Source organism: Corythoichthys intestinalis, chromosome 5 (assembly GCF_030265065.1).
Source record: "Corythoichthys intestinalis isolate RoL2023-P3 chromosome 5, ASM3026506v1, whole genome shotgun sequence".
NCBI classification, from domain to species: Eukaryota; Metazoa; Chordata; class Actinopteri; order Syngnathiformes; family Syngnathidae; genus Corythoichthys; species Corythoichthys intestinalis.
Genome location: NC_080399.1, coordinates 44,689,423 through 44,977,780, shown reverse-complemented (window position 1 = coordinate 44,977,780; position 288,358 = coordinate 44,689,423). Strand labels below are relative to the sequence as shown.

General features: G+C 39.3%; 7 protein-coding genes across 18 annotated transcripts in view; 1 reads left to right on the top strand and 6 right to left on the bottom strand.

The window, feature by feature from the left end:
* tnni2a.2 (troponin I type 2a (skeletal, fast), tandem duplicate 2) overlaps positions 1-6,393 on the bottom strand; it is a 10,756-nt gene extending 4,363 nt beyond the window's left edge. The window contains exons 1-2 of the mRNA XM_057837278.1: positions 6,303-6,393; positions 84-119 (exon numbers count right to left, since the gene is read on the bottom strand). Of these exons, the coding sequence (XP_057693261.1) occupies positions 84-94 (11 nt within the window). The 5' untranslated portion in view covers positions 95-119; positions 6,303-6,393. The remainder of the gene's footprint in view (positions 1-83; positions 120-6,302) is intronic.
* A 1,275-nt stretch (positions 6,394-7,668) lies between these two features.
* LOC130916502 (troponin I, fast skeletal muscle-like) lies at positions 7,669-16,044 on the bottom strand. 4 transcript variants are annotated; one of them, XM_057837273.1, is made up of 7 exons: positions 15,682-16,044; positions 14,556-14,599; positions 14,351-14,387; positions 11,399-11,527; positions 10,998-11,087; positions 8,858-9,034; positions 7,669-8,700 (listed from the first exon to the last, which is right to left on the bottom strand). In XM_057837273.1, the coding sequence occupies exons 2-7, from the start codon at positions 14,561-14,563 to the stop codon at positions 8,605-8,607; spliced, it is 537 nt and encodes a 178-aa protein (XP_057693256.1). In that variant the 5' UTR covers positions 14,564-14,599; positions 15,682-16,044; the 3' UTR covers positions 7,669-8,604. The 4 variants fall into 4 exon arrangements, with proteins under 4 accessions (XP_057693256.1, XP_057693257.1, XP_057693259.1 ...); XM_057837274.1 differs by having other exon boundaries at positions 7,669-8,694; XM_057837276.1 differs by having other exon boundaries at positions 8,858-9,036; positions 11,009-11,087.
* A 3,217-nt stretch (positions 16,045-19,261) lies between these two features.
* LOC130915639 (uncharacterized) lies at positions 19,262-32,124 on the bottom strand. Of its 2 annotated transcripts, none has more exons than XM_057835571.1 (4): positions 31,590-32,124; positions 31,429-31,509; positions 31,018-31,214; positions 19,262-24,025 (listed from the first exon to the last, which is right to left on the bottom strand). In XM_057835571.1, the coding sequence occupies exons 1-4, from the start codon at positions 31,663-31,665 to the stop codon at positions 23,228-23,230; spliced, it is 1,152 nt and encodes a 383-aa protein (XP_057691554.1). In that variant the 5' UTR covers positions 31,666-32,124; the 3' UTR covers positions 19,262-23,227. The 2 variants fall into 2 exon arrangements, with proteins under 2 accessions (XP_057691554.1, XP_057691553.1); XM_057835570.1 differs by having other exon boundaries at positions 19,264-24,025; positions 31,429-31,512.
* An 11,389-nt stretch (positions 32,125-43,513) lies between these two features.
* LOC130916848 (synaptotagmin-1-like) lies at positions 43,514-62,090 on the bottom strand. Of its 6 annotated transcripts, none has more exons than XM_057837893.1 (9): positions 60,473-61,910; positions 58,694-58,816; positions 58,357-58,529; positions 56,966-57,052; positions 55,421-55,588; positions 52,711-52,878; positions 51,460-51,577; positions 46,247-46,380; positions 43,514-44,187 (listed from the first exon to the last, which is right to left on the bottom strand). In XM_057837893.1, the coding sequence occupies exons 1-9, from the start codon at positions 60,492-60,494 to the stop codon at positions 43,906-43,908; spliced, it is 1,275 nt and encodes a 424-aa protein (XP_057693876.1). In that variant the 5' UTR covers positions 60,495-61,910; the 3' UTR covers positions 43,514-43,905. The 6 variants fall into 6 exon arrangements, with proteins under 6 accessions (XP_057693876.1, XP_057693875.1, XP_057693880.1 ...); XM_057837892.1 differs by lacking the exon at positions 60,473-61,910 and adding an exon at positions 59,678-59,788; XM_057837897.1 differs by lacking the exon at positions 58,694-58,816 and having other exon boundaries at positions 58,357-58,441; positions 60,473-60,657.
* A 4,217-nt stretch (positions 62,091-66,307) lies between these two features.
* Positions 66,308-79,246, bottom strand: dldh (dihydrolipoamide dehydrogenase). Its single transcript, XM_057837933.1, has 14 exons — positions 79,114-79,246; positions 78,188-78,263; positions 77,987-78,066; positions 77,777-77,845; positions 77,594-77,663; positions 77,412-77,512; positions 77,197-77,340; positions 76,995-77,096; positions 76,721-76,911; positions 76,219-76,389; positions 75,895-76,084; positions 71,253-71,390; positions 71,080-71,169; positions 66,308-66,795 (listed from the first exon to the last, which is right to left on the bottom strand). Exons 1-14 carry the CDS (start codon positions 79,150-79,152, stop codon positions 66,730-66,732), a joined length of 1,527 nt encoding a protein of 508 aa, XP_057693916.1. The 5' UTR covers positions 79,153-79,246; the 3' UTR covers positions 66,308-66,729.
* A 16,379-nt stretch (positions 79,247-95,625) lies between these two features.
* On the top strand, positions 95,626-225,410 carry LOC130916123 (receptor-type tyrosine-protein phosphatase zeta-like). Of its 3 annotated transcripts, XM_057836578.1 has the most exons (31): positions 95,626-95,908; positions 136,939-137,001; positions 142,579-142,758; positions 153,292-153,443; positions 153,526-153,621; positions 168,204-168,273; positions 168,348-168,505; positions 172,923-173,073; positions 175,480-175,664; positions 175,824-175,950; positions 178,514-178,554; positions 178,700-180,101; positions 180,942-181,379; positions 184,512-184,650; positions 192,873-192,952; positions 193,024-193,109; positions 197,710-197,730; positions 199,739-199,835; positions 206,650-206,732; positions 209,879-210,013; positions 210,311-210,445; positions 210,535-210,698; positions 212,485-212,620; positions 213,196-213,342; positions 217,840-217,933; positions 218,021-218,094; positions 219,988-220,119; positions 220,401-220,571; positions 222,579-222,721; positions 222,787-222,922; positions 223,204-225,409. In XM_057836578.1, exons 1-31 carry the CDS (start codon positions 95,848-95,850, stop codon positions 223,366-223,368), a joined length of 5,262 nt encoding a protein of 1,753 aa, XP_057692561.1. In that variant the 5' UTR covers positions 95,626-95,847; the 3' UTR covers positions 223,369-225,409. The 3 variants fall into 3 exon arrangements, with proteins under 3 accessions (XP_057692561.1, XP_057692563.1, XP_057692564.1); XM_057836580.1 differs by lacking the exon at positions 197,710-197,730 and having other exon boundaries at positions 223,204-225,410; XM_057836581.1 differs by lacking the exon at positions 180,942-181,379 and having other exon boundaries at positions 223,204-225,404.
* A 15,164-nt stretch (positions 225,411-240,574) lies between these two features.
* On the bottom strand, positions 240,575-287,948 carry LOC130916131 (alpha-aminoadipic semialdehyde synthase, mitochondrial-like). Its single transcript, XM_057836599.1, has 24 exons — positions 287,699-287,948; positions 285,196-285,416; positions 282,582-282,758; positions 278,756-278,840; positions 278,494-278,561; positions 278,136-278,282; positions 277,991-278,069; positions 275,431-275,558; positions 274,918-275,066; positions 273,108-273,230; positions 272,913-273,024; positions 267,318-267,377; positions 263,876-263,943; positions 261,900-262,021; positions 260,447-260,576; positions 256,707-256,817; positions 253,765-253,873; positions 253,553-253,693; positions 251,613-251,780; positions 250,536-250,631; positions 250,350-250,465; positions 249,467-249,555; positions 244,972-245,148; positions 240,575-242,001 (listed from the first exon to the last, which is right to left on the bottom strand). The coding sequence occupies exons 2-24, from the start codon at positions 285,412-285,414 to the stop codon at positions 241,877-241,879; spliced, it is 2,799 nt and encodes a 932-aa protein (XP_057692582.1). The 5' UTR covers positions 285,415-285,416; positions 287,699-287,948; the 3' UTR covers positions 240,575-241,876.
* Between the last annotated feature and the right edge of the window lie 410 nt (positions 287,949-288,358).

Genomic DNA, 288,358 nt, shown 5'->3' with positions numbered 1-288,358 from the left:
GCCTCCAAATTATAATTCAGGGGAACACAAAAGTTGTCGACATTCTAGCTGTAAACATGTTTGATTACAGTGACATTACTCACTCGGTGGCCATGATGGCTTCTCGATATTGACCTTATCTGCAAAACAAAAAAACAACAATAATTCAGTGTCACATTTGTCCAAAATTATATACAGTGATCCCTCATTTTTCGCCCACATGCACCAATCGTTTTAAATAAAACAAGAAATGGAATCATGTTGTCCAATTTTTTTATTGCGATCAGAAAAAATGACATACAATTTTTGTTTATATGTACACACCTTGTAGTATTTCCTTGTAACAACAAATTCCGTGTCAGCCCTTCTGCATTCGGCAAATGTAATAAAATGTGCAATTTCAACTCATTTTGTTAACTCAAGTGGCCGGAATATCAATCTACACCTCACGTCAACACAGGCTGTCAGGTTGTTATAATTTTGGCCACAAATGATCAACAAAGTGATAAGAACAATCATACAATTTCATCTACGTCTCATCTACGTTGAGCTGAATCCATTTTTGGAGATTCAGTGGGTTCCTGTGGTTTGATTAGGAAGTTTTAGCTTTGTCAACACTCTGGTTACTTCAACTGCAACTAATGATGTTTTTTTCTAAACCGGAAGTTCGGACATTTTCAGGAAACATTTGAAAACCAATATCTTGTACATGTATACCTGCATATATCCTAACATTTTTAAATAAAATACTGTATTTGCTTATTTTTTTAACTGAAAAAATCTGCAAGGGAGTAGCAAGGGATAACTGTATTTACTGTATATTTTTAATTATCATCTTTGTCCAAAATCATTCACTGTTATTTATTTGTTTGTACTTTGTAGAAGAGTAATCACATAGAGCATTAAATGTGTGTTGTCTTCTAGAACTTTATTTTTGGACTTGAAGATGTCTCAAGTAATCCACATGGATTCAATGTCAACATTTTAATTTTAAAAATATCATCCTGTTGAAAAGTGTCCAGACAATCTTGGTTATCGCTCAAAGGTTTGTTAGTTAGAGTGCTAATGTTAACACGTATCCCTGCGACATGTGCTGCCAGTAGCAGTAGGTCTCACAAGCTGGCTATATAGTGACTCACTACTTGTTGGGTAACTAATAATTGGACTAAATGAATTATTGTTCAAATAGATGTAGATGGAACAATGATAAGTTGACGTAAAATTATGTCTTTTTTGGAAGGAATAATTACCCAGCCAGACAAGGATTTTTAATGGGCTGTGATATGAAACCGATGGTACTAGTCTTTAGAGCCAAAATAACCAATTAAATGAATCGACTATTTGAGCATGGCACTAGGAATTCAAGGCGGTTTCTCCTTTGTCGAATTAGTCTAATCAATGCTCTGTAGTGTCCTGGTGGAGCTTGGAGAATTGTTTGGCTCTGTCAGCTCCGTAGGTCCTTCTTTAGGAGCTTCTTAGTTGCTCCTCGTACTCAGCGCCTGGTGCGCTTGCCTTCTGATAGAGGGCACGACCCCGAATGGACCAACAACCTTTCGTACCCCCAAAGTTACAAAACATTTCTAAATGCCTTAATAATTGTTGTAATACTCCCTAATTAAACCATTATTTGTTGCGCCTTAAATTAATTGTGTCGCAATCTCTACCAGTACGACTGCATCATTGCTTGAAGACTTTGTATAACAAATGTGGGAAAAAAACACTCCCGTTTTTTGTGTTATTTCAATAAAATTTAATATTAGCTAAGTACACTAAAAGTGATAGCTCTCAGTGTTGCCTCATTCAATAAAGGTATTTATCATAAAAAGTAAGAAAGCTTAGCAGTTATTTTAAACGATATGTTGATATGAACATGTATCTACTTAGAGTATTGTAAATGACAAAAGAAAATATTGATAGCTTTTTTTCCATGTTTTCGTCTTCTACGCCTTCTGCTGCCATTTATTTGTTCTTGCAATTGGACACCTTGGCTCAACACAATTGTTGAAGTTGCGACAGGGCACCAGTAGAAAAAACAAAAGTCCAGTGGGCCCGAATTGTGGGGATTATATTCCAGACCATCCCTGCAATAAGTGAAATCTATGATATATACTGTAAATACCCTTAAATCCATATTCCCCTCAAAATGAACAAACGTATGTAACAGTGGGTGTAATTTAACTGTCAACCCTTAGATAGTAGCGAACTATTATGTTTTACACTGTGTATTTGTCTTAAGAATTAGAATGAAAACGGATAGTATGTCAGCTATGCCAGAGCCACACTAGCAAGACTTGACTGAGACCAGAACTCACAAGACAAGACAAGCCAAAACCAATCAATTATAAAAAACATGAAATATTTAAGACAATTCTCTAAAGAAAAGAGAAATGTATTTGTGTACTGAACTTCCTCCATCTGAAAAATACAGTAATTTGCTTATAGAGAGAGATCAAGACAGAGAACGAGGAAGCACGAATGAATGCTGAAAACATGCAATTTGTCATGCCCTGAAAAACAAATAAATCAACTAATTGTATGATTGTTTTCACTTTATCACATGAAATTTGGTAGGTATATACACTGTGCTCATGATGTCTACGACACATTGATCCTCTGAGTCTGATTTTTTATTTTTTTGTCTTAGGGCTGATCAGTTAACTGTGTACTTGTTAGGTATAACATTCCACACGAATCATGAAATGTTTGCTTAGATGTGTTCCATCTGATCTTTTAGTTCGTTTGTTTGTTTATTGAATGTCTCACTTATGCACTTGATCAATATTTTTTATTTCTATTTATTTATTTATTTATTATTTATTTATTTATTCATTGAAGTAAGTTTGTACTGTTGGTCAGCAGTAACAGATCGATATACAGCTAGCAACTGCTCCTGAAGAAGCTAACATTACTATGGTTTGCATCGATTTTACTGTCATTATGTGCCAAATATTGTAAAGATCAATTGAATTGTGAAATACATTTTTTACCATTGACTTGTAAATTGAGCTAATCAAGGTTTTGGTAGTTTATTATCTATTATTGATAAATGAATGTAGCAGCAAATAATTAAAGGTTTATTTTTCATGGATATTGAAGGCAAAATGTCCTCCAATTCTGTAATAACCCATTCCAAACCAAAGCGCTCGGTATCAGACAGCGGGTCTTTGGAGGGCAAGTATCTATTTATGTCTACTCAGCTGTCGCTGAGAAGGAAAAACTGATGGCAGGCTTGTCTTAAAAGAAAAAGACGTCTGAGTGACGAGCGCATCCTTGCTGTTGGCACACAAACAAATGGCTGTCATTACTAGGGTGGAGGAGCAGATTGGTGTGTATGATGGGGTTGGGTTTGTGAAGTATTTTGGGAGGCGTGGGGACATGATGCTGAGGGACATCTGCGGATGGGATTGTCTGTTCGGGTGCGTAACCCAACACGCAGCCGCAAGAATCATTTACATGAGCGAAGAGAAATAAATAGAACTCAGCTGCTCCCAGCTTGCCAGCTTCACACACACACCATTTTGTTGCTTACTTTTTAACAGTTCGTTCAGTTAAAAAGTCTTCTCACATTCTACAAGCATCCTTTTTCATGTACTGAATGAATCAACATATTTATTGTTTGTAGTGTATGTGCATCATTAGGAACAGGGGTCAGTTTCATGGTACCGTGTCGTCCTTGTTGCCATGACAACCAAGACAACGAAAAACAAGTTATTGGTATTTGGAATGATCGTGATTTTCAGGAGACATTTCACATTTATTTGAAAATTATTTAAAATGTTTATTTGGTATGTATAGTTGGTATGTGTTCATTTGCAAAAACTGATAAACGCCATTAAAAAAAAAAAAAAAAAGAAATAACCTGATTGTTGCAATTTACTCTTTTGTATGACGCTGTATTAAGCGCCAAAATCTGTTTTAATGGTATTCTCTGTATATCCTGTTTAAATCAAACACGATATATAGCATACAGATTTTGGCAAAAGCCGCCAACTCCTCTGAGCCAATCAGACTATCATCCTATTCAAACACACAAGCATCACGCTGCGGGCTCACGCAGCAGAGAAGCCAACCACCCTTAGAAACTTTGCATAAACTACAGACTTATTCAACAAATGCAGAACATTGATGAGGAAGTTGACGTTCTTCTTTGAAGAGAACTGTTACGAACTTGTTCCGTTCCTACGCTGGCGACGTAACCCGAATTTCCACATAAGTGGAGTTAACCCTTTAAGTACCCCTGAATACCTTCTAAATCTCAAAATAACTATTCAAAAACTGAAAAATATATTATATGTCAATATACTGTCCTCGCCAAGACGGTGGAGGTTAAGTCCTAGAAAGACAGAGAGCAAAACTGTTATCGTTTCCTCTCTCTCTCTCACTGGGCTGCCAGACTTCTTCGTGGGAGCAAATGATCTCTACCTTGTGTGTGTGCGCGTACTCTCCTTCGTGTGCGCAGATACGTTCTTCGTGTGTACATGCGCTCTTACTCGCGTGCGTACTACCTGCTCTATGCTTCCTGCACCAAAATAAAAGCATGCGTCACAAAACATAAGCCAACATTATAATCAAATACGTGTTTCGCAAAGGGGCAGAACGGCCGTATCAATAAAATTAAGTAAAAAATAAATACTGTGAGGTAAAATAAGGTACTGTTTACGCGACCCCCCCCCAAAAAAAACAACAACAAAAAAACACAAAAACTACTGGACACAAAATAGCGGACGATACTCTAGCCTTGTGCTGTCGAAATCACTTAAGTCGGGTATGTCGTAACCCAGGGACTACTTATACAGTAAATAAATTAGTACTGCACTATAGACAAGGTAAAACAAGATACAACTCTTGTCGTACATGGATGTCAAGACAATCAAGCGTAGAAGATCCAAATTGAACAATCCTGCACAACAGTAGAAAAGAGACAGGTCTTCGAAGTACTCGGTCCTGAGCAGTGAACAAAAGAGAATCTCTGTCTGCAAATCCTCATTTAAGAGTCTTTTGTGAGTATTTTAATAACTCCTTTATGCATGTCTATTCTAGCACATAACAAAAGACAAAATAGTTTTGGTAAACCCACAGTAACCGCCAGCTAAATTGAAGCTATGTGGCGAGACAAACTACAATAAAAAAATCTAGCTTCTTTAAATTCCTAAAGGACCTTTACCTAATCTTTTAATTTCTAGCAGTTTCTTTTATTTACAAGTTCTAAATGATGATGATGAATGATTTGTTTTTTTAAATTAGTTATCGCCTTTTGACAAAAAAATAAATAAATGTAAACAGGAAAATAATTTATTTCATTATGCTGCTAAATTGTTAAGATGTTTTTTTTTTTTTTTTGTTAATAACTTATTAATAATATACTTTTTATAATTTTATCATAAATTATATTTTAAATGTTATATCAAATGTACTTGAGTTATTGTATTACTTATATTTGTACTGGATTAAAAGTATTAATATAAAGCACAGTGCAACTTGAATTTTCTCTGCCGAGTAAATCAAATCAAATATGTTTTTTTCAAAAGAATTCATTACAACATTCATGACTGCTACACCAGTCTTCATGATAAAGACATACAGATCCCAAATTTTTAAAAATATTATTCCCTGCAATGGAACTTTAGAAAACTGAATTTGCGTTTTAATGAAACTTGACCCCACAATTGACTTCTAATGAATGTCCACTATAAGCAGACTTGTATCAAATGACATTTGCAAGTATTTAAAAAATGTCAAATACATTTGTTTGAAATGCTTTATTTCCTTTGCTGTATTTCCTTTATCTTTATTTGAGTTTTATCAAAATGTGACACTTCCAAAATATATACAGTTAAACACGTACCATCCTTTTAAAATATGCATAATATACAGTATAATGTGTTTTTCAAATATGTTTTTGTTATATTTATTTCTGGTTTTATTTTACTTCATTTATTTTTATCTTTATTGGAATAGGACATTACCAATTAGATGAGTCCTAAAGAATAAGCATTCTAAGTACAAAAGTATCAACTTTCTCAATCATTAGTAAACATATGTTCAAGCATTAAGTATGTTTTTATTATTATTATTTAGCTAAAATTGCGTTTTTGTGCTGAAATTTGACACCGTCGATGACAGCTATAGAATGTATGTTAAGTCGGCATTAAGTGACCGCTGTCACGGAAACAAACATGAAAATTATTCAATTTTGCAGTCAAACAAGTGCAATACCACTCTTACTCAGAGTGCAATTATTACAAAACGCATCAAAAGTTAATTATAATACAAAACAAGATGTCAAAGGATGCTTGCATGGAGTAGAGTCACATGTCACTGACCTGCTGTGGTGGTGCCGGCGGTCTTGGTCGGTGTCGGGGGGTCGCTGTCCTGGTCGGGCAGAGATGAGCTTTAAATGCCAAGCTGGCGGGAATGCAGTGTCTCCTCTTTAGGGAAGCGGATTAGTAGACAGGCCAATGGCCACGCAAGGTCATGTAATACAACGCATGCACACACAGTCAGACCCTCCTTCAAAAGGACCCCTTCACATTACCCGAACCCCCCTTGTATAAATAACTAGGTGACCTTTAAGATTGTTTTCTTCCTCTCAGGATAGTGATGGATGGAGGGCCACCATGGAGAGGAGGAAGAAGATGAGGGGAAAATGAAAAAATTAAGGATGGAGATGAGAATATAGATGGACAATGTGAAGATAGGATAAGAAGTACATGAGGCTGACGAAGAAGCGGAACATGATAAAGAGGATGAGACTAGGGAAAATCTAAATGAGGACAAAGATTAGGACGAGGAACACGAGGAGGACAAACAATATGAGTACATCAGGATAAATATTGGGGCACGGAAATTAAAAATGATGATGAAGATAGGGGCAGGAGGATGAAGATGACGGTGAGGAAGAGAATGAGAACATGAGTGTGAAAATGCAGACAAAAATAAAGAGAGGGGAACATAAGGATTATGGAGACCAAAGGTCATACAAATAAAGGAGAGGAGGATAAAAGTGAAGAAACTGAGAGTGAAGATTAGGACAAATGTAAGAAGGGTAAAAAACATAAGAATGAAGATGAGGATGAGAACCTAAATTAAAGATGAGGAAATTCAGAATGACAATGAAAACGAGGAATAGAAAAATGTGAATGAAATGAGGAAAGACGTTATCAAGATGGGAACGTGAAGAGGACGATAAAGAAAACAAGAAATAAAGGCATGAGCGTAAAAAAACAAAAATTAGATAATAAGAGGCAATACAATGAAGAAGTTAGAATAAAGTGTGAATGAAGATGTAGCAAAAATTGTGATTGGCCATGAAATGACAATTTCTGAAATCGCCATCCAATCAACAGTGTTGTTGCTGGCATTGTCATCTCTAAGCTGCGCACGTGCGCACAAACTCGGTGCACAAGAAAATCGATGCAGCGCACAAAATAAAATGAAAAAGAAACATATTGTAGTGTCACGAGGACTACTTTGGCACCGCAGCACGACACTCCTATGCGTTCAATACAGCAACGCGACACTCTTATTGGTGCGTGGTGGAGTGAAAAGTGAGCTAGACTCCTGTGCTGATTTACGGAAGCAACATTCCGCTGCCAATTTTTGCAAGCGCTACAGTATTAATTAATATCTGATTTTAGAACTGATATAATCTAGTTAATTAGACCAACAAAATTGTTTTTTGTACCATTTTGCAACGTAACTCAAAGAGCAACAGGTGTCTAGCCAATAATGGAATACAGTTCACTTCACTTACACTATGCAGCCCTTATGTCCCTTGCAGGTTAGCTAGCCAACAACAGTGCAGCGGAGTTGAGACGCAAATGCTAACCCCTTATCATGGCGAAAGGAACTGGCAGCGATATTATACTCATCAAGCCAAAGTAAAAAGAAATTAGGTTCTTTTAAGGTAGAATGGCTCTCAGAGTACATTATGTGCAAATTGAAGAACAAGCGGTGAAACTGAGTGAGATGTTTTCTGTTTTTTGTTGTTGTTATTTTTAACCTGTTCTGTATAGCTGCTTAAATGAGGAGGATCGGAATCTTGAGTGTCCTTATTGTCTGAACAGGTTTAATGGGGGAGTTTGATCCCATTGTGGTTGTTCATTATGTTTCTTTTTTTTTTTTAACTCACCTATGCCACAATTGGACGTTTTCCAGGCCAAAGCAGGACTCTTCCCATGGTTATAGCAGGACTCTAACATATAACATAGTACACATCTCATGAACAATGAGACTTTTGTCTTTTTTATTTTAAGTGGGCCAAATTAATTATATTAAAAGTAAACTAATACAATTGCTGCTGTATTTTCATTCTTTTAATAAACCATGTAACATGCTATGATCCAAGGTTTTGAACAGGCGTGATACTGGTGTGTGGCCACAGCGTACACATCTGATGTTGCTCACAGTGGTCCTCAGTTTGCTCAGGGAGCTTGTGTGTCTGCTCAGACACATGAAAAATTAGAGGGGAACATTGTTGCTGGAACGATGACATTTAAAATTATGAGAACTCAAATTACTGATGAGATGTTTTTATCATGTACTATTTGGTGCTGTTCAATAAACTAGCTGAAATTATTTTTGATGAAGGCCCAAGTTGAGCAAGCCGTCCAATCGTGTGTGTTGTTAGGCGTCGCCCTCAAACATTTTCTTCCTGCCATCCATGCCCGACTTGTCCTCAATGTTCTTGCGCCAGTCGACGACATCGCGCAACTCCTTGTCCTCGACAAAAACAAACACGTACATTAACCCAATGGCTGTGAATGGCAGCAATAGACAGTCTGAACGGTTCTGAATAGTTCTGAACATAACATTTTACATCTTAAAATTTTGCACGAATAAGGTTGTGTTTCTTTCCTAAAATGTGTGTTGTGCTGACCTCGTCCTTGACCTCCTTCTTGACCTGCTTGAGGTTGGCTCTGAGCTCCATATTGACGGTGTGCTTGGAGCCCAACAGCGCCTTCAACATAGCGTCGGCTGACATGCGCACCTTTTTCAGCGTCGGCTTTTTAAACTTGCCTGTCACATCCTGGACTTTGATCTTGAGGTCTTCAATCTGCCATCATAGCAGACGTGCCAGTCATGTCTCACCTAAACCATTTGCTATCTCACAGCCAAAAACAGTAAACTCTCATTTGCTAGCACCAATCAATCACTAGGCCAGGCATCGCTTTTAAAGCCACACTCATTCATAATCACAATACTGTTCAGTGTAGAACTGGGGTCGGGAACGTTTTGATTAAGAACGCCTAAAAGCCCATAAATTTTAAAATGTAATTTCGTGACAGCCATACGCTGTATATGTATATTGCGTACTGTACATACTTTCTGGCACACACACACACACACACACACACGCACACACACACACACACACACACACACACACACACACACACACAGCGAGCTTGTAAGAATCTGTTCTGTGAGTCCTGATGTATTTGTTGCGTTTTTTTAACACTTCATTTGCAAGACAGGCACGAGCGCGGTGTTGCCAGATTGGGCGACGGTTCCCCTCCAAATTTTCAAAAACTCGGGAGGGAAAGGCAGTGATGAATTGATACATGTGGGCTACTTTTGACAGAATTTGGCATTTTCGGAGGGAACCATTCTTATTAGACTTAATAGTTAAATTTGACACCAATCTCAATAGAAAACAGTTTCCCAGAATTCTTCGGAATCGGTGCTATACAATATTGTTAAAGTTTTATTTTGACAATATGTTCTATTAACAAAAATGTATTTTTGACATTTAATAATTAATACATATATGGTAAATTATTAATATTGTATTTATTAAATAAAAAATAATACAATGGTTTTAAATCTAGAGATGCGCTGAATATTGGGTGCCAAAAACTTTAGGTTGAATTGTGATTAAAATGTGGTTTTTCACCGTTATTGTAGTACACAACCCAAAAGTTGCTTTGGAGTAAGCAAAAAGCTTGATAGGGTGCGCTTCTCTGGATCTACAGTAGCCTATAATTAGTTTGTCAATAAACGAACAACTTGTCACAGCTCGTTTATGTTATTCTGTCTCCATTCGAATGATGTCCGCATGAAAGCGATGGCGAATTCATTACAGGCCCTAGGGATCAGTGCTGTTTTACAAGACGAAAGCAAATGATGCACTTCCTTGACAACAACCTCCTCAGCCCGGAAGATAACAAACCCGCACACTTCAAGCAATGGCGTCCACACGTTTTTTTCTTGTGCTTAAAAAAAAGCACAAAAACGCGAACAAAAAATATGTTTAAATTAAAAACATTATAAAAACAGTAAATTAAAGCTGACCTTCCCCCATGTTTGCTGTTTTGAATGTTTAGTAGCATTGACTGCACTTGCCCAAATCACACATCATCGGAGCGAGAGCGTTTCATTCATATGGTTGCGGCGCAATCCTTGCAATCGAGTCATTCCGCTTTGGAGGCAGGAATCAAAAGTTTGTGTCTTCGCCTTCCGTTTTCGCCATCACCGTGTAACCTAAAGGAAAGGCCAGTGTGTCGCAGCATCACCATGTAAACGGCCCCTAAGATTAGTGTGTCAATAAACGAGCAGCTCGTCACAGTTCATTTCTGTAAAGCGAGCCAGCCTATGCCACAATCTAAATGTCGAATGCAGTCAGCAGGGAGCCAGACATGCTCATCAAAATACTTTCATCAAAATAGCCATATAAGGCTCGCAAGCTATACGTTCCAGATCCCTGGTGTAGAACATAAGGGTTGCAAAACAAAGTGGACAAAAGCAATACATGCACCTCACATGCATATTTTTTAATTAATAAGCATTGTTAATCCTAGTTGTATTGAGTTCATTTTGTCTACACTTATAAATTAGTCGAATTTTTCCTTTATCCCAGACAGTAGTTACAGGCTCTCTGATGAAGGTCATGTCATGTATTTAAAGCACCTAATAACTATTGTCTACCTATAACTATTGTCTGGGATAAAAGGAAAATTATTTTTTTTTAAAAACAAAGAAAGTGTGTAGGGTGTATTTTCAAAGAGGGTGCATCCTACCTCCTTGTTGGCCTTGTTGACCTTTACCTCAAGGTCATAGCGTTCCTCATCCACTGCGTCGATCTTTTGGTGAATCTCCCTGCACAACTCCTGTTCATCCATGCACACACAAAGACATGCCTATTTTTCTCCCTTCAAACACATCCCTGTACTAAAACAACACAAAGTTGTATACAAACGCACACATATCGATATACTACATGCATAAATGGCAAACAAACACACATCAGTGTTGAATTTACTGGACACACATACACACACCTATACTACATATACACACCATTGTATTGCAAACACACACGTAGTACAGCATGCACTAATTTTGAATATATGCAGTCAATCAGTGTACTCACTCACACACGTCAAGTACATATGTGCACACACACCCATGCTCACCCTACCTGTAGGGCTTGCATGGTGTTAGGCAGCACCAGCGGAGGGCAGCACTGAGCCATGTAGCCTACCCGCTCCTCCTCACGCTGACGGGCCTCCTGCTCAAGGTAACCTTTAGCGATGGCCAGCATCACACCCTAAAGACAAACACACGCAACAAAAATACATAAAATACTAAGTTAATAGTCAACATCAGACACAAGTTGTCAATACGACCACAATGTTTACAGTCGTATAATAATCATGCAATACATTTTCTAGTGTAATATACCATGTACTGTTTGTTGTGTAAGTTTTGAGTATTGAACTTTATATAGCACAGTGAGCAATTCTTGTTTCTACAGGAGTGCATCTATAGTGTAATGTTCATAAAATCACAAATTGTAGTATACTGTCTATGTCTTTAGTGAAATGCTTATTTGTAGTCATTCCACATAACTTTTGTTTCTTGTAATTTGGATTGTTTCGGTCTCTCCAAAAATTTGAATAATATGGAAAAGTTCAGTATGTATCGAAAACATAATGCCACACCCTTATTAGCTAAATAAATCCAAATGCCTGCAAAGAATGCATAAGCCATTAAAGGCTCTGACAGATGTCCAGAAGACAGTCATCAACACATTTCAAAACAAAAGAGGTAAAGAAACATAAAGGGACAGACAGACAGACAGACAGTGGGCTATAAAAATATATGTGACTTGATTTGACCACAGCCCCAACAACGTAGATGACCTAAAGGCAGATAGTACCTACATGCTACAGGGCATTGATGCATGTAACCTAATTTTCAAGAGACTGTATTTCAGGCGTTCATTATCTGTACGGAAATCGTAAGAATTAGCAGAAATAAAAGCTGTAAGTACTGTATCTCACTTTATATGTCAAAATCTGGGTTTTGTTCAGTACAATTATGGTTTATTTCCTTGATGTGACTTGTTTATGATTCCTTCATGTATCTTGTCCTTGTTATTGCCCCTTTGTGCCACCTGTTGTATGCCTACTTTTACCCCTCAACCTTTTGTGCTAATAGGTGAGCCTCCTCTCGTTACTCGTTGTCTTTGTTTCCAAGTTTTCTGTGTGGGTGTCAGTTCTTATGAGGGTGATATCAGGTGCCTACGTGGTCCCTTACAGTAAGTTCACTTGCCTCCCCACATTTAGGTTCACGTTCATCGCCCGCTTGCCCTCCATTGTGACACTATGTGTATGAATTTAAAATAAAATGTGAACTTTGTACATTTAATATATATATATATTTTTTTAAAAACACAAACTGTATTTTACCTCTTCCACAATGTTATTGATGTGTCACAAAGATGTGACGGCCCCTGGCCGTTTAATAGTTAATTTTCTGAGGTTCTTCCAGTCAGCTGATCGTCGCCTCCACCAGCTGGCTGCTTCCCCTCCCACTGTGACGACAGCTGATCGACGCAGGGCGGACCGACGACGTCACCGCCGCTGATTGGCCACGGAAAAAGACGCCAAGCTTCTTAAACCTGCCGCTGTCAACGTTCTATGAGGTCGCATTTGACAGTATTCTGCCACGGTCCTCCTCGCCAGCTCTTTGCTCGCCATTCACGCTCATTTGCATTTAATCGTTAGTCTGATACACTCCCGCTTTTTCGGTGAGGTCTTTTGTGTTTATTCGTTATTGGATCGTTTTTGTTCACCACTGTAAATAAGAGCACTGAAGCTAGTAAGGGTAAGTCGCCATTTCTGTTCAACCCGTTTTCTCCTGTTTTGTAAAGAGTAGGAAGTTAGGTTAGAAGCTGTCTTTTCTTTGTTCCTTTTACATGATCAGGATTTAGTTAGCGAGTGGGGTTTAAGTGTAGTTCCTTTTGTTTGTTGTTTTGGCCTGGGCTTCCCCTGAAGTCACGCTTCGTCGGCATTCTGTATATATTCATTGCGAGTTTGATTGTTGTGTAAATACATTTGTGTCCACTCGTACATTTGTGTGGCTTATTTTATGTTACGCCCTTCGCGAGCCGTCTTTGGCACGTAACAGTTATATTTATTTTTTAGGTGTATCTACAGTCATGGACGAAATTATTGGCACCCCTGGAATTTTTCCAGAAAATACAGCATTTCTCACACAGATTAATCCAGTTATAAATGTTTTCAGGATGAATGTGTTTATTTCTTGAATGTACATTGGAAAAACACAAAAAAAGCTGAAGAGAGAAGCCAAAATGTTCAAAAATTTACACAGAATGCAAAAAAAATGGGCTGGACAAAATTGTTGGCACCTTCAACTCAATATTTGGTTGCGCATCCTTTATAAGAAATAACAGAAAGCAATCACTTCCTATAACCATCAACAAGTTTCGTGCACCTCTCAGATGGAATTTTGGACCACTCTTCTGTTCCATGTCTCTCAGATTTGAAGGGTGCCTTCTCGCAACAGCAGTTTTGAGATCTCTCCATAGTGTTCTATATGATTTAGATCCAGACTCATCGATGTCCACCTCAGAATTCTCCAGTGCTTTGTCTCCAACCATTTCTTGGTGCTATTTGAGGCACTGAATGTTTTGGGTCATTGTCCTGTTGGAACACCCATGACCTCTGAAGCAGACCCAGTTTTCTGACACTACACCCTACATTCCGGCCCATAACATTTTGATAGTCTCCATATTTCATGACTCCTTGCACACCGTCAAGGCACCCAGTGCCAGAGGGAGCAAAACAACCCCAAAACATCATTGGACTTCCACCATGTTTGACTATAGGCACTGTGTTCTTTTCTTTGTAGGCCTCATTATTTTTTCTGGCACTGGACACTGGTCCCCAACCATTTCTTGGTGCTATTTGAGGCATGTTTTGGGTCAATGTCTTTTTGGAACACCCACGACCGGCCCTAAACATTTTGATAGTCTCCATATTTCATGACTACTTGCACACTGTCAGGGCCCCCTCTGACTATACATCATTTTTATACTAATTTGTACTGTAATGTATATTTGTACCTTGAGGTGATGTTTACGACTTGATGACATTTTCTTCCTGAAAAAATGAAACCCAAATGAGTGCATGTACGTAGGTACAAACGTATAAACAAACGTACAAACGTATGAACGTATAAACAAACGCACATGCATTTATTATTTGTGTGCGTGTACGCACGTGACACGCACACAAATACCATTTTACAAAGAAAAATTTGTGACTTACGCTGACATTTTGAATGAAGTGATTTTGTCAAGCTGTGATAAAGACTAACAAAACAGGGAGAAAAAAGATTTTTGTAACAAACACACAACTCAAAATTTCAACTAATGATAATTATTACACCATTTGAAATAAAACATTTTCCTTCAACAGCAAATACTTAAATTTAATGAAATATTGCATAAGTTATGTAAATGCAGGGCTTACACAAAATAACCTAAATAATCTTAAATCTACTGAAGTACCCAATAAATTATTTCATGCTAGATACTCTCTAACACCCTTTACAAGATTTAAATGATAAATCAATACCTAAATACTGAAATACTCAGTAAAGGTTATTTTAAAATTGTGTGAAAATATTTCTTAAATGTGACCAACATATTACAACAAAATACATGGTTTGTACCTTTTAAAAAGTAATTTATTTGCCTTCTACAGGCTGACAATTACTTGTATAGAATATTGCCTTTGAGCAGATTGTTTGCGGGAAAAAAATGCTTTCACACTATGAAGGATAGTTGACAACCTTAACCATCCTGAGAAGCCCAAGCTTCACCCCTTTTTGTTATAATTGTATTTTATTGGCTTATTTATTTTTGTATTTGACTTTATTAGTAATATTTCTTATTGTATGATTGTAATTTCATGTTTTTTAATGGACAGTTTTGAGGCTTGTCTGTTCGATTTTCTGTAAAACAATGTACCATGCCACTGATGTGTTAGTTCATAATTTTATTTATTTATTTTTTTTTTAAAAAAGACTCTGCTCTGATGTCACAAGAAGACATTGTGGCGGGTAGATTTTTAGGAATTGAAATGGGCGTTCCAGGGGCTATTTGCTTTTAACAGATTGCTCCATAACGGATTGCGTTATTATTATTGAAAATAACTTAATGAAACTAACATTGAGTGTAAGCAGTTTTTAGGTATTGACATAAAAGATATTCTAAGCTAAACAAACAGACACAAATGTAGCCAGGTTTATACGGTACAAATCAGACTGAACTGTTATGAAGTCTAAAAAAAACAAAGATATTAGCAACGATAAAGAGATGACAGGAAATGTATGATAACACATGCATTAAGTCAGGTATAATTTAAAACTATAGAAATATTTTGGTCCTACCTCTAAAGGAACGAAAAGGAGCGACGGTAAGAAAATAAACCTTTGCTCTTCATTCCGCGTCTTTCTCTTTATGGACGTACAGTATATTTTTCTGCACCACCCAATCAGCTAGTAGCCTCTGTGAGACTACATATTAATCTCTCCCCCCAAAATAACTTTCTCTTGTGGTTCTATTCCCAAAGTCCCACTCAAGCAGGAAGTGGAAAACCAAGAAGATTCAGAAAAAGACAGCTGGAGACTCTTAAGAAGTTTCCACAGAACGTTCAGAGTTAGGTGGACAAATATAACCAAATGGGAAAGCATATAACCATTACATTTAAACATCGCCTTGGGAACACCATCCATTAGTAATCAAGCGCAAGTTTGTTTATTGCTAAGGGAAATGGGGGCTAGTGAAAGACATAATGTAACATGTGGGGGAAAAAAAGTACACCACCACCAGCTGACAACTTTAAAAATGATTACCGGTCAAGATTCCGAAGTCATTTTCACTACATTTTTGGACAGGGTTAAAACAGGTGCTTGATGACGTAAGGAGAACTGGCATGAGATGGCCCTACTACTCTACACTACTGGCCAAAAGTATTGGCACACAGTGTTTTCAGTAACGAGTAATGCGTAACTGTAATCTGATTACTTTAAGTCATGAGCAATCTAACACATTCATTTTTCCAAGCCAGTAATCTGATTAAAGTTAGTTTCCAAAAGTTTGGACACACTTTATCATTTTTGTGTTTTATATATTTTTACTACTACCGGTTTTCTAAATTCTCACTGAAGACATCAAAACTATGAACGAACATGTGGAATGGCAAAAAAAAAAAAAAAAAAAAAAGTGAAATAACTGAAAACATGTTTTGTATTCTACATTCTTCAAAGTATCCGCCTTCGAGGTGTCTCCAATCTTTTGGACAATACTGTATATATATACACATATATATATATATATATATATACATATATATATTATATATACACATCTTGACACTGTTCGTGTTCGTTGCCTCCTCTGGTGTAGTTTTGGCTAAGCAAAGCAAAGGATAGTCTCTAAGGTGCTAGTCACATGATCTGTTCGAAAAAATTATTTTGATCCATTATGAAAACTGTACGTTGTAGGATTTTTGTTCATTTCATTAATTTTTGTTGTTTTATTGCTTTACATCTTTTATAGAGAACATTTTAACAGCTAGGTATTTATTTCAAAGGGGAAGTTCAGAATTTTTTACATTAGGCCTAATTTAGGTTTAATTAGTCGTTGGAGTTGATTTGAACAAATTTCGTGCAGTTTGTCAGTTATTTGTTGATTTTAAGGCTCCGGAATGGGTAAGCTAGGGCAAGTCAATGGTGGTTGAAATCAACTCCATCGACTAATTAAACCCCCGCTAACTCAAAGATTAAGCGTTATGTGAAAAATTCAATTACACACGATGACATTTTTCTGTTACATTTATGTTGAGGCAGTAAAAGGAGAAAAATTGGTAAAAAATAACTGATAAGTTACTTTTAAAGTAACTTACGGTAATTACTTTGATAATAAAGATATCAGTAAAGTAACTAGATTACTTTTTGAGGTGTAATCAGTAATTACTTTTTTAAGTAATCCGTGACAACACTGTTCGTACCCCTGCAATTCTGTCAGATAATGCTCAATTTCTCCCAGAAAATGATTGCAATTACAAATGCTTTGGTAACAATATCTTCGTGTATTTTGCTTGCAATGTAAAAAAAAAAAAATCATTATCATTTTACACAAAACTGGGCTGGAAAAAAGTATTGGCATCCTAAGCCTAATACTTGGTAGCACAACCTTTAGAGAAAATAACTGCGGCCAACCGCTTACGGTATCCATCAATGAGTTTCTTACAATGCTCTGCTGGAATTTTAGACCAATCTTCTTTGGCCAACTGGTCCAGGTCTCTGAGATTTGAAAGGTGCCTTCTCCAAACTGCTATTTTCAGATCTCTCCACAGGTGTTCTATGGGATTCAGGTCTGGACTCATTGCTGGCCACTTTAGAAGTCTCCAGTGCTTTCTCTTCCTGCTGGAAGACCCATGACCTCTGAGGAAGACCCAGCTTTCTCACACTGGGCCCTACATTATGCTGCAAAATTTGTTGGTAATCTTCAAACATAATGCCATGCACAAGGTCAAGCGAGGAGCAGCGAGGCAACCTCAAAACATCTGGGAACCTCCACCATGTTTGACCTTGGGGACCGTGTTCGTTTCTTTGAAAGCCTCGGTTTTTTTCCCCCCTGTAAACTACACTGATGCCTTTTCCCAAAAAGTTCTACTTTTGTCTCATCTGACCAGAGAACATTCTTCCAAAACGTTTTTGGCTTTCTCAGGTAAGTTTTGGCAAACTCCAGCCTGGCTTTTTTATGTCTCTGGGTCAGAAGTGGGCTCTTCCAGGGTATCCTACCATAGAGTCCCTTTTCATTCAGATGCCGACGGATAGTACTGGTTGACACTAGCCACGTTTACATGCTGACTTTTATTCATACCGATTCAAATCATTCCGAATGGAAATTTCAGATCAGCTGTTTACATGTCACTTCATCTATTCCGATACAGCGTTTACATGTGACTGCCTTTATTCCGAAAGGACGTTTGACAACTGCCGTCTGACATGCGCAGATTAATCAAAACAAAGCGTCACGTTGCAAAACATGGAGATCGATCGTCGGAGTGCTGCTGTTTTAACTTAAACCCACTTGTTGTGTTTGTGGGGTCGTATCCGCTTCTGCTGTTTTGCTATTTTGCCTTGTAGTAGCCGGTTTTCCACCGGTTTCTAATCTGGTCAACGTTCCGGTCTATTCCGGCTTCGTGTAACCTCTCGTGAACATTTTTAAATAGTAATTATATTCAATTCTTTTAAAGTTTGAATTAAATACAATCTTTCCGCCGGACTCCAATTAGGTGCGCTGTGCTTGGAAGCCATGTTGCAAGTGACGTTAATTACGTCACCAAGTGACGTCACCACGTCAGTACAGAGCATGTGCAGAAAGAACGCAACCAGACACCATTCCGCTTCCCTGTTTATATGATATAATTTTACTTGTAATCGGTTTGGGAAAAGGAATATTCCACCTCTGTGAATCGGAATGAAATTCCATCCGGTTTGGCCCTGTTCATTCCGAATGAGGTGTTTATATGGAACACATTTATTCGGTTTGAACAAATATTCCGATTGTAATTGGAATATTTGGCTCCATGTAAACGTGGCAACTGTTGTACCCTTGGACTGCAGGACAGCTTGAACTTGTTTGGATGTTAGTCGAGGTTGTTTATCCACCATCCGCACAACCTTTAGTTGAAGTCTCTCGTCAGTTTTCTTTTCCGTCCACATCTAGGCGCACGGTAGACACAGGAACATTTAGGTCTTTGGAGCTGGACTTGTAGCCTTGAGGTTGCCCATGCTTCCTCACAATTTTAATTCTCAAGTCCTCAGACAGTTATGTGGTCTTCTTTCATTTCTCTGTGCGCAATGTGGTACACACAAGGACACAAGACAGAGGTTGAGTCAACTTTAATCCATTTTAACTAGCTGCAAGTGTGATTTAATTATTGCCACCACCTGTTATGTGCCACAGGTAAATAGCAAGTGCTGTTAAGTACACAAATTAGAGAAGCGTCACATGATTTTTCAAAGGGTTTGAATACTTTTGTCCAGCCCATTTTTAGAGTTTTGTGTAAAATGATAATGATTTAATTTCCCCCCTTTCTTTTGTGGTTTTTTCATTGCAGCAAAATAAATGAAGATATTACTGTCAAAGCATTTGTTGTAATTGCAATCATTTTGGGGGGGAGAAATTAAGCATTATTTGACAGAATTGCAGGGGTGCCAACACCTTTGGCCAGCAGTGTATATAAGGACTGAGCAATGTCATCGCTACAGTGGTTATTCAGCACAACTGCAACTTACTCTTTCATCAAAACCTGACCCAGTTTTTACCACTACAGCTTAGTTAGCCAACAAGCTATGCCTACCAGTCACAAAAATAATGTCTTTAAAGCATTTGCGCACAAGCACACACACAAAACAGTTAAAGTATTTTCGCGTTAGCTTTTAATGATCAAACAGTACAAACGTGGTAAGACCACTGAGGAATCACCTGAGAACATCAAAAAGAATCACCTTTACTTTCACCTTCACTACAGACATTAATGTGCACACAGAAAAGGACAAAGAAAGCATTAATATAATACAGCCACCATTCACAAAAGCTCACGTTTGCGCGCTCAAAAATGTAAGACGTTAACTTTGACAGCATATAGCAAGGTGCAAATGTTACATCACAAATCGAACCAAAACGGCATACTGTTACACTGTTAGCATATCCACATCTTGCCGTTTCAACCGTTAACATCCTTTCGTTGCTATTTAACTTGTAAAATATTTGCATATATCGTAAAAAGGTTTGTCATAAGGTGGTAGAAAGTGGACTCTTGACAACATAAAACTTCACCATTTTTATCATAAAAGTACTGCATGTGACTTTGATTGGAAAAACCTTTTGGTTGCTAAAATTATGGTTGTTTTATTGTCTGAAATAGTTGACCCTTACCATGACTTGAAATGATTGAACCTTAATTAGTTTGCGTGGAGACACACACACACAAAAAAAAAAAAAAAAAAAAAAAAAACATGATTGTAGTAATAACCAACCTCTGGCTCAATTTGGTTAAATTCTTTTGTTTGCTAGCATTTTTATTAAAATTAAGTATTAAAGTGATTCCTTAAAAAAACAAAAAAATCACAATCATGATTTTTCCCCCCCAGTGTTTCATAGGTAAAATGTCAAATATCATCGTAGGCAGATATCACATTGAGGAAAAAAACGGTCAGGTTAGAAAAATTAAATTTTTCTACAGAATTAAATTGGAATATCACTGGATTTTTCTGAATATTAAACAAATAGAATAATCACCAGAACATGATTGTACAGTACTTTAAAAGGTAGTAAATTTTGGAATACAAATGGCAAATTTGACATTAAAGACAATGAAAAAAGTTGTTGAAAATTTTATATTTCTAGACAATAAGCGACAATAATAAAGAACAGGCTTAAATGGAACTGCAATTTATAATATATGGAATTAATTTTCTTAAATTAAAAGAAAAAAATTCAAAATGTCTGTACAAATACAAGCAAAACTAAGAAAACCCTATCTTATAGACCTTGCGTTTGTGATGTAATGTCTATAGTGTTTTATATAATTTCATTTTCACTTCTCAACAAGACTCACGACAGCCTTGCAAGACGTTGGAGGAGGCAAACGCAAATGTGTCCTACTTGATGTAATGTTTTGTATAAAACTGTTCCCGGATGGCGATATGTAGTTCCCAAATCAAGTAATTGGGACTTGACACACACTATATTTTGGAGGTCATGGAGGATTTATCAACCGGTTATATTATATTGCTGTTACCAGGAGAATTCTGCAATTATGAGTGCCTGGTTGTGTACAATTACATGAGAAATCAAAGTTGTAACAATACCAGAAGAAAATGCTAGTTAAAGAGGAAACGTTCAGATCATGGAAGCTGTAAAAACTTTTGAGAACAGAGTCAGAGCCAAAAGTCAAAATATTATGAAAAGAAATTAGGTTTTAAGATTAAATAGATGTTAAACTGAGGACTGGTGTCATTATTAAAATTATTTGTTTGTACTACTAACGTGTTTTTCCATATTAATTGTCCCTTTTGTTGAGTTTGCATGGTGTCAACGTAAAATTATTGTTGTCGTGAAGAACAATCATTATATCATGAATCGTCCTCAAGAACTTCCTTCAAATGATCACAAAACATCCAGAAAATTCACAGTGAACACAGATCAGATCAAAAATCATCAAATAGTCCAGCAATACAAATGGAGAACAGGATCAAGTTCTTCCTCACAGAGGAGAACTCTGTGTGTGCATGTTCACATTGTTGTTCCAGCAGCAGACAGGACATTTATGCACTCATCTCATTGATAACAAGGGAGTTAAAACCAATAGGGTTTGGGAGAGGATGAACTGGGGTTGCATCCAAAAGACCTGAAATGGACTGCTTGTTGCCAGAATAATGACACACACAAATTGAGAAGTTGTGGTGGAGGTGGTAGGGCAGGGTTAAGAGTTCTTGGAGAGAAAATGCTCATTAACAACTACAAGAGTGACACCACCTATCTGGAATCAGAAGCGGGTGTCAAATATCCTGAGATGTCACAAAGATAAAAACTGATAGTTATTTACATGATAACTAGACGTCCACCAGAAACCAGCTGAACATCAAAAAGGATTTCTAATAAATCTTGTGGTGTGAAGGGAAAAAAATTGTAGGGAGGGAACACTCATAAAAGATCAATTACAGTTCCACAAGAAACAACCTGATATCAGAAATGCATCATGAAATGTTGAGATGGAACTAAGACAATTATTGGATGGTATATTCAAAAAGGATCTACTGGAGGTCTGTCCATGCGTTACGACATATATGGAACCAAAACTAGGATTCACACATGCACTAAGATAGTTAAGATAGCTTAAATGCAAGAGGAAAAAAACAATCTACTTGATGTCCATGATCCTTTTGTGATACTAAAACAATGTTCGTTAGAGTCAACAATTTAGTTTCTAACAAGTTTTAAATGACAGCTGAAATGTCATCTGGAACTATAAGCAGCTCCCTGAAACAATTTCTAGGTTTTACTCATCTCTTGATGTTGTGACCAAATCTAAGGCAGAGAACACTTACTGTATAAAGAATGAAGGGCCATCCATGTAATGCTACATTTCTGGAACCATGATCATGTTTCACACATCTCCGATGCAGTCTTGAAGTGTAATCTATTAGTAGGGAAGTAAATCTCACAGAAATAAAACTAGAGCCCAAGAAGACATCTGCTGGTTCCAAAAACTAGTTACACTCATCTCTTCAATTGAGCTTTAAAAACAAACAAACAGACAAAAAAACTCATTCACCAAAGATAAACTGAATTTCCTTCCACAAGGCATTACCAGAACACCAGGTACTAAAAGCACATTCAACATAACCATTGAATGGTTGCTTACAAATATCAACTGGAGGTATAGGCAACACCCAGTACCAAAAACAGACCTGCAATCAGAAACAGGCCTCATCCATCCCTTTATGTTGGGATGGAGCTTAAACCAAATCATCAGAAGTGAAAACACCAAAAGTTCAATGTGAGATCCACACGGCACAATCGGGTAACATATCTCATCTGAGATATAGTCATGGAACTACCATATAAGGAATGAGCATCTTTATTGACTTAAAATCAATTTTTGAGCAGGGAGCACTCACAAAAAAAAAAATCTACTGAAGGTCCTTCAAGGAATCCTTGCTGGACCGTGTGGTAACAAAACCACATTCAATCGAGTCAATCATTCTTGACTAATATGACCTGGTGGTTGAGACACAACATGGCACAAATTGCAAATCTCTGAAACCAGAACCAGGCCAAACATCTCCGACTTTAGGTAACGTTAGTGCAAGCTGACTGAGTAACATTTGCCATAGAACGTCCCAGGTGTTTGAGTCAGGTCCAGGCTACCTTCCTGGAAATGGCCTGCTTGAAACTTTCTGGGTCGACATCCCCAGGCCTGAGCGTCCTCTCTAGGCTGACCAGCAGGTTGCGGTGACACTCGCGGATGTTAACGGGATATTTTGCTCTTAGGAGCTCGTACGCAGCCATTAGTCTCATGTTGCGTTTGAGCATTAGGTACTGGATGACACAGGTGGGTGCCAGGGAGAAGCCGTCCCTACAGTGGACCAGAACCCGCTTGCGTTTGCCGGCCGAGGCGTGGATGCACTCGTTGATGTCCTCAAAGCAACGCTGCTTGACATCGCCAATGTCAACCTTGAGGCGGGACCAGCTGTGCCTCGCACCACGCGAGCAAGTGCATGGGATGAGGCTGAGGGTGGGAGCAGCCTGGCCCGGGGCACCACTCATATCAATAATGCTGTCGATGTTGTTGCGGCAAAGCGCCCGTCCATTGTATGCTGCATTTAGGTTGCCCACATAAATGTAGTCTGTCACCTTTGAGATGACTGGCTCGAAATGCTGTGGGGCAACCCCGCCGCCCTCAACCTCACCTTGGTGCTGATCGCTGTCACAAGCCGGGCTCGTGGCTGCCCGCCGGCTGTAATTACGCAACTTCTTGGAGCCAGATCGAGATGGTGGGTTGGAGTCTGATTCAGAACTGATGTTCCATGGCGGAGAGAATAGTGAGAAGCGACCGGTCGTCTTTGCAGGACCGCCTGAGGCGCAGAAGAGGGATGCCCGCTCCAGAGAGCCCGTGCTGCTGGCGGCGCCTGCGCTGTGGGCCTGATCCATCTAATGACAACATCCCAAAACATCAAAGACTCATTTTTCAGTTCGTTAAACCACCGCATACAGCCATACAACATTTTGCCTATTATCAGTAACAGTTAAACTTAAATTGAAATATATATTTAATATATATTATTATAATATATTTAAGATGGCGCCAACAAACAATCCTGTTATTCTTGAGGAACACGTATTTTACAGTAGGGTCCCTTACTTTAGCACAGATATGTTTTGCTGCCAGATTATCAAAATATAAATAAGTAAATAAAATAAATATACATTATAACGTTATAGTTTTCAAGCAGTAATTTCTTATTTTAAGTAGTAATGTAGAGTCAATGTACTGTTTATCACATCGTTATGTAACTTTATCAATCGTGTTAAAATGTAATTGTCAAAAGAAAAGAAAAATGAAGATATTCCTCCAGGTTCATGTCATTGGTGGACAGTGTTGTTAATCTTACTTTAAAAACGTAATTAATTACAGTTACAAATTACTTCTCCCAAAAAGTAATTTGCGTTAGTGACTCAGTTACCTGAATGTAAGAGTAATTAGTTACTTGGCAAAGTAACTGGTGATAATTTGCATGTTTTGTTTAGTTTTCAAAAAAAAAAAAAAAAAAAAAAAAAAAAAAAAAAAAAAAACATAGGTCACACTACGTGAAACTTAAAAGGTTTTTGGGACAATTGGCCCTAGCCCAATTCTTTACCCTAATTTACCCTTTACCCTGAATCAACCGTTAAAAAGTTGTTAAAATTGCTCCCATTATTGCATTAGTTCCCTTCTGTCTACTTTTGACATGTGGAGGTTTTAAAACTGTTTCATCATTTAAAGATTGATTCAAGTCAAGATTTTGCCGATTTAGGAGTATTTTAGATAAAAAGTTACTTAGGTTCGCTAGGAAGGTTACTGCTTTAAGATGGCGGCTGTTTACTAACGCATCTAGTTCCTATACTGTACACGTTGTTAATGCCGCCGTGTCTGTCATTTCGCATCTAGTTCTATATCTATGTGACGTCTACCATATCTACCATATCATGTGGGTGTAGTTTGTAGGCTATCGGCTACAGTCAGGTATTATTGGAGGCACCTCGCATCGCGTTTGCTCGGCGTCACAACTTTTTTGCCTCCTCCCCACTCCTGCTCTGCATGTCGTCTCGGTGAGTCCGTCTCCCTTAGACCTTTCTTGCGTCATTCACCCAATATAGTAACGCACGCCTATCCATTCTCAGTAACGGTAAGAGCGTTGCCAAGATGAGAAAAGTAATTAATTAGATTACTCACTACTGAAAAAAATTACGCCGTTAGTAACGCCGTTGTATTGTAACGCCGTTATTAACAACACTGTTGGTGGAGTCCTTATGTTTTGAAAAACAAAGTTAATGGCTATGTAAATTACCAATTAATTGTGGGATTTTTTTTTATTGTGGTCCTATATGAGGCGCGCAAATTATGATGAAGTCCTGAAAAGACACCAAATAATACTAACAATTTCTGAATTATTTTAAAATGCATCTTCACAGTAGGGCTGCAACCAATGCTCACGTTTAATGAATGAATGAATGAATGAATACCCCTTTAAAAGGGGCCGGGAAAATGTTGTAAAAAATTTCCATTTTCAAATTAATTTGAGACTGCACAGAGAATCCCTTTGATTTGATCCAGTTACTAGTTTGGACCGTATTATCAGAAAATAAGCAATTTTTTTATTTTAATTTTTTAAATTTTCCAATGCAAAAGCTGATGTTTGCAAATGTCTTGTTTTTATTCAACATAAAAACAATTCGTCATCTTTTATGGTGAACATACAAATCCATTGTTTTTAATCAATTTATTGATTACTTAATTGTTGCACCTTTATTTTACAGATAAATTAAATGTGTGACCTATACACTTTTGTTACACATGCTTTACTAGTCAATTGATTCAGCACTTTTTTCTCAAGGTTTTTTTTTTTTTTTTAAACTACAGTTGTACATCAACATTACGACTGCATCGACATACGATCCTTTTGACATCCCACTTAAAGAATTTGACTCGTCATTTGTCTCGACATATGACAAACTCGAAATACGACGATTTATGACAGCGTCGCAATTTCACTGTTTTCCCGCAAGACGGACGCACAGCCGATTTTCTTGTGAGAGAAATCACCAGGGGCTCCAAGAAGATTACCGCAGGTCGTGAAAAACGGACGCTTAGCATTGAAGTTAAGATGGAAATGAGAAAAATATGAGTGTGGTGTGCGCGTCAGTGAACTGGCTCGATAATATGGCCAGAATAGGTCTATGATCTCGACGGTCCTCCTCTGCCTGTCTTTATAAAGTGACAATTATTCTTAATGTAACATCGGCAAGGAAGTCGCCGGCTTCGTCGGGTTTTAAGCATTTTTTCAGAACTTAGGCAATACAACACGGCTACTGTCCGCTGTAGCCGCCGCCAACAACATGAAAGAAGTAAAAAGCCTTTCGCACCTCTCTCACTGTGTCGTCAGTCATACGGCATGAAACAGCATGCAAAGCACAACAGCCACGTTAAAACCCAATTCGTTACATCATTATAATAATATTTTTTATATTATTAATATTCCAATTTGTATTTATAGTTTATTTGTTTTGCTATGTTTAATTGCTATTTGTAATTGTAAAGCAGTAGTTATTAAGGATTTAGCTTAGGTTTTTAGGCTGTGGAACGAATTATAATGTATTTTTATGGGAAAATCCCACTCGACATGCAACCATTTGGACTTACAAACCAGGTCCTGGAACTAATTAAATTTGTATATAGAGGTAACACTGTATTCTGGTTCCTCGACATAAAGGAATATTGTTACTAGTGCAGCAACGATTAATCGATCAACTAGAGTAATTTGATTAGAAAAAAAGCTTTGAATCAAAATTCTCTGCGTCAAGGATTCGTTTAATGAGAGTGACGTTTTAATGGTTTGTTTTGAAAGTGTTGCATTTAGTTTAATTTATTTGGGTGGATACACTGCCCTCTAGTGCATATGCCATAACTCTTTTAACATGGCTGAATCCAGCTGCTCCCTGTTAAGACCAACATAATGTGTTATTGTTTGAGCTACTGTTTGTTTATGTATTCGTTATTTAGTTTAGAAGTATGTTTAGCAGTTTTTTTTTTATGGGAATATGTGTTTGAACGATTTGTTAAGAGCATTGCTTGTTAGCATTTTACAGCATTTAAGCTAGTGGACTTTTACTATGCAAGTTAGCCAATTGTTCTTTTGTTGTACTTAGATCCTAATTTATTTATTTCGTTTTTTTCGTTTGAGGCCAAGCCTGAGTTTACTGCTCTTGCGAAATGAAAGCACAATTCTGCATAGTTTGAAGAAACACTCAGCAATTTTATTTTGTATTCACATTTAATGCACCTTAGAAAGTGTAATCTTAGCAAGCCAAAATAAATATTATTTCAAGCATAAACACTTGTTTGTTTTACATATCTCAAAATTTATTCAGCAACACATTAAATGTTCGTAGTCCAATTACTTGATTTTTCGAACTAACTAATTGATAGTTTAATCCAGGGGTGTCAAACCGGTTTACAAAAGGCAGCAGTGGATCCTGGTCTTTGTTCCAACAGATCCAGCACAGACAGTTCAAACAATGAGGTTTCTGCTAAAACAAGCAGCAACCGACTGCAATCAATTATAAGACACCAGATGAAAAGGCTTTCCTCCTGATGGGTTTGAACAAAAACCCGCACACACTGCGGCCCATTGAGGACCGGTTTGACTCATGTGGTTTAATCGATTACGTAAAAAATCGATAGCTGCAACTAGGCCTGTTGCGATAACAAATTTTAGTGTGCGATAATTTATCTCATGAATTATTGCGATATGCGATATTATTGCGCCCCCCCAATTTTTTTTTAAAACCAATTTACAATAACACAGTAAGAATACAGTATATATTAACAGATCAAGTACACCCATTTAAACGCGATAAGAAATCACAACTAAAAACAATAGACCATGCCTCTTAAGTAAAAGACAATATTAATACCGCATAGAAACACAGAATAAATAAAATGTGTTTTTCAAGAAAAAAAATATACAATTGCAGTTAATAACTTAAGCATTTAGGCAAATGAAAACTTTTCCCCTCATGGCTTCTGCAATGGTGTTCCATAGGGATGCATCGATACAGTTAAGTCACGGTTCGGTATGATTTTCGATGCGGGGGACTAGAGCAGGGCGGTAAACCGAAAATTTACCGGTACCGAAATTCTTTACAATGACCGACGTCATTTTGACCAAGACGGTAAATTCGGTAATTTAATAAAACAAGAAAATATAGTCTTTTCATCCCGCTTTGACTCAGTGTTGTTCAGCTATGTTCATTCCCCTTCATGAAAGCAGAGTGTGTGCTTACTTATGAAGTCACGTGGTTATCAGGAAGCCAAACAAACGAGCCCGGTAGGCTAACGCTACCGGCTAACGCAACAAGCAAACGTGATGGAGTGTTGCTTAAGGGAGGTTCGCCAAACTTTCACCCGACATTAAATAGACTCTTGGCGGCACCCAGACGGGCTTTCACCCGCTGTCCTCCCTTGTTCCCACGATTTCCAAAGAGGATGCTTTCAATGCTTTCTACTGGTAGCCAAGCCACAGGCTAACGCTAGTGGCTAACGCTAGCGGTACAAATGAACGTGATGGAGTGGGATAGCGGCTCTAAACTTGTCGAAACAGCTGAACTTAATGAGTGGATTGGTCTCGGACTGCATCTAGCAATTATGCTGCGTTCCAGAAAAGTGGGACGTCGGACTTTTCCGACCTTCAAGTAGGAAAATATCATTGGAACGCCACTCGAACTGGGAGGTCCAAGTCGCGAAGTCGGAGAAAAAATAACTACCCCGACTTCCAAGTTGTTTCAATCTGACGTCACTGGACAAAATGGCGCTCATGAAAACGTATTGAATGATAACACAATAATGAAGTAAATCAAGTTTATTTGAGACGCCATGTATTTTTTTCTCATACAGTGAATTATCTTTGTTGTGCTATGTTTTTATAGTGACGATCAGCAAAGGATGTAACTTAAAAAAGGCAGTTTACAGTGTGGGCTGTAACGCAGCCGTCGTTTTTCCCTCTACTATTTGATCGCTTATAGGAAGGCAGGTTCGCTGGAGGTCAAAATGTCTTTGGATGGCCAAAATAAAAAACACCTCGTCGTGATCAGCCATCTTTGTTGTTTACATTTGCTTGGAACACTTTGAGGTCGGAACTGGTACCATCCGAGTGCGATAAATCAGACTTCCCACTTCTCTGGAATGCAGCATTAGTTTATCACGTTATTGTGTATCTCTTGTCTGTGTGTGATTTCTCTGATAGCTTTTGTGATGGTAAAGCATTCAGCATAAAGTACAATCTAACAGTGAAAATTATAACTGTTTAATGGCCCCAGCTATTTTTCTGTATGTGCTTAATTCTGTGTCATTAGATCAATGCAGCTTTAATGTGTGTGTGTATGTATTAAAAAATGCACTGGGGAAAAAAACCCTGAAACCTTGCAGTAAACACTTGTGTTGAGTAATTATGTCACAGCAGCCATTAACAATAAGTTGTCTTTTTGATGTGTACTGTTCAAGCTGTAAGTAATTTGTGTTACAATGACATGTTTGCACAGGCATATTGATTTTGACAATGTACATTGTTCAAGCCATACAAGCTTTTTTAAATGTTCATACTTGAATTCTTATTGTTCCCAATAAATTTTTGTATACTTAATGTTTAGACTGCATGTACAATTGTTAAATATATTAAATTGAAAGCTGGTAAATAAATCAACAAGAAACTGTTAATCTGTATTTCATGCATTGATTCAGATTTTCAAATTATATAACAGTCTGCTTGGGTGAATTCATCGTCATTTATCGTTATCGAGGTAAATCTGCTCAATTTATTGTGATACGTGCTTAAGGCCATATCGCCCAGCCCTACGGGGGTCACGATTTTCGATTTGATTTTATGCTCTGAAAAAAAAAAAAAAAAAGTTGTTTTTTTTTTCCCAAACGAGCAAAAATTAAATTGCCATCATATAAAAATGCATTTTAGTGCATAATATCTATGTGCTTACTTCTTACCGATCTGAAGAAATTTAGTATAAAAGTGCTGAGAACAATCTTTACCGTTTGTAAAGTGAGGCGGGCACACTGTTGATTGCTACAGCTCTCTTAGCAGCTAGGTTTACTACATGAGCAAAACATCCTATTTGTGATCCAAATCCATCTGTATCCCGTACTGAATTAACAATATTTGCAGCATTATCTATAGTCACTGGTATGGATTGATTTGGCCTGCTTAACTCCCATTCAGTCATGGAGGTTTATAATTCATCGATGTAGTATATGGACTACGTGTCCCATAATCACTCTGGGCTCACGTAGCCAATGGCATGGGACAGAGCACATCTAGTTTGTTATTTCATGATATCTAGTGTGTGCGCGCATATAAAAAGTTAGCAAACGACACAGAAGTCACATCTGCTCATTACTGCACAACGCCAGCATATGACAATCGACTTTCATAAACAGGACGACTGACGAGTTTGAAGCACAGCGCTCTTAATTTGCCACTCAAATATCCAGTGTTGTGCCGAAAAATAGCCGCCCCGCATAATATGTCACCCCTGACGGGAGCGCCCACACGTCAACAACAACGGCACGGCGGAGGTGGTCCGCAGTCAATCGGGAGCACTGATGCGGCCGGTAACTGTTGAACAATAGGATATAATGGGAACAATTGGCTCCGGCGCTATTTTTTGCAGGACCTGGAACGAAGATGCACTTTGCGCAGTTGGTAACAAGGAATCCGAACTTTTAACAGCATGTCTGCCGCACGCGAGGCACGCACGTGCACGCGAGGCGATAAATTGCAGCGGAAAAATTACCGCCTTCATTTTGATTTATCGTGCGATAAATGGAATTATTGCATATTGCGACAGGCTTAGCTGCAACCCTAATTGGTACACACCTGGGCTTTGAGGTTGTTCTTCCATTCCTGCGTTTCAAGAGCCCTAAAACGTCCACTGCTGTCTGATGACACCGACATACAGAGAGGTCGATGGTGGTGGTGTGCCCGGGGAGGCAGCTGAGGGGTTAGAGCCGCTGCAGGGGCGGGCGGCATGTCGGCCACGTCTCTTCTACTCATCATCAAATTCGGACAGGAACCTGAAACAACAAAAAAATCCTTGGTTGTGTTCCATGTGAAAGTCTCATCAATGCTGCTTTGTTCAAATATAAAATGTGATTCTGAACTTTCTTTCAGGTGTGGCAGCAATTTACCCACGCTTCCTGAAAAACGTGCAGTTTCTAAGTATGCTAGTATGTAAGCAATATTTGTTAACTGACTAAAAATATAAACATTTAAATGAAAAATACGTACCAGCACATTCCAGACGGCTGATTGATTGAATGTTGGGACGGTTTTGGTTGGTGAAGATCTTGTGTAGAGTGTTCACTAGTCCTGCTGGAGAAAAGGAAGCCACAAGAATGAGAACTGACTGAATGACGGGAGCAGCAACTGAGAAAAAAGACGATTGTTACCACATCGGCGTCCGTCGTGCTTAATACTCGGCAGCTTTTCGACAGCCAGGATGTTGCGCTCAGAGCAGGCGTCCATGTCGGGCCTCCTGCACACAAGGGCACAAGCATCCGGCTCAGGCGGCGCGTCATCTTGGCGGCTGACCCTGATCAGCGCAACACCGCCATCAAAATGAGTCGGGCGCCTCAGCCGCCAAAGCCTGAAGTGGCAAACTCAGCATGTGGATGTCATGCCATGGCCTTAAAGTGCAAACTACGAGGTATTCAACAGGATCTTTCGCCAAGCAAACTTGTGAGTGAACGGCAGTAGTTGGAGCTAATCATTCATACACCGCTACGTCGCATTGCGAATCCGTGATACGTCACTCCTCAGAGATCTTCGGAGCATATTCCGCATCTGGTTCAAAACAAGTAAAAAAAAAGATTTAACTTGGTAAAGCCCCTGATAAATTGGTTATTTGAATAAGTAGCTGGAACGAGCGCTAGCCGGCTAGCTAGCCAGCCGAGGAGCGCGAGCCACCCCGGAAGCGCGTCTGTTTTCCCTTCCGCGTCGTCTTTCTTCTTCTTCGTTTTCATTGGAGGATGGCATCACTCATTCAGGCGTTTTACTGCCATCTAGAGTTACAATGTCGGAAAGACAGCCTCTCCAGCCTTTGCAAAACGAACCCCTTGCTTCCCCAAATTCAGTAAAACCAGCGCAAATCAGTGGCGGACTTGGCAATTTTGGGGCCTAAGGCGAACATATCCAGGGGCCTTCTTCATGGGTCAGGGGTTAAAAAGGTGAGAAGGGTGTGGAGGAAATATGTTCCGGTACAGTACACTAGGGCTGTCCGAAACGACAAATTTTCTCCTGATTAGTCAGCCGACTAGTTTTACGATTAGTCGACTAATCTAATATTTTTTTTTATTTTATTTTTTTTTACTAATTTAGAAATGAAACTTTTGTTGACGCTTATGAATTCACAAAACTATTTTGGAACACTTAAATTTTTTATTAAAGTCAAATAATCATGTAAATAACAATAATTAATCACAAATAAACAATTAGGTTAATGTTGATAGCCTTTTCTAGTGCAAAAGAATGGAAAGTAAACTGATTCAGACCAATGACTTTGCCTTTCCAACATTATTCAAAACAATTCTTTAAAAAAAAATTCTAGCATTATCATTATTGTATACTACTATATCTATAATAGTAGTATAATAATTATAATAATTATTCATTGCCAATCATATTTGTCATAGAGTGTAATTTGAAAGCTATTCATAGTAGAATCTGTATTCTGTAGTATTTACTCTACATATTATAATATTAATTCTGAAGTATGTGGGATTAACTCCAGAAATCGTTATTTATATGATGAACATGATGTGCTTTTATTTTGAAATGTTCACCGGAGGTACGTTCCCTAAACTGCTAACCGAAAGCTTTCCACTCCGTAAAACAAACATTCTTCGTCATTGCTTGTGGTGTCACTAATAGATTTTTTTTTTTTCGCCAGCAATTGAGACGCACTTGCCGCGAGTACATCACCAGTTTTTCCCAACTCTTGTCTTATCAGGTACTGTCTTTCCTGCTCTCATTTTTTCATTGCTGCTCGTCTTGTGAACGACCGACAGTGATGTCCTGCGCTTCACTTTTCCGATCTGGTTCAAATTGGAAGGGCAGCACCCACGACATGTTGGGGTCGCTAAGGGTGACACGCTTAAATTTCGGCAACGGGCCCGGTGACGTCACGCACTGCAACGTAACAAGAATGGCGACCTATCACTTAAAATAATTTTACAAACTTTATTAAAACAAAAACATTAAGAGGGGTTTTAATATCAAATTAATATAACTGATACTAACATTTATCTTTTAAGAATTACTTGTCTTGAAGATCGAGGATCACTTTAACCAGCTGTTGAGTATTATTGTATGACTGATTGGAACTGTACTGCATTGTTTCGCCACAGGGTGTACTGTCGTGTATTTTATGTTCGGTGTGAAGAAGAAGAAAGTTAAGCGAGGCATTAGCGGCCTGTTCTCATCGTCTACCTCACGGCACTTTGGCTGTCATGGAGAGCATGTTCGCTCATGTGTTCGAAATAAACGATAGCAGACGTGCAAAGTAGCAAGTGATCTGTAAAAATAGCGAGCTTAGTGGCGTGAAGAACACGGGAGAGCTAAGCGAAGCTAGCGAACAGCTAAGCGGAGCTAAATGAAGCTAAGCGACTGATACTCAGTTCCTCGTCGTGGAACAGTCCATTGTAGTGCGTGTGTGTGGGGGATAGATGATATAAATGCAGCATTCAAATGGCTTTTTTTTTGTTTTGTTATTAGTTTGTTTGGTATGCTGACATAATTATACATGATGAATAGTTGGGGGTGCTGCTGGCCACGGTTGCCCAAGCCCTTGCTCATTGGGGCAAGGGCAGCTGGTTGTGGGCCCCTCACTGGTTGAGGGCCTAAGGCGATCGCCTACTTCGCCTGAATAGTAGGTCCGCCTATGGCCCAAATTAACACTTTCCGTTGAAAATGACACGTTTCCTTCATACATTTTAATATTATAACCAGAAAAAAGATAAGCCTGCAGACGGGGATGTCAGTATGATATATAGATATGCACATGATTAAATTTACTCAAGTGTCATTTACGTGACTAAAAATGGAAGGGGGAGTATGAAAGATATAACAGAGGTAAATGACTATGAAATTTGGCTAGTGAATAGCTAGACAGTCCAGCATGTTGTTTTTCCTTCTCTTTGTTGACTAAATTCAGTAATAATTAGCTGTCAGGTAGTGCTGCCTCCAACATGCTGGAGTAAGACGGCAGTTTTTTCATTTTTGCCATTAATGTGAACGAGAGAAAAAATTTTTTTTTTTAAATTCTCAAATGTGCGAGACCAGGAGTTGATCAACAAGAAATGTGAAATATATACCTAAGGTTAAGGTAAGAAGATGCAAACTCACTGTGTTTTTGCAGCAGCTTGTCAAGCGCATTCACAGATTTACTAAAGCATCCCTTGCTTTCATTAAGTGTTTTCGTCCTCCTGTGTTGTGTGTCATTGGATGACTGGTAACCTGGTAACCTGATGTCACAGCAATTCTTCCTCTTTATCATCATCATCATCATCATCAAGTGCCTTTGTCAAGTAGCGAGATATAACAATAAGCAGAAATACTTTTTGCCCTTTCTATAAACACAAGCAGAAATATAATGATTGATTGCTGCAAAATGTCAAATTGACTGAAACAACAACAAAATGGCAAGTAACAACAGAAAAGAAAAGAAAAAAAACACTTTAAATTGTATTTGTCATAGTTTTAATGAACAGGAGCGTATTGATGCCACACCAGGGGAGGGGGAGTTAAATATATATTAAATATAGTATCAATAACACTGTCACACATTCAGCAAAACAAAATGACTTTCACTTCAGATCATTAATGGAGCCCTGCGTAAGTATGTCTGCCTCCTATATCTTGAATCTTTTTAAACACTTGGTCTATAAAAAATTTAATAAAGTTCAACAGCCTAACTCATTCACTATCAAACTATCAAACATCATGTCACAAGACATCCCCCTCTTTTGAACCACAGAATATTGTGTTCTGTGGCTACATGAACACAGAGCATACAAAAAGAAAGATTCCCAATCTTTCATTAAAATTTAATCATTTCATCCTTTCATCATTCTTTAGTTATGAGCATTTTGGTAGTGAATGCAGTGCATTAATAGCACAGCTATGTAGATAGGGACTGATTTGTATTTTACAAAAGGTTGAAATAAGAAAACCAAAATTGTAAAAATGTTATCCTAATAATTTTCTCATTTTAACAATATATCTTGCATCGACATCAGAACCACTAAAGGAAAAGTAACGCTTTTGCCCAGGGCACCCATGGCGCAGTGAGTAGTAGTTCTAAATGTCCTAGGACTGAAAAGTCAGCGGCTCAATCCCTGGCAATGACTTCCCACTGTCAAAGTGCCCTCGGGCAAGGCATTAGACCCTTATTTGCCCCCAATAGGTTGGCAGCGCCTTGAATGGCAGCAGCATTATTGGTGTGTTAATACAGTATGTGCGTGAAAGAATAAATGTGTGCTAATGTAAAGCGCTTTGGGCATGGAAAACATGTAGATAAAATTCGCTAAATAGACAAGTTTCCGTGGTACTTCCGCTTTACTTCCTTATGTCTGCAAGCAACTTCCGTTTTAGAATTTCTCCATCCAAAACAACATTGGAGCTGGAGTAACATTACTTATCAAAATCCCTTAAAAAAGACAATTTGGAAATACCGCATCCATCTGCCATCATCACGACAGGGGAGGACAACATGTTCATGAATGCGGATGTGGAACCAAGCTCGTGCCACCACAAAGACCGGGTGTCTCTGTAGCCATGTTGCCGCTGTGTTGTGGAAGGTATGTTCTTCCTAACCATGCATTTTCATGCGTCCGGTGCTCAAAAAAATACTAAAGCTAAAATCTTGCGCATGAAACAACTTGTTGAATTTGATATTGTTATTACGATGATTGTAATTATGATGATGTTTAATATTATTTACTACAACTACTGTACTGTACTAATTAGCACGCGTAGATGGCACAATTATGTCTACGCAAAATGCAAGTGTTACAAGTTTTTTGTTCGTTTACAGGTGGAAAACGCTGTTTGGCAAGGAAAGATAAGTTGATGTGCCTCACATCAAGACTTGCTGTACGTTGATGGACATATATCGATTGAGACTACGTGTGTCCTACCCGGGGGTGGCCGAGAGGCTGGGGCTGGAGACGGTGGCTCGCCTCGAGGCGGACCTTCAGCTCAATCCCGAGATCCAGCTACGAGCTTTTTTAATGCAGCAACTTTAAGATTGGCTAACGGAGCTGGAATTACCAAAGATAGCGGGAGAAAGCCCGTCTGGATCCCGTCGACGATCTGCGTAATGTCGGGTGAAAGTTCGGCGAGGCTCTCAAGCCGCTCCGGAGCGCTGCTGCCTGATATCACATTCTTGTATGCTGTTTTTCTAATAATTTTATAAATTGTGATTTATTGACCTGTTTTGCACATGCACCAATCGTTTTAAATAAAACAAGAAATGGAATCATGTTGTTCAAATGTTTTATTGCGATCAATATCAGCAATAAAAGCGAATGACATATGATTTTTGTTTACATGTGCATACCTTGTAGTATTTCCTTGTAACAACAAAATCCGTGTCAGCCCTTCTGCATTCAGCAAATGTAATATAATTTGTAATTTCACCTCATTTTGGTCACTCAAGTGGCCGGCATATAAATCTATACCTCACATCAACAGAGGCTGACAGGTTGTTATGAATTTGTCCACGAATGACCAACGAAGTGATAAGAACAATCATACAATCTCATCTACGTCTTATCTACGTCGTGCTGTGCTGAATCCATTTTTGGAGATTCTTTGGGTTCATCTGGCTTGATTTAGCAGTTTTTACTTTGTCAACACAATGCTTACTTCAACCACAATTCATGATGTTCTTTCTAAACCGGAAGTTGGGAGCAGACATTTTCCAAGATGACGTCGCCCATATTTTGCTCAGGAATCTTGTCTATAAGTACTCTCAATTTACCATTTTGTCTGTCTTATTTAAGTCTGTCTTGACAGATTCAATTGAGACGGGCATGCCACAATAAGAAGCAGAAACCAGCTTCAGTTCAGAGTCCTGTCAATAAGAGTGGTGGACTAAACAGGCAGGCTCATTCAGAGTGTGCTACTGGTTTATGCGTGTGACATTGCCCTTTATCGCAAGAATCTCATGCTAATTATCACGATAAAAAAAATCCAATCGTTGCCCAGCCCCTATACACACAACTCTCAAAAAATGTTAACACTCTTTCAAAACTGATAACTAAATTGTCTATTCATTATTATTTTTGAAGATGAATCCCATTGAATTAATGATGGCAGCTAGACTACACTTTGAAAAAATGCTCCCGGAGGTATGAAAATGCTGTTCAAGTCTGAGCATGTCTGTATGTCATGCTATCAACTGCAAAAGGGTATGTATACAGTTTTAGGAGACAACCATATACTTGTTTAAATAGTTTGACTACTTACTGTAACAGCATGGAGTTGTAAGATTGATCCGGTTGTAGTTATTAGGTTGTTGGCACGGGGATCACATTGCGTCAAGTGTTAATTTTAATTTTCATATTAAATAATTTTTAATAGTTTCTGTAATTTGATGAATTTTATTTGCTTCATTCTGTTATGTTGGAGATTTTGTCTATAAGGTTGTCCTTTGCGCTGCCCCTGGACCATCGGCATTACTGCAAGCAGATGATTAGTCGTGTCAGGTCCTCTCAGGAGGCTTGAAGCAGCACCAAAAGAAAAAAAAAAAAGACGACGATTCAGCCACTCTGCTTGATTACTTCTCAGGCTCACTGGGGACGCAACAACAACAACAACAACAAAAAGTGCAGATGTAAATATACGGTACATTATACTGTACATATACAGTAAATATTACCTAGATTACATTACCATATTACATATAATCTTTATTTAAGGAAGAGAAATCATCCGAGGTACAAATTTTAATGTATTTACAGCAATGTTAAGACAAGAATGCAGTAAAAAATGAAAAGATATAAAATATATCAGACAGAAAACAAGTTTCACATAAAACATTCAGACAGAGCTAAAAGGACCGTCCAATAGATCAAACAATATAGAGAACAAGATTTTACATAAAACCAGTAAAACAGGGTTTCAATGAAAATACATCCCAGATTCAGATTCAGAGTTTATTTGTCATTGTCAGGATAATAACGAAATTCTGATTGGAGTTCCGACAACACTACGAGTCAGTACCCATTAAAAAGTGCCTGGTGCAGAGCTGGATAAAGGTAAAGTGTCCCGAGCACCCCCCACAAACCCCACTATAAATAAATATTAATAAATTTACATAGCCATTCATGCCCCCGCCCCTTGCTCCCCACAGTGGCAAGTGCAAAACTAATAATGATAATCATTATTAACTGCAACAACAACAGCAGTTTCAGTGTACTTGTGTGTTCAGCAGTCTATTGGCCTGAGGGTACAAACTGTTTGCAAGTCTTATAGTACGGCTGTTCATGGATCAGTACCTTCTACCCGAGGGTAGAAGGTGGAACAGGTGATAGGCAGGGTGGTATTGGTCCCGCAGGATGTTCTGCACTCTGTTAAGACAGCGTGTGTTGTAGATGGTGCTTATCTCTGTGAGGGGGGTACCAGTGATTTTCCCTGCTGTTTTTACCACACGCTGGAGTGCCTGCTGGTCTGCTTTGGTGGAGCCCGAGTACCAAGCCAGAAATGCATGCGTCAAAGCGCTGCTGATGGCACAGCTGTAAAAGTTCACCAGCAGCGGTCTGGGGATGTTGTGGCTCCTCAGCTTCTTCAGGTAGAAGAGGCGCTGTTCAGCCTTACCAACAGCTGAGGCAATGTGATTGTTCCAGGATAGGTCCTCTGCCATGGTCAACCCCAGTAACTTACAACTGCTGACCCTCTCCACCACCTCAGAGACAATGGTGAGATGATTTAAATGACAGGCAGACTTTATTCATAACTTTAAAGAGTTCTGTTTGGAAATGGCGTAAAAGACAGAGATGGAAAGATATAGATTTAGCATGAATTGCTACTCCTCTACCTCTTCATCCAGATATATTCTCAAAACATTTGGATAATTTAATTTACAGGGTGTTACAATTAGTGTTGTCTGATGTTATCGGATAAAAGCATTTATAATAAGAAAATATTGACATTAGTTTTGTGCCATAATACTTGTTGACTTAGAAATAATTGTACAAGCATTCAGGTTTAATACAAGGGCTGATCACTGTTTAGTGCTGTTGCTATGCTTTGACAGACCCCTAGATATCTCTAAGCTTAATGCTTGGGATTTGTTACGTGAACAAAGACTATATGCATAATTGCATTCATGGTGCACAAATAAAATGAACAATAAAAAACAAATTAATTATAAACCCATCACATATAAATACTGCGTTACCAGAAAGAAATAGTCACTAAAAAAGTAATAAAACACCTGATTTATGAATAAAGATTTGTGCAAAAGCCCAGCAAAATGCATTTTGGTAATTGTCACTCATTAGTATTGTCTGGAGACTCTGAACTCTGGTGCCATGATTGCCTGCCTGTATTTGTAATACTTTATCGCACATTGGGGTAACTAGTGTAAACGTGATTATATTTGTGTATTATTATTTTTATTTATTAAAGACATTTTTGCTCATTTCAATTTTTTATTTTTATGTGACATTATTTATTTTATTATGCATTTATTCGCAAATGTGATGCAGACAAATGTAACATTTAAATAATTTCATTAAGCACTGTGTGAGCCATATTTAGTATGGCAGAGCCTTATTGACACCTTGCACTTGCCAGGATTATCTCAGAGAGAACAATAAAAAAAACTATTATTTGCACTATTCTGATTTCAATAATAAATATTCAATGGTATGAAAAAGTACTCTATCTGAACCTTTTCAAATTTCTGCATAAAATCACCATCAAATGTGATCTGGTCTTTGTCAAAATCCAACAGTTGAAAATACAGTGTCTGCTTTAACTAAAACCACCCAAATATTTCATATGTTTTGGTTATGTCCAAACTTAGAAATATTTTGGAAGGGTATTTCTGAAGCTCTCTCCCTAGTGTTAGGGGTCGGAATCACTCCTGATCCTTTAATATCAATATCTGGAGTTTTACCGGAGGGACTGTGGCTGCCTACTTGGGGGTGTAGGGTTATTGCGTTTACCACCCTTTTGGCGCGACATTTGGTTCTTTTGAGGTGGAAGGAGGCTGCCCCACCCACGTCGCATTGGATAAGGGATGTGCTGATGAACCTTAGGCTCGAGTAAATCAGATATATTCTTCGTGGTTCTGAAAAGAAATTTTACAGTACAGGGGGACCTTTTCTTTCATTCTTTGACAACACCGCTACACAAGTGCAGGAATGACATATACACTGTTATATTGCTAATATAGCCATGGGGGATGGGCAACGGTACGGTCGCTTTCCATGCTGCTCCTATTTGGTGGGACATTTGAATGTATTGCACTGTATTTTTATTCTGTAACCATTATGTATTGGAAGTGATAGCACAGAAGAACTTTCTATGACTGTCTGGACATTTACGATTAGACTTAGACTTCATGGTTGTTTGTGTTGGATAACTTAGAGTGAAACATTTTTTTTTTTTTTTTTAGTTGGGGCGGGGTGTTCTGTATTTTTGTAAAACCAATAAAAAGACATTTGAAAAAAAAAACACCCAAATATTTATAGGTTTTCATATTTTACCCCTTCTGGCAGCAATAACTTCACCCGGACATTTCCTGTAGCTGCAGATCAATCTGGCACATCGATCAGGACTCTTCTCTATAAACATGCTGTAGTTCAGTCAGATTCCTGGGCTGTCTGGCATGAATCGCTGTCTTTAGGTCATGCTAGACTATCTCAATGAGGTTCAAGTCTGGAATGTGACTTGGGCACTCCAGAACGTATGTTTTGTTCTTCTAAAACCATTCTGAAGTTGTTTTACTTGTGTGTTTCGGATCATTGTCTTGTTGCAGCACCCATTCTCTTTTTAGCTTCAACTGTCTGACATAAGGCCTCAGGTTTTTCTGAAAAACATCCTGATAAACTTTTGAATTCATTCTTCCATTAATGATTACAAGTTGTCCAGGCCCCGAGGTAGCAAAACAGCCACAAATCATGATGCTCCCTCCACCATGCTTCACAGTGGGGATGAGGTGTTGATGTTGGTTAGCTGATCCATTTTTCCTCCACACATGACGTCATGTGTTACTCTCAAACAATTCAACTTTGGTATCATCAGTCCACAAAATATTTTGCCAAAACTTCTGTAAAGTGTCCAAATGTTTTTTTCGAACATTAAACGAGCAACAAGGTTTTTTTTAGACAGCAGTGGCTTTCTCCACGGAGTCCTCCCATGAACACCATACCTGTTAAGTTGTAGAAATTGCAAATAGGGAGATTTCTGTTTGCCAACCCCGATGACGCGCGCTCGCGCGACAATCGCTAAGACAAAATGCAACCATTTTTTTTCAAGTTCATTTTGGTCACAACACTTGTGTAAAAATTAACTACACTGTCAAAGAACCTCTTTTTGGTGGCATCAGAGATAGTCTTCAACTTGCTCCATGTATTGTCTGGCATCATGTGATACCGCTATGTTGCCTGTGTCATGCCAGTTCTCCTTGTTCCTGTAATCAACATCTAGGATATCCTCAGCTTTCCTGATCACATCCATTTGCACAAATTTGGACATCAGCTTCCTCAGCAGCCTCTTCATCTCATCAACCATCACTCCAATTAGGGTTTCGTCAGACTAAATCAGCAAGATTAAAAACATTAATTACATCATTTAGAAAATTAATCATATTTGTTTTTGTCATGGCAGTTTTTTTATTGAATTGTAACCTTGAATTGAAACTTTATATTTTTTGTTTCACCACAGTAATAATGATATAATGTAATGTGTATAGCATACACTTTAGCTTTAGCATAATAGCGAATCTAAATGATTAAACTTCAAGTAAGTAACGATACGCTTTCTCACTTAAATTCATATATTGTGGGGGTAGGACCGCAGTGGTTTAATATTCCATGATGTTTGATCCACGAAAACACAGAGTAAAGCAGCGACTTCTTCCTCGTCATCATTCTCCCATCATTAGCTCTAATGCTATTAGCATTAGGCTAGTTAGCTATCGCTGGCAGGTAAGACTTACGGCAATTACGTTGACGAACGTCGTTTTTCCCGAATCAGCTCCATCTCTTCCTTCCAAAATAAAGACTTGAACCAGTCTAAAAGCCGGTTTATTAGTGCCAGCATCTTGGGAAGTCGGTGGTGCTTCGCCTCTTCCCTCCCTGTCAGATGTTTGGGCTTTTCCAGCTCTGAAGGGGAGGGAGGGCAGGGAAGTCGGAGACGGCCAGGCTATTCGTTGTTGGTCACTTTCCGAATCGGGCTGAATGGTATCTTTACAAAACGGTGACCATCAAAAACGTAAAAAAATAAAATAAAATTGACATTTTTGGAAAATCGGGAGATTTAGCTTTCTAATCGTGAGGCGTGAGCATTGGGGTCAAAATCGGGAGTCTCCCGACCAAATCGTGAAACTTAACAGGTCTGGCACTCTTGGCCATAGTTTTACATACAGTTGATGTGTGCAGAGAGATATTGGACGGTGCCAGTGATTTCTGTAAGTCTTTAGCAGGGTTCTTTTTTTACCTCTCTGAGTATTTTGCCCTGAATTCTTGGCATTGTCTTTGGTGGACAGCCACTCCTTGGGAGCGAAGCAATAGTGCCAAACTCTTTCCATTTGTAGACAACTTCTTTGACTGTCAATCCAGACTTTTAGAGATGGTTTTGTATCCTTTCCCAGCTTTATACAAATAAACAATCCTTGATCGCAGGTCTTCAGACAGCTCTTTTGACCAAGCCATGATGCACATCAGACAATGCTTCTCATCGACATTTATTATGAGGTGTATGTTTTATAGTGGGCAGGGCAGCTTTAAACCACTCATCAGTGATTGGGCACACACCTGACTTAAATTGTTTGGTAAAAATTTGTTTCAATTGCTCTTTAAGTCTCCTTAGGCAGAGGGTTCACTTACTTTCTGTCATTGTTTGCATGCTATCCTCTTTAAAATAAGAAAACCTAAAACCTAAAAATAAGGCAAAGCAGACACTGTATTTTCATCTGTGTGACCAGATCACATTTGATGGTGATTTTATGCAGAAATATGAGAAATTCCAAAAGGTTCAGATAGCTTTAATTTTGTGTGAGCAACTGGTACTGAAATTGCAAAAAATATGACGAATCAACTGAATAATAGTATTAATTTATTGACAAATAAGTTTTGTTCTTTACAACATATACAGTATGTACAGGTATACCTTCTCACTCCAGTCAATTTGATTCATGTGCTATTTAAACAAAAAAATTCTTAACAGCCCTACTCTACTTGCCTGATTAAATGATAACTGCCTCCTGATCTACAGTACCATAATTGTCACTGGCTTTGGACAAGCATACTTTCCGACTTTTTACTCACTGGACAAATAGGAGCATTGTCATGGCTTTGGATTCAGACGGGCTATTATAGGACTTTTAACAATAACTCTTAAGTGAATGTTGTTCTCTTACTTACATTAGTCAATAATGTTTCACCTTTATGACACAAGTTCTAAAAGTTTTGTGTTCAATGAACAGTTAAGAAATTTCAATTATTAAATCACTGAACTACTTTGCAGTTCATATTAAAATTTCTTAGCTGAACTTTGAACTAATATTTCACGTAGAAGGTTAACTTTCTCAACACTTGCAAGTGGTATTTTTCTCTTGAGGGGAAGGGCGGCATTGACTTGCTCTGACGACAGCAGCGTGTGCCACTGTGCCACAGGCCGCCGCGGGTTGGCGAGCATGTCAGCCCAGTGCCTCAGCTGGTTGCCCTGTGCATCGCAGCCCAGAAAGATCTTGCCCGTTGGGTCGTTGGGCGTCATTGGGTCATGGTCCCACACTGAGATCACCAAGTTGACACGCTAGGGGGAGCACAAACGCATTCCTTAGTGGGGACACCTGGCAGTACGGAGACCATACATGGGTGCACACTATTACCCATAGGCGGAGTTTGACTTTTGTGGCAGAGAGGGCAAAACAGATTGATGACCCCGAAATGCAGTGTCAGCAATAAAATTACCTTACATGATATATGCTCGGATAGTAGCTTAGCCCATGCTTGTATATACTGGCAACCCAGCTGTGTGTGTGTGTGCGTGCGTGCATGCATGTGTGAGCGCGCGCGTTTTTCTGTCTTACCTAATGGATGCCACATCCTTTTTAACTGAATATTCCAGCCAGAATCTGTCCTCAGGTGGTTTTGGCAAAGCAAACCAAATGGCAGGCTCTAAGGTGCTAGTCACATGATGTGTTCGAAAAATAATTCATCAAATTCATCCATTATAATTTTTTTTTGTTCATTTCATTCATTTTTCTTGTTTTATTGCTTTACAACTTTTATAGACAACATTTTAACGGCAAAGTCTTAATTTTAAATTCATATATGGGAAAGTCAATTACATGCAATAGCGTACAGCACGAATGCTGTTTTTAGACCGTGACGTCGCATCGTAAAGCGGAAGTAGGACATTACAGACACGCCCTCGCATACAAACCATTATATTTCTGCTATTTTTCTCCGGTAATCTTTCAAAAACGTACATGCCAATCAAGCACTGCTGATATGGAGGTTGTAGAAATAACTCTAGACATAACGACACATGAAGGATGTTTTCTTCATACGTTTCCCGAAACCAAAAAATGTGAAGAATGGATCAACTTATGCTGACGTTTAACGCCAGCAAGGTGAAGCCATTCACATTTCATATGCAGTAAACATTTTGTTGGGTTGGCATGGTCCTTCAGAGGACAAAGAGTTAAGCCATTTTAATATTTTTTTACTTATTTTTTAGCGTGGCGTTTTGCCATGCTGCATATCTGACTGCCACTGTTACCTTTTCTGTTGTTATAAAAAAAATAATAAAAAAAAAAACTTTAGTAAGGGGGAAGTGTAAATAAACAATTGAATTAAGATTTGTTTTAATGAAAAAATTAAAAATGTTCCTTGGCTGTCAACGAGTAGCATTTGCGATCGCTACACAAAAATAGCAACGTAAATTGCCCAAAAGAACGATCAGAGACGTAAGACAACCAGAGGATATAATATATAAGATAGGGCATTTGGTGGTAAAGGATAGATTGTTGAAACAGGAGAATGTCATTGTCAGTGGCGTAAGGAAAAGGTTTCGATAAAGCTAAGGCTAAGCTTAGGTCGGCTTGTTTCTTTTTTCCGTCTTTTTCAGCCCTCGACACTCAAGCCATCTCTTTAACTGAACATTTGTATGCTCTTCCACCTCTTTACAAGTGAATTTGACACCAGGGACATCATTTTCGGACAGAATTGATAGGTTTACAGTAGCTCTGTAAACGTCTCTTTCGTACGCTATTTCCATTCATTTACTATTGGAGACAAACGGGAGCTTGTCCCCCCTTAGCAAAAGTTGCTAACATTATTAATATTAATGAGCAGAAGTGACGTGTAGCGTGCGGTACGCCATTACATGCCCCTCCGACCCTTCATTAATCTCCATGTATGTATTTACCTTTAAATTACTATCTGTTCAAAAAAGCTGAATAACAAAAGGTGACAGCAAAAACAGATGGTTAGATAAATAAAACGGTTTAAGAATGAGGATACTTAATTTATTTTAACATTATGACAATGGTGACGTCATATACAGTTCATATAATAGTACTGTCCGTTAATGCGTTAATAACGGCGTTAATGCAAACCCCCTTTGACTTTGATGCCGTCAATTTTTTTTAACACGCGATTATTTATTGCATTTACGTCAGGTGCAACATAACGTAAATAATTGTGCTTAATTTTTAGAGCATAGACAGCAGCAAATTGAAGGAATGCATCACCATTGGGTATATACGTATTGGGAAGGAGAGAGCAGAAGAGTGCATTATAATTGAAAAATTACAGTACTTTACATATGTTATATAAGTATGCTAGTACAGTCGAGTGCTCCATACCCGAATTTGCTCCAAGGTTACTTTGAAGGTGAAGGCTTCGTTGTAGTACGGGTTGAGTGTGTTTTTCTTGATGGTTGACTTTTTCTTCTTCCACTTCCTCTTGTCTAGAGCCAGCTGCACCTTCACATAGGGATCTTAACCACACAGAAAACAACAATTACTTACAAATATCAACATGAACACACTCATAACAATTTTCACACATCTTTTGCATTGTTCACTGTTTTTTCAATAAAATTAAGCTATTGTTCCTCTGCCGATTCTAATGAAATTAAAGGATGAAACGTGTTTTGAATGGGACAAGTAAGACGTTTATGGTCTACATTCAACTATAGTTTTACAGGGTTATACTTTAAATATAGCTTTATCAGAATCTAAACTAGACGCTTGGGCAGCCATCCCCAGTTAGCAGGCTGAGGCCCATATCCAGTCTGAGGGTGTTGTGCCATCAGGCCACATCAGTGACGCATATGTCATTAACGGGCTGGGAAAAAGGACATGGAAACTTTGTTAAATTATCAGGAAGAAAACAAAAAAAAAGGAACTCTGTTCTGTTGAATTTACGGGAAAATAACTGCATTAGATGACAAGTCAATTTATTAACAACTGGCAATGTTTTGTATGATTAAAATTTTAATGCACGAAGAGACATAGATTGTAAATTTCTGCCCCTACAGCTGCTTTCAAACTAATGAAAGGATCAATGTCTTCAGCAGTTCGTGGCAACAAAACGCACGTGAATAACACAGGGTTCTCAACTCTCACACATTGAGCGTATTTTTCACGCATTTCAGGTCTTTCTCACCCTGCATATCTCACTCCCTAAAAAAATATAACTCGACATTTGTCATAAATTAAAAATGTAATCAAGTCGCCTAATCTGAAAACGGACCCATTTGCATTTTCTTTGCAACTGTAATACGGTGCGCTGTCAATACAATGTGGTCCTACTCATAGATATCACATTTATAACGCTAGATGTCAGTCGCGGAATCAGTGGCGACTTGTGATTTTTCTCCAGAAAAATACTCTTAACTCGCTCAATTCTTGACTGATTTGCAAAAGGGTTGATTTGTAGCAAACCGCATTAACGTGGCTATGTTTTTGAAATCTTATAATCGTTGAATTTTCAGGGAAAAAAATGGCTGCATTTCTGACATTTATGATAAAGTCATTTGAAAACTGGTTGAAAATTGCGCAATCCATGGCTATTTCAAAGGAAACAGTCCATTGACTGTAATTTTATGTTTATTGAATGGCCCCGACGGGTGACGACACACCTTAACATCGCCCCTATAAAATCTCAGAGAATAATGGTTAAGTGTGGTTGCACGCCGTTAACATTACAAAGACGTTGGCAATTTTTTATGACCTGCTAATGTTCATATATATATATATATATATATATATATATATATATATATATATATATATTAGGGCTGTCAAACGATTAAAATTTTTAATCGAGTTAATTACAGCTTAAAAATTAATTAATCGCAATTAATCGCAATTCAAACCATCTATAAAATATGCAATATTTTTCTGTAAATTATTGTTGGAATGGAAAGATAAGGCACAAGATGGATATATACATGCGGTACACAAGGACTGTATTTGTTTATTATAACCAGGGGTGCACATAAGCGCGCATGCGGACCGGACGTAGACAAACGCGCTGGCCCTCAACGACTTCCATACGCTTTTGCGTACCGATGGCTGACCACCGTATTTGCGGCGGACACGAGAAAATAACTTCTCAAAATGTCAAAGAGGCAGGCCACACTGAGTAATTACTTCCGTGTTCCCCCACCCCCGTCAAAAGACAGACAGACGACAGAGATGTCACCGGAGCTACCGAATAAAAGGACTTTTGCTGAAAAGTAGGAGGTACCATGGCTAGATGCAAATGATGCTCGCACGGAAATGCGGTACAAAATGTGCTGTGAGAATCCCAATGTCGCCTATAAGAGCAGCGCATTTTATGTAGGGTCAAAGAATTTCAGCCATCCAAACTTTGAAAAGCACGAAAAAAACAGAGCATGTGGCAATTAAGCAAACTATCGATGTCAAACAGGACCCCGCTCGCCCTATGGACAAGTGGCGGAATAAAGGTAATGAACAGCGACATGCACTGACAAACGTGTTTTTGCTCGCATTTTACAAAGCTAAACATGCACGTTCAATGAGGTCTTATGAGGAGGACATCCCACTTTTAAAAAGGCTTGGAGTTAATGTGGGAGCCGCATAATGCCCTTTATTTTGAATTGGTGCTTTTTATTTCTTTACATGTCACTTCAAAGTAATGGCAATTTTGTTGTGCCAGTTGATGTTAATCAAGCATTAATTGTTAATATAATTAATTAAAGTTAATTGGCTCTAAGTAAAGCTTGTCATAAATTTATCGCATCAGGCGGGTCGGCTCTTAAGCTCAATGAGGACCAAGTCACATCTCCAGGTCCTCCTCTGAGAACCTGGGCAAAAAAATTATGTGCACCCCTGATTATAACCATAAATTAACAAGATGGCATTAACATTATTAACCTTCTGTTAAAGCGATCCATGGATAGAAAGACTTGTAGTTCTTAAAAGATAAATGTTAGTACAAGTTATAGAAATTTTGTATTAAAACCCCTCTTACTGTTTTCGTTTTAATAAAATTTGTAAAATTTTCAATCAAAAAATAAACTAGTAGCCCGCCATTGTTGATGTCAATAATTACTTACACAATGCTCATGGGTGCTGAAGCCTATAAAATCAGTCGCACCCAAGCGCCAGCAGAGGGCAGCAAAACTCCATAAAACACAATTAACAAGTGGGCAGTTCACTGTACTGTCATTTAAATCTGTCTGAGCGGGGCATGTGCGTTAATTGCGTCAAATATTTTAACGTGATTAATTTTTTAAAAATTAATTACCGCCCGTTAACGCGATAATTTTGACAGCCCTAATAATATATATATATATATATATATATATATATATATATATATATATATACAATGCCTTGCAAAAGTATTCGGCCCCCTTGAACCTTGCAACCTTTCGCCACATTTCAGGCTTCAAACAAAGATATAAATTTTTAATTTTTTGTCAAGAATCAACAACAAGTGGGACACAATCGTGAAGGGGAACAAAATTTATTGGATAATTTAAACTTTTTTAACAAATAAAAAACTGAAAAGTGGGGCATGCAATATTATTCGGCCCCCTTGCGTAAATACTTTGTAGCGCCACCTTTTGCTCCAATTACAGCTGCAAGCCGCTTGGGGTATGTTTCTATCAGTTTTGCACATCGAGAGACTGACATTCTTGCCCATTCTTCCTTGCAAAACAGCTCGAGCTCAGTGAGGTTGGATGGAGAGTGTTTGTGAACAGCAGTCTTCAGCTCTTTCCACAGATTCTCGATTGGATTCAGGTCTGGACTTTGACTTGGCCATTCTAACACCTGGATACATTTATTTTTGAACCATTCCATTGTAGATTTGGCTTTATGTTTTGGATCATTGTCCTGTTGGAAGATAAATCTCCGTCCCAGTCTCAGGTCTTGCGCAGATACCAACAGGTTTTCTTCCAGAATGTTCCTGTATTTGGCTGCATCCATCTTCCCGTCAATTTTAACCATCTTCCCTGTCCCTGCTGAAGAAAAGCAGGCCCAAACCATGATGCTGCCACCACCATGTTTGACAGTGGGGATGGTGTGTTCAGGGTGATGAGCTGTGTTGCTTTTACGCCAAACATATCGTTTTGCATTGTGGCCAAAAAGTTCAATTTTGGTTTCATCTGACCAGAGCACCTTCTTCCACATGTTTGGTGTGTCTCCAAGGTGGCTTGTGGCAAACTTTAAACGAGACTTTTTATGGATATCTTTGAGAAATGGCTTTCTTCTTGCCACTCTTCCATAAAGGCCAGATTTGTGCAGTGTACGACTGATTGTTGTCCTATGGACAGACTCTCCCACCTCAGCTGTAGATATCTGCAGTTCATCCAGAGTGATCATGGGCCTCTTGGCTGCATCTCTGATCAGTTTTCTCCTTGTTTGAGAAGAAAGTTTGGAAGGACGGCCGGGTCTTGGTAGATTTGCAGTGGTCTGATGCTCCTTCCATTTCAATATGATGGCTTGCACAGTGCTCCTTGAGATGTTTAAAGCTTGGGAAATCTTTTTGTATCCAAATCCAGCTTTAAACTTCTCCACAACCATATCTCGGACCTTCCTGGTGTGTTCCTTGGTTTTCATAATGCTCTCTGCACTTTAAACAGAACCCTGAGACTATCACAGAGCAGGTGCATTTATACGGAGACTTGATTACACACAGGTGGATTCTATTTATCATCATCGGTCATTTAGGACAACATTGGATCATTCAGAAATCCTCACTGAACTTCTGGAGTGAGTTTGCTGCACTGAAAGTAAAGGGGCCCAATAATATTGCACGCCCCACTTATCAGTTTTTTATTTGTTAAAAAAGTTTAAATTATCCAATAAATGTTGTTCCACTTCACGATTGTGTCCCACTTGTTGTTGATTCTTGACAAAAAAATTAAATTTCATATCTTCATGTTTGAAGCCTGAAATGTGGCGAAAGGTTGCAAGATTCAAGGGGGCCGAATACTTTTGCAAGGCACTGTATATGTATCTCCGTCCTACTGCTGAAATAAATCCTAGAGGAAACAATACATACTCACTCGCAACAATTTCCATAAATTGAGAGCCCTGCAATATAACGCAATACACACAAATTTAAGCTAAATGTGCCACTGTGCCTTCATTTGTAAACTCGTAGCTCAATATGTGGAGCAAACCGGGTGAGTCATACTGCTCTTGAGTGTCATTTGATGCCTTGCCTTTTTTCTGCCCTTGGGAGTTGGCATTAGCTTTGGTCATGTTAGCTCAATGGCATCACCTCGAGGCCTTGGGAGCCTTCTGTGCTGGCTGAAACTATCAGAAAGACAAAGTCTTTTTTCTTTTCATTCTGTCTGTCTTAATGTCAGTTGCTCTGTGTTGCATTGTTTGTAATTCGGCCAGATTCAGAATACTGTATGCTCACCCTCCCCAGTATACAGTTAAAAATTCAGGTTTCCTTTTTAAACCAATCAGCACTTACGAAGCAGCCAGTCAGATTGTGCTGACCATACCATTTGCTGTATTGGAGGATTCAAGTAGTTTCTTATTGTTGTTGTTGCTTTTTTAAAGTTGTGATTGCCTGAAGAGATAACCTGAGCTTCCATTGATGTCTGTACTCTTGAGGTTTTTGGCTTCCAGGATGATGACAGTCAGTTTGCTGGATGTTGGAACGTATCGGAGAGAAAAGCAGATCTCACCAAGGTTCTCCTCCTGGATTTGGTTGAAAAATAAAGAAAAAAATGTTTTACACTAACAGGAGGGCAAAAATGTAAAAAAAAAATAATAATAATAATAATAATAATAATTAAATAAGACAAGGAGTGCAACACATTAGTCTGCCTAGTTTTTATGATGTGTATCCATCCATCCATCCATCCATCCATCCATCCATCCATCCATCCATCCATCCATCCATCCATCCATCCATCCATCCATCCATCCATCCATCCATCCATCCATCCATCCATCCATCCATCCATCCATCCATCCATCCATCCATCCATCCATCCATCCATCCATCCATCCATCCATCCATCCATCCATCCATATCACAATATATGTCCCTAGTAGTGAGCTGACAACTACTCGGGAAGGTGCTTGAATTCATGTGACGCAGTGCCCACATTTTAAATGTTAAAATTGCCAACTTTCAGGTTCACAGAACTGTGGCAGCCAAAATAATGGTCAGGATTAAATATACGTGGATTAGATGAGCAGTTTTACTAGCTATAGGTTTAAGCACAGACCCAGCTAAGTTTACTGTGTTGTCTAACTAGGTTTTGCTTCCAGAGCCAGAGTAACTTATATATTAAATATTTATTATTTATTTATGGTGGGATTGTGGGGGCACTGGGGACACTTTACCTTTATCTTATTCTGCACCAAGCACTTTAATGGGTACTAACTCGTAGTATTGTTGGAACTCCAATCTGAATGCTAAATGTAGGTTCTAATAGAACTAGATGTACATTTGGTCACACAGTTAGTTCTCCTTCAATAAATATACATTAATAGTCTACCTTGGTTTAGGTTTAAATCTAAGTATTAGTTTAGGGCAGGGGTGAGCAAACTATTTCACAAAGGGCGGCAGTGGGTGCGGGTTTCGTTCCAACCCATCAAGAGGAAACTTTTTCACCAATCTGGTGTCTCAAATCAGTTGATCGCAGTCAGGTGCTTACTGTTTCAGCAGAAGCCTCATTGGTTAAACTATCTGTGCTGGATCATTTGGAACAAAGACCAGGACCCACTACTGCGCTTTAGGACCAGTTTGTCCACCCCTGGTTTAGGGTCTCTTCTAACGAGATTTAAGGTGTTTACTGTTTAGATATAGGTTTAGGTGGTACCTCCTCGTTAGTGGGCTCTTGGAGGTCTCTCCACTCCTCTATGACGTGATTCCAGTCCACTTGTCCTAATTTTAGGCGCAGCTCTCCAATGATATCGTGTTTGGAGAAGCGGTCGAAGTCGAAAACCTGAAGTACAGCTGTCGAAGTCACCAAAGTCGCCTTGGAGATCTGACAACAAAATCAAAATACCTTAAATAATATTCAGCTATTTTTTGGTTCCAGTCTTCTTTTATATAATCTTGGCCAAATACGTCCACATTCTGTAGTTTGTGTTCTAAGATAACTTATACAAATAGGGGATAGAGGCACCAACATTCCACAAAGGGCCACAGTGGGTCCTCGTCTTTGTTCCAACAGATCCTGCACAGACAGTTTAGCCAATGAGAAAAAAGCAGTACCTGACTGCAATCAATTGATTACGTATTGTTTTCTTGTTTGGTTGGAATGAAGACCTCCACCCAATGCGACCCTTTGAGGACCTGTTTGAGACCCCTGCTTTGAGCTTTGACTCACAGGAATCCAGTCAGGGCCGGCCCAGCCTATACGCAGACCATGCAGCTGCTTAGGGCCCCTGACCGCTAGGGGGCCCCCAATTTGGCAATTGTTTAATTTATATTAGGGCTGTCAAACGATTAAAATTTTTAATCGAGTTAATTACAGCTTAAAAATTGATTAATCGTAACTAATCACAATTAATCGCAATTCAAACCATCTATAAAATATGCCATATTTTTCTGGGAATTATATATATATTCTGTAAAATAAATTGTTGGAATGGAAAGATAAGACACAAGATGGATATATACATTCAACATACGGTACATAAGGACTGTAGTGGGCATTTCACGCTACTGTCATTTAAATCTGTCTATGCTGTCCTCACTCCGAAGCGTCTACTAGACAGCTAGTGAACGACGCCTTAATAATCAGACTTCTTCCTTTTTCATCTGATTTATTAATAAAATGGCCTCAAACCATTGTCCTCTTTAGACCGTCTTAAAACCAAAAAAAAGTACACAAGCATTGCATTAGCAACAACGTTAGCTTAGCACGCTATACAGGTTAACTAAACATAAACAAAAAGCGTCTCATACAAAAAATATAACATTTCGCTTACTAACATAATATGTACATTCTTTACAACAACCATACTTACGGACAAATCTTGTCCAAGGATCATATAAGCACAACAGAGACGTCGTGCAGCCATATTGAACTGGCAAGAAATCAATAAACCATGTCGCAAAACGACCACAAGAGTTCGCTGTTAGACAGCGCAAAAAGCCTTGTTGTAAAACTTACCAAAAGGCAGAATACTGTCTGAGCGGGACATGTGCGTTAATTGCGTCAAATATTTTAACGTGATTAATTTAAAAAATTAATTACCGCGCGTTAATGCGTTAATTTTGACAGCCCTAATTTATATTCTATTTTGTTTACTACAGTTTGCTTTATTTGACTTTTGTGAGTTTTGATACTTGATTACAAGCTTGAAAAAATAAAAATTATTCCTTAACTTCTTTGAAGTTCTTCTTTGAAATATGAAGTATGCAGTGCAACAAAATCTGATTAATATATAAAATATGGACGTATGGGTTGGATTGCATGTATGGGTTTCACAGTACACTGTGACGAAATGGTGAGCCAAAAATATGGGCACCTTTGCATTATTTTGCTTAGGGACCCCAAATGGCCTGGGCCGGCCGGCCCTGAATCCAGTGTAATGATTTCATGACCAGTGTAGTATGGTCCAGTTTTCTTGTATTTCCAAGGACTCCTGCTTATTCTGGATAAGCTAGAGCTTCCTGATTGATGTTTTTTAAAATCTGTAAATAAACCATTGCGATAATCCAAAGCACAGTGTCAGTGAGCCCTACCCACTGTTCAAGTCTACTGAGTAGGCTTAGATTCCATTTTAACTAGATTATAGTTAAACTGGGACTAGATTCCAGTCAATTTGCAAAATATGGCTTCCAATTTAACTTTGTTTCAAATTATTTGAGCAAAAACCAACCAATCAAACAATAAAGTATCAGTAGTATCTACCAGATATTTATAGAATTAGGTTTAGAATTAGGTGGATTTAGGTTGTATTTGAACTAGATATACTGTAGATTGTAGTCCAACTAGTGTAGGATAATGCCTAGATGCATTTGCCTAGATGTATAGTAGGTGTCAGCCAACTGTGTTTTTGTTTTACTTAGTTTAAATTCAAGTGTATCTAGAGTAGGATTTTGCCTTGATGTAGTTGCCATGTAAGTGGTGTTTGTTTCTATTACAAAGTTTAGATTAAGTACAGTTAGGGAATGCGTTTCCTATACTAGTATATAAATTCCAGTTAACTGGGTTTAGGTTGTAGTCTAACAAAATTTAGATTTTACTCCAACTTGGGTAGAATGTTGCCTAGAAATAGACTCAGTGTACGTAGATTTTGGTTCTAGTCTAACTAGGTTTAATGCTGCCTAGATATAATCTTCAGGTAACTGGGTTTAGGTTCTAGATTAATTTATTTTAGACTTTGTTCGTAAAGTTCCCAGTAACTGGGTTTTGGTTATAGTGTAACTTTTATACTAAGGAAGGACATTACCTGAATATGGGTTCTCGATAATTGGGATAATTGTTCTAATGTAACTACTAGTAGGTTAGAAAGAAGAAGGAAAAACTGCTATCCATGATGTTTTAGCGCTTTCAGATTGTTTGCCTATGTTACCTGGAAGTTGAAGGTCTCGTTGAAGGTGGCATTGAGCGTGTTCTTCAGAACTTTGGTCTCGCAGGTCTTGGTTTTGTCAGGTAGGATGTAGACCTTGACGTAAGGGTCGGAAGTTCCTCCCAGGTCCATGGCCTTCAGACTGCTAGCTTGCTTTACGCCCACCTTGAGCTACAAGCATACAACATAAAATAACATGCTCACAGCTATATTAAATAGATCATTAGTATCAATGACAGGATTTAATAATTTAATACAATAATATGATCTCAGCTCTAACATTTCCTGGTCTTGGGACTTGCGACATCACTTTTACTTATGTAAACCATGTTTGTCAATGACATAGCCACAGTATGCAGTCAAAATATGCCAAACATTTCTCTTATTTCACTCTCAGGCCATATTCTTTCAAACGAGTGAGAATTTGAGTAAGGTTTTATTGGTGATCTTTGTAATCCTTTTCAATTACCAATCTGTCCTCAAGATAACATTGTGTTCTTGATGTGCATTGCAGATCTTAATATATTGACACAAAACATGATTCTATTGTACCGGCACAATGCTCTGTGTGCTGACAGTTAGATACTTCTTACTTGAGTCTTCCACTTCTGTCAAAATCAAATTTTCAAACTTCTTCCCACAGTTAACAATGAGAATGTCTTCAATTCAAGATAGCAGGCACATAACAGCTCCAGTACCAGGTTTGCAGCCACTTCATATGCATACACCATTGGTTGGTCTTTCTCAATACACTAGGACAATTGGTGTAGCCCACTCTCTTATGGCGACTTTGGAGATAATTTCACATACTGTACCTCTGGTTTTGTAATTCTGCATCTACCTTCTGCCACAGGGTCTATAGAACAGGGCGTGCCATGTAACCTTGAATTGCTTTGTCATCCAGTTCAATTGTGTTTTTATGCCATTCAGCAAATTCCCTTTTCATACATTTCTGCATGACTAGCAATTGAGACAATTTTTCGTCAGGACTCACCTGGGCCTTATGGACTGGTGCCTTACAACAAGGCGAATGGCTCATTTCCGAATAGCTCTATCAACTCAGTAGGTCCAAGAAATCCTCGTCACCAAATTGTCATGTTTGTACGACTATGTCGATGATGAAAATAATCAGAGCCAGAAGGACAGTTCACACGCCCAACACTTTACTTGGGATAAAAAATTTTTTTTAAAATGCACATAAATGGAAAAGTGCGCTTTATCAAGAGAAAGAGTGGAGTCCTAATCCGTCAGAACAAATAGTTCCCTTACTAAAAACTTAAACACTACAGATCTCATCTAGACTGAGTAGGTAAGACTTTGAAAGGCCCTTTCCTTGTATTTCAAAGCTCGTAACAATCTAAGAAAGGGTATTTACCAAGTTTTCTTAAATTGTCTGTATTTCATTACTTGAGAATGCACCCAGCAACGCTCCTTTACATGGGTACCCCCCCCCCCCCCACACACACACACATATTACATAATGAGTGAGTTTGTCTCCGTTACTGTGTAAAGCCCTCTTGGAGTAAAGTGATAAAATAATTCATTCACCTCAGAAAGAGTGGTGTCAAACTCCAGCGAGTACAGCAGTTTCCCTCGATGTTGCTTGAATTTCACCTCATTCGTGCCAGGTTGAACCTGATTGCAAAAGGATAAACATCTTTCAGTCAGTCAATGATAGTTCCTACTAAAGATGTCCCGATCGATCTGCATCTGATCACGTCATTTTCAAAGTATCGGAATCGGCAAAAAAATATCGGACATGCCTTGTATTTAACGCATTAACGGCAGTAAATTTTTTTTTTTTTACATGAATCACGTTAAAATATTTAACGCAATTAACGCATGCGCTGCACGACCCACTCACGCATTGTCGCGTTCAATCTATAATGGCGCCGTTTTACCTATATATAGCGCTAAAACGCAGTGTAAAATGAGTAGAGAGAATTTTGGCAGCCTTTGGAGCCATTTTTTAATTGGCTAAAGCCTTACAATCCCTCTCTCAACAATTACAAGTATCGTGGGAAGCAATGTGGGGAAGAAAGGTAGTAGTTGATCTTTTTCTTAACACCTTATGTTATTTCCCAACGCAGAGAAGATATATCAATTGGTGCCACTACACACAGTCATGGTTGCACTTCCCATCATGCATTTGGGCAGAACAGTTAAATGGCTACAGTATCATTTACTGAAAGCTCAACAAATACACTAGATGGTAAATGGTAAATGCAATATTTAGTCACAATATACAAAGTCACATTTATCCTTTAAGAATTACAAGTCTTTCTATCCGTGGATCCCTTTCACAGAAAGAATGTTAATAATGTAAATGCCATCTTGAGGATTTATTGTCATAATAAACAAATACAGTACTTATGTATTGTATGTTGAATGTATATATTCGTCCGATTTTTATTCATTTTTTTCTTAATGCATTGCCAAAATGTATATGATCGGGAAAAATTATCGGGAATGATTGGAATTGAATCGGGAGCAAAAAAAAAAGCAATCGGATCGGGAAATATCGGGATCGGCAGATACTCAAACTAAAACGATCGGGATCGGATCGGGAGCAAAAAAACATGATCGGAACAACCCCAGTTCCTACCAATAATATGATACCAAATAAACAATATAAACATGTACAGTAGCTTTGAAATTCGTTTTACCACTCACATCCAACCCCTCCTTGTATATTCTTTCCTGCACATTACACTTTTTATTTTCTTGTAGTTCACTTGAAGCCTCTTGCACTTATTTTTATATGTACGTATTGAAATACCATATTTTGATGTTCTTTTTTTAAGTTGTATTTGGGACCTCAGTTATAGTATTCTGTGCCATAATACGGAAATGTATCACTAGAAAGTTCCTTGAATCCTTAAAACAAACAATAAGTCCATTCCAAGCCAATATTATGATTGTGCTGACATTCGTCTCACCAGCTCACTGTTTGTTTGCCCGCCTTGTTGCTTTTGTTTAACAAGGGTGTCCGCTTGCTTCTGCTGTTGTTTCTTCCTTCTTTTTCTGCAGCAGCACACGCACACGCAACACACAACAAGCACGATCACAATCACACCCAATGCCGCCAACAGGTAGATGGTCCATTGAGGTACTGCAACACACACACCCCAACCCACCAACCCATGCACACGTGCAACACAAACACAGTTAATTCTGAAAGGTTTATCATACCTAACTAGATCTAGGTGCTTTTCGTGTATTCTAGCTATAGGTTTCACAAGGGTTCATTTGTAGCCTGGCGTGTGTGTTACCAACATGGAATGTTGTCGATGATTCCATTTACAATGTCACTGGCTGTCTCGTTTGTATTAAAGATGTCAGAGATGTCAGAGATGAATGAAAATGAAGGTTGGGGGAGTTCAAAACGTTGAGCAATGCCTTGCAATGAGATTGTGAGGATAAAGATAAGGGATCTGGAGGTAAGATGAGGAGAACATAACAACATTTTGCAATGTAGACATTATGGTCGGACTGACTCATTTTAAGCAATAACGAATACTCAATATCAATATTATAGAATAATATACTTTCCTAGACTAGTAGCCAAGACATTCCAAGTTCCCATCATTTCCGTGTGTAATACAGTTCACTTTTCCTAAATATATAAAATCAAAGGTGCCTATTATATAGTACATAGCAAATTACCTAAATTAATCTCATTCTATTGTCATCACTTCTATTTTGCAGGTCCAGGATTCCCCATTGCAAATTTGTTTTGTACAGGTTTTTCAATGTATTTTACTGGCTCCCATATGTTTGAGGCAGGGGTCTCCAAACCGGTCGTCAAGGGCTGCTGTGGTTCCTGATTTTTATTCCTACTGATTGAGCACAGACTGTTTAACCAATGAGGTTTCTGCTAAAACAAGTAGCACCTGATTGGAATCGACTGATTGCAGTTGTAAGATACCAGATTAGCGAAAAGGTGTCATCTTGTCTAGTTGGAATGAAATCCTGCACCCACTCCGGCACTACGTGGAATAGCTTGGAAACCCCTGATTTAGGGTGTAATTAAAATCAGATTAGCTTTTGCTGAAGATTATTTAATTGCATATTCCTTTTCAGTCTTCCCTTTTTACTCATACAGAAAGAAAGCGCTAATGGTTTATTATATAATGTACCATAAATATTTATGCATATAGCGGCCCTCTGCTGTTGTAGGATGTCAACTGGGCATAACCAAAAACAGCACAAATGCCCTATAATTGATGCCCAATATAATATATATGTAACTGGATTTACCCCAGATTTCAGTTTGTATGTCCTCCCCGAGCCTACGTGGGTTTTCTTCAAGTGCTCCTGTTTGGTCCCACATCCCCAAAACACACATGCTCCTTGATTGAACACTCCAAATTTTCCATATTTCTGATTGTGAGTGTGATAGTTTTGTTCGTCTATGTGTGCCCTGTGATTGGCTGGCACCCATTCCAGGGTGCACCGCCTCCTGCTCATAGTTGGCTAGGAATGGCCCTCGCGAGCCCGGTAAGGATACGTTGTATAGAAAATAAATTAACAAATAACATTAAAATAAAATTTAATTCACATTTTAACAATTTCTTCAATTATTTAAAAAAAGATTCATGCCTATTTGACATGTAAATTTATACTTTAAAAATAAACTAGCCTATCTTTTCCTTTGAAAAGTTGCAATATGAGACATTTACACGTCTACAACATAAATGTAGCTTGACTAGAAAGTGCTGCAAATCTAACATAACACACGCTAACCATCCTGACACCATAAGTTACAAACATGCAGCATTGTGACAGTTACTCAGTATTCACATCAGTCACTCAATTGTATTATCAGTACATTTCATGAATTGAAAGAAAACAGATAAAGTTGGATAATTTCTTTTGTGAAACGGAAGCAATTAAAAGACCTCAGGAGGAACTGTTCCACCCTCAACAAACACACGAATGTTCAGCCCCATGCTCTGCAGGTTCAATTGCTGACAAAATCAACAGGTTCATTCACTTCCTCCAGGACATATTTACCAAATTAAACAAGAAAAAGCCAAGATGAAAATTACTCACTGATGTTCAAAAGAGTCTCCATGTCCAAGATGGATGTAGGGAAGCCTCTCTCTCAGCCGTGATGTGGACAAGCCAAAGACAAGCAGGGAGGGAAAAGAGCAAGAAAGGAAAGAAGCAGCATCCAGCAGGGAGGGAACAAGCTCAAAAAATTTCAAAGAATGTTTGATGGAAGCGGAAATGCCTCCTCCCTCTTGTTCTCAAACGCCCCAACTTACTCCTACATAGATCGTGGGCGTCCTACTGTAGGTTGTAGTCTAAGTAGGTTCAGGTTTGTGACAAAATATCCCTAGGGCTTTTCAAATCTTAGATTGCCCTCCAGCAAGGTTAAAAAAAAAGTACTGTACCTGCGATTGGCTGGCAACCAGTTCAGGGTGTACCCTGCTGCCTGCCCATAGTTAGCTGAGATAGGCGCCAGCATACAGCGAACCTCGTGAGGATAAGCGTTACAGAAAATGAATGCATTATATAAGTACTGTATGTAGAATTTGGGGCTGCATTAACAAAACCCAGGAGAAATTTAGTCTGGACTCCCTTTGATCCGAACCTAATTATATAAAGCAGGTTTAGGTTGTATAACAAGATTGCTGTTGTAGTGTAACATAACTGGTAAAGGTTTTAGTCTTATCTGACTTAGGTGATATACTTGTACTCCAGTTAGGATTATGCTCCTGTCTGACTAGGCTATTAGTTTGACTAGGTCAAGGGTTATAGTCTAAGTAGGTATGGGCATTCCAATTTTAAACCCAATGTTTTTTTTTTTTTTATTAATTATGTTTAAACAATATTTGGGTTAATAGCTAAGAAAATGTGGGTCCTATACTAACAAGGTCTACTTTCTAATCTAAGTTTATTACCTATGCAAAATTGGAAGAGGTTCTAGTCTCATTTTTCTAGCCTGATTAGGTGCAGTTAAACTAGGTTTAGATTCATCATTAGAGTTAGTCTCGAGTTACTACATCTAAATTGTAGTCTAAATTGTTCAAGTACATGTCATACTTATTAGGTCTTGTCTAAATATGTTTATGTTCTCGTACAACTGGCTCTACGTTAGTCTTAATAGGTGTAGGTTATACTTTAACTGTGTATAGCCTCCAACTAGAACCATTAACTCGGTGATTAATCATAAAGTAGGTTCAAGTGTAACTAGGAAGATGCTCTGGTTTCTTCTCACGGAAATCCGAGTTTAACTAGGTGTAAGGGCTGATCGCAACAAATTGTGATGGTAGTTTGATTTGGTTTGAGTTTAAGTCTAAAAAGGTCTAGGTTTGTCCGGTTAGGTCAAAAATGGAGTTGTAACGAGATATGGGTTCTTTTCCACAAGGCCGGTTTTTACGCCATGAGATTGAAGGTGGATGTACAATGACTTTAGAAAACTAAAATCCACTTGGAAAGTGTTCCGATGTTTTGAAGTGGACACAAAATGTTTGTCGAGAACCAGAATAACATGCCCTCAGCTGTTTACTTTTCTTCTGTGTTTTAAAAGGCAAAGGAGGACACTCGAGGATGATGACCACATTCACACTTCAGCTTCGTGCAAACATCTGAGGTGCTGTCACTCACTTGAAATGAAAACACAAAGAAAAATATGACTATAACCACTAAAAGCAATAAGAACAAAGCTAAAACAATCATCTATTATAACCTATAATAAGAATAACATTACCTGAATGAATCATGTCCACTTTCTAGCCCTCTGTTGTTTTTGTTCTCCTTTCGCGTGTCCTCTGCCTTCCCCGGAGCTTGAGTTTTCACCTGCAACACCAGCAAGAGTGCCACGCCTGCTCAGCACACACTGAAAGGTGTGTTCTTGTATTAGGGAAATGACAGGTCCACTGTCAACATGGAAAGGTGTTGATGACAAAAATTTTCAAACAAACAAAAAAAAGTTTTAGACTAATTACTGTACATCTGAAACCAAAGGTGTATTGACAAAACATTTTAAATTAGACGTGTTACACTTAAATTAGTTGTAACCTTGAGTGGTTTTCTTAAATTCTCTCAGGACTCAAATTATCTAGTGTAATTAGCAGGATTCTACTGTTTAGGGTATCAACCCCCGAAAGGCTGCTGGCCTGGATAACATCCCACGACGGGTACTGAAGGACTGTGCACAAAGATGTCTGGGGTGCTGAGGGACATCTTCAATGCCTCCCTGCAACAAACATCCGTCCCCACCTGTCTAAAGACTTCCATAATTATCCCCGTCCCAAAGAGTTCCACAGTGACATGCCTGAATGACTACTGGCCCATAGCCCTAACCCCAGTAGTCATGAAGTGTTTCAAGAGGCTGGTGATGGCCCACATCAAGGACTCCCTTGATACAGTATCACTGTGGACCCTCAAAAATACACGTACAGGAAAAACTCCACAGATGAGCTATCTCATTGGTGGTCCACACAGCCCTCACCGATTTGGAGGGCAGGAACTCATACCTCTGCCTGCTCTTGCTGGACTTTTCCTCAGCCATCAACACCATCAGGCCACAGCCCTGGTGCAGAAGCTCTCCAAACTTGGACTGAGTCCCACTTTGGGGAACTGGGTCCTGGATTTCCTGACCAACAGACTACAGACTGTCTTGATCCACAACACAGTCTCCTCCTCCATCACCCTCAGCACTGGCTCACCTTAGGGCTGTGTGTTGAGCCCCCTCCTGTTCACTCTACTGAGGTACGACTGCTCGGTGAGACACCCGAGCTGTCATATCGTCAAGTTTGCGGACGACACAGCAGTAGTGGGACACATCACTAACGATGATGAGTCCAAATACAGAGAGGAGGTGGAACACCTGGTGGAGTAGTGTAGAACTAACCTCTGCATCAAAGTGCAAAAGACTGAGGAGATGGTGGTGGACTTCAGGAGGGACAGATGCCCTCCCTCTCCCCTGTACATCAGAGGAGCGGTTGTGGAAGTGGTCTCAACTGGAGTACCAAAACTGCCCATCTGGTAAGGAAAGCCCACCAGCGCCTGCACTTCCTGAGGAAGCTGCGGGGAGCTGGACTCAGGAGCTCAATCCCCATGAGCCTCATAAGACAATAAAAATCCTCGAATGTCCAATAGAAGTGCAACAATTAATCGATTTACCTTCTTTGATCTTCTTCACCTTAAACTTTGTCTAAATTCTTGAAATTATAACATACACATTAATTCTCAGTTGTAGATATTATCAGATTCCTTCATATTTTTGTAAAGTCAAAGTAGGACATGAAAAAAAATCAGCTTTTACTTTGGCAAACAACAATTCACATTTTTGCCAATTTGCAGACATCTTACTCTCTGAACTAGCTTCTTATTAAGGCTGCAACAACTAATCGATAAAATTAGTTGCCAATGAATTTGATCATTGATATAGACTGCAGTTCAGTCAGGAAGCTATAATTAAATAGTTGGTCTTCATTGTTACTACAACATGCCTAAAACAACTTCAAGGAAAATTGAGTTGAAAAATTTTACATTTATCCGATTGATTTCTCGTTTAATTATTCGTCCGATTAGTTGATATAGTGTAAGATGTGCTCTAATGCTTTTGCATGCTAAGGTTAATAATGTGTGTTTAAAACTAATAGTTATAGCTACAGTCTTATTTAACAGTCTTAGGGCCTTACAAAAGAAAGAATGTGTCGCGGAAGGTCACATTCAACTGAAGGACAGATGCCCAGCTTGACCCAGAGGGGCAGATTTCCTGTTTTAGGTTTCTATTGCTGACCATAAAGTTTCAACACAATGAGACAAGACAAATAACTGCCCGCATTCTTTTCTCAAGATAACAGCTATTTCTCAAGATGTGAAACTCACACATGTATGTTGAAACTTTCTCACTTGTCAATAAAAGCTGTGCTCCTCAGGGTGAAAGTCAGAGAAGCTTGCTGCGAGCCACGCGCTCGCATCAACCTTTTTCTCCTGACGGCAGTCAGCATATCTCCTCCGTTCCTGGTCTGATCTTTCTCCCGTCCCTTCCTAGGTCTTTGTTGTTTTCTTAGTTCAAGTATTAAGTTTAGACCTAACATATAGAAATAATCATTAGTTGCAGACCTAATGTCCACTAAGTTTGGAGACAATTAGACCTGTGAGAAGTTATCAAACTAAAACATCTGGTTAAGATCGAGATTTTCTACTGCACTGTAAGTGACAAGTATATGAAAGTACATAACAGGAATTTTAAAATGAGGTGTTTCAGTGTTTCTTGCAGTTTACCTTCTTTGTGGTATCATAAACTAAGGACATATCCCGTGTCAAACTACCACACCAAAGTAATGTGAAATGGAGGATGGCTATGGGAAAAACTAACCAATCAATAATCCCTATGGTCAACATGAAGATTTTCTTGCCGCTTTCCGAGCAGAAGAGGTAGTGATTGCTGACATCTTCCAAGATTGCGCACATATTTGTCAGCAACTGGGAAGTTTTTTTTGCCATTGCAGAATACTGTGATTGTCCACTACAGTAGATGGCAAGAGTATTCTAATTGCATGGGTGTGGTCAGGAGGCATTAGTTCTGTGTATGGTTTGTATGGACCAAGCATTAGCTCACAGAATAACATGGAATATAAAAAGTGCAGTGAACTGAACTTTGAAGAAATAAAAAATATTGTCAAGGATGAAAATAAAAGACATCGAGGTATGGATTATGGGACAAATGAAAGTCTTCCAAAAGACCAGGAAATTTGACAAAGTCTTTGTTGTGCTTGGCTTCACTGTGACTACAGTGGGAAATGAGGGAAGACTGTTGTGCGTCTAAAAATATTGGCAGTAGACAGCATGAAGCCAAATACATACAGTATATGCAGGGCCGGCCCAGCATATACGCAGACTATGCAGCTGCTTAGGGCCCCTGACCACCAGGGGGCCCCCAATCTGGCAATTGTTTAATTTGTGTTCTATTTTGTTTAGTACAGTTTGCTTTATTTGACCTTTGTGAGTTTTAAGACTTGATTACAAGCTTAAAAAAAGATAAAAGTTCCTCCTTAACTTCTTTCTGTCCTCTTTTAGAAAAAAGGTTTGGCGCCATCTACTGTAAGTACTGACAATCATTTGGGGTGAGACGTTTGAAGTATGCAGTGCAACAAAATCTGATTAATATACAAATATGGACGTATGGGTTGGATTGCATGTATGGATTTCACAGTACATGGTGACAAAATGGTGGGCCAAAAGTATGTGCCCCTTTGCATTATTTTGCTTAGGGCCCCCAAATGGCCTGGGCCGGCCCTGAGTATATGCAGAGATTAAGGAGGGGCCGAAGGGGCATAGCCCCCTCCTGGTGGCCGAAAATGTCATTGCATGTAATTGACTTTCCAACATATGAATTTAAAATTGACTGTCGGTAAAATATTGTCTATAAAAGTTTTAAAGTGATAAAACAAACAACAGAAATGAATGAAATGAACCAAAAAAATATTCTTTATAATGGATCAAAATTATTTTTCGAACACATCATGTGACTAGCACCTTCGAGAAGGCCATTTGCTTTGCATAGCGAAAACCACCTGAGGACAGATTCCGGCTGGAATATTCAGTCAAAAAGAATGCGGTGTCTACTTCTCCACTAGGTAAGACAGAAAAATGCGTGCGCTCACACACGCATGCACACACACAAACACAGCTGGGATGCCAGAGTATGTACGGAAATTGGCTAAGCTACTATCCGAGCATACATCTTTTAAGATAATTTTACTGCGAAACTGTGTTTCAGGGTCATCAACATGTTTTGCCCCCCCACCCACCCCCGCCACAAAGGTCAAACTCCCCGTATGAGTAAAATAAAAACTCAATATAGGAAAATATGTTCATTAAATCCCAAAAAGTGTTTTTTAATATGATACATAAAAAAGAGACAAGTTGACAGCATGATGTATTTATTTGTATTTGTAACTGGGATAAATGTCCTATAAGCCAAAGAAGTGCTGGCTAACGTGACACTTGCTAAGTGCCATTGTACAGGACATGAAATAAATAAACGCAGCATGGTAGCAAGAGAGATACAAACGTTTTACGCTTGGAACGAACGGTTTGACAGATGTTCGTGCTTGCCAACACGACCAAAAATACTATGTCCCGCTGTAGAAGAAGAAAAAAAAAAAAAAAAAAGATAATAATCATCTGCCGATTGGAAATCGTTCTATTGAATATGTAAATGAAAATGTAGGTTATAGGAGTCGTATGTATTCTGGAATCCGAGTTTTTAAGTGGGAGGTTCCTGGTGTTGCAATCTTCCGTTTCTGCCGCTTGTGACATCAAGATGAAGAAAAAGATAAGGAAGCTCAGAAGTTGATGGCCTTGCCAAAGGAGGCGGCCAGGTTGGCTTCTCTGAATGCTTCTGATACAGTCTGAAAAAAAAACGCATGTATTAAAGGGGAGCTCTTTTTTACAATTTTTTTTCACAGGTGGCTTAACACATTTGATTTCCCAAAATTGGCACCAAAAAAAAAAAAAAAAACAGTTCATCACACATTTTTACAGCATATTTCTTGCCATGGCCCTCATTTGGATCCAATTTTTGTTGTTGTTTGGTTCTAGTTTCAATAAGCAATTTATACCATATTTGTCTAAAAGACAACATTCCATTTTAGTTCTTGTCTGACTTTAGTCAACTATCTAGCCAAAATAATTTGGCGAAAAATATAGTCTAGTTTTACTCTGAGTCTACCCTAGACTTTCTCCAACCAGTTTTGTATTTCAGATGGAAATTCTTATTAGTCTCAGTCATATTTTAAATATTTCTTTACTACATTTAGCCAACGAAAACTTTTCGGTCTTGGTGTAGTCAGGTTACTCAACTAATGAATTATATGTACTGTACAGTGATCCCTCGCTACTTCGCGCTTCAAACTTCGCGCCCTCAGTCCATGGCTGATTTTTTTTTTTAAATTAAAAAAAACAATAATAAATGCAGTATTTTATAGAGCTGTCTCAATCCGATCATGTAGTTCCTCACTCTTGCTCCTGTCAGGTCAGGCAGTGCAATGGAGTTTCTTATTAAAGTTAACGATGATTGACAGACGGTTAAGGTTTGATTTTGCTAGAGACGCTTACTTCAAAGCGCCGCATGTGTCAATCGTCGTTTAACTTGTTAAACAGTTACTGTGGCAACTCTGAAAGTGAGCAGCTTGAGCGGATTTGAGTGGACTCATTCAATTAAGCATTTAATAAAGACAAGCATTTTTCTACTTTATTCTTGTTAAAAAATAATTCGGTGGGACAGTAACATGTTTAAAACTTATCATAATTATTACATTTGACATGCTTGAAAACCATTTATTCAAATATATTTATACATAAAAGTATTTGTTTTTGTTATTTTTAAATTGGGGGAAAAAAGTGAAAAAAAAACATGTCATATATATCTTTCCAATGCTAAATCTGGTGGGGGGGTCTACTTCGCAGTTTTTCACTTATCACAGCGGGTTCTGGTCCCCATTAACTGCGAAAAACGAGGGATCACTTTAATAAAATCTCTTAAATATAATCTTGACAAGACAGCATGTTGAGAAATGGAAAGGCTTTTGCAATCATAACAAGCATAAAAATACTGTAGCTTATCAACCACATGAAAAACACCCACCTTGGTTCTGAAAAGATATTGTACATATTGAAACGCAAAACAGTGATCAATATTGTTAAATGCCATTTGGTTTGAAAGAATGGCTTTCATTTAAATGTCTGAAATTCATCCCCTGGTTGTGATTTGTATTACTGTATGTGCATCAACTGAATTGCAACTTATCAGTGATAAGTACACAGGGAGAACAATATTTCCTACATGACACCTTCTTTTTTTTCGTTTTTATATATAACAAAATATTCCGGTGTCAGTCGTAGGGATGTCCCGATCACATATTTTTGCACCTGAGTCATAGTCACCTGATTTTGAGAATCTGCTGATACCCAAGAGTGTTGTTTAAAAAAAAAAAAAAAAAAAAAAAAAAAAGTTTTAAACATGTTACTATCCCACCGTTTCGCCTTCATAATGTGAATCATTTCTATACAAGAATAACATAGAAAAATGCTTGTCTTTATTAAACGCTTCATTGACTTCACTCAAATCCGCTCACGCTGCTGAGAACAGCCCCTCACTTACTCTCACAAGGAGTTGCCAAAGCACACTACAGTTAGAGTTTAAAGAAACACTAGGTAACTTCAGTTTTGGTCGATTTTAGCGACGCCGGTGGACAAAAGCGGGGGTGTTTTGCCTTAAGGAAGACTGCGTTTCCCATGAGGACCAGCGCACACCCGCATAGCGTCGTAAAATCATGATCTTTTGGTCGCCTGCAGATGGATTAAATGACATTTTTGTTTCCAACGGCTGTGTGAAGGATGAATAGTAATAAGGAAATGAATCCAGTCTTGGTGAAACAAAATGGTGGTTGGCAACCGGGTGGCTTAGTGTGACTAACACCTCCACCCCATCCGAACTCATCAGCGCTGACGAGTTCGGTTGGGGAGGGGCCTCACGCCAGCGAGTGAAAGTTAGGCCGATGTTTATTCTTGAGTATCCTTTTATTCCTGGTAGCCTCTCTTCTTTTTTCCTCCTCAGACTCAGTGTCTCCTTTGTTGCCCTGCCAGCTTTGCAGAATTGGCGCGAAAGCGTTCACATAAACTTCCGTCTTTATTATGAAAGGGGGAAGTGACGTATGCCTTAAGGCAGTCAGCACATTTGTAGTTTTTTTTGTGTGGCAGAATTCCTGCCACCCTCCTCAAAGTTAATTAGTGCTGGTGAAAGCAATACAGACCCATCAAGATATAAAAGTATCATTCAACTAGTTGTTGGTAGTCATATCATCACAAATGTTATGAAAATATTTTAAAAAGGTTGGAACATTACCCAATGTTGCTTTAACAAGCTAAACAATGACACATTTGCACCCCTTTGGTGGTAGCGCTACCAAGCTTCTCTGGCAAGATCAAAGCAATTCCCCCGTCAATCATCGTTAACTTTAAATTGCTAACTCCAGGACACTGCTGACCAAGAAAAGCAGCAGGAGGGACAGCGAGATGCTGTATGAGCATGAAGCAGAAAAATACATTTTTTCAAATTAAAAATCCGATCTTTTCCTCCAAATTCCGATCCACAGAAAAATGGCGCAATCGGCCCAATTGCCAATCACGTGACCGCATCGGGACATCCCTAGTCAGGACTCAGTAGTTTGCAAAATAAGAAATTCTTTTTCCACATCATATTTGAATAAAATATAGTATTGAGCAGTGGTGCAACGGATCATGATTGGTCCGAGATCCGTTCGGATCGACGTCATCGGTTCGGTTCACGTGACCCGCGGATTGATTTCTGAGAAAAAAAATTGTGCTCCGGCCGCACACACTTGTGTAGAGTGGAGAAAGGGGAGGAGAGTGCACAGTGCAGACATGGCAAGCGGAAGAAAGGAGGAGCTTCGACGCCCCGCTACACTTAAATCCCCTGTATGGGCGCATTTTGGTTTCCCTGTCAAGTATGATGACAAAGGAAAAAGGTCAGTGGACAAAACCGCGACAGTGTGTACGCATTGTGGCATAAGAAAGCCATATGACAGCGGAAACACATCCAGTATGTTCACGCATTTGTAGCGACATCACCCGGGTGTTTTACTGACCGAAGATATAACAAAAGCTGGCAAACAACCGCTCATCACCGAGGCATTTAAGCAGCCTCTTCCTGCACAATCCGACCGGGCTAAAGCCATCATTAAAGCTATCGGTGTTTTTATAGCTGCAGACATGAGACCATATTCAGTTGTTCAAAACGAGGGCTTTAAATACATTTCGAAAGTGCTTGAGCCACGCTACGACATCCCATCGCACACACACTTTAGTGAAAAGATTGTGCCAAATCTCTACGAGGGAGAAAAGACAAACGTTGTAAATGAACTATCCCGGACGTCAACTGTTGCGCTCACGACGGACGGGTGGATGTCCAGCGGAATGGAGAGTTGTGTGACGATAACCGCTCACTTTATCACACCAGAGTGGGAGATGAAAAGTCCAGTGTTGCAGACAATCCCCCTCTACGAGAGTCACACAGGCACTCATCTTGCGCAGGTAACCGACACAAGCAGTGGAAGAATGGAAGATACGGAGGCCCAGTACTAATATCCCAGTAACAACTGATAATGCAAAAAAATCAAATAAATGCAGTGAGTGAGGCAGGACTGGGTCCATAAATAGGGTGCTTTGCACATGTAGTTTCAATTTCAGTTTTCAATAAACAAAAATTATATTGTCTTGTTTTTTTTTTTTTTGTTTTTTTTTTTTTTTTTGCTTTTCGCTGATCCGAAAAATGATCCGTGACTCTTGATCAGAGGAACGATCCGATCCGTGAGTTTTGTGATCCGTTGCACCCCTAGTATTGAGCCATGAAGATATATTGCCCAGCAGTAGCTTATGTGTATTTTTTGTTTTGACTACACAACATATAACGCAAGGTTAAAAAAAAAAAAAAAGGGGTGCCTATATATAATGTATATAGGCCCCCTTTAAATCGCATATTGAATTAAGTTATTTTTGAAAAGTGGATCAAGGTTATGCAGAGAAGAACTAAATTTGGATAAAAAACAGAAGTCAATTTTCCTTATATGGTCAAACTTAGCACTGGATGCCAGCTGATTTCAGCCAGGACGTACCGGGTGGGCGTGGCAAACTCTGGCGACGTCCTCGCACGATGCGCCGTACTCCATAGCGAGGGCCGCCTCGTTGATCATCTCTCCTGCTCCCTACGGGCACACAACAAAGTAGCATTAATGAAAGAGGTAGCGAAGGACACAGCGTGAACTGAGCGTGCCGGGAGAAGTCTTACTGTTCCAACGATGTGAGCACCCAACATCCTGTCAGTCTCCTTGTGGCTAAGGATCTTGACCAAGCCGTCCGTGTCTGCGTTGGTTTTGGCACGGCTGTTGGCGGCGAACGGGAATTTGCCCACTTTGTAGGGTACACCCTGAACAGCGTCAACGATACGCTTGGATCAGTCATTTTAACCATAAAAGTCCACGAGGACATGCCAGCATACTACAAAACACATTTTTTCACAATAAAATTATGAACAATTGTTATGGACTAAACCTTTAAAGAGCATATGACACGAGAAAAAAAGTCTTAAATGGCATTATTATGTGAATTAGAATCATATTTTGAGACGATTCGACTTTATACAACAATTTAGAAAAGCACAGATGACGAGAAATTAGTCTTTTAATCTGCCGGTTAGCCACGCCTACCATTATAGGGCTTTAGCGTCCCCAACAGGTGGATGACGTCAGCGGTAGCCTGGGCTCATCGGTTTTACTATTCAGCCCACTGAGGGGGAATTATTCAGAAAGAGGAAAACGCAACGAAGAGAGCCACAAAATGTCATTGTTTCAGTCTCTCTACTCCAATATTTTTACAGGATATTCTTTTTATCCAAGTATTTTTCCCCAATAGCTATATAAATGGCTTGAGACGGACCAGTCAGCCCGTCGAGGGGGAACTACTCACAACGAGGAAAACGCGACGAAGAGAGCGGCAAAATGTCATTGTTTCTGTCTCTTTACTTCAATATTTTTACAGGATATTCTTTTTATCCAAGTATTTTCCCCAATAGCTATACAAATGGCTTGAGAAGGACCAGTCAGCCCGTCGAGGGGTAACTATTCACAACGAGAAAAACGCGACGAAGAGAGCGGCAAAATGTCATTGTTTCTGTCTCTTTACTTCAATATTTTTACAGGATATTCTTTTTATCCAAGTATTTTCCCCAATTGCTAAATAAATGGCATGTTCATGACAAATAACAGTTTTGTGCTGAATGGAATATGAAATAATAAAAATGCATTTATTCAGGACGACATGGCAAAATTACTCCATAATGGTCAAAAATGTCGACTTCACCTTTACTGTCGCACCTCCCGAACGATATTTTATGACACCTAAATCGGACATATGTCCGGCTTCGGAGAATGTAAACAAACCAGAAGCCGTGACAGCTAGCCGACATGCTAACCCGAACCGAGTGATGTTTCAAAGTCTTCGAAGTGGAAAATCACACATAACTATCCTGGATTATTTGACATGACGACCCGGTTGTCGATTGTCTTAGTGGATCAGCAAACCGCCCGGCGGAGAGCAATTTACAGTTCGTTCCCCGGAGGAGGGTGGCTGTATTTGTTGTGCAGCTAACATGCTGCTGCTAATGCGCATTAGGAGAGCTTTTTACATGCCTATCAATGATCAAACGTAAGTAGTCCTTCATTTAAAGGAAGTTTCTAGTGTTTACTTTGTAATCGCTGTATTCGTATTTGACATAATATAAAACAAGATGTTTACTCACTTCCTCGTCAGTCCAATGTTCCCACAGTAAATATCCACAGTAAATGGGAACCTTTTGAAACTCCAAAAAGGCTCACACGCCTCTCCCTCATACAGAATGATTTTTCTGCAGCCGTTTGGCTGGCGTGATGCGAAAAATAAACGTATTAATCTGCAAAATCAGCTGAATCCTTTGTCCTCATACACAACAGTACACTGTAGCGTGAAGAGGACGTCTTCTACCGTACACGTCACAGCACCCTCCTCCTCAATGCAAGACCGAAGCCGGAAGTCACTCATTTTCATGGCGCGGGATTCAAAAAACTAAATAAAAATAGCGATCGCTTCCACACACATCCAAGCGGCCCATATCATTCAGGGGCATAAAATACCGCGTGTATTATGAAATAAACATGCTTTTTCATGTCACAGGCACTTTAAGGCAGGGGTTTTTCCTGTGAGGGCCACATAACTCTTCCCTTCTCTAATGAGGCTCCGGGGTCATTATGTAACAGAAAAAGTGTGACGATTGCAGGAGTGCCCAAATGTAAAAATTTATTGTTTTTCAGAAAGCCACAATCAAATAACCCTTCTGGATTCTTCACAGAACAAAAGTAAATAAAATAAAAATAATATAATATAATAATAACACTATTAATTAAATAGATAATAACCAAATGACCCTCTCTGGGTTCTTCACAGAAAAAGCCAGGAAATAACACAAGTATAAAAAATAAATAAATTAATTAATTAAAAAATTGTTCAGGGGGCCGGACCAAAATTTGGAGGAGGGCCGTATCCGGCCCGTGGGCCGGATAGTTTGGGGAACCCAGCTTTAAGGGAATTATTTATTCATTGTGAATTTTATACACCGACAACTTCAAAGAATGAAGGGCTCCATACTATTTCTGGCATTTTGATGTCAGTACAATTTGACACAGGGCAAATGCGACCATTTTTTGTTGTTGTTGCTGCTGTTGATAAAACCCGGTTGCTGACAAGATAAGTTAGCTGATTAAGTAGTTATCAATAATCTAGTGAAAATGAGAGAAAATGTGAATATTTACTTCGCAGGTCAAATGACATTGTGCGCCCCAAGTTTCCTGCTTGCATGTCAAATTCACGGTTGGGGGGGCCACAATGCTCCTAAAGCATAATAAAAATAAATCTAAAAATTTGGTCTGCAGTGTCTCATTTTAAAAAATTGGATTCATCCAAAAGAGGGGGGGGGGGGGGGTGTTGTTTGCGGCCAACACTAACAAATTAATCCAAAGCATTCTTATCCTATTTGTTCTTCTCAGTGTGTGTAACAGTACACTAAAATATAATTTCAGTTGGTTTTTGAAGTGCTCGGTTCGGTTCATTTTCAGTATAAAAAAAAGGCAGGAAAATGTTTACAATGCTTTTAATTAAACTATAGAATTTGTGTAAATAAATAATATAGGGCTGTCAAAATTATCGCGTTAACGCGCGGTAATTAATTTTTTTAATTAATCTTGTTAAAATATTTGGCACAATTAACGCACATGTCCCGCTCAGACAGTATTCTGCCTTTTGGTAAGTTTCACGGCAAGGCTTTTTGTGCTGTCTAACAGTGAACTCTTGTGGTCGCGACATGGTTTATTTTTTTCTTGCCAGTTCAATATGGCTGCACGACGTCTCGGGCTGATGCCTACGTTGTAATGTTGTGCTTATATGATCCTTGGACAAGATTTGTCCGTAAGTATGGTTGTTGTAAAGAAAGTACATATTATGTTAGTAAGCGAAATGTTCTATTTTTTGTATGAGACGCTTTTTGTTTATGTTTCGTGAACCTGTATAGCGTGCTAAGCTAACGTTGTTGCTAATGCAATGCTTGTGTACTTTTTTTTTTGTAGTTTTATGGCGGTCTAAAGAGGACAATGGCTTGAGGCTATTTTATTAATAAATCAGATGAAAAAGGAAGAAGTCTGATTATTAAGGCGTCGTTCACTAGCTGTCTAGCTTTGGAAAAAGTAGACGCTTCGGAGTGAGGACAGCATAGACAGATTTAAATGACAGTAGAGTGAATTGCCCACTACAGTCCTTATGTACCGTATGTTGAATGTACAGTGGGGAGAACAAGTATTTGATACACTGCCAATGGGTATCAAATACTTGTTCTCCCCACTGTATATATCCATCTTGTGTCTTATCTTTCCATTCCAACAATCTATTTTACAGAATATATATATAATTTACAGAAAAATATGGCATATTTTATAGATGGTTTGAATTGCGATTAATTACGATTAATTAATTTTTAAGCTGTAATTAACTCGATTAAAAATTTTAATCGTTTGACAGCCCTAAAATAATACCCTTTGTGGGTGATATGTCAAATAAATTATACTCAAGTTACACAAGTTCTTAAAACATAATTAAAACTATCGTAAGAATTATAAAATCTTAAAATTATGAATAAACAAGCAAAACTAAGCTTTGACTCCTTACCAGCAAGAAATTGAAAACGACAAATATAATTATCCAAGTTTTTAAAAAAATTGATGGAGATGTCCTCATTTTCTGCTGAAAGCACATGTTTCTTCGACAATATCATTGTTGGAATGTGCCGTATCAAGTGGGTTAAAAATAAAATATCCGTCCAGCAGTGTCGATATAACTTTGGATTTATCAACCTGCTTTTGTCCATTGGTAAGTTTAACGGGGAAGCCAAAAAGTGTTCCCCGCGCTGCCAGCAGTTGTCACACATCCTGCCGGGCGCAACCTGGGTGTTCACTGCAACACCGCCAGCTGCTCCGGACAGGCCTGCCTATCAGTGGTGACGTAAAAGGTAGCCCTGAGCGTCTGACACTTAAGGCGTCCGTTCGGAAACCCCGCCAGTTGGTTCCTCACATTGTGCTTAGCTTGCGCTAATAATAAATTTTATGTGGAAAAAATTGCATAAAACAAAACCGAATCGGTATGTAAGTGAACCGGACCGAACTGAGAATGCAAAACCAAAACAGTTAAATACATCCACGTGAACCGTGACACCCTTTAACACGTACTGTATGATGTTATTACGAATCCTACTTTTTAAAATCTGCTATCTAATGGGAAAATCGTACACAATTTTGGCAGTGGTTCTGATGACAAAGTTAACAGGAAGTCATTTAGTACGCTCGAAGGCCAACCTCTTCCTTGAGCTGCTCCTCGGTCTTGCCCACCCAAGCCACCTCTGGGTGAGTGTAGATGACAGATGGCACACAGTTATAGTCTATATGCACGGCGCCGCCCGCCATGCCTTCCACACAGATGATGCCCTCGTCCTCAGCCTTATGCGCCAACATGGGCCCCGCCACCACATCCCCAATGGCATGGATGCTGGGAAAAAGATGAGGACAATACATTGACATCGTCATTGTGAGATGGACATGACGGAAAAAACATTATTTTTTAGTCTAAACCCGCGCCCAGCCCTCGATTGTTGCTTGCAACATAATCATCAAGACACTTACCTAGGGACGGTAGTCTGAAAGCGGTTGTTGACGGGAATACGCCCCCTGTTGTCAAGCTCTATGCCCACGGTTTCTAGGCCCAGGTCGTGAGTGTACGGTCGTCGGCCGATGCACACCAGCAGCACGTCGCACGTTAGTGTCTCGTTCTTGCCGCCAGCCGCTGCCTCCACGCTAAAACCACATTAACTCAATTCCAACGTTCATCGAATCCATTATATATACACACAACATTAATGTTTTTTAAAGTGTCAACATTTTTTCAGAAAATGTGTATTCTATTAGCTCAATTTGTTTATTTGGCTCCACTGCCTTGAATTATTAAAAATTAAACTTACCATCTATTATACCATTTTTCTAAACATGTTTTAGGCTTTTACTAAGGTAGTAATTCAGTATTGAGATTAGGAACACTTGAGGTACCACTGCACTTTACTCAAGTGTCATGACAACAACAGCACCAAAAGCATTAGGGATGCGCGGCAGGTCAGTGAGCACTACTCACGCCACATCCATCTTTCCGTCAGGCCTCCGGGTAGCGCCCAACACTTTGGTTCCTAGCTTGAATTTGAGGCCCTGCTTCTGGAGGATGCGCTGGAAGTTCTTTGAGATCTCCATGTCGATGCCCATACCGCCCACATGGCTGACAAATTCCACAGCCGTCACCTTGGCGCCTAGACGCTGCCACACAGACCCCTTCGGGGGATGGGAAAACAAAGAATATCAGAGGCATTACGTTGACTAACAAGGTGTCAGGTGACTGCGGAGACACCGCCCACCAGTTCTACTCCGATGACTCCGGCGCCGATCACGATCATCTCTTCTGGAACTTTTTTCAAGGACAGCGCACCAGTCGATGACACAATTGTTTCCTCGTCAATCTGCCAAACCAATAACAAACAACACATTTTACTTTTTACTAATCAGACCTTTCATAGGGTATCTTTTATCTTACATTGTGTATGTGAGTGGGAGACACACCTGAATTCCAGGGAATGGTGTGACCTCAGAGCCAGTGGCGATGAGAATGTTCTTGGTGTTGATGACTTGCTGGCTGCCATCAGCTGTCAAGGCGGTCACCTGGTTCTTTCCCGTCACCTTGCCGAAGCCGTTGACGTGGGTCACCTGACAGGAGAGGACCCATGACACGAGTCCTAACAAAAGTGGTGAGCAGGCAAGAGGAAAAGAGGCCCTACTTTGTTCTGTTTGAAGAGATGTGCAATGCCCCCAGTGAGCGCTTTGACTGCCCCGCTTTTCTGAGACATCATCTTCTCAAGGTTCAGCGAGATGCCGGAAACTGTAAAAGTAACGACAAATTGGCAGGATTTATTATGGGCCACCACTCGGGCTTCTTTATGACGTCATCCTTTCACCCTACTTTCGATGCCCCTGCTCTCAAAGTCTTTGCCGTGAGCCAAGTGGTACAAGTATGAATTGTTCAGAAGAGCCTGTGTACACACATTTCCTCGCATTCAACACAAATATGGATACTTTGTATTATCAAACATACATGCTAAGACAAAATATAACTTAACGAAATGCAAAACTGAGAAGGTCTTACTTTGGAGGGGATGCAGCCCACATTGAGGCAGGTTCCACCCAGCGTGGCATTCTTCTCCACACAAACTGTCTGTCAAAGCAACAAGATCTTATTAGCCTGTCCCCCTTGAAAAAAGTGCATTGCTACTACTACAACAACAAAGAACAAAATACTGTGGACTACTACAAAAGTGTGTCAGCAAAACACAGAACATTTGAGTCATCTTTTTACCTTGAAGCCGAGCTGCGCAGCTTTGATAGCCGCGACATAGCCTCCCGGACCGGACCCGACCACTGTAACGTCTGCATCGACTGTGCACAGGCAACAAAAATTCAGAAAACTTCAAAAAACACAAAGCCCATTATAGCAACTTTAACTCAGATACTTTGTCAGGTGTTACACATTTTACAGGAACTGATTGTGTTATCTTACTCGCTGCTTTGTCAGCATACGTTCGAACCGACAAAACTGCCGCACCATGTAGCTTGCATGGGAACTGATGACTCCGCTATGTGGTGACAACAACAAAAAATTAGAAATGATGTCAAGTGACCCACACTGAAAGAAAATCATCTGAAACTAAACCTTTTATCATTTTCTAAAAGTGCTACTAACTAGCCATGCTTGATATTTGAACTGTAAAAATGTATACAAAACTATAGCCATCGTCTACACAAAACTGAGCACACTTGTGTAATAAGTGTCAACTTAAAACAAATCTTATGGTTTTATCATGACACCAGTGACTAAATAGGAATAGTAATTTTAATAAGACATTGCTAAAGAGGGTAAACCGAATGCATATATAACATAATACAGTATATTCAAGTGTTAATAAGATGAGTATTTGGTCCAAGCAGCCTTACACAACACATTGGATAACATTAGCTTAGCCATGTTAGCCTCTGCGCAAGTTGTCAGATGGACTACATGTCATTTTTTTTTTTTTGTGTATCAATTCTTGTGAATCATTGTGTCACAAATTGATCAAACCGCATTGAAAATTTTGGACAAAGTGCGTATAAATAACTGATTCAACGTTCTCGTTGAGACAAAAACAATGCGAGCGCTCGTTAACTTTCTGGAAAAGCTTTTAAAACAGTTTAATAACCATCTGCGTACTCCGAATAGAGCCGATCAAACACAAAAAACGGGAACAATATAGTAATTTACATTACAGTTAGTATTTTGTCTGATGAAACGTCCAGAATAAAGAATACTACATTTTCCCTATGACGTCTTGTGTTATTAGCCGACAAGCTAAGCGGGCGGGCGCACCAGAAAAGCAAACCACAAAAAACAATCCTCCGCCAACGACAACAAGTGCAGTTGGTCAGGTTAGCATGTGGACTCCTTACCGTGGCGAGAGTTCGATATAACTGTGTCCAAGTATGCATTTTGTTGGCGTGCCCTCACGTCAAAGGTAAGTTGTTTCACCTCCAGAAGGCCCACCAAACCTGCCAAGGACTCCTGACAGTGCGGCGCAGGAATATGACGTCAGTGGCCACCGGCGAAAAGGCAACTTTTTTTTTTTTTTTTTTTTTTAAATTGACAAACAACAACAAACATTACAACATAAATGGCATGGTACAATGTTAAACAACTTTAAAAGCAACAGACAAGCCTAGAGAATAATCATGTACATAATATCAAAAATTACAATCACATAAAAAAAAGAGAAATGGAGGAAAGAAGAAAAAAAAAAGACATACAAAATAAATAATAGTAAAAATAAATGATAGTAAAAGAAAAAGACTAGGGTCTACTAGCTTTAATAACGGTTTTAAATAAACATATTCTATGTTGTATTTGTTATCTGAAAGGGGGAAAAAAGAAAACCACCCCAACATCTCAGAAAATGTGATGTCAGCAGAATGTAGAATTCTGTGATATTGGTGGATAAAACATTTTGTTCAGTACAATTAATTTGACTCCGTGAAATATGTAGCAAAAACACTACCTACAAATAAATGAATAACAAATTTGCTTTACAAAGTATATTCATTTTGTCCAAATTACTAAATACAAATATTTCCAATTTTGTTTTTTCATATTTTAACTCACTGACTGCCATTGACAGCGATAGACTTAAAATAAACTTTAACTTGGATAAATGGCATTGAATAATCATATTTACAAATCCATTGACGGCGATAGACATAAAAGCCATTGGGACTGGGAGGTTGGCAGTCCCAATGGATTGAATGTCTATCACCATCACTGCCAGCTAATGGGTTGATTTTTTTTTTTTTTTTTTTAAACTAGCATCAAACCCGTTAGACCAGGAAGGTTGATGATTTGTTTCCTTAGTTCCAATGTCGTAAATTGTTATAAATTCTAAATAATTACAAATAATAAGCCTTGGTTAACTATGGTCATTGTAAAATAAGGTATTTCATCAAGACTCTTGTTCTTCTATCCCCATCAATGGCAGTCAATTAGTTAAAATAATATGAATTCATTGCAGTTGAGTGGATAATCGGTTCCGCAATTTTGACGTTTTCAACACAGCCATTCATCCATTTTCAACACCGTCTAACCTTCTCAGGGTCAGAGGGAGCTGGAGTATATCCCAACAGACTATGAGCAGGAGGCGGTGAACACCCTAAACTGATTGCCAGCCAATCATAGGACACAGTAAGATTAACAACCAGTCAGACTCACAATCATACTTAGAATTTGGGAGTTTTCAATTCGACTACCTTGCATGTTTTCAGGATGCGGGATGAAACTGGACTACCAGGAGAAAACCCTACAAAGATATGGTGAAAGCCAGGAATGAACAAAGTCCACACAGGAAGGCTGAAGCGTCTTGATCTCAGAACTGTAAGGAAGACACGTGCATATACTAGTAAATCAGTTCTTTCAATGCACATAAACATTAAGGATTTTTTTTTTTTTTTCCAAAACCACCTGCAGTTTGAGCTTGTCTCCACTAGAGAGAACCAACGTCTCGTTATTTCTGCTTTGAGAAACTTCACACAAAAAATAGAATAATAAAACACCTACTACTCCTCTGGTGTACTCCGTGTACATTTATACATTCAATATTATTACCGGGATGGCGTGGCTCAGTGGTAGAGTAGTTGTCCCCCAACCCAGAGGTTGTGGGTGCAATTCTCCGCCCTGATGAACTTGCCTAAGCATCCTTGAGCAAGATACTGAACCCCACATTGCTCCTGGTGCTGCGTCACCAGTAGGTAGATGGCAATATAGTGTAAAGCGCCTTGAGCGCCTTGAAAGGTGGAAAAGCGCTATATAAGTATAACACCATTTACCAGTATTATGATTAGAGTATTACTATATTATTAGGGTGGTACAGTGAAAGAGTTGTTTGTGTGTCCACCTGACAGTTCTGAGATCAAGGGTTCATGCCCGGGCGTCAGCCTTCCTGTGTGGAGTTTGCATGTTCTCCCTGAGCCTGCGTGGGTTTTCTCTGGGCACTCAGGTTTTCTCCCACGTCCCAAACACATGCATGGTAGGTTGATAAACATTCTAAATTGTCCTAAGGAATGAGTTTGCGGAAAAGTCTGTCTATCTCATCCTGCCCTGTGATTGGCTGGCAACCTATTCAGGGTGTACCCCACCTACAGCCCATAATTATCTGGGATAGGCTCCGGCACCCCCGCAACCCTTGTGAGGATAAGCAGCTCACAAGATGAACGAATGAATACTTACAGTGTACACAAGGTGACCAAAAAAGAAAACATAATTTTTTAAGTGTGTATTGGCAGAAAGCCTGTCAAGTGGAAGCACTTCCACTTCCTTGAGCAAGTCAATACTCCGCTATGGTGAATTCAAGATAAAATTCACAGAATCCCAGCTGAGATGTTGCAGCGGTCAATGAGGAATCTCAACAGCAGATTTTAAGAATGCATTTATACGGGAAGACACCATCTAAAGCAGGGGGAGCCAACTCCGGTCCTCGACCCCTGATCTAAAGGATGTGATTTAAAAAAAAAAAAAAAGAAAATTCAATCATTGTTTAATAAATTACATATTTCAAGGTTCGATTACTATAGGAATAAATTATTTTTCTTCCAGCATTCTGGATGGAGCTTGAGGTGCTGGGGGTGCACCCGCATTTGGAGTGTAAAGAGGGCAGGTGTGAGTGAGGGGAGGGGCTAAAAATAATGTATGATAATTCACAGAGCTATAAATAGTGTTTAAGATTATTTGCTCATAATGGATCATATATAAAGAAAAGTTACGCTTTATGTTTTTTTTTTTCAATATTATTTCGTTATCATCATAGTCTAAGAGAGGAAAAGCTGAATAAAAAAAATTAAAAGAAAAAAATATCCAGATGTCAGAATGGGGGAAAAAAATAGAAGCAGAAACAATACCTTTTTCAATAATAACTACAAAAAAAAAAAAAAAATTAAAAAGTAAAGGAAAAACCAAAATAAATTTAAACTGTTTGCCCAATAAGAATATTATCAGTAATAGAGCAAACGGTTAATTTTTAAACGCTAACGCCAAGTTAAATACAGTTGAAAGGTATTTGGACAGTGATTTGTTAATGCTTGAAGGAGCCGAAGTCCACAAGTAACACTCAACAGTGTAACACTAACAATGACAACTATGAAGCCCGAAGACCCACACTTTTCCTGCTGTTTTGCACTGTGAGAGTTGAGTAATTTTTGCTACTAATCAAATGACCTCCTGATTTGTGTGCATGTGTGTCGTGCCTCTTGTGGGCAGGGGTGTGTTGCGGGGGGGCAGGCCAAGGAAGTGCATTGTGCCCCCTCCTCCTCCATGAGAAAAAGGAGGGTGTCTTGCTTGTGTTGTGTGCTGAAAGGCCCTAAAAATCCTTTGAGGCAACTTTGAAGCGACGCCACACTTCCAGCTACAGCTGGACTTTATGAATTATGCATTCCCACCTTTTGTCTTTCGGCTCTGGGAGGTGGCAGATAGATTACAGTGGCCAATGCAAATGTGGAAAAAGAAAGTTTGCTGATAAAAGTGTTAAGGAAAAAATCTTTTCATTGGGACTTTTGCTTCAGTGTGCCGGGATAAAAGCAGAATGGCAAAAGAAGGTCAAAATGTTGGCTGGAGAAAGGAGAACGGAGGTGCATGGTAAAATGGGACATATTTTCTTTGGAACCATGCACAGGTTGAAAATAATAATGATAAAACTGCATGTCTAATAGATTAATTGATAAAATTAGTCTTTCACTTTCAAATAATTGTTTAATCTCATTTTTCATTGTCTTACTTAAATGATAAATAACTTGAAAACAATTACCGTATTGGCCCGAATATAAGACGACCCCCTCTTTTTCAAGACTCAAGTTTGAAAAAAGACTGAACACCAAATTAATCTTTATACAGAAAATAATTACCGTACATCTGAAACAAATGATTATAACAATATATTTGAGAGAAAAAAAGATGTTATTTTGTCTCATTCAAATCCTAATATTTGAACATTTAAATATATAAACTAAAGTGCAATCACATTCGTAGATGAATGGCTTCTGGTTTTTGAAATGTAAATAAACCTATCTGTAAATCTATTGTGATAAAATAACAAAATAACTGTTTTGACCATCAAAGTGAAGTCTAACTGTAACTGTAGTCTTGAAACAAATCTGAATGAGGAAAAACATTGCAATAAAATAATGCAAACTGGTTAAACTTGAGAGTAGCTGAGATCTATCATGACAGAACATCGCTTCAATGATATCTGGCGCCATCTAGCGTCGTGAATGGGTATAATGTCTAGACCGCGAATATAAAACGACCTCCATTTTTTCAGTCTTATTTTAATGCAAAAAATACTGTCTTATATTCGGGCCAATACGGCATTAACACCTAGACACCTAATTTTTCCAATTGATTGAACACTGCAATATCTGTCATTTTACTAATAAAGGAGACTAACGCGCTTTGGATCAAAGTGGGGAGTGAAGATGTAGGACCTGAAAAAAACATAAAACAAACCAAAAAAAGCATGTTTTGTCATTTAATCCAAAAGGAGACAAGGTGCACTCTGCAGTGAAGTGCTCTTTGCAACATCTGCAAAGATTTTAATCGAATTGAAATGTGTTTTCAAACCATTTTATCTCAGGAGAGACTGGAGGCGTGCGTGTGTGGGTGCTAATGTGTACTATATTTTCACTTTCAGGGCACTTGAATAATGTGTAGCGTCCTCCAGGCCGCTTGGTATGTTGAGAATCGTCATTAGCCACGCTCAATCCTGTCCACAGTTCAGTGGGAGACAAAGAAGCGGGCCGTCCACCTCAATGACAGCCCGACTTCAAAGTGGCACCGAGCGGCTGGACCTGTGTTTCCATCAACTGAATTAACACTACGGAAAACACCAGGATGGCAGGCAGCTATGCACAACATCATACAGTATATCTTCACATATCTGTCCAAAAAGCCTTTTGGGACCTTGACTTAATGATGTACAAATTAAGCACTAATCATGAGCTGTGAGCTGAGGCTGAGTGTACAACGTTCCAGAAACATGCGGCCGAAATGAATTTCCTCAGCTGGGTGTCCAAGCTCTTACTTAGAGAAAGGGTGACAAGCTTGGTCATGCAGGAGGGGCTCAGAGGAGAACCGTTTCTCCATTGCATCGAGAGGAGCCAGATGAGGGGGCTCGGGCATCTGACCAGGACCCGGGTCAGATGGGTCTAATGATGGATGGTATGGTATGGGACGTATGGTTGGGTAGGGCAGGGCAGGGCAGGGTAGGGTAGGGTAGGGTAGGGTAGGGTAGGGTGAAACCAAAATGCTTTAGGAGTGAAGTCCAAAGTAGACTGGAGCAAGATAGGAACCAGCTAAAGTGGAATTACCACAAGGAAGGGAGGCTGGGAGCTGAGTACTAGTTGCTCACTCCACCAGATCATTGCCCCCCACCTTAGGAAACAAGGAAAAACTCAGGTAAGAGCCAGCTGACACAAACAAACAAAACTGACAGATCGCAACATCATGTACAGCAATCGACTGTGTGTCATGCCTTTCACAATTATCTGATTGCAACTTCAATAAATACAGTTGAATAGATTCATTTAACTAATAACAACACTTCTTCAATGCTTGAACAGTGTCAACTTTGGAGTGAGGGGCGGGTATCTGAGTTTTGGCAAGGCAAAACACTACTTGCTTATTATGTGTGGTTTATCTCAACTATACCTGAAGTTTCCTTAAAAAGATCAAATTACCACATCAGTGTATCCCTTGGCTTTCTTGCTGTCTTTCCCATTACCCTGTCACATTAACACCTCTGAAAGGGCTTGATTCACATGATGATCCACAGAAAGTTATTCAGATTCACCATTGGTCAAAAGTAAATTCACTCCTTTATTTTCATCTTATGATGGTAGACCTGCTGAGGACCATTAGCTTATGTGCGACCTCTGACCCTTCAATAGGGGAGGGTGTGTGAGGTATCATGGATTGAGTGTAGCGGGTGTGGCGGATTACTGGGGGGAGGTTTTTTATGACACCCAAGGCTCTTCTGTGTGACCTCATTACCTCAATCCATGTATTGATGTTGAGGGGATTATACAGTACTACTATTCAACAACAAGTCACCCACACATGCACATACACACACGCTCTTATCTGTGTTTTGTCACCTTCAATGGCCGCTGCTATTTCCCACGTAACCTGATCTGCGGGTGGAGACGCCGGACAACACCTCTTCCTTTCAAAGATGGAGGTCACTTAACTGCCCGGCTACTGTGTATCCACGACGGGGGTCGGGGGGGGGGGGTGGAAGAAACAAAATGGGTCCATGAGGTGTTTGGAATTACACATTTTGGGACGAACACTGTGCATACACCGCAACATGTACTCATGAAGACTTGAAATGAATATTGCATGCTAACATTGTTTTAGCTATATTTAGCGTGTTAACACAAAAAATGTGATTAGAGTGAAAGTGTGGGACACACAAGAGGAAAGTATAACAAGTCACTAAAGTGCAACTCTGGCATCTGTTAACGGTGAGGGAGGCTAACAAAGCAATTAGATGGTCACTTACTAAACATCGCAAATATTTTTTTCGTAGTCATTATCGTCATTAAATTAACGAAGCCACATCACCCTACGGCAGCAACGGGGCGTCCAGGTGTCACCGTGGTAACTGCTTCCCGGCGTCACCGCGGTTACCACGGTGCTGCTCATGCGTGATGGACTGGGTGGAGCTTGAGGAGAAAAGACTCCAGTGAGCGAGTCGCAGTTTCCAAAAATAAAAGCTAATGACGTCCTCGGATGATTTCTTCTCTTTTATTATTGGTAGGAGGCACAAAGTTTATCTGCTCCCCCCTACCTCACCACCACCCTTGTGAACATTGACGCTAACAAGTGGAAAGCAGTTTTTGCATACATTAGAGCTAATCCGATGTGAATTATGCAAATGTATTCTCTGGTTTCAAGACGCCAGTCAGCTCATTCATTGTCAACTTTGAAATATGTTCGCACGCTCAAGGAGAAAAAGTTGAAAAACACTTTTGGGCATCAGACCATTAAAGAATAACAGACATTTTACTTCTACAAATACACTTGAATTTAAGTGAATGTATACAAAAACATGTAAATGAGTAATCAATACATAACTAAACTCACTGATAGATGCAGCAATGTGAAACTATGTATTAATATATAAATTTAGCAAAAATACGTCTAAAAGATTTCAACATTTTTTGCAACGCCACTAATTAATAAAAGCATCAAAGAATACTTAATAGTCTATAAAGTAATACAAAGAAATGCACACCACTAAAGAAATATACTACATCAGTACATGCATTTATTCATGCATACATAAATTTGGCACTAAATACATGTTCCAATATACAGTATCAATGAAAAAAATATTATTAAAGGAATGGAAAATGAATGAATGAATGAATGAATATATAGTACTGCATATGTTACCTGACTGCAAGTAGTGCTACAGAATAACCATGACTTATCGAGGGAACACATTGTGTGGACGAAATACCTCTAGCAGGGGTGTCCAAACTTTTCGCAAAGGGGGCCAGATTTGGTGTGGTAAAAATGTGGGGGGCCGACCTTGGCTGATGTTCTTTACGTAGAACAATATATTTAAGCAAATTTTTTGCTCTAAAACATTTGCTCTATTTTTTAAAAAAATTTTATTAATAATTTCAGCAATCTCGCAACTAGCCTTTGTGGCGTTCTCTTTCGACTCTCGGCCTATTGCGAAATACTAATGCTGTAAAATTACTAAAAAACTAGCTTCAAATTGCTTCAATTTCTCGCTACGTATCTTCCCTGTAATCTTGTCGTACATGTCAGTGTGTCTTGTTTGGTAATGTCGCCTCACATTGAACTCTTTAAAAACAGCAACTGTCACTTTGCAAATGAGGCTGACACAGCTGTTGCATATTTTAGTAAAGAAATAGTCCAATTTCCACCTATCCTTGAAGTGTCGGCCATCGCAGTCAACTTTCTTTTTTTCGTTGATTGTCGCCACTTTAGAAAATTGGGAGTAAAGGGTCACACAGGGTAATTTTGCTCAGAGTGCTGCTACCTTTTAGTGGGTAAATGAGAAGCAGCATTTAGTGTGTAAGCTACTTCATATGCTGGTAGCAGTACTGCTGACCAATTTATTAAGTCTGTGTGTGGGCCAGACGTTAGGGATTTTATGACAGAGGCTGCGGGCCGGATGAAATTTGACCATGGGCCGCATTTGGCCCCCGGGCCGGACTTTGAACATGTCTGCTCTAGTGCTAACAGGAAGGACAGGAAACTGTAGTGTATGATTGTGAGAGGGGTGTGAGCAGTTTTCATCATGTGCAGTTGGGAATCATTATTAATCATTATTAAGACTAATCACATGTTAGAAATATTGAGTTGCCGTCTTAATTTTCACTGTATTATTTTTTTGTGGAACCAACAGTTCGAACAAAGTCAAGATTCCCACTCCATGATGTCACCAGTCGATGGGATACCATCCAGGAACCAGGGCAGTCCCCCAGTCCTGCTAAGACGCTCTGTCCAACCAAGACAGTCTGACCACCCCCCGCAACACAAATCAGTTGGAGGAACCCGTACCATTGCCATACATACATTTATAACCAACCATAGATGCAGCATTCCACAATGAATTGCGAGCAAACAGAGTCTGGCATACTGTATATGAAAGTAGAAATATTTGTTGAAATAGGAACAATCCATCCATGTTTACACCGCTTATCCTTTTCAGGGTCACGGGATGCTGGAGCCTATCCCAGCTGACCTCATGTGAAAGGCGGACTATACCCTAAACTGGTCTTCAGTCACTTGTAAGCAGGGGCGGACTGGGACCAAAAAGCAGCCCTGGACTTTGACTCAGCCCAGCCCACAAGAATCGCTGTACGATGGGAAACACAGACCCTCTAGGGTAGGGGTCCCCATCTGCCGGGCCGCGGACCCCGGTCCGTGGCGCAGTTGCTACCGGGCCGCACAGAAATAATAATTTAATAACGACCGAATTCTGGCCGAATTAACCCTGTGCCCCTGCTTAACACACCAATATCTCTGTCTACTCTAGATATAATGCTACGGGATAGATTACAATTTTGTCATAGAAGTCCATTGATTGGACTGCTAGCAGTACATCTTGTTTGTGTATATAATATAGCTATGTGAGCTTGTCCTCGATAATAACGTATTACTAGGCCGCGGGCGCAGCACATTTGTTCCCGGAAATAATTAGCCCCCACATGAGCGAAGATAACTGGAAAACAGACGTCTTTGGAGATATTTTTACGGCGAAAAGGGTACCTGACAAGCCTACAACCTCGAAGACCCACGAACTGCGAAGGAGTGGATTCGGGACCCGTTTGTGAATAAAATGAGAGATCGCAAATGACGGCGACCTTATTAAACGTACATTTGAGACAACAACGCTACCGAGGTTCTGGATTAAAGTCATTCTGGAATATCCTGACATCGCGACAAGAGCATTGAAAACCTTGCTACAATTTCCAACATCGTATCTTTGTGAAGCGGGCTTCTTAATTAATGTTTAACGACAAGGCGAAGTCGTTAATGGTGAGCGCGGTGTGCAGCTGTTGTGTGCAGCTTACATGGCAGGATGAATCTGAGGAGAACTTTTCTACAAGTCATTCCATAATCAAACGTAAGTTAATATTCCTTTCTTTCAAGAAAGTTTGTAGTGTTTACTTTCGAATCGCTGCATTTGCGCATTTTGCGGCTATGTTTAACGTTACGCGCATGCGCAGAACTGCATCGTTGCAATTTTGGATGGGTTGCAAAATTTGTCAGAACACCGGTCCTTGAAAAAAAAGACCCAAATAACACCGGTCCGTGGTGTGGTGCAAAAAAGCTTGGGGACCCCTGCTCTAGAGGGGTCCGGGGGCATGCCCCCCTGAGCGAATTGTTTTTTTTTTTTTTTTTTTTTACATTTTATTGTAAAATTGTAAACACTTTGAGAGAAAAAAAATGAAGTGGCTATGAAGAACTACACATTGCATTATTATACATATACAATATAGTTTATGATTTTCTTCGTAGTATGTTAGCCATTTTCTATCTGTGCCATCTTTGCGTATGAATACTCTTTGTACAGTCAGGTGTTTTCTGAGGGTGGTAAGTAAAAAAATGTCTAGACTGTGACTGTCTGACTTGGAGTGCTCAAAGTACTGCAAAGCTGAAAACAAAACGATATATAAATGATTAAAAATATAATATCAATTTAGCTACTTAAACTTTAAAGTAAAACCATTCATTTCATTAATATTTTATATTTCTTCTGAATTAATATTGCTAGTGTGTGTGCATACGTTGTTTTACAGCTAAAATATTTTTTCTTAGAAGACGGATAGTAGGACTAATATACTGTAACTTGACACGATTTCAAACAGGCACATGGACTTGCTGGCACTAACCCTTTAATTGTCATATTTCATTTAAAATGTAGCTACCTGGTGGATAACAATTGCCAGTATACCGAGCAAGTAACCCTCTTCATCCCTACTTACTTGCTCTGCGCTTGTCTGGGGAACTTCCACCAGTTTATCATTACCCCCTCCCTCTTCTTTTCTCTCTCCCTGCACCGGCTGCACGTCAGAGCGGCTGCCGCTCCCACTCTCACCATCGCCGGGGGCTGGGCAGTTGTTACCCGACGTGGCCGTTGCAGCCAGACTGCTGCTTGTGAAAATATTTGTCAACTTTTGACATTTAAATGCTTCGCTCTCCAGTTTCTTTAATTCTTTTTATCTCCCTAACCTTCTCCGCGCCACCCATCTCTCTTCTTTTTTTTGCCACCACCATCCATATTGTGCATTCAAGCTCGTCGCTATTTTGCTTCCACAAGGAAGTTGAAGGAACCAATGAAGGCAACTCTGTGCTTTCTTCGTTCTTCTAACAGCCAGGCGCATTGCTGCCACCTGTCGGATTGGATGCCAACTGTAGATCAGAGGATAGGGGGGATAAAAACAGTGATGTATAATGAATGGCGGCCGCCGGCCGTCCAGGGCACCGGCCGTTCTGTGATCCTCCAGAAGCCACAGATTACCAGTCCGCCCCTGCTTGTAAGGCACACACAGAGACAAACATTCGCACCCACAATCACACCACCACCAAATATGAAGTGATCCCATGTCGCCTGCGCCAAAGTCAGATGAATGCACCACTGCACCATCAGGGACTAAATAGGAACAAGCTGCAGTATGTGAAAATTATTTGGCATACAGTATTATGGGAAATCTTTATGCATATGGTGGATAATTTTAGTTCATAACAACGTAGAATTATTAAAATGGTATAAAATTAGCAAAAGGGAATCTTCATTTTCATACTGACACTTGAAGGATTTAGATTCCCTGTGAAGAGAAATGAGCTATTGTTAGTGAGAAAATGTCCTTTACCTAGTGAAATCATTTTGCCCTGTGATTGGCTGGCAACCACTTCAGGGCGTACCGCCACTCCAGTCAATATAAGCTCCTATTAAACGTAAAAATCATGAAAACATGAATAAATAGGTTCATAATTGCAATAAAAATTACATAATTTTAATGTATTAACAATGTCATATTTGATACAAACAATCAATAAAAGTACAAAGACAATTCTAAATACAAAAATAACGACGAAATACATTAGTTTCAATCTGCAAAGTTGAAGTGAAGCCTATTTACATATATGTATATTTTTATAACTGGTTTTTAGGCATTGCAAATGCAATTATTATGATATAATGATAATATATATATGTGATATATATAAATATGTAAAAGAAAACTGCAATGTGTACATGTATACATGCATATATCATAACATTTTTAAATAAAATAACACATTAGGCTCCGGCGGTTCATTCCTTGACTGACAGTGATGATGATGATGAAGAAACACCTGCACTTTGATGAGGATGATGAAGATGACACAATGCACAGATATTAAGGGAGCCTTGTAGTTCTTCTATGGGTGCCTCGTCATCAGATGTTACTTTTTTTTTTTAATGGTACATATAAACTGTATATACCTCAAAAATTCACGAATCACTGAAACCGCAAATTTCGAAGCGCAAATTGGCGAGGGATCTCTGTATGAATTTATAAATATTGGAATAAGAAATACAATATTTCAACAAAAAAAAATCAATAACTTGATGACTAAATCATGACTAAATACATCAAATAGTATGAAAAAAAATATTTGAAAAATTAATTTAAAAAATAAATGCATCAATATTTATTGTAAAACTGCATCAACACGTATTTTACAAAATCATTCATCCTCAATCAATTAAAATAAATCAGTAGTTCACATACAGTAAATATATCAATAAATATGATGGAATAGATCAATAGTGACAAACTACACTAAATATTAAAAAGAATTATAATATTTTAAAATGCATCACTAATAAAATACTTAAAAATATGAGAACAAACAACATTTTGTTAAACACACAAATAATTAAAAAAAAAAAAAAAAAAAAAAGGTTTCACTTTTGACTAGTTGAAATACACATATGCACACATGCACACCCACAGAGGGAGTTGAGTGAATTATGATTTCTGGGTCACTGCTGCTTTTTTAGTCTCATTTCAGAGCGAGGGGGCAGCCACATTCTGGGGTCAAAGCTCACACGCGCATGAGCATGCACTCATAGACGCGCACACGCGCATGCGCACACGCACGCACGTGAACATGCATACTCCACCACACACACACACATCTGCTCAGTTTCTCTGCATGCAGTGGTCAATGTGCGCTTTAATGCAGATAACTTCCAGCCGAGTGAACATCACTTGACTTTCCTTTGATTGACAGGCTGCACTAACATTCCTTCCATTCACAATATGTTTTTGAGCATATAACAGCAGTGCAGTGTGGGTAATGTAGGACACCAGTATTTAATAAGTAAGTATTTAGTAAGTTTATTCCCCTCATTCTAGGTCTAGGCTTTGCACTACATTACATTTCTAACAACCTACATATACCTGCTGTTCATTCCCATATATATTTTTTTTCATTTTACTTTATATATTCATTTCTATATTTTTGTCTTCTTTCTGAGTTTATTTGGATAAGATACGTAAGAATGCAGCTTGCAGCTTCCTCTCTGAAGCAAGGTCAAAGTAGAGCAATTCCACTTTCTTGCGAGCCACTTCATGGGTTTGCATGGGGGCATGCCTAGTTGCATTTGGAATAACAAAAAGTGTTTGTGTTGGAAAGTTGAGGCAGAACCTTCTCGAAGGCACGTGCCATCCCGTCAGTAAGTCTGTCCATCCATACATACATCGATCTGAATTTACCTTAACAGGTTGCACAGTCCATGTAGGCTACAAGTCGTTCAATCAGAATCATGAGCAGTTACCATTTTTTGTTTCATGCTATGCAATGAAAGTACCCAGATTGCGTTGATATTTAATTTTCTATTTGATGCTTGTATTGAAAAATGAAATCCGATTTGTCACGCTGCTCACAGTAAAGTAGCATGTACAGTGTATTCAATTACTTTTACAGCTGCGTTGTGTTCACTCGAATTGAGGCCTGTTACACAAATAAACATTGATCGTTTTTCTTGATAAGTTGGGTTGATAAATCTTATCTTCTCATATTCGAAGTTAATGCATTTCAGCGATGTGATTGGGCTAGCCAATTAAGTCTCATGGCTCTGCTTTAACTGCCAAACGTTTTCTGGGTGGTTCTAGTGCCGGTCCTATTATAGTATTATGGCAGTACTTCATTGTTCGTTTTTGGATTGTAAAACAGGTGGGTTCCACAAGTGCTTGTTGAAAAGATTTAGGGAACATGTCCAACATGTGTGTCCCCCGTCCCACTGTAATTATGCATATGATTCAAATTAACAGAATGGTCAGTTCATTTTGGGTCTGATTATTATTATTTTGATTTAATTTCATTATTTTGTATTGCATCCAACCTTAAGGTTCATGGGACGATGACAGCTGATCCCATCTTACTATGCGCAGGAGGTGGGGTTTTGGCTGGTGCCTACTAAAAATTTAGGAATAGCCTGGGTCCCCATACTTTCACATGCTATTGTATACTTGAATGGAAACTTACTATGGCATGCAAAACAGGACACCCTAACTTTGCCCAAACATTTTTATACCACTTTAAAACATTCACAACACAGTTATGCTTAGAGTCAGTTTAGAGCAGGGGTCTGCAAGTCCAGTCCTCGAGAGCCACTATCCAGCTTGTTTTCAATGTCTCCCTCCTTTAACACACCTCAATCAAATAATCAAGATAGTTATCAGATGAATCAGTTGGAACAAAGACCAGGACCCATTGCGGCCCTCGAGGACCGGTTTGCCCACCCCTGATTTAGAGCATGGGTGTTCAAACCTGTCCTTAAGGGCTGCTGAAGGTCCTGGTTTTTGTTCCTACCAATCGAGCACTGACAGGTTAACCAATGAAGTTTGTGCTAAAACAAGCAGCACCTGACTGCAATCAAATAATTACACTTGTGAGACACCAGATTGGTGAAAAGATGTCGTCTTGTTTTGTAGGAATGAAATCCAGCACCCACTGCGGCCCCATGTGGAATAGTTTGGACACCACTGCGATTTAGAGGGTACTAGCAGGGGTGAAAGTGGCTATAATTTCTTGCCGGAACTCCCCGACGTGAAGATCGCCACAGAGCCAGAAATTATGTTTATTCATTTATTTATTTATTTATTTATTCATTCTTTTTTTTTTTTTTTTTTTGGGGGGGGGGGGGGGTGTCAAACCTCTTAAACTATTGAAATGCAAAGAAAACTGTTTTAGCACAGTTATTTCTATAACACATACAAAAACTGATTTTCATCCAAAATTTATTTTTTTCAATGATTTGCAAAATAAAAGTTAACAAAAACAGCAATAACCCCAACCTCCATCTCCTAATTTTTATTTTCCCTCATTTTGTCACATACTAAATGCCAAATCTCAATTTTAACTACTTAAGAACATAGAATGTATATTAAAATTGAAGTTAATGTAAACATTTACTTTTTTTTAAAATAACCAATATATAAGTAACACACATTCAGAAAAATAAGTACAAATGACTTATAATATGCAGAGTGAAATGGAATATATTTTAAAGATTGCGCAAACATTGACTTTTTTTAATCATAAGGAAATGAATAAGTAGCCTAAGATAAATGAACAAATATAAGTCCAAAGTGCACATTGACAGCTAAAATGTTCTGAATCTCCCCATCAGAGAAAATAAAACAAAATATGATAAATAAGCCTCCTCAACTTTTTCGTTGCTCTTAAAGATTTGATCCATTTTATGTTGCATTGCCCTTTTTTTTTGTCGCATCAATTCAACAACCTTTTATTTATTTTATTTTATTTTTTTGCTGTTCCAGAAAACCTGCACATTTGAACCATTCAGTTAACTATCTCTGCTGATCACATGTCAGTATGTCAGCCAATTAAACTGATAAATGAGTCCAGGCGTTTTGCTTTGCTGCATGCATTCGCACATTGACGTGACTCATCATCGTCAGACTCAGATTACTGCAGCAGCTGGGGAAACCTCCATGCCGTCCGTGGAATAAAATAAATAATAAATATTGGTGGAAACGGATTATGCTACAAAAGCACTTTATTATGCTTGTTGTTAACACTTGTGTATGTAAATCTGATTTTGTTAAATTGTTTTCTTCTTGGAGATGAAATGCATGTGTGGCAGCTTAGCATTTTATTTTTATTTTTTTTCTACATAGCGTTTTGACAGTTGCCGTCATATTTTCAAAATCAAAGCACCGTGTACCGGCTCTGAATCTTATACCGGAACAACGTTCTGCCCCTGAATCTTATACCGGAACTGCGTTCTGGCCCTGAATCTTATACCGGAACTGCGTTCCTGACCGTTCTGGCCCACTTTCACCACTGACCACCCATTGATGTGTTTGAGAAGTACGAGTAAACAAGAGTACGCAGGTGTACATGCAAACTCTTTGTAGCTGAAGTGAGATCTCTGTGAGATGAATTGCTAGCCAGTCATCCATCCTGCCCCTATTTTTTGTATCTTTAATAATAATTCATTTCAAATTACTATTAATCATTACACTATTGATATATGAATGAACAGATTATAGTAAACAATAAAATATGGTAAACTATGTTTTTTGTGAGTTTTTTTAATCTATGCATTTTATTATTCCTCATCTTTTTTATAATAAAACTAGCATGATCTTTTAAGATGTCTGCAATTAAGAATTATTTAAAGAGTTATTTGCACCAATAAGCATTAAAATTAAATCAGCCTATTAAATTGAATTAAATGATAACGAAACACAAAAAAGATGTTGGCTTTATGTCAGTGTAGACCTTCATGCGCGCGGGGGGCGGTGCATGCAAGCTGGCGCGTCCCCGCCTTGCCGGGCTCATTGACAAAAAGAGAAAAGAGAGAAGCCAAGAGGTTGTCTGAGTCCTCAGAGGAGGAGTACGAAATACAAGTGGGGAAAAAAAGGAGAGGTGCATCGCTCGTCGGAGTTTGTTGAGGACGCGCAGCTGGAAAACTCGGAGGATCCGAGCGTAATGGATGCACTGTGAGGAAGTTTATTCGACTACGCTTGCACTGCCCTGCTGTACTCGGAACCCGGTTCGAGTCCGCGCGTCGGACAGCAGACATGGACGCGAATAGCGCGGCGCTGAGAGCCGCGCTGCACATCCTATTGACGCTTCAGCAAGGTCAGAGACGACAAGGCATTGCAGTCATTCACAATGAAATAAATCCAATCAACCCAATTAAAAATAAAGACAAAGTGCTGCAAAAACAAATGGAACGTAAAACACATGAAAATTGTAAAACAAAAATAAAGTTAAAGATTATGAAAACGAAGAAAATTATCAACATGAATAATGAGGGAGGAAAAATAAATATACAGCTCTTACAAACAACATCAATATGTACAAAAAGGGCCAAGTATTCTGAGCTGCTGTTCAGGTGCATGTACAAATGGTTCTGCTGTCATTTAGCATTTTTTAAAGTAAAATAAATAAATAAATAAATAAATAACTGGGATTCTAGCAGTGGCTGTGCTCCAAGTTGTTTGCGTCTTATAGTGGTTCCAGTGGTGACCGAATGGCACATTTCAACAAAACTCAAAAGTTTCAAAAGGTTGGAGTGCAGCAGAGTGCGTAAGAGACTTTCTTTGACAACACCCAAAGTCATTTTATCTTTCAATTTGGAAAAAGTTTTTCAGAGACATTTAGTGATTTACAGATTGCTCCAAAACAGATGTTATAACAGCTTAATTCTCCTGTGCAAAACATACATTCAGTGAGCATGTTTGTGAAAGGTGAAGCATCTGATGCAAACAGTCCTAGAGTTGGTGTTTGAAGTTGTTCTGTTGGTTTTGGTGTAAAGTGTTTCTGCTCCAAATAGGCTGTGGTCCAAAATTTGTGTTGCTGTTGTTGTTCATGTGTATACATACATTATACTGTATATACATATATGTGCATGTTTCTAATACTGGTGATAAAGAGAGTCCAATTTTAAATGAGTTGTTAGGTTATGGCAAGCAGTTTTCAAACATCAGATATCACAGCTCATGTGGTAATACAAAAGTAAACAATCCAAACCCTAAAAGTAAAGATAGTATATTGACAAAGAGATTCTGTAAATTGCGCCACAAAACAGCTCTGGTCTTGTGTATGTAATGGATGTCGCATGGTGTCCACGTCAAAGCAATTAGGCAAACAAAGTGCAATGATTTCATGTGTGTGTTATCTTGCAAATTATCATTCTCCTAATCGCTGATGGATAGACAGAATATGTTGTGGAGCTTGGGTTTGAAACAATTGAAGATTGCACCATTTTTGTAAAAAAAAAAAAAAAAAAAAAGAGAAATTCGCAATCCCAAGTTCAAGATTGGAGACAGTGGCAACTTTTGAGTTTGAGCCCATTCATTCATTCATTCATTCATTCATTCATTCATTCATTCATTCATTCATTCATTCATTCATTCATTCATTCATTCATCGTCGGTCCTGCTTATCCTCATGAGGGCCGAGGGAATGCCGGAGCCAATTCAAGTTACACCTGAAGGCAGGTTACACCCTCAATTGATTCTAGGGCTGCAGCAATCAAATATTTTTGTAATCGAGTATTCGACTTAAAATTCTCTCGATTAATTGAGTAATCGGATAAAACTTTTTTTTTTTTAGGTAAAGAGCGATTATAAATATGCATGAGAAACCAAGACATTTCATCTAATACTGAACCATTTTCAGTCAATGTCTTTATTTTCGAAGTATTTTGTTGAAAACAGCCAACAACAGCTTTATTATGTTTTTATTTTACACCCTCATCACTCTACAGAGCTATGTTTGTACAGATTAAATGAAGCCTGCATGTAAGACACGTTTGCCACGCATCGACAGTAGTCATAACTGATAGAAACCTAGCCCTCTGCAGGGCTAACGTTACGTGAGCAAGGGACGGTAATGTTAATCTTATTTATTTGCACTGAGAAGTCTACTGCTTTAAGATGGCGGCTGTTTACTAACGCCGCCGAGTCTGTCATTTCGCATCGAGTTCTATATGCATGTGATATCTATGCAGTGTTGTTAATAACGGCGTTACAATATAACGGCGTTACTAACGGCGTTATTTTTTTCAGTAGTGGGTAATCTAATTAATTACTTTTCTCATCTTGGCAACGCCGTTACCGTTACTGAGGACGGAAAGGCATGCGTTACTATGCGTTACTATATTGGTCGAAAAGTCTGAGGGAAACGGACTCACCGAGACGACAGAGCAGGAGTATGGAGGAGACAAGAAAGTTGTGACGCCGAGCAAACGCGATGCTAGGTAGCTCCAATAATACATGTTGTAGCCGATAGCTAGTACAAACTACGCGAGCATGTTATGGTAGATATGGTAGACATGATAGATATCACACGTACTGTACATAGATATAACTAGATGCAAAATGACAGACATAGCACTAAATGAGTTAGTAGACAGCCGCCATCTTAAAGCAGTACTTTTTAGGACGGCTCTGTTGTAGAGAACCTTCCTAGCGAACCTAAGTAACTTTTTATCTAAAATACTTCTAAATCGGCAAAATCTTGACTTGAATCTATCTTTAAATGATGAAACAGTTTGAAAACTTTCATATGTCGAAAGTAGAGAGAAGGGAACTAATGCAATAATGGGAGCAATTTTAACAACTTTTAACAGCTGATTCAGGGTAAAGGGTAAATTAGGGTAAAGAATTGGGCTCGGGCCAATTGTACCAAAAACCTTCACAAAAAACTTCACATAGTGTGGCCAATGTTTTTTTTTTTTTTTTTTTTTTTTTGAGGAAAAAAAAAAAAAAAAGTAATTATCACCAATTACTTTGCCAAGTAACTAATTACTCTTACATTCAGGTAATTGAGTTACTAACGCAATTACTTTTTGGGAGAAGTAATTTGTAACTATAATTAATTACTTTTTTTCAGTAAGATTAACAACACTGTATCTATGTGACGCACCAGACGCTACCTGCTACCACCGTAGAATCATGCTGGTGTAGTTTTTAGCAACGTCGGCATAGTTTGTAGCGGCTCTCAGCTGCAGTCAGTTTTTTTTTTTTTTTTTCGCTTCTTCCTGTACGCACGTGACGTCAGCGCTTTGTCCCGCATTAAAAGTAGTCCGGGTAAAACGTGATGCTTAGAGCTGCTAAATTAAACGATTCCTCGAGGCGAATAAAATTACTCAGATCAGTTTTTAAACTCGAGTATTCGTTTCAGCTCTAATTGATTCCCAGCCAATCGCAGAGCACAAGGAGGCAGACAACCATTCACACACACCCCATTCCAGAATTTAGAGTGTTCAACCAGCCTACCATGCAAGTTTTTGGGATGTGGGATGAAAACCGAATTACCCAGAGAAAATCCACACAGGCACTGAGTGAACATGCAAATGCCACACAGGAAGGCCAGAAGCCCTTGATTCAACCCTTGATCTCAGAACTATGTGGCCGATGTGCTAACCATTCTACTAGCGTGCCGCCGACTTTAAGGCCAATATGAGAAAAATAATTGTTTCATGATATGGAGCTTCAATTGTTCATTCAAAGGGCCTGATAAAGGAAGTTGCGACAAGCATAATATCTGTTTCTGGATTTTTGCAAATCCAAATTTAGTATGCACTTGCTCTATTTTTCCCATGAAAGTGGTGAATATTTTCCCCAGTAGAGTGGTACCTCTATGTACAAAGTTAATTCGTTCCAGGACCTTGTTTGTAAGTCAAAATGGTCGTATGTCGAGCAGGATTTTCCCATGAGAATACATTATAATTCCATAATTCATTCCTCAGCCCGAATTCCTACACTGAATCCTTAATAAATACTGCTGGTGTTATTGCAAATAGCAATTACACAGAGCAAAACAAATAAATTATGAATAAAAATAGAAATAATAATATAATAATTGTAATAATAATAATAATAATAATAATAATACCTGTAACGAATCGGGTTCTAATGTGGCGAGTGTGTTTTGCATGGTGTACTTGAACGCATCACGTGGCTGACTTGACAGAGTGAGATAGGACTTTTTATTTTCACTTTTCATGTTCATCTGCGGCGGACAGTAGGTGTGTTGTGTTACAGAAGTTGATGGAATAAATGATTAGAACCCTGAATGAAGCTGGTGATTTCTTTGGCGATGTTACCACAATAATAATTGTCACCCTAACTTATAAACACTGGCGAACGGAGGTCGGAGGAGGACCATTGACAGTAGACATTCTACGGCCGTATTGTCGAGCCAGTTGACGGATTTTTCACAGATATTTTTCCATCTTCATTTCAATAGTAAGCATCACCTTTTTCCTTTTTTCACCACCTGCACTAACATTCTTGGAACCCATGTTGATTTCTCTCGCAAGAAAATCCACAGTGCGTCCGTCTTACGGAAAAACAAAAAACTGCTTCGCTTTCATAAATCGTTGTATTTCGAGCATGTTGTCGGATGTAGAAACAAACGGCGAGTCAAATTATATGTCGGATGTCGAAAAGATCGTGTGTTGAAATGATCGTACGTCGAGGCACCACTGTTTCCCCATAAACATGAATGTATACCTGTGGCTCTGTTAATTTTTTTGTTTAAAGGGATGGTTATCTGCAAATATCACTTTTGTTGAGCTTTTAATCACGCTATATGGTTAATCCCTGGTTAAAAACACAGTCAGAGTGTATTTTTTCTAAACCATTCACTTATGTTTGAGAAATCGTTAAATCTGTCCTGTCTGCCGGTGGGGGCTGCTGAAATGCTCGGTGGTATCTACCTCCGCCTCCTTCCCCAAACTCCTCCTCTGCTCTGATGTGTGCCGCACTGCTGCCTCTCCCCTGCACCCTGCCTCCCCTCCCCCTCAACACAAGTTGCAGATAATGCTACAGCTTAGGTAACACTCGGGCAGATTGCAAGTGGGAGGAAAAACGCACACAGCAGCTTTTTAAAATTTTTATTACAAAATGTCGAAGAAGAAATGCAAATTTGATGCAAAAGAGAGTTATCTCTTTTTACACATTTAAAGGATGAACTGCTTTGTCAGAAATAGCTGGACTATGAAGCGACACAGTCGCATTTCCAGCCGTTTGAGACAGCCATGATGCAAAGACAAGTTCATAATAAGTCGTGTATTAAATATATAGGTTTCACAAATCAAATCAAGGTTAAAATTGTTACTGGAATGTACTTTTATGCAACTTTAGCAAGAAACTTCTGAAGTGCTAACACATAAAAAACGTTTTTTGATAAGGTACGGTAGTGGACGTTTGATATAGTCAAAGTAACAGAATCTACTTTTCCCAGCTCTGTTTTTGCGCTTCCTAGCGGAACTTGCATTTCTGAATGCGCTCATGAATATTCACCTTTTAACGAGCATGTAGTTGTTTACTATGGATTGGAGTAGAAGCAGCCAGGAAGGAGGCGCTTTGGATCTGGATCTCTTTCTCCAAAGATTAGCCCAGAACTTGGCAACAAGAGTGTGGAGATGTGAAGACTGCTTTTGTTGGAGGGCCAGCAGCCACTTTGGCTTTGGAGGTTTAGCCGTCGGGTTTGGATGCGCCGAAACATTGCTCTCTAATCACCACCGATGTGGATTTTTATAATGGTGATCAAAATAGTTCACTCAAAATTCCCTAGACTTTATGCGGGATAATTAATCATTCCCCAATCATTATTCTGTAGTAACTTGCAATATATCCTAATTCAAAGCACCCATATCCTAACCCCTTGATGCCAGAATTTTATATTTAGAAAAATATTCATGAGCTCACGTTAGGCGTTAGAGGAATGGTTACAACTTTGTATATGCACATGAAAAGTGACAAATAAATGAAAATAATGAAAAAGAGGGGAATGTTTTCTTCAATGCATTGGATAAATAATTCATCCCTCTCCAATTAAATTAATTGAAATGCCAATAATCTGTTCAAGTCGCTAAAAAAATTACAACTAAAATGTTTGCACTGTGATTAACTTATTCAGTGGCAGCAATTTTACCCGCAAAAAAAGCATCCACTTGACTGTTTTTAAGGATTTCTACTTATCTTTCTAGACAAACTGAATATTGCACTTATTGTCATGTCTTGACGTAATGTAACATATGAAGGAAAACTCTTCTTTCACCAGGATAAAATGTTGGCCTCTCTACCATTTTTTCTTTTTCAGTAATCAGCAATTCATCTATCATATGGTTTAGTGGCAAGCTGCAAAAAGGATGTACAAGGAAGACTTGGTTAAATGGACTGGACCTGTCTGGTACATAAGCCATTTGTGGTACCACTGTCTGTCCCATTAATTGCGCAACCACGGCCTGCTGTCCGTCTCACCGTCCATCTGGTTATTGGCCTAATATTCTTTTCAGTTGGCTGTCCAGTTGTCCTTCCCACAATCTGTTTTGATTTTCCTACCATCCATCCCACAATGTGTTTATCCCACCGTCCATCACGCCACCTCCTCGTCAGACCTGAATGATGCTGTCACAGTGGAGATTTGTTTAGTAACAGTAGCAGACTGAGGGTGCACTTCAGGGGGGCTAGAGAAAAGACAGGGTGAGTTTCACGCGGGGGGTGAGCCATCGAGCGTGGGGGGCATTTAAGCATGACGGCACCACCATTTGTCCCGAAGACGCCGTCACAAGGAGAAAAAAACTCATGTATTGGCACTCGCAGCAGCGAGAGCAGGAGTTCATTCGGGTTAAAGACCTTAATGCGCATCGAATTTATTCGTCTACATTTACAATCACATCAATTTTTGACTGGCAGCTTCCGTTTAAATAGCTTTTCACTTCTTGTCCAGAAAGCAACGTTGAATTAATTATGTTATCTGCTACACAAATGAGAAAGTATTCTCAATGGCAAAAATGATCATTACTTTATTGATATACAACCATGAAACCCGTTGTAAGGGAAATGCGTGGTTTGAGGTGAACAGAAGTGACTTCTTTACATATAATTTATCCTATGAATTGCATCATCTTGTCTGTTGATGCTGACACACAATTTCTACACCTACCTGAACTCACAGGAGGCATACTAGTACATGCACTGTTTGCGTGTACATTGGCTGAATTTACTCTTTCCATGTCTATATATTTTATTTTCAAGTTATTATTTTGTGTTTTCTGAAGGTTTTTTTCCATTTGAGACTGTTTTTCTGTTGAGTGTTGTGTAACAGACAAGTTGAAGACACCAAGGCATTAGTGGAACAAATCAGAGCTTGGCCATGGGTGAGGAATATGACCTGGTCCCTCAAACCCAAATAAAAAAGTTCATCATAACATCATTTCAAAACATACAGTATGTCTTTTTGAAGTCCATCAAATGACATAAACGAGATGAAACCAAGAGAAGAACAAAAATAGGAAGCTAAATAGCCACTAATAATAAAACAAAACAAGTTCAAAGCATTTCATCATCACTGAGAGTGACCACATCATTTTGCACACTGTCTTTCTCATTTTTAGATCAGATTAACTAATGAGATCATCGTAGGTTTTTAGCCTATAGACCCTACCCACCGACGTCACAAAATCACGTGATCGCTGTATTGTTCCGCCCCATTGTCCGTCATTTTGTGTCTGTATTATCAATGGTCTCAATTGATCGAGCAATTTATAATGCATTTCATGGAAGACCCGGTGCTTTCGGATGCCGTAAACTCACTGGATGCGTTGCATAAAAGGCGTTATGTGGAAAAGCTTCAGTTAATCCATTCGCCAGATCCATATTTGATGCCGAAATTGATGTTTTTCGACCCGCCGTCTTCGCCGTCTTTGCCTGACATCTGCTAGCTACCCTGATATTTACAACTATCTTGTCCACACAAAATCAGCCTATTCTCACGAAAGTTTGAAAAACTTTAAGAGCTTGGAGGCTTATAAATACTTCGTTGCTGGTTGGGTGAAACAGGTCCTCCTCCACGAAAATTCAAAATCTTTTGTTCTTGCTAACATCCACTGTCAAGTCTAATGTATTTCATGTCATTTGTCAATGGAGCTAGGGCTTTTAATGTTTATATGGTTTAGCGATAGCACTCTCACTACATACATACGTGTATGTTGTCGGTGATTAGCCTAGCAATGATCTTAATTGTGGTTGTCAGCCCAAAACCCTCTAAATATATATTAAATGCATCTTACCAGATATAAAATGACTACTACATAATCTGTGGTAATCGTTTGGAGCCCAGTTTTCTCATCGAATTGCAGCAGCCCATCTCGCTCTCCTCACCGGGTCTCTCGGAATCCGGTAGAACTTCAAGTCTCTCCGTCTATCTTCTCTGTTATTGCAACCGACTGCCACACGCGCCTTCACCATTTTGATTATTAATGTTAACGAGCAGAAAAACACGCCGTAAATAGGAGGAATGTACGTAGCCGTAACAGGTAAACACGATGTGTTGACGGACAATTGGGCGGTACCAGTCATGAGGGCGGAGTTGTGACGTCACGTGGGTAGGGTCTATAGCAGGGGTGGGCAAACCGGTCCTCGAGGGCCGCAGTGGGTCCTGGTCTTTGTTCCAACTGATTCAGCACACACAGTATAACCAATGAGGTTTCAGTGGAAACAAGGAGCACCTGACTGCAATCAACTGATTGCACTTGTAAGAAACCAGATTGGTGAAAGGCTGTCCTCATGATGGGTATGAACAAAAACCCGCACCCACTGCGGCCCTTTGTGGGATTAATTGCCCACCCCTGGTCTACAGTATATCATGATGGTCTGGCTCTACCTTGGAGCAGCTATGGCACATGCCGAGTCCTTATATTTCACTGCTATACAGTCGAGAATAAAAGAAGGGCTTTTTAAAAGCTAGTCTCTGGCTACAGAAACAACTACTGTCAACATTTTACAACCTAATACAAATTTCTATTTTTGTATACCATCAAAATCTTGACCAAAGAAATTATGTGTTATACTAGGTTATGGCAGTTACTGTAATTTTTGGACTATTTGCTGCCCCTGATTACAAGCCTCACCCAGTACATTTTTAAAGGAAAAAACATTTTGTACATATATACAGAGGGCAAATAAGTATTTGTCAACCACTTATTGTGCAAGTTCTCCCACTTGAAAATATTAGAGAGGCCTGTAATTGTCAACATGGGTAAACCTCAACCACGAGAGACAGAATGTGGGAAAAAATAACAGAAAATCACATTGTTTGATTTTTAAAGAATGTATTTGCAAATCATGGTGGAAAATACATATTTGGTCAATACCAAAAGTTCATCTCAATACTTTGTTATGTACCCTTTGTTGGCAATAACGGAGGCCAAACGTTTTCTGTTACTCTTCACAAGCTTCTCACACACCGTTGCTGATATTTTGGCCCATTCCTTCATGCAGATCTCCTCTAGAGCAGTGATGTTTTGGGGCTGTCGTTGGGCAACACGGACTTTCAACTCCCTCCACAGATTTTCTATGGGGTTGAGATCTGGAGACTGGCTAGGCCACTCCAGGACCTTGAAATGCTTCTTATGAAGCCACTCCTTTGTTGCCCTGGCTGTGTGTTTGGGATCATTGTCATGCTGAAAGACCCAGCCACGTCTCATCTTCAATGCCCTTGCTGATGGAAGGAGATTTTCACTCAAAATCTCTCGATACCTGACCACATTCATTCTTTTTTTTTACACAGATCAGTTGTCCTGGTCCCTTTGCAGAAAAACAGCCCCAAAGCATGATGTTTCCATCCCCATGCTTCACAGTGGGTATGGTGCAATTCAGTATTCTTTTTCTTCCAAACAAGAGAACCTGTGTTTCTACCAAAAAGTTCTATATTGGTTTCATCTGACCATAACACATTCTCCCAGTCCTCTACTGGATCATCCAAATGCTCTCTCGCGAACCGCAGACGGGCCTGGACGTGTACTTTCTTCAGCAGGGGGACATGTCTGGCAGTGCAGGATTTGAGTCCCTGGCGGCGCATTGTGTTACTGATAGTAGCCTTTGTTACTGTGGTCCCAGCTCTCTGTAGGTCATTCACTAAGTCCCCCCGTGTGGTTCTGGGATTTTTGCTCACCGTTCTTGTTATCATTGTGATGCCACGGGGTGAGATCTTGCATGGGGCCCCAGATCGAGGGAGATTATCAGTGGTCTTGTATGTCTTCCATTTTCTAATAATTGCTCCCACAGTTGATTTCTTTACACCAAGCGTTTTACCTATTGCAGATTCAGTCTTCCCAGCCTGGTGCAGGTCTACAATTTTGTCTCTGGTGTCTTTCGACAGCTCTTTGGTCTTGGCCATTGTGGAGTTTGGAGTGTGACTGACTGAGATTGTGGACATGTGTCTTTTATACCTATAATGAGTTAAAACAGGTGCCATTAATACAGGTAACGAGTGGTGCCTCGTTAGAAGAAGTTAGACCTCTTTGACATCCAGAAATCTTGCTTGTTTGTAGGTGACCAAATAGTTATTTTCCACTCTAATTTGGAAATAAATTATTTAAAAATCAAACAATGTGATTTTCTTGGTGAGTTTTTTTCTGTCTCTCATGGTTGAGGTTTACCCATGTTGACAATTACAGGCCTCTCTAATCCTTTTAAGTAGGAGAACTTGCACAATTGGTGGTTGACTAAATACTTATTTGCCCCACTGTAAGCTTCTCCTGTCTATAAGCCGAGTGTGCCCACATAGTAACATGAGATATTTACAAAGAAATACAGCGTTTTCTAAAGTTTAATAACATACCTTAACTTTTCTTTCCAAACAGCGCCAGCAACACGGCGGTTACATAGCAGCAACAGGGCAGTTACATAGCAGCAACACGGTAGTACAGCACTAACTGGGCTGGTTATTAGAAGCATAAAAGTCTTTGTTAGCCATCTTCATCTTCTTCCTGTGCACTGAAACCATGGAAGTCTTCACCCTCAGTGTCGGATTTGAATAGGCTCATATACACTTTGCCACGCACCTTCTCAGTCTTTTTTCGTTTTTGCTTTTAATTTCTCATAATGAGGCAAATTCAATCCTGAGCTTGTGTCGTCCTCTTCGTCACGCAGCAGACCGGCTTTTCGAAACTCGTTGGCGATGGTGGATTTTTTTCACACTGCGCCCCGCTGTCAGGATCCACTGGCAGACTTGTGCAAAAGTTGATCTTCGCATGCGGCCAGTTTTGGTAAACGATCTCTCGCCACCGGTCATCCAAGCCTCCCAATCAACTCGGAGTGCCACTTTAAATGCACGATTCACACTAATGTCAAGCTTTTACCTTAAAAGCTACGTCATATGTATTTCCTCATGTGGGTCTACGAATTTTACTCATGCACAAAGATGAGGATCTGCTACTTTTATTCATGCGCAAAGCACAAAGTTAAATTACAGGTAATAGTGTAAACTAGCGTCTTCCTCGACACATGTATTCCACGTGTCTCACTCTTACTTTTTATGCTCGAGCGTCCCTGGCGGCCGTTAGAAAAATCGTTAAATTGGCCGCATCATTGCACACGCCGCAGGATTCAAAATGAGGGAAAAAAGTAGCGACTTGTAGTCCGGAAATTACAATATATAAACGAAGGCAAGGCCGCTGTTTCCAATTTCGGTAATGTTTTTGTTTTTTTGTCCCCCCCTAAATTCCCTGTTTCTTTTTGCTTTGACACTTTGAATTCATGTTACTGTTACTGTTCCAGTTAAGCGTTTCAGTATTCTGATGTTTTTTTTTTTTTTCACTCAAGTGACTGTCATACAGCACAATATTTAAATAGTTTACATACTAGATGTCAATCCTGTTATGTTTAATTGGCAACCATGACTTATCTTAATCAAATATATCAATAGACTTTATATACTGTACCATTAAATAACCCAAATATGTGAGCTAGATCCTCATGCTTAAGCTTGTGGAGAGGTTTATAACTGCTCTCCAACCCGAGCCCCTGTGAGGTCCGGGTCCAGGGGCAGCTGCCCTGCCACCTGACCTTCAAGCTCCTTCCTTGCACCAAGGCATATTTTAGATATTACACATAATTTGAACAATAAAAGCACTTTCATGTGAAAATATCCCGCAATACAGTGGTGTCTACTGCATTTGTTCACTTAATTTGCGGCTTTTGAAAATTATAAATGTTAAAATGTGTCATTTAAAAATATATATATACAGTGCTGCTCAAAAGTTTGTGAACCCCCTCAACATTTTGGAATTTTCTATTATTTCAACCTGATTTCCTAATCAATCAATTCAGTAGTTTTTTTTTTGTTTTTTTAACAGTTGTGTTGTCGAGACTAAATTAAAAAGAGTTTTCATCAACTGATGTAGGTGCAAAATTGAACTGTTTGGTCACAACCAAAACCGCCATGTCTGGCGAAAAGTCAACACTGCATACCACCAAAAGAACCTTCTCCCAACAGTGAAGCATGGAGGTGGGAATGTCAAGATCTGGGCTTGCTTTTCATCCTCAGGACCTGGACAACTCCACATAGTCCAGGGAATCATGAATTCTGAGGAATATTGTCAAATCCTAGAACATAACCTGACGCCATCTGTTTTGAAGTTAAAGCTTGGCAGAAGGTGGATCATGCAACATGATAATGATCCAAAGCATTCCAGCAATACAACCAAGGAATGGCTGAAAAAGAAGAAGATTCGTGTTCTGGACTGGCCCAGTCAAAGTCCTGACCTAAATCCCATTGAAATGCTGTGGCGGGACCTGAAGCGAGCAGTTCATGCCAGACGCCCATCAAACCTCTCTCAACTGACTGCGTTCTGCAAGGAAGAATGGGCAAAAATCCCCCAAAGTAGATGTGAGAGGCTGATTAGTCACTACAGAAACCGTTTGGTTGAGGTAATCTCTGCAAAAGGAGGCGCAATATCCTATTAACTGAAGGGGTTCACATACTTTTGCACACATGATATCTGAGTTTTTCTTAAATCAACCACTTTTGTTAAATAAAGAATGACAATATAACTATTTCTTTTGTTTCAGTCCATTATTTGGAATGTCAGTATTGTGGATTTGGGTATAACTTAACATTTAATAAGGTTATTTTAGTTTTTTTTACAAAAAATCTGACCATCGCTGTGGGGTTCACAAACTTTCGAGCAGCACTGTATTTGCTAATGGTAAAAATGAAGTAGCATCACATTGTTGGCATCATCACAGCAAAAATATTTTTTGTGAACACAAACCTTTGTGTCTGTCATTATTTATTCTCTTCTAGTTCTTTTCTTGCAGCTCCTCTTAAACTCTCGTTTTCTTTCGTTCTTTCACTTTCTCCATCGCGTTGTCCCACATTTCTCCAGTCTTGTAAATTCACTGAACCCCCCTCTTTTCCCCTGCTTAGCCCCTTCATGTTTTTAATCCTCATTTGTCCCCCCAGTGAGTGATGAGAGCTGTTGAGAGCTTTTTGGTTGGCCAAGCATCTTGTCTTTGCTGGTGTACTCCTGGCACCCTGCCACCTTTCTCGTCCTCCAAAACCTCAGTAGATGCTGTAATTGATGACAGGGTGAGGGCAAGGGGTTGGTTGGAGGCTTTCCTAAGAAATTCCCTAACGTGATGAAACCTTGCATGAAGTGATTACAGTGGTGTCTTACCAAAATTAGTTCAAATTTCTCAATGACAGAATGTTTTTAAGCAGTTTGTCATTAATATTTTCAAAGTCAACATCCATTTAATTAGTGTATGGTTCTATTGTCTTTAAAATGCATTGACTTATCATTCCACGAATGTTTCACAATAGCTGGCGGTATTTCGGACCATTCCTGATAATAGAACTAGTTTGAGTGAGCCAGTTGTATTTGTTGATCGCATGTCTTTTTAGTTTTGCCCATTTCAATTAGGATTAGGATAAGAGTTTAGAGGTTACCACCGCAAAACAGTTCCTTAGTTATCCTTAAGCCACTTCGTGGCCTCTCACTTTTCTGGAATTTGGCAATTAGAAAAACCATTAAAACCCGAACTGATGTAAATGAGAAAAAAATGGTCTAAGAACATGTCTCACAGTAAGAAAAATGTGTCTTTTCCAATGAGCTGTATGCGTGGTTAGCACGTCTACCTCACGGTTCTGAGATCAACGGTTCAATCCCAGGCTTCTGCCTTCCTGTGTGGACTTTGCATGTTCTCGCCATGCCTGTATGAGTTTTCTCTGGGTCCTCTTGTTTCCTTCCACATCCCAAAAAGATGCATGGTAAGCTGGTTGAACACTCTAAATTCCCAAAGTATGTATGTGTGCGTGAATGGTTGGTTGTCTCGGTGTGCCCTGAGATAGGCTGGCAACCAAAAGCGTACCGCACGTAACACTTCACCTTTGCTCATCAATATTCATGACATTAGCAATGGTTGCTAGGAGGGTCAAACTCACATTTGTCTCTCATGCTAGATGCATGCAAATAGTGTACGAACAACATATTTACTGAGCTAAACTTACCAATTCTGTCCGAAAATGATGTCGCTGATGTCAAATTCACCGATAAAAATGTGAAAGAACATGCAAATGTAAAGAGATGGCTTGAGTGTTGAGGGCTGAAAAAGATGAGAAAAATAGCTGACCTGATCCTGATCCAGATCCTGATCCTTTTTTATCGGCACCTGTTTCTTGTGTTTTGCCTTACGCCACTAACAATGACATTCTCGCTATCCTTTACCACCATATGCCCTGTTTTTCTTATATATTATATCCTCTGGCTGTCTTACGTCTCTGATCGTTCTTGGAGGTAATTTATATAGCTCTTTTTGTGTAGCGATCGCAAATGCTACTCAGTGACAACCAACGAACACTTTTAATATTTTCACTAATAACAAATCTTAATTCTATTTATTTATTTCCACTTCCGTGTCACTAAGGTTATATCATTACAACAGAAAAGGCCAAACATAGCTTTTTTTTATTAATTTATTTAAATATACGTACAGTGGGGAGAGATCAAATACTTGTTCTCCCCACTGTATTTTAAAAAATAGGCCTACATGACTGTTGTGATATGTGAATATAACTTTAATTTTTTTCAGGTCATTCATTGTCGGACAGAAGCAGTAAGGCAAAATGCTATGCTAAAAAAATCAGTAAAAATATTAAAATGGCTTACTTCTTCAGGGCAGGCTGTGGCGGGCAATGGATCAGGATTGTCATCTGTAGGACCATGAACAAAATGTTTACTGCATATGAAGGTGAATTGCTTTACCTTGCTGGTGTTAAACTGGTCTTTTGGACGTCCGCACAAGTTGATCCATTGTTCACATTTTTTCCCTCTGAGTTTTTGGCTTCGGGAAATGTGTAAAGAAACATTCTTAATATGTGGACGTTCGTAATGTCTAGAATCATGTTTACAAGTTTCATGGCAATAGTGGTTACAACGCATGTTCTTTTTTGAAGATTACCGACAGAAAACAAGCAGTATTAGCATGGGTTGTGTGCGAATGCGCTTCTATGTTGACCCCCTTCCGGTTTACGATGGTGACGTCACGCAGCCTTGCGGTCTAAAAATCGCATTCGTGCGGTACGCTATTCAGGGTGTACCCCGCCCATTGCCTATGGTTAGCTGGAATAGGCGTCAGTACCCCAGCAACCCTCGTGAGGATAGGCGGCATGGAGGATGAATGAATATCCAGGCACTACTATGTTTTTAAAATGTATTTTTTAAAATATAACTTAGACGTGAATCACTGACTTTAGCACATCATCATATGACATCATCGTAAATCACATCTGTCATGACAAAATATGTTTTGCCTTTGTTCGTGATTACTTTTCTTTAGGGGTGTCCTGATCGCATATTTTTGCACCCGAGTCCAAGTCACCTGATTTTGAGAATCTGCCGATACAGATTCCTGATTCGAAACTGAAAAAAAAAAAGCTTTTTTTGTTTGTTTTTATTTGAACTAAAGTTCCAAAGATGTTACAGTAGTAACAGTACTGTACTTTTTACAGTACTTCCTCATCCGCTTTTTCTGGGAGTGTTGCGGAGTATAAACTGTATATATTTTTGTATCTTTCGGCAAGGCCTATGTATGTCTGGATTTTTTTGTTGCTTTTTAGCCCATAAAAAGTAATAAAAAATAACACTTTGGAATGAATGATATTGGAAAAAAATTAGCATTGCGATATTTATTGCCAATTTTTCACACTTACTTTTGAATAGGTTGCACCTAACTTTTTTATTAAGGTGCACCAGCACAAAATGTAGGTGCACCCACATCACCTTTAACGCCATACTTAAATCACTTAGTCCACTCAAATTCATTCATGCTGCCGAGAACAGCCTCTCGACAACGAATACTGACTAAACGATGATTAACACATTTGCGCCTCTATTCCTAGAACTACCGAGCCTTCACTCGCCTGATCAAAGCTCCAAACCTGTAAATCATCATTAACTTTAAGTACCAAAGGCCAGCTGCAGTGGTGACCAAGAAAAGCAGCAGGACAGAGTGTGAGAGGCTGCATGAGCATGAAGCAGAAAAACATGTTTTTTTAATTAAAAACCCGATCCTTTTCACCCGATTCCGATCCTTATCCAAATTCTGATCACGTGATCGAATCAGGACATCCATACTTTTCTTATTCTCGTTTGATATGGTTGTCAAGTTTAATTCAGGGGTCCTTGGAAAAGTATCTTCCCTGCATAGGTCACAAAGTTTGGAACTCCTCATTACATTTTAATTGCTTTTTTGCGATGGGATCTCAACATTATAACTTTTCTCCCTTGGAAATGGGCAAATTCTTAATTCCAGTGGAATTTGGAATTTTAACTCACATTAGTTCTGTTTAAATAACGCTAGGATAATGAGGCAGTTACATGGAAAAAAATTCTCCCGTGGGTCCAAATTGTTTGAGAACATGTACGTTCAAGTGCTTGCGGGAGGTGGGGTGAGGTGAGGTCCAATGGGATGCGTAGGGGGGTGCCTCATTTCCACAGAGAACAAGTGGAACTCCCCCATGGAGATGCTGGTGGAGAGTCATTGGAGTTGTCGTCCACTTTTCTTCCTCTTGAGTGAGTGGTCGCTCCTCCATATGAGGGGCCCAGGATGCTCTAAAGGCTGAATTGAACGACTCTTTACACAAAAAAAGGGGGTCGGAAAAAAAAGGCTGTGTGGCGAGTGGAGGCGAGCGTAGAGGCGCTTGAGGCAGATGCAAGGCCACACAAAAGGTCCAGGACCTGACGGGCCGCAACATTTTACACTTGAGCCGCCGCTCTGATCCTCTTATGCGGATCGCCTTCTTTTGTAAGCGACCCCCAAAAGGAGCTTAAACTGCTGCGGTTGTGAAAAAAAATGTGCGTAAACCTGTGGTGAGAGTTCAGTGATGACAACGTCAGGTCACAACTTGTTAAAGCAGAGGAGGGATAACACCAGCAGCTCAACTAAAATGATTTGGCATGTTAGGAAATCCTAATGCGTCCTCCAACATTGACTGGCGAGTGGCGAGTATTGCTTCCTTATGTGCCCTTTAATTAGCTAGCGACTTGTTAGCCCATTGTTTGTCTATGTCCTGACATTGTCTGGCAACACCTTAATTCAGATGTATATCCTGAAACAGTCTCATGACAAGCTCATTGTTTGTCCGTGCCCAGGCAATGAACTGGCAATCAGCGGCATGTTTGTCCATATATGCACTGTGATTGACTGCCATGCAGTTTGTTCTATATCTAGTATCTTGACATGACTTTCCACTGAATGTCTCATTAAGGATTCTACTTTTCATGTATGTAAATGCCGCCACAAAAAAAAAACTTTTGATGTTCGAAGAACTGACTTTCAAGGACTGCTGAATTCCTTGCCTGCTAAAATGGTTTAAGTACTGTATTTAATTCTACTTGGGACCCTTTGAAGTGTTTCATAGTTGTGTATCGAGTCCTAGTTGGAGGTCATTTAAAGCAAAGCATGCCGGGAAACGAGATGTCAGTGAAAGTGACTTACTGTACCAGCAGGAAATGCTTAAACGTAATTGCAGCAATCAAATTTCCAGTAGATAGTAAGTCCGTTAGGCGGTCGCACTGATTACTTCCACATGTGCAAAGTGTTTAGTCTTTTTTTTATTTTTATTTTTTACCGCAATTTTAACGATTACGATCATTGACTGTCCTCTTTTTTGTGCAATGTCCAAAATTTATTTGCAGCTTTTTTTTTTGGTTTAATCTTGGAATAGGCACTTGGCCCCACACACACTGGTTTGACTGTGTTTCAGTATATTTTAACTAAATCATTTTTTTGTTAGTGAATATTTTTCTTTGCCAGGAATGTAAAGGAAGTGTAAAAAGTGGGTTTATACTGCATATTGATATAGACCTTGGGAAATGTTGTTTTAGATCAGGTTCCCTAACCTTTTTTGCACAATGTACCAGTGAGATGATGGCCTTTTTTTCCACGGACGAGCAATGTGTGGCAGAAAAATAGAGCAATTATAAAATAACACGACCAGGCTACAAACGGATGTTAAGTACAGGGAAAATGTAATTCACCATACTAGGGATGTCCCAGTTGCATATTTTTTACATGGGTCCGAGTACCCAGATTTTGAGAATCTGTCGATAACGTGTCCTGATCTGATACCGAAAAAAAAAAAGTTTATTTGTTGTTGTTGTTTTTTTTTTAATCTGAGCAAAAGTTCCAAACATGTTACTCTCCCACCGTGCCTTCTTAATAATCTGAATTATTTTTAAACAAGAATAGTGTAGGAAAATGGTTGTCTTTATTAAAGGTGTCATTGAGTTGGTCCACTCAAATCCATTCACGCTTTGACGCTCGCGCTGCAGAGAACAGCCTCTCACTTACACAATGAGTTAGCAAAGCTTATGACTGGGCTGCAAGTTTAACGATGATTGACACATTTGTGCCTTTGATCGTAGAGCTACTAAGCTTCTATGGCATGATCATAGTTACAAACCTGTCAATCATCGTTAACTTTCAGTACCAAACGCAAGCTGCACTGGACAGTTTGGCCGCACTGCTTAGCAGGAGGGAGGGTGTGGTGCTGTACGAGCATGAATCAGAAAAACATTTTTTTTCACCCGATTCCGCTCCTCTAAAAAATGGCCCAATCGGCCCGATTTCCTATCACATGGTCGGATCAGGACATTCTTACACTATACGATCAATCACAGAGAAGTTTGAGCTTGTTTCTTTGAGACAAGATGGTCCCATCTAGGTGTGATGGGAGATCGGCAGAGGGTACTTAAGCCTGAATTATACTCCCGCGTTGCGGTGACGGCGCAGCGACTACGGCGTCATTCGACATTCGATAGTTCTGCAGTGAGGGAACGCGTTGCTCTGTAATTCACCGCAAGCCACTAGAGGGGTGTGGCGTTATGTTTGTACGGTTTTGGGGCATGCTTGTTGACTTCCGCTAGTCGGAGAAAAAATAAACAATGCAAGATGGAACTCTTGAAAATAAATATTTGCTCATCAACACTGAATAAATATTGAACATACAAATGTTGAGGGGCAGGAGACGCAGAAGACGGTTTCGAGGCGGTCTGGCCGACTTTTGATGCCGCACAGAGAGTTTTAGACTCGGGTGGAGAGAGCTAGCTGTGGCGGCTAGCTTCAAACTGGGGTCGAGCACTGCGTTCAAGGTCTGCAAAGCCCTCCAGCCCGATTTGTTTGCCGTGTCCTACAACCAGCCAGTGGGAAGCCATAGCAGATTTCTGGCATCTATGGAACTTCCCAAACTGCGTTGGGAGCCTTAATTTTAACGTTATCATAAAAAGCACCGAGGCACTCTCAATCAGTGATGATGTATTGTGTGTGAACTGTCTGTTATTGAAAATTAAAGATCAAAACAACTCTTTTGACACCAAATCTGTGCTTTATTCTTCATATACTTGAAGTGTGACACGTAAATAAGTCACAGACTCACAGCAAACATATGTACACAATAAATGATGAAGTGCACCAACCAAAAATACGACATAAAGTGATAAAAAGTTGGCAGTTTTTGGCCGACTGGGTCACTGCTTCGTGTGGCCACTCGATTCCGAACACACACGTCTCGGTGGTTCTTTATTTATTTTTTTTTTCAATCGCCGACCTTGCCATTTGGCAATCACAATAATTTCTTGACGAGACTTGCTCTTCGATGATACTCCCGTCGGCTTGGTCCATTTTTGCGTGTAGAAAATAATGTTTGATTCTATTCTACAATGGCGGTGATTTTGCGCTAAACCGGAAACAACAGTCTGAGCGGACCAATCACAGTCCGTTTCTGCCACGTCATACGCGTCTACGCGACGCGAAGGTTAGAAAATTCGAGAGGCGCGCGTCAGGCTACGGCGCAAGGTCGTAACTCGGGTCTTCCTTGACGGCGCAGGTCTGACGCGGAAGTATAACTCGGCCTTTGGTCTCTTATATACCAAAGCAGCTTTGAAGGCTTCATTGCCTCATTTGCTAGCTTTTGGCCAAGTATTATAAAGAGTGGACTTGGCGCCTGAAAGTCACTTGGTGCGAAACACCAATTTTTTTAGGTAGGACTCTTGATATTGTTTGTTAAAAGAAGTTTTCATTTCTTTCCAAAGTTGTAAGTTCCTCTTTTGGCTTGTCAGGTGGCCTTTTCCTCTGAAGACGTCCGATATTCAGTCATCTTCGCTAGCGTCTGGGCTTATTATTTCCAATTACAAATCTGATGCGCCTATGTCATTATCGAGAACAAGCGCACATAGATATAAAAAATGCTAGCTCCAATGGATTTCTATGACAACTTCCTATCCAGTTTTATTACTATATCTATAGAGTAGACAGACATATTGGTGTGTCAAAAGGTACAGGCCAAAGTTAAATCAGCCAGAAGGCGGTCGTTAATAAATTATTAATTATTTCTGTGCTGCCCGGTAACAAATGTGCCATGCAATGGTTGGGGATCCCTGTCTTAGCTCATTTTTCCCATTTCTTCCCCCCAAAAAAGTATCATCAGTGGGCTCGATTAACAAGGGAGCACAAGCGTGTCAAGGTTAAAGAAGGACAAAGTGGCAGATCCATAATTTGCTCCCCCACCGTTCATTTAAATTAGGTCGCGCCTTAAAATAGTCGCACTTCCCCAAGGCACCGTCGCTAAAAGTTAGTGTGTTAATGAGTGACACGTTGTACGCCGATGCAGTCAGAAAGAAGTAACGAAAAAGAAAAGCATCCTGCTAAGTTGAACCACCGAACACTGGACTAAAAAAAATAAAAGCAATTAATTAAAAAATGTATATAATACTATAAAAACAAAAAATAAATCTCTGGAATTCTTTTCCTCAAATGTTTTATATTAGAGGTTATGATGGAAAGTAACTGGTGTTTATTGACACTCATTTTCTGTGTTTGACTTAAAGTTGGAAGTTTTTTGCAAGGAAAGAGTTCAAACCTACTTCTTTTCTAACAGTGTAACAGGATGTTTTCAGTGCAGCTTGTCACAGTTGTTGCCAGTTGAAATGTAAGCATCTCACTTGTAAACAGTGTACATAAGTGTTCCAGCAAGGGACAGCGGCCATGTCAACAGGTAGAAATGTTAACCTCCATTATTTGTTTGGGTCTGTTAGCCTCAGAGTTACCACTCAAGTCCTCAAGTTCTTCTAGACAGCATAAACACGCTCAGGTCACACGATAAACTATCCAGATAGCTTGAAACTAAAGCCATCCGCTGTTAAAATGTTAACATATGCACAGTCAAACAAGATTGTGATTCTCTTTCCTGCTGCAAAACCCAAGTGTGCTTCAGCCTGAGGTCACACAGAGTTGGTCGAACATTCCAGTTCACAATTTTCCAGGTCCTTAAATATTAAGCAGCCTCACACCCTCACAATACCACCATGCTTGACCATTAGTATGATGTTGCTTGTCTGAAAAGATGCTACCTCTAAACCAGACATAATGAGATGCACATTTTCCAAATATTGCATCTTCTGTCCCATATCTCTTGGGGACATTTTTATAGGACAACCACAAATTACTGTCCACATTTTCTCCATTTGCAGATAATGGCTCCGACTATACATTGCTGGAGTACTAAAGCTCCATGAAGTGATTTGTATCCATTGACGGATGTCAAATGTGTCTGATCTCATCTGTTATTTGAATCCTTTTTGCCCGATGAGGTCTATTGAAATGATTTTTTTTGATTGACCAGGGTTGTGGAATTATTCAGGCTTGGTTATGTTCAGTTAAAATTTACTTGTGTTTCACAAAAATACTGCCTGTTGAGCCATTGTTAATTCATGATTTAAATATGGGGACAGTTTCCACACAGGGCTAAATCCACCACTTTAATACACCACATTGTGGTTAAATTTTTTGTGTTTCTTGAGTGAAATTTGCTTTAATGTTCTTAAACATTTAAATGTGGAAACTACGCAAAGAAAAAATTGACCACCACTTTAATACCGCATCTTGTGGTTAAATTCGTCTGTTTTAGATGGGTGATATTTGCTTTAATGTTCGTAAATGTTCATAAAATTTAAATCTGGGGACCATGCAAAGAAAAATGAGACATTTGGACACTTTTTCATAACACTTGAATTCAACCTGAGACAGGTACAGTAGCTACTAGCTACATACTATGTCCAATCAAGATGACTGACCCACAAAATTTAACAAGAGTGAGTTGACCCTTCTTGTTTTTTTCCTGTACAAAGAAGACATTCCTGGTGAAATCCACCTCAGCGCCTCCTTTTAGGGCGGTTGCAGTGCTGAGCTTCTTCATGTCCATTTATAGAGAGGAGACGAGGGCGTTTGATCGATGGGTGGCAGCTTTACGGCGGCGCTGGATTTTTACACTCCTCCAGTGGACTTTTGAATGCCTAGCAGCCACGCGATGAGTCGCTTTGATTTGCCGTACGAGGTCCCGCTCTGTGTATAAAAGCAGCGGCGGTGAATCACGGGCAAGAGAGTTTGCATGGGTTTTGGCTGCGGGAGATGTTGCAAAGGATCTAGGCAGAATTGTTTAAGGGTTAAGTATTGATCTGCAAAAAGCAGGAAACTACTGCATGCCAGCAGTGTTTGTATGTTAGCATATCACACGTGGGAGTAAGTACCAAGGACTCAATGTCAAGTTTCAAGTGAGTCCTGAGTTACTCTGGCAGAGATGTGCTTGTTATAGTCATTGTGCACTAAAACCTGCTTGGACGAGCCTCAGTTTCACCATCAGTCTTTTGCATTCTCGTCAAGAATACGGATAAAACTGTCATTTATGGTGCTGAAGTTTCAACATTAAAGACATAAAGACATCCTGCACTAGTTACTTCCTTTTTGGTCCACTGACGTTGGTTTAAGAACATTGTCTTGTACGGTAGGAAGCTTTTTGGAAACAAAGAGCTCTGATGTGATCTTTTGTGTTTGATGTGAATTTCACATCTGATTGGATCATCTCTGGCAAGTCAGGTAAATCTAAATGTTGCTTTTATTCTGGTTGGTTGCCACTTGTTATTCTCTGATGTCTTCAATTTAACCTTGATTCTAAGCTATATATAGAGGAACATTTCAAAAAGAGAAGTCTTTGTTTTGTATATTCACTTACGGATGTTATGAATTTGATTACAGTGATCCCCCGCTACTTCTCGGGTCAAACTTCGTGCCCTCAGTCCATCGCAATTTTTTTTCAATTAAAAAAAAAAAAAAATATATATATATATATATATATATATATATATATATATATATATATATATATATATATATATATATATATATATATATATATATATACTCATATATATATATATATGTATATATATATATATATATATATATATATATATATATATATATATATATAAAAAAGATGAGCTGTCCCGAGCCGATTGCGTAGCCTCACTCTCTCTCCCTCCCTCCATCCCTCTCCCTGCTCTTTGTTGGTCAGGCCGTGAGTGCACTGGAGTTGCTTATTAAATTTAATGATGATTGACAGACGTTTAATGTTTGCCAGAGAAGCGAACTTCAAAGCGCCGCATGCGTTAATCATTGCTTAACTTGTTAAACAGTTGCAACTCATTGTGTGTAAGTGAGCAGCTTGAGCGGATTTCAGTGGATTCACTCAATGAAACATTTAATAAAGCCATGCAAATTTCTGCTTTATTCTTGTTTAAAAATAATTCGGTGGGACAGTAACATGTTTAAAACTTATTATAATTATTACATTTGATGTGCTTGAAAACCATTTATTCAAATATATTTATGCATAAAAGTGTTTTTTTAAATTTATACTTTGGGGAAAAAAAGTGAAAAAAAAACATGTCATATATATATGTGTCTCTCTTTCCAATGCTAAATCTGAATAAATACATTGAACACACACTTTAAAAAAAAAAAAAAAAAAAATTGCACTACTCCGTGGTTTTTCACTTATCGAGGGATCACTGTATTGCTTTTGTTGTTGTAGGGTTCTTACTCCTGCTTGCCAACAAAGAATTTTCATTTCCGCCCTAAGGGATTGCATGACATGAGGAAACATGTCAAGCTTCGTTTAATGCATATCGTAATAGCGACCGAGTTGCTGACTGATTAGTTGCTTCTTGGTTGTTCCATGAGATCAAAATGTCCATATTCAATGATAAAGTATATAACATGCTTTTACATGACATTAGTAGTGGCGATATTTGTGGGTGTTAAGTCAAGTAAATCCACTTTCTTTTTACCAGAACCAAGTGCATGTGGTGGGGAAGTGGATGGGTTTTGGTGGGTACACACACTGGTTGGAACAAGAGTGAAAGAGTCTGGTGGATTCCACCGAGTCTGGCCCGGTGACCATGACTGTGTGAGTGCAGCCGGCCCGTCGAGGTCCCGTTGTCCCACACTCCCCCTGCCGTCGCCCGCTGAATAAGAGGATTAGCCCACTCCCAGGGCACATCCCCTTAGACACCCCACCCATCCTAATGTTGCCAGGGTGGCAAGGGGTCTGGAAAGCCCAATGACAACATGGGTAAAATCCTCTACCATTATGAGTCCATAATATTATAAAAGTGACCTGATTTAAGTGTATTTCAAGGTACAGTAAATTATTTGGCCGATTTTTCTTCCTTGATGCGTACTTGTGCTGTGTGGGGGCGGTGACTCAACTGGTATAGATTGTGAACTATAGTTTAAAAAAAAACAAAAACAAAACTGTTTATTGCTACTTCTAGTTGATGTTGCTCTATTTAATAAATGGTGTTTTATAGTGCGTCCAAGAAGCCACAGCACACACACCAGAAGGTGCAGCACAATCTCCACTGAATTAAGCTGAAATTTGCCAAAACCAAATTTATTTGTATTTTACCCTAATATGTCATTATGGTATACGATATTGAAGAATATTACTTCTCTCATTAAAATGTCTGACATTTCAAATTTGTTCTATAAGGAAAGATGATTTGCGATAAGGAACAATGATTTGCAATGGGAGTGTTTTGATTTGCGAGCATGGTCACAAAGCAATTTTACTTAATAGCTCATAGCACCCAATGAATCATTCTGATCTGAACATATTATCCTTCTGTGAAGTTATTTAGTGTTTTTTGTACACGATAGTATTGTGGACATGTTATAATTTACTTGATAAAATTAAAGAATGTAGAAATAAAGCAAATATAAAGGCCAAACCTCAATACATGGTGTGAATTGGACACTTTTGCATTTGATTACGAATACAATAAAACAGTCAAAAATACAAAGATGGATTTTAAATCTTAAAAGTTAGCACCTGAGACTTGGTTATAACTTGCACATGAAACTTATTCTGACCTCTGCTAAATGAAGACCAAATGTCGGAGAAGAACAGCTTGAACGTTTTCTCCCTCAAAGCTGGACAGGAATCGGACAGGTTGATACAAGTGAAAGCTTCCGCGAGACAGCAGCTCACAATCATAATCAAATAAAACTGTCATGGCGGCCGGTGTTGTGTCAGTGCGGCTCTCTATGGCCTTCATTGTTTACCTAGTTTATCTAAATACGAGGAGTGCAAACCTGAGAGTTCTCATCTTTTATGGGGCCAGTTGGTCCTTCGAGAGACCACTTAGTTTGGAATGATTCTACTAAAGAAGCCATGTCCTGTAAGTCACCAGTCAGAAACTTCACATTTTCAGTCAGCCCCATGTTATTGTGGTGGATTAAAGTAAGTTTAATATAACCTTCACTAAATTTCAAGCAAGTTTAGCTGAGTCAGGTCAAGACAATGTCAAGTTGTGCAGTTGTTCTTAATTTAGTGTATCTTCACAAATAAGGATCTTTGAACTTAGCATATAGTCTGTTGTTATAAGCCACAATCACCCATTCTAAATTCATGGTCCTGGGTCCTGGTTTTTGTTCCTACCGATCGAGCACATACCGTTTAACCAATGAGGTTTCTGCTAAAACAAGCAGCACCTGTTTACAATCAACTGATTATGCTTGTAAGACTCCAGATTGGTGAAAATGTGTCGTCCTGTTTTGTTGGAAAGAATTCAGCACCCACTATGGCCTCCATTCAACTATGTGGAATAGTTTGGGGAACCCTGGGTTAGGGTTTAGGGTAAGGACATTAAATGAAATCTGTCGTTACAGTGGTATGAAAGAGTATCTGAACCTTTTGGAATTTCTCACATTTCCACATAAAATCACCAGCAAATGTGATCTGATTTTTGTCAAAATCACACTGCTGAAAAACTGTGTTTGCTTTAACTAAAACCACCCAAACATTTGTACACTACGGTGTAGGTTCATATTTTAATGAGGATAGTATGCAAACAATGACAGAAGGGGGAAACATAAGTAAGTGAATCATCACATTTGATATTTTGTGCCCCCCCCCCCCCCCCCCTTTGGGAGCAATAACTTCAACCAGACGCTTCCTGGAGCTGCACATCGATCAGGACTAATCTTGGTCCATTCTTCTCTACAAAACTACTGTAGTTCAGTCAGTTTCCAGGGATGCCTGGCATGAATTGCTGTCTTTAGGTCATGCCACAGCATCTCAATTGGGTTCAAGTCTAGACTTTAAATTGGCCACTCAAGAATGTGTATTTTGTTCTTTTGAAACCATTCTGAAGTTGATTTACTACTGTGTTTTGGATCATTGCCTTGTTGCAGCATCCATCCTTTTTTTTTTTAGCTTCAACTGTCTGACAGATGCCCTGAGGGTTACCTGCAAAACATCCTGATAAAGTTTTGAATACATTCTTCCATTGATGATTTCAAGTTGTCCAGGCCCTGAGGCACCAAACAGCCCTAAATCATGATACTCCCTCCACCATGCTTCACGGTGGGGGTGAGGTGTCGATGATGGTGAGCTGTTCCATTTTTCCTCCACACATGACGTTGTGTGTTACTCCCTGACAATTCAACTTTGGTTTCATCAGTCCACAAAATATTTTGCCAAAACTTCTGTGGAGTGTCCAAGTGCCTTTTTGTGAACTTAAACGAGCAACAATGTTTTTTTAGATAGCAGTGGCTGCCTCTGTGGATTCCTCCCATGAACACCATTCTTGGCCATAGTTTTACTTATAATAGATGTGTGTGTGCACAGAGATATTGGACTATGCCAGTGATTTCTGTAAGTCTTTAGCAGACACTCTAGGTTCTGTTTTTTACCTGAGTATTCTGCACTGAACTTTTGGCGCCATCTTTGGTGGACGGCCGTCCGTCTACTCCTTCTTGTTCAAAACAAAAACAAGAAAAGAAAAAAGGGAACAGTAAGGCCCAATTTTAGATGAGGTTTTTGTCGTTCTATGGATATATACACCTAAAAGGATTTTTTTTGGTGTTATGGGCCTAGTCTTAATGATTGAGAAACCACCAATAGGTTGGTAGGTTGTTGGCGGGTAGGAGGAATCCATTTTCACTGTCAAATTGATACGATCCTTTGGTGCGACATTATCAGTAGAACTGGAGACGAAATTTTCTGTGTACTCCGTGCAAGGAAATGTATGATAAACGTGACATTATGTTGACATATTAAATGTACAGTAGGCCTATACACCATCACTGTCAGGCGAAATACACCTCCAAAATAATAGGTTTTACATTTTCACAAATTTAAGATTCGATTCAACTTTTGAATAAGACAAAGGTGGACAAACATTCATTACCTAGTGGCCTGGCATGCACATTACATGAGTTGAACTCGCTTGTTGCCATGCAAACAATCGGCGAGTGTTGAATGGTGGCGTGAATGATGGCAACAAAGCGTGGTGGCTTCCTGTTGCCATTATTGTTTCTTTTATTGCTTTTTTTTCTGTGGGGTCCTAATCCTTCTCTCTGTATGCTCACCCAATGCATCATGGGAAAGTGCCCGGCGGTGCATTATGACCTCAACTTGGTTCCATTTGGTGCTTGGTCAAACAGTAAGTTTGCTTTGAAAGGAAAATTTGGCTTTGCGTGTTTGATAAAATAAAAGACACATACATCTTTATTTTTGTCATAGTAATTTCTATTTGAGAAGCAATCATACTCTGTCTAGCAAAAAAAACATGCAGCACTGTCTGTCTCTACTCGTTTCAGTAGCACCAACTATACTAATGAGGAAAAATGAAATTAAATAAATATTCACATATATCTGGCTGTCTTTTGTTTTATAAATGTTCGGTATGTGTGTACTGTATTTTATTTATTATTATGCTTTTTTTTAACCTGTCCTGCTCAGCTGCATGACATGGAGAATGGGAATCTGAGTGTCCTATTGGTCTGAACAGTTTTAAGGATTATTCATTGTGTTGCGTTTATTGGGGGAAAGCAGCAAGCAGGAAGGGGTTATGGGGGGACAAAAAAGAAAAAGAAAAGGAGAGAGGGACAGAAGAGAAGAACAAACAAAAACAAAATACATTCAACCCCTACACTAACTGTGTACTGTATTTTAATTCTAAGCGATAGAGCACCTGGGACTTAAACCTTGAAGTTAAGATCTTTGAGGCTGGCATTCTAAAACCACAAGATAACGTTTTTTTTTTGTTTTTTTTTTTTTATAAAACTGCATACCTCTTTCACACACCTCCTTCAATGATCCTGTGAAATAAACCAGCTTTGACCAAATGTACACTATCTGTAACACAAAACCTCTTTCCTGAGCACAATAATAGCTAGACATTCCCAAGGTGTTGTCCAGCTGAAAATGACACTTTAAGGCACCCGGAAACTGCACCCAACGATGAAGGAGAATCCTACAAGTCCACAATTCTCTTCCTTATTTCGATATAAATTCCCCCGATGATATTAACCACAGAAGCACTGTGTTTCAGGTACTCAATACTTCTTATTGGTTCTCAAATGTTGTCACACCAGGACCTGTCATTAAATTGCAACGCACTTTAATTGATATGAACGATAAGATACATACATATATGTATATATTAATACTGTCAGTTAAATGCGTCAATAATGGCATTAACGCAAACCGCCTTTGATGCCGTCAATTTTGTTAACACGCGAATATTTATGACGCTTCCCACCCCCCATATTTTGAACTTCAAAATAATGCATGCGCTCCCGTGGATGCCAGAGTTGGACCTGAGAGTCAAAGTGAAATAAAGGTTATCAGATGAAACTTAATCTGGGATTTTAATGGACAAAATGGGGCATGTGTGACGAGCGTGAACTCGCCTGGCTACTTGGTGCGATCCATAATGGTTGTTTTTGAGCATGTTTGGATGAAAAATAAATTTTAAAAAATCTCCTGGCGCTCATGGCACAGCTCTGGGCCTGCCTGAGCCACACCATATGCGAACAGAAGCACACGGAGGATCCGGGTGAAATTCCCTTGTCAGGCGACTTTTTCGCCCAAAATGTGGAATTCTGAGGCGGATTGTGGCATTTATTGTAATTCGTTGAGATGAAATGCGGTGATATACTACGAATGAACGTGGGGAATGAACGAATTTAAGTTCCACGAGAACATTCGGTGTGGAGGCTCCAGGCGCTTCACGCTCCTCTTGCGGCCGCCCGAAGCTCACCATTTTGGGGCAAAAGGACACGGAGGATCGGGGTGAAATCCACCTTCTCAGGCAAAATGTAACTTCGGCGTTTTAACCCGAAGGTGGCAGGATTTTTGTGAGTTCAACCATTTTATCAGATTTTTTACATTTCATTTTTGTTGTTGCTGTTGAATTCATAAATATTAAACCAGGGCTAACAAATGACATGTTTCATTAAAGTATATGTATTTAGAAAAGTATATAGATATATAAAATAAAATAAATGTGTTTTAATCGCATGAAGGTGCTAGTATTAGATTTTTATTAAAAAAAAAACAAAAGGTGTTAGTTAACTATGAAAAAAATGCGATTAACTGTGATTAAAAAAATTCTCATGCTTGACAGCACTAATATATTTATATATATATATAGTGGTGCACCAGTGTTCAGTTCCAGAATGCTCACCACAGGGGTTCAGTGCCATGGACAGCGACCCTCACAAAATGTTCAGGAGTCGTTAGCACCATAGAAAGCGACACACCAGAGACCACACCTGCAGCCAAAGGACCTATCGCAAAGCCCCGCCCCCTTGTAAAACTCGGCCAACCCAAGGCTCTGTCAAATCATCTCATTGACAGTGACTGAGTGAACAAACGATTAAGGATGATGGCGGGAGTTCAAATTTCTTAAATTTACATTACCATAGCTGGCAATAGACATGTTTTTATTTAATTAATTATTTATTTATCCTATAATTCAATTTCATCTAGATGCAGACAGAGAGGGTTGCAGTATGCAGTGGAGCGGTATGTCCATGTTATTACATTTCCCAGATAGGACACCATTATTAAAATCGAGGCGAAATGCTACCACTCCAACTTAAAAACGAGAAACCCCACAGGCCTTGATATCGCTCTATAACATTAGCTACTTAGTAAGGTTATGTCATGTGTTCTGTCAGATTCTCCAGAAGCTTTTGTGGCGATGAATAAGCAGTCTTTTACATTCAATTGGATTCTCAATATTATCCAGAGGTGCTAAATAAACATCTTACATCATAAACATACATGTGCAACATGAATATGACATGAATAAAAGCTCTATGTTGATGGAGCATTCCAGTTGACGGCAGCCACATATGAGGTGGGTCCGAGAGGAAAACCTTTCTTCGTGTGCGTCCATGATCAAAAGTACACATCTTCCCTTTTTTTTTATAGAAAGTTTGAGTTGTTTACTTTGGACTTTCAGTGCTGCGGTTTTGACAGCTTCGATTAGTTACATTTTATTCTATTTGTGTAGTGACAGGCTTGTAAACAAGTAGGCAGTCAAATGTTAACAAACTAACGTTAATAATTAAGTCAACCTTTCTACTACATGCTATTAAATATTAATATTACTTTTTTTTTTTTTTTTAACAACTCGATCATTAACTTACCTTTGAGCAAGCATAAGTGTCCTTGGTTGACTGTCTTGACATTCAGTTGTTTAGGTGGCCGAGGGCAGAGCATTATCCATAGCTTGCATTTGGCAAGCTTTCTTTAAGGCTTTGAAAAAGGTCACAAAAAATTCCTCCCCGCAGTCTTTCAGGGTACCTGGTGTTGGAAATACAGGTACCCCACGCATAGCGTTAAACCATCGGGATTTTTGCTATTTTAAAGTTAGAAAAAATATGTTTTCTGTCACGACCACACAGTATTCCTATGCAACTCCACGGCTTGAAGTCTGACTTTTGTGAGTTGGGGTGTGGTTTTGCAATCGGTCCATTGACCCATGGTCACTCATCAACAATCAAGAGGCTCTCCACTCTTATTAAAAGGTGGAAGAAAAACAAGAGGAGAGGTCGTGAGACGATGATGGGAGAGGTATTACACGGCGTGGTCGTGATCCCTGGCGACAGAAGTTTTGTGTTTTTTGCATGTGGAATATTTCCTTTTTGTTTGATGTTTGAATAAAAGCGGGCCACAAGTGCCCAGCCTTTTGTTAACCCGTCCTGCCTGTCTTCCTTTCTGACCCCGACGTTTACAATATACTTTATACAGTATATAACAATGTATACTTTTGAAATCCCTTTATTTCATTAGACAGTATTGTCAGATTACTTGAAAAAGTAATTTAATTACTGACTACACCTAAAAAAAGTAAACTAGTTACTTTACTGATTACTTTAGTATCAAAGTAACGAAGGTACTTTAAAAGTAACTTATCAGTTACTTTTTACCAATTTTTGTCCTTTTTCTGCCTCAACAATTAAATGACAACAGAAAAATGTCAATTGAAATTTTCACATAAGGCTTAATGCGGGGGTTTAATTAGTCGATGGAGTTGATTTCAACCATCATTGACTCGTGCTAGCTTAGCCACTTCGGAGCCCTGAAACTAACAAATAACTGACAAACTGCACAGAATTTGATCAAATCAACCCCAACATCTAATTAAACCAACGCTGACTGGAAGATTAAGCCTCATGTCGAAAATTCTGAACTTCCCCTTTAAAATAAAGACCTAGTCGTTAAACTGTTGTCTATAAAAGTTGTAAAGCAAAAAAAAAAACAAAAAACAAAAAACAAAAATGAATGAAATGAACAAGAATCTTACAAATTACATAATGGGTCAAAATCTTTTTTCGAACAGATAATGTGACTAGCACCGTAGAGAGTGTCCTTTGCTTTGCTTAGCCAAAACTAAACTTGAGGATGCAAGAAGGATATTTAGAATTTCTTTAAACCTAAGCCGTTACATACACACACATACATATATGTATCCACATATATATATATATGTATGTATATATATATATATATATATATATATATATATATATATATATATATATATATATATATATATATATATATATATATGTATATATTAGGGCTGTCAAAATTATCGCGTTAACGGGTGTTAATTAATTTTTTTAATTAATCACGTTAAAATATTTGACGCAATTAACGCACCCGCTGGCATATTGCCTCAAACATTACAATGAGGCCGTTTATGGACATTAAGAGTGAAGAGAATGCCACCGGCCGCTTGGGGGCAGCGCCGTTCCATACTCATGTTATGTCTTCTAAACGTGGGAGAATTAGTAGTTGTGAGACGTTTATATGGAGATAGAATAGTGCCAAAAGAAGTGAGGTTGTAAAATGAAAATTCTTCCTGTAAAATGACCATTTTTAACTAAAAAACACTTGTATTACCGACTTTTTCCTTTTGTAATAAACATGAAAAAAACACAATGTAAAAAATACATTATACAAGTGTTTTTTTTCCAATTACAAGTGATTTTTTTTGTTCTACGGGTGTTTTTTCTTAGCTACAGGTTAAAAAGTTTTGTCTCACCCTTGTCGCGTTTTATGAGACAAAAAAAATACTCGTAACCTAGTTTTAAAATAAAAACATACCTGTAAAATGACTCATCTTAACTAAAAAACACTTGTATTTTAACTAAAAAAACACTTGTATTTCCAAATTTTTTCGTTGTGAAATAAACATGAAAAAACAATATTATAAAATTTCTTCAAGTGTTTTTTTTTCCTCATTTACAAGTGATTTTTTTTGTTCTACGGGTGTTTTTTCTTAGCTACAGGTTAAAAAGTTTTGTCTCACCCTTGTCGCGTTTTATGAGACAAAAAAAATACTTGTAACCTAGTTTTAAAATAAAAACATACCTGTAAAATGACTCATCTTAACTAAAAAACACTTGTATTTTAACTAAAAAAAACACTTGTATTTCCAAATTTTTCGTTGTGAAATAAACATGAAAAAACAATATTAAAAAATTTCTTCAAGTGTTTTTTTCCCCCATTTACAAGTGATTTTTTTATTTTTCTACAGGTGTTTTTTTCTTTGCTACAGGTGAAAAAGTTTCGTCTCACCCCTTGTGGCGTTTTCTGAGACAAAAGTCACTTGTAACCAAAGATGAAAAAATCTACTTGTACATCGAAATAATATGTTGTAAAACACAAAAATATCATTCCAAGTCGTGGTCAAAAGAAGACGTTAGTTAAGAAAGAACACAATCTAGTGAATAGTTCTTCGGGTGTTTTATCTTTAATAATCTACAAGTGTTTTCTGAGCATGTACAACTAAATTTCGGCCCAAGCATGTGATGTGAGGCAAAATTCAGACCAATCGGAACGGCGATTGTTCAGGAGGAGGGCGGGACACACCATTGCCGACCTGCTCCTTCTTGCTTTATTCATCACGGCAGAGTACGACAGAAATGGCAGAGCACGCTCAGGTAAGAAGTTCCGTGGAATTAATGTTTTCTCATGAATGTCATTCAGTTAAAGATTTATCAAGCGTATATAATCATAATTCGTGTCAACATCAAGTGAATTTCGCCTTCCTAAGAAAGGCACGAAAATCGACGACGAGCCAATTATACGCTTGATAAATCTTTAACTGAATGACATTCATGAGAAAACATTAATTCCACGGAACTTCTTACCTGAGCGTGCTCTGCCATTTCTGTCGTACTCTGCCGTGATGAATAAAGCAAGAAGGAGCAGGTCGGCAATGGTGTGTCCCGCCCTCCTCCTGAACAATCGCCGTTCCGATTGGTCTGAATTTTGCCTCACATCACATGCTTGGGCCGAAATTTAGTTGTACATGCTCAGAAAACACTTGTAGATTATTAAAGATAAAACACCCGAAGAACTATTCACTAGATTGTGTTCTTTCTTAACTAACGTCTTCTTTTGACCACGACTTGGAATGATATTTTTGTGTTTTACAACATATTATTTCGATGTACAAGTAGATTTTTTCATCTTTGGTTACAAGTGACTTTTGTCTCAGAAAACGCCACAAGGGGTGAGACGAAACTTTTTCACCTGTAGCAAAGAAAAAAACACCTGTAGAAAAATAAAAAAATCACTTGTAAATGGGGGAAAAAAACACTTGAAGAAATTTTTTAATATTGTTTTTTCATGTTTATTTCACAACGAAAAATTTGGAAATACAAGTGTTTTTTTAGTTAAAATACAAGTGTTTTTTAGTTAAGATGAGTCATTTTACAGGTATGTTTTTATTTTAAAACTAGGTTACAAGTATTTTTTTTGTCTCATAAAACGCGACAAGGGTGAGACAAAACTTTTTAACCTGTAGCTAAGAAAAAACACCCGTAGAACAAAAAAAATCACTTGTAAATGAGGAAAAAAAACACTTGAAGAAATTTTATAATATTGTTTTTTCATGTTTATTTCACAACGAAAAAATTTGGAAATACAAGTGTTTTTTTAGTTAAAATACAAGTGTTTTTTAGTTAAGATGAGTCATTTTACAGGTATGTTTTTATTTTAAAACTAGGTTACGAGTATTTTTTTTGTCTCATAAAACGCGACAAGGGTGAGACAAAACTTTTTAACCTGTAGCTAAGAAAAAACACCCGTAGAACAAAAAAAAATCACTTGTAATTGGAAAAAAAACACTTGTATAATGTATTTTTTACATTGTGTTTTTTTCATGTTTATTACAAAAGGAAAAAGTCGGTAATACAAGTGTTTTTTAGTTAAAAATGGTCATTTTACAGGAAGAATTTTCATTTTACAACCTCACTTCTTTTGGCACTATTCTATCTCCATAGTTTATGCTGTATTCACAATGCAATGCAAATTGCTATTTGTGCTCCACACATATTTAGGTAAGTTTTCTTTCTTTTAGTGGCAATTATGTGTCTCTTGTTTTATTTTGGGTAAGATATGTACAGGTACAGTAGGGAGAACAAGTATTTGATACACTGCCAATGGGTTTTGGCAGTGTATCAAAAACTTGTTCTCCCCACTGTATATGTTATACAGTAAAGGCGAGTGGACACAGGCGCGCCGTTTATTGGCATAAGCTTCTCCTTCACAACAAACATAAGTATCGTTTAGTGAAAGCACAACAAAAATAATATTCCTATCTCTCAAAAAAAAAAAATAATGTTCTCAAAAAGAAAAGCACTTCAGTCTATAGTAATGAGGCCCTATTCTGACACACAGTTAAACAACAATGCTAAATAAACTGGCATTCATATCAATTTAGCTATGCAAAATACACGTAAAACTTTTCACTCTATTTTTATTATTGTTATTTTTATTCTTCTTATTATTATATTAACTCTACTTTTGATTGAAAATTTTACAAATTTTATTCAAACGAAAACATGAAGAGGGGTTTTAATATAAAATTACTATAACTTGTAACTATAACATTTATCGTTTAAGAACTACGAGTCTTTCTATCCGTGGATCACTTTAACAGAAAGAATGTTAATAATGCCATTTGTGGATTTATTGTTACAGTAAACAAATACAGTACTGATGTACAGTATGTTGTATGTATATATCCGTCGTGTGTCTTACCTTTCCATTCCAACAATAATTTACATAAAAATATGGCATATTTTAGAGATGGTTTGAATTGCGATTAATTACGATTAATTAATTTTTAAGCTGTAATTAACTCGATTAAAATTTTTAATCGTTTGACAGCCCTAATATATATATATATATATATATATATATATATATATATATATATATGTATGTATGTATATACACATATATATATACACATACACACATATATATATATATACACATATACACATATATATATACACATACACACACACATATATATATATATATATATATTAGGGCTGTCAAAATTATCGCGTTTACGCGCAGTAATTATTTTTTTTAATTAATCACGTTAAAATATTTGACGCAATTAACGCACATGTCCTGCTCAGAAAGTATTCTGCCTTTTGGTAAGTTTTACAGCAAGACTTTTTGTGCTGTCCAACAGCGAACTCTTGTGGTCGCTTTGCGACATGGTTTATTGTTTTCTTTCCAGTTCATTATGGCTGCACGACGTCTCGGGCTGATAATGTTGTGCTTATATGATCCTTGGACAAGATTTGTCCGTAAGTATGGTTGTTGTAAAGACATACATATTATGTACATATTATGTTAGTAAGTGAAATGTTATATTTTTTGTATGAGACGCTTTTTGTTTATGTTTAGTGAACCTGTATAGCGTGCTAAGCTAACGTTGTTGCTAATGCAATGCTTGTGTACTTTTTTTTTTGTAGTTTTACAACGGTCTAAAGAGGACAATGGTTTGCGGCCATTTTATTAATAAATCAGATGAAAAAGGAAGAAGTCTAATTATTAAGGCTGTTGTTCACTAGCTGTCTAGCTTTGGAAAAAGTAGACGCTTCGGAGTGAGGACAGCATAGACAGATTTAAACGACAGTAGAGTGAAATGCCCACTACAGTCCTTTTGTACCGTATGTTGAATGTATATATCCATCTTGTGTCTTATCTTTCCATTCCAACAATTTATTTTACAGAATATATATATAATTTACAGAAAAATATGGCATATTTTATAGATGGTTTGAATTGCGATTAATTGCGATTAATTACGATTAATTAATTTTTAAGCTGTAATTAACTCGATTAAAAATTTTAATCGTTTGACAGCCCTAATATATATATGTATATATATATATATATACACAGTAAACCAAAGTTTGGCGACACCTCAAGGGTTGTTACTTTGAAGAATGTAGAATATAAAACCTGTTTTCAGTTATTTCACTTTTTTTTTTTTGCCAAGTACATGATTCCACATGTTCGTTCATAGTTTTGAAACGTTCAGTGAGATTTTCAGTGAAAACAATAGGAGTGAAAATAAAAAATAAAACGCAAAAATGATGAGGTGTGTCCAAACTTTTGACTTGTGCCCCTTCGCACAAAAATAAAACTCTGCTTATGGTTACAGACTGTAATGATAAAATGTACTTCAAGGCTGGTTAAAAATTGTAGAAAGGCTGGCTGTCTTGTATCTGTAGGCTTTGTTTCAAGTTTTGTCCCATTGTGGTGTAATTCCAAGTGGTTCCTTGAACTGGATATTAAGTTTTTAGCTGTCAACAGTCTTTCTGAGCCAGCGTAAACTTTGCAGCGCCCAGAGAGATTTTAGTCATCTTTACCGGGCAGAAATGTGAAGTAATGCCTGTATTTCCAGTGGGCAAATGCAGCCGTTTGTGGTCTCTCGCCTGCCTTTCTGTGTTAGCATCCTGATGAGGTAGCCAGGCTATGTTGTTGGCCTCGCCGCAGATGGCGTTCAAACAGCATGGTAATACATGTGACCCGTTTTTTTTTTTCCGATGAGAAAACGTGAGATGTGATGTCACTCCTAAAGTCAAGAGCAAGTTTTCTATTCAAAGTGCTCTTTATACATGACTACTGTATTCTTCATTCAACATACATTATGAGGCAACAACAAAATAGTAACGCACAGGCACTAAGGAAACTAACTTTAATAAGATTACTGGTTTTGAAAAATGAAAAAAGTAATCATATTACAGTAAGCAACCAAGTTACTTAGTAACGTGTAGGGACAGGAGTTGATAAGATTTTTAAGATTACGATTCCATCATCGATATTGCTTAACGATTCGATTCTTTATCGATTCTAATTTGGACTAATGGACTGTATGAGGTTCTGGGTTCAATATGTTTTATGGTTCATTCGCCTCGGGGTGTCTGTTAGAACACAAGGAGCGGAGAGTGGAGTTGGTCTTTGGCACTTTTAACCCAACTTGGCAACAGGCACAACTATATACAGGCAAAGGCCCTTGATATGAGAATCACTCAATGAGCAGCTGAGAGCATGCGTGGAAAGATGTTGATGTATTAGTATGTGTGTGAAAGACTGGAATGTGTGGGTATATGTGTGGTTCTGAAAGGAAAGAAAATTAGTGCTGATGCAATAAACAATGCAAATTGACTGTAAAGCAGTCAATAACACACATACATGACTCGCACAGTGTAATGAACACAAAGGTGGGGGGACGCGTGTGCGTGCGCACAACCCGGAAGCACGTTGCGTGCACGTGCGGTCATCTTGCCCATAAAAGTGGCGAAAACTAAGCACTGTACACTCATATGGATGTACAACATCATCTTAAAATGCTAAACTAACACATTCCCTCTTAACACAAATGTGCAACGCGAATATAATGTAAACAACGCTCTCCTTGACGCAGCGAGGACAGGCGGGAGCAACCAGCGGACATGACAGTAAAAACACGAAACGGTCGCGCTGATAACAGCTCTAATTTATCATAAAAACTTCATGACATGAAGAGGAAATACTTACATTTGTTCATGGACGCACACAGATTAACAGGTGGCCACACTCTGCTCGAAATTCGCACTTTACGGCTATTCTCTTGCCTGGCACAGCCAGACTATTCTCCCTGTATTTTTCAAACACTGTGAGAAATAGCTAGGTACAAAATCAATCATCCAATCAGATTTGTTTATTTGCGTGACCTGTTCTTAACGAGTAATGTCAGTCTGGCGAGCTGAAAGTCGTGTCTACAACAACACAGGTGGTGAACGGGAGAGCCGAGAATATGTTCCAATCTGCGGCAAAACCAGTTTTAAATTACCAAAAACACGTCGAATCAAGTCATTGACAACAGTCAACATGGCTCGCGCTAGCCAAGTTGAATAAAGTTCTCCGTTCTTCACTCACGCTGATTACTTGTCGCTTTAACAACATCACGTCTGCCCGTCGCTGATTGGTCCACTCCACTGTATTTGCTGCGGCTTGCTCCGCCCTCGGAATTTGATCCGCCGGACGGTCGCCAGGCTCAATCGCTGGAACAGCGGTGAGTCTAGTATACCAGGCAACCTATTCTCGGCCCCAGAAGACGCAGCGTTTGTGACGTAGGACAATAACAGGAAGTAACTGACTGGTTGCTATGGGAACGAACGCATTCCCAAGGAACCTTTCTTACAGGAGTATTAAAATTGCTAATAACATTGTTTAGGATTATTTTAGATGCATATATGTTATATTTTTCTTAAGGAGTATTCAACGAGGAATATGATAGACCCATTAATAGACTTTTTGGGGAAAAAAATCACCATTTCTTTAAGTAGTCTCATGAATAATGACTTGACCTGTGAAAATAAATGCATAATCACTCGGTGACGACCCTTCAGATTATAATTAGTGGGTGGTCACTTTTTGAGTATTTATATAGTCTCACTTGCTGAATCGAATGTGTGTAACATGCGTAAGTTACGTGACGTGAATTGTACTGTTTGGAATCGATGAGAGAATGGTTAGATAACTGCCAAACAACTCCATGGAATTGAAACACACGGAACCAGTTCTCTATAGGAACCGGTTCACGATTCCCATCCCTAGCAACGCGTTACTGACAACACTGTAGAGCATGGTAACTTACATATTTGAATGAAGGAATGAATGAATGAATGAATGAATGAATGAATGAATGAATGAATGAATGAATGAATGAATGCTTTATTTTGGACATGAGAAAATAAAAATACTAAACAAATAAAACAAAAAAATTAGACAAAACCAATTATATACTTGAGATAACAGCAACAATAGTTAAGACAATGATAATAGTAATAAATAATATCAGAATATGTGCATTGTGTCAAAAAAAGGAGAAGAATGAAGCATTTGCTTATTTAAAAATGCATTTCTTGGCAGTGATCTCTTCTTTTTAAGAAATTGATAGCGTCAATTACTCACAGATTTTTGGTACTGGCGTTCAGGCTCAGTCCCGTGTAATGAGTCGGGCTTTGACTGTATTTTTGTTCAGATTCCACGTTTATGGACCAGATTGTTTTATAGGGTCTTTGAGGTTGGGTAGCAACAATCTTTATACAGTTGAGTGTTTTTTTACAGGATCGTTTCTCCTAGTTCTAAATCAGATGGGTGGTAAGCTGACTGTAAAACACCTAGTCAACCAATTCCTGTATGAAGCCGTGTGTACAGTAGGTCACCAAGGGGGCAGTGGCTGTGTGCAGACTGTCAAAGATGTAATCCTGGATTACAGCAATATCATCCCAAAGATGGGCGCAGCAGGAGGCATCATCTCCTAATTTCCTGCAGACTCAGACTGGGCAGAGCTTAACAGGATTGACTTGTAGGTCTGTGTGTTTGTGTGCGTGTGTGTGGTTTTTGGAATTCCTTTCCATTAATAAAATTTCAAAGTAAACAACAAAGTAAAATAATCTACTTTCACACTTTTACATTAATTGACAGGTTTGCTTAGTTGGATTGGTGATGAGTTCTGATTACAGCACTGAAAATGATTACTCGCTTTATCAAGTGAGATGACAGCATTACAGTAATTTTGTCTACTGTAATCCTCCAGTCAGCATAGGGGTTTTGTTCCAGACCAAATAAGCAATTTTGGTTCTTTTTTTTTTTTTTCTTTCTCAATTTTATTTTATTATACTCCTGCTCTGTTTGATTGTTTCCCTTTTCTCATTTTTGCAAAGTACAATTCGTTTTGCTAGTTCCTCACACTTTGTGCAAGTCTCAAATTATGGGATTGCCGGTTAAATGTGATTTTTTAAAAAAATTAAGAAGCCTTTCTAAGGTTGTGTGTTTCTGATTTTACTTTCTAGTTGGAGGTTACACTTACAGGAACCAGCGCAAATTCACCGAGGACATCGACTGGTCGTATGCCGGTAAGTCAGTCAGCTGAAGAACAAAAATATATATCTCTCACTCTGATCCACAGAATATTGTGTTCTTTGAATAAATTTACACCAAATATGTAAAGTACCAACAAGTGAGAGTAGACTTTCTTCTTTCATAAGGAAAAAAAAAGGTTGACTCTACCTTTTTCCATTTTCCTCCAAGAAATTAAGTACTTACAAAACGTCTAGTGCCATATCTAAAATAATGGTTTGCTGCCATCTACTGGAAATCGTACAGCATTGAAATTGTTTCCTACCTTGGCATTCAAAGTGGAGCTGCTTCAGAGCCTTCACCCTTGCAAAAATAAAATAACCAACAGTAATTACCTTTATGCTCCTCACTGGAGTTGAGTTAGTCATAGTTAGTTCATCTGTGTGAGTGTCGAGATGTGAATTGTGGCCCACAGAAGCTTTTTTAGTTTGTATTGAATTTTTGTCCTGTTCAATAAACTGTTGAAAAACTGAAAAGTCACAAGTAAAGGTACAACTGTGTACTTGACCACCAATATTTGCAGTGGATGGGCCTGTGAACAGCAAAGATCCATGAAAAACTCTCACCTTGCTGAAAATGTTTTGGAGGACGTTTTTTCACACAAACATAAATATTGCAAGTAGTTGAAAGGTCCACTGTTTTCTGGTTTTGCAACATAAACATGATTGTCATGTTATATTATTGCTTAAATTGTAACACAGATGCATCGAATCAGGTTAACAAATCAGTGACTCCCAAAAGTTTAAAATATTCTTTAAAATTTAACCTAATTTAATCTGTCGGCATGAGCCACAAATATCTGTGGGTCCACTTAATAAATAGTTCATTTTGTTTTAATAGTATGTTAAAATCCTTTAAAAATTAGGTAACGTAAATGTTGTAAAACATGTCTAGAGAGGTTTTAAATAAGGTGTTTCTAGTTTGCGTAATGTCCGTAATCAAAGGGGGGTTACTTTCCTTTATTTCCAGACAATTTGGCCATTATGTCACATGTGTAACCAACTATAACTCCACATTCCCCCTCTAGGGGTTAATGAACTGTATCGATTCTTCTACTTCACTTCATCTCAAGTCAAGCCAGGTCCCTGATCTTTAAAGTTGCAGTTTCCTGTAAGAGCTGCCATTCCTTCAAGTGTTTGACCCTTCTTAGAATTTACGAGCATGTCGTCACGTTTGTCAGCTTTATGTGATGCCTGTTGAACCTGCCCACGTATTTACGGTCTACACATGAGGGGCAACCGTAATGGCTTTTACTCCACTTTCAGTTAGGGTTGGGCCTTAAAATTGATTCTCGTGCTTTTTCGACAAAATGATTTCTAATTTAAACTTTTTTTTTTTCCCATTCATTTTCCGAGCTTTTTCCCCTCTTTATTTATATATATATAATGACATTACTCAGAACAGTTTTTGGGTTTTATTTGTTTTATTCTCCCGTCTGCTGCTTTATTTGTCCTGACAAGCTTGGAAACTATTCTTTTCCTTGAAACTTAAAAGATAAAGGTCTACAACAAAAACATGTCAAGGGTATTGGCCTGCAGTAAAGGTGCTGTCGATGTTCAGTCACTTGGTGTGGAGTACACATTCTGTAATGAACTCTAGCCTCTCTGTCGAAGACTGTATGCACCCAACCGTGATGGTTCGGGACTTATAAATATACAGGTTGTCCTCGGGTTACAAAAGAGTTCCATTCCTACGCTGGCGACGAAGCCCGAATTTCCGCGTAAATCGGAATTAACCCCTTAAGTACCCCTAAATCTCAAAATAACTATCCAAAAGCATGTATTACACGTCATAATAATAAAATAAAGTCAATAATTACAGCTAGATAGATAGATAGATAGATAGATAGATAGATAGATAGATAGATAGATAGATAGATAGATAGATAGATAGATAGATAGAAAATACAATCATGACAGAGCATACAATAAAGCAATAAAGTAAACCAAGAGAGACATATTTGCTGACAAACACATAATTCAACGGCAGAGGAATCAAATGGCGCCCAGCAAGTTATTATCTCGGCACCCTTCTCTTGGACCGCCTGGGCTTAAATAGTCTTGATGAGCTTGAATTAGCAGCAGTTATGACGTCGGGAACGCTCCCACAAAAAAAAAAACACGATTTGACATTTGACAACATTGTGACCTCCGATGCCGACCAAAAATGACATAATGTCGGGGTTATAAAATCGCGCCAGCAGCCCTCCCTGCACAGAGAGCGGTAGTGGGCATCATGGGACAAGTTTGTGAAAGTGTCCAACCCGTGTCATTCCTGGGATATCGCTCCATGCGTGAAAGCAATGAGGCGAGTAAATCCCGCGTCACTTTACACGAGAATTTACCGGGATATGTGTGAGAAAATGGCTGTATACCATGAATTACCAGATATGCATAGCAATTAGAGATTTAGACAACCATTTAGATGAATTAGACCTAATAAATAACTACATTAAATGACAAATAATGTACTCTACTCACCATCAATTCTAAGAGGTGGCGGACGAGACACTGTAACGTGACTAAAGAAAAAAATAAAAGGCTGCATCGTAAAGTCGAAATCACGTAAGTCGGTTATGTCGTAACCTGGGGGCACTTTTAACACTCTGTATATATACATATAAACATACTGTAAACCTATCACATCGATTCCAAGACAGTGAGTCGTCTCAGAGTTGCTCTGTCAATGTACTTCCTGTAATACCAAACATTTCGTCGTTTATTAAGAAAAGCAGTGTAATGCTAAATGCAGCCTCACTCCTGCATGCATGATGCTAATTTGCTCAAACTGAATCTGGTGGAAGTCACTAATGAGTGGGTTTACTCCATTGACCTGCTAAACAACATCCATCCTGACCCAAAAAGCCACACTGACCTGGTTGAGTTGATTGTGCTCGTGAGAATGGGTGTCTCAACCAATTCAAATTAGTACTCGGGTTCATGGGTACACAGGGCAATGCACCTGCTAATGAAAATAATTAGTGCCACAGCTGCTAAAATCTGCACTAACAGTCCGTTGTCAGGAACATCTGGCAAATTTGCCGCTTTAATGACTTTAAGAGCTGGGAAACACTTGGAATGTGCGCATGCTGAGGCTCAACTGCTGTATATACATATATATATATATATATAGGGCTGTCAAAATTAACGCGTTAACGCGCGGTAATTAATTTTTTAAATTAATCACGTTAAAATATTTGACGCAATTAACGCACATGTCCCGCTCAGACAGTATTCTGCCTTTTGGTAAGTTTTACAGCAAGGCTTTTTGTGCTAACAGCGAACTCTTGTGGTCGCTTTGCGACATGGTTTATTGGTTTTCTCGTCTCGTTCAATATGGCTGCAAGATGTCTCTGTTGTGCTTATATGATCCTTGGACAAGATTTGTCCGTAAGTATGGTTGTTTTACAGAATGTACATATTATGTTAATAAGCAAAATGTTATATTTTTTGTATGAGACGCTTTTTGTTTATGTTTAGTTAACCTGTATAGCGTGCTAAGCTAACGTTGTTGCTAATGCAATGCTTGTGTACTTTTTTTTTGTACTTTTAAAGGGGACAATGGTTTGAGACCAATTTATTAATAAATCAGATGAAAAAGGAAGAACTGATTATTAAGGCGTCGTTCACTAGCTGTCTAGCGTTGGAAAAAGTAGACGCTTCGGAGTGAGGACAGCATAGACAGATTTGAATGACAGTAGATTGAAATGCCCACTACAGTCCTTATGTACCGTATGTTGAATGTATATATATATCCATCTTGTGTCTTATCTTTCCATTCCAACAATTTATTTTACAGAATATATATATAATTCACAGAAAAATATGGCATATTTTATAGATGGTTTGAATTGCGATTAATTGCGATTAATTACGATTAATTAATTTTTTAGCTGTAATTAACTCGATTAAAATTTTTAATCGTTTGACAGCCCTAATATATATATATATATATATATATATATATATATATATATATATATATATATATATATATATATATATATATTATATATTTATATATATTTATATGTAAAGATGGATCAGTGTGCCTTCAATTTTGAATAGATCCCCAACAGTGTGACCTGCAAAACTATGGAGGACCATGAGTGCAACGATTAAATAAATAAATACACAACTAAATAAATGATTAAATGTGTCATTAATTATTAATTATTTCAATATTTTAATTTATTTTTCAATTTTTATTTATATATATATATATATATATATATATATATATATATATATATATCACTTTTTATTTCCATTTATATTCATTTATTTCACTATTTCAACGTTTATTTCCATTTTTATTTATTCCAATATATTTATTTCAACATTTATTTATTTCACTTTTTATTTATTTAATTCTTGCACTCTTGTTCCCCTTGTACCGCATGAAATAATTTTATCTGTCATTGCTCATTGGCTCATCAAACTCGGTGGGGTGGCGTGAATTAGGCAGCGTTTAGGTTGAGCGAGTCAAGCTACATGGCACTGGAGTCAAGCTATTGCTCCTTCCCAACATGGCAGCATTAAAGCGATTGCTGAGGTTCTTCATGAGCTTTCTCGGGATGTAATAACTGACACATTGGACCTAGCAGAACACGTTGACGCAGGAAATTCAGGCCCTCAGCACATGGCTTACAAAACAAAGCAGTTTATCGCGAGAGAGAGCTCATGCAATTTATTAAATTGTAATTTTTGCACAACTCGTCCTCCATACAAAACACCCCCATATCAGTACGCCTCCTCCCCTGTGCTTCGCAGTTGGAATCAGACGTGGAATTCTTCCATTCACCTTTTCTGACCATACCTGGCTGCTGTTTGATGCATGTAAAACAAATACTCATCCTTTTTTCAAAACGTAAACAAATTATTAGTCGATCATGTTGCACAAAAACAACAAATCCATGATTGACTTATCTAATATTTAAATATAGTAGATAAAGTTGGAAACATTTTGAAAACTCACTGATTCATTTGACCTGGCATAACCAAACATATCCTGACTGTCGACATTTGGTAAAGCTCTTTTCATTAGAACTTTTCAGGGGTTCACATTTTTGACCTTGTGGAGCTCACAAGAAAAAAACGGACGTCTGTGGTACCACGACTATAGTTTATTAGCTCGTCAAAAAGCACACCTGCTTCGTGATCGCCCTCCAATTGCTTCTTGAGAATGTCGCCTCTTCTTTTGCCTCAGTAAGGTGAAAGGTGACATTTTATTTATGTATTTATTTTTATTACAAAAGAGCTGAAACAGTTACAACAATTAAAAAATATATTTTCGAAGTAACAACAGGACATATTTAATTTTTTAAAATATGAGATGTGAACAGGTGTCAAACAATTTGACACAATTGCTTTGTGATCTATAATTTGAAAAAATGTCATAAGTTCCAAGTGAAAGGTTTTTAGGTTGTATTTTGTGTCAAATTTTGATGTTTTCCCATCACTTTGTTAGTGTGTCTGTTAGAAAATCTCAACTAATTTTTCTTCCATGTTTTGGCTTATACCTTATTGATGTCAATGATTAATTGTTGACTGCCTCTGTGGTGTGCCTTCCAGGAACATTAAACCAAAACAACTGGGCCAAGAAGTTTCCATCGTGTAGCAATGCTAAGCAATCACCCATTAACGTGGAAGAGAGCCTGGCCCAGGTCAAGCTACAGTACCAGCAGCTGCGCTTGGATGGCTGGGAAAACTTCACAGGCCAGCGCACCACCATTAAGAATGATGGCAAAACTGGTAACAACTTCTTTTATGGATGCTAATTTGGCAACTGTGTTAATGACTGATTTCATTGATATGAGTGACATATACAGTATATAGAGGGTGATTAAAAATGAATGTGCCAAAATCATCACGCATTTATTCATTTTAAAATCATTGAATCATTAATTAAAATTAATTAATTAATTCATTCATTAATAATTTAATAAGAATGAAAAGTTTTTTAGCATGTAAGTAATTTCAACAAATTTCCTAAATTCCTATCGGCTTGATGTTGTCTGTGCCGCTGGTGGTGGTAACATTTAGCCCTTGTAAAGCATGAAATACAGACTTGAAGTTATATACAAAACTTGTATTCAGCCAGTTATTAAATGTTTTTTGTATTTTTTTGAAAAATATACAGCAAATAATTTTGGCACATTATTTTGGAATCACCCTGTGTATTGGGATGTTCCAGAGCTGTACTTCCAATTTTTTTTCAGATTTTCTTAAGTTTCACCAACTAGTGCGGGATGTGAACCACATCAGTATGAAGCAAATACCAGAACATTTGAAATTTCTGGTCATTTTTACTCATTTGGTTGGTTACGTACAAAACGGTTGCAATGAAAAATAACAACATGGACATGTTCCACTTAGGTTAATTTCATGACAATGACTAGTTTACATAATCAGACTTGTTAGCAGTTGGAAAACCTTTCCTGTGTGCATCTGCTATAAGAATTGTAGCTGTTCCAGGTGACAATTGAAGTCTTGAATCAGAGCAACTCCACACTCGGCATGATCACTGATAACTGCAAGCACCTTCACAACTTTAACAGTTGCTGTACATACAGTGCCTTGCAAAAGTATTCGGCCCCCTTGAATCTTGCAACCTTTCGCCACATTTCAGGCTTCAAACATAAAGATATGAAATTAAAATTTTTTGTCAAGAATCAACAACAAGTGGGACACAATCGAGAAGTGGAACAACATTTATTGGTTAATTTAAACTTTTTTAACAAATAAAAAACTGAAAAGTGGGGTGTGCAATATTATTCGGCCCCTTTACTTTCAGTGCAGCAAACTCACTCCAGAAGTTCAGTGAGGATCTCTGAATGATCCAATGTTGTCCTAAATGACCGATGATGATAAATAGAATCCACCTGTGTGTAATCAAGTCTCCGTATAAATGCACCTGCTCTGTGATAGTCTCAGGGTTCTGTTTAAAGTGCAGAGAGCATTATGAAAACCAAGGAACACACCAGGCAGGTCCGAGATACTGTTGTGGAGAAGTTTAAAGCCGGATTTGGATACAAAAAGATTTCCCAAGCTTTAAACATCTCAAGGAGCACTGTGCAAGCCATCATATTGAAATGGAAGGAGCATCAGACCACTGCAAATCTACCAAGACCCGGCCGTCCTTCCAAACTTTCTTCTCAAACAAGGAGAAAACTGATCAGAGATGCAGCCAAGAGGCCCATGATCACTCTGGATGAACTGCAGAGATCTACAGCTGAGGTGGGAGAGTCTGTCCATAGGACAACAATCAGTCGTACACTGCACAAATCTGGCCTTTATGGAAGAGTGGCAAGACGAAAGCCATTTCTCAAAGATATCCATAAAAAGTCTCGTTTAAAGTTTGCCACAAGCCATCTGGGAGACACACCAAACATGTGGAAGAAGGTGCTCTGGTCAGATGAAACCAAAATTGAACTTTTTGGCCACAATGCAAAACGATATGTTTGGCGTAAAAGCAACACAGCTCATCACCCTGAACACACCATCCCCACTGTCAAACATGGTGGTGGCAGCATCATGGTTTGGGCCTGCTTTTCTTCAGCAGGGACAGGGAAGATGGTTAAAATTGACGGGAAGATGGATGCAGCCAAATACAGGAACATTCTGGAAGAAAACCTGTTGGTATCTGCACAAGACCTGAGAATATGACGGAGATTTATCTTCCAACAGGACAATGATCCAAAACATAAAGCCAAATCTACAATGGAATGGTTCAAAAATAAACGTATCCAGGTGTTAGAATTGCCAAGTCAAAGTCCAGACCTGAATCCAATCGAGAATCTGTGGAAAGAGCTGAAGAGTGCTGTTCACAAACACTCTCCATCCAACCTCACTGAGCTCGAGCTGTTTTGCAAGGAAGAATGGGCAAGAATGTCAGTCTCTCGATGTGCAAAACTGATAGAAACATACCCCAAGCGACTTGTAGCTGTAATTGGAGCAAAAGGTGGCGCTACAAAGTATTAACGCAAGGGGGCCGAATAATATTGCACGCCCCACTTTTCAGTTTTTTATTTGTTAAAAAAGTTTAAATTATCCAATAAATTTTCTTCCACTTCACGATTGTGTCCCACTTGTTGTTGATTCTTGACAAAAAAATTAAAATTTTATATCTTTATGTTTGAAGCCTGAAATGTGGCGAAAGGTTGCAAGGTTCAAGGGGGCCGAATACTTTTGCAAGGCACTGTATATGATGACCCGATGATATGATGATAAACCCTAACCCTTTGATTCATCCACTCATTCAGGAAAGCCCAGTCCAAGATTTTCAAACAACTTTTTGCCAGGTCCAACAAATTCAGGCAGTTTGATTTTCTCAACTTGTGTAAAGAGTGACAGCAGCTGTTGATATATTTCCATTTATTAACACAAATATCTATCTGTTCATCTCACATGGTTTTACATGATCGTCTCATAGCTCTGTGTTATCTACAGTAAAAAAAAAAGCTTTCACTTCCATTGTTTTGTCTCGCTATGGGTGGCACTAGACAGCAAATATAGACAGTTGGCGCTCCGAGATCCGGGGCACTTCTACTGGGATTACCTCATGGTGTTTTGGGAGATGTGTCCTGATCGATTAGCTTTAAATGACTTTTTCTATTTTTTTTTCTTTTTTATTTTTGGTGATAAACCTGTCTTGTTCAGCTGTTTGACACGGAGAATGGAAGTCTAAGTTTCTGGTTGGTCTGAATAGTTTTAATGTTTCACATTGAGAGTATGACACACTCCCATTGTGATCATTCAACATACCTTGTTTATTATGATAAAGCAGCAAACAGGAAGGGGTTATGGGGGATCAGAAGAAAAGAAACACAAGAAAAGAAAGAAAATAAACACAAACAACAACAAAAAATTCATTTAACGCCCTCACTAACTAATATGTTGGTGTTATAGTCAGCTAGCTTTCTGGTTGACACCATGTGGGAGGCCTGTTGACCAGGGAAAGAAGGGGAGGGGGGAGGGGAAGTCTATAAGCTAAGTGATTGGGAGGGGTAGAGTGTACACAAATCAGCTCTGTGATCTAAAACCCAGTAATCGTGTGAATCCCTTGTAAGGGATTCACTCCCAGAGGGGAGACCACGCCCCGGGGGTCACGCCATAGAGTTAAATTGTGGGACCCACCTACCACCCTATTACTGTGGCTGCCAGGTTCCCGGCTGGCAGCCATTACCCAGCACCAGTGCAATTTATGCATTAAAATAGGAGCGCTTGGCTTGGGGCAGTGGGACCGCTGCATGGAATTTCTACCTATCCGCCCGTCCTGCCGCCCTTTCCCGTGGAGTATGATGTGTGTGGTGCATTAAAAAAGGCGCAGGAATGGCGGGGCCTGCCGTGAGGAGGTAACCTTGAGCACCCCCCCAACAGGTCACATCCATCCCACAACCTTGGTGTTTGATGCATTAAAATCAGGGGGGAGCCGGGCCGGGACTTTATGGCCCCGTCCTAACTCTCCCCGGAGGAATGAATGAGTATGTAAGTGCCAGGGTGAAAGATATTTACAGTACAGAGTGAGGAGTGCGTGAATTTGGAGGCAGGCTCCCGCAGGCCTGGCCCCGTCCACCAGAACCACCGGCCGCAGGGCGGCAGAAACGCCAGATCCACAATCAACCCTTGCCCCAGACCACTCCCGGCGCATCCGCAACCGCCCACCCTTCCCCCCGCCGACCGAGAACCTGCCCCACACCACAAACAGGCGCTACGCCAAGCGCCGGAGACCAGGGGATGTCCACCCCACCGGCAAGGGACAGCAAACCCCATCCAAGGCCCCACTGACGACCCAGCCGGCAGGAGGGCAGCGGCAGCCCCCGCGGTCCGGAGAGCCAGACAGGGACCAAGGGTACGGAGGCGCACCCCCCCCAACCCACCCCCGGGCCAGGAGGGGTGCGCGGTATGACACCAGGGAGCACCTCCCTGGTACCCTGGAGAAGGACACGCGGCCGACCCAGGAGGCTACTGCGGCTGCCGCGTACACCCCCCACCCCACCCTGGCCAGTCAGGAAAGGGCCGCGGCCCTTGGTGGGCGCCCGTGCGGCACCCCCACCCATCCCCGAGACCACTGCGCACCTGACGGGACCCACACACAACCAGACAAGCTCAAGCTGAAAAACCCCAGGACCAGGACCAGCGACAGGACAGACAGCACAGGGCAGGACGCCAACAAACTCCCCCTGTGAAGCTGACAGAGGAAGAGGTTTATCAAACACCCTTAGATGTATGCCAAGGACCAGTGAAGTGTATTATTTAAACATAGTTCTTTAATTGTTCTGAATCTGGTAATTTATATATTGTATAGGGTGTCCCAGAAAAAAATGCATACATTCCCCAGCAGCTGGCAACCAAATTGTCTATGGGTTTCTTTGTAGATTAAACCCATTGACTGACTAAACTTTGAAGGAAGAAAATTATTTATCAAATGCTACTGAGAGTGTGAAAATGCAGTTCAGGTGTAAACATGTCCAGTTATCAGCTGTAAAAGGATACATGCAACTTCCCGGGACACCCCACATATATCAATTTATGCATACATTTTTATTATTGTTGTGGCATTCCTTCGCAGGCGAGAGAGAATCCTTATTCTATGTTCATCATTCTAGCAACTGTTTCCCACTGTTGTTCGTATTTGTCTATCTGACAGTTTGGCAATGACTTTTTCCTTGATAAATGTATACAGTTGTATGAAAAAGTATCTGAACTTTTTGGAATTTCTCACATTTCTGCATAAAATCACCATCAAATGTGATGTGAACTTTGTCATAATCACACAGATGTAAAAACTGTCTGCTTTAACTAAAACCACCCAAACATTTATAGGTTTTTATATTTTAATGAGGATAGCATGCAAACAAGGACAGAAGGGGCAAAAAAATAAGTGAACCATCTGCCTAAGGAGACTTAAAAAGCAATTCAAACCAATTTTTACCAAACAATATACCTTATTTTTCGGACTACAAGTCGCACCTAAGTATAAGTCGCACCAGCCATAAAATGCCCAACGAAGAGAAAAAAAACATATATAAGTCGCACCGGAGAATAAGTCGCATTTTGGGGGACATTTATGTGATAAAATCCAACACATAGAACAGATCTGTCATCTTGAAAGGCAATTTAATATAAAAATACAATAGAGAAACACATGCTGAATAAATGTACAGTGCATGAACAACGAACTACGAATATACTGTCCTCACCAGGACGCTACGGCTCGGTCCTGGCTATACAGTGAACTAAACTCCCAAATGACGATGATTGACGTCCGTATAATTTGCGGAATCAATTTTGTCCTCAATACCAAACAGGTTCGCATCAACGTAAATAAATGATAATTAGGTGCTGTTACAGCAATGACAAAACGGTTAGCATGTGTTTGCTAGCATTAGCACATCGTTCGAATAACCACACAACTGGCTTTAAGTGTCCGATCGCAGGTGGAAAACACACAACAACAACAGAAAAGATGATACATACAGGCGTTGCCTCTGTAGAGATATTTCACAAGCATAAACAATGAACGTAGGGTCGCAGCCGTGTTCTTCTGGCGGGTGAGCGGTCTTCGTCACGTAAACAAGTGCGAGTGCACCCTCACGTGGGCGTGAAAGCGCCACAAACTAAAAGCATGCATTTCAATATAAAAAAAAGTCAATAATACAATGGAACACACATTGGCAAAGGCAGAACGCGAACGTGGCCATAGCTATTACCGGTAAGTTATTTAGATAACTATAGCATAAAGAACATGCTAACAAGTTGAACAAACCATCAGTGTCACTCCAAAACAGCAAAATAACATGTGAAATGATATCATAATGTGTTAATAATTTCACACATAAATCGCTCCTGAGTATAAGTCGCACTCCCAGCTAAACTATGAAAAAAAAACTGCGACTTATAGTCCGAAAAATACAGTAAATCAGGTGTGTGCCCAATCCCTGATGAGTGGTTTAAAGCTGCCCTGCCTACTATAAAACACACACGTGGTAAGAATTTTCTTGATGAGAAGCATTGTCTGATGTGCATCATGGCTCGATCAAAAGAGCTGTCTGAAGACCTGCGATCAAGGATTGATAATTTGTATAAAGCTTGGAAAGGATACAAAACCATATCTAAAAGTCTGGATGTTCATCATTCGACAGTCAGAGAAGTTGTGTACAAATGGACAGATTTTGGCACTCTGGCTTGTCTCCCAAGGAGTGGCTACCCACCAAAGATGACACCAAGAATTCAGTGCAGAATACTCAGGGAGGTAAAAACCCTGTCTGCTAAAGACTTACAGAAATCACTGGCACAGTCCATAATCTATGTGCACCTATCAACTATATGTAAAACTATGGCTAAGAATGGTGTTCATGGGAGGACTCCACGGAGGAAGTCACTGCTGTCTAAAAAATACCCATTGTTGCACGTTTAATGTTTGCAAAAAGGCACTTGGACACAGGTTTTGGCAAAATATTTTGTGGACTGATGAAACCAAAGTTGAATTGTTTGGGAGTAACACACAACGTCATGTGTGGAGGAAAAATGGAACAGCTCACCAATATCAACACCTCATCCCCACCGTGAAGCATGGTGGAGGCAGCATCATGATTTAGGGCTGTTTTGCTGCCTCCGGGCCTGGACAACTTGCAATTATTAATGGAAGAATGAATTCAGAAGTTTACCAGGATGTTTTGCAGGAAAACCTAAGGCCGTTCGTCAGACAGTTGAAGCTAAAAAGAGGATGGATGCTGCAATAAGACAATTGTCCAAAACACAGAAGTAAATCAACTTCAGAAGAAAAAAATACATGTTCTGGAGTGGCCAAGTCAAAGTCCAGACTTAAACACCATTGAGATGCAGTGGCCTAAAGACAGCGATTCATGCCAGCATCCCAGGAATCCGACTGAACTAGAGCAGTTTTGTAGAGCAGAATGGGCCAAGATTAGTCCTAATAGATGTGCAGCTGCAGGATGCATCGGGTTGATGTTATTGCGTCCAAAGGGGGGGGCAAAAAATCAAATGTGATGGTTCACTCACTTATTTTTACCCCTTCTGTCATTGTTTGCATACTATCCTCATTAAAATATGAAAACCTATAAATGCTTGGGTGGTTTTATTTAAAGGTTCAGATACTTATTCATACCACTGTATATATTAGGTGATTAATGCTTTCTTTTTGTTTCTGAATTGTGTGTCGTCATCTCCTGCTCGTTAAGACAATTAAAGAATATGTAAAAAGGGAAAAAATGACTTTCTTTGACGAGAAAGTTGCATCATAGCGGTAACAATCGCTTCCTTCTCTTGAATGCACACACCATCAGCAAACTCTTAGATAGGTACCAAAGATGCTGCTGAAATTTTGGAGTTGTAGCCTTGGACATACTGGACTGTCTCAGAAAATTAGAATACACAATATTCCTGACTGTCTCAGGAAATTAGAATATTGTGTATTCTAATTTCCTGAGACAGTCCTGTATATATACACAGGACTGTCTCAAAAAATTAGAATATTGTGTATTCTAATTTTCTGAGACAGTCCAGTAGTGTTGCTATAGGTTGCAAAAGACAGCAACCGCTTGAGAAAGTGTAGATCAGCATTGGGAACAACAACGCCAAAACTTGCTTTCATCCACGCAGGGATATAGATTTTGACACCAAAGACACACACGAGACGGAGACCCTGTTTTTCTTTCTTGATCAGGCAAAACTGGTCCCAAAACATCCAGAAGTCAAAAACAATTTTAGGTGACTTTCTCTTGAAGCTCATCAAGAGAATGGCAAGACTGTGCAAAAAGTAATCAGAGCAAGAGGTGACTACTTTGAAGGTACTAGAATATTATACATATTTGTAGTTATTTTGCCGTTTTTTGCTAATTTACAATTTACAACATAATTTACAACATAAATAGTCATGAAAATAAAGAAAACGCATGGATGAGAATGTGTGTCCAAACTTTTGGCCTGTACTGTGTACATACAGTATACAGCATATAAGCACGGGTACAGTACATCAAACAATCCTGGGAAATGCTTGATTTTTTTTTCATATATGTGATTTGTCAAGGGAACAGTATTTTTAAGAGAAATCCTGATCTCCATTCACTGTCAAGTACAAGAACGGAGCTAAAGGGATACAAGTGAGATGTGGTTTCAGCTAAGGTTAGCATTAATTTTCCTCCTTACCCATATACAGTGTGTTTCTCAGTCCACACCATCTTCAAAAATCATTATTGTTTTTATTCGACATTTAAAAAAAAAAAATCTGGCAAGAGCTGTCTAATGCAGTAATTTGACGTCGGTGTGTAAAAATCCGTATTACAGACATGTTCTTTCTTTCTTTCTTTTTTTTGTCTCACATTTCTCTTGAACAGTTCGTCTTTTGTCATCTTTTGTTGAGGATCCAGTTCCATGTCTGTTGACTGACTGACTTTTGTGCCTCGTTTCTCTTTAAGTGGTGTGAAACACGATAATGATGATTGTTCAGCAAGAGTCTACTGCAGATGCCACCTGCCCTATCTCGTCTTTAGTGATGATCATGTGATCATGATGATAATTATGGTGGACAGTGTTTTTTTGCGGCACTGTTTGGTCTTTCACACAAGTCCCAATGCATCATTTCAAAAGAGAAAGAAGTCGATGTTTGTCTCTTTTGATAGCGGACTAACAAGGTTGTCAACATGACTCAATTGGTTTAAGGTTGAGTCAATATTTGCTTTTAACACAATAACTAAGAAAGAACTCAGTGGTTTCTGTTCTATTTTTATTTATTTATTTTTATTCTATTTGTGATTAAATGCGATCTTTTGTCTTGGTTTTTACGTTGTATTGATTTAAATGTGATTTTTGTGATCTTCATGTAATGTAAAGCACTTTGAATTGCCTTGTGTTGAATTGTGCTATATAAATAAATTTGCCTTGCCTTGCCTTGCCTTGCCTTGCCTTGCCTTGAACTACAAGTTAAATGGCTCCTAACACGGACCATTTAAAATGATCACTGTGGAGACTTTAGCCTCACCTAGGGCTGGGAAATATGCTCGCTAATATTACATCCACTCATTGCAGCGACGTTATACTTTAAAAGAGGACTACAACCATTCAACAAACTCCATACGTATCAAACTTAAAAGAGATCAAAGACTCATTTTGACATTTGTTATGAATGAAGCTGTGGAAAATATAGCATTTTTAATAAAGGGGACCTTGAGGTGTTTAGACTGTAGTTCACAATGCAGAATTACCGTAGTTGGATTTACAACTGAAAGTTAATAAGGCCATACTTGTAATTGGCAATTTTTTTTTAAGAATTACAAAGGGCACAAGTAGCTAGTGAAGGGAGACCAAAAAGTAGTTATGTTAAGAGGGGAGCAGAAGCAATTTGAACTAACTTGAGAAGTTAGAGGTCGGACATGCTGATCCAAAGTTATGGCTGTTGAATGATCAGTTTTCTGTCAGAAATTTCTTTCTGAAATTCTGATTTTACAACCAAGTACCGTATTGGCCCGAATATAAGTCGGCCCTGATTATAAGACGACCCCCTCTTTTTCAAGACTCAATTATTGAAAAAAGACTTTTTGGACACCAAATTAATTTTTATACAGAAAATAATTACAGTAAATCTGAAACAAATGATTATAGCAATATATTTGAGAGAAAAGGCATGTTATTTTGCCTCATTCAAATCTTAATATCTGAACATTTAAATATGTAAACTAAAGTGCAATCACATTCGTAAATGAATGGCTTCTGGTTTTTGAAATGTAAAAAAACCAATCTATTGTGATAAAACAACAAAATTGCAATAACTGCATCAACCATCAAAGTGAAGTCTAACTGTAACTGTAGTCTTGAAACAAATCTGAATAAGGAAAAACATTGCAATAAAATAATGCAAACTGGCTAAACTATAGAGTACCTGAGATCTGTCATGACAGAACATCGCTTCAATGATATCTGGCGCCATCTAGCGTCGTGAATGGGGAGAGTAGCTGAGATCTGTCATAACAGAACATCGATTCAATGATATATGGTGTCATCTAGCGTTGCGAATGGGTATAATGTCTAGACCGCGAATATAAAACGACCCCCTCTCTTTCAACCTTATTTCAATGCAAAAAACACCGTCTTAAATTCGGGCCAATACAGTATAATTCAACTTGTTGTCTATTTGTAATAATTTGAGGTGATCATACATTTGTTAAATGGGTTTACAGACATGATATCCCACACGAGGGAAACTCTAATGGGGGACATGTGTTTTACACCTCTATGTACTGTAAATATAGAATATGTTATGTACAGTGGCATTGGATGTGGACGGTGACTTCTACGTCAGTGGCGGCGGAATAAGTTCAAAGTTCAAGGTGGGGCGCATCACCTTCCACTGGGGGCGCTGCAACGCCTCTTCTGAGGGCTCCGAGCACAGCCTGGACGATGTCAAATATCCCCTGGAGGTGAGATGAGGGAACTGGGAGGACTTCTGAGCTATTGGCCCAGGACACTGATGATTTGCTTTTGTTTTGTCTTACCTCTCAGATGCAGATTTACTGCTATGAGCCACATCGCTTCAACTCTTTCCACCAAACTGTCAAAGCTGGAGGACGAATCACAGCCCTGGCAGTGCTTTTTGAGGTGTGTCTGTTAGTGTGTGTAATGTTTGAGGTTTTATACACGTGTGAGTGTATGCGTGTGAGATCACTTTTCTAGCCTAGTGTGTTCAACACAATGGCACACATTGACATGCAAATGAGCATCTGCGCGCGCTCACCCAAAGAATGAGTTCACAGGAGAAGTCGCTTGTGTGAAAACGTGTAAACTTTGAGCTCAGAGCATCGTCAGGTTACTTGCTGGACTTTACACAACAGCAGTGAAACAAGACGCCAAAAGGCTCTGTCCATTGTCATCACAAAGAGAGCTAACGAGCTCCATTTGCACTAAGTAGTAACAAAGCCGTAACATGTTATCGTGACGGATTGACCCTGGCGGTTATGCGAACTTTCCGGGCACTTTGGTACCACCAGTGGACCAAAAATGGTACTACAACAACCGTTTGAAGACAGAAAATAATCTATAGACAAGTTTCCTGAGCTAAATATAGACCCTACCCACCGACGTCACAAAACCACGTGCTCGCTGTATGGTTCCGCCCACTTGTCCGTCATTTTGTCTTTGTATTAGCATTGGTTTCAATTGATCGAGGAATTTAAAACGCATTTCATGGAAGACCCGGTGCTTTTTGATGCCGTAAACTCACTGGATGTGTTGCATAAAAGGCGTTATGTGGAAAAGCTTCGTTCTATACAGTCGCCAGATCCATATTTGATGCCCAAATCGATGTTTTTCGACCCACTGTCTTCGCCCTGTCTGCCTGACATCTGCTACGCTGATATTTACAATTATCTTGTCCACACAAAATCAGCCTATTCTCACAAAAATTTGAAAAACTTCAAGAGCTTGGAAGCTTATAAATACTTCGTTGCTGGTTGGGTGAAACAGGTCCTCGTCCACGAAAATTCGGCAGGAATCTATCTTGTGCTTGGAAAGGTGAGATACGAAATTTTCAATTCAAAATCTTTTGTTATTGCTAACATCCACTGTCAAGTCTAATGTATTTCATGTCGTTTGTCAATGGAGTTAAGGCTTTTAATGTTTATATGGTTTAGCGATAGCACTCTCACTACGTACATACGTGTATGTTGTCGGCGATTAGCCTAGCAATGATCTTAATTGTGGTTATTTGTCAGCCCAAAACCCTCTAAGTATATCTTAAATGCATCTTACCGGATATAAAATGACGACTACATAGTCTTTGGTGATTTTTTGGTGCCCAGTTTTCACGTCGAATTGCAGCCGTCCATTTCGCTCTCCTCTTTGGATCCCTCGGAATACGGTAAAACTTCAAGTCTCTCCTTCCATCTTCTCTGTTAGTGCAACCAACAGCCACACACGCCTTCACCATTTTGATTACTAATGTTAAGGAGCAGAAAAACACGCCGTAAATAGGAGGAATGTACGTAGCCGTAACAGGTTAACACTATGTTTTGACGGACAATTGGGCGGTACCATTCAGGAGAGCGGAGTTGTGACGTCACGTGGGTAGGGTCTATAGGCAGCGCCATCTTGGACAATGTCTGCCTCGAACTTCCGGTTCAGAAAAAACAACATGAACTAGGCCTGCAAGCAGGACTGAACGGGCCCTCGCGATCTAGCGCAACTCGGACGTCACGCAACTCGGACTGTGTGCAGGTCAGGGCGGTGGCAGATCCTCCTCTCTAATCATCTCATTAGAACCTAACATGCTCGAAAGTCGCCTATTTACATTCCCACACCCAAGAGATAAAAACCCCTATTGGAGAGAGTACTACAAAAAAGGAGCCACTACTGAGCTGTGCAGCCAAGCCCTTATTCAAAACTAAAATTAATCTTCTAACTGGGCCAATTCGACCAAGTGTGCCAACTATTGTGGCTCTATAAGCTGCCTGAGTCTCTGAAAAAAAATATTTCCTTTAAATGGCGAACAAAGGGTCGTCACGGCAACAGACAGAGACACGTGGACATGGGCCGTAAATAAGTATTTTAATAGGTCTTGAAACTACAATGACCAACCTGAAAAGAACTGGACATGTATTGGAAAAACGAGTGACTTTCTATTGCCACTAGTTGGCGCTGTAGGGTTGATGCAAATGACCCCTACAAGGCCCTTCAGGGTATGACTCTCAACAAGCACGGGAAGTTTGGCGCAGATATGTTGTATATCTGCCGAGTTATGACTGTTCAAAGTTTTTGGAGAGAAAAATTGTTGACAGTCATTTTCACTTTCCTGTTTGGACCCCTCCGCTTCAACGAAACTTCAATATTTTTCATCAGGCACCTGAACACAGGTCTTAAGGCTTCCCTTTTGCAGGTTTGAGGTAGATTGATTTTTTCCCTTTAGAGGAGGAGTGTGTCCCGTAAAAAAGGGCATTTCCTGTTCCCACTAGGAGGCGCCAGGCACAAATGGTAAATTTTCAATCCAGTCCTGCTCAGGCTAGTATACCTCACACACATGCCAGATTTAAAATAGATTGAACGTTGTATGAGGGAGTTATCAGTCATTTTCCGAATTCGGTGTTTTGGCGAAAAAATGGCCGACTTTGGCACCCCGCCCAGGTCAGGCCCGTGAATGAAAACACACCATTTTTATAACTTAAGATTTCATATGCCTCATGAACAGGCTCGCCAATTTTGAGAATGATCAAACTAATTCCCTAGGTGCCAAGGTGTAAAATGTGCACACTGTAAATCGATAAAAATTTCACATTCAATCCAAAATACCCGATTTCCTGTAGGATTTGGAATGTGTGTGCAAGAGACTTTTTGGAGCAGTTTTGCACAAAGTTTTGACTCTCCAAATTTCATCACTCTATGTTAGAAAAACCTAAATGGAGAGGCCTTTTTGAAAATTTCAAGGGGGCGCCACTGAGCCATTTTGTTAAATTTTTTCGTAACGTTGCAAGATTATCGAACGTTATCCAAAGCCGCATGTATGTGCAAATTTTGGTGAGTTTTTATGCATATTCAAGCCTCCAAATGTAAACTCTTACTGTGAACCCATGAAAATTTCACATTCGATCCAAAATACCCAATTTCCTGTTGGATTTGGAATATGGGTGCAAGAGACTTTTTGGAGCAGTTTTGCATAAGGTATCTACTCCCCAAATTTCCTTGCTCTATGTTGAAAAAACCCAATAGGAAAGGCCTTTTTTAAAACTTCTTTCTTTCGCCACTAGTTGGCACTGTAGAGTTGATGCAAATGACCCCTACAAGAACCTTCAGGGTATGACTCTCAACAAACACGGAAAGTTTGGCGCAGATATGTTGCATATCTGCCGAGTTATGACTGTTCAAAATTTTTGGCGAGACAAATTGTTGACGGTCATTTTCACTTCCAGTTTGGACCTCTCCGCTTCAACGAAACCTCAATATTTTTCATCAGGGACCTGAACACATGTCTTGAGGCTCCCCTGAAACAGGTTTGAGGTCAATAGTTTTTTTTCCCTTGGAGGAGGAGCCTGTCTCGTAAAGAAGGCCATTTCCTGTTCCCACTAGGGGGCGCCAGGCCTAATGGGTAATATTTCAATGCAGTCGTGTTCAGGCTGGGATATCTCATATACATGCTAGAAATGAAAAAGATTGAACGTTGTATCACGGAGTTTTTAATCATTTTCTGAATTTGGTATTTTGCCCAAAAATGGCCGACTTTGGGACCACGCCCAGGCCCGACCCTTGAGTGAAAACACACCATTTTGAAAACTTAAGATCTCATATGTCTCCTGAATACTCTGACCAATTTTGAAGACGATCCAACTATTTTCTTCAGCGACAAGGTCTCAAATGTAAATCGATAAAATTTCACATTTGATCCAAAATTTCCGACTTCCTGTTGGATTTGGAATATGGGTGCAAGAGACTTTTTGGAGCAGTTTTGCACAATGTATCGACTCGCCAAATTTCATCGTTCTACGTTGAAAAAACCTAATAGGAAAGGCCTTTTTGAAAATTTCAAGGGGGCGCCACTGAGCGATTTTGTTAAATTTTTTTGTAGATTATCAAAATTTACGCAAAGTTGCATGTATGTGCAAATTTTGGTGAGTTTTCGTGCATGTTCAGGCCTCCAAATGTAAACCCCAACTGTGAACCGATAAAAATTTCACATTTGATCCAAAATATCCGATTTCCTGTTGGATTTGGAATATGGGTGCAAGAGGCTTTTTTGAACAGTTAGGCATAAGGTATCTACTCCCCAAATTTCATTGCTCTACGTTGAAAACCTGAGAGGAGAGGCCTTTTTGAAAATTTTAAGGGTAAAGGGGGCGCCACTGAGCCATTTTTTGACATTTTTTCAAAACGACACAAGATTATCGAAATTTACGCGAAGCGGCACGTATGTGCAAATTTTGGTGACTTTTCGTGCATGTTCAGGCCTCCAAATTGGCCATTTTCATTTGCCCTGAAAAAAGAAGAATAATAATAATAATAATAATAATAATAATAATAATAATAATAATCCTTTGCAAAACAATAGGGCCTTCGCACGTCTAGTGCTCGGGCCCTAATTACGGTTGAAGTAAGCAGTGTTTGACAGTTAAAACTGCAAAATTAAAGCAGAGGAATTAAAGCACCGAATCTCCATAAATGGATTCAGTACGACGTAGATGAGATTGTATGATTGTTCTTATCACTTCGTTGATCATTCGTGGACAAAATTAGAACAACCTGTCAGCCTGTGTTGACTTGAGGTATAGATTGATACACCGGCCGCTGGAGTGACCAGAATGAGATGAAATTACACATTATATTACATTTGCCGAATGGAGAAGGGCTGACACGGATTTTGTTGTTACAAGGAAATAATACTATAAGGTATCTACATATAAACAAAAATAGTATGTCATTCTGTTTTATTGCAGATAATGATCGCAATTAAAAACATTTCACACTTCATTACGAGACCCTCTGCGGCATTCAGACGGGCTTTCTCCCACTGTCCTCGGTAATTCCAGCTCCAATAAAGTGCATGTGACACGAAAAAGCATGTTTATTTCATAATACGCGCGGTATTTTATGCTCCTGAATGATATGGACCGCTTGGATGTGTGTGAAAGCGATCGCTATATTTATTAAGTTTTTTTAATCCCGCGCCATGAAAATGAGTGACTTCCGGCTTCGGTCTGGCATTGAGGAGGAGGGCGCTGTAACGTGTACGGTAGAAGACGTCCTCTTCACTATACAGCGTACTGTTGTGTATGAGGACGAAGGATTCAGCTGATTTTGCGGATTAATACGTTTATTTTTCACATCACGCCAGCCAAACGGCTGCAGAAAAATCATTCTGTATGAGGGAGAGGCGTATGCGCCTTTTTGGAGTTTCAAAAGGTTCCCATTCACCGTGGATATTTTCTGTGGGACCATTGGATTTACGAGGAAGTGAGTAAACATCTTGTTTTGTATTATGTCAAATACGAATACAGCGATTACAAAGTAAACACTACAAACTTTCTTTAAATAAAGGACTACTTACGTTTGATCATTGATCATTGTCGGCTAGCTGTCACGCCTTTTGGTTTGTTTACATTCTCCGAAGCCTGGGAAGGGAAATGACATATGTCCGATTTAGGTGTCATAAAATATCGTTCGGGAGGTGCGACAGTAAAGGTGAAGTCGACAGTTTTGACCATTATGGAATATGGAGTAATTTTGTCATGTCGTCCTCAATAAACGCATTTTTATTATTTCATATTCCATTTAGCACAAGACTGTTATTTGTCTCAACCATGCCATTTATTTAGCAATTGGGGAATATACTTGGATAAAAAGAATATCCTGTAAAAATATTGACGTAAAGAGACAGAAACAATGACATTTTGCAGCTCTCTTCGTCGCGTTTTCCTCGTTGTGAATAGTTCCCCCTCGACGGGCTGACTGGTCCTTCTCAAGCCATTTATATAGCTGTTGGGGAAAAATACTTGGATAAAAAGAATATCCTGTAAAAATATTGGAGTACAGAGACTGAAACAATGACATTTTGCGGCTCTCTTCGTCGCGTTTTCCTCGTTCTGAATAATTCCCCCTCAATGGGCTGAATAGTAAAACCGATGAGCCCAGTCTACCGCTGACATCATCTACCTGTTGGGGACGCTAAAGCCCTATAATGGTAGGCGTGGCTAACCGGCAGATTAAAAGACTAATTTCTCGTCATCTGCGCTTTGCTAAATTGCTGTCTATAGTCGAATCGTCTCAAAATATGATTCTAATTCACATAATAATGCCATTTAAGACTTTTTTTTTCTCTTGTCGTATGCTCTTTAAAGTTGCTGCAGTTAAAAAGTTCGTAGTTGGATCTCTGGATCAAGCTGACGGTCCGCCGCGAGGTGAACCACTGTCTGTCCCAGCCCCTGCCTCTCGGCGGTCCCCGGGAGTCGAACCATCCATCATCAAAGTAGAACGCACTTAGTCTCGATGTATGTCCATCAACGTACAAGTCAAGCTCTCTTCCCTTGCCTGACAGTGTTTTCCAGCTGTTAACAAATGAACAAAAACTTGTAACACTTGGATTTAGGCGGTGCCATCCAACATGTACTGATTAGCAACAGGCTAGCAGCAGCAGCAGCAGTAGTTGTAGTAAGAAGTATTAAACTTTTAAACATAATTAAATATAATTACAATCATCCTTGTAATATCAATAACAAAGGCAACAAGTCGTTTCAGGTGCCAGATTTTAAGTTTCATATTTTTGGAGCACATACCTTCCAGAACTCACGGCAGCATGACTACACGAACACCTGGGTCCCGCGATACATGTACAGCCTGCAGTCTCCATCTCTGTCCGGTGTTACCAGCACCCATGTTTTGTGGTACGAAGCATTGAGGGACTGGCTTGGTTCTTCATCCGCCTTCATGAAGATAAAATTCCCGTGTTCGTGTATGAGGTCACATCCAACTTTGTGGCTGTGCAGGTACTGGAATACCTCGGAGTTTCCTGATGGCGTTTCCATCAACTGCCATAGAGTCAATAAAATACGATAATATTTTACTTGGTCGCCCTCCACTTCTTTATGTCTTCCATGTCGAGATGGCAGAAGGATGCAGTATTTCCAAATCGTGGTTTTTCAGGGTTTTTAGTGAGTGATGCCACTCAAGCACCATTGAAGTCAATGGTAAAAAATATTGAAAACGGAAGTTGTAGGCAGAAATAATGAAGTAAAGCAAAAGTACTTCAGAAACTTGTCTATACGATGAGATTAAAGTTGTACCCTTACAAGTCGTATTTTATAAGAAAAAAATGAGAACTCAAAATGAGGTTTCAAATTATTTATATTGAATTTATGAAGGATTTCCAAAATTCTACATTTGCCACCTAATAACGCAAACTAATTACCCCATTATTTTCTTCTTGGGGAAAAAAAAAACATCGTTAGTTACAATAAATGCAGACAGTATTTGGGTTATGGTTAATATTCTGTTTAAGAAAATAAGACATTCGTAATTATCTGTTCACATGTGCCTGCCAATGGGGTTTGTATATCTATTAGCATTGTCCTTTCGCACTGCAATGTCATTATGCATAGAAAATGTGATGATGCAAATCGTGCATTTTACACATTCCGCCAATGTGTAAATTAACTTCCACAATCCTAGTACTTTTTACTGCCGTATTATTTCCTACTCTTATTTCACAACAATTTTCTACGATATACTCGAGAGATTCATCATGCTCTGTCAATGTGTAGCTATGAATTGCTCACATGAAGGATTGAGACTTTATCAATGGCCCCCCCAAAAAATCTTTAGCAAGGATTTGGACATCTTTCGTGAGAGTCAAGCGGAAGAACTTCACACCGGCACACACCGGGGAACAGCAACACAACATTGCATTCCCCAAGTGCAAGAAGAGTGGATATTCTGTGTTGGTAAAAACTGTTCACCGTAATTAAACATTACATGTTTGCTTTATTAGATCAATTCTTTGAAATTATTTTTTTTTTCCTACTTTATGTCCAGGTTTGCATAAGTATTTCAAAACATATAAATAACTCTTTTTCCACTCTAAATTGCTTGTCACACAGTCTTTCACCTTTATTTGATCACTATTATATCACTGTATTGCTTTAATCAGTTGCTCTATTGAATTTTTGTTGCTCATTGCTCACATGTTGTAGGCCCACAACTTTCTTTCGCGATGTATCGAGCCGCCAATTGGCGTCATCACTACAGTCTACAGTGCTGAGTAAATCATCTTCATTTGACGCCTCAGGTTGATACATGTACATATTAATTGTTATTATCCTTCCCTGGGAGCTCTCGCTATCATTTTGTCACTAAATAGCGATCCTGAACGGCTACCCTAGCTGGAAATATCGCTGCTTCTGCTGCTGCTATGCTCGCTGTGTAAACAGTCCATCATTCTTCCGTAATTACGTCACACTTGCGGGATTGGAAAGAAACTGGCTCAAAGCAAATTCTACATGAAGTTGCACATTAGAAATGTTATACCGTAATGTTCGCACTATAAGCCGCCACCCACCAAATTTGGCACGAAAACGGCATTTGTTCATACACAAGCCGCACTGGACTATAAATCGCAGCTGTCCTCACTGTATTATGGGATATTTACAGCAAAACATATTAACCGTTAACACTTTGACAGCGGCATCGACTGTCATAAAACCAAATGAACCACCATAACGCTTTGAACAAATTGGCTGCAAAGCGTCATTGCTTCAAGAAGCTTCATTTGGCCATCACTGCTCCCTTTGGGGAGACAGTCAACCTCTGCTGCCACCTGATGTCAAAAATAAAATCGTGCCAGCAGCCCTCCCCGCACAGAGAGTACCAGTGGACAACATGGGACAAGTCTGTGAAAGTGTCCAACCCGTGTCATTCTCGCGACATCTCTACATGCGTGAAAGTAATACAAGAGTAAATCCCACATCACCTTATGCGGGAATTTCCCTGGATATGTGTGTGAAAAGGGCTTTTAATGACATCTGCCATAAGCACTCAGTGATGCCTATGTCATTTTTAGGAACTTGTCCAAAGTTTAAAATCGTAAAATTACGCCAAAATCCGAAAATCCCTTCATTAGCCTTTTAAGACCAAGATTCCCTGTGATGAAGAATGACCAGAAGCTTTTTTCAAAGGAGCTTTCACGATAACTGTTGAAAAGGGCCAGATATTTGGTTTCAGAAATGGGTTAACTGAAGGGAAGTAATTATTTTTTTTAGGGTTTTTTTTTTTGTTTTGTTTTTTTATAACGAAATATGGCCATATTCAGGTTGATTTTTTATTTTTTTTATATGGCATTGCATATACCCAGTTACTGCCATGAACTCAATTTTGAAAATGTTATTGGATGCATGTAAAAATAACCAGTAGTGTAATTTATTTATTCTAATGAATATGATTTTCAAATTGTATTTGGATTAATTCCTTTCCTAAAGTCCTAAACAATATTCGTCGGAATACCAATGCAGGCAAATCATCTGTTCTGTTACTATTGGATCTCAGTGCCACATTCGACACAGTTGATCACAACATACTACTCAGCAGATTGGAACAGTGGATAGGGCTTACTGACACTATTCTTCAGTGGTTCACATCCTATTTACGTGATAGGGATTTCTTTGTGTCAATCGGAAACTATCAGTCAGAACGAACCAAATTCACGTGTGGAGTCCCTCAAGGGTCAATTCTTGGACCACTCTTATTTAACATATATATGCTTCCGATAGCTCAGATAATGGAACAGTATGACGACATCTATCACGCCTATGCAGATAACACACAACTGTACATTTCTGTGTCCCCGCATGATTATAGTCCCTTAGTCTCCCTGAGTAAATGCACTCATCAAATCAATGAATGGATGTGCCAGAATTTTCTCCAGTTAAATGTGGAGAAGACAGAGGTGATCATTTTTGGGCCAAAAAAGGAAAGGTCAAAGATAAGCAGGCAACTTAGCACAATGTCACTTACAGCTACAAATCAAGTCAGAAACCTTGGCGTAATTATTGATTCAGACCTAAAATTTGATAGCCATCTAAAGTCATTCACTAAATCCGCTTATTACCACCTAAAAAATATAACCAGAATTAAGGGGCTTCTGACTCAACTCATTTTCAGCAGATTGGACTATTTCATAGGTATATGTACAGGTCTTGATAAAAAATCAGTCAGGAGGCTGCAGCTAGTACAGAATGCTGCAGCCAGAGTCCTCACAAATACAAGGAAGCTGGACCACATCACACCGGTTTTGAAATCGCTACACTGGCTTCCAGTGAGTCAAAGGATAGACTATAAAATACTAATGCTCGTCTACAAAACACTTAATGGCCTTGGACCAAAATACATGCTTGACTTGTTAGATTCCTATGAGACATCTAGACCCCTAAGGTCGTCTGGAACCGGTCTTCTGCATGTTCCAAGAACAAGAACAAAGCAGGGTGAGGCAGCATTTAGTTATTATGCTCCTCACCTCTGGAACAAGTTACCTGAACGTCTGAAGTATGCTCAAACTGTTAGCTCTTTTAAATCAGGGCTAAAAACGCTTTTGTTTAGCACTGCGTATCCATAACTGGCTATATATTTCAATCTACCTGCTTTCTATTCCTCTTGTGCTTATCTCCATTGCTGATTTCAATTATTATTAGTAGTAGTAGTTTTTGTTTTATTTTTATTTCAGTTTTATTTTTATTTATTTATTTTTATTCCATTTGTGATTAAATGCGATCTTTTGTCTTGGTTTTTACGTTGTATTGATTTAAATGTGATTCTTATGATCTTCATGTGATGTAAAGCACTTTGAATTGCCTTGTGTTGAATTGTGCTATATAAATAAATTTGCCGTGCCTTGCCTTGCCTTTGAAGCCAATTGTCCCCAATTTCTCACAAATTACTTTCCATTCAAAATACATTTAGATAGCTTATAGTTTTTATCATTTTCATTTCAACATTTAGTTTTTTTCATTTTGGTTTATCTTATTTATGTTGTTTATAGACAGTACGTACTGTATGTATTTCACAAATGTCTGTTGATGTATAGTGAATAGATTATTGATACAGAATATTTTATGAACGTATATAACATTAAATTTCACGTTAAATGCTAAACGTATCACATTATTCTGTAAAAATAATAACATTAAAGGTCAAATTTAAGATGTTAGAATGTTAAATGCAGCACAGTAGGATGTTTTCATTTTCTCAATTACATGATCATTTTTTCAATGATTCCATCCAGATCAATAGTATGAATTTGTGAAGAAAAAAAAAAAGATGTAGCCTATGGTGTTAACCATAATGTATTTGGAAAGCAACTTTTTTTTTTTTCCTTTTCAATGTGACTTCAGTGCAATTATTGTCGTGTGTCGATTGGTATACGTTGAAAAGTCGCTTCAGGGATGGGAGGAAGCAAAAAACAACAAGACCTTGTTTTGTGAACCGATTTCAGGCTAACACCACCTGACTAAAAATGTTTCATCAAAGATTCTAATCCTTCAAACATTTAAGAAAATGACTTATTTTTCTTCTTAGAAGGAGACTCGTTGAGACTTGCGGGTTTTTTTGTTTTTTTTTTTGCATTGTATTTTTGTTGTAGCATGTACTCAATGTGAGTTGAGGCAGGTTGAAGTGAGTCACAAACAGCTGGCGTCAATGAATGTCTGCTTGTGTTGGAGTTCAAATGACTTTGTTGCTTTTTGTTCAGCGCGCAGGCATGGCTTAAGGCTGTGTTGGCATGCTGCAACCAGCAGAGGCCATGTAGGAACACTACAACACAAAACGCGAGTAGCAGCCAACACAACACCACATTTTTTTTTTTTTTTTTTTTTTAAACCCTCATTTCATTGTGTTATTTTCGGAAGGACCCTATGCAGACATTGTAGCTGTCTAACAGTTTGGACCCAAATCAGGTGAACAGCGTAGAATTTACAACACATTTAACACTTTTTTTTTTTGAAAGAACAATTAACAAAAAAATGAACGAAAAAAACATGAGGAACATGCCTTATTACAAAAAGCCCAAATAACTAAAAAAAACACAGAGGGTAGATGTACTTTGGAGATACGTGGGTTGTAACTTGTTGGCATTGCTTGAGCCAAATAAATGAGGACAATGCATTTGTGTCAAATCGTCACTGATGGTGCTTCGCACTCGTACATGAAGTGAGAGGGGCAGGTCTGAAACTTTTTTTACTGACATTAGTAGATTCCTTGTTTCAACCTGCCCCCCCAAAAAATCCTACTGGCTGAGGAGGTGAAAAGAGTTTGTGGCGAGAGCTCAGCAATTCAGCACTAAATTGTTCACAGTCTGTGCACGTGTTTTCAGCACATAACTTAGGCATGGGAAGGCAAGGCAAATTTATTTATATAGCACAATTCAACACAAGGCAATTCAAAGTGCTTTACATCACATGAAGAGCATAAAAATCACATTAAAATCAATAGAACGTAAAAACAAAGACAATCGAAATAGGAAATAAAATTATACATAAAAATTGCATTTAATCACGAATAGAATAACAAAATAATAAAGTAAAAAGTAAAACAAATACTACTACTACTACTACTGCTAATAATTGAAATCAGCAATGAAGATAAACACAAGAGGAATTGAAAGCAAATAAATGACATATATAGACATTTATGGATATGCAGTGTTAAACAAAAGCGTTTTTAGCCCTGATTTAAAGGAGCTAACAGTTTGAGCATACTTCAGACCTTCAGGTAACTTGTTCCAGAGGTGAGGAGCATAATAACTAAATGCTGCCTCACCCTGCTTGGTTCTTGTTCTTGGAACATACAGGAGACCGGTTCCAGACGACCTTAGGGGTTTAGATGTTTCATAGAAATCTAACAAATCAAGCATGTATTTTGGTCCAAGGCCATTAAGTGTTTTGTAGATGAGCAGTAGTATTTTATAGTCTATCCTTTGACTCACTGGAAGCCAGTGTATCAATTTCAAAACCGGTGTAATGTGGTCCAGTTTCCTTGTATTTGTGAGGACTCTGGCAGCAGCATTCTGTACTAGCTGCAGCTTCCTGACTGATTTTTTATCAAGAACTGTAAATATACCATTGCAGTAGTCCAATCTGCTGAAAATGAATGCATGCATAAGTTTTTCCATGTCTTGTTGAGTCAGAAGCCCCTTAATTCTGGCTATATTTTTTAAGTGGTAATAAGCAGATTTAGTGACGGACTTTAGATGGCTATCAAATTTTAGGTCTGAGTCAATAATTACGCAAAGGTTTCTGACTTGATTTGTAGCTGTAAGTGACATTGTGCTAAGGTGCCTTCCCAAAAATGATCACTTCTGTCTTCTCCACATTTAACTGGAGAAAATTTTGGCACATCCATTCATTGATTTGATGAATTTACTCATACATTTACTCAGGGAGACTAAGGGACTATAATGTAGATGTAATGTAGTTTTTTGTGTCATCTGCATAGGTGTGATGGGAGATGCCATACTGTTCTATAAACTGAGCTAGGGGAAGCATATAGATGTTAAATAAGAGTGGTCCAAGAATTGACCCTTGAGGGACTCCACACTTTAAACATGTAGTATGTACTCAGAAACAAATCATGAAAATAACTCGACACAACCTTTAAATTTATCGTTGCAAGTCTGCAGTTAAAGTACATGCTGTTCGTTTAACTTCGAATTAAAGATGTTTAATAATGACTTTTTAACCGATAACTGATATCCCGATGTTGTCCAACTCCAAAAATTCAATACCGACAACAATACTGATTTATGCAGTTGTGGACTTAACATACAGTGTCTCACAAAAGTGAGTACACCCATCGCATTTCTGCAGATATTTACAGTTGGGAGAACAAGTATTTGATACACTCACACTATCAAATACTTGTTCTCCCCACTGTAAGTATATCTTTTCATGGGACAACACTGATAAAATGACACTTTGACACAATGAAAAGTCTGTGCGTACATTATATAATAGAGTTAATTTATTTTCCCCTCAAAATAACTCAAAATATAGCCATTAATATCTAAACCCCTGGCAACAAAAGTGAGTACACCCCTAAGAACCTACGTACATTCCTAAATGTCCAGATTGAGTACTGCTTGTCATTTTCCATCCAAAATGTCATGTGGCTCGTTAAAGGAGTGCTGTCAGCATTACTGCAGAGATTGAAGAGGTGGGGGGGTCAGCCTATTAGTGCTCAGACCATACGCCGCACTCTACATCAAATTGGTGTGCATGGCTGTCACCCGAGGAGGAAGCATCTTCTGAAGACTGTACACAAGAAAGCCCGCAAACAGTTTGCTGAAGACATGTCAACAAAGCACATGGATTACTGGAACCATGTCCTATGGTCTGATGAGATGGGCGGGCTTTCTTGTGTACCGTCTTTTTACCGACAGAAAACAAGTAGTAATAACATGCGTTGTATGCGAGGGCGTGTCTATGTTGACCCACTTACGGGTTACAATGGCGACGTCACGATCTAAGAATAGCATTCGTGCGGTACGCTATTAGAACCTCTTTGGGCAAATGGAAACATCTATAAATGACAGATAACCATGATGAAATGAAAGAAAAACTTTACAGTCAAACTTGCTATAACTGACTGATGAGGCGCAAAGTCACCTTCAACGCCTATAGAAAATGAATGCATTGATGATCAAGATTTTTATTGTGTGTTGACAGGCGAGCCTGGGGGAGGACAACTCTAACTTTACCACCATCATCGACGCTGTCAACAGTGTTAGCAGATACGGTAGTACGACTCCCATTCTTTATAAATTGACCAAAAACGTTATTATTATTACCAACAATACTGCTGTTGTGCAGGTAAGAGTGCCCAGGTGGCGCCCTTCTCGCCGAGAGCGCTTCTGCCTCACTCCATAGACAAATACTTCATCTACAATGGCTCGCTGACCACGCCGCCCTGCATCGAGACTGTGGAGTGGATCATTTTTAAGAATAGTGTGTACATCTCAGCTGATCAGGTGAGAGTCGATACGCTGAGCAGACTAGCTATGAGTGAAGAAGATCCAGATGCAAAGCCTCCAATAAATGAACTACGAGTGCAAAATGTCAGAAGTGTTCACACGTACAGTTGTGGTCAAAAGTTTACATACACTTGTGAAGAACATAATGTCATGGCTCTCTTGAGTTTCCAGTTATTTCTACAACTCTGACTTTTCTCCGATAGAGTGATTGGAACAGATACTTCTTTGTCACAAAAAGCATTCATGAAGTTTGGTTCTTTTACGACTTTATTATGGGTTAACAGAAAAAGTGATCAAATCTGCTGGGTCAAAAATATACATACAGCAACACGAATTAGTAATTTCTTGTGAGTGATTATTGACTTGAACAATCATTGACTTGAACAAGTCAGGAAAGTCACTTGGAGCCATTTCAAAGCAGCTGCAGGGCCCAAGAGCAACAGTGCAAACAATTGTTTGTAAGTATAAAGTGCATGGGACTGTTTTGTCACTGCCACGATCAGGAAGAAAACGCAAGCTATGACCTGCTGCTGAGAGAAAATTGGTCAGGAGGGCGAAGATTCAACCGAGAATCACCAAAAAGCAGATCTGCCAAGAATTAGAAGCTGCTGGAACACAGGTGTCAGTGTCCACAGTCAAGCGTGTTTTGCATCTCCATGGACTGAGAGGCTGCCGTGCAAGAAGGAAGCCTTTGCTCCAAAAGCGGCACCTTAAGGCTCGACTGAAGTTTGTTGCTGATCACATGGACAAAGATAAGACCTTCTAGAGGAAAGTTCTATGGTCAGACGAAACAAAAATCGAGCTGTTTGGCCACAATGCCCAGCAATATGTTTGGAGGAGAAAAGGTGAGGCCTTTAACCCCAAGTACACCATGCCTACCATCAAGCACGGTGGTGGTAGTGTTATGCTGTGGGGCTGTTTTGCTACCAATGGAACTGGTGCTTTACAGAGAGTAAATGGGATCATGAAGAAGGAGGATTACCTTCAAATTCTTCAAGATAACCTAACGTCATCAGCCCGAAGATTGGGTCTTGGGCACAGTTGGGTGTTCCAACAGGACAATGACCCCAAACACACATCAAAAGTGGTAATGGAATGGCTAAATCAGGCTAGAATTAAGGTTTTCGAATGGCCTTCCCAAAGTCCCATTGAGAACTTGTGGACAATGCTGAAGAAACAAGTCCATGTCAGAAAGCCATCAAATTTAACTGAACTGCACCAATTCTGTCAAGAGGAATGGTCAAAGATTCAACCAGAAGCTTGCCAGAAGCTTGTGGATGGCTAACAAAAGCGCCTAATTGAAGGTAAATGGCCAAGGGACATGTTACCAAATATTAGCGCTGCTGTATGTATATTTTTGACCCAGCAGATTTGATCACTTTTTTCTGTTCACCCATAATAAAGTCATAAGAGAACCAAACTTCATGAATGTTTTTTGTGACAAAGAAGTATCTGTTCCAATCACTCTATTAGAGAAAAATCAGAGTTGTAGAAATAACTGGAAACTCAAGAGAGCCATGACATTATGTTCTTCACAAGTGTATGGAAACTTTTGACCACAACTGTATTACTCAAGAAGGAAGTGTACATATTTAGGGTTGTGGAAAAAGATAAGGTTCATCTTGAGCTTTTTACTTGAATTTAAGTATTTAAAAAAAAGTTTCAAAATTAAGGAAAGGTAATGCAAAGGGTTAAAAAATAATTAGGGAAGTAAACTTAGGGCGTGTCACAGGGACCAAGTCAAATCAACATATACATATTTAGTATATTGTACCTTTCAACAGACTTCTCAACGTGTTGAAGGAAAGAAGTTTTGGCATCAGCAAATCTTTCGTCGGGTAAACTAAAGGAGTTCGATAATAATACATGTGGATTAAGGTGTTTAAAGGTGACAGCTGGAATGCTCTTTCTTCCTGTGGAGTACATTCATAATCACCTCATCATTCAACTTGAGAAAATTATGTTATAGATCTGTTATAAGAATATATTATATGTTTTGTTGTTATTATGCACTCCCTATCCTTAAGCGGGTAGGAAATGTCTGTAAGAATATGGTAGAGCCTAATAAGAGTGTGGTGAGCAATTAAACATTGTCTTACAGTGTTCAAACATACAATAAACATGTTTACTGGGCTTACTCAGGCAACTTAGATTTGTTACAGTATGTTTTACTATACTGAAAAGAAAACTGAATTACTTTTTATTATTTTATTAATGATGACCATTGCCTTACAGCATGCATGTCCAAAGTACGGCCCGGGGGGCCAAATGCGACCCGTGGACAAATTTCATCCGGCCCCCAGCCTCTGTCCTAAAATTAATAACGTCTGGCCCACACACAGACTTAATAAATTGGTCAGCAGTACTGCTACCAGCATATGAAGTAGCTTGCTTCCCCTCATTTACTCACTAAAAGGCAGCAGCACTTTAAGCAACATTATCCCGTGTGACCCTTTACTCCCAATTTTCTAAAATGGCGACAATCAACGGCCGACGCTTCAAGGATAGGTGGAAATTTCTTCTCTAAAATACGCAACAACTGTGTCTGCCTCATTTGCAAAGAGACAGTCGCTGCTTTTAATAGATCAATGTGAGGCGATATTACCAAACAAGACACGCTGACATGTACAACAAGATTACAGGGTAAATACGTAGCGATAAATTGAAGCAACTTGAAGCTAGTTTAATTTCACAGCAGCAGTATTTCGCAAGAGCCCGAGATTCAAAAGAGTATGCCACAAAGGCTAGTTGCGAGATTGTTGAAATTATTAATTTAAAAAAATAATAAAGCAAATGTGACACACAGAATGGCTTGCTAAAATTTGCTTAAATATATTGTTCTACGTAAAGGACGTCAGCCAAGGTCAGCCCTCCACATTTTTAGCACACCAAATCTGGCCCCCTTTGCAAAAAGTTTGGACACCTCTGCCTTACAGTATTTAACTACTCAACATGTTTATTGGCCTAACTCAGGCAAACCTAGATTTGTTATATCAATGTTTTACTATACTGAAAAGAAACTAGAATTAGTTTTTATTAACAAATTAACAAATACAAGATATGCAGGTTGACATCGTGCATGACATGCCTTTACTAAAAAAATAAATAAATGAAACAATTTAAGTGGATTGAGCCAATATTGATGAACATAAACATTCTAAACTTCTTGCAACTCTTGCATCGTTATTTTTCCTTCAAATGCTCCACAGCCGGCATGTCTCGGCTGGTCGGCATTACAGCTAAGGGCGGAATGGCAGGCTTTAAACAATTAAAATACAGCATGTACAGAGGTAATCTCTACTGTACATCTTGGGCGGGGAAATAAACTGCAGTCCAACATTTAATTTGTTGTTTGCTCCTGCTTTTGCTCAGCATAGGGCACCTGAAAAAAAATTTAACAAATCAATGTTATGCTACAGTGTATCACAAAGTGAGTACACCCCTCGCATTTCTGCAGATATTTAAGTAAATATTTTCATGGGACAACACTGACAAAATGACACTTTGACACAATGAAAAGTAGTCTGTGCGCAGCTTATATTATAGCGTTAATTTATTTTCCCCTCAAAATAACTCAAAATACAGCCATTAATATCTAAACCCCTGGCAACAAAAGTGAGTACACCCCTTGAAAACTACGTACATCCCTAAATGTCCAAATTGAGTACTGCTTGTCATTTTCCCTCCAAAATGTCATGTGACTCATTTCAGGAGTGCTGTCAGCATTGCTGCAGCGAATGAAGAAGTGGGGGTTCAGCCTGTTAGTGCTCAGACCATACGCCGCAATCTACATCAAATTGGTGTGCATGGCTGTCACCCCAGGAGGAAACCTCTTCTGAAGACGGTACACAAGAAAGCCCCCAAACAGCTTGCTGAAGACATGTCAACAAAGCACATGGATTACTGGAACCATGTCCTATGGTCTGATGAGACGGGCTGGCTTTCTTGTGTACCGTTTTGAGAAGAGGCTTCCTCCTGGGGTGACAGCCATCCACACCAATTTGAGTGCGGCGTATGGTCTGAACACTAATAGGCTGACCCCCCACCTCTTCAATCTCTGCAGAAATGCTGACAGCACTCCTGAAATGAGTCACATGACATTTTGGAGGGAAAATGACAAGCAGTACTCAATTTGGACATTTGGGGATGTACGTTTTTTCATAGGGGTGTGCTCACTTTTGTTGCCTGCGGTTTAGATATTAATGGCTGTATTTTGAGTTATTTTGAGGGGAAAATAAATTAACTCTACTATATAAGCTGCACACATACTACTTTTCATTGTGTCAAAGTGTCATTTTGTCAGTGTTGTCCCATGAAAAGATATACTTAAATATGTGCAGAAATGCGAGAGGGTGTACTCACTTTTGTGATACACTGTATGTCCATTGATGTCTGCTGTTTGTGTGTTGTCTAGCTGGAAGTATTCTGTGAGGTAATGACCATGCAGCAGGCGGGTTACGTGATGCTGATGGACTACCTACAGAACAACTATCGAGAACAGCAACACAATTACATGGGTCTGGTCTTCTCCTCCTACACCGGCACCGAGGAGCTCCTCACACCAGGTATGCTTTGTCCCTCTCCCACCAAAATCCCTCCTAAACAAAACATCTATCAACCAAATACAACTTCCAAGTACCATAACAGAACCTTTGTAAAACAAAAAGAACATACATAGTAAAAACAACCAAACTAGAGCCATGATCATCCAAACAGATTATCTCTGAGTTATGGACAATAACTATAATAAAACCGAAACTACAATACAAGATTACATGACATAAATGATACATACAGTATATTAACTAAAAAAAATTAAAAAAAAAACGTTGTCTAAAATGGAAACTCCAGGATACAAAGTAGAACATCTTTGACCCACATAGCACATACTATGACCCAAAATGTAACCTCCATGAACCTAATAGAACATGCATAGCATAACAGAACAAGACCAAAACAGAACATAGCTGACCTAAATTGAGCATCTTTGAACCCAAATAGAACTTCCAATGAACCCAAACAGATCCAACTGGAGTCCTAGAGGCAACGGAAAGAGAGCGGAAGTTGCGTGACAATTCAATCCGTGAACGTTTCCTGCTACTTCTGCTCAATATTTAATAATTAACATTATTGATCCACCTGACACACAAACTCACCCAATCAATTTAATTAGTGGTACCAGTAACTGGATGTGCCAGTGCATGTGGTGCAAAGTAACAAAATACAGATACTTTGTTACTGCTCTGATTTTAAGATATTTCTGTTTCACTAACGTTTTTCTTTTACTGATGACTTTTTACTTTTGCTCCATTTGAAAATAGATATTTATACTTCATACATTATTTTAATTACATTTCAATGTTTTCAGTTGTTAGTAGAGTGCTGTAATGGATTGTGCCATACTTTTTCTAGTCTCTTATAATTAGATTTATGGATAGTGTGATTAACTCTTATCAGTACTCTTAACATTGAAAAATGATCTTCATCATTGCAAATGTAGAATGAGAGTCAGTCCTGCATCACTCTTCCCTCTGGTGGTGGAAAGTGAACATAGTCCTTACAGATGGTGGGGGAAAGTGGGCATAGTTCTTACAGATGGGTTGTCAATGCAATGTCACAGTACTCAAATCAGAGCTACTACCAGTGTTGTCAGCCGCGCAGAAGTAACGCGTTAATATAATTTGAGTACTTTCTTTCAGTAACGAGCAACCTAACGCATTCATTTTTCCAAACCAGTAATCTGATTAAAGTTAGTTTCCTTTGTGTCTGTGCGTTACTATTTTGTTATTGCCTCATAATGTATGTAGAATGAAGAATATTTTAGTCATGTACGAAGAGCATTTCGAATAGAAAATGTTAGAAAGATTCCCATCTTCTCACTACGTGTTCGTTTTCATGGTAACCGCTCATAGATACTTCCTGTTTTGGTCTCGCGTCACACGCGCTAAGTGTTTTGGGACTGAGAAAGGCGTGAGGAACGCGGTGCACATTCAAGCCGAGTGCAGCCACCTGTTGAGATGTGCGAGGGAATGTTGATCTGTGTGCGTCCATGAATGAACGTGAGTTTTATTCCCTCATTCTGGAGGGTTCCAGCAATAGTTTGTAACTGCTACATGTACGGCCGTTTCGTATCTTTGCCATTTCAATGGCGGGTAGTCATTGTTCCAAGTTGGCAAGCATTTTTTACATTATATTCGTATTGCACATTGCGCAAGTGACATGTTCATTCAGCATCGTTGGGATATTTTGTAAGTCTGAGTCTAAAGTGCTTAGTTGCTGACACGTTTTGTGGCCAAATAGACCGCGTGTGTGTACGGCGTATTTCCGGGTTGTGTGCGCGCATGCGCGCCCGCCCCAACCTTTGTGTTTATTGCACTGTGCAATTCATTTGTGCGTTGTTGATTATTGTGCAGTCAATTTGCAATGTTTTACATTTGCACTGATATGCTGTTAACTCTAAACCCAAACCCAAAGTTCAGAATTTTTTACATTAGACCTAATATTCGAGTTTGCGGGGGTTTAATTAGTCAGTGGAGTTGATTTTAGAAAAAACACATGCAGTTTTTAAGTTATTTGTTTGTTTCAGGGCTCCGGAGTGGCTAAGCTAGCATGATTCAATGGTGGTTGAAATCAACTCCATTGAGTAATTAAACCTCCGCTAAGTCGAAGATTAAGCCTTATGTGATAAATACTGATCTTCCCCTTTAAATTCAATTGCCGGAAAGTCAGTTACATGTGATGACATTTTTCTGTTGTCATTCTTATGTTGAGGCAGCAAAGCGAGCAAAATTGGTGACAAGTAACCGATAAATTACTTTTAAAGTAACTTAGTTACTTTGATAATAAAGTAATCAGTAAAGTAGATTACTTTTTTGAGGAATAATCAGTAATCAAATTTTTTTCAAGTAATCTGGGACAACACTGGTGTACTACCTAAAACAAAAAATATGATTATGGATGTTTTCTGTCAGTTTGCAGCTCAGAGCCGGAGAACATGGAGGCGACGGCCTACAACCTGAGCAGCCTCCTGGTGACTTGGGAGCGTCCACGGGCCGTCTATGACTCCACCATCGAGAAGTACTTGGTCAGCTACAAGATGGCTGACGCAGAGGATGCGACACCCTCAAAGTACCTGACAGATGGAGATCAAGATGTGGTAAGATCCACGAGGTGGAACGAATCCAAAAAAGTATGTAATTATGAGTTGAAGTAGCCAATATTGAATTTTGAATTATTCCATCTTGGTGGAGCATGGCAGCAAAGTTGGACCATGATTGTGGAATTGACTGATTGTTAATTTTTCGCCTTTCTCCAGGGTGCCATCCTTGATGACCTGATGGCCAACTACAGCTACGTGATCCAGGTGGTAGCGGTGTGTACCAATGGCCTTTACGGACGTACCAGCAATGCCCTGACATTCACCATGCCCATCGAAGTCCCTGGTAAGAGCAGGCTTAGCGTAGTAGGGCTCGCAACGTGAGACATAAACTCACTTGATTTACCAAATGGACAATTAAGAGAGGAAAAGAGACTGTCACCATCTAAAAGTGACACTCTTACATTCATTTTATATTGAGCACGGTGTTGTCTTGACTAGTGAGTTGAATTTGTTCTGTGCGACCAAGCTTGAAACTCAATTTATCTGTTCAACAAATCAGTTTTCCTCATTAAAATGTCAATAATCTATTACAAACCTCCTAAAACTCCACAATGGGCTTCATGTACGAGAAAAGGCAGGACCTTTGAGGCTAAGCAAAAAAATTGAAAATATTGGAAAATGAGTTGAGGCCCTTTTTAAATAAAACAAATATCGATGGTGCAAAGCAACAAATACAGATATATCCTTTTTGTGGTGGAAAGAGGGGGTTCTGCTGCATCTAAAAGATTGACATATATACATTTTTTTAATGTTAAATATTTTTTTAAATGTTGGATACATCATATATTTTGCACTGCAGCAATGATAATTCAACTCACCATGTTGTGGAAAATTAGATAAAATGCCTTTAAATGATTAAACTGCTAGCTGCTGCTAAATGTGGGTACTGTATACACAAGTCAAGACACCACTGTGATTTCTGAAGTGTTTCAATGCTCCTTGACATTCATCATACATGTTAAATGCTCCTTGTCACTCAATGAACGTTTTTTTTTTTTTTTTTTAAATAGTTTTTCATTCCTCTACCCCACTTGTCTTCTTTTTGGTTCTTCAGCCACTTCACTTAATTTAAGACACTTATTGTTGTTCTTGTCGCCATCTTTTTTCTTGTGCTTCTCCAATGTCGGCCTTTAGCTCATTGTGTAGTATACTCATACTTTGTATTTATTCCACATTAAATTAAAACAATGTCATAAACACTTAAATGCACCTTATTGGACAATGATTTCACACTCCAGACCAGTATATGGCAGCATATGATTGATTACACACAGACCATTTAAATGTGATATGTACCCATACATTGCTATTTTGCTCTCATCACTCAGTAACCATTCATTCCACAGCGAAATATGTTAGCAAGTTAATAAAAAAAAAATTTAAAAAATCAAAAAAAATATGTGTCAATAAATTCCAGAGTATTACCATTACTAATACTAATACCAACGCTAATACCAGTATTAGCAATAATAATTCTTAAGTTTGTAAACAATTATATCATTTAATTGGGGGGGGGCATATTATAGACGAGTATAAAAGAAAATCAGCTTCATTGACCATGACATTAACAATCACCCGACCAACACATAAGAAAACAGAAAACTTATTTACACAAAATGACGAGACAATGAACACCACCTAGGGAACTGTAGAGGCAATGGGAAGCTAATTGGAGGGTGGCACAAGGATCAGGGACACAAAAGGTGAAATAAATGGGCAATCACAAGGACAATTTAGAAACAAGAAGCACAGGATATCAAACAAGGGCCAGGGGAAAAAAGCAGTAAAACAAAAGACAAATCTTAACAATCCCTTTATAATTGCCCAAATGTACATGCCCCTTTTGTGCCGTCACTAACACCCTGTCCAACGAGGGTACATTGCAAATGCATGCACTCTGCTACACTTAAACTTAGAAGTGTGAATCTTGCATTGCCTGGTGATTTGATTCAACTCCAGAGCATTGACGCCACCATTGGTTTAAGCACACTGCAGGTATTTTTTCTTTTATTTTGAATATCCAAATTTGCCATTTCCCCCCATTGATAAATTTGTAAAACCTCATCCCATGCCTGACAAAGCAGTTTCATCCGCAAGATGCAACAGGTAAGCGCCAAGCTAAGCCCCCTTCTGCCCACTGTGTGCCTCCGCTGCATTTGTAGAATACTCATTTTTTTCGCTTTTTAAATTTTTTTTATGCCTCCATGGTGTCAGGTGGGCATTCGACGCATTCAACTAGTCTATCAAGGAGGACGAAACAGAAAACGATATACTGCAAATGAACTCCTGGCATGATAATGTTCTTTTTAGCATGGAAATGGCTGAACTTTCCTTCCCTACTGTCCTGCTATCAATGAATTCTTTAACTTTCAAGCCTAACTTATTTTCAGACAATTGGACACACTTTTTTAGTATCTGTGTAGATTGTGAATCATCCAGGACAACATGGTAATTCCGCAAAAGTTAGCTAATTAAATTTTTCTCATTTTACCTTTAATCCAAAATGTCTTCACCTGTTTTTTTTAAAATGGAGTTCCCTAAAAATACACTCTTGGTGGGTGTTCACTTGACATTGACCAACTGTAAATCGAGGAACTCCACCTATATAATGTAGAGCTGTCGAATCAGTTTTGAATAAAGTTGAAAAGACACCATTACCCAACAGTCCAGTTGCTGAAAGTCAACATTTGCAATTCACTTTTCCCCCCATTTTTTTCTCCAAATGTTCTTATCAGTTTGTCTTCCCCACCTCACCTGTCTCTGAAGAATTATGGATTTCCTTTTAATTGAAAAGTATTGATTTTTGGCTCCCACTAATTTAGTTCCAATGTGTGTTCTTGTTCCAGGAAATAACTTGAACCCATATTCAACTGAATTTGAGTACGAGGTAAGAAATGTTCTATTCCCCTTTGTGTGAATAAAACAAAAACAACAGCACAAAAACAGACCAATAGGGAGCACCACACACATAATTTGAAAAATACTCATGTAAAAAATGCTTACAACTATTTAATATGATTTCTTCTCACCAGGAGGAGAACTACCCACCTGATCCATCACTGAATGAATCTGTACGAACAGAAGATTACGAACAGTCGTGGATTCCGACTGAATCACCTCACTATCCACCACAACATGGCGTCAGAGCCACCAAAACAGAGTCGACTACAATTGCTCCGACTTCTTCTCTGGGTACTCCTTGGCTACCCAAAGTCACCACTAGGATTTCATCTACGACTCCCTTGTACACAAACAAAAGAGATCACCGAGGTGGCATTGGTCCAAAGTCCTTCAGTGACGCAGGCCTGAATATGACAACAACAACAGTAAGCAGTTCTTGGATGAATGGCATTAAAGGTGTACCCCGAAACGGCACTACCACGGCGCCAACTGGGAACAAGACCATGACCAGGCCAATGACCACAACCATGAAAAAGACTATGATCGAGGCCTTGAACAGAACTACGGAAATGACTGCAAACACAACTGAAAAAAAGAGCATGACCATGCCATTGGACAAAACCACGACGATGAGTACGAAAACGGCATCGACCACAAACCCAAATGCAAAGAAGACAGAGACTATAAATAGCACAAATTCAATTATAACAAACATGACAGTGGCACTGACAAAAATTACAGCGACCGTGATTCCACCAAGAAATAAATCTATGACTATGACCAGTCCAACAACCAAGACCATGAATACTACAACCTCAGTGATTACAAACATGACTGCAAACAAGTCGACAACCATGACCACGCCATTGAACAAGACAATAAATATGGACAACACCATCATCATGACACTGCAAATGAACAAAACTACAACCATGCCAAGACCAACGACCGGGACCATGAACAAGACCACAACCATTAATACAACAACAGCAGTGATTACAAACACAACCACATATAAGACTACAATGATAACTAGTCCAACGAACAAGAACTCAAGCATGAACAATATCATGACCATGAGCCCGCCAAACAATAAAACTATGACCATGATCAGACCAACAACCAAGACTATTACTAAGAACACAACGATGAATAAAACATTGGCCGTGACTACAAAAATGACAGCAAACACGACCATGACCTCACCAACAAATAAAATAAAAAATAATATAAGGCAAACAAACACAACCCTAAACAGCAGTGCAACCACAAACAAGAGTATGACCACAAATTTCACCCACCATAGCGACCAGATCATGAAGCCCTCAAGCCCATACAAAGATATTACCACAAATGCAACAGAGGACGCAAGAAGATTCCATTTTGATGATGGGGTACGGGTCCAGGGTGAACCCTCACAGGAATCTCTGCCGCGAGGGTCTACAACTCCCATCATCCCTCATTTTTCAGCCACAAAGACCTCGGGATGGCAGAGTGGTGTTCTTTTGCAGACCACACCGCCGCTCTCAAAGGGTGAGCACCTCTCTGTCCTCCCTGCTTTTTCCTCCCACTCTTCCCTTCTACACGATGTCATGGAACCTGACCCTTGCCCTTTCCCCTCCACCTGCTTGCATGAGTTACCCACTTACTCCGCCCTGGACTCTGCCCTGCTACCTCGCCAAATCCTTGCTTCTCACACCTCCTCTCACCTTGCTCTCTCTTTCGCTAATGACTTAGTGTCTTTTTCTATGGGTGACTTTTCCAAGGTGTCCCAGGTTTCCCTGTCCCTCAGCCCCACTTTGAGGTGGGACAAGCCTGTTGGTACCACCCTGCAGCCTCGCGAAGACACAGCTTCTCGCCCAACCATTTCTTTTGCTGATAACTTGGAATCTTTCTCTTCGGGTGATCCCGCCGAGGTGTCAGAGTGGGGGACGTCACTCTCTGATGTGTCACTGTCACTGAGCCCCACCTTGCAACCGTCTGTTCCACTCTCTGGTGACTTCCCACTTTCCACCGCTACTCCCGGTCTGACCCCATCGTTCTCCAATGAAGTCGAGCTTTTAGGCTATGGGACAGGAAGTACTCTGGATACTTTTCTCTCTGAGGATGGCGTTGACGGCCTCCTGGACACCATGTGCGGTTGTTCCCTGGAGCCGTCAGCATCCTGGCCTTATGCATCACCCCAAGTTACCCATGGGGCCTTGAATTCAGCCCCTGTTGCCAGTGTGGATTTCTTAGCGAGTTCTTTGGGTGTCTTTGTAAGTTCTTTTTCTGTGGCAGCTTCTGGTGGCCTAGTGGTTTTGATTTCTCCCTCCTCGTCAGTGCCCCCCCTTCTGTCAGCCACTAACAGTGAGCCCCCCCTTTCTATTCCAGCGAGCACATCCGAGCCCACATTGTCACTGCCTTCTGGCCCCACGACACCCACTTCCTCTGAGGCCAGTAACGGCATCTCCGGCTCAGGTTCCCACATAGATCAGGAGTGGGACAGAGTCCAGGTGTCCGGCTCGGGTGAGGGCACATTTCCTCATTCAACGAACCCACCTTCCACTACTTTGGAATCTGGACAGACGCCCGAGGACATGGATGACCGCTCCTCAGCATTCTATTTTGACAGCGAGAGCGGGAGCGCTACAGGATCCGGGCGAGCTGGCGCCGCCACACCTATTACAACTTCAGTCCCCTCACCTACGCCTCTAGAGGAAAGTGGCTCGGGTCATGCCGAGAACCTGTTCGACAATGACACCTCCTCTGACTTCAGCATTCCCGAGCAAACCCAGCAGGAGTCGGAGAAAGAGGAGGAGCCAATGGCAGGTAACCACTCCCAAGCCGGCGGGAGAACACGTCCAGACAAGTTACGTGATGCTGATAGCTGTCAGTCTTCATGCATGCGAAAGCAGAACCATTCTTGACTTTCATCACTATCAGTCTGTTTCCCAGCGGCAATCCATCTCTGAAGTAAAGAAGTATACAATAGAACAGGTACATACTGTAAATTCTTGCAGAGAATGAAGAGGAGTTTAACAGCTTTAGGCTTTAAGGACAGGTGCACAAAACTAGTGAAGAAATTATACAATAACTATATAGTGCAACAAATCAGCGAAAACTACACAACAAAAATATTTTCTTATAAATGTATATACGGCGGAAAACACACAGGTGATTTGTTCAACTTCTGCTCTGAGACCCCCAGTTTGGCCAAATTTCAAAATTGCTATATGCATGCATAGGCGAAGTCTGACTTTTGGGGCAGGGGGCACAACATGTTGATGACCCCGAAACGCAGTGTCAGCAATAAAATTAAAGTACAAGAATATTTATCATAATAAGTTGAAACTGAGCGTTTTTTTTTTTTTTTTTGTTTCCCATTATTCTTGAGGGAAATTCTAAATCGGGCTGTTTAGGACAGCCATACTTCTTGCCGAGATTGTCATCCATTCAATATAGTACGCCCGCCGATGTCGTGCCAATGTAGTTACCCTCGTCAAAAATTGTACCCCCTGGGCGGAGACACTGCGCTGCACTGATTTTTTAATGTAATTATCTAGTTTTAAAACATGGCCTATCCATCAAAAAAACAAACTTTTTTTTCTTCTGTCGTATAATTTTACGTACGTACTGAAGGTAAAAAAAAAGGAAATGTTTTACTGTTTTACCCGTAGGATGACCTATAACTGTTAATACTGTAATTCAAGTCCTATATGGAGTTTCTCCAGTTTCATAAACTATGTCCAAAATATAGAAGTATAACTGTGGTTCTTTTCTGGCTTCAATTAATAAGGTCGACATAACTCATAACTAATGTGTGTGTGGCACTCCCGCGGCCAGGGCATCCAATTTTTGACAGAGGTACATTGGCAAGACACTGGTGGTGACTCTGTTGTACAATTAGCATCTTTAGTGGGGGCAAATTGAAAGTCCGATCACCATTTTGGCGGTTCGTGGTCCACAATTTCAATCCGTGGTTCTTGTTCAGAAGTTGTTGTAGCTTTTAAAAGATAAGGTTTGAAAAAATTACGTATATCCATCTTGCCCCTTCGGTCCTCGGGTGGGTTTGGCTAAGCAAAGCAAATGACCGTCTAAGGTGCTAGTCACATGATCAGTCTGAAAAATAATATTGTGATGATGTGCGCCGAGTACAGTTGAAGAAGCGATGCATACACAGCGAGTCCATTTCTCTTATCCAATAGTTTTTCTTGGCAGCGTCTTGTAACTTAACTCAAATGCTCTTTATCTAAATGAAAGTAACAGACCAAAAGATAAAAAAAACGCATTCACAACAGAACAAACAAAATGAGTAGATTTCTTTCGAGCACAATGCACTAAGCCACAGTCAAAAATTGTTTTGCGCTCCTAACTACCAACCACTGTGTCCTGATAAGCTGTCTGTGTAGCATGTCTCAACGAGTGTCAAGACACAGCTGTGAATGGCCACAGCCGGACTTTTGGGGGATTTTATGGTGAAACAAGGTAATATAACAAGAATCGCAATGCAGAAATCACAGACATCAAGGAGTGGTCAAGATTAAGCGATAGTTATGAGGTAGATATCCGTGACCTATTTACAGACACTTTTGTTTATTCTGACGTAATTTCTTTAAAAGTTCAAAATATGTGAGTGAATAATTGTGTAGTCTTTTTTTTAAACTAAATATTAGACCTCAATTAATGATTCTAAGCTATAAATGATAGCCATTTCGAAAAATAAATCTAATTACTTACCTTCATTTTATGGCTGGGTTGAAACAAAAGCGGTTGCCCGGTGACCGTAAACTGGGGTCTCCATGGTAAAACGGACAAATGAAAAATAGTTCGGGGGCTTAATGCGCCATGAAACTTTTATGGCATCACATAAACATATTCTTCTATCAAACACAACAGTTCCTTGGGCTTAAAATATTTCAGTTTATTGTAAAGAGGGGTGCAAGAGCAGAAAATGCTTTTTCAGCTTTGTCTGTTTGCCGCCATACATATACTGTATATACTGTGTGTGTCTATATACAGTGCATGAAATAATTGATCCCATGATTTTGAAAGTTTTCATTCTAAGAACACAGTCACTGATTTTTATGGCAGCTTAATTTTAAAAGTGGTATAAAGAACATCAAAACACAACTACAGCTGAGAGTATCTAAAAAATTGCAAAAATTACGAGAAATGTAAAATTAAAATGCATTTCATTGAGGGAAATAAGTGTTTGATCCCCAAGCACAACATTACTTACTATATACATTAGAAATAATTGCAGTCCACTCCTCTTTGAAGATCATCCCCACATTGTAAAACATTATGGAACACAACAAAATACAACATAAAAAATATACTAATCAACAAAAAAAAAGGAAATATCAGAATAATAAATTTACGTCATTTAAAAACGGCTAAATCTATGATTATAATGACCATAACAAATCCTAATACAACCCGGAGGTCTCCATTAAGGCCACCAGAGGGTAGCAAATCACTAAACACACTCAACGTTCTCCTGCAACCCTTGCCGTCACGTTAATGAGGCGCTATTTTATTACACATTAAATTGGAAAAATCAAAGCTAAGATGAGCTTCAGGTTAATATAACAAAACAATCCTGGTTGCCAAGCAGGCTGTCGTCTTCATCTTTTTCTTGTACATTATCAACTTTTTGGAATCAGTCTTGACATCTTGATCTTCTTCATTCAAACTTGTTCTCTTGGAGTCATTACCTTTTTTTCTCTTGATCATTTTCTACGCCGTCGCTGTTATGGGCATATGCTTTAAAATGAAGACATTTTTATAGCTTTTGGACAAAAGATTTCCACCCTTAGAGGTAAGGAAGGAGCCAAGTGATCAAAATACAGACGGACGACATCTCCAGACATTTAGTGTTTTCTTGTATGGAATTACAGTATGTCTGAACCTTTCTTGTAACAATGCCCCGTCTGTATGCGTGTGCTTGTGTTTTCGCAGACGTGAGCAACAGCAGCCATGAATCTCGTGTGGGCTCCATAAGGGATGGCGAGAGGAAGGCAGTGGTCCCGTTGGCCATCATCTCCACGCTCACAGCACTAGGACTAGTAGTTCTCATCGGCATCCTTATCTACTGGAGGTGAGCAATTTTTCCCTCCCCACAGATTTCCCCCTTGGTAAAAATAGTCATATCGAGATTGCAACACTACTTACATTAGGTAGCATATTCAATAATGGTATATATCTCTATTCCTTTTGCTATTTCTCTTCTCCCTCCACCCCCCCCCCCCCAAAAAACAACATTTTCTGTCCAACTGCATTCTCTGAATATACAATACAATATAAGCAACTACAATGGGAATACACCAAACTCTCATCTCAGACTTTTCTAGCCTATAAAGACACTAATAAAATTCAGTCCCTGAAAGCATGTTTTAAAACCAGTCTTGGTATTAGAGGTTAAGGTTGAGGGTCATTTTTTTCCAAATCCGTGTCCTTCAAAGCCAGAACTTTCCTTTAAATCTGCTCTGATTACCGCCAATCTTGAACCGTTTTAGTCGCATCTTTGCATTGTTTTTTCATTGTGTGCAGGCTGGAGAACATCGGCATAAATGACACAATTCCATGAAAGTATTTGAATATTTGAGGCCTACATTTTAAATGAACTTCTTCTCGAATTAGCTTTGACATAAATGTTGCTTCTGGCATAAATGTTGCTGACAAATGTGCAATCCAAATCAGATTTGGATTAATCTCTGCTTATACGTCACACATTTCAAATCACATAAGACTTGAGAAACATCATTCTTAATGTTTCCAGATGTTAAACATAATTTTAATCCAGATGGATTGTGAGCAAAACGTCAATTTGAATAACGTCCTATGAAGGAAAGCTCTCATCAAGGAAAAAAGAAATGCATTTACGGCAAAAGGGTAGACAGGAAGTGGATGAGATCAAGGAGCCTTTATCTGCAGAACATGATCTCAATCCTGTTCTTACACGCTCATTGCTGCGTGTATGCGTATGTGCACACGCGTGCATGCGTGTGCATGTGCCCTACGTAACAAAGACCCCTGCGTTGAATGAAACTGACTTCAAAGTGTCACAAGGCTGCATGTTGTGAATCTCAAAAAAAAAAAAAAAATAAACAAATAAAACAGTTGTGCATGTATCAGGATAAAGCTTGCATAATTTTGGCAAAAATCTTTTGCTTTTGATTAATCTCAATATTTCAGACACGTATGAGTCTATAAATGTTGTACTCTCAGAACATTACTGTTTTCAAAAAGTTTAATGAATATTTGATTTATTATTATTATTTTTTTTTAACTCCTTGATAATTATTCCCCCAAAATTTTTGGGGGGTCGAAAATCCGGATTTTTCAAAAATTCATACATTTTATATTAAGGCAGTATATGGTATCCTTATTTTATTTTCAAAAAATGTTTTTCCACAGAAAAGTTATATATATACAGTATATATATATATATTTTTTTTTCAGAAAATTGTCAAATATAAATTTTATGTCTCAATTTAAAAAAAATGTTGCTTGTCAAATAAATTTTCATTTGGAATTTTTGACATTTTCTCTCATACTTTTCCACTATTAGAAAAATATTAAAACCAAAATGAAAATACTTTGCCGGTGAAATAAGCAACTCATGCAATCCAATCATGTCAAACATATTTTGTGCATTTTTCATCACTGGCATCAACATGTTATTCATGTTTGTCATCTCTACAAGATGCGTGTCCATTCACTAATCACACATGGATTAATCACGCAGGACTGAGCGGGGAAGGGGCAGAGTAGGTTTGGGTGAGGGTTAGAAAAGGACAGCCTCCAGATTAGGACGGCATAAAAAACATCATCCCGTGCTAATGCTGCCGTCGTGTCCCACGGCTCGGTGCTTGCTTGCTTGATGCACTTGTGTTTTGAAGAAGATTATAAAAGGGAAAATTAGCATTGAGATAAACGTAATTCAAGTTGATCAGTTAACAATTTAAGTAGCCTTAATTTTGAATATCAACCGAGAAATTGTTATTTATTGATCTTCTGTACTGCTGCATATCCCAGTTAACGTGACAAAGAAAATACAAAAATGTTTTTTGGTACACTATTTTGCACTCATAAATGCAGTACAGTATATGCTGTATATTTCCAGGTTGAGTACAGTAAATAATCACAAGTGCTATACAGCAGTGGTCCCCAACCTTTTTTGCACCACGGACCGGTGTGATATGGGCCTTTTTTTTCAAGGACCGGCAATGTGTTGCAGAAAATGACAGCACATCTAAAATAACACGACCGGGCTCAAACAAACATTAAGTGCAGGGAAACTGTAACTCACCATACACAGAATCAACCTTTCCTAACAGCGACCTCTCCTGAAACTTGATGGAAAATATCCTTGGTCGCAGGCATAATGAGTTCGTCTCTTAAGGCTTTAGGAATACAGTTCGCCACGAATTTTGATGCTCTCAGTGCATTCACTTTTGTTACCTCGTTTGCTAACTTTTAGCCACATATTATACAGAATTGACCTTGTTGTAGGCTTCTGTTCTGGCTCAGCAGGTAGCCTTTTCCCTGTAAAAAAAAAACTATCAAAAAACAGTCCAATAACGTCTGTTTTTCAGTCATCTTGGCTAACGGGTGGACTTATTATTTCTGGGAATAAATCTGATGCGCCTACGTCATTATCAAGGACAAGCGCACATAAATAACTAATCCGAGCAAAACGACTGGAATTACGTCGTCCGCCATTGCTAAGGTGTGCCACCCCCAGCACACAGCCAACAGCAGCTAATGTTACTGTTTACATTGACTGATGCTGGGCTGGTATAAGTGTACAAACACCCCAGTAATGGCGGCCAACAACTAAAGGGTGACGTACACAAATCTCTACTCGGATTAGTCAATAGAGTAGATAGGCATATTGATCTGTCAAGAGCAGTGTTGTTAATCTTAGTTTAAAAAAAGTAATTAGTTACAGTTACAAATTACTTCTCCCAAAAAGTGATTGAATTAGTAACTCAGTTACCTCAATGTAAGAGTAAATCTCGGCAAAGTAATTGTCGTTACTTTTCATGCTCTACACGTTATTACATGTTCCATTCTATAACGTTTTTCACATCAAATATGTTTATACCGTATTGGCCCGAATATAAGACGGCCCTGATTATAAGTCGACCCCCTCTTTTTCAAGACTCGTTTGAAAAAAGACTTTTTGAACACCAAATTAATTTTTATACAGAAAATAATTACAGTACATCTGAAACAAATGATTATGAAAATATATTTGAGAGAAAAAACATGTTATTTTGCCTCATTCAAATCTTAATATCTGAACATTTAAATATATAAACTAAAGTCCAATCACAATCGTAAATGAATGGCTTCTGGTTTTTGAAATGTAAATAAACCAATCTATTGTGATAAAACAACGAAATAGCAATAACTGCATTAACCATCAAAGTGAAGTCTAACTGTAACTGCAGTCTTGAAACAAATCTGACATAAGGAAAAACATTTCAATAAAATAATGCAAACTGGTTAAACTTGAGAGTAGCTGAGATCTGTCATGACAGAACATTGCTTCAATGATATCTGATTCAATGATGTCGTGAATGGGTATAACGTCTAGACCGTGAATATAAGACGACCCCCACTTTTTCAGTCTTATTTCAATGCAAAAAACACCATCTTATATTCGGGCCAATACGGTATTAACTGATTGAATTGAACTGAACTCTTTTTCATTTAAAAAAAAAAAAAAAAAACAGGTCACATTTTTTAATTTTTCTTTTTAATTTCACCTATATGAGAGTGTAACGGTATAAAAACCTCAAAGTCAAATGTTGTGAAAAAATAAAAAACCTTTTGTTTTTCCTGTTGTACTGAACCCGCACCGAACCGTGGTATGAACCGAGGTACGTACTGTACCATGACTTGTGTGTAATGTCACACCCCTAATATACAGTATATAGATATATTATTCAATATGCAGATTATTCAATATGCAGGTGAGGCTCTGAATCCCTTCCAAATCCTACCTTTGCTCAAGTCATTTTGATTAAAAAAATAAATCACACAAAGTTTATGGATATGTCATTCAAGAAAATTATAGGGCAAGGGACTATTTTTGGCAATAAAAAAACAAAACAAATTATTAATATATTGTAGCATCTACAAAGAAAACCCCCACTTTTTTGATGATAATGCATACTCAAGAGGAAAACAGTCAATTATTAACAATTAATTGTACCCACCTAAATGCCACATACTGTATGTAAAAAAAATTTAAAATAAAAAAAGTTGCCTGGGAATTTAAGGTGACGCTTTCCACAATAAATGCTAATGCTAGCAAGAACGCGAATGCTACGGTAACGCTCCGAGCCACCTAGCATCGCGTTTGCAACGGCGTCACAACCCCCTTCCATCATACCTCCTTCCTGCTCTGCTCTCTCCATGTCTCCCGTATCATTCAACCAAATTGTAGTAACATGTGCCTTCACACCCTCAATAAGGGTAACGACGTTGCAAAAATGGGAAAAGTCATTACCGTAAATTCCGGACTATAAGCCGCTACTTTTTTCCCTCCCTCAGTATCCTGCGGCTTATCGTCCAGCGTGGCTTATTTGTTGATTTATTTGGGTTCATTGGTAACACTTTATTTGAGAGCGGCGTCATAAGACCGTCATAATTATAACACTATCAAGGGCATTAATGTATGCTTATGACAGATGTCATTGTCATCCGGCAAACTGTCACTATCTCCATTTATGTTCAGCTCGGATCTTTTACATCCATTCAAAAGTGAGATAATTTGCCGGATAACACTAAATGACATTGAGTATAAGCATTCGTTATTTGTCAGAACAGTGTCATGTCATAATTATGATTGTCTAATGACAGTTTTATGGCTCCACTTTCAAGTAAAGAGTTACCAAATACCATATCTAGCAATAAATGAAACAACTGAAACAGTAACTGAAGAAATAATTTGCATAGAACATGAATTTTGATTGTTATTTTCATCTGTAGTGCTGCAATGCATCCTAGGAAGCATGTCGGATGAAAACAGTGTTGACAGCAGGTGGAGCAGTGATGGGCAAATTAAGCTTCTCGAAGCAATGAAGCTTTTCAGACCATTGGTTCAAAGCTTCATGGTGGTTCATTTGGTCTTATGACAGTCTTACAGTGCCGCTGTCAAAATAAAGTGTTACCGGTTACTATCTTTTGGTGTAAATATTCCATAATACAGTGATGAGTGTTGCGGCTTATAGTCCAGTGCGGCTTATCTGTGGACAAATGCCGTTTTTGTGTCAAATTTGGTGGGTGCGGCATATAGTCAGGTGCACCTTATAGTCCAGAAATTATGGTAATTAGATTACTCACTACTGACAAAAATAACACCGTTAATAATAATAACAATAACGCCGTTATACTCTCATGCCGTTATTAACAACACTGGTCAAGGGGCACCGGCCAGATTGCGGTCGTTAACAAATTATTTATTACTTCTCTGTGGCCCAGTAGCAAATGTGCCATGGACCGGTACCCAGCCTGGTGGTTGGTTATCACTGCTATACGGTCCTTAAAAAAAGACCACAAAACAATAAGAAAAGAGTTGTGTATATTTCTGAACAGAAATGACATTTTCTCCAAAAAGTACATGTCAAAAAAGAAAAACAGAAATATAATTTTTTTTTTTTTTTTATTCATTCAATCATTAATTTCCTTGCCGCTTTTCCTCACGAGGGTCGCGGAGGTGCTGGAGTCTATCCCAGCTAACTACGGGCAGTAGGCAGGGTACACCCTGAACTGGTTGCCAGCCAATATTTTTATTATTACATATATTATTATTATTATTAAATACAGTATATTAATTTTTTAAAATATTTGTTGAAAAATTCATTCTGGAAAAAAATTGAATTTTTCATAGTTAAAGTTTTCATTCCCTGATTTAAAAGCTCGAAATGAGTGAGTGTTGGTCATTTTGGCATTTTAATCTGTGCTGAAGTTTGACAAATTTGACAGTATTTTCCTTCTCCTAATCTGTGATGTCCATTTTTGGACAAGATGCCGCTGACTTGATCTTTTTTGTAAAAAACTAATCCCATGGAGTCTTGTTGGGATTAAAAGCCTATATTATCCTCTACTGCTCCTATATTTTTGTAGGATTAGTAGCTAAAATCAACAAGATTATGCCCGTGAGTTTTCTCAAACTCCCCCAGGTCTCCCAGGAGACTGACAAATCACCATTCATGTTGTTATTCTTGTGAACACTAACTTTCAAGACCTACTCCTCCGTCCATCGTGAACTGTTAGTCTTAAAAATAGATCGATCAGAGCCCGATTTTATATGTTTTTTTTTTTTTTTTTTGTATCAGGTCTGATTAATTAACTGTGGATTTATTGTGCCTGTTTCCAAGTTAGCCGTTACAGAGCAGTGCGGATTTATTGTTGCCTGTTGGTTAGTTGTTTTTAAGGCGGCGGCTCATGTTTATTTGATTCAAGGACAGAACGAAACACAAAACTACTATATCAAACACAGTGGACCTGGAATACGCTGCCACAGTGTTATTTTTTGGATCATATAGCAAAGGAAAAAACGCATTGGAGCACTGCTTCCGGCTTCTCAGCCGCGACATCGACTACACTGCACTGATTTAAATATATTTTATCTGATCGAAAACATTTTTTTCTGTTTAAAGTGTAAAACTACAGAATAGTGAGAAGTGGTTCACTTGTCTTCCACAGTTATGAAGCTGAGGCTTCAAAGCTCTTCGAGTGGTTTCCATTTTTATTACAGGTAGCAGGCCTGTCAAGTCGCCACTCAAGTTGTTGTTGTTGTTGTTGTGGACACTCACATACAAGTCTTGCAAGTCGTCTTGAAACTTGGTAGCTACAAATTTGGCATATGTATGTGTGGGTCTATATGTGCAGTATGTTATTTTGCGCTGATAACATATGTTTTTGTGCTGGTAAAAATAAATACTTTTTTTTTTTTTTTCTATATCTTGGGGTGTGGGGGGAGTTATCTTAATGTCTTTATTTTTAAGGTATTACAACTTTTTTTACCACTGAAATAGGAATTTCTGACTTTTAAAACATAAATATGTCATTGATATGGCTTTTCGGGGTACACATAATAGTTGTTCACATAATTGGCACTAGGATTATGTATACTAATACAATAAACTGTTTTAAAACCCCATCTGTTAAATTTGTGACTTCATGATTGAAAAAATATTGTTTTATTCTCATTGTTTTATTATTTTACCTGGAAAAATATTTAATTTTACTTGTTAGGATTATGATGTTTTTGTGACTTCTTGTACTGACTTCTTAAACACAACTTTTTTTTCTAAAATATAAACCTCTCCAAAAATAAGCAACTCTTTTATTCTCATACCATTCAGGGGTACACGTGATAGTTGTTTTTATATTTTTGGGCATGAAGATAATATGGGTTCAGTTTGAAACTTGACCACCAAAGGATTCAATTTACCGACTGTAATTTAAAGATCACCACTTTTTCTCTCCTTGTAAAACTACAAATATTCGATAAATATTCAATTCTGACTTTTAATTCCCGCAAAATTTTGCTTCTTTCATGTAGAGGTTATAACCTTTTTTCAGGGTTGCCGCGGGTCCTAAAAAGTCTTTAAATTTTAAATCCGGACCGTTAAGGTCTTATAATGTCCCAAATTTAATGGGAAATTGCAGTAAGTATTAAATTTCCAGACGATGCATTTGATGCCAGGGAAAATTGCTGTGGTCTGCCGTAAAACTTCTAATGGTGTGTATTTGTTTTATGAATGGCTGTGCACTAAAAATACGAGTTTAGGAATAAATATTACACGGTACATTGTCTGCAACCTCGGCGAGCGTAAATATGCAGAGATGGGGAAGTGTAAATTTAATCAAAAATGGTTGGAAGATGGTTTATTTAAGAGGCAGTTGGCTCCTGGTGGAAAAAACATCAGTGCCCTGTGCAAAGTCTTGCAAAAAGACCTTTTCGTTATACTATGGGGGTCAAAGCCGTCGAGTTAGAGGAGAAATATGCCAGCAGTCTGTGGCAGCAGCTCTGTGTTTACAGTGAAATAAAAGTTTTTTTTTCTTAATCAAAAATTGTTGCGGCGTGTTTGGTCTTACATTGTATTTTCAAGGTCTTAAAAATTCCTTCAATAGCAGTAAATTTGACTTTTAAAATGGTGTAAGAACCATCTTTTCTCAAACACAATCCAATGGTATTTAGGGTTACTTATGATGGATATGTTTAACTTACACTGAGATTATAAAACATGTAAAAATCTTAATACAACTTGTAAAATTTGCGACTTTTGGCCCCAGGATATGTTTCCAGACAGCGCACTTTTATGTGGATGAAAGCACCATTCCCTGTGTCACCGCCATGCCCGCTTTCACGTCTGGTAATCCTGTCGCAAACACCTCCAAAATAAAAGTACCCCGTAAGATGTTTCACTCCCTGTTTGCCTTGTAGACGAAAAAGCAGCACTTCCTGCCAAAGATTTTGTAAAACATGTTGCGGAGCTTCACCAAACCAGCGGATTTCAGCGCAAGTTTGAGGTGCGTTTAAAGTTTGTCTTTTTTTATTTATATTTGTTTTTGTTTTGTTTATTTGTTTTTCTAACCATGGAAAGTGAAAAATGTCAAGTGTGTGTGTGTGTGTGTGTGTTTGCATGATGTGTCTTGCTTTCGTTCCATGTGCTTGTCATTTCAAAATAGCCGATTGGGGGCCAAACATCAATATGGAAATTAAAATGATTGACACTGATTAAAGATGGGTAATATGTTTTTTGCAAATTGGCAACGGTTAACTGCATTTCTGAAAAACATATTTTTTGAAAAACTTTCATAATTCCCTTATACTGTGTACCCCTTAAAATGTATATAGACACTTTATTGTGTTTTGTATGTTTTAATTATATACAGTGAGGAAAATAAGTATTTGAACACCCTGCCATTTTGCAAGTTCTCCCACTTAGAAATGATGATTTGAAATTTTCATGGTAGGTGGTTCTCCACTGTGAGAGACAATTTTTTTTTAAAAATCCAGAAATCAGAGTGTATGATTTTTTAACAATTTGTATTATAGTGCTGCAAATAAGTATTTGGACTACTGTCTGTTAGCTAGAATTGTGAGCCTCAAAGACCTGTTAGTCACCTTTAAAATGTCCACCTCCACTCCATTTACGCTCCTAAATAAGTGGAAAGGAGGTGGGGTTTTTTGAGTCTGACTTTTTGACCTGTTTGAGCTGCATATAAACGCATGTATACCCCATGCACCCAAAAGACCTGTCCAAAGACACCAGAGACAGAATGGTAGACCTCTACAAGCCTGGAAAGAGTTACGGGGCAATTACCAAGCAGCTTGGTGATATGAGATCCATTGTTGGAACAACTATTAGAAAATGGAAGAAGCTAAACATGACTGTCAATCTTCCTCGGACTGGGTCTCCATGTAAGATCTACCTCGTAGGGTCTCAATGATCCTAAGAATGGTCAGGAATGAGCCAAGAACTACACAGGAGTGGCTGGTCTATGACCTGAAAGGACCTGGGACCACCATTTCCAAGGTTACTGTTGGTAATATACTAAGATGTCATGATTTAAAATCATGTATGGCACGCAAGGTTCCCCTGCTTAAAACCAGCACGTGTCCAGGCCTGTTTTAAGTTTGTCGATGACCATTTGGATTATCCAGAGGAGTCATGGGAGAAAGTCATGTGTTCATAGGAGATCAAAATGGAACTTTTTGGTCTTAATTCCACTCATAGTGTTTGGAGGAAGAAGAAGAATGAATACCATCCCAAGAATACCCTCCCTACTGTGAAGCATGGGGATGGTAGCATCATGCTTTATGGGTGTATTTCTGCAAATGGGACTGGACGACTGCACTGCATTAAGGAGAGGATGACCAGGGCCATGTATTGTGAGATTTTGGGGAATAACCTTCTTCCCTCAGTTACAGCATTGAAAATGGAGTCGTGACTGAGTCTTCCAACATGACAATGGCCCAAAGGAATAACCAATGAGTGGCTAATTAAAAGCATATCATGGTTTTGGAGGGGTCTAGCCAGTCTCCAGACCTAAACCTAATACAAAATCTTTGGAGGAAGCTTAAACTCCAGGTTTCTCCTAGACAGTCCAGAAACCTTGATCTAGAGAATAACTGTGTGGAACAGTGGTGCAAAATCCCTGCTGCAGTCTGTGAAAACCTGGTGAAAAGTTATGGTAAACCTTTGCCCTCTGTAATTGTAAACACAGGCTACTGCACCCAATATTGACATTGATTTTCTCAGGTGTTCAAATACTTATTTGCAGCAGTATAATAACAAATACATTGTTAAAAAAAATCATACACTGTGATTTCTTTTTTTTTTTTTAATTCTTTCAGAGTGGACAAGCACGTACCAAGAAAATTTCAAATCCAGCCGTCATTTCTAAGTGGGAGTTCTTGCAAAATCGCAGGGTGTTCAAATACTTATTTTCCTCTAATTGTATATTCATTCATTCATTCATCTTCTAAATCACTTATTCTCACGAGGGTCGTGGGGGTGCTGGAGCCCATCCCTGGTAACAAAAGGCAGGAGATAATTGTATATTCCCTCCCTGCCCCCCAAATATTTTTCTATGGAGTAGTTGCAGCCTTTGACGTCAGCCTAACTTTTGCCATGTACAAGATGCATGGTATAAATCAGTCTGGACTTCTGTGGTTCCAATTAGATTTCCAATCCACTCCAATCTGGACCGCCAAATCACAGCATAAAAGGGCAGGTCTTGGTGATACGTCATGAAGGGAAGTGACGGCAAATCTTTATTACACTCCTGGGAGTTTTGGAAGGTGTAATGCGTGCTTGCCTTTTTTTCCGCGTATAATGGAAATTTTTCAGCGTACTGCTATTGCAAGAGAACACTAAAACAAACTTTGCACATATGTTCTGACTAGCTGTCATACTAGGTCAAAGGTCAACTCCACAAATCTTTTGAACAGACTTTTAGCATTTTTTTCTCTTGCTAGTACTTTAAGTACTGTTCAAAACAATGCACCGTGTACTCTTCCATTTTTCCCACAAAAACAATTGTGAAATACAAACTGACTTAACCGACAGCCTGAGTCGAATTGCGCTTACGTAAATTTTGTGCTTCTGTGATTAGTTCTTTCGGATTCAGTCTGTGCTTGTTACCTCCCCACCTCTAGAATTGAATTTGAAATCCCGCCCAAACCACAGAAGACCTGACTGACGTGCCATGTATTCTGTACATGGCAAGAGTCAGGCTAGCTTGCCAGTCACAAATAGTTGGATAGTTACGAAAAACAAAACTATTTTTTAGTGCTGTCAAATTTATTGTGTTAACGGGCGGTAATTAATTTTTTAAATTATTCACGTTAAAATATTTGACGCAACTAACGCATGCGCGGATTGACCCGCTCATGCATTGCCACAAACATATTACAATGACGCCGTTTTTTGCCCATTGAGAGGAAAGAGGCAGAGAAATGCGAGTGGACACAGGCGTTCGTTGGACTGCACTGTTTATTGGCATGAGCTTTGGCAACTCTTTCACAACAAACATAACTATTGTGGCGAGTGACGTGGGGAAGAATGACAGGAAATGATCTTTTTCTTATCACACTTTATTGAACACAACACAGAACATATACCATTTAGAGCCACCACTGATAGTCATGGTTGCCCAACTTCCCATCATGCATTTGGGCGGGGCGGTTAAGTACAGTACAGTATCATTTAGTGAAAGCACAACAAAAATAATATTCCTAATTCTCAAAAAAATAATGTTCACAAAAAGAAAAGTGCTCTTGCAAAGAGAACTGGCATTCCCAATCAAAATAGCTATACAAAATACACATAAAACTTACTCAGACATTGCCATGGCTAGATCTCTAATTAATTTAAAACTTGCCATTGCCACATTGACACCTTGTGGTGTATTTCAATCAGTACCTTACGTTGTTAAAGACACTGTGGAAGAACGGCAGGGGGCCCATGTGACATCCTGCTCGGCGACGTCAACAATGGCAAGCTATTAGTTTGTTTTTTGATCGAAAATTTTACAAATTTTATTAAAACAAAAACATTAATGGGGTTTTAATATAAAATTACTATAACCTGTACTCACTTTTATCTTTTAAGAACCACAAGTCTTTCTATCGTGGATCCCTTTAACAGAGAGAATGTTAATAATGTTAATGCCATCTTGTGGATTTATTGTTATAATAAACAAATACAGTACTTATGGACAGTATTTTGAATATATATACTAGTATACATGTATATGTGTATATATTTTATATATATTGTGTCTTATCTTTCCATTCCAACAATCATTTACAGAAAAATATGGCATATTTTAGGGATGGTTTGAATTGCGATTAATTATGATTAATTCATTTGTAAGCTGTGATTAACTCGATTAAAAATTTTAATTGTTTGACAGCCCTACTATTTTTCACTTAAATGTTGCATATTCTCTAAAACGTGTTATACTGGAAAAAAATTAAGATAAAGTAAAAAGTATATTCATTCATTCATCATCTGTACCGCTTATCCTCACGAGGGTCACTCGGACCTATCCCAACTATGAACAGTAGGCGGGACAGACCCTGACTCGGTTGTCAGCTAATCACAGGGCGCAAGGAGATGGACAAACACTCATGTACACACTCATACCTAAGGTTAATTTGGAGTGTTCAATGAGCCTACCATGCATGTTTTGGGGATGTGGGAGGAAGCCGGAGTACCCGGTGGATACGTACCCATTCACGGGGAAAACATGTAAACTCCACACAGGAAGGCCAGAGCCCGGGATTGAACTGTGAGGTGGACATGATAACCATGTGACCACATGCTAACCACACTTCCACCGAAAGTAACAATATCAGAAAGAATGTATTCATATATTTATAAAAAAATATGTATCTTTAAATAAACTAGCTGCTACGCAGTATGTCAGCAAATGTTTCAAGTGCAAAAGCTAAAAAAAAAACAAAAAAAGAAATCACGGTAGCTTCGCTGTTTGCTTTTATTGATTTTGTTTCGTTGTTGTCCTCATGTCAATATTTATCGGGGTTTTGTGTTGTCGTGGAAACATCCTGGCTGCCTGCCCCTACTCGTCTTCCCCTCGTCTTCCTCATCCTGGCTAGCTGTTAAAGGAGAGTTACGAGGTAAGACACCCCCTCCTGGTGACTGTTTGCATGCCCGTACGTCTTTTTTCATGCAGGTCATTTCATGCAGTTCATGAGGTCTTTTTTCGACTTTTTTTTTTCTCAAAATTAGACCACAGCTTGTGTGTGTTTATTTACTAACACTGCAAAGATTTTTAGGACAATTGTTATTCTGTTTGTTTGTAAAATAGTACACACCCCAGAACATTTCAATTCTCCAGTAAAAGATTTATTTTTTTCAAGGATGTTATGCTGTATATCCCCCCCACCCAAAAAAAAAAAAAAAAAAACATTTCTGAAGGAAAAGATCAAATGTCCATATCAAATAGATTTTTTCAATTGTTTCAAAATATTCTTTTTTTTCTATTCCGTCATTGTTGTACTACTTTTAAAAAATAAAAACACAATTTGCTAATCATACATTGGTTCAAAGTCAATAATTGTGTAGTACTTCATGTGTTTTGACTTGGGTGCAGGCTTTATGGGATCAGGCTACGTCTAGACTAGGATGGATAATGGCCTGAACGTGTAATTAGTTAGACTATACGGCATGTCGGCTACACTAATGTGCCACTTATCCGTGCAAGAACTTACACAGATAAGTTACCCGGCTAATATAACTAGCCGCTTAATATAGACGAGTGTCTCCGTACAACAATCGGATACTAAGGAAGTGACATCATGGAGCGTGCCATCGCCATTTTTAGTGCGGCATGACGGCATTGTAAACAATTGAGGCGAACAATCAAGACGTGGCATTCCTGCTCCTCTTTTCTTTTCCACAGTCATTGTTTACAGTTTATCATCTATAGTGTGGAACACGTGTCAGGAACCTATGTCTTTGCGAGTCATTTTTGGCTTTTTTTGGTGAGTGCCTCTGCCTCTCTGCCAACCTGTAATTTTAAATGTGGTACCGGCCGGCTTGCTGCACTTGAAGAGTGACTGTGAAGAGCTGATAATGCATTCACACATTTTTCTTGAACCTTCAAACGTACGTCGCAATAATATGCTTCAATTCAGTGCCCATTTGTGGTCCTCCCATGGTGGATTACACGGAGATGAGCGTTTTATTACGGAGCTCCTCTCCCGCGTTAAGTCTCCGATCAGCCAGCTGCGGAGCTGGCCCGTCCCAACTCAATGCCGGCCAAATATAAGTATATAAAAATGCGTTGAGGGAAATTAAACCCCGAAAAGTGAACTACGTGGCACACCCAGTCACAGAGGCGTGCGATCAGTTTTTTTCATGACATTTCCACCTGTCAAAACTGTCGCCACTTCCAAGATCGCCACTTTTATGCACAAGCACTCCTGGTTGCAGCTTCCAGGAAATGTATGCAGAGGCACACTATATGTTTCTATTTTCCAAGTGGTGGTGAGAGCGCAACTGAGCATCAATTGTAACATCCCAAGTAACAATGTCAGGCCTTTGTTGTTGTTTTCTAAAGATTTATTTCAATCACAACTCTGCAACTGCTCGTGAAAGCCGAGCGTTCTCTCCCTTCACTCTCGCTCCCGTGTGATGCGTTCAATTGCATTCACGAAAAAAACAGTGATCACAAAACAGAGTTACCAACCCCTGGTCTATAATGTGTAGTAATTTCAAAATTTTCAAAGTTTTTGGTTCAGAGGTAAACCGCGCGGGCGATGACATGAGGCTGCTGCTTTCTACACATGCATAGTTTGCGCAAATGCAGGCGTACCTTACAGGAGCGGGGGGGCCTTAAACACACCTTAAACGTAATGCAGACAGGTATAAAAATAGTCAGCAAAATACCCTGGAGAAAATTATCTGTCCTAGTGTAAAATATTTCGTAGCCTCAGCGTGTGAATGACTGGTGGCCAAAGCTCCAGGTTCCAACACACCACGAACCTGAACAGTATATTTAGTGTTGATGATGGTTGTATGGATGCACAATGAGTTGGATTGACCATGAAACATAACACGAGGTTCATTTGTTGGATTTATTTATATATACAATAAGGATGTGTACTTCTGCATGTGTTCAAGGAGGTGCAGGCGTGCACAGCGGATATGGTGATGACCTCGGAGACATCCAATCATCCGGACAACAAGAGCAAAAACCGATACAGCAACATCCACGCTTGTGAGTAGTTGTGTTAGTCTTCACTGTCGTTGATGATATTTTCTTTGTTTTTAATCGTTTCTTTTCTAATTTAATTATATTTTAAAATAACAGAAAACCATTCTGGCCTGTGAGATGTGCCGCAGGGGTACTATACCATAAACCTTTTAAATATAATTTTAAATTGAAATTAATTAAAATAAATTACATAAGGTTACATTAAATTCATTTTGGCCGGTGAGTTGTGCAACAGATAAATCAACAATTTTTCCCTTTCAAATGTTAACTATTTAACTTTTTTAAAAAAATCAAATTAAAGTTAAAATCAATAAAGAAAAATATCCTTCCGTCACCTGAATTATGCTTCATTATGCACGGCAAACTTTTTTTTTCCTTTTAAAATAAAATTTGGATAATTCAAATTAAAGTGATATTAAGAAATAATTCAATAGAATTTAAACTAAGTAAAATCCCCTACATTATTGTTGTCATTATTATTATATATTATAATAATTATATATATATATATATATATATATATATATATATATTATATAGTATTTTATTTCATTTTAAAGTGTTCTAAAGCCTTCTAGATTAGATTAATTTAGATAAAATTTGATTATAATTTGAATGAAATTAATCATAAACATGATCTGTGTATTGTGTTATATAGTTACATGTAGTTATAGTTAGGGATGGGAATCGAAATCCGATTCCAATTCCAAACCGGTTCCAAGTGTTTCGAGGCCTCGACATCACAATGAAAAAGCCTTAACGATCCCTTTAATGATTCCTAAAGACACATATTGCGTCGTGACGTGTCTTGTTGTCCAGACGCATCAAACTAGCATGGCGCCAAGAACCACTCGCTCCAAAGTTTGGCTACACTGCACCAGGAAAGAGGGTGAAAATGAAAGGTTACGGTGGTTTAGCACGAGCTTTGCAGCCGTAAACATAACAATGACAGCACGTAGGTTCAAACGCTCGAAGGTGTGTCTTCACTTCACGAGGAAAAATTTCAATAAAGCAACTTGCAGTCATTGCAAGGTGGAGATAACTCTAGGGAATACGACTGCAATTTCCTCACCGAGACGCTAAGGCTCAGTCCTGGCTATATAGCTAGCTAAACTCCCAAATGACAATACAAAAGACGTTGGTATAATTTGCTGACTTTATTCAACCATCACTTGAAGAGTGAAACTAAAAATAGAAATGAAACAAATCAATTTCGTCCCCAATAACAAACAGGTTTGCATCAACGTAAATCAGCGATGATTAGCTGCTGATACATTAATAACACAAACTGTTAGCATGCGTTCGCTAGCATTAGCACATCGTTCAAACCACTACACAACTGGATTTAAGTGTCCGATCGCGAGTGGAAACACACAACGACAAAAAAGATTATACATACAGGCATTGCCTCTGTAGATATTTTACAAACATTAACAAAGAACGTAGGCTCGTAGCAGTGTTTCCCTCTCTCACTAACTCGCTCACTCGCTTGTATGCGGCATTTCTGCTTCGCGTGTAAGCGCGCTCTTCTTCACGTGAGGAAGTGCAAGGGCGCCCCCACTTGAGCGTGAAAGCACCATAAAAACTAAAAGGCATGTATTTCAATATAATGGTAAATAATAAGGGTGTCAACAATAATCGATGCGGCGATGCATCCCGATGCGGGGCATGGACGATTCGATTCAATGCGGGCAACAAGCCGAATCGATTCAGCGCATTTTAAAATATATAAGTACGTTCAAAAATCTTCCCTGCGCAATTCCGGTGATGCAAAGGATTTGGTTTCCCCATTTTTATTATTATTCTCATGTTTCATTTTTTACACACCACCTAACTCTGGTCAAGTTTCCCACCAACCTCGTAGAAGCCAAAATGTCTCCAGACGTCTGCTTTCAATGTGTTAGGTGCATCAATCATCTTCCTCGCTCCCTCTTTCTCCGCTTCAGCCGTTGTTATGTTATGTCCTATCTCTCTGCTCTCTCAATTAGAGCTTAGTTCGGGCCTAAAAAAATCCAGCCCGACTCGACCCGGCCCGCGTGTATTAAAGGCCGAGAGCCCGAAATTTTACGTTTTATTTGTTGGCTCGAGCCCGAAAACCCCCCGAAAATGTACATTTAATTTGTAGGCCCAAGCCCGTTTCAGCAGGAGGAGCAATGCGTGGTTGCGTTTTGTGTGATCACAATTGTGACGATGCCTATGTGCATAATGATAAATTAAAACCTGTCTTTTGTCACAAATTCTCCCAGATAAACAAGACTGTAAGATGCATATTCAATAAACATTTATATCGTTTATATTTGTGTGTCTGTTCTATCAGGTGGATAGTTTATGCTCATTTACTTGGCATAATGCAGCAACAGACATTTATTTTAATTTATTCGAGTTGGCAGAAAAAAAACATAAGTTTTCTTAATGTTTAAAAAGTCTACATATTTTTATTATCATTATAAATGAGCGTACACAACGAAATAACGCTGCAAATGTATGTTAAATATATTTCTGTTTCGGATATTGTGCTCACATGCATGGACGCGCCTCTCTGACAAGGAGAGGAACAGCTGCATGTGCAAAAACAAGCTAAAAAACTTTTAAATAACATTCTTTATTTTAATGACTCGCATCAGAACACACAAAAGAACAAGCTGCCTTAAGGAGCACTGAAACAAAATAAATAATAACATTTTAAGGAACACCATGCACGAAGAGGCGCAGCCCTCGAAACAAATGATAATAACGATGTGTGACTAATATCATCTTTTAGGCCAGTACTGTTTTTAAAATGCCTGTTCAGCGTGAATGTGCCAGTCTTTCTGCTCTCGTACGAGAGCAAAGCGCGCGCCACATTTGTTGCATTCGGCCAGGCTGACACATTTTTCTGTATGCATCTTCCACTCTCAAATTTAAATCCTTTCCACACACCACTCGTGGATTCTTGCCTTTTCAATCCCCCGTCTTTAGTTTGCTTTTCGCCTCTTGGCGCTCTATATCGAAATCCGAAAAGGAAATCAGGATGCAGAGTTGCAGACTCGCGGAGAGTACTAGAGCGCGAGGGGAAGATTAAAAGGAGGGCGGGGCCACGGCGTTCATGTGCGCAACCAATGCACTGGCTCAGCTGTGGCTCATGGTTGGGATTACCGAAGCGCCTTCTCTCTGTTTTTTTTTTTTTTTTTTTTCAATTTATTTATTTTACAACAAGTATTCCTTAGTTTAACTTCCATACATCGTTTTAGTTTGCAAATATATATTTATTTTAAAAAGTTAGCGAGAGAGAAGTCCGGCCTGACCCGACCCGCACGTAAATGATTGACATTTTGCGATAAAGATGCTGCTGCACTACAATATTTTCTTTGTCGTTTTCTTTAATATTTACTTGAATATTTTTATTGATGGGTCGTTGTGACCAGGGCCGGAGTGGGACTCATTTTCGGCCCTGGAATTTCATGCCTCAGACCGGCCCACTCATTTAAAATTATGTCATTATGCATACACGTGTTAAGTTCAGTGTTCTCTAAAGCCGTGTACTGTAATTCTGTGTATTCCAATTCAGTGCAGGTCATGGTTGTTTAACAAGGTGGCTTTATTTTAACAAGTGCAACACAACATATTTTGAACAAATTTAAAAATGGATTTTTAAAAAAACTATATTAAATGATACATTTGAAAAATAAATTAGGCCTGTCAAATGATTAAAATTTTTGATCGAGTTAATTACAGCTTAAAAATTAATCGTAATTAATCGCAATTCAAACCATCTATAAAATATGCCATATTTTTCTGTAAATTATTGTTGGAATGGAAAGATGAGACACAAGATGGATATATACATTCAACATAAGGTACATAAGGACTGTATTTGTTTATTATAACAATAAATCAACAAGATGGCATTAACATTATTAACATTCTGTTAAAGCGATCCATGGATAGAAAGACTTGTAGTTCTTAAAAGATAAATGTTAGTACAAGTTATAGAAATTTTATATTAAAACCCCTCTTAATGTTTTCGTTTTAATAAAATTTGTAAAATTTTCAATCAAAAAATAAACTAGTAGCCCGCCATTGTTGATGTCAATAATTACTTACACAATGCTTATGGGTGCTGAAGCCTATAAAATCAGTCGCACCCAAACGCCAGCGGAGGGCGGCAAAACTCCATAAAGCACAATTAACAAGTGGGCATGTCATTGTACTGTCATTTAAATCTGTCTGAGCAGGGCATGTGCGTTAATTGCGTCAAATATTTTAACGTGATTCATTAAAAAAATTAATTACCGCCCGTTAACGCGATAATTTTGGCAGCCCCAAAATAAATGAATAAATAAGACCTTTTCTGCAACATCAAATATTAACAAAATGAGTGCTTACAGATAAAACAAACATAGCAACATAACAATATGAAAAATAAAGAATACGTATTGCACATTGTAACAACTTCTAATGATACTATTATCCATTTTCCACTTCCACTTTAAAAACGCCACGTAATTGATTATATTAATTCTAATGTTCACTCGCTGAACGACATGGCAATCCTACCTTCCAGCTCTGCACCTGTGGTGTGTTCATTATGGCTAATGCTTGCTGCTACATATCCCTTGTGAGGTGCTACAAGAAGCCAAAGTTTCCACAATTACATATTGTCGTATAACACGGTGCAAGTTGCATTTTATTCGCCATCTGGCCTTACCACTTTCGTTGTAATCCTCTGTAGTTTGAGGCAGCAAGGTCGTTGCATGAAAAAAATTAGCTATTTTCGCGCATTTTGCCGATTCTTTCACGAGTGCTTTTCTCTTTTTAATTCTTATTTTTCAGCGCCACCCTTGCTCTTTTTATCCATCCGAGCACCGAGATAGCAGCTAATTTGGCTCAATACAGACTACAATTAGGGGGCGGAGCTGCATGCTGTATTTTTCGTCTGCACACGTGAGGATGAGTCTGGAAAAAAAAATAATACGGTTTTTTTTTTTTTTAAGACGGCCCACAGGGACAGCGGTAACAGAATGTAAGTTATACTCAGTGACACTGTCATAAATAAATACCAAACAAAAAATGATAACAGTGTAATTTTTTTTTTTTTTTTTAATAAAACGCGGACCGGCCCATCTGGCCGGCCGGCCCTTCTGGAATCGTCCAGAAGCTCCCGATTAGTCACTCCGGGCCTGGTTGTGACTAAAATACAGTGACTCTTATTACTGATTTTGCACAGGAGTTCAGATGTTGCACTGTGTGAAAGGCTGCTACTGCGTGTAAAAAAAAGAGAAAGCTCTGGTCTCATTCAAAGCACTAATTAAATGCTGTGATCTGTTTTTTGTTTTTGTTTTTAATATATATCTGAAAGTATACTATTTTCATTTGACTTCAACCAGGAGTGACACAAGAGTCAATAAAAAGTTGTTTAATTTCTGACCGCTTGTGTTGCCTCATGATTCACGAAAAATATGCTTTGCTTTAGAATTTTAATGCATCCCAGGCTTTAATGCATCGCGATGCCTTGCCGAATCGAACCGAATCGAATCGTGGCCCTCCGAATCGTAATCGAATCGAATCGTGAGGGCAGTGCCGATGCACACCTCTAGTAAATAATACACTTTAACACAGGGGTCCACAAACTGCGGCCCGCGGGCCGGATACGGCCCCCTGAACAATACCAGAGAGCATTTTGAATTTTTTTTTTTTACTTTTATTTTTTTTCTCAATAGTGTTATTTATTTCCTGGCCTTTTTCTGTGAAGAACTCAGAGAGGGTTATTTGGTTATTATCTATTTAGTTAATAGTGTTAGTATTATTTATTATTATTATATGATATTATACTATATTATCATTTTTATTTTTATTTACTTTTGTTCCGTGAAGAATCCAGAAAGGGTTATTTGATTGTGGCTTTCTGAAAAACAATAACTTTTCACATTTAGGCACTCCTGCAATTGTCACACTTTTTCTGTTACAACAGAAAAGGGAAAAGTTATGTGGCCCTCACAGGAAAAAGTTTGGGGACCCCTGCTTTGACACATATTGCCAAAGGCAGAACAACGACCTATATGCCAATCTATACCAATATTTTTTATTTCTATTAGAAAAATGTTTTAGTAAAATGTTACACATTCTTGTGCATTTGCCACTTATTGCCACAGTTAACATTGAGGCTTTGGGCCTCTTTTGACCTCGTTGTGAGTTTGTAAGGTTGTGACTTCTGATTAAACAAACTCGATGCCAATCAAAATGTTTGTTCTTCTTTTTCCCCAAATTAGAATCGATAAGAGAATTGATAAAGAATCGAATCGTTAAGCAATATCGATAATGGAATTGGAATCGTAAAAATCTGTCAATTCCCATCCCTAGTTATGGTATAGCAAAATGTTTTCCCATTTTTTTTTATTGTGTAAATAATTTGGTTAAAAGATATTAATTAATATTGGGACTAATTGAATCCCTTGAAATTTTCAATCAAATTAAAAAATTTCCACAGCAACATTCTGGCCAGTGATTTGTGCTAGCAGGCGAAAACAATGACAATTTTCGTATACAAAAATTCGAATGAAAAATATCCTATAAACAGACATTTTAGCAACCGGCATCTCTGCTTTAGAGCTTGCCTGGTACCATAGTAACAAGAGCTTTTGTCCTTCAACGAACCAATAAAATACTTGATTCTTTTTTTATTATCTGTGAAGAGTCCTTTTGTTGTCTCAAATCAAAAGTTGAGTATCGCTGTCGTGTCTTGAGTAGCCGAACTGGAAACAAAATCCAGTCATGTGAAGCTCTCATCCTTGGGCAAGTTAACGTGTTTTGGGGATGTTGTTTTTTTTTTGCATTTCAGTCGATCACAGTCGAGTGCGACTCTCGGCCGCAGCCGACAAGGACGGACGCAGTCGAGATTACATCAATGCCAACTATGTGGACGTATGTGAGATACTTAGAATTTTCTCCTCTTTTATCCTTTTCCCTCATCGTCTGCAATCTTTTCTGCATTAACTCAACGCTTTTACACTATCAAGGTTCTAGCCAAATTTTGGTCAACTTGAAGACAAAACACTCGTACATTTCATTTTTCGGTCTTCTCAGATGTTTATGACAAATTTGCATCTTAGTTTCTGTCAGTTTCGAAGTGAGGCCCTCAGCTAGGGATATACTTCAGGGAGTTGATCGATCAGGTACATTACCTTGCTAAAGAGACTGCAATAACCAGCATAGGTTTTTCTGGGTTTTGTTGGGTTGAAGACCTTTTCGGATTTCGCTCTTGAGTGTTTTACTCAGTTGAATTGTATTAAATGCATCATTCGCTGTCTCAAAAAGTCACATTAAAAAATAATAATAATTGACCGCATAGTTTTTTAGTTATGGCCATAGCAACACCATAGCAACGAGGGACGCGCCGCCCTGCCGACCGCTACCTGATGACGTAACTTCCAGGGAGCCTCGCCACCACTCTGAACACGGAAATATAGCACCACACTATCATCGCCATATATTGCAAACATTTTCTGGGTTTTACTCGCGAGATTCGTCATGCCATCTCGATGTGTAGCGAAGAATTGCTCACAGGAAGACTCGAGACTCTATGAGTGGTCCAAAAAAACTTCTCCTGCAAAGGTTTGGACTGTTTTTGTGAGCATGCATACAGGTCCCCAATTGGCTCATTGTTTTCATCATTTCAGCGACGACAGCTTTGAAAACCTACAACAATGCAACCTTGGTTTTACAAAGACGTAAGTAGAGACCCTTAATGGCTTTTATGATTCTAAAATTTGATGCACTTCTGTTGATAAACGAGGGGGACTCCTACTGCCTGTTTGTTGAAGTGCGACATTTTTTGTTTTGTTGCTGTTGCCCTGTCATAAGTAGATTTGCTGACAGGTCTACTCATGTGATTTTATTACTATATCAATAGGTATTATGTAAATTCAAATGTCCCCAGCACCAAATAGGTCCTAGGCTCGTTGTTTTTTGGCCTGTCACAGGGTAAATATAAATCCACTTGCCAGGCCCTAATGTATCAAATACATCTCAATAAAACGATAACTATTGTACTACAACATCAAGGTCTGCCTATTTGAAGAGGGAACAATAGCATCAAATAAATGCTGCTTTGACTGGGGCATTATTATTTGATCACCAAGAAATTATTATTAAATTAGGATTCATCGAATATTTTCATGCTGCTGTGATTTTTGTTTTATTCTCCACCAGGAAGCCAAACATAAAAAATTAAGCGGCGGAAACCCTCAACACGATGAAAAAAGCGTTGCAAGTCGGTCGCCACCCAGTTTCCCAAACTCAAGAGGGAGTGGGTCGAGTCATATGATGACCCAAGTGATGCGGTGTCCAGCGATGACGACTGAAGAGATCCTATGAGGCCTGCCAGATGCTGAATTTCTTCCGTCTGCGACATCAGATGACGATGACTTAGGAGAAATAAATGTAGCAAATTTTGATGACATGAAATCATAAACTAGTCATATATACAGTACACATTTTTAAAAGAAAAATCTAGTTATCTTCATATTTTAATAATGATTTATCTTTGTATAGAGAACACTTAATGCTACAGAAAAGAGTAAATACATATTTCCCACTGCCATGATCATTTTTTAATGTTGCGCTAGTCCGTTGCAATCGTAACTTTGTATTGCTTACTAACTTAAGTTTTGCTCACTAAATTTATGTTCTTTGATGTGTGCTATTGTGTGCTTGGTATAACTTAGCTTTCTATGTTGCGTCACAATCTGACAGCGAAAGCTAATGCTGATTCAACATAAATCTGGTAAGTTTTATTATTGTGGCCTATTGAATATTTTTTCAGAATGTAATATGATTACAATATATTATATACCAATAGAATACATTAAACAGTCAACAAAATGTGTCAATGTTGTTTACAATTTAGGGTTTTATTTTTTTTATGTAATTCATGCTCCTGTCAGTGCTTCAGCCTCCTCAAGTTTGGCTCTCACGTCTGGGATCTCCTGATGACACAGGCATACTCTTGGAAGGGTAATTACTTGACGGTTTACAGCAACACCTGGAAAATGAAATCGTTTTGTCATTTATTTTGAAAAATCAATAACATATTCATTTAGCCACATTTGGGCTAGCTTTACCATATTTAGATCGGTAGGAGCTGTCCCATAACCTAATATCCAGTTTTAGCTATGTGGAGAGCATGGAAAAATATACAACCATGTAATCGCATTCTCTCAAATAAAAAAAAATCACGATGCTGGACTTAGGCTTACCACTCACTCTCCCGTTCGTGAAGTGTCAAGCTGTCAATTGGTGTCATGACGACATCTGCTGTGTCAAGTAAATCGCCGTCATCTGACGCCTCAGGTTCAAACATGTAGGGATTAATTGTAGTTCATCTTTCCTGGGAGCCTTTGCTATCGGTAGCGTCACGAAAGAGCGATCCTGAATGGTTACCTTTGGTGGAAATATCACTGACATCGTTGTTGCTGCTATGCTTGCTGTGGATAGTCTTCTCTGTCGGGGAATTTACGTCACACTTCCGGGTTTGCGAAGGGACATTTAACGGAGTGCAAAAAACACTAAAAAAAACGCAAATTATCCTTGCAATTACGTGTTGATAATGTCATGGTTGTTTTGACGAACTCGTCCAAAGTTTATATTCGTAAAACTACACCAAAATCCGGAAAGGTCTTCAGTTGCCCTTTAATCTTGCTGATGTTACCAGCTACCGGCAGTGCAAGACAACAAACGTTGCACATTTTGATAGAAGACAGTAAGACCCAGGATTTAAATTGTTGAACATTTGCTCAGATGTCACAATAGCTTGCATGTCTCACACTGCTGCAGTAAGAGCAATGCGGTTTTCATGTTTTTTTAGTCACACCAGCATGCTGGGTCACTAAGTCAGTTGGTCAGTCAGTCAATTCATTTAGTTGGTTATTAGTTAGTTTCCTTCGTGACTTAGCCAAGACAGTCAGACAGTTTTTGGGATCACGCATTTTTGTCAGCACTGCACTGCAGCCAAGTGTGGCACCAAAATGTGATGATGTTTTAAAATCTTTATATTACGATTTCTATTTAAGGGCTTCAAGATGCATCACGCGTACATTGCGGCTCAGGGTCCCCTCAAGTCTAGCATGAACGACTTCTGGCAGATGATTTGGGAACAAAACGTTGGTGTCATCGTGATGATTACCAACCTGCTGGAGAAAGGACGGGTGAGTGACAGTAGATGTGGAGTCATGACCTCTTAGACTCCAGACTGAATTTTAACCATTTACAATTTAGTGACTTGAGAGTCCATTTGGACATAGCAGTAAACACTCAGGACTTGAGTAGACTAGACATTATGAACTGAAAGAATTATTTGATTAGAACTATAATACTCAAGATTTACTTGATTCTTCTATTCTATCAATTTGAATTCGATTGTGCTTAATATATCGATCCAGATCGATGTATTGTGACCAATAACAGGGAGTGTGTGTGTGTTCTATCATGTTTTGTTTTGTTAGAGAAAGTGCGACCAGTACTGGCCTGCCGAACTGCATGAGGACTATGGTGGCCTGATGGTAACGCTCAAGAGTATCCAAGAGCTAGCACACTACACCCAGCGAACCTTCACTGTCACCAACACAAACATCAAAAAGGTCTGCTGGGTGAAATGCCACTTTTAGGTCAGAGAAAACTAATGTTTTTAACTCTAGTGTGTAATGGGTCACTGGTTGTGCTGAGGCAGGGCTCTCAGAAAGGGTGCAGCATTCAGCGAGTGGTCACGCAATACCACTACACCCAGTGGCCTGACATGGGTGTGCCTGACCATGCCCTGCCACTCATCAGCTTCATACGCAAGTCTTCACAGGCCAGGATGGCAAACATGGGCCCGGTGGTGGTGCACTGCAGGTATTATGCTTTGGTTGGGTTCTGTGTCATTCATTTATCCTCTACTCCTTAACTACTATGTTGACCTATTGTCCGATATATAATAATGGTCGACAACTGTTTTTACTCTACTACTACTTCTCTATACTGTACCTATCGTCCAATACCTAAAATTTAGTTTTTCAGGGTGGAACAAATTATATGCCATCAACATTCATTCACACTGCATTGTTCTCTCTCTCCCGCTGTAAGAAAATTAGCTTTCTGCATGGGGTGCAAGTTCCACAAATAAACTCAGGCAGTGTAGAGGATAATAGTGTACGATACTGCATATTGTAGCACTGATCTGGACCAGTATTGCCGATACATATAATATTTAAGGGAGATGGCTCTTGAATTGAATTTTTCATTATATTTCAGTGCTAAAGATGATAATTAATTTATATGGTGTAATATTATGCCCGCAAGGGGGAAAACATCAACAACACTATAATTTTATGCAACAGTTTCTGGTAAAATTATATCATCCTAAAAATTGACAGGCCTACTAGATAGTTACTAATGAGTCAACAACAACAAAAATCTAGTGATAGTCTAGTCTAGTGGAAATCAGGAATGAGTGAATGTTTCTGAAGACAGGGATTCCGATGATAATTGGTTTTTAGGTCAGTTAGCTCAGCTACATAGTTATAAAGTGTATCACAAAAGTGAGTACACCCATCACATTCCTGCAGATATTTAAATATATCTTTTCATGGAACAACACTGACAAAAGTACACTTTGACACAATGAAAAGTAGTCTGTGTGCAGCTTATATAATAGAGTTAATTTATTTTCCCCACCCCCAGCCCGCCCGTTTCATCAGACCATAGGACAATGTTCCAGTGTTCCAAGTGCTTTGTTGACATGTCTTCAGCAGACTTTTTGCGGGCTTTCTTGTGTACCGTCTTCAGAAGAGGCTTCCTCCTGGGGTAGCAGCTATGCACACTAATTTGATGTAGAGTGCGGCGTATGGCTTGAGCACTAATAGGCTGAACCCTACCTCTTCAATCTCTGCAGCAATGCTGACAGCACTCCTGTAACGAGTCACATGACATTTTTGAGGGAAAATGACAAGCAGTACTCAATTTGGACATTTAGGGATGTACGTAATTTCTAAGGGGTGTACTTACTTTGTTGCCAGTGGTTTAGATATTAATGGCTATATTATGAGTTATTTTGAGGGGAAAATAAATTAACTCTACTATATAAGCTGCACACAGACTACTTTTCATTGTGTCAAAGTGTCATTTTGTCAGTGTTGTCCCATGAAAAGATACACTTAAATATCTGCAGAAATGCGATTGGTGTACTCACTTTTGTGATACACTGTATTTGTTGGTCAGCATTCAGTAAGATAATCAGTTGTTTATTCAGTTTTTAGGTTAGTAAGTCAGTAGGGGATATTGCAACCCATTTACTTAGATCAGGGGTGTCCAAACCAGCCCTCAAGGGCTGCTATAGAATTCTGGTTTTTGTTCCTATCAGTTGAGCACAGACCGTTTAACCAATGAGGTTTCTGCTTAAACAAGCAGCGCCTGACTAAAATCAACTTATTACACTTGTAAGACACCAAATCTGAGCAAAGGTCTCATCCTGTTTTGTTAGAAAGAAATCCCGCTCCCACTGCGGCCCGATGTGGAATAGTTTTCGGACACTTGACTTAGATGGTCAATCTGATGTTTTGAGGAAATTGTGAGGGTTTTGGTTTTAGTACAAACATACATACGTCACAGCATGTAATTCTTATTTCCTTTGTGGGTTTAGTGCGGGCGTGGGTCGCACAGGCACCTACTTGGTGTTGGACAGCATGCTGAGGCAGATGAGTCAGGAGGAGGCGGTGGATGTGGATGGGTTCCTTCAACACATTCGCATGCAGAGGAACTATTTGGTCCAGACACAGGTTGCCATTATTTTTCAATACTCACGCCATGCTCTTCAGTTTGCCAACTTATCATCATATTTTTTGCTGTCTCATGTCAAGTCAATTTTTTTGCCCTAAACCATCAAATAGATTCCATAGGGCTTCACAGAAAAATGCCACTTAAAAACAGCAATCTTCTCCTTCTCATTTTATACTCTCATTAATATACAGGTATCGTTTCATCTTCTTGGGTTTTTCCTATTTGTCTCTTGGCATTTGCTCATTTTTTTCTCAGCTACCCTGTTCAACTATTCCCTCGTTTTTTAGATTTCTCAATTTTCAGATCTTCTCATTTTCCTTTTTTTGTCATTTTTCCCCCCATCTTTTGTCATGTTTTGGTCTTCTTGTCTTCTGATTTTGCCTTCTTTTTATCTTGTCTTCACATCATGTCATCACGTCTTTTTATCATGGCCTGTCTTCCTATTGTCTCATTCCCTGAGTTTTTTGTTGGCTACTCTGTCTTCTCATCTTCTCCGATCCCACCAATTTGCCCCTGATCGATTTATAATTCGAGCATCAAGTCCTCCAGTAACTCTACCCACAACCCCTTTCAGGAGCAGTACGTCTTTATCCACGACGCCTTAGTGGAGGCAATTATGTGTGGAGATACGGAGGTGGAGGCCTCGCGGCTTCATGCGTATGTGGAGCGGCTGCTGACCCCGCTGCATGATGGGAGGATGCCTCTGCACAAACAGTTCAAGGTAAAGCAGCCCAAAATATTTGGTTACTCTGAGTGTTTGTTTTCAAGATACCTCATTCCAATGTCTCTCAACCTTTATTGATCCAAGATACAAATATATGACATTGGGAAAAATCTGTCGGTAAGCCACCGAACAAAACGTCCCAAAAGTATTTAGATTAAAATAATGAGTTTTACATTTGGACTGACTTTGTGTAAAAAGTTGTATTCTGATGTTTAATTCAAAAGAAAAAGTACAGTGATCCCTTGCTATTTCTCACTTCAAACTTTGCACCTTAAGTCCGTCGCAGATTTTTTTATATATAAACAAAAAAAAAAATAGAGACAGTATTTTATTCAGAAAAACATATGCATGTATACTTGTACAAATCATTGTTTTCTTATGTACAGTATACAGTATATATATCATTTATATCATTATTACATTTGCAGTGCTTAAAACCATTTATTAAAATATACATATAAGGGGAAAACATGTCTTATATGTATCTCTTTCCAATGCTGTTAAAGTTGAATAAATCCATTCAACGCACCCATAAAAAAAAAAAAAATTTTAATGGGTACCACAGATAGAAAGACATGTAGTTCTTGAAAGAGAAATGTTAGTAAGAGTTATAATAATTTAATATTAAAACCCATCTTCATGTTTCGTTTTAATAAAATTTGTAAAATTAGTTTAACTATTAGGTCGCCGTTGTTGTCGAAGACGCAATGCACTCTGGGCGGTGACGTCACTGGGCCACGCTGTCGGGCTTCCATAGTGTCACTCTTTAACTACATAAACATGCCGTTACTGCCCTTCCAATTTGAACCCGAGCAAAGCCTTAATGAGTAGGACAGCACTGTCTATATTTGACAAAACAAGCAGCAAAAGCAAAATGTCAGAAAAGACTGGATGAGACGTGAGTAGCACAAAACCGGTAGTGTCAAGCTAGTTAGTGACAGCATTCTCCTGCTCTAGTGACAGAGCAGGAGAGTGATGTCAAAAAAATGCAGATTTTCACAGTAAACTATTGTGTAATCCAATTTATTCCAATATTATAGTAGAGATGGTTAGCATCCAGAGCTGACATGTGCTTTACATATGATTAGGGTATACAGTACAGTGAAACAGAGCAGTTTGATTTTTTTTTGCAGATACCCCGTGCATCACAGCACTCCAAAATTTTGATCCAGTTTGTCTCTACCGAGAGGTCTAATGCATACATGACCGAGAGAATGCTGCTGTCAGGGAAGCTCAAGTTTGAACTCCAAGACAAGTGTGACCTCGATAGCTAGAGAAATGAGTACGACCGCAACCATGGATTGCTTTTTTTCGAAGGCTTTATAAACAAGAGCTCTCGGGTCAAAATGCCAGCCAGAAGCTGTGATCACCCAGAAAGTACGAAGCAGTACAATAGAGGGTGGACATTTATACTGTTGAAAAGGGCGGTGCCAAAGCCCACCGTGAAACAAAACTTTACCAAGAAACGAAACTCATCATCTCACAAGCCTGGGTATTTTTCCATACAAAAACATCTTTGAGCTGAGACCTTGAGAACCTGGAACAACGATAAGAAAACACAGTCCTCCTTGTATTCATTCGGGGCATATTGAAAAACAACGGAACATAACAGTCCATATTTGGGCATATTGATACCGTCTACGATCGTCAAGGCCATGAGAAGGCACACTCAACAGATTAATGCTACAATATTCTCATGCAAGCATAACAAAAAGCATACAAGAGATAATGTATAATGGTTGTGTTTTTAGCATGAATAAAATTCTCTCACAGCTGCCGTACATTATTTTCGTCGCGTAAAAGCACTGTTCAGATTGATGATTATTCTGCCGGTGTTCCCAGATTTATCAGACTTATAAGATGTTGCTCCTGAAGCCTGCGTGGCAGTGAATACGCGATACTGAAACTGAATTAATAAATTTATTAAACTTGAGCCTGAGTTATGCTACTGCGTTGCGGTGATGGCGAAGCGACTACGGCGTCAATGAGCATTCGATAGTTCTGCGGCCTTGCTCTGTAATTCACCGCCAAGCCACTAGAGGGGTGTGGCGTTGTGTTTGTAGGGTTTTGGGGCACTCTTGACAACTTCTAGTTTTCTTCTGGTTCCACTGCTATGCTAAAATGCTAACGTAGATAAAACACTCGAATGTGGATCTTCAGCTCATCCACATTGAACAACAAATGTTGATCATACAAATGTTGAGGGACAGGCGATGCGGAAGACTGTTTTGGAGGCGGTCTGTCGGACTGTTGATGCCGTCACATTATGAATTCTAGCCTCGGGCGGAAGCCAGCAAGCTGTGGTTGCTAGTTTCAAACTGGCGTCGAGCACTGTGTCCAGCGTTTTGTCCGAGGTCTCCAAAGAATTGTGCACAGCCCTCCAGGCCGATTTTTTTTTTTACATGTCCTACAAACAGCCAGTGGGAAGCCATAGCAGATTTCTGGCAGCTTTGGAAATTCCCAAACCGCGTTAAAAGCCTTGATGATAAACACGTTATCATAAAAGAACCAAGGCACTCTCAATCAGTGATTATGTATCAAGTGTGTGAACTGTCTACTTGAAAATTAAACATCAAAACAACTATTTTGACACCAAACCTGTGCTTTATTCTTCATATACTTGAAGTGTGACACGTAAATAAGTCACGGACTCACAGAAAACATATGTACACAATAAATGATTAAGTGCACCAACCAAAAATACGACAAAGTGATAAAAAGCTGACAGTTTTTGGCCGACTGGGTCACCGCTTCGTGTGGCTATTCAATTCTGAACACACACATACCCTCGTTGGTTCTTCCATTTTTTTTTTCAATCGCTGGCTGACCTCCAGCACTGTATTTTCAGCAATCTCCTTCCACGAATTGCTTGCCATTTGGCAATCTTCATAATGTCTAGACGAGACATTGTAGAAGTTGTCGTACTTGCTCTTTGTTGATACTCTCGTAAGCTTGGTCCATTTTTGTGTGTAGCAAAATAATGTTTGACAATGGCGGTGGTTTCGCGCTGAACCGGAAACAACAGTCTGAGCGGCCCAATCACAGTCCATTTCCAACACGTCACACACGTTGACGCACGCAAAGTCAGAAAATTGTGAAGGAACAAGAGAGGCTACAGCGGAGGGTCGTAAATCGGGTCTTCCTTGACGGCGCAGGTCTGCCGCGGAAGCATAACTCAGCCTTTAGTCTGATTGCTGGCTATTCATATCATTTTCCGCCCAAGAGATTATAACGACACTTTATTTTACACATTGAGATATAAGTGGACTGTGGTATACTTTATTTGTACTCAAAGCACATGAAACACTCACTTTGTGAGCAAACATGATTCTCTTTTTATTCAACTCCGCACTGGCGCTGCATTAAGGGAACGTTGAGGACCACTGTTTTCGCAACATTAACGAACACCACAAGGACTATATTATTTTTTTCTACATTGATATTATTTCTATTGTTTATTGGTCTATTCGCTGCAATCTGTAACTTAAGTCCTCAGATGAAAGCAACAAATGGTCTGCGAACGCGGAAGTGAAGCTTGACCACAATGCAGACAGCAATAGCAGAGGGATTGCATACAAGTGTTTATTGAACATACACAAAAAAAAAACGCGATCGTGTAAAGGGAGACAAAAAAAGGTCCGTGACAGCAGGTCGAAAACCGCGGCGGGAGGCCGCAAAAGCAAGGCGAAACGAAATAATGCACTCAAATACAACATGGTCGAGGATTCCAAAAAACAGGGCGGCAGACAAATTAAAAAAAACAAGGCCAGGATGCAACGAAGGGATTGAGAATACAAACTGTCAAATGGCAGCAAGTCAATATCTCGGCATGCCGCCTAGGATCGGTTTAAAGACACTGCTGATGAGCTGGAATTGGATGCAGGTACAACGTTGGGAACTCATCCGACAACTCTGTAACAAAACAATCTGACCAGCAGCAGAATAATTATAATACAATTATATAATTATAGCTGGATAGCTACATAGATGCACGTATGATTAAAAAAAATAATAATGATAAAACTAATAATATAGATAATTATGTATTTTCAAAAAGGCAACATTATGAATAAAGTTGCACTTTTAAAGTTAGAAAGTTGCAGCACTAACCTTCTTTTTACTCAGCCACAGCTGCACCTATACATAAAGCAAAAATGTCTTTCATGCTTTTAATGTTGTGTGTGAGTGGGATATTTGTTTGATTCTCTTGTTGGCGGTCTAGAAGTAAGGATATGTTTCCTTGATCTGCTTTGCTTCTGCCACAGTTCTATTTTTTAATGGGAAATTGTAAAATGAGAAGAAAATCACATTTTTCCCAGTGAACGGTAGAAAAATTATAATAGTATTTTTTCCCCTTTTTGCCACAATAAATTCATATCACCAAAATAAAGTTGTATTCTTGTTTTAAATCCTTTGAAAAAACAGTTGCAACTTTTTGTTAAAGTGCAAAATAAATTTTGCGCACGTTAGCTTGACGTTAGTAATGTGTTGCAGTTGCTGACTGCAGAAACGCCGAGCGTCCATGACTACACAAGTGCTCTTCACAGCAACAACCGCCTCAAGAACCGAAGCGGCTCGCTGCTGCCTGGTGAGCATGGGTCTCTTAGCGTCACTCTAATAATGTTCCTGCTCTCTTTTTGTTTTGATGTTGTTCTTCTTCTGTTTGCTTTTGCAGTTGAAAGGTCACGTGTGCGCTTGTCACCATCCGCGGGCGACACATCTGATTACATAAACGCATCCTATGTGACGGTAAGGTTTTTTTTTTTTTTTTTTTTTTTTTTTTTGCCTGACAAGTTACATTTTAGATATATATAAACAGTATGGAAAATAAATTATATATACAGTGTAGCACAAAAATGAGTACACCCCTCGCATTTCTGCAGATATTTACCGGTAAGTATATCTTTTCATGGGCCATTAATATCTAAACCCCTGGCAACAAAAGTGAGTACACCCCTATGAAAAAATGCACATCTCTAAATGTCCAAATTGAGTACTGCTTGTCATTTTCCCTCGAAAAAAGGGCATGTGACTCTTTACAGGAGTGCTGTCAGCATTGCTGCAGAGATTGAAGAGGTGGGGCGGTCAGCCTGTTAGTGCTCAGACTAGTGCTGCAGCTATCGATTATTTTAGTAGTCGATTAATCGATAAACCATTAGTTCGAATAATCGAGTAATCGGATAAGGAACAAGAAAAATTAAATTAACTGAGCTGAGCCTCAAACGGTATAAAAAAATAAATAAATGAGGATCTATGTACAACAAAAGAACAATTGGCTAACTTACATCACAAAAGTCCGCGAGTTCAAATGCTATAAAATGTTAAAAATTTTTTTACAATGTTCTCAACAAATGGTTCAGACATATATTCCCACAAAAATAGGCTAAATATACCTATAAAATAAATTACGAATGCATTAAAAAAAAAAAATTCCTCAAACAAAATTTTGCTTATGTTGGTCTTAACAGGGAGCACCTGGATTCAGCCATGTGAATTGAGGCCGAAAAGAAGGCAGTGGATCCACCCTAATCAATGAAATTAAATGCAAGCACTTTCAAAATAAACCATTACAACGTCACTTTAATTAAACGAATACTCGAATCAGCAAAATTTAATTTGAATATTTTTTTTCTAATCGAATACTCGAGTTAATCGATTAATCGTTGCAGCTCTAGCTCAGACCATATGCCGTACCCTACATTAAATTGGTGTGCATGGCTGTCACCCCAGGAGGACGCCTCTTCTGAAGACGGTACACAAGAAAGCCCACTCATCTCATCAGACCATAGGACATGGTGCGGCGTATGGTCAGAGCACTAACAGGCTGACCCCACACCTTTTCAATCTCTGCAGCAATGCTGACAGCACTCCTGTACTGAGTCACATGACATTTTGGAGGGAAAATGACAAGCAGTACTCAATTAGGACATTTAGGGATGTATGTAGTTTCTAAGGGGTGTACTCACTTTTATTGCCAGGGGTTTGGATATTAATGGCTATATTTTCAGTTATTTTGAGGGGAAAATAAATTAACTATTATATAAGCTTTACACAGACTACTTTTCATTGTGTAAAAGTGTCATTTTGTCAGTGTTGTCCCATGAAAAGATATATTTAACCCTTAAAGACCTGCAACACGAAGCAATTATCAGAGAATCCCAAAATTTGAAAAACAAGGTCCTAATGAAACCTTTTTTTCCAAATTTATAAAAAGAAATGTCAAAATGAATATGTGTAATAAGCACTCTAATATCTATAACCCTTGGTAAATCCTGTTTTTTTTTTCCTCATGGAACCTGCAGATGCATGTGTCGACTTGAAATGACACAATTCTGAATTACACCTAAAATTTCATGATTTTGAGAGTATCAAATGTGATACGTTTGGCAATAAAGAAATAAAGGGTTAATAAATTATTCCTAGACAAAAGTAGTTATCCACAACATGGAAGCATTTGCATGGTTGAGCACCAAAGTGTTATTCCACAACGGCCAAGGAGATATCACTTTTGTGATACCCAGTATACATATATTACTGCATTCATGCAAACTCTTGGCACACAACAGCTGATAATATCTTTTGTCATTACCGTGTTCTGACAATTTGCATTTAATTTGCACTCCTTCACCTTTCTTGATCTAGGGCTACAGACACATTAAGGAGTTCATCATCGCCCAGAATCCTCTGCCAAACACCATCAAGGACTTCTGGAAGATGATTTGGGACCACAACGTACACATCATTGTGTCATTACAGGGGGCCACCCTTGCTCAGGTCACATGACCCACTTTTACAGTTTTACAGAGTAGGATCTCAGCACCTATTAGTTGATTTTTTTTTTTCAGTTTTTAAATGTTAGAAAAATAAATCTTACAGTTTATTACAGTTTTTTTTAATTATTGAATACACAAATGTATTTTTTCCCTGGAAATTTTACATACTTCACCTCCACAAAAATAATTTAAAAATGGAATCATGATGATGACAGCTAAGCACTTCCTTGTATTGCATGTAGCAAATCAAGCCAATGTATATTGTGTTGTATTTTCGCTCAGGATGCTGACGAGGAGATCGTGGAGGAGGCGAAGCCGTGCATGTTCTGGCCAGGTAAAGACAGTCCACTCAACTTGGAAACATTGACCGTCACTCAAACAGGCGAGAACGTCATCTGCTTGGCCAATGAAGATGTGCTAGTTGTTCACCACTTGGCTGTGCAAGCTGCGCAGGTTAGTTGTTGACTTTCAGTCAGTCATCACGATTCAAACAAATTTTAACAATTTTGTTTCACTATACAAACAGTATTGCCGTAAAGGAAAGACAACACCCACATTGGTGCAATTTGAACTAAAACTATCATTAATCCTTTTAATGTTGTGGAAATTAAAACATGTTGTGCAGTTTGAGCTAATACTGTTGTAAACTGCCCAAAGGTGTAGCAGTTGAAATAAGACTTTTGTACATCTATCACTGAAAAGTTGTGCAGCTGAAAATAAAAAAAACTTGGGAAATACTACGATCGTTATCAATATGCTTACTGCAAGTACGAAGCACAGGGGTGAAACTGGCTAGAATTTAGAGTTTGGCACTGTTCATTCTCTCCGAAGGAGTAGCCGTCCACCAAATATGACGGTAAGAGTTCAGCGCAGAATAGTCAGAGAGGTTAAAAAGAACCCTAGAGTGTCTGCTAAAGACTTACAGAAATCACTGGCACAGTCCAATATCTATTTGCACACATAGACTATATGGCCAACTACTAACTATGGCCAAGAATGGTGTTCATGTGAGGACTCCATGGAGGACATTGTTGCTCGTTTAATGTTCGCAAAAAGGCACTTGGACACTCCACAGAAGTTTTGGCAACACATTTTGTGGACTGATGAAACCAAAGTTGAATTGTTTGGGAGTAACACACAACGTCACGTGTGGAGGAAAAATGGAACAGCTCGCCAACATCAACGCCTCATCCCCACCGTGAAGCATGGTGGAGGGAGCATCATGATTTGGGGCTGTTTTGCCACTTCAGCTCCTGGACAACTTGCAGTCATTAATGGAAGAACAAATTCAAAAGTTTATCAGGATGTTTTGTAGGAAACCCTAAGGCTGTCTGTCAGACAGTTGAAGCTAAAAAGAGGATGGATGCTGCAGCAAGCCAGTGATCCAAAACACAGAAGTAAATCAACTTCAGAATGCCTTCAGAAGAACAAAATATACGTTCTGGAGTGGCCAAGTCAAAGTCCAGACGTGAACCCCATTGAGATGCTGTGGCATGACCTTGAGACAGCGATTCATGCCAGACATCCTAGGAATCTGAACTACAGCGGCTTTGTAGAGAAGAATGGGCAAAGATTAGTCCTGATCAATGTGCCAGACTTATCTGCAGCTACTGGAAGCGTCTGGTTGAAGTTATTGCTGCCAAAGGAGTGGGGCACAAAATATTAAATTTGATGGTTATATTTTTCCCCCTTCCGTCATTGTTTGCATACTATCCACATTAAAATATGAAAACCTATAAATGTTTGGGTGGTTTTATTTAAAGCAAACTGTTTTTTCATCTGTGTGATTTTGACAAAGATCAGATCACATTTGATGGTGATTTTATGCAGAAATGTGAGGAATTCCAAAAGGTTCAGATAATTTTTCATACCACTGTATTATGAAAAGCACGCAAACATTGACTTTTTTAAATTGTAAGGAAAGCCTAACATAAATGAACAAAAGTCCAAAGTGCACATTGACATGGAAGATGTTCTGAACCTCACCATCAGAGCAAATCAAATAAAATTAATAAGCCTCTTCAACTTCCTTTCTCTTAAAGATTTGATCCATTTTCAGTTGCATTGCTGTATTTTATCGCATTATTTCAACAAGCTTGTTCTTTTTTTGCTGTTGGGGAGCTCCGTGGAATAAATAAATAATAAATATCGGTGGTGGAAACGGATCACGCTGCACAGCCACTTTATTATGCGTGTTAACATTTGTGCATGTAAATCTGACTTCTTGGAGATAAGATGCATGTGACAGCCTGGCGTTTTTTTTTTTTTTACATGGGGTTTTGACATCTGCCGTCATATTTTCAGGATCAAAACACTGTTCTAGCCCATTCCAGCCCCAAATCTTTTACCGTAACGGTGTTCCGGCTCACTTTCACCCCTGACTAATTATGTACAGACTAAAAAGTTCAAGCATGTCATATTTTGAATTGTGAAATGAATCATGTCTTGTTTGTTGTTCAGGATGACTTTGTCTTGGAAGTTCAACTGTACAGCGCCCCTCGCTGGCCAAACCCAGACAGCGCCATCAGCGACACCTTTCTACTGGTCGAGCTGCTCCGAGAGGAAACCACCTCCAAAGAAGGGCCCTCCGTTGTCCTCGATCGGTACGCCAAATGCTCGCCAGAGTTCAGGAGAAAAGTTCGGTGATGTTGTCGCTCTGCCCTCGCAGCTTGGGCGGAATCAAGGCCGGGACCTTCTGCGCTCTCTTGTCACTGATTGGTCAGCTCCACGGCCAAAGGAGCGTCGATGTCTTCCAAGTGGCCAAGATGACAAACCTCTCCAGGCCTGGCACCTTTTGCAACACTGTGAGAATTGTTTTTTTGTCTTTGAATTACTTACTAAAATGAAAATTAATTACCATTAACAATAATAAAATGTTTACATGTATAATAATGTTATATATAAAAAATATATAATGTTAACTTAATACAATAAATAATGAAAACATACAGTACATCACAAATGTAACTTTTGCAAGCTATTGCAATTACTTCGCAAACACATTTCAAAATTTTCAGATGGGAATAGAATTTCAAAATCGAATTTGTGATTGATTATTTCCACACAACTGGCTGTCTGTTGTCAGGACCAGTTGGAGTTCCTGTATGAGGCCTTGTTGAGCGTAGTGGATGAGCAACAAAAACAAGAAGAAGAGCCAAGGCGGAGAAGCTCAGTGTCTCGAGAGCACAATGGCACCCCCGGGTCAACAGGTGGCAGGGGTGTAGCTGAGAGTTTGGAGTCTCTCGTGTGATTGCCCATTAAAGAAAACAAAAAACTTGAGCAAGTTCAAGTTTGCCTGAGTGCGCACCAGGAGATAGTTTTAAAAAATTTTAAAAGAACATTTATGGAAGCACATTGCACCAGAAAAAAAGTTCAATATCACGCCTTAAAGTGGAAAATTTGTTTGTTCAAACAAAACAAAGCAATTCCTTCCAGATCAGTTTGCTGACAGCGCCTAAACTACATACTGTTACTGTGTCTTCTTTTTAAATCTTATGAAACTTGGCCTTAATAATATAGTGAAGAACAGCACACCTTCAGAACTTGAAAATTTTTGATTTATAAGACACAAAAAGCACTCCGTCCGTCACCTGAAACCAAATTTACTGTATTTTTCGGACCGTAAAGCACACTTAAAAGTCCCTTATTTTCCCAAAAACTGACAGTGCATCTTGAACACGAATTGTGTTTTTTCTTAATGACATAGAACCTACACTATTTTTTTCTTGGAGAATAACTGTACTACACTGCTTTAGTAAAGGTCTCACTACACACATTTACCATTTATTTCATCTTTAGCGCTTATCCTCACAAGGGTCATAGTGGTGCTGGAGCCTATCCCAGTAAGAGGCGGGGTACACCCTAAACTGGTTGTCAGTCAATCGCAGGGCACATACAGTATATACAAACAATTTTTCAGACTCAGAATCACAGCAATGGGGATTTTATATTGTTCAATCAGCCTACCGTGCATGTTTTTTGGATATGGGAGGAAGCCGGAGTACCGGGGGAAAACCCACGTAGGCACAGGGAGAACATGCAAACTTCATACAGGAAGAAAAAAAAAAGCCAAAGCCAGGGATTGAACCCTTGATCTTTGAAGTGTGAGGCAGAAGTGCTCGCCACACCAATCATTTACCAAACCCAAACCTAATAAGTTAGTTACGAATGAATCAATAATTACATTGCTAAAACATAAACCAAAAATAACAAAAATACATGCACTAATTGGCCTTATATTCAGTTGCGCCTTATGTATGGAAATACTAATCATTAGTGGTGTGCTTTACTAGTCCTAAAAATACGGTAACACATTTTAATGTGGCACTTACGTCTTAGCATGCTTGTAATCACATTATGATATGGAAAATTATTTAAAAATGTTAAAATACCATTGTTAAACAGGAGACATTACTTTAGGAAGGCATACGGTATTTATCATGTGATCATTTTATAAAGTTCCAGTTCAGATCGTAGGCTGAGCTCTTCTTGTGTCTTCTGAGTCAACTTTAAAAAATTTGTAACTACTGTATGCTGCTATTCTATATCTTGAATAAAATGAAATTAATGCCAAGTGTTTCAGCAGATTTAAGCTTTGCAAATAGGACTCACATATCTACTTGAGGCTCCCTCAAAGACCATAACCGGAAGGATTTGAGAAAAAAAAAAAAAAAATTGCCAAATGCTGAAGTCCAGTCAAAAGCAATTCTTGAATATAGATTTTTTTATTTCCTGGTGTGCTTCTGTACTTTTTGTAATGTGCCTTTTTTTTGTTTTTGTACTTAAACTCTGTGGTCACTTTGAATACTGCCACGACCACGATGACAACTAACACGTTTCGCGTATTTATTGGCAGCGACAATTAAAATGCAACATGGCGGCAGTAGCACCTTTGCTTCTTCTAATGTAAATAATATTTCACCTCAACGGACCAAATTGTATTTATACTTTAGCACATTTTTATATTTAGTGCATTCCTGAAACGCTTCTCTTGCTAATCTTCATGTAATACAGCATAAACACAGCTCATATTTCTAATAAATCCATTTTTGTTGTTTTTGTGGTCTTCTGCTTCCATTTGCAATTAAAAACAAGAAAAATTAGGACTGTTGTATACTTGGTTTGCGCTCAAAATACATGTTCCATTTTGAAATAATTCCATACTTTCAAAGCCATTAATATAGTTTTTTTTTTTATTTCTTCACTTTGTGTGTGTGTATACTGTATATATGAAATATTTACTAATGTTCATTTTTTCTGCTATCCATTTTATTTAAAAATTTTAAGTACTTTTTTTTACCCGAATGTTAAACCCTTAACCCTTTATTGCCAAATGTATCACATTTGATAAACCTAAAATTTCATGATTTTGAGACTAACTCAGAATTTTGACATTTCTTTTGGAAAAAAAAAAAAGATGGATGCAAGTTAACACGTGCCAAAAAAAAAAAAAAAAAAAAAACAGGATTTAGAAAGAGTTATAGATATTAGAGCGCTTATTACACATATTCATTTTGACTTTTTACAAATTTGAAAAAAAGGTTTCATTTGGACCTTATTTTTCAAATTTTTGGATTCTCTGATAATTGCTTCATGTTGCAGGTATTTAAGGGTTTTAATTCTTGAATGGACAGTGACACGTGGAAGTTGAGAGGTCAGCTTTCTCGGTGAAATCGTCAAGCCGAATTCAGCAGCCATCCTGTAATCACTTGCTCGCTTGCAGCCGAGATGCTAACCACTAATCCGCCGAGAAGAAGTAGGTCAAGTGTCCAGACGACGTCTTGACTGCCAGCTTGGTGTCGTCTCGTTTACATATCTGACTTCTAACGAAATTCCCAATTATTCCCCTCAGTGGCCTGGTTTGCATGAACGAACACGTTAAAGATGGAAACTACCTTAAAATATTTAAAGTCAGCGAATATTCCCAGAACTCAATTGTTCAACACTATGAATCCTCAAGTCAATCAAAATGAATCATTAGAATAAACTGTAATGCTATAGATAAAGATGTAGTTTTTGAGGATCAAAATTTAGCAAAAGTTAACATAGACCATATAAAAAGCACTTTTCTTCATTTTATACTTGTAATAAAACTAAACATTATCTGTTTTCGATCAATAATAATTACATATTGTTTTTCTCTTATCTGATCACATAATGGGAATACTGTATGCTTTTTTGGAAACAATTTTTATGACTTCAAAGACAGAAGATGACATAAGTACAGTATTTGGTAACATTGCCTCAAAATAGTTACCAGGAATTTTAGGCCTCAAGGCATCTGGGTCTGTAAAATTCAAAAGTTTTTGTCCAAAAATAAATACAGGTTTCCGACCATTTCAAATGAACGTAGACTGACGAGTGTCACGTCTCTGAGGTCTTAACGTTTTGTGTAGATTCATGTCAGATCCTTTTATTTTATTTTGGTACTGGTGTGCCTTCATGAGTTAACTTTACTTCCTGCCCTTGCCAATCAGGCTGATCATGTCCACCTGTGACCCTCTGTATAAATAGCCTGCTTCTAACCTTGCCCAGTGTCGGTTTGTCTGCTATCCTGCCACGTCCTACGCCACGTCCTTGTGTAAGCCCCTTTTTGAGAACGATTCATGTTTTTGAACCAATGCCTTTTTTGTTTCTAGTGAAATCTACTCAGTTGATTGATGTCCAGCTGTTGCTGTGAATTTTTGTTGATTAATGTCCAGCCATTGCTGTGAATTTTTGTTAACTTCCGTTTTTTTGAACTTATGAACTGGAAAATAAATCTTTGTTTGGATTGAACTGTCGAGCATTTGGGTCCTTTAGTGCATCCTTGTCAGTACAAACCGACCAGTATGGACCCAGCCGATTCTGAGCAGCTCCAGGCCGCATTGCGGCATCAAGGAGGTCGTTTGAAACAACATGACGAACAGCTGTCTGTTGTTAACCAAGGAATCAGGGAGCTTCACAGCCAACAAAGTGAATTCCAGACTTCAATAACCCAGCAACTAAAGCTTTTTACAGACAGACTCCAACAGTTTTTGACCCCCGAGAGTGGCCCACCTCCCGGTTCGTCCCCCACTGCTGCCACCTGTTCGTCAAGAGGTGTACCTGAAAATCCAGTGTCAGTCCGTCTGGCGGCTCCGGAAAAGTTCTCTGGGGTTTCTGGTGACTGCAGGCCTTTTTTGGTACAATGTGAACTGCATTTTAGTCACCAACCTGTCATGTACCAGACTGAACAATCCAAAGTGGCATTCATGATTTCACATATGACCGGCAGAGCAGCAGCCTGGGCCACTGCTGAGTGGGCACGTAAGTCAGAGATTTGCAACTCGTCTCTGCTCTTCAGTCAGACACTGAAGAAAAATTTTGACCACACCACCCCAGGGAGGGAGGAGGCTCGGGCATTAGTTGGAATGAAGCAAGGCCAACGCAGAGTTTCTGACTATGCTATTGAGTTCCGGACGCTAGCGGCTGATAGCGGTTGGAACGAAATGGCCTTCCTAGATGCCTTTCTGCATGGGCTTTCAGATTCCATCAAGGACCAGCTGGCTCCTCTGGACTTTCCCTCAGACCTGGACTCTGTCATCGCCATGGCCTCCCGGATTGACAGCAGAATCCGTGACAGAATCGGAGACAAAAAACAGACCGCACAGTTGCCGATTCCCCCATGGGGGCACTCCTACGTTCAGCTGACAAGAGTTCCGCCTGTTTCAGCTCTCCCTCCCGCAAGAACAACACCCTCGAGCGATCCCGGTGAACCTATGCAACTGGGGGGGACAAAGCTGACTCCACAGGAATGCCATCGTCGCTTCATGGAGAGACTCTGTTTTTACTGCGGCGAACTGGGACATGTCCTGGCAGCCTGCTCCGCAAAAGCAGATCGATCTAGCACAAGGAGGAAGGCGCCGGTGAGTTCTTTACGGGTGACTGTCCCCCCTTCACGCACCTTGACTCAAGCAATGTTACAATTCCAGGGGCGTAACAAATCTGTTGGTGTGATGATTGATTCAGGGGCTGATGAAAGCCTAATGGATTGGACTTTAGCTAAAAAAATGGGGCCTACGAAGTGAGGCCTTAGACCAACCCCTAAACGCTAGAGCGCTTGATGGCAAGCACTTGTTCAGTGTGACCCATGTTTCTGAATCCGTAGTCTTGACGATGGCGGAGGGACATTCGGAAGAAATCCGTTTCCATCTTTTCCAATCTGCTCAATACCCCCTCATCCTGGGTTTTCCCTGGCTCGTCAAACATAGCCCTCACCTTGACTGGAGACGGGGAACTGTATTGCAGTGGGGGGATCAGTGCAGGAAAGATTGTTTCAAGAATGATAAAGAACCACCCAAGAATGATAAAGAGCCACCTGATATCAAAAGTCAAGAACTTGATCCAGATCTTTCTAAAGTACCCAAAGTACCCGAATGCTACCTTGATTTGAAAGAAGTGTTTAACAAGGCCAAGGCCACTTCTCTTCCTCCCCACAGACCCAGTGACTGCGCTATCGAACTCCAGCCAGGGGCGGTCATCCCAAAAGGGCGCATCTACTCATCTCCGGACCGGAGAGGGAGGCTATGAACGAGTATCACGGCATCTCTAAAGGCAGGACTCATCAGGCCCTCTTCTTCACCAGCAGGGGCAGGTTTCTTCTTCGTGCAGAAGAAAGATGGAACACTACGTCCGTGCATTGACTACAGTCACTTGAACAACATTACAATAAAAAAAAAACGGTATCCCCTTCCGCTCATGAATGAAGCCTTCGATCTGTTACAGGGTGCCAAGATTTTCACAAAGTTGGACTTGCGCAATGCCTACCACCTGGTGCGGATACGTGAGGGGGATGAATGGAAAACTGGGTTCAACACACCTACAGGGCACTATGAGTACCTCGTTATGCCTTTTGGGCTGACAAATGCTCCAGCAGTATTTCAGGGATTAGTCAATGATGTCTTGAGGGACTTCCTGAACATTTTTGTCTTTGTGTATCTGGATGATATTCTGATATTTTCCCCAGACGAGAAGACGCACATTCAACACGTTAGATTAGTTTTGCAGAGGCTGTTGAAAAATAAACTATTTGTCAAGGCCGAGAAGTGCGATTTCCACGTCACCACCATCTCCTTCCTTGGTTTCATCATCGAACCAGACCAGACAAAGATGGACCCCGCTAAGATCAGTGCAGTGCTTAATTGGCCAATACCTACTAGCAGAAAGCAGGTCCAACAATTCCTGGGCTTCGCAAAATTCTACAGGCGTTTCATCAGGAATTTCAGCTCTGTGGCTGCACCGCTCCATGCCCTGACCTCAGCTAAAGTCCGCTTTGATTGGAATCCCAAAGCAGACATTGCGTTCCAACGGCTCAAAGGCCTGTTCACGTCTGCCCCTATCCTCACTGTTCCAGACCCACAGCGCCAGTTCATTGTGGAAGTAGATGCGTCCAATGAGGGTTTAGGAGCCATCTTGTCACAACGCTCAGCGGGCACAGACAGGCTTCATCCATGTGCCTTTTTATCACGCAAATTCTCGTCTGCTGAGCGCAACTACGACGTCGGTGACCGTGAGCTCCTTGCTGTCAAAGCTGCGCTAGAAGAGTGGAGACACTGGTTGGAGGGGGCTAAACACCCGTTCATTGTGTGGACAGACCACAAAAACTTAGAGTATATTAGAAAGGCTAAGAGACTAAGTGCACGTCAGGCCAGGTGGACATTGTTTTTTGATTCAACTTTATACTGTCTTATCGACCCGGTTCCAAGAATGGTAAACCTGATGCCTTGTCTAGACTGTTTCCAATTACAGGCAATCCCAAAGAGCCCGAGCACATCCTGCCGTCAGATCGTGTGGTCGGAGCCGTCACGTGGCAGATTGAGTCTGTTGTCAAGCAGGCCAACAGTGGATGCCCAACACCTAGTGGCTGCCCATCGGATCGCCTGTTTTGTGCCAGAGAGTGTGAGGTCCCAAGTCATTCATTGGGCTCACACGTCTCTACTTACGTGTCATCCAGGGGTGAAGCGCACGATGTTTGTCATCAAACGGAGGTTCTGGTGGCCTTCCATGGAAAAAGAGGTGGGGGATTACGTGGCAGCCTGCACTGTCTGTTGCAGGAACAAGCCTTCCTCCAGAGCACCTAAGGGACTCCTGCATCCGCTCCCCATTCCCAAAAGACCCTGGTCGGACATCTCCCTGGACTTCTCACAGGACTTCCACCTTCACAAGGTAACACTGCCGTCCTGACGGTAGTGGATCGTTTTTCCAAAATGGTTCACTTCATTGCGTTGCCCAAGCTACCGTCTGCCAAACAGACAGCAGAGGTCATGATGAACCATGTGTTTCGCATCCATGGGTTCCCGAAAGACATTGTCTCAGACCGCGGCCCACAATTCATATCACGTTTCTGGAAAGAATTCTGCTCCCTCATTGGTGCTTCTGCAAGCCTTTCTTCAGGATATCACCCACAGTCCAATGGGCAGACGGAACGGCTCAACCAGGAGCTCGAGACAGGCCTGCGGTGTCTCGTGACCCAGAACCCGGCCTCATGGAGCACTCACCTTACCTGGGTGGAGTTCGCACACAACACCCTTCCGACAGCAGCAACGGGACTGTCTCCTTTCCACTGTGTCTACGGCGACCAGCCTCCTCTGTTTCCTGTGGGGGAAAGGGCAGTGGTGGTTCCGTCAGCTCATGCCCTGGTTCGACGCTGCCATCGGGTCTGGGCTGCAACACGGAAGGTCCTCATCCGCTGCGCGTATGAAGAGGGTAGCAGATCGTCGTCGTTGTCAAGCTCCAGACTACAAGCCCGGGCAAAAAGTCTGGTTGTGTGCCAAGGACCTGCCCCTTCGGGTGGCCTCCAGGAAGTTGGCACCTCGATTTGTGGGCCCTTACCCGATTGCCAAAGTAATTAACCCTGTTTCTGTGCGCCTCCGTCTTCCCAGGTCCCTCCGGGTTCACCCCACCTTCCACGTCTCCAGAATTAAGCCGGTTAAGGAGAGTTCCCTCGTCCCACCTGTTAAGCCGCCGCCTCCGCCTCGCATGCTGGATGGGGGTCTGGTCTATACGGTCCGGCGGCTTCTGGATGTGCGGAAACGTGGGCGTGGTCGACAGTATCTGGTGGACTGGGAGGGGTATGGCCCGGAGGAGAGGTCGTGGATTCCCGCGAGTTTCATTGAGGACAAGGACCTTATCAAGGACTTTGAGGCACAGCGGTCTCGTGGGTCGTCTGGAGCCGTCCCTAAAAGGGGGGGTACTGTCACGTCTCTGAGGTCTTAACGTTTTGTGTAGATTCATGTCAGATCCTTTTATTTTATTTTGGTACTGGTGTGCCTTCATGAGTTAACTTTACTTCCTGCCCTTGCCAATCAGGCTGATCATGTCCACCTGTGACCCTCTGTATAAATAGCCTGCTTCTAACCTTGCCCAGTGTTGGTTTGTCTACTATCCTGCCACGTCCGACGCCACGTCCTTGTGTAAGCCCCTTTTTGAGAACGATTCATGTTTTTGAACCAATGCCTTTTTTGTTTCTAGTGAAATCTACTCAGTTGATTGATGTCCAGCCATTGCTGTGAATTTTTGTTAACTTCCGTTTTTTTTAACTTTATGAACTGGAAAATAAATCTTTGTTTGGATTGAACTGTCGAGCATTTGGGTCCTTTAGTGCATCCTTGTCAACGAGCATTTATTGTAGCGTCTACAAGGACAGTCCAAGCTTGGTAATGATAATACACACTCGGCAGGAAAAGCAGTAAGTTATTTTCAATTAAACCCACCTAAAAGCCACGAACTGTATGTAAAAAAAAAAAAAAAAAAAAAAAAGTTTAAGAGGATGCTTGCCATGTTAAAGTTTATGCTAATGCTAACATGACAAATTCAGTGCACTGTGATGATAACTAAGCACAGACCTTTAAAGGCTAAAGCAACATTTCATATTAGGCTCGAGCGTATGACGTGGCACTCGCGAGGTTTCCGCCGCTATCGCCATTTTGGAAGCGGGAAGTTCGGTGTCAGAACCCCGGGAAACTTAAACAGTCAGGCATTTGAACACAGGTCGCTCTTTAAAAATGGTTGGAAATTATTGTGCGTTAAAGCATTGCAACAACCGATCGAATAGAAAGGAGAATGTACAGCTCGACGGAACCCCATTGAGTTTCTTCCAGATCCCTACATGGAGAAAAGGCGAGGGAAAGGTCATATCTGAACTTACCAAACGTCGAAGAATGGCATGGGTGGCCTCGATCAGAAGGAAGGGCATAATGTTTGATTCTCCAGTTACACAGTTTGCTAAATGCACTTCCACTCCGGTAAGTTAATTTCGTTTGTTTACGCAAATTTCGGTAACTTTATGCCCTAAGTCGGCCTGTTGTTAGCTATAGCTACAGCTAAACAACTAGCATGCATACATGTGCATTGTCTTCATAAGACATAATTCCTGTCGTTGCTAAATGAAAAAGCTGTAATATGTTGACGTGAGAGACTGGCAAAGAATTTGTACACAGGCTACATTTTCTGCAACAAAAAATTCGTACATCTGTGGTCACAGACTAATGTAAACACACATTGCCTACATTTGCTAGAAAGATGGTGTTGCCGTTTGCTATGGTCATAATGTGCAGGTCCTGCACCCATCCGCAGTAGTGACGGGAAAAGTCGTTCACCTGAGGAAACGAATCAATTCCGGTTCGTTCAGTAAAAAGATTCGTTCAAACAAATCGTTCAACGAATCGTTCGCCCTCCTCATCCCCCACCCACCCACAACCGCCCAAATGAATCGTTCGGTCAGTGAACGGGAAGTGACGTTGCCAAACGAATCACCAAAAGACCGCTTAGCATATATAACTGAACAGGAAGGCTTGGTCCCTCCCCCTCTTGCACTCTCCTCTCCTCTTGCACAGTACACAGGCTTTTCATTGGCCGCTCTCTTCGTAAATTCAGAAGTGAGTGACAGACTGTGTTTTTCTGTGTTTTTTTTTTCACTGCCTCGTCTCTGCCGGCGCCCGGGTCTCCCCAGCCGCTGCAGCAATGAGAATTTCCGCGTCTATCATATTTCTATGGGATCAAAGCCATGGCTTGTGCTTGCTTCACTTTGATATAGGGAAACGGTTAAACGTATCCCCTTTTTTTAAGCACAAACTTTTTCAATCACGCTAAATTGCGTGTACGCTCCCTTCCGTATTCGTAGCTTAAACGCGTGTTTACGTGAGCTGGCTGCTCGTGAAAGCCATTTGATATACCACCAAACCATTTTGGCTGAAGAACAAATAAATGTGGAATTTAAATAAACTGTTTTCGGCTATTTTTTCCGGTTGAGTGATATTTATTGCACACAAATAAAAAAAATATAAAAAATATTAATAAATAATCAATTTATAACGTATATTAATAAATATTCAATCAGCGTTATAAATAAAAATTATTATTATTATTTGGCTTCTCTGACACGAAAATAAAACAACACTCGAAAAAATATTACCTAAAAATCGTGTTGAAATGTCATTTTTGCACTGGTATTAATATATAAATAATCCCATCAACTCCACGCAGTCATCCCCTCCCGATCTCAGATCGCCAAATGCTGATGAAAAAAAGAATCGTTTGCTCTTTACAATATAACCATTCCACTCTCATTGGTATGTTAAGAAAATGGAGACATACATGTATATATACACATCCTACGTACCCGCGTTTAATTTTTGGACGCTTTAGTCGCACAGGATGGACTGATGGACTCAACGTTAATTAATTTGCGCCCCGACCCGACAAGCTGTGACACGGAAAAGAAAAGAAAAAAAAACTCGGAAAAATATGTCATGAAACTACCGTTTCATAGCAAATCAGTATTATAGTGATCATACTAAATAGTCATTTTCCATGGGCACAGATTAGATAAATTTCGCTGCCATGAAGTCCAGCTAGAGTCTCTTGACAGCTTTCTCGCCCGCCCCCGCGACGTCTCCATAGCTCAGCCTTATCGCCTTGTAGCTACTGGCGAAAGTTTTAACGTACTGTAAAGTGGATACAATGTCGTCATATGTAGTCTCGAGTCTGTTGATAAAAGCACAGTAAACTTTGCTCACTGTGTTTATGTGGTGATTTTTGTGCATTTGAGTAGCATATGATAGGCTCAACATGAAAGAATATGTGATAAAGCCCTTTCCTTTCAGTCCTTAGCTCGTTCACTGCCGCAGCGCTGCTGCGTGACTGCCGGTGTAGGCGCACTATAAATTAGCGTAGCTGTCTAGCAGAACGAATCATCTAAGCATTCTCGGTAGGACGGAGAGTCAGTGAACGGGAAGTGACATAACTCAGTGTTGCCCCCTGCCTGCACGCTGGCTGCTTATTGGCCACACGTGGAAGTGAGTGACAGACGCCCTGATTCTGTTTCCGCTCCCTCCCCTGCCCGCGATGAGGCTGGCGTCTGATTGGTCGTGTGCTATGTCAGTAGACGCTGCCGCTTGCTCAACGCCCTCCCACGCAGATAACAAGGCAAGCCCCAACTTCATAGAACGAATCAGTGCAGAAGGTGATTAGTTCGGTCTCGTTCACCCAAACAATTCGTTCAAAAAGAACGAATCGTTCACGACCGATACAACACTAATCCGCAGCAAAACTGTTCGTAGCTTTGTAGCGATTTGTAGTTTCGGAATTGCTGATGAGTGTAGTAACTTACACCAAACACTAAATACAGCATGATGTCCATTTCACGTAGTGGTGGAAGCTTGTCGACATCTTTATTCCATTTGTGTTTGGCTTGCTCGTAAGGGTCAACATTGTTCACATCCTTAAAATTGCTCACATATCTGTCCTTCGCCGTGGTAACAAGTTTGTCTCCGTATCGAACTGGCAAGTTTTCCTGACTTTTTTCCATCTTTGGCACTCGTAGTTGAATTGTATTTGCCTTTAAGTTTAAATGTCCCGTGATGCAGACGTGCTTCTAAAATGGCTGCGTTGTCGCAAATCTCGCATGATCCCGTGCTGCTGTGACCTAAACGCTCGAGCCTAATTCTCCCTTGTCATGATAAGAAACCAAATCTTACCATGTGTTTCCAAACAAGCAAGATGGAGCGCAGCCTAGCTTGAAACACATCCTCAATTCCGGTGTTGTGCCGAAAAATAGCCGCCCTGCGTGAAATGTCCCCCCTGACGGGAACGCTTATTTATAACGCTTTATTGAGCGTTTATTTGATTTGTTTATTTATTTTATCATTGAGCGCCCACACGTCACTCGTACAGCTTTTTCTTACCAATCGATGGACATGGAAACGATTTTCTTGTTCCGTGAATATATGTATTATTTTACTCTGCTTGAACTAATAAATGTCATACCTGTGTGATTGTCATTGAGATATGGTCGTGAAAACCTGTAGACTAATAAATTTCTGTTCAAAGATGGTTATGTGGCCCAGTCCACGATTTGTTACTAAAATAAAGTACTAGTATTTTGTCTAATTTATTTATTTAAAACTGATTTTACAGTCGTAAATCCATTACTGTAATGCGTCCATGAAAACATTTGATGTTTTCACCTCAATATAGCGTTATAAATAAGCGTTCCCGCCAGGGGGGACGTTTCCCGCGGGGCGGCTATTTTTCGGCACAACACCTGTTAGGGGAGTGAGAGGCGTAGCACATCTTCCATGAGTAGGGTGACCAAACGTCTTTTGCCCGGACAAGTCCTACTTTCACGTAGTATCCTCATCGTCCGGGCGGGTCTTAGAAATTCATAAAAATGTCCGTTTTTTTATGATTTGTCAAGGGACCAATTTGAAGAGAATCCCTCCGACCGCTGGGTGGCAGCACCTGCCTGCGATGACATGGCTCCTAGTAGTAGGGAGGGAAGGAGTAGTTCTTGTTTTTGTTGGCAGTTGACCCCTATCATGAGGCATTACCGCCACCTACTGGGTACATCTACTGGATTATGCCACAACACCTGCCCAGTTGTTACGTTTTTTACGATAAATATGTATATAATGGCAACTGTTGACTTCTGTCGGAGCTTTGACTGTAAAATCCCGTTTGGTGTCGCATCATTGCACTGCCGATGATTGTAAACTTTTATAGCAAAGTTTGATTTTTGCCTCAGCTAGCTATCAGAAAGCTAAACCACGCTAGGCATTATGAGGAAACGTAGTTTTGAACAGCTACGTTTGGAAACATGCTGGTTGAATAGTTTGTCAGTGTATTTCGGTTATTGTTTGTGTGCAATCTAGAACATTGAATGAGAATATCAATTGAATGGGAATAACAATTCGTCAAGGACAATTGTCGTGATAGTAATTTATAAAAATGTTTAGTTGGCACATAGCCTACTGTGAGTATGTGTATTGACTGGACTACATTTCCATGGGTCTGCATTCTATATATATATATATATATATATATATATATATATGTATTACATGTATATTTATATATATATATATTTTTTTTTTTCAAACTGCATTTTTCCATCCAGAGTGAGGGGGCACACTTTGAATATATTAAAGTGATATAGGCATCTTTGAGTGAACTTCGAGTAAAATTCAAGTATCTTGAGGCCGGGCTGAGTGTCCTCTTTTTTGGAAATCAAAATATGGTCACCCCACCCATTAGTGACATGACCCAAACGGTGCCACGATGTAAGCTGACATACATCATGTACAATATGAAAATGTCACGCATTGTGAATATGACAAAAACGACGTCGCATTTTCATCTCGTCAGACTAAAACTAGCATCCATCTTATGTTCTAGTCTCCCATGCCACGTTTTAAGCTCGTAACGTTATTGTCATGACAAAAATTGTTCGTTGAGGAAATATTTTCATTACAGTCATTGTTGATGAAAACAACGCTGGCTCCCGGGTTGCCCCTTCGTCATCGCCAAAACACCTATGTCCATATATGACCCACCATTGGAGCTGCAAGAGATGAAGGGTGCGCTGAAGGCTGTAAACCCGAGAAAGGCTAAGGGACCTGAGAGTGTCCCTGGCCAGGTGGTGCTGAAAATGTGTGCGGACCAGATTTCCAGGTGTCTTCACAGAGACCTCTAGAGGTGTGCAAAATTTCCGATTCTTAGATTATTCGCGATTCGGCCGTGGAAGATTCGAGAACGATTCACAAACATCCAAATTCCGATTATTGAAATATGCCAAGTAAAGCGGAAGTACAACACACTCAGCGCGCCGCGCGGTCAATGAGCAACGGAGCGAGAGTAGCTAAACATCATGCTTCTCATTACCCGGCCCCTCGGGTAATGTCAATGCTTAACTCACGGCTCTAGCTCAACTCATGCCACGAGATAAAAAAAAAACACAACAACATACCTGAAGCTGCTACAAAAGTACGTCATCCACATAATGTTACGGTAGATATCATTTATATAAGACTAGATGCACTGCTTAGCGGTAGCGTTTGCAGTACATCTACAAAAAGCTAGATGCAGACGTAGTAAACGGCCGCCATCTTAAAGCAGTACACTTCTCTGCAAGGCTGTTGTAGCGAACCTTCCAAGCAAACCTAATTAACTTTTTATCTAAAATACTCCTAAATCGGTAAAATATTGACTTGAATCTATCTTTAAAATAGTTTTAAAACTTTCACATGTCGAAAGTTGACAAAAGGGAAATTATGGATTAACGGGAGCAATTTTAACAACTTTAACGGTTGATTCACAACATTAAATTAATTGAATGTAGTTTAAAGCTGCTGATACAGAATGGGGACTGGAGTTTTTTATTTACTGTTATTTTTGTATATTTGTTTACTGCTATATGTTAACTTGATACTGAAATAGTAGTTTGGTTTAGCCTGGGAGTATTTTTGAACAATTTTGGAACAAATGTACAAAATATTTAAAAAAACAAAAAAAAAAACAAAAGGGGGGGGGGGTGCATCAATAATCGTTTTAGAATAGAATCGGACCATCTGAATCGTAATCGTAATCGAATCGTTAGGTGCCCAAAGATTCCCAGCTCTAGAGACCTCCCATCAGTCACTGGCACAATCTGTTCTTTCAGTGCCTGAAGACTTTCATAATTGTCCTGATCCAACAGAAGAACCATACAAGCTGCCTGATTGGGTGTCGTTCAGTGGCACCAAAACCCATCATTACTCAACTTTGACAAACTGATCAAGACAGGCATCATCTCAGATCTCCCGGCTGGATTAGAGGCCAGTCAGTTCCATATTCCATACATAGCAGAACAGATCCACTGCGGACCTCCTTTCCACAGCTCTCCTCTCTGCTCTTTCTCATCTGGAGCGACAGCGGAACAGGGTTAGGCTGTTTGGCTGCGTTATGTTGATATAAGGTTCCCCTCGGATAAAGGTTGGACATCACATCTCCTCAGCCTCAGTGCTCAACTCCCTTCAGTGCTGTATACTGAGCCCTCTAACTCTTTTCCCTGAACACCCACAGGAGTGAACAAGAGAGCATACATATCGGGATGAGGAGGAGAAGCTGTTGTCAAGGTGCATAGAAAACAACCGCCTTTCAGAAATAGAAATACAGGACGCCCCCCCGCACCCAAAGCTGTACAGGCAGAAAAAAAGGGAAATCCCCAACTCCTAAAATGCATTGAAATGTATCTATTTATGTACAGTGGGGCAAATAAGTATTTAGTCAACCACCAATTGTGCAAGTTCTCATCCTTGAAAAGATGAGAGTCCTGTAATTGTCAACATGGGTAAACCTCAACCATGAGAGACAGAATGTAGGGGGGGGGGGGGGGGGGGGGAGAACAGAAAATCACATTGTTTGATTTTTAAATAAAATGTTTCCAAATTAAAGTGGAAAATCCTCAAATCCTGCACTGCCAGACGTGTCCCCCTGCTGAAGCCAGTACACGTCCAGGCCCATCTGCGGTTCACTAGAGAGCATTTGGATGTTCCAGAAGAGGACTGGGAGAATGTGTTATGGTCAGTTTAAACCAAAATAGCACTTTTTGGTAGAAACACAGGTTCTCGTGTTTGGAGGAGAAAGAATACTGAATTGCATCTGAAGTACACCATACCCACTGTGAAGATTGGGGGTGGAAACATCATGCTTTGGGGCTGTTTTTCTGCAAAGCGACCAGGACGACTGATCTACAGTGGGGATTGATTGGCAGTGTATCAAATACTTGTTCTCCCACTGTATGTAAAGGAAAGAATGAATGGGGCCATGTATCGAGAGATTTTGAGTGAAAATCTCCTTTCATCAGCAAGGGCATTGAAGATGAGACGTGGCTGGGTCTTTCAGCATGACAATCATCCCAAACACACAGACAGAGCAACAAAGAAGTGGCTTCGTAAGAAGCATTTCAAGGTCCTGGAGTGGCCTAGCCAGTCACCAAATCTGTGGAGGGAGTTAAAAGTCCGTGTTGCCCAACGACAGCCCCTCTGTTATTGCCAACAAAGGGTACGTAACAAAGTATTGAGATGAACTTTTAGTATTGACCAAATACTTATTTTCAACCATGATTTGCAAATAAATTCTTTAAAAATCAAACAATGTGATTTTGTTTTTTTTCCTCCACATTCTGTCTCTCATGGTTGAGGTTTACCCATGTTGACAATTACAGGCCTCTCTAATATTTTCAAGTGGGAGAACTTGCACAATTAGTGGTTGACTAAATACTTATTTGCCCCACTGTATATTTTGTATTGATTCAATACGAAAGGCAACATTTAATTCCCAATTACGGATCGTTCCTTATTTAAAGGGACAGGTGGCAACCTGGGGCAGATGGACACACATTTACCATTTTCAAAAAAGTACAAAATACATTTTCTTCTCAGAATACTGAAGCATGTCCACCTCACACATAACTGCCTGTGTCCTTTTATCATTGCTCCATAGAGTATTCTAATGTACTCCATGTGCACGTGGTTTTCAAGCTGAACAGCTGGAGAAGAAAGCACTCCAGAAGTTGAACACTACTGGAAAAATCATTGGTTGCTCTCCTTCATAGAGGATCTCACAGTTCTCATTGCCTCAGGAAAACAAACAGAATACTCAGACTCATCACACCCAGGCCACTCACTCCTTGAACTGCTGACCTCTAGGAGGGAGGGAGGGACGGATGGACGTAAATAGAAAAACATGATTTAAATATATTTGAATAAAAAATATTGTTAAATGATAATTTTTGCAACAAATATTCTCAAGAAAACAGTCTTGTGAATGCGCTGACATTTTGTAATGACAAATTCCAGACTTCTCAATTTAAATCATGTTTCATGGAGGTGCCTAGTTAGTAATTAAAAAGCAGAAGAGGCGTAGCTAACAGCACTACTTCAATAAGCTCAGACAAAGAAAACGTTTGAATTTAAATGAAAAATATTCAAATGAGCTTCACCCTCCTAAATCTTCAAGGTGTTCTTGACCCTTGAACTCGTGTGTTGTGACTGCAAAGCCTAACCTTTGACCTGTGGTGTTTGTGAAGACGAGTTTGTGGGTCACTACGCTAATCCGTAAATCCACTCCATATTAAAAAAAAAAAAAAAAAAAAAAAGAGCAAAACACAAAAACAACAATTGTCTGCAGGATTTTAATAACAAACTTTAAGCTTTTACATGTGTGCAAGAAGAAACCGGAAAGGGGGGAACGTGTCAAAATATGCGCAACTAACGAGCAAAACGGTCAAAATAAATAACGAAAGAGAGCTAAAAGAAAAAAATCAGTTGTTTCCCCACACACATTCTTGTTGAAGTCTCCAATTAATGTTCTTGTAACATTAGTCTTATTTCATACTTTACTTCAAACTCATAAAGCAGTCTTTTGACCTCTTCATAAAGATTTTTTTTTCTTGACCTAGAAATGCAGCATAGAAATATATATTCTTATATATCGGTATATTCCAGGGAACATGACAGTTCGTAATTTTTTTTTTTTTTAAAAGATGCTGTTAAGTAACATCCTCATCAGTAGCATGACATTCATAATAACATTCATCATGATGACAATAACAATACACAAACCCTCACTCCCAATTTTTTTTTCCCAAATGAAAAAGTTCTTTCTAAATTTGGCTTCATTTGGGCAGATTCCCTCATGTGAAATTGTGAAATCAAAGGCTTTGGATTTGATTTCATGTTCAATTTGGGCATGGGTCCCTGAGACAACACGTCGATAAACATGCCCATCCATCTTCATTTCAAACTGAAACTGGTAGCAGGGGATAATTGTGCTTTTTATTGTTCAAACTTTACACCACCAAAACGGCTGTCTGTTTTTTAATCCCTGAGATTTTTTTGTGTGCCCTGTTTTATATATTCCCACTCAATTTCCTGTTGGTCTACAGATATTGGTGTCAGGGTCTATTTCCCCCCCCCCCCCCCCCCCAAATCGGCTCCTTCATACCAAAATGAATGACTTCTGGTCAGTTGCCAGCAAAGGTTCTTGAGACTTTATGGAGTGTCCTGCTATTGAAGAAATTAATTAATTAATTAAAGAATTTCATGTTGATGGGTAAAACAGGTTGCGGGATAATCACACCCCCCACCCCCTTCCTCCCAACATATCGCTTAGTGTGACTATGAATGAAATGGGTACTTTTAACCAAAATGGCCCACTTCTTTAACAATTTCCTATATAGGCCCTTTGGACCTTTTTGTTCACGCAGTATCCATTCAACTTCATGTCAATGGGTGAAACTGATGTCAACTCTACAGAGGTTGCTTTAGGTGACAAATGAATTCCTTGTCACCAGGATGCATAAAAATGGGGTCACGCTGAGCTCCCTAGAAGCAACTGATTGTTCCGAAGCATAATAAACAGCATTGAAATTTAAATCTCGAGGGCCCGAGCACTACCTAGTGCTCGAGCACTAAAAAGAATCATGAAGATTCGACCAGGGTGCTGGTGGTGGTGATGTTCAGGCCTTCGTCCTTGAGACGCTTCAATGCGGGCACGTAGATCTCCTTACTCATGGGTAGCAAGACACCCTTGGAACATATCTCACCTAAAAACAGACAAAAAGAATTTGTGTAAAACCTGTGTGTGAATACTAAGGAGTTGACGCGAAATATCAAACATTGTAAAATTATAGTAGAATATTAGTTTTTGTGTGATTGTTTTTTCACTAGTTGGTTTCCTCCATCAATCCATCATCTCGTGCCTATGCCGGGGTTGGGTCGCGGGGTCAGCAGCTTCAGCAGGGAAGCCCAGACTTTCCTCTCCCCAGCCACTTCAACAGGCTCCTCCGGCGGGATCCCAAGGCGTTCCCAGGCCAGCCGAGAGACACGGTCTCTCCTGCGTGTCTTGGGTCGTCCCCGGGGCCTCCCGCCGGTGGGGCATGCCCGGAACCCCTCTCAAGGAAGGCGTCCAGGAGGCATCCGAACCAGATGCCCGAGCCACCTCAACGTGGAGGATTTGCGGTCCCTCCCAGATGACCGAGCTTCTCACCCTAAGGGAGCGTTCGGACACCCTGCGGAGGAAACTCATTTCGGCCGCTTGTATCCGGGATCTTGTCCTTTCGGTCACGACCCACAACTCGTGACCATAGGTGAGGGTAGTAACGTACACAGACTGGTAAATGGAGAGTCCCTTTTCACCACTACGGACCGGTGCAGAGTCAGCGTCACCGCAGACGCTGCACCGATCCGCCTGGCGATTTCCAGCTCCCTCCGACCCTCATCGTGAAGGTACTTGAACTCCTCCACTTGGGGCAGGATCTCATCCCCGACCCGGAGAGGGCACGCCACCCTTTTCCGACTGAGGACCATGGTCTCGGATTTGGAGGTGCTGATCTTCATTCCAACCGCTTCCCACTCGGCTGCGAACCGCTCCCGTGAGAGGGTTATTTTCCTTTGGAACTTTATTCAGGTTTTCATCATCAGATCAATGGGCCCCCAATTACAGTATTTTCAGTGGATTTTCATCATAAGTGAATGTTGATCGTCGAACATGGTGAAATAGTTGGGGAAATAAATGATTGTAAGTCCGCCACTGCCCTGTTGACAGGACATCCGCCCAAATTACAGAGCAGACCGAACAGGCTTGAGTTGTTAATATCCACCTAGCAAGAAAATACCAGCAGGAGATAAATGAAGTTCTCTTTGGTTGAGAGTCTCAAAATAACTAACCCAGCAAACATGCTTAGACACTCTCAAAGGCAGGCACATTAACATACTGTACAATGCAGGAAGGCTTCAAAGACCAAGACAAGAAAGACTGGCTAGGCAGAAGTTATCCTATCTGATGACTAACTATGTGTAGAACAAGAAAGCATAAATGTTAACTGCATGCATAACTATTGCAACAATTATTTTCTTTTTTTTAAAGAAAGAATAACCCGGTCATTTGATGAAGGAGGGGAGAAGCATCACAGAGTCTATAATAAAGATAAATGTGATGTTAAATGTTAAGTAATTCATGGTCATTTATTATACTGTATTCATTGAAAACTGCTTATTTATAGTTAGTCCTAATGCATATTTTGTTCCATTTTTGGCATGTTTTTTTTTTTTTTTGAGATTTTGTAAAAATCTGCTTTTAGTTGCATTCTGAAAGATCACTGGGATGGATTAATCAATAAAATAAGGCTCCACGATAATTGAACTGAACAAAGGTGACACTTAAAGAGGCAGCATGGTGGATGAAGGATTAGCATGTCTGCCTCACAGTTCTGCGATCAAGGGTTCCATACCAGGGTCTGGCCTTCCCATTCAGAGGTGGGTAGTAACGAGTTACATTTACTTGAGTAACTTTTGGAAACAAAAAAACGTACTTCTAAGAGTAGTTTTACCAAGCCATACTTATTACTTTTACTTGAGTAAATTTGTGAAGAAAAACACTTCTCTTAATCAACTACTTTGGGCAACACTAGTTTTTACAGTTTTCCTCCTTAGTCTACATATGAGATTGTACTTTTTTTTTTTTTTTTGTCAGCGACACCAACAGTGGCACTACCAGTTTCACCAATGAGACGACTCAAGACTTAACTTGCCATTCTAGGGTCACGCCGGCCTGTTCAATAATGTGGCGTCTTTAAAGCACCGTAAAGAATTAAGTATTTGACATAGAGCGCTGCCGTCAACATATTTGATTTTAACCTCTCTAGCAGTTTTTATTAGGCACTGATTGACCACGGAAAACCGGAGATAAGATCCTTTTAGTTTCCTTTAGTTTCATAATAGGAAATATGTTTTCTCCTCAAGAGGGCACTCATGCTCTTTGGACAAATGATGCTTTATTTCTATAATTTTTTTCTCTTACAGGAATTTAATGATTTTTTTTTTTGGAATGTCTTTGGCTTAACGTGATTATCTAGTATGTTATCGTATTCTTGTTCGAATAATAAAAATAACAGTTCATATAGATAAATTTGTGCTGAGAAAAAAAATGCAAATCAAACATTGTAAGCAGTTACTCACAATGTTACTTATTACGTGAGAATTCTTTTCACCAAATAGTTTTTTTTTTTTTTTTTTAACTTGAGTACATTATTTTTACTTGAGTACATTATTCGGCTACTCTACCAACCTCTGTTCCTGTGTGAATTTTCTCCGAGTACTCTGGTTTTCTCCCATATCCCAAGAACATGCATTGCAGGCTTATTAAATACTCCAAAATTTTCTCAAAGTATGGTTGTGTGCAGGAATGGTTATTTGTCAGTACAGGGTGTACCCCCGCTTCCTGCCCATAGTTAGCTTGGACAGGCTTCTGCACGCCCGCAACCCTCTTTAGGGTAAGCAGTACACAAGATGAATGAATGACACTTAAAAAGGTTAACAAAGTAAATGTATATAACCTATCAGAATTGAAATTCTTTTGTGAAATTTTGGGAATGTGGAGAAATGCGGAATCATCTAAAATATCTGCATTCACTATGGAATTCAGAAACAAGGATTTGGGGAAAGTAAAATAAATGGTAAGTGAATTTTTTGAAGTTGGAACATGGAAATGTGGGTCAATGAGATGTTTAACTGACCATCGAGGAGCATGCGTGCGGCAATGGCGGCGGGGTATCCGACAGTCTTGGCCATGGCAGAGAATCGTCCATCTTCGCCGTACACCACCAAACTGACACATTTGTTCTCCAGTTCGCCTGTCGGGTGACGGAGGCCAAAGTCGCTACGCAGCACAATCATGTCGCGCTCACCGCTTCCTGAACAGGCACACATGTGCAAACACAGACTTTTCCATTTTAATGAATAATTAAACATTATGATTCTTATTTCTAGTGATACACGATAATACATTTTTCAACCGATACCGATAACGGATAATTTCCTCCTCGTTCCAACCGATAATGTCAAGCTGATAATTCTATTAAAAGATTTATGTAAACTTTTAATGTATACACAAGACAAAATATTACTGTGCAAAAATGTAATTTATTGCTCTTTATTTTGACATCAAATGTGAACAAGTAGTAAATTCCAACATCTAAATAAAGACAGATTGTCTGACATTGTGTAATTGTAAACTTTTAGCAACAATTACTTTGAGTAAATACCTAAGTTACACAAAAATGCCTTTAAAGGTAGGCCATTCCTAACATATAACATTACTACACTGCAAAAACACACCTCCTTAAACTAGTCAAATTCCCTTGTTTTCAGTGTAAATCTATTGGAAGTAAGTGAAATTACATATCTGCCAGCACTTCAAGTATATTTCAATGAGATTTCTTGAAGAAAAATAGCTAGCTGAAAATAAGCTTAACAGCCTTATTTTGAGCAATAAATTATAGTCAATCCTAAAAAAAAAAATTGTCAGAAATGTACTTTATTCAAGAATGGGTATGGTTCAAAACATTATTTTAAATTTTTCTTGATTTAGGTGAAAAATGACCTTTTTTTTTTTAGATGGCTAAATATGAACAAATGGCAATATTTACTTCAAGTAAGTGGAATAATCTGACGCATTCATCTATTAACTAGTCTTTAAGACTCAAAACAAGATGGAGAAAATTGTTTGACTAGATTTAAGAAGACTGATCTGATTAAGACGTCATAAATTTACAGCATACTGAATGCATTACTGACTGGCTGACTTCTTTGTGTGGTTTGGTGCATGTTACAATTATCATCTAACCAGCATGCTTATTTGACATCATTTGTCTGATATGATCGGCATGTTTTTCATGAGGAATGGTGATCGTATAAACTGCATTATGGTTTTATCCGGGGCTTGGGCTCTCTGTTCACTTCGACATCCCCTCCCACCTGTGCCCTTCAGTCCGTCCGGCCGCCAAATTAGCAAGCGCGCCAGGCCTCTGTCTGGCCGTAGTGCTCGATGGGTTGAACCGGGGGCACCTATGTTCGTACCGGATATCCACCCGCCCCGGCCAGCTCTCCGCGGCATATTCGGGGTGAAGGGGAAACGATATCGTCATCGCACACACCATATAATTGTCTGCATTAGTCTAACACATACATACAGTGCTGCTCAAAAGTTTGTGAACCCCCTCAACATTTTGGAATTTTCTATTATTCAACCTGATTTCCTAATCAATCAATTCAGTAGTTTTTTTTGGTTTTTTTAACAGTTGTGTTGTCGAGACTAAATTAAAAAGAGTTTTCATCAACTGATGTAGGTGCAAAATTGAACTGTTTGGTCACAACCAAAACCGCCATGTCTGGCGAAAAGTCAACACTGCATACCACCAAAAGAACCTTCTCCCAACAGTGAAGCATGGAGGTGGGAATGTCAAGATCTGGGCTTGCTTTTCATCCTCAGGACCTGGACAACTCCACATAGTCCAGGGAATCATGAATTCTGAGGAATATTGTCAAATCCTAGAACATAACCTGACGCCATCTGTTTTGAAGTTAAAGCTTGGCAGAAGGTGGATCATGCAACATGATAATGATCCAAAGCATTCCAGCAATACAACCAAGGAATGGCTGAAAAAGAAGAAGATTCGTTTTCTGGACTGGCCCAGTCAAAGTCCTGACCTAAATCCCATTGAAATGCTGTGGCGGGACCTGAAGTGAGCAGTTCATGCCAGACGCCCATCAAACCTCTCTCAACTGACTGCGTTCTGCAAGGAAGAATGGGCAAAAATCCCCCAAAGTACATGTGAGAGGCTGATTAGTCACTACAGAAACCGTTTGGTTGAGGTAATCTCTGCAAAAGGAGGCGCAATATCCTATTAACTGAAGGGGTTCACATACTTTTGCACACATGATATCTGAGTTTTTCTTAAATCAACCACTTTTGTTAAATAAAGAATGACAATATAACTATTTCTTTTGTTTCAGTCCATTATTTGGAATGTCAGTATTGTGGATTTGGGTATAACTTAACATTTAATAAGGTTATTTTAGTTTTTTTTACAAAAAATCTGACCATCGCTGTGGGGTTCACAAACTTTCGAGCAGCACTGTATGGTACAGGTTTTCGTAGGCACCGTCTAAGTGTTTGCATTACTCTAACACACGTAATATAATTAATCAGGAAATAGTATCATTTTCATATTTACGGTAGGACTACGCTACTAATATAAATAGAACACCATAGTTTAATGAGAGGAAATAGAAGAGATACACAATGCCGTCTTATCACAGGAGTGACGCACCAACTCTGGCAAATCTGCTCTCCCAGCAAACTCCAAGGACAAAGCGCTTTGTCCTAAAACAAGCACAACCAGCCCGGACAGCAAAGTTGATAGCGGGCGTCCCAATCCGCGCACGAACCTAAGCCGCCCAAAACCGGCCACAGCGGGGGTGGCACAAAAGCAACGCCCAGAAACGCCTTCGACAAGACCCGCATCAGCAAAGACTTCAAAAAGACTGGACACTGAGATAAGACAGATTTCTTCTGCTCGGAAACATGTAGCCTTGTTTTGGATCCAGAATTGTCCCTCCGTCGTCTGTTTTTGCCTTGTTTTTTACCATTGTCGACGAATACATTATCAACCTGTTTTCGGCGAGTGTTCTTCAAGCTTTTGAAACATGGAGTCAGTGTGCAAAGGGTTAACACAGGAACGCGCGGAGTTTAGCTTCCTCCTGGCCTGGCTCGCGGGGGCGTCGAGCGGCGGAGCACATTTCCGTTCTGTTGCTGGCCTCCCCGTGGGGTTTGGGCTGGGAGGACTAAATTCCTTCAGTTGGAGACCCGACATGATAGTTTGACAACGTGATAGGCCCAGACGACGGAGAGGATGGACGAACGGCTGCGGAAGAGTCAACTGGAGCCCTTTTAGGTGCACCGCTAAAAGCCGAAAAGGTAAAAAGACGTTTTGTCATAATTTAAGGCGGGTGAAAGTTGACTTGAAGCGACGTGCTCCGGACAGAGGCGCGCGCCGTGGGAGAACGGTCAAGGAACCGGGGTGTTCGCCGGAGGTCCCGCCGACAGGGAACAGGGCTCGGCCCGCCTGCAGGACCGGCCAGGGCGGCGGGCTCCGTCGGAAGAAGGCTACTATCGACTGCCAGTCTCATGCCTGTGCTTAGCCTTATGCCTGAGTTATGCGTTGCGTTCATGGCGAAGTGACTACGGCGTCAATAAGCATTCAATAGTTCTGTGGTTATGGAGTTTACCACCTGCTTTGGGCTGCATTCCCAAACAACCTGACTCCAGGAAGGACGCAGCGGCTCTGTATCGTCACAAGCCCCATAGTTTAGCTTAGCATTCACGCTAGCTAGCAGCAGCCTCCTATTCATCCCAAAAACCTTTGTGATGCAGTGTTGAATTAGGACGCTTTCTTTCTGTCCCGTGGAACTTCTGCAGTGCATGTTTTGCAGATGGCGAGAGCGTCGTTTCTTTAACACACGGAAAAATCAACCCACGCTAGTGACAGGCACCATGATATCGCCTGCCTCAACCCTGTTGTGTAACGCCGCCTCCTCTATGTCGCGATACTCCTCAACCCCTGCTCCCTCATGGGCTTCAGAGAGAGGAGGGGTTGAGGAGGCGGCGGTGGAGAAGTGGACAAAGTTGCTTCGGTTGCGCACATTTGGAGGCTAAAACAAGTATATAATTATCAGATTGCATTATCGGTTGAATTTTTTAAAATCTGGATTATCTGTGTGACGTCATAATTGCCATTATCGGCCGATAATTATCGGTAACCGATATTATCGTGCATCTTTACTTATTACCACAACTAGTTAAAACCAACACTTTCATTAACATACTCAAAATGTAAAAGATGTTTAATTGACACCCAAACAAAATATAAACTCAAACTGAACCTGGACCGAGCTGGTTTCTACCGAGGTAGCAATTCGATTCAAACTGAGAACACTTTACACCTGAAAAACTATGGCTTAATAAGAACTAAACTACAACAGATCTGAATTTTAACTAGTGGATCTAGTTGTTGCTCAGGAGTTTCACAGAAAGAATTCATCTAGAACAAACATTGACTGAATTAGAACTGAGGGGTTGAACTAGGAGTGAAAGTGAATACTATTCTGGACAATTGAGAACAGCTAGACAATAAGAGGTTTTTTTTTTTGTTTTTTTGTTTTTGTTCTTACCGAACGAGAGTTTGGCTTCCAGATGTCTGCTGAGTGCAGTGAGAATGCTGTCGGCGTGAGGAATTGGATCGTCACTTAGCATACCAAACCTAAAATTAAGCCATACACAGGAACACTCAGTCCTTCTTCCAGATTTTTGATTATTTGGCTATGTCACCGTTTGTAAAATAGTATCACTTTGGAATGGTGATTCTGAGCGTGCATATAATGCACGACAAGTTCTGGCAAACCTTTCCAGAAATCCAGAATGACCTAGCATGCATTGCAGCGCTACAGGTGTAAATAGCAATCAAAATTCATGCTCTGTGCAAATTATTTCTTTACTGTTCCAGTTGTTTCATTAATTGCTAGTTATGGTATTTGGTAACACTTTATTTGACAGTGATGCTATAAGACTTTCATAATTATGAAATGACACAGCCATGAGCATTATTGAACACTTATGACAGATGTCATTTTGTGTCATCCGGCAAATGCTTTCACTTTTGAATAGATATAAAAGATCCGAGCAGGACATAAATGGAGTTAGTGACATAATTTTCAAGGTGACACTTAATAACATCTGTCATCAGCATTCATTAATGCCCATGATAGTGTCATGTCATGATTATGGCGGTCTTGTTATGTTATGACGCCGCTGTCAAATAAAGTTACCTATTAACCTAAATAAATCAACAAATAACACTGGACTATCAGCCGCTGGATTCAAAATGAGGGAAAAAAGTCGTGGCCTTTAGGCAGAAAATTACGGTGCAAGTGTTTAACTTAGAATCAAACCTGTTTTAACCATTTACTGTAGGACAAATAGTGCCCACAGTAGAGACAGTGTACAATTTCATGTCAACACTATATTATTGATACATTCAATATTATTTCTGTTTACCATCTGAGGGAATCCATGCTGCATTCGTCCCCATCGACGCGTTCGAACACAGCGGCTTCAAACACATCGCTGGAGGTCGAGGCGGGCAAATCCATCACATGACACAGAAGAGCTTTCTGAAAAGTATCACAACATGACACAATCACGTAGTACACCAGGTGCTCACCGACGTGCGGCTCTTCTTACCCATGTGACAGGTGACGATGCGTTGTGGAGGATGGGACAAGGCTCGCTGTTGATCAGACCCAATTTGACAAAACCACGCATGGCTCTGGAAAAACCCTGCACCGTAAAACAACTCATTCCTGGTGGTGACTACAGCAACTTGACAAACTAACATAACAAAATTACATTGGGACAAAATCAAGAAAAAAAGAGAGGCCTCCTTCCATTAGTCCCATTGTACTCTGCATCACAACATGTAGAACCAATCAAATTTATAAATATTCTGCATCTTGGTCTGCCCAGGGCACCTTGTCGGGCATCTTTGAGGGATACGTTACTAGGGCTGTAGCGATCGAATATCTTAGTAGTCCATTAATCGATTAATTAGTTGGATCAAAAAATCGAGTAATCGGATAAGGAACATAAAAAATTAAAATACCTGAGCTGAGCCTCAAACAGAATTAAAAAATAAATGTGGATATAAATACAACAAAAGAACAATTGGCCAACTTACATAGCAAAAGTCCACTGCTTAAATGCTATAACAGGCTAACATTTTTTTTACAATGCTCTTAACAAATGGTTTGAACATATATTCCCACAAAAAAACGGCTAAATATACCTATAAACTAAATTACAAATGCACGAAAAAAAACATTGGCTCAAACAAAAACTAATGTTGGTCTTCACAGGGAGCATCTGTATTTAGCCATGTGAAATGAATTATGTCATATTGACTGTTGCCACTAGAGGGCAGTGTAATAACACAAATAAAACTAAAAGCAAACACTTTCAAAACAAACCTTTACAACGCCACTTTGAATAAACGAATACGCAAACCAGGAAAATTTAATTCGAATCTCTTTTTCTAATCAAATTACTCTAAACGTCTAAATTTGTGAAAACTAGAACAAAATTAGAACAGAGGACTGTACAAAATAAAACCTAAAAATTCAAACAAAACTATAACTGAAATGTAACTTATATGAAGTATGGAGGTACAAATTAACGAGAACTAAAGTTAAATGAAACTTAACTAATATCGAAGTAGAAGCCAGCTAGCGTGTCATAAACATGTGTGTCTTGGTATGAAAGTACCTTGTATCGAAGCGTTCCTCTGAGCAACGTGTGCGTGTCCTGTATGTCATAGAGTTCTGCGTATTTGGTGCTGTCGCGGTTGGGATAACCTTCAAAGTTGAAGCCAGGAAAGAATTCCATGGGCGTGACAGCATCCATCAGACCACCGCCTCCTGGAATACTAACCATCTGACAGACATACAACATTACTGTGTTGACAATCCCTCCATATCTACGATACAGATCTTTAAGTATTCCTCTAATTTAAATACATGTAGGCTCTAATAAACCACAATTGTTCTCTTGTACTAAAATATGTTGTTAGAAACACATAAAATGTTAAATCAATGGCAATATTTTATAATATTTAGTCCATATTTTGACCGTTAGCTGGCGCCATGGTTTGCGGGCTCGCAGTGATGACGTCATTTGTCATTTCGTATTCAACAATTGCTTATTGCTGCCTAAACTCGCGAAGTAAAATGCCACGATGTGCTGCTTTTGGATGCAATTTCCAGTCAAATGGAAACAAGGGGAGTGAAGTGAGTGGTCAAGGTGGAATTATTTTTAGTGAATAAATGTGCATAAGTGGAAGCTTCTCCCCCTTTTTGGTCCCTGTATGCACGTATCCTACCCACCACGTGTTACAACTAGCGCCCGAACATTTTTTCTGGATCCTCAGTCAAGTAAGGGATCCGTCTATTTTCTGGATCCGATGGTCCCACCGCGTCTACAATATTGGTTTCAGATCTGTCCATTTTTTTGATTTGTCGGTCGCACAGCAGCTTTTCGGATCAGTCTATTTTGGGAATCGACGGCCTAATCGCGGCTGCGACATTGCCATGGTATCGGTCTAATTCCTGGATCTTCGAGTGAGTAAAAAACGCGGATTTGGATTACTATTGCTATCTTTTTTTGTTGACTATTCTTCGTGGGAGTTTTCCCCAAATCATACTAAATAATTAAAGCACTATGGCACGCTACAGTGACGACAGTGACTCTGACGTGGACCGTACAACAATGTTGGGAGTTAGTCAGGGAACGCGTGTTTGCGTACTGCTGAGCTCCCGAGTAAAAAGTGGTCAAGGTGGGAATATTATTTTTTGTGAATAAATGTGCATAAGTGGAAGCTTCTCCCCTTTTTGGTACTTTTATACACGTATCCTAGCTACCACGCGTTACAATGTACAAGACATGGATTACGCAAGGTGTGTTCTTTGGCCTGTACTGTAAGCACACGACAGCTCTGGATGCTAACAAACTACATAATTATATTGGGATAAGTTTGAAAACGCAATATGCTTACCTCGAATATCTGCTAATAAAACCGGACAGCATACACTTTCGCTCCCAACCGGACTCCCCAACAGGACTCTCTCGCATCACCAGTTTTGCCCAACTTTTGTCTTATCAGGTATTTGCTGCACGCATTTTTCCCTGAAGGTCGTCTTGTGAACGACCGACAGTGCTGTCCTGCTCTTCACTTTTCAGATCTGGTTCAAATAGGAAGGGTAGAACTGACGACATGTTGGGAAAGTTAACGAGTGACACGCTGGAATTTCGGCAACCGGACCAGTGACGTCACGCACTGCGACGTAACAAGAATGGCGACCTATCACTTAAAATAATTTTACAAACTTTAACAAAAACAATAAGAGGGGTTTTAATATCAAATTATTATAACTCATACTAACATTTAGCTTTTAAGAATTACTTGTCTTAAAAACAGATGATCCCTTTAAGGTGAATCAGCCATTTTTTTAGTGCGGTCAGAATGTGCCGTTTTCAAATACAGTGGGTATACTGTATATGAGGTTCTGTGCTGTTCCCAGAAATGTCTATGAAGTGAATTATCTGGTTGAATTTATACTTTGCTACTGGTCTGTCATCTTCTCAGGAACTATTTAGGTCCAAAACAAAAACATCTTAATATAGGGTTGTTTGTGTGTATTTGTGCAAACCTGATTGTCGCGAAGGAAGACGGCAGGGCTGATGGAGGCAAGGAGAACGCCAGAAGGACTCCAGCTGAACTTGTAGCGCAGAGGATTGTCTGAACACTCGGGAGCAGGAAGTCCGCCGCAGTACGACACGTATGATTCCACCTGCGTCACGCACGTGCAAAATACATGAACACAAATACAAACTGTTGTACCATGCGTCTTTGCGTACTCACAGCGCATCCATCAGCTTTGGCCTGATCAATACACTCCAGGGCTAGCATGTGATCAATACCGGGATCCAATCCCATCTCATTCACGAGAGTCACGCCCGCCTCTACTGCCCTGATGAACACACATGCTTAAAACTATGTGAATGTGTGTGTTATAGTTTGTTTTTATTAAAGTGAATGGTGCAATGTTGTTTGTCTGTTGTACTGTATGTGCGAATTGTGAAGTGTTACTTGCCGTGTGTGCGCAAAGGATAAATCAGAAATATCTTTGTTGTGTATTGTTTGTGTATGAGTTGTTGTACAGTACTTCGACATATAAACACTTCTATATACGATATATTCATGTTACGAAGGGTTTTTTGATGCTATTCAGACACAAATTATACTACTCACTGTATAAGATACGTATGTGCTTTTTGCTGATAAAAGTTGTGCCATAAGATCCTGCTGGTTATACTCTTTCCCATCATGCTTTGCATTGTGAGCCACCTCTCCAATAGGTCAGAATCTTTCCCATTATGCTTCAGTAAGGTGATTCTGCTCTCCTGTTTGTCCATTGTTAAGGACGTTTCAATTTGAGTGTTGTAATATGACGTGCACTGGCACAATTGTGCTTTTGTTGTTCTTGTATCTGGTTGGACTTCTTCGCCAAAAGAGCACAACGCTCCCCGCGTAGTGTTTATAAGCTCATACACAGTTTGCTACATTAGTAGCACTTACAGCACAAGTCTCCTGGCGTTTTAATATTACCAAGAGATAGCAGATAGGCATCATCTTGAAACCGAAGGAAGGCATCAAAACAGTAACACCTTCGAAGAGCGTGACTATCCTTTCATGCAAGAGGATCCAGTTTCATGATGAGATGGAAAGACTCCTTCTCCTTTAAATGAAGGAAAAGGAAATTGCTGGAGACACAATCACTGAGATTGTATTCTGCCAGAAAAGCCAGAGCCATTTTCTTTCTCGTAAAAGGACATCGCCTTACAGGAAAGGTAAGAATTTTTTTCTTTTTTCTTTGCATTATGTTTTATTATCTACTTCATTACAGATATTAACGGTTTGGTTAAGTATATTGAATGATTCAAATGTGTTTGTCACCTGTTTTACTCTGGTTTTACGCAGATTATAAAATTTAATGTGGCGTTTAAGAATGGCTTGGAACGAATTAGGCGCTTTACACGTAAAACGCGGCTCACGATACGAAAAAAATCATGATACGAACTCTGGAACGGATTAATTTTGTATGTCGCGGTACCACTATACTGTATGTGCATTTGTGTATGTTTATGTGTGAGGTGTATAGTGTGTGAGCTATGCAGTGTATGTTGTGTAGCTTGTGCAGTTTGTTGTGTCATGTGTGGTATAGTGTAGTTTACGTGCAGGTTGTGAAGTGTGTGTTCTGTGTAGTGTGAGCTGTTTACAAAGGGTGTAACTAGGGATGGGAATTGATACGATTTTTACGATTCCGATTCCATTATTAATATTGCTTAACGATTTGATTCTTTATCGATTCTGTTATCTATTGTAATTTGGGGAAAAAGAAGAACATTTTGATTTGCATTCGAGTTTGTTGAATCAGAAGTCACAACCTTACAAACTCACAACGAAGTCAAAAGAGGTCCAAAGTCTCGATGTTAACTGTGGCAATACGTAACTGTGGCAAATACAAAAGAATGTGTAACATTTTACTGAAACATTTTTCCAATAGAAATAAAAAAATCCTCCTTTTTAAAAGGACATATGAGCTGATAGCACTCAAAAATAATAAAAAAAGATAAATACTCTCAAATACAGCAGAACAGTGCGTAGTGCAAATGTGCAAAATTAAGAATTCATTTGCAGAAAAATAGGCAAGTCTGCTTTTTCAGGAAGGATACGAGATCTTTCTGGACTTATGGTGTCTCCAGCAGTGGAGAACACCCTCTCAGATGGGGTGGAGGAAGCCTGCACACACAGAAAGTGTTCAGCTAGTCCAGACAGCAGGGACAGAGTATCTCTTTTGTTCCACCACCATAGTGTAGCACTATGCTTGGAGGGGATGGAGGGCATGCTTCTGCCTGCCAGGTGCTCTCTCATCACGGTCATCTTCTACATGTAATGCAGACGGCATTCGTTTAATAGCACAATGTTAGTGTTGCATGCTTTACAAAGAAACACATAGGCAGTTGAAGCTACTTACCAGTTTCCTTCCGTAGTAAGCGCAGAGGTGATCACAGCTTGGCTACTGTAGCCGCTGCTGCCGAGTTGCGATGCATCAGTCCGAAGCGTGTCAAAAACATGACACTCGTTTAAAATGATTGCATGCTTTGTGCGCAAATGTTTCTGCATATTGGTAGTATTCTCTCCCGATGCAGTTATCTCCACCTTGCAATGACTGCAAGTCGCTTTGTTGTAATTTTTCCATGTGAAGTGAAGCCACACTTTTGAGCGTTCGAACCTACGTGGTGTCATTGTTATGTTTACGGCTGCAATGCACGTGCTAAACCAGTGTAACCTAATCACGTAGTCGTAGTTGCTGAATCGAGCGTGCGAAACATGCGTAAGTTACAAGACGTAATTCGTGCTGGTTGGAATTAATAAGAGAATCGTTAGATAAACTGCCAAACGATTCCATGGAATTGAAACAAACGGGACCGGTTCTCTATAGGAACCGGTTCTCGATTCCCATCCCTAGGTGTAATACACAAATTTCATGACTTTATAAACTCTTTTGTGTGTTGTTTACCGTCGGGTACGTGTGTGTCACACGTATCTTTGGTTTTGAAATGCATGGGTCATACAGTGTGTTTTGTGTTGTTTAGTATTGTCTTGTGTTGCATTGCATTCATGTGTGTATTGTAGTGTGTGGACTGTGGAATGTAATGTTTGTGTGTTACCATGTGTTTTAGTATGTTTGTGTCCATGTTGAGCAGCGTGTTATGTTGTAGTGTGTCTATGTGTGTCACCTATCATGCAGGTCCTTCATAGCAGGGCTAAGGTAGCTGGCGGTGACCATGTTGACCTTCTTGTCAATGCAGTGTTTGGCCACCTGGGGGTGAAGGCCATAGGGAAGTAGGCTGGCGAGGAAAAACGAAATTGGTTAACTTAGAACTACAGTATTGTGCACCACCACTTCATTAGTAATATGTCTAGCCATGTGCCGGTTACCGGTTTCACGGTTTACCGTGGTGTGAAAACATCGCGGTTTCAAAACCACTAAAATTTTCCGTCAGACCGTAGGACGGTATTCGCTATTTTTCTTGTGTCAAAAATGCAGCCAGAAGTGGCTTGGCGCAGCAGCGCTCACCCCCTCCCGTTTGTTGCTGAGTGTGAGAGTGACGCTATCGGCTACACAGCCAGCTAACCCAAAAACAATTACTCCAAACATGAGGCGTACTGTTCTTCAATTTATTGAGCTCTCAAATCGTGGTAAGTTTAATATACAAAATGAATACATTTAAAATGTTGTACAATTAGATTTTTCCATGTGAGTAGCTTCCACAGATTAGCACCATGGAAAAAGTTCGCAAAAAACAAAACACACATTTTCCTTTCAAATTCAATATACAAACTAAGTAAAAGCATACAAAGATGAATGTTAGCCTAGGCTCAGCTGGGAGAGCAACTTCGTTGAGTGTTACAGCCGCAGAGTGAGAAAACAAGCTTGATTCGCTTAAATGAAGGGGAAAAAGTGATAACGTCAAAGATCGCTAATTGCGAACGATGATCTTGCCCTAAGCACAAATCCACGTTCGCTGGATCAAGGTGAGGTCTCACTCCCAATGTGTTTTTTTTTTTTTTTTTTTAGATGAAACCTTTCCACAACAATATTGACATTTTAACTAACTTATACATTTTTACCTAACTTATGAATTCCTTATGTTCTTTTTAACACAAAGGCATGACATCATGTAGACTAGAGTTGACACAGTGGCTGAAAATGGCGAAACTTCACTTAAGCTTTTCCACCCTCAAAAAAAAAGTCATGCAGTATAAATTTTTAAAAATTTTATTCAGAAGTGTTTTTACTTTATAGAAATTATTTTGTTCTTGCTGTAATCTTGTGCAACTTGAGCTGTGGCTGTGAGTATAGTCTATAAGTTATCTTTATTTTAATTTTATTTCAAATATTTTTTTATTGATAATTTATTTAACAATATATTCATGTTCCAATTTGCAACTATGGTCTGAAAAAAAAGTCCTGTTCAATGGAAAAAAGTTGTTGTTTTTTTTTTAACCCATACATCTCAAAATTTTTGGGAGCTATAATTGCAATACCATGATAACGTGAAACCGCGGTATTTTTGCTCACGGTTATCGTACCGTCAAAATCTCATACCGGCACATGCCTAAATATGTCACTTACATGTTAGGTAGCACATGCAAAGTAACTACATGTCAAATAGCTTGATGCAAAGAATCTAATGGCCATTTTTTTGTAGCTCCATTCTAGTTGGCTATATGCAAAATTGTTACATAGAAAGCTACAGGCAAAGTAATTTAAACTTAGGTCGCCAAATGTTACGCAATGACATGTAATAAAGCTGCATATAGGCAGCTAAATGACAACTGACTAAAAGGTTAGGTCCCATTGAGGTGGTGGCCTCTCCTTTCCTCTGTTGGCTGTGCGGCCTTTCTGTGTATCAAGTGCCTATGACAGCAAAAAGCATGTTTATTTCATATTTCACGCGGTATTTTATGCTCCTGAATGAAATGGACCGCTTGGATCTGAGTGGTAGTGATCGATTTATATATTCAATTTTTTTAATCCCGCGCCATGAAAATGAGTGACTTCCTGGATTGAGGAAGAATGCGAATTTGATTTGAATCTGATTTTGGAGATTAATTTGTTTATTTTTTCGCATCACACCAGCCCAATGTGTTGCAGGCTTTTGTTGCTGCACCAGGGAGAGGCGTGTGAGCCTTTTTGGGTTTCACAAAGTTCCTGTTCACCGCGGAAAATGGCCAAAACAAGTCCAACAACTGTGTGACCATTGGACCCACAGTTGTATTTTTGAATTATGTCAAATACTGGGATCATAGCACACGTTTTAATAAGGAGGTGGCTTGCATTTTGTGGGTGACAATGCTCCTTGTCCACCGAGAAGGCCACGCAGCCGACGACCGGCGGTCGTGACACACAATGGTCACTTCCACCCGCTTGGTCCTCTTCGTGTGGCTGCCAATAGACCACTATCCTCCGCTTGGCCACGAGCAGCGCCCCGCTCCGACGTCAGCCGGTTTGTCCACCGAGAATGGGCTATTTTTGGCGTTCATTCCAGGCGACGAGCACTGCCAGCCCGCCGTGGCCGCAGGAGAACTAGCCGTAACCTGCTCGCCATCGGGGCCTGGCCGATCCAGCCCGCTCGGTCCTCTTCGCGTGCCCGCCGAGAATGAGCTTTCCTCGGCTTGGCCATGAGCAGCCCCCCGCTCCGACGGTGGCCGGTTTGTCCACCGAGAATAGGCTATTTTCGGCATTCATTTCCAGCGACGAGCACTGCCAGCCTGCTGTGGCTGCAGCAGAACGACGAGCTGATACTTGCTCGCCACCGGGGCCTGGCTGATCAGTGAAGAAAATCAACCCCGTCGCTGTGTGTGATATGAGTCGGGGCAGTTTTGTGTGATTTTTCGTTTTCGAAAGGCGAGAATGAGACTTGGTAAAGCTGCTCGGCTCCCGTGAGCATTTCGGCTAGCTGTCATGCCTCCTGTTTTGTTTACGCTCTTTCCTTTGGCTCCAAAGCCGGGGCAGGGAAATGACAAAAGCTGGACTAAGTCCGGTGGCATAAAATACCGTTCGGGAGAGGAAGAAGTCAGCAGTTTTGACCATTATGCAGTAATTTTGCCCTGTCGTACTGAATAAATGCATTTTTAATATTTCATATTCCATTTAGGGCAAGGCTGTTATTCGTCATGACCTTACCATTTATTTAGCAATTGGGGAAAAATATTGAGATAAAAAGAATATCCCATCGAAAATATTAGACAGATTGAAACAATCATGACATTTTGCTGCTCTCTGCAGTATTTTCCTCGTTCTGAATCTTCCCCCTCAATGGGCTGAATTCTAAATCAGATGAAATTGTGACCCTGCGGACGTCATCATCCAGCTGGGAACGCTAGAGCACTATAATGACAGGCGGGGTTAATCCACAGATTGAAAGACTAATTTCTCATCATCTGCGCTTTGCCAAATTTTTGTATATAGTCGAATCGTCTCAAAATATGATTTAATTGACATAATAATGCTATTTAGGATTTTTCATGCTGTCACAGGCACTTTAAGCACATTACTAAGGGATCACTAAGCACATTAGCTGTTTGGGCTGGTTCAAATAATGACACAGATCAGGATGCCTCCAATGCCCACAGATGTTTAGTCTAAATGTGGCTTTCCTACTGCCTTCCAATCGCACGCCTTGTGCGCTCACCATGCCCTTTCCTACCCAAGTCTTTCCTGTCCTCCTTCCGGGTAGCTGATGTAACCCTTCCCCACAGAGCCTTCCTTTACATGAAACCGTGATTATTTGTAACGCTACTCATAGTAAGCCAGCATGTAGATTTGTTTATGTTTCTATATCCCTACTTCCCGTGTTTGCTCTTTCACCTTATTAGGTAGCTACATGCTGTAAATTTTAAAATTATAGATGCAACTAATGATTGTAATAATAGATTAATATGCCAATATTTTTTTGTATGGTGCAGTCACCTGATGACAAGGTCATGGTCTTGTATGAGGGACACGAGGTGTGCTTCCTGGCTGCAGATGTCCAGCATGACGGGGATCGTGTTCGGGTATTTGTTCGACAGATCCTGTGCCTGCTTCATGCTCACAGATGCTAAAAAATAAAACAATTGAAAATAGACACAAGTTTCTTAGTATGTTCAAATTTTACTGTTTTCATTGTGGTTCCTTGTTCATTCCTCTGCTGTAGCAAATTTTTAAGCAAAATCCAAAATATGCCAAAAGCACTAAGCACCGCTGGGAGACAAGACAATATAAAGCAAGAAAAAGAGAAAGAGAATGTCTCCAATTTAGAAATTGAAATATTTGTTGATCCCACACAGCAGAAAAAATCAGTGGGAAACATAGCAACGTAACTCGCATAGCTATTTGCATTTGATGTTAACATGAAGCTATCTGTAGACTGTATATGTTATAATAACTAAATTAATTTTCCAATTTTTGTCACCAATTTGTACATAAGATGCATGGGTGCGTGCCCTGGTGGAAAGCTGTTATATATGTAGTTTATAATTTGACTGCAATCGGTTTTAGAGGAGAGTTCTCTCTGCAAACGATTTTATGCAAGAATCTACCCTATTCATTCTTCCTCCACGTCCATGAATATCCGGAAAGTCGGGCACCACGCATTCAATAATGCCGTATTTCAATCCATACTGTATATGTGCATTTGCTCTGGTTTAGTACAATACTTTTGTCGCATGTTCAGTTCCTGCCCAAAAAACAGCGACTGTCTCTTTGCAAATGAAGCAGACACAGTTGCTGCCTTTTAGTGGGTAAATGAGGAGCAGCATTTAGTGTGTAAGCTACTTCATATGCTGGTAGCAGTGCTGCTGACCAATCTATTAAGTCTGTGTGAGGGCCAGACGTTATTGAATTCATGACAGAGGCTGGGGGCCAGATTAAATTTGACCACGGGCCGCATTTGGCCCCCGGGCCGGATTTTGAACATGTCTGGTTTGCAGCGTCAGAAAGCACCGGGGCTTCCATAATTTGCAAGTGAATCCACCTTTAGAAACTACGATCATTGACAATTCGTACACACAATGACGGACAATATGGCGGCACAATACAGCGATCACGTGATTTTGTGACGTTGGTGATTGGGGTCTATAAAGCCCATAACCCCTGCCGGTACACCCACTCCACCAACGGTCAGTTCATTCAGTGTTAAAATGTAAATGCTTAAAACTGGATCATATCAGCTACATACTAATAAGACTTGAGATTTTGCAAAAAGGCAGAGACAGGGACAAACTAAAAAGGCTTGAAAAATGACATTCTCACTTTCACCGCAAGTCGTCATGCAAACTTGATAAAATGTCATCAAAGGTTACGAAAATTAATGTGAGAAAAAAAACACTTTAGTGTTTGTATAAATATTTTTAAATCGTGGAAATGCGGGTTTAACACTCACCCACAGTTAGCTGCGTCTTGTCGCACCGGGTCAGGTACTCTACGACAGGGCCGGAGACATATCCGGTACCGAGCACCAGAACTCGCTTCATGCCGCCTTTCTTCAGGATCTGAGACTTTTCCCTGGTGCAGGTCAAATGAAACGAAGCCGTTCAAACGGAAGCAATGCAGAGAAGAATAGAAATCTGGATCACATGTAAATAAGGCATAAATCTGGTGGCTCCCTTTTAATTCTATATTACATATTGAGTCATTCGTATTTGAGTTTACAGTGGGATCTCGTTATTCGTTGAGGATATGGACCAGACCTTAGAGCAAGGAGATAAATCTCAGTCGATAATTCGAAAGTAGGATATGAGTCCATGTACGTTCTCTTTCCAGCACACAAGCCACCTTGCTTGCCACTCTAAACGTTGCAATGCTTTCAACCTCTTCACCACACACTGCGTACATTCTCAAAACAGGAATTGACGTTTTATCACATTTCCCTCTTGTTTTAACGATCTCAAAGTTAAAATCCGGACGGATTTCGGGGTTGTGAATTTGCCGTTTCCTGCTTCGGTCAACATGTCAGTGCTTGGTAGAAACGAGGAGAACAGAGTATAGTACGAGTACAATACATTCATGAATAAATAATCAGTCATTATGGTCACATTTGGTTTCGTACTCTTCTTCGTCGTCTTTTTACCCTTCTTCTTTTGTTTCTTCTGTTCTCCAGCAGACTCGATGCCTGTGTGGCGTATTGCTGCCTTTCACAGGCGATACTTAGTATTACCTCCCTTCACCACTAGGCAATGCTCCACAAATAAAATCAGTGAAATGCGTTATAGCAAGGAACTACATATTATTTTACCATTTTGATACATCTTCATTTGCTACCACAATTGAGAAACCACATTATATTTGTCATTAAAATTTAGTTTCAAATGGTTCATAATGGATACAATTATATATTTGTGCATTTAATTTCAGATCAGTTACGGTCTTAAAGTAATCATTTTAATTGCTAGACTTGACAATTGATAAATTACCATGAATAATTAACACATTTCATATATAATTGTTTAATTACTAATGAAAAGCCTACTCCACTTATATAAGCAATATAACGATATAGTATTTGATTAATAACAATAATCAAACACTGTACAGTCTAGACTGCGAAAGTGATCATCCCCCCCTTCCTTAGACAAAACAAAGCGGGCGCTCATGCCTTTTGGATAGTTACTATTCATAACAATAGGAGCAGCATGTTAGAGGGGAAATGTCCACCCCGCTGACCTTTGGTGTTAATATCCCACCAACAGAAACCCCCGCGGAGTCATCAGCCCCCCCATTCACCCACAGCACTAATAGGATGCAACAAGCAGCAGCAGGTCCGACTGCACGCTCAACTGCAGTGTCCTTGTCTTAATTAAATTTCAAGTAAGGAGAAATTAGACAGCTTCCCCCCTCTCACATATTTGAAAGAATTAAGATTAAAGATTACCATTTGCTGGCTTGTCTGGAGAAGAAAAAAGTACTAGCTAAATTAAGACGTCTTAAAATGCGCTGGCCTAAATGAGCAAGAAGATAGAAATAATCATCATCATCGTCTTGTGCTAAGAAAGTATTTAGATTACACACAAAAGAGACATTTAACCAATTAGGACAAATGAAAAAAATCATGATTGTGATGCATGTGTGAGACATTTCGAAAAATAATAATTACCACATTACAGAACATTTTGTCAGACTCGTAAATGATCTTAAAAGTGACAGCACAAAGAAAATTATATTAATTTAAAGGTATAGGAGTTCAATTTGAACAGTATTTTCCATACTATGAATCATACTTTTTCCTCATACTTTGGCTGGGCCTGTAACATATTCACGTGGGACTAAAATCTTAACTTTTCCCTGTGCTTGGGAGCTATTGTGTCAAATTAATTGCGCTTCTGTTCATTGACTATAAATGCACTCCAATTTCGATCTTACTGTTGCTGTCGAAGCTTCTCGATGTACTCGAACTTTGGCGTCAAGGCTCCATTGGACGTGATCACTGCCTGAATTTCACAACAAAATAAAACACATAAAATTTTTTGGAATTACGGACACTGCTACAAGAATCACTTGACAACAACGACTATAAGTATGGACTGTTGTCAGTGAACCAGATTACAAGGATTACAAACAAGTAGTAAGTAATTTAAAAAAAGTAAAAAATACGCATTTTCCAGGAATGCTATTAAAAAATGTCACTACTCTTATCAAACTGATTTAAATAGTATTAGAGATGTCCCGATCCGATATTTGGATTGGATCGGACGCCGATATGGGCAAAAAAATGCGCATCGGTATCGGATCGGAACATGGGAAAAATTCCGATCCAGACTTCCGATCCAGTTTTTTTTTTTTTTTTTTTTTTAAAGTCCGGTCCGGGTTTTCCAGCGCACCGATTTACATAATCCATTCCAGTTTTTGCTTTGGTATCCCTAAAATCCGGTCCGCATTTTATGGCACACCTTCAACAGACTACATTTACATTACCGTCTACCAATTTACCGAGAGACTTTATCGGTAAAAATGTCAGCTGTGTAGGATCATTTCACCTTAAAGGACGACAAAGACGAAGAGGCAGAGAGCAACATATGCCACAATAAAGTCAAGCGTAGTGGTAAAGCTGTAAGAAGTTTTAATGCAACCAACCTAATCAAGCATTTAGCGAAATACCACCAATAAACAAACAATATGAGGAGTATGTTAAGAAAACCGAAGACAAAAAGAAAGGTCCTACGCAACTAACACTGGCAGAAACTTTTGCTATGCGTGACAAACTGGCACTCGACAGTCCCAAAGCCCAAGGAATAACAAGAGTCATTCCCGAAGAATTCCTTCTGGATGACGAGCCATTATCTCACGTGAGTAAAGACGCACCATCCAACACGCGATTCGGCCGCTGAAGATTCGAGAACGATTCACAAACATCCAAATTCCGATTATTGAAATATGTCAAGTAAAGCGGAACTAATACACGGCGCGGTCTTCGGGACGCAATGAGAAACTGACCGCATTGCGTCCCGAAAGTAAACATAACTTGTCTTAGACCCGGGTAATGCCAATGCTCAACTCACAGCTTTAGCTCAACTCATGCCGTTGGATAAAAAACACAAGAATACCTGACTTCTGCTGACAGCCGCAACAAACTACGTCAACGTCGTTTTACTGGAGATAATAGATATCATATGTATATAGAACCAGATGCTACACGACAGACTCGACTGCGTTAGCAACATTGAAGTATTGAAAACCAGATCCGTTAGTAAATAGCCGCCATCTTAAAGCAGAAGACTTCCCTAGTAGGCTGTTGTGAACCTTCCAAGCGAACCTAATTAACTTTTTATCTAAAATACTCCTAAATCGGCAAAATCTTGACTTGAATCTATCTTCAAAACAGTTTTAAAACTTTCCCATGTCGAAAGTAGACAGAAAATTATGGAATAACGGAAGCATTTTTAACAACTTTAACAGTTGATTCGCAAAATTAAATGAATTGAATGTAGTTTAAAGCTGCTGATAAAGAATGGGGACTTGAGTATTTTATTTACCGTTTCAAAATGCTAACTTGATACTGAAATAGTCGTTTATTTTAAACCTGAGAGGCTTTTTATACAATTTTTGTAACTAATGCACGAAACATTAAAAGCATCTAATAGCTTGGGGGATTTGTGGGATTTTCCACTGAGGTTGTTGGTGTGTTTTGCTTTTTTAAGACAGTTTACAATATTATTTGCACGTTTTGCTGACTGACTATGCCATTTCTGTTTGTTATTTATAATGTTTTGTGTTTGTCACTGAATAAACAGGTCAGTTTCTTGTTACCAACTGTTGTGTGTTATTCAAACTCACCTAATTCAGCTGGCTAGTTGTTATCAAGGGTACTAAAACCTTTTTCAACATGAGTCTGACAACTAAGTAAGGAGGCTAAATAACTTTAAACTTTAACACATGCTCAGATAGATCGGTATCGGCCAGTATCGGTATCGGATCGGAAGTGCAAAACAATATCGGTATCGGAAGTGCAAAAACCTGGATCGGGACCGAGCCACCGAGAAATAATAAAAAATAGTAATTTGTTAACGACTGCAATCTGGCCTGACCAATCAATACGCCTGTCTACTCTATTGACTAATCAGAGTACTGATTTGTGTACGTCACCATCTAGTAGCTGCCATTACTGGGGTGTTTGCATACCTATAGCAGCCCAGCACCGGTCAATGTAAACAGTAACTTTAGCTGCTCTAGACTGTGTGCGGTGACATCTTTGGACAGCTTTTTTAAGGGAAACAGGCCACTTGCTGAGCCAGAAGGGGAGCCTACAACCAAGTCCATTCTGCATAATATGTGGCTGAAAGCTAGCAAAAGAGGCAACAAAAGTGAATGCAGTGAGAGCATGATACCACGTGGCGAACTGTACTGCTAAAGACAAAACTTTCACGATTGGAGAAGAACCCATTATGCCTGAAACCAAGCGAATCACTAAAGGGATTTGACATCTTTCAAAGTTAATAATAATAAAAATTAGTCACCAATTCTTTAAAGACAAAATAAGTTTCCAATCATAAAAAAATATATATATATAAATATATATATACAAAATTTCATCAAACTTTCACCAGCTCTATAAAAACACTTTTATAATATAAAATCAAATATAAAACTAAAAACAAAATTACTTTAAATAAATTAAAGTTTGACACCTTAAAATATCACCTGTCTTTTATTTATTTATTTAGATTTTTCAGGAAACAATTATTTGAATAAATATAAAATATTTACGACCAATTTAAAATAAATGATGTTTTCAAACGTAAACGAGGACGCAACCGATTAACAGGTCTTTCAGCCTATTGACTATAGGCTATAGCCTATAGGCTTTTCAGCATTTTCATTACCAGTATTTGTTTTTACACATTACAAACAAGACAAAGATAATGGCATTCGAATAAACAACTGAACAATAACAGTTTTTTTTTTTTTTGTAGATTTATACATTGTAACATTAAACTCTAAATGACAAAGTATGAAAATGGTCAAATTTTCTGTCTGTAGTTCAATTTTTTTAAAATTATTATTATAGAATATTATTTTTATTGGTCTAAGTGTTAAAGGTGTATTTTATCCATTGCTTGTCCTTCAACTAAATCAGTTGTTTAATTGGGTATCAAGAACTTTAGTCAAATCTTTTCAAAAGTTGGAATCAGCAAAAAATAAAATCCAGTCTGGCCTAATATAAAGAAGCTGCTTGCTAGTAGGGTCAGGGAATAAAGTTTAAAAAAAAAAGAGTTAAAAAAGTCCCTGTTCTGTATAATTTAAAATTGAATTTAAAAATGTCTTCTTTTTATCAAACATATTTAAAGAACAGTATTAGTTGACTTACGTCTCGGACTTGTGGGCTGAAGTCTTCTTGATCAAGAGGTCTAGTTGCATCTGAAGGCAGCTGAGGGAAAACACATATTTAAAGCTTCTCAAACCTAAAATGAAAAAAACCTGTTCTGTTCTGCATATCTGCTTCTTCACCACAGTGTATTGGCCCTGGGCATTGAGCTTGCAAGAAGGCTAAACACATTCTTGAAAAAAAACTTAGTTGACATCCTTCGAGCTAGAAAAATGAGATCAGTCGGGTCCCGAAGAGTTCAAATGAGAAAAATGAATTAACCAAGTATGAACACAATGTTTTGCGTGTGCAGAGCGAGGACTTCAAGACGAGTGACACGAAAAAGGTAGTACTATGTAGCAGAAAAATATTCCTGCCAGAAGTCAAAAGTTAAAATCATTAACAGTACCGCAGCCAACAGTGATTTTAATATTCATTTAATTTGTTGATTACTTTTCCAATAACGGTTAATTGATGGACGAGCAACAGTTTTCAGGGAGCGAGAGAGAGAGAAAAGGAGAAAGACACTGGATGATGATCAGGGGTGAAAGTGGGCCAGAACGGTCAGGAACGCAGTTCCTGTATTAACATTCAAGGCCAGAACGCAGTTCCGGTATAAGATTCAGAGCTGGAATGCTATTCCGGTAAACGCTGCTTTGATTCCGAAAATATGACAGCAACTGTCAAAACGCTATGTTTAAAAAAAAAAAAAAAAAAAATGCTAAGATGCCACACATGCATTTTATCTCCAAGAAGAAAACAATCTACCAACATCAGATTTACATACACAGGTGTTAACAACAAGCGTAATGAAGTGCTTGGGTAGCGTAATCCATTTCCACCAATATTTATTATTTATTTTATTCCACGGACGGCATGGAGGTTTCCCCAGCTGCTGCAGTTATCCGAGTCTGACAATGATGAGTGACGTCAATGTGCGAATGCACGCAACAAAGCTAAACGCCTGGACTCGTTTATCCGTTCAATTCACTGACATACTGACATGTGATCAGCAGAGATAGTTAGCTCTGATTGGTTCAGGTTGTTTAATTGATGCAACAAAAAAAGGGCAATGCAACATGAAATGGATCAAATCTTTAAGAGCAACGAAAGAGTTGAGGAGGCTTATTTATCATAATTAGTTTTATTTGCTCTGATGGGAAAGTACAGAACATCTTAGCTGTCAATATGCACTTTGGACTTATATTTGTTCATTTATGTTAGGCTACTTATTCATTTCCTTATGATTTAAAAAAGTCAATGTTTGCACGATCTTCAAAATATATTCCGTTTCACTCTGCGTGATATAAGTCATTTGTACTTATTTTTCTGAATGTATGTTACTTACAGTGCCTTGCAAAAGTATTCGGCCCCCTTGAACCTTGCAACCTTTCGCCACATTTCAGGCTTCAAACATAAAGATATAAAATTTTAATTTTTTGTCAAGAATCAACAACAAGTGGGACACAATCGTGAAGTGGAAAAAAATTTATTGGATAATTTAAACTTTTTTAACAAATAAAAAACTGAAAAGTGGGGCGTGCAATATTATTCGGGCCCCTTGCGTTAATACTTTGTAGCGCCACCTTTTGCTCCAATTACAGCTGCAAGTCGCTTGGGGTATGTTTCTATCAGTTTTGCACATCGAGAGACTGACATTCTTGCCCATTCTTCCTTGCAAAACAGCTCGAGCTCAGTGAGGTTGGATGGAGAGTGTTTGTGAACAGCAGTCTTCAGCTCTTTCCAGATTCTCGATTGGATTCAGGTCTGGACTTTGACTTGGCCATTCTAACACCTGGATACGTTTATTTTTGAACCATTCCATCGTAGATTTGGCTTTATGTTTTGGATCATTGTCCTGTTGGAAGATAAATCTCCCTCCCAGTCTCAGGTCTTGTGCAGATACCAACAGGTTTTCTTCCAGAATGTTCCTGTATTTGGCTGCATCCATCTTCCCGTCAATTTTAACCATCTTCCCTGTCCCTGCTGAAGAAAAGCAGGCCCAAACCATGATGCTGCCACCACCATGTTTGACAGTGGGGATGGTGTGTTCAGGGTGATGAGCTGTGTTGCTTTTACGCCAAACATATCGTTTTGCATTGTGGCCAAAAAGTTCAATTTTGGTTTCATCTGACCAGAGCACCTTCTTCCACATGTTTGGTGTGTCTCCCAGGTGGCTTGTGGCAAACTTTAAACGAGACTTTTTATGGATATCTTTGAGAAATGGCTTTCTTCTTGCCACTCTTCCATAAAGGCCAGATTTGTGCAGTGTACGACTGATTGTTGTCCTATGGACAGACTGTCCCACCTCAGCTGTAGATCTCTGCAGTTATCCAGAGTGATCATGGGCCTCTTGGCTGCATCACTGATCAGTTTTCTCCTTGTTTGAGAAGAAAGTTTGGAAGGACGGCCGGGTCTTGGTAGATTTGCAGTGGTCTGATGCTCCTTCCATTTCAATATGATGGCTTGCACAGTGCTCCTTGAGATGTTTAAAGCTTGGGAAATCTTTTTGTATCCAAATCCGGCTTTAAACTTCTCCACAACAGTATCTCGGACCTGCCTGGTGTGTTCCTTGGTTTTCATAATGCTCTCTGCACTTTAAACACAACCCTGAGACTATCAGAGAGCAGGTGCATTTATACGGAGACTTGATTACACACAGGTGGATTCTATTTATCATCATCCGTCATTTAGGACAACATTGGATCATTCAGAGATCCTCACTGAACTTCTGGAGTGAGTTTGCTGCACTGAAAGTAAAGGGGCCGAATAATATTGCACGCCCCACTTTTCAGTTTTTTATTTGTTAAAAAAAGTTTAAATTATCCAATAAATGTTGTTCCACTTCACGATTGTGTCCCACTTGTTGTTGATTCTTGACAAAAAAATTAAATTTCATATCTTTATGTTTGAAGCCTGAAATGTGGCAAAAGGTTGCAAGATTCAAGGGGGCCGAATACTTTTGCAAGGCACTGTATATCTTTATTATTAAAAAAAAAAAAAAGTAAATGTTTACATCACTTTGCATTACTTCAATTTTAATATACATCCTATGTTCTTAAGTAGTTAAAATTGAGATTTGGCATTTAGTATGTGAGGAAATAAGGGAAAATAAAAATTAGGAGATGGAGGTTGGGGTTATTGCTGTTTTTATTAACTTTTATTTTGCAAACCATTGAAAAAAAAATACTATATTGAATGAAAATCAGTTTTTGTATGTGTTGCAGAAATAACTGCTAAAATAGTTTTCTTTGCATTTCAGTAGTTTAAGAGGTTTGATGCCCCCCCCACAAAAAAAAAAATAAATAAATAAATAAAAATTTCTGGCTCTGCGGTGACCTTCACGTTGGGGGGTTCCGGCAAGAAGTTCTAGCCACTTTCACCCCTGATGATGATACAAACAACATAGAAGTTTATTCAGCCCCCTATCCACAGTGCTCTTGAAAAAAAACATCTGTCAGCAAGTAAGTTATCAAAATATTAATAATAACAAACAAACAAAATTGGTTTCTTGTCAGTATGAGATCCAGTATATGGCGGAAAACACAGACAAGGCTGAAAAAGCAGTTTCTGCTCTTGCACCCCTCTTTAAAATAAACTGCTGTATTTTAAGCCAAAAGAACGTTTGTGTTTGATAGAACAATATGTCTATATGCTGCCATAGCAGATTCATGGCGCATGAAGTCCCCAAACTATTTTTTATTTGTCCGTTTTACCCTGAAAACCCCCGTTTACAGACATCGCGCAACCGCTTTTGTTTCAACCCAGCCATAAAAAGAAGGTAAGTAATCATGTTTATTAGTCGAAATATCAATCATTTTTAGCTTAGAATCATTAATTGCGGTCTAATATTTAGTTTACAAAAAAAAAAACGACTTTAAAAAATTATTCACTGGCATATTTTTCTACTTTTAAACAAATTACGTCACAATGAAAAAAATGGTGTCTGTAAATAGGTCGCGGATATCTACCTCATAACTCTGGCTTAATTGTAATTTTTTTTTTTTTAATGTCGCATTTTTCCCGATATTTTAGATGATAAACAATTGATCCAAACAAAAACTTTTTGAAAAAAACGTTTAAAGGGGTAAATATTTGAAAAATAAAATCTCGACCACTCCTTGATGTCCGTGACTTTCGAGTCGTGTTTTTTTCTATATTATTGTGTTTTGCCGTTAATATCCAAGCTAAGTCCGGCTGTGGCATTCACGGCTGTGTATTTAGACTCGATGATACACGCCACACGGAGTTTTTGCTTCGAAACACGGTAAGTATGCGATATCTCGTTAAAATCGGGGCGTCTTTATTTTATGTTCGTTCATGCTCGAGATTCACGTTATTCATTTTCTCACGATGTAATAAAAAGATGACCCCCCCCCCAAACGAACTAGAGCTAGGTCACGATAGCTCGCTAGATATTTTTATTGATAATTCTCAATTCACGTTCACATTATTGCCTGTATTGCTTTTCAGAAGTTATGCCACATAAATCGACACAGCAGAGGAAAAAAATGATCCAGAACGATGCCATTGACAGCCATGTACGTCAAAATATCAAGTGCATGCATTTAATTGCTTCTCTGCGAGATATTTGAAGAAGGAAGGGACCTTGTACATGTACGGCAGGGAGGACAACATTGGAATCATCCAACAAGGGCCTCCGGACTTTTACAAAAGGGTATTCCTTTTACCCAGTGATTACGACATGACAAGGAAGGGGGAATTCATATTTTTTAAAAATTAGTTAATTAAAAATTCTGTTACAAAATGTTACTTGAAGTGTTTGTTATTTATTATGTACCAGGATGGGTGTTCAAAACCTTTTTTAAGTGAGAAACTTAAATAAAATCTCAAAGGTCTCAAAAATGTGTATTTCTAACTCGCCTGATTTGAATTACTTTTCAGGTGTCAAACAATGCCCTCCTGCTCAAAATTTTTCTTCCACCAGAAAATAGAGATTTTAAGCTTTCCAATGATGTATCACACGTGCATATCGGACAATTTTTAAATTTGGCCAAATTGGGTGTCTCAGAGCGGAACTTCAAGTCACCTGAGTGTTTTCCGCCATATCCCACTGCCATGCATGGGTGTCACCAGACATATTTCACTGGGGCACATGCGCCAGTATTGATCTGCAGTGCCCCGGTATAAATTTCACAGGCTTAAAAAAAAATTAAAATAAAAAATACTTTGGAGTTTAAATCTACGTATCATAACCTACAGAGTGCGCCTATTTAATATGGTCATTTTATAACTTTGTCTTAACTATGCCTGTGATAAGCATATGAGTTGATACTTTCGCGAAGCACCTTGGGGAGATATGCTGCGTTCATGTGTATCAGGAGATCTGACTTCCAGCGTTGGAAAATGCAGGGGTGGCTTGGTTAAATGTCTGATCCCTGGCCTGAAAAAGTCTTACAGTGGACAGTCTTCCCCATCTGCATGGTTCTCGCATAAGTAAGCGCTGACAATACACAGTCTTAATTTCGTATGCAGCCAATTTTTAAATATTTTACAAATTAAGGTAAACTTTTTGCAGAAATGCATCCGTTTTGGGAGTGTTCGTCATCTCAACTCCAGACAAAAACATTTTCTTACCATCTCCCAGATGTACGGAAAGAGGCGGTCACCAAAGTACTCGGTGGCCTCGATTGGCAACTGAGCGGGAAGGTTGTCTATGGAACACATCAGGATGCCGTGGCCCTCCACGCTAGCAAACACAACAGTTTTCTTTTTTTTTTTTTGTCAAAAAGTTCATATTACACAGCTGAAATGCTGTGGTGGCATGTTTACCTGTCATGGTCGATGTGCTGCTCTGCGTCATACATGCAGAATGGTTTGTCGATGGTGGTGCACTCATTCATGAACTGGATGGAACCGCCTGTGTCTGCCGAGATGTCGCAGATGGCTAACAGCCTGCCACCAAATAAGTAACGTGCTTGACAAAATGGCAAGAGAATGTAAGATATGTACGACGGCCTAAGCGGTAAATTAGTCAGGAATTTAGTAAGCCATTTTGAAATTGGCAAAAAATGGCCAAATTTTGGCCAAATCTATTACCACATTACATCACAAGACAAAAGTTGAATGACATTCAAACATTTTTTTTTTTTAATTGGGGGGGGGGGGATTGCCGATTTCACTGTATACACTACCGTTCAAAAGTTTGGGGTCACCTAGACAATTTTGTGTTTTCCTTCAAAAGTCACACTTTTATTTTTAAAATGGGGATCAAAATGAATAGAAAATATAGTCAAGTCATTGACAAGGTTGGAAATAAGGATTTTTATTTTAAATAATAATTTTCTCCTTCAAACTTTTCTTTCATAAAAGAAAGAATGCTCGTTTTGCAACAATTACAGCTTTGCAAATCTATGGTGTACTAGCTGTTAATTTGTTGAGGAGAAAGAAGATAAGAGAAACTTCACTCCACGCTTCCAGAAGCATCGCCCACAAGTTGGATTGGCTTGATTGGCACTTCTTACGCACCATACGGTCAAGCTGCTCCCACAACAGCTTAATGGGTTTGAGATCTGTTGACTGTGCTGGCTACTCCATTACAGAGAGAATACCAGCTGCCTGCTTCTTACCTAAATAGTTCTTGCATAATTTGGAGGTGCGCTTTGAGTCACTGTGATGTTGTAGGATGAAATTGACTGCAATCAAGCATTGTCCACAGGGTATGGCATGGTGTTGCAAAATGGAGTGCCTTCTTTATTTAAAATCCCGTTGATCTTGTACAAATTTCCCACTTACCAGCACCAAAGCAACCAAAGACCATCACATTACCTTCACCATTGTTGACAGATGACATCAAGCACTCTTCCAGCATATTTTCAGTTGTTTTGTGCGTCACAAATGTTCTTTTCTTTGATCCAAAGTCCAAACACCTCAAACTTTGACACTTTTTCCAATTGATTTGTCTGTCCATAACAATTTTTTTCCCCATTGATTTGTCTGTCCATAACACTTTTTTCCAATCTTCTTCTGTCCAATATATGTGTTCTTTTGCCCATATTAATTGTTTTCTTTTATCATCCAGTCTCAGATAAAGCTTTTTCCTTTGCCACGCTGCACTGAAAACCCGGAGTCATCTCTTCACTGTCGACATTGACACTGGCAATTTACAGGTACTATTTAATGAAGCTGCTAGATGAGGACCTGCGAGGCATCTATTTCTCAAACTTGAGACTCTTATGTACTTGTCAAAAGGAGGACATTTCTCAGTGACCCCAAACTTTTGAACGGTAGTGTATTTGTGAAAAGGAAACACCTTAAAATTAACGCTCTGCTTGTAATTGATCACTATAATGTTCTCAACATTGGAAAAAAAAAAAAATACACATTAGATATGCTTAAAATTATTGGCTGTTAACTCAGATACCGGAAGTATTTTTTTTACAAATATCTTTATTGGTTGGGCCTTAATATTTCATAAAAATGCATATCAAAAGACATATGCAGATTGTCCTAAAACATTTTTTTATGATTTCTTACAACTAAACAGCATTGTAATCTGCAGAGCAAATTTTTCCTATTTGTCATCAAACGAAAGCAATCAAAACAAATCCGATTTTGTCATGTGTTGTGTGTGTTTTATTACTTGTGAGGCAGTTCCGGCATGCCCTCGCTAGTGGCGCTGTTGCTCTTGGAAGGTCTGAGCAGCCGTTGGGCGTCCAGGCGGCGTAGGAGTCTCGGGGTCTGAGGGTCCCAGTAGATACCGTTGATCAGGCAGTTGGTGTAAGGCGCCACCTAAAGAAACGGGCATTCAAAAGGTTTTGCCATGTCAATGAGATCACGGTTGTGGATGTATGGACATGGTACATGGTATCATAATAACAATAATACAGACAAAGCAAGAGTTATAGGAGCAGAAGTGTGTGTGAGTGGACATGGCACTGTGTGCAGGAATATAATTGTTTTACAAAAGCGTATACACACCCTCTTACAACTTGTACTTAAGAGTTAACCTACCACGTTAAAAAAATGTACTTATTTCTAGCCTTGGTTTTCCATCCTATATTATAACACGAAGTAGATAGACACTTGTGCAATAAGATTAGTCGTTTATGTCTGCTTGTGTACAGTATGTGTGTGTGCATTGGTGTGTACTGACGCTGGTTCTGAAGTGTGATGTGTAGAGTTCCGGGTGGTTCTCGTACTCCATGGGGTCGTAAATACCGTCACTCTTCCTCACCAGGTGATGGTGACGACTGAGCACGGTGGCGTATACTTTGGTCATATCTAACAACAACAGCATTTAGCTGTGAGACACATGTGAGACCCTGCTACAACATTTAAAAAAAAAAAAAAAAAAAAAGACTGTTAGCTGTTAGCCACATTTTAACAAATGCTTAACACCAAATGCTTATAATCAAGTCGACACAGTAATTTCTGTACAATCAAAGCTATATCTGACTATCCCAACCACATTGCTTAGCACCAGCTAACTTCTAGCTAGAATCAATAATTTGTGCTGTTCTATTTGTAATGTCAATAAGACACAGTGAATAACATTTTGAACCTGATTTGCATACTGGACTATATTTGCTATGGGCTAATATGTGTTTTCATATTTGAATAAATAAGTCAACACCTTTACTAAAGAGGTGCAAACTAACTCATGAACACGCTAACAGAAATAACTGCTATTGAACATGCTAATAAATGTTGGTAAAAATATTTACACGAATTCTATGACATCATTTACATAAAATATTTATATAGTTGTAGTAATACATTTATATATGGCGGAAAACACAGACAAGGCTGAAAAAGCAGTTTCTGCTCTTGCACCCCTCTTTAAAATAAACTGCTGTATTTTAAGCCAAAAGATCGGTTGTGTTTGATAGAACAATATGTTTACTGTATATGCTGCCATATCAGTTTGATGGCGCATTAAGCCCCCAAACAAATTTTAAGTTGTCCGTTTTACCCTGGAGACCCCAATTTACAGACACCACGAAACCGCTTTTGTTTCAACCTAGCCATAAAAAGGTAAGTAATTATTATATTTATTATTTGAAATGCCTATCATTTTTGGCTTCGAATCATTAATTGATGTCTAATATTTAGTAAAAAAAAAAAAAAAAAAAAACGACCAAAAAAATTATTCACTAGCATATTTAGCACTGTATAGGACAATTTTGAAATATGGCCAAATTGGGGGTCTCAGAGAGGAACTTTAAGTCACCTAAGTGTTTTCCGCCATATACTGTATATATATCCTAGGAAGAGCAAAGATGCACAGGACCCTGAAGCTCCCAGGCCTCTGGTAGAAGACCAGAGCTTGAGATGAACAGCCACCCACCCTACCAGGGGAGATGGGGGGAGGGGGAGGGAAGAGGTTTTATATACAGTATATACATGACAATGCATAATACAACTCCAAGTTCAATAAAAGATGGGACGTTGTGTTAAACAAGAATATAATACAATGATTAGGAAATCATGTTCAACCTGTATTGCCAATCACGGGCACAGTGAGACAAACAACCATTCGTACTCACACCCATACCAAGGTACAATTTTGGAGCGTTCAATCAGCCAAACATGCATGGTTTTTGGGATGTAGGAGGAAACTATAATACCCAAAGAAAAGCCACGCAGGCACCGGGAGAACATGCAAACTCCACACAAGAAGGCCCGAGCTCAGAATTGAAACCTTAATCTAAGAACTGTGAGGTGGGCGGGCTACCACTCACTAGCCATGTATAATTACTTCATTCTATATCTGTTTTAGAACCCTAAAACAGATAATGACTTGCTATTTTATTTCTTGTTTTTAAATCCAAAATCGGAAAATGGATTACAACTTACTTCATTTCTCGTTTTACAATCCAAAATCAGAAAACGGGCAACGACTTGCTGTTTTATTTCTTGTATTCAAATCAAAAGTCTGAAAACAAATAAAGGCCTGTTTTTCGCTGTTTTGATCTTCTTTTGAAATTAAAAAATGGAATATGAGGGAATGGAATTATCATGGTATTTTTGTTGTATTCGTTTTTGGTTTGTATGATTTTTTTATGTGATGATGGGTCAATCGAGCAGCACGATCACCTACGTTTTACATTTACTGTTACTTCACGTTTTTGTCAAGGATGGCGGACGTGTACGGGCTTTTTAAAGAGGGGAAAACGCTGTTTTCGAACAGCGAACTCATATCAGTGTATAAACAACTGGGTCACCACATCGAAATCATCAACAGACATGGAATGAACAAAAAATACACTGATATTTTTTTTTATTTAAAAACGCGAAATGATATAATAAGTCGCTATCTGTTTTCCAATTTTGCATTTGAAAACGAGAAATGAAATAATAAGTCGTAATCTGTTTTCCGATTTTGGATTCTAAAACAGATATGGAATGAACGAACGGTACACTGATAACTCACCCACCATGCCACCTCATATTAATACATTAACCTTGAATTGCGAGAACAATTGGTCTTAACAGTTAGTTATTTAGTTGTTAGTTGCATTACCTACTGTACATGTATCTACTTGATTAGTTACTTACAGTTAGTTACTCAGTTACAGTTTCTTTGTTTCACTATTGTTTCCTACACCGTGGACTTGTCTCATAACAAAAGTTAGAAAAAGGGATTGGTAACCCCGCTGATTAATAGCTAAACCGTTGATTGATAAAAACAAAAGTACAAAGAAATGTCGTACCTCCAGTTTCACACACATCCTTCAGCTCGTGAGGCTCTACATATTCCACAGGAAGCTCGTTGATTATGTCCTGTGCTCCCTAGAAGAGGTGACGATGACAATGTCACGGCGGGAACAGGAACACAAATACTTTTCCGGGATGTACCTTGGAGACATTGCCGGTTCCAGTGAAGCAGAAGGTGACTGGACCGATGGACTTAGGCATGAGGCCCATGGAGATCTCGTAGCCGCAATCCCGCACGGCCTGGATGGCCTGCGATACGTTACGGTAGTTGTGCGCCATGCCGATGTGCTGTCCAGGCATACAGCTAGTGATTAGCATTGAGCTGTTAGCATCAGGCTATCACCGAAAAACGTTCATGTTTGTTTGGGATGCGTGACTATAATGTTACTGTGCTTGAAAACAGTTAGTTGTTCGCATTCAGTGGTTAACATTATGAGGTGTGCATTTACCATCATGCTATCATTCAAAAAGTGACAGTTTGTTGGGAATGCATGTTTACCATAAAAGGGGTGTGGTGTCCAAGTGCCAGGAAGCGAAGACCCAAACCATGTAAAATGTTGATCATGCCTGAAGAAAAAAAAAATCACGAAATATTTCCACGAAAACACTAAGTCACTAATGTTTGTATGTTTAGGCTTCTAATCATTTGAATGTGTCATCCCTGACATCCAATCAGCTTGCTGTGATGCCATTCCCAATCCTGCTTAAAACCACAAAGAGGGCAATGAAGTATGTTGTTTTTTGTTGTTGTTGTTATTTACCTGCAACACCAGCCCACTGTCCGAACGCCACAATACGATAGCCATTAGCGTCCACCATCTTCTCGTAGTCAATCAGGCGAACTTCCTGAAAACACAAATAAGAAAAATTGTTATCAGCAACATAACTGCAGGAACTTTGTACAGTAAAGAAAATAAGTATTTGAACACCCTGCTATTTTTGCAAGTTCTTCCACTTAGAAATCATGGAGGAGTCTAAAATGTTCCTTGCATGTGCATCTCCACTGTCAGAGAGATAATCTAAAGAAAAATCCAGAAATCACAATGCATGAGTTTTTTAACAGTTTATTTGTGTGATACAGCTGCAAATAAGTATTTGAACATGTGTCTATAAGCTGCAATTCTGACCCTGAAAAACCTGTTAGTCCGCATATTAAAAGTTCACCTCCATTCCATGTATCATCCTGAATCAGATTAACTTGTTTGAGGGCGATAGCTGCATATGGAACATGACCAAGACCAAAGAGCTGTCCAAAGACACCAGAAACAAAACTGTACACCTCCACAAGGCTGGAAATGGCTACAGAGCAATTAACAAGCAGCTTGGTGAAAAAAAAGTCCACTATTGGAGCAATCATTAGAAAATGGAAGAAGCTAAATGGGATGGTCAATCTCACTCTGAGTGGAGCCCCATGTAAAATATCACTTCATGGGGTCTCAATGATCCTATGAAATGTGAGGAATCAGTCCAGAACTCTACGACAGGAGTTGGTCAATGAACCTGAAAAGAGCTTGGACCACAGTTTCCAAGGTTACTGTTGGTAATACACTAAGACGTCATGGTTTCAAATCATGCATGGCACGGATGGTTCCCCTGCTTCAACCAGCACATGTCAAGGCCCGTCTTAAGTTTGCCTGTGACCATTCAGATTATGCAGAGGTGTCATGGGAGCAAGTTTTGTGGTCAAATGAGAGCAAACTAGAACTTTTTGGTCATAATTCCACTCATAGTGTTTGTAGGAAGAAGAATGGTGAGAACTATCCTAAGAACACCATCCCTACTGTGAAGCATGGGGGTAGTAACGTCATGCTATGGGGGTGTTTTTCTGCGCATGGGACAGGACTAGTGCACTGTATTAAAGAGAGGATGACTGGGTCCCTGTATTGTGGGATTTTGGGGAACAATCCCTTTCCCTCAGTCAGAGCATTGAAGATGGGTCGTGGCTGAGTCTTCCAACATGAAAATGACCCGAATTACACAGCCAGAAAAACCAAGGAGTGGCCTCGTCAGAAGCACATCAAGGTTCTAGCATGGCCTAGCCAGTCTCCAGACCTAAACCCAATAGGAAACCATTGGAGGGAGCTCAAACTCCATGTTTCTCAGCGAAAGCCCAGAAACCTGACTGATCTAGAGAAGAACTGTGCGGAAGAGTGTGCCAAGATCACTCCTGCAGTGTGTGCAAACCTGGTGGAAAAACTACAGGAAATGTTTGACCTCTGTAATTGCAAACAAAGTCTACTGCACCAAATATTAGCATTTGTTTTCTCAGGCGTTAAAATACTTATTTGCAGCTGCAACACACAAATAAATCGTTTAAAAAAAAATCATACATTGTGATTTCTGGATTTTTCTTTTAAGATTATCTCTCTCACAGTGGACATGCACTTGTGGTTAAAATTTCAGACCCTCCATGATTTCTAATTGTGAGAACTTGCAAAGTAGCCGGGTGTTCAAATACTTATTTTTTTCACTGTACCTGTGTGCCTGTGTGTTGACACTTAAAGTTCTTCTTCAGCTTGAGGCTACAAGTGCAACATTTTGCATCCACATCACCATCTCAGCTTTTTTCCTGAAGGGCAAACGTTTACTTTCAAGGGTTTGAAGTTGAGCTCTCAAAATGTATTTGCCTTTTTGAAAAATATTCCCTGGAGGGATCATACAAGTCACTAAATTGTCAACAGTGACTGTGCTTTTAAGAAACCTCTGACCACAGTTAATTCTTTTACAACACATGCTATTCACCGCAGTTCAGAATTGGGAATTTAAAGCGTACCTATGGTGGTCATCTGAAGAAAAAATAGATACTATATGGTTCCCCAAGCAATGTTGTACTGTTTGGTAAATATCCGATGTCTTAATATTTTTGTCTAGTCTTATATTTGCCAAAATTATCGCCCTGGTTCACATTCATGCATGCCTCCATATTTGGAATGGATGAGACGGCTTTACTTGCACCCACCAGTTGCTACTGAGTGATACACCAGATTGTTGTTGTTTTCAGTGATCAAAAGAAATGTCAGGATTAACAGGTTTAAGTAACGTAATTTTTGGACTATAAGGCGCACCTGACTATAGGCGGCCACCCTCCAAAGTTGACACGCAAACAGCATTCGTTCATAGATAAGCCACATCGAACTATAAGGGAAGCTCTGCTCACTGTATTATCTGTCATAAGCATTCACTAATGCTCATGACAGTGTCATGTCATAATTATGACATTCTTATGACGATGATGTCAAATAAAGTGTTACCGGTTAATATCTTTTGTTGTAAATATCCCATAATACCATGTGAACAGCTGCATCTTATATTCCGGTGCAGCTTATCAATGATCAAATGTCATTTTCTTCTCAAATTTGGTGGGTGGTGGCTTATAGTCAAGTGCGCCGTATAGTTCGAAAATTATGGTGGGTTAATTTCTAACTTAATACATAAATAATTATTTTTAATCACGAGTTAACTATGGACTGCATGCAATTTATCTTTTAATCACTTGACGGCACTAGTATTAAATATTGCTAAGATAATGGGACAGGAAAAAAAATCAAGTATTTTATTTATTTTTTTTAAATCAAGGATTTATTTTTATTTATTTTTTTTTTTTTTACAAAAAAAGAGTGAATAAACTACAAGTTAAGTATGGCAAAATGCCATTAACTGCGAAAATTTGAATCACCTGACAGCACAAGCAATATGAATCCTATTAGGCACAGTTGACGACCATCCGCCTTTAAGTTCTTAGACTGCGGCTTTTCTGTGAGGAGTTTGCATGTTCCTCCTGCCCATAGTCAGCTGAGATAGGCCCCCGCAACCTTTATGTGGATCAGTGGTCCAGATTAAGAATGATTCAATCAACTCATTTAAAGTGATGAAAATACTGTAGTTTGAGCAAAACTCTGATGATCTTTTGATTGAATGCTCAAAATGTGACAAAGTCTGCGTATTTCTGTTTATGTGGATTACAATTGGTCCAAGTTGCTCAAGGACGATCAGCCACAAAGGTAAGTGTGCAGCGTGTACTTACTGTATTATATTCCGCATATCTGCATGAGCTCTGTAAGCTCATTGTATAATTGTGGCTTTGAAAATGAGTTTATGATGATGATGTAGAATCTTAAAGGCTGCCTGGACGGATGGGGGTTTGTCGTTAGAGAAGCTTGTGATGACGAATGCTGCGATTTGTAGTTTTTGGAATATAAACCAGTCATTTAACACAATTTTGGGGTGCTGTTGTGTTGATGTAAGTATGCAGTATATGACTGTTTGGAGAGACTGATAAGTGAAATGAGGACAGATGGAGCTGAGCACCACATTGAAAAAAGGCAATATTTGGAAACTAGAGCCAGATAGAGTGCAACGGTATGTTAAATGTAGGTAAATATGGCCGCTATATAGTATATTATGCATAAGGCAGGCACCTCAATCAGATTTACCAACCACATAAGCAATTTACGTCAACAAATAAACATTTCAAAATACAGAAAGTCAGAAACTATTAAATATATTTTGCCCGCCAAAAAACACTCATACATACATAGAAGTCGCACTCCCAACCCAGTTATAAAGCGACCTTACTTCCTGCCTCACCTTCTTGAGCAGGTCGTCCAGCAGTCCCATGTTGGCCTCCTGTGCCTTAATTGTGTGTGAGAAGAAAGCGTATGTCTTCTTTGGGATCACTTTTTCCTCGGGTGGTCTCTTAACGCCAATGATGAGCGATGCTTCCGAAATGTCCTCCTGGATGATGGCGCCCGCTTTGGCGTAGAACTGAAAGCAGGTAAGCAAGCCAGCAAGATATGTTAGCTGGGCTGCCTATGAGCCAAGGAAGGGAGATTAATTTGTAAAGATAATATATCAGCTTCTGTAGTGGACTGCGACAAGTTTGCTGATGTGGTGAAATTGTCTGAAGAATCTTGACAATTTTGAATTTAACAAACTTAAATTATTAATTTCTGATGAAAATAGTTGTCAATTAATTTGATAATTCATTAGATGTTTATATGGTACATGGAGTCACACTTGGATAGCGCCTTTCCACCTTTCAGGCACTCAATGCGCTTTGACACTACAGTGATCCTAACTCAATTTTTTTTGTGTGTCTTCTATGTATATATTCAGATTCATCATTGGAAAGAGATACATATAAGACATGCTTCTAAACTTTTTTTCCCCAAAGTATAATTTATTAAAAAAATATATGTATGTATCAATATATGCATATATATTAATAAATGCTTTTTAAGAACTTCAAATGTAATAATTCTGATAGGTTTTATACATTTTACTGTCCCACCGAATTATTTTTAAACAAGGAAAACGGTAGACACCCAATCCATTTGAAAAAAGTAGAAAAATGCTTGTCTTTATCAAATGCTTCATTGAGTGAGTCCATTAAAACCCCTCAAGCTGCTCACTTACACACATGGAGTTGCCAGAGCAACTGTTTAACAAGTTAAACAATGTTGACGCATGTGGCACTTTGAAGTTTTGACTTACAAGCTTCTCTGGCAAGATAATTGTCTTAACTGCCTTAACTGTCTGTCAATCATTGTTAACTTTAATAAGCAACTCCAGTGCACTGCCTGACCAAGACAAGCATCAGGAGCGAGAGTGAGAGACTACGTGATCGGATTGGGACAGCTCTATAAAATACTGCATTTATTTATTTTGTAATTGGGCACCTAACAATTCGATTACGATTACAATTACAATTCAGAGGCTCAGATTCGATTATAAATACTAGTAGTAATCATATTTATTATTCGAAATGTCTGTCATTTTTAGCTTTGAATCTATAATTGATGTATAATATTTAGTTTAAAAAAAAAAAGACTTTAAAAAAATTATTCACTCGCATATTTTAAACTCTTAAATTACATCACAATGAAAAAATTATCATCTGTAAAAAACTCATGGATATCCACCTCATAAGGATCGCTTAATTGTATTTTTTTTTGTTACTGTCGCACTTCTCCCAATATTTTAGATGATAATCGATCAAAAAAAGGAAAAATTGGAGAAAAAAAAAAAAACAACGTTTGAAAAGGTTAATATATCAAAATGAAAATCTCGACCACTCCTTGATGTCAGCGATTTCTGCATCGCGACCCTTGTTATATTACCATGTTTCACCTATAAAATCCCCCAATAATCCGGCTGTGGCCATTCACAGCTGTTTCTTGACACTCGGTGCTACATGCTACATGGATTCTTTTGGATCGAAAAGAGGTAAGTACATGATAATATCTCGTTAAAATCATGGCGTGTTTAATTATGCTCTCGTGTGCTCTCACCTCCAGTTAGTTTTACTGTTTTAAAATATATATATATTTTTTTTTTTTAAGTGCCCTCCTGTTCCAAATTTCTTTTCCTCCAGAAAATTGAGATTTTAAGCTTTCCAATGATGTATCACATCAAGCCGCATGAGGCCAAATAAATTCAGGCGCCACTGGCAAAATTTATCCACTCATACGCTGCTTGTGTTATTTCAGCAAAAAAGCGCTGAATATTGCAATTAATCTTATTGTGCTATTAACAATGTTAAAGACAAAAGATACAATTTCTTGTCACGTGCAGAATGTGTGCGTGTGTGTGTGTGTGTGGGGGGGGGGGGGGGGGGGTAATTTCATTTTCTTAGGGGCTATAACAGAAAATAATAAGGCAGCACTGCTCATAGCGAAGTACTGTCATGTATCCTGTAAATGGTTTTGTTCAAGAAAGCAGCAACACTTTAAGTTTTTTTTTCCATGGTCTGCACTTTAACAGCAGTGTTCTAGATTTCAACTGACTATTAGTGCAATATTGCTGGTGGTTTTTGTAAGCATTTACAGAATATAGAGGAAAACAAGGAGGGAAAAAGTGGACCAAATAACAGGAGACCCAGACGGATTTACAGTAAATAAGTATTGTTCCAACACAGAAAAGTCCTCAACGAGTTGTATTCAATTGCAACTGCTGTTGCCGTGCTCTTTGGGCTCACATTAATAGTTATCCTAAATTAAATGGAAACATTTGAAATACTCCCTTTAATTTGTGGAAAAAGTCCAAATAAAGCTTAGATTCAAATCAAGCTAAGCACTTGATTCAATGTAAAAAATAAGAATATAAAATAAGTTAAAAAATTACCCCAAAAAGAATCACCTTTATCTAAAGGTACCACTTTGTCGCATGATGAGCAAAGTCTCCCTCATTGCTTAGTGTTTACCTTCTCATGGATGGCCCTGCGGTTGGACGGCTGCACCAGGACTTTAATGCCATCCTGCGTGAGCTCGCGGACGTGGCGAGGGGCAAGGGGAGCCCGCCTTTCCCAAGGGTTGATGTCCTCACGCCGGATGGCCATGACGGCACGGTGGTGTTCATGACGTCGTTGACCTAATAGACAGCTTGGACGCCTCCGGCCCTGGCGACTAAGGAGGCGGAACATCGCTAGGAAAAAAAATATCTTTTGTTAGGGTAAGCGATAGTGTTTGACAATAGTGAGGTATAACAAAGTATAAATACATTTGAAACCAGATATTTTGTAGCTGCCCAGGCCTGGTTGAAATATTAATTTTATCAATACATAATTCTTGCACTGAATTGAAACAAATGTAACAAATAAATCTCACGGGTTTGTCTACAAATGCCAATGACAGTTCCTGGCACGGTCGGGTTGGGCTGTTGCCCGGGGCGGGTAAATTGCTTGGGGCGCATGCACACAAGTGATTGTCTACTATTGTAATTGGCACCCGAGCGTTGCAATGACAACCCCTGCAGACCACAGTTACTGTCCGCACGCAACGCCACAAGGAGAAAGAGGTGATGGAGGGCATTGGATCAGTGCATGTGTATATATTATGTATGTAATATATATGTATTCTTTCTGTTAAGAATTCTTCAAGTTGCTTAATAGTTTAAACGTTTAATGAATTTACTTTCTATTTAGAGCGGCACTTTTATTTTGGAAACTGCTCGTGCTTTTATTTCCAGTTCTGCATTTCCCGGTTTATACAGTACGTCTGCTCCTTCAATGATGATGTGAGTATGCCTTGTGAAGTGAATTAACGGCGCTGAACACATAGATTGTAAACATTGCCAGGTGGAGGAATAGTTGTGTAAAGTAGGTTTTTGTGCCTGATTTTTTTTCTTTAATCATTCACACTCTTAATTTCGTTGTTGTTAGTTTATTGGCTACGACTGTTAGCATTATACCAAATAATTAATGTGAGCACTGAGCAGTGAATGTAGTGGTTTGAAGGGAGATAGCGAGCAAATATTCACTATGGTTGGTTTTGAGTTAAAATGATGTGGTTTAATGTTCAATAAGCTAAACACATTAAGAGGTCTGTGAAAGTTGAGAAGATGTCTGTATTTTATTCACCAGATACTAAACGTGTGTACATGTATGCACACCTGCACGAGCCCAAAAAAGTATTTGATTTCACCTCCTGTGCTTTTTAACATGCCCCTGTAGTTGCTCAACACATCTGAGTCAACTAGTCACAAGTAAAATCTTCCACACTTTATTATTTCTACAATATTTTATTAATGTTGTTGTGACCGAAAGAACAAGATCCAGGATACAAGCGGCCGAAAGGAGTTTCCTCCTTAGGGTGTCTGGTCTGTCCCTTAGAGATAGGGTGAGACGCTTGGTCATCCGGGAGGGACTTATGGTCGAGCCGCTACTCCGCCGCATTGAGAGGAGCCAGCTGACGTGGCTCGGGCATCTGGTTCGGATGCCTCCTGGACGCCTCCGAGGAGAGGTGTTCCAGGCATGTCCCACCGGTGGGAGGCCCTGGGGACCAGGTGGTGATTGAAGTGGCTGGGGTAGAGGGAAATTTGGGCTTCCCTGCTAAAGCTGCTGCCCCTACGACCAGACCCCGGAATAAGCAGAAGATAATGGATGGATTTATTAATGTTTCTGATGTTAAATTAATGTTCTCTTGCACATATTTATTGTTGCGCACTTTCAACTGCTTTGATCGCATTAATAAATGTAACATTCTTAGCAAATACAGTGGTTTGGTTGTTGGGTTGTGCCAAGTATACTTCGTGCGCTGTATTTTGTGGGTTAACAGTTTGTCGGCCCAGGGCACCATGTAGGCTAGGAATGCCATTGAGAAATGGCAACTATTTTTCTTTAAAGTGTTTTTCTTCATCGTCACTTAAATGTTATTGTCATTTCTTATTACAAATTATTTGTCATGCCAAATTACCTGTAATGACTGAAATTTTTAGATCCTCATAATTTCACCCAACTTTCTGAAACAGACCTACTTCAATTTCTTACTGATCAACGCCAAGGACTACCAGTTTGATACAAGAATGCATTTCATTATTTGTTATTTTGTGTAATTAATGATACTCATACACAATATGTGGTGACATCAGTCATGTTAATGATTTCTCACAATGATCAAGAAATATTTAACAAAGCAGGAAGCAAAAACATCAACATTTCCCATTTATTTCTACTATATCTTAAAGGTGTTAACATTTTCAGATGGTTTCAAATTGGAACTTTCCTCGGAAATCACAGTGTCCTGACATTGGTGAAATACTCAAATACAGTACTCTCAAGTAGTCCTTGAGAGAGTGTATTAGAAACTGCAAGCTGTGTCACAACTTGTTGTACACACTAATTTACATCGCTAAGTTAAACTCACGTCCTTAAATTATGTACTGGGAAATGCAAGCAAAAAAAGAGCGTCGTGTTTAGTGTTGCTTACCTTTCTTCGGTGGCGTGGACGGTCTGGATTCTAAAACTCTACCGGGTAACAAAACTCAAAGCTAACTTAGTATGCTAAGATGGTACCGGGCTCGTGAGACGCCCACCGGACCGGGAGCGAACCGGAACCAGTTTGTCAGATTTCGGGATCTTATGAGGACAACACACGCAGATCCGAGGAATTTTGTCAAGTGTCACTCAGAGGTTAGACCACGACAAGGAGAAGTGGGGAGGATCACCCACGAGCGCCAAGGAATCTTCCTTTTCCGTTTTGTAATTTCGAAATAATAAAACGTTTACATCTTTAATGTATCTTGGATGTCAAAACTGTGCCGATTCTCACTTATTTTTTTCTATTTACTTCCTGATGCGACCTACAAATAGACAAACTAGTACTTAAATGTATATGTCCCACTTTCTAAGGTTGTAGACTGTCGGATGAAATAATTTATTTTGAAGCCATTGTTAAAACTGTCCTTTTCCGGGTTCCTAATACCGGCGAAGTGAGTGGCTGAAAAGCATGCTGGAAAGTCACGAACGTCCCAAAAGTGTGTGTGTACAGCAGTCACTATCTAACTCTACGAACAACATTGGTTATTAATTTAAAGAACTAAAAAATAAATAAATAAATAAACAGTTTTAGATTTGGCAGCTGTATTTG

What these genes read in the sequence shown, in the direction of transcription:
- LOC130915639 (XM_057835570.1), bottom strand. Translation starts at nt 31,665, where the DNA reads ATGGACGCCTGCTCTGAGCGCAACATCCTGGCTGTCGAAAAGCTGCCG. An exon ending in GCACGACGGACGCCGATGTG is followed by an intron (nt 31,513 to 31,589) that starts GTAACAATCGTC and finishes CCTTTTCTCCAG; the next exon opens with CAGGACTAGTGAACACTCTA. An exon ending in CAGCCGTCTGGAATGTGCTG is followed by an intron (nt 31,215 to 31,428) that starts GTACGTATTTTT and finishes TTGTTGTTTCAG; the next exon opens with GTTCCTGTCCGAATTTGATG.
- dldh (XM_057837933.1), bottom strand. Translation starts at nt 79,152, where the DNA reads ATGCATACTTGGACACAGTTATATCGAACTCTCGCCACG. An exon ending in TATATCGAACTCTCGCCACG is followed by an intron (nt 78,264 to 79,113) that starts GTAAGGAGTCCA and finishes GTCACCACATAG; the next exon opens with CGGAGTCATCAGTTCCCATG. An exon ending in GAGTTTGCCACGCCCACCCG is followed by an intron (nt 66,796 to 71,079) that starts GTACGTCCTGGC and finishes TTTTTTTTTCAG; the next exon opens with ACTGTATCAGAAGCATTCAG.
- LOC130916848 (XM_057837892.1), bottom strand. Translation starts at nt 59,765, where the DNA reads ATGTGTGTTTTGGGGATGTGGGACCAAACAGGAGCACTTGAAGAAAAC. An exon ending in AATCATCGACAACATTCCAT is followed by an intron (nt 58,530 to 58,693) that starts GTTGGTAACACA and finishes TGTGTGTTGCAG; the next exon opens with TACCTCAATGGACCATCTAC. An exon ending in ACGAGACCTTCAACTTCCAG is followed by an intron (nt 52,879 to 55,420) that starts GTAACATAGGCA and finishes TTTTGTTGTCAG; the next exon opens with ATCTCCAAGGCGACTTTGGT.
- LOC130916131 (XM_057836599.1), bottom strand. Translation starts at nt 285,414, where the DNA reads ATGTTCCGCCTCCTTAGTCGCCAGGGCCGGAGGCGTCCAAGCTGTCTA. An exon ending in TTCCGTACATCTGGGAGATG is followed by an intron (nt 267,378 to 272,912) that starts GTAAGAAAATGT and finishes GTTTTCCCTCAG; the next exon opens with CTGCCTTCAGATGCAACTAG. An exon ending in TCTTCCTTCGCGACAATCAG is followed by an intron (nt 251,781 to 253,552) that starts GTTTGCACAAAT and finishes TATGTCTGTCAG; the next exon opens with ATGGTTAGTATTCCAGGAGG.
- LOC130916123 (XM_057836578.1), top strand. Translation starts at nt 95,848, where the DNA reads ATGGACGCGAATAGCGCGGCGCTGAGAGCCGCGCTGCACATCCTATTG. An exon ending in ACCTGCTGGAGAAAGGACGG is followed by an intron (nt 210,014 to 210,310) that starts GTGAGTGACAGT and finishes TTGTTTTGTTAG; the next exon opens with AGAAAGTGCGACCAGTACTG. An exon ending in CCGGTGGTGGTGCACTGCAG is followed by an intron (nt 210,699 to 212,484) that starts GTATTATGCTTT and finishes TTGTGGGTTTAG; the next exon opens with TGCGGGCGTGGGTCGCACAG.
- LOC130916502 (XM_057837273.1), bottom strand. An exon ending in GTCGTAAACATCACCTCAAG is followed by an intron (nt 11,528 to 14,350) that starts GTACAAATATAC and finishes GTTTGTCTTTAG; the next exon opens with GGTGTGATGCTGGCCATCGC. An exon ending in AGAAGGAGGTCAAGGACGAG is followed by an intron (nt 8,701 to 8,857) that starts GTCAGCACAACA and finishes GTTTTTGTCGAG; the next exon opens with GACAAGGAGTTGCGCGATGT.